Source organism: Dysidea avara, chromosome 4 (assembly GCF_963678975.1).
Source record: "Dysidea avara chromosome 4, odDysAvar1.4, whole genome shotgun sequence".
Classification (NCBI taxonomy): domain Eukaryota; kingdom Metazoa; phylum Porifera; class Demospongiae; order Dictyoceratida; family Dysideidae; genus Dysidea; species Dysidea avara.
The window spans coordinates 30,173,549-30,461,906 of record NC_089275.1 but is presented as its reverse complement, the minus strand read 5'-3'; the positions used below and the strand labels follow the sequence as shown (position 1 = coordinate 30,461,906).

The window sequence follows — 288,358 nt, the reverse complement described above, 5'->3', positions numbered from 1 at the left end:
GGGATTTATTTGTAGCTGAACTCTCTAAAAGTGATTTATTTGCAGCTGAACTCTTTATGTGGTGGTTTCTTTGTAGCTGAACTCTCTACGAGGTGACTTCTTCTAGCTGATCCCTCTACAGGGGGGTTTATTTGTAGCTGAACTCTCTACAAGTGATTTAATTGCAGCTGAACTCTTTATGTGGTGGTTTCTTTGTAGCTGAACTCTCTACAAGGTGACCTCTTCTAACTGATCTTTCTACAGGGTGATTTGTTTCTAGCTGAACTCTCTACAGGTGATTTTTTGCAGCTAAACACTCTACATGGTGGTTTCTTTGTAGCTGAACTCTGTACATGATGGTTTCTTTGTAGCTGAACCCTTTACAAGGTGACTTCTTCTAGCTGATCTTTCTACTGGGTGATTTGTTTGCTACTGGGTGATTTGTTTGCAGCTGAACTCTCCACATGGTGGTTTCTTTGTTGCTGAACTCTCTACAAGGTGAATTCTTCTACCTGATCTCCCTACAGGGTAATTTGTTTGTAACTGAACTCTGCGTTTTTGTGAGTGATCTCACTGTAGGTTGATTTGTTTGTAGCTGAACTCACTAAAGGGTGATTTGCTTGTAGCTGAACTCCTTGCATTGTGTCTAGTTTCTAGCTGATCTCTCTACAGGGTGATTTGTTTGTAGCTGATCTCTCTACAAGTTGATTTGTGTGTAGCTGATCTCTCTGCAGGTTGATTAATTTGTAGCCGATTTCTCTACAGTGTAATTTGTTTGTAGCTGAACTGTCTATAAGGTGATTTGTTTGTAGCTGATCTCTCTGCAGGTTGATTTGTTTTAGCTGATCTCTCTACAGGGTGATTTGTTTGTAGCTGATCTCTCTACAAGTTGATTTGTGTGTAGCTGATCTTTCTACAGGTTGATTTGTTTGTAGCCGATCTCTCTACAGGGTAATTTGATTGTAGCTGAACTCTGTACAAGGTGCTTTTTTGTAGGTGATCTCTCTGCAGGTTGATTTGTTTGTAGCTGAACTCACTAAAGGGTGATTTGATTGTAGCTGAACTGCTTACATTGTGTCTAGTTTCTAGCTGATCTCTCTACAGGTTGATTTGTTTGTAGCCGATCTCTCTACAGGGTAATTTGTTTGTAGCTGAACTCTCTATAAGGTGATTTGTTTGCAGCTGAACTCTCTACATGGTGGTTTCTTTGTTGCTGAACTCTCTACAGGGTGTTTTGCTTGTAACTGAACTCTCTGCAGGGTGATTTGTTTCTAGCTTATCTCTCTACAGGTTGATTTGTGTGTAACTGGTCTCTCTACAAGCTGATTTGTTTGTAGCTGATCTCTCTGCAGGTTGATTTGTTTGTAGCTGGCTGATCTCTCTACAAGTTGATTTGTTTGTTGCTGATCACGCTAAAAGTTGATTTGTTTGTAGCTGAACTCTCTGCAAAGTGTTTTGTTTGTAGCTGACCTCTCTACAGGGTGATTTTTTGTAGCTGACTTCTCTTCAGGGTGATTTGTTTCTAGCTGATTGCTCTACAGGTTGATTTGTTTGTAGATGAACTCTCTACAGGGTAATTTGCTTGTAGCTGAACTCCTTACATTGTGTCTAGTTTGTAGCTGATCTCTCTACAGGGTGATTTGTTTGTAGCTGATCTCTATACAAGTTGATTTGTGTGTAGCCGATCTCTCTGCAGGGTGATTTGTTTGTAGCCGATCTCTCTACAAGGTAATTTGTTTGCAGCTGAACTATATATAAGGTGATTTGTTTGTAGCTGAACTCTCTACAGGGTGATTTGTTTCTAGCTTATCTCTCTACAGGTTGACTTGTGTGTAACTAATCTCTCTACAAGCTGATTTGTTTGTAGCTGATCTCTCTGCAGGTTGATTTGTTTCTAGAAGATCTCTCTATAGGTTGCTTTGTTTGTTGCCGATCGCTCTAAAGGTTGATTTGTTTGTAGCTGAACTCTCTGCAAAGTGTTTTGTTTGTAGTTGATCTCTCTACAAGAAGATTTTTTGTAGCTGACCTCTCTTCAGGGTGATTTGTTTCTAGCTGATATCTCTACAGGGTGATTTTTTGTAGCTGACATCTCTTCAGGGTGATTTGTTTCTAGCTGATCGCTCTACAGGTTGGTTTGTTTGTAGCTGAACTCTCTACAGGGTGATTGCTTGTAGCTGAACTCCTTACATTGTGTCTAGTTTCTAGCTGATCTCTCTACAGGTTGATTTATTTGTAGCTGATCTCTCTACAAGTTGATTTGTGTGTAGCTGATCTCTCTGCAGGTTGATTTGTTTTAACTGAACTCTCTACAGGGTGATTCGCTTGTAGCTGAACTCCTTACATTGTGTCTAGTTTCTAGCTGATCTCTCTACAGGGTAATTTGTTTGTAGCTGAACTCTCTATAAGGTGATTTGTTTGTAGCTGATCTCTCTGCAGGTTGATTTGTTTTAGCTGAACTCTCTACAGGGTGATTGCTTGTAGCTGAACTCCTTACATTGTGTCTAGTTTCTAGCTGATCTCTCTACAGGATGATTTTTTATAGCTGATCTCTCTACAAGTTGATTTGTGTGTAGCTGATCTCTCTGCAGGTTGATTTGTTTGTAGCTGATCTCTCTAAAGGGTAATTTGTTTGTAGCTGAACTCTCTATAAGGTGATTTGTTTGTAGCTGATCTCTCTGCAGGTTGATTTGTTTTAGCTGAACTCTCTACAGGGTGATTGCTTGTAGCTGAACTCCTTACATTGTGTCTAGTTTCTAGTTGATGTCTCTACAGGGTGATTTTTTGTAGCTGAACTCTCTACAGGGTGATTTGTTTCTAGCTTATCTCTCTACAGGTAGATTTGTGTTGATTTGTTCATTGCTGATCGCTCTAAAGGTTGATTTGTTGTAGCTGAACACTCTGCAAAGTGTTTTATTTGTAGCTGATCTCTCTAAAGGGTAATTTGTTTGTAGCTGAACTCTCTCCACAGTGACTTGTGTGTAGCTGAATTCTGTGTAGCTGAATTCTCTAGAGAGTGACTTAATTGTAGCTGAATTCTCTACAGGGTGCATGACTTGTTTATAGCTGAACTTTCTTCAGTGTGACTTGTAATGTTCTGAATCTCTATAGTGATATATTTGCTTAACTCTCCACATGGTGACTTGCTTCTTGCTGAACTGTCTATAAGATTAACTGTTTGCAGCTGAACTCCTTACAGAATAACTTGTGATGTAATAAAATTCTATAATGGAGTAAATAAATTAGCCGAATGCTCTATTAGGGTGACTGTTCTATTAGAGTATCTCGATCTCACATTTGCTACACGGAGTTGGCTTTAGAATCATAACTCAGTGGTTTGTAATCCGATTCTTCTGTACTACTGCAAGAACTTTCTATGAAGATTATTCCAGCTATACACCGATTTTCAGCTCATTGCTCTAAGCGGTTTGCCTAATAGGCGTAAAAACTAATACTTTTTTTATTCATAAAAATCGATCGCGTACTTGTGACACAGGTTGGGTTTTGTGTCATATCTCCATGGTCTCTATCTCGATTCCTTTCAAACCACCAAAAGGCACTCCTACGATGGTTACTCCATCTACATAGCAATTTTCAACTCATTCCATGAAACGGTTTACCCTGTAGGCGTGACAACAAATCAATCTTGTTTACGCGAATAATCGGTCATAACTCCTGAACCATTCATCGGATTTGTACCAAATTTGATGCTAGCATTCGCCGTTGGACCCCCTTTCTGTATGCCAAATTTCATGGCGATCGGAGTACGCGTTTGCTTGTTATAGCAATTTTTTGCAAGTGTGCGAAAAGACGAAGAAGAAAAAAAACCAAGAAAAATAACCAACCTTTGGCAGCTCGTATCTCGGAAATGGCTGGAGCGATTTCCTTCAAATTTGGAATGTAGACTCCCCTGGCTGGCGGGCAACTGTGTAACAATTTTGGTTCCAATCGGATAAGTGATCACTGAGATACAGAGGTGTGAAAATGACGTTTTCGTTCTTCCTGTTTACGTTTTCGTTCTTCCTGTTTACGTTTTCGTTTTCGTTCTTCCTTCTAACCTGATTTTAAATGTAGTGCATGCTATAGAAGCAGAACTCAAGAATACGCATTATCAAGCTGAATACTTCTACTAAGGCAGAGAATTGAGGCTACGTGATTATGTAGCAATGATTGTGAAATTGGTCCTAACCTGTACTACATTCAGCAAGCACTCTGAGTTAAGTAACACCTTAGTCTGCTCTTAGAAAAAAGGCTTGAACCCAACAACAGTGATCAACATTAATCCAGGGGCGGATCCAGGGGGGGGCCTTGGGGGCTGAAGCCCCCCCTTCATATTTAGGCTTTACTTGATCAATATGCTGAGTATTATAATGAAATTTTGTCTTAGCATAATTATATGATCACTAATAATACAAATACTCATAAAACCACCTTATAAACATCTTTCCAAGGTGCATGTTAGTGGATTTGTTGTGGATTTGCATGTTAGTGGTTGCAAGTGGATTTATGCTAAAGTTTATGCAACAAGGACCCGGATCAGCATTGGAGGTGTACAAGATCGAGATATTCTAATAGAGCAGTCAGCTAATTACTCTAATAGAAAATTCACTGGAAACATGTAGTTGGTTCTGTTATGGCCAAATCTGCCTGCACCTATACATACAATGAAGTGCATTGGTCTCTTTAAGGGCTTCATTCATCTACTTGTGTAGTTAATATGTATGGCAATACTTAATTCAGGTACACAATTTCCATTGAAAATGCTCTCAGATTCAATCTTGTATTGTTCAAATTTCAAAATTTTCCACTTTCAACATTATTATTTTAACATGCACCTATTCAGTGTTGTGCAATTGTGAGAGGGGTGCATCATGTACTTAGTTGTCTGTACCTACCCAAGCTTTTCCATGAGCAAAATGCTTCAGAGAGCCATACCTATAATCTAAAGGCAGTATATAAAATATCTACAGGCAGAAAATATTATGAATTTTATGCGGAAACATCTCCAAATTGCAGTATTTTAGCAACTATTTTTCAAAATTTTCCTGGGAGGGCATGCCCCCAGACCCCCCTAGTTCCAGTATGCTTCGCATGCTGGGAAGTGTGCTTTGCACACCTCTACCCAAGAGATTAGACCTTGAGGTAGCCCCCCCTTTTATAAATCCTAGATCCGCCCCTGTAATCAACAGTCTTTATCTCTAGTAGAAGCGTTATGTTGATCAAATGGAATTTAAAGTGAGAATGTTTTCTTGGGCTATAGGCCATAATGAAAGTTGGATACTGTCCTCCATACAAATAATTATAAATTCTTGGTCCTGCAAATACTAAATAAATAAAGTCAAAGTAGTGGCAATGCTTTTTTTGTTATGGTACAGTATGCACTTTACATATATACAGTTTCTTTGTTTTATGAATCACTACCATAAATCTTTAAATACGTGCAGCAGCTTATTTTAGCAATTAGGTGAGTATGCTATTGTACAGTCACACAATACACTCCAGGCGAATTACTACAGGCACATTATTAATGTATAATGGCAATAATATTGTAAACTTAAGCACATAAATACTTTAAAGGAACTCACCCAGATTGTCAGGTAATAATGGTGTGCAGAATGATACACTTTGTTCACCAGAACTAGTTCTACTGTATATTTTAGGACAGAGATCCTGTAAAGTTATAAAATTTCACTACTGATTAGGATACACATTTCTCAACTTGTTACCTGTACGCATTGAGGTTGATCACAGTCCAAGCCTACATCAGGAAATCCATCACTGTCTGAGTCTAATCCACACACATTACCATCACCAACATAAGTGGGACTATTACACTATAAATATAACATGAATTAGGTGTAAACTGATGAAGTCAGGGCCGCCCACAGGGGGGGGGGGCAACTGGGGCATTTTTCCCCGGGCCCCAGCCTGAAAGGGGCCCCAGGAGGCCCCATGAATACCTGTTTAAAAGATCGATATACTCTAATAGAGTAGTCAGATCTAAATATTCTAATAGAGCAGTCACAGTATTCTTCAGAGGAGCAGTGTAGCAAGCTTATAGATAAGGAGATGTGGTTGGTGATAGTTATTGTCATTGTCAGCAGGTTGTGACCTTTTTTTTTTTTTTTTTTTTTTTGGTCTTCAACTTACAACTTGGGTGAAGGGCCCCACTTTAACTCTTTGCCCTGGGCCCCTTAATTTCTCTGGGCGGCCCTGGATGAAGTAGTAACTTACTGTACAACTTTGGGAGCCACACAAACATGGTGGAGTACTAGGTCCAGTACAAACTGTTCTTATAGTAGTCTCAGTATCAGTGTTACAGGAGCAAGATGCTGTAACCATACAGAGTACACAGTATACTATTACAACTGCACAGTATAAAGGAAAACAATACTTACTGCTTGGTTGGAATGCAGACACTTCAACATTCTCATAAATTACATTGACTTGTTTGCGTTTTCTGTTATGTTCACTATCCTCTAAAATATTTGTGATATTTTCTGCTATGTCTGCAGGGACTGGAGTTATTATTAGATCAAATGACAATACAATGTTGAACATGTTTAATCCATCAGAAGAGATATAATGTTGATAATTGTATACATGTTGTTCAGTATAATTAATAGATCTGTTGAGCAGTTGTATAACCTGAACAAAAACAAAGTAAAACATACAAAGACATAAAACTTTATCAGTATTGCACTATAACAAATTTAATATTAAAATTTGATTAGCTAAAAATTCTATAAGGTCCATAAAGCATTGGTAGGATCTGCACATATAATACACACAACTCTACACAAACAGATACATAACACAGACACATGCTACTGTACTGTATATACAGGTTTTTGCAAATTACTTCATCCTGTTTACAACTGAATTTATTGCTTTTGCAATTGAATTCATCACCTTAGCAATTGAGTTTGACACGCTTGCAGTAGAATTGCATTAGAATTCATCAAGTTTGCAGGAAATTTCATCACAACTGCATGTAATCAGTGAGCACCGGGCTAATCAAGAACACTATGTGAAGCAGCTGAAACAATTGTTGACTAACAAGAACTTGCAGTAATTAGTCAGTGCTTAATTTGTCTACAGCATGCTTGATAAGGATTCCTACCACTCTTGTTCACTATTGATGGACATGTGCACACCCAAATTCTTACCTTTGAAAACACTAGATATCCAGTTATTCCTTTATAAATGGCTTCATACAGGCATGGATGTATAAAATAATGTCCACTTGGGATACTTCAAGAAAATAAAGTCACTCTTTAAGGTTCCTATGGATACATATAAGGTTCCTATGGATACATATACTTGAAATTAACAAGGAGACTTCCCGACTACCTGACAGACTCCTGTAAGTGTTTGAGCGTTAATCAGATGGCTGCAGGTTTGAGGCTACCGAGGTCCAGTCATGGATCTTTTCTCCTTTCTCCACCTTTTCAAACATACTTTCTATAACAACTTTGAACAGGCTGTAGGGCCAGGAGTCCTACAGATCTTCAGCACTTGTGCTGTAAAGTCTAAATAAAATATTAATAAATAAATAAAAATAACTCACTAAAAGAAATTTATTTCTATCTTGGCACATGGAACAAACAATCAGTCATGTTGAAATTTCCTGCAAACGCGACTAATTTTAATGCAATAGCACCTGATTCTACAGCAAGTGCATTGAATTCAATTGCCAAGGCGACAAATTCAATTGCAAAAGTGACAAATTTTCTACTGCAAAAGTAACTAATTCAATTGAAAATGGGACAAATTAACAAGAACTTTAAAGTTGGATTAGGGATCAAAGAGTAAAACAAGGGAATAGCAAAACAGTAGTGAAAAAAGACAGGTTGCCTATACCTGCCATTATATCTGCAGGTATAGGCAACCTCTCTTGTTTCACTACTTTTTTAGCAATTCCCTAGTTTTGCTATATTTTTTTATCCCTAATCCAATTTAGGATTTTAATTTTTCCTTCCATTTGTTTGTTTATTTTTTAATATCATAGTTCTGACTAATGAACCCGCACATACCGCATCAAAAGAACTGATGGTATCAGGCATGCCATAAATTTAATTTCGCATCTGAATGCGTACTCCAACAATCAATTACTAAAAAGCAGTGACCATTATGCTTCGTCTTAGCTACTTTCCTCCTGTTATGCAGAAATACAAATGAAGAACAGTACAAGAAGTGTTTCTGCAATCACTATGGAAAATATGGACCATAAAATAATAGCTACCACCACAATCACAGAGAAGCTGTATCGCATTACCGCAAATTGACACCTTGTGTTGTCAGTGAAAAGAACTGGGACTCAAAAGAGGACAAAGTTACGTAAGTCCGTGATTAATGCATAATGTGGTCGGCGAAAGGCATGTCTCAGTACAAAGCAATGTTGAAAAGTGAAAAATCAAGCCCATGGTCTTATGCATTGTCAAGTTATACTTGGCTGAACATATCAGTCAGTTAATTAGTTAGTCAGTTACAGTAGTGGAAAATTCAGTTCAATAATTTTAAAAATTTTTATAGAAACTTGCTGGAAAGATTTGAGGTCAGTCTGAAGGGATTTTTGGGCTTGGTTATGCTTAACCAATACTGTTTAGTAGGATGTTATTGGATTAGTTTGAATGGCAAGAATGCTCAAAATTCCAATTCTACTGTACTGTATGATAGAATAATTATAACTGCTTTAGACGCTACTTCACATTACATTCAGATTACATACCTCATCCAGGGCTGTTTCTGCTGTAGGCTCAGCAAAAGCGGCTAGTTTTCTTGCAATAATACTAGCGCCATGACAACTATGCATCCTCACGTGACAAAACAGTATTGCTCGTTAAATCACTGCACGTGAACAATGCATAGTGATTGGATAAACCTAGATTTTGAGCATATGTTGTATTGTGCCTGAAGGCGTGGAGTATATTAGAAAACAAGGTGGAGTATATGAGATTTATTACCCACCCAAAACAACCTAAATAGAGTCTAAGTACATACATAAACTACATTAAATAAGTCATGTATATTATGTAACTGATCTTCTAGTAAAGTATTCTAAAATCAAATTTCTGCATACAGTATATTAAAATGAAATTTATGTTCACTTACCTGATTTGCAATTGTTGCAGCATTTGTGTTAGTGCTGCCAGTATTTACTGAAAAGGACACCATAACAACAGGGTTGGATCCTGTGAACATGGTACAGTTACTCAGATCAACTGATGACCACCTTCCATTATTTAGACATTTTCTCTCAATGTTGACGCCAGAACGAAAGTTTAGATGCAACTGTGAACAAGATTGAGTGGTTGTTGTACTGTGTCTAGTTTTGCTCCACAGCAACCCTCCAGCAAAATCTTCATCACATGCTAATAATGAAACAGGTAACTTATTATGGACATGTTTCTGTTATGCATAATCGTGTTGTAGTACTGTACAATGTTAGCATGCATACAGTATTTATACCACCTTCACTTGCCAAGACTCAACCAAAAAACACAGTCTTATAAAATTAATAACAATACATGACAACATTGGAAGGCTAAAATGAAAGCTGGCAAGAACTTTTACAACTTAGTATCTACTAGATGCCCCCTACACTGTTAAAAGATACAAAAAAAATAGGTATTAAATTTATCATTGAATTGATGTATATTTGTAGGTGCTATAATAACTATTGCAACTGCTAAAAGTTACAAAGGGTTTTAACATTAAAACTGTAATGCTTTAATGTGGTGAGCATTTCCAAATATAAAAAGAACAGTGATGATTCAATAAGCAAATGGAGTCAGGAATGCAGCCGGCCATATTAACCTACTATGAATACTCAATGAATGATCCAGCATGGGACATTTGAGGTAAATCCCCTTTCCTCTCCACTTTCAGTTAAACCCTTAAGGTACACGCATGATAACAGAAGTCAATTATTGAATTCTGGATGACAATATAATAGAACACCAAATCTATATTTTTATATAATGCTAGCTTCATTAAGACAGATTTAGAGGGAATCTCCCAACATATCTCTTCTTCTTAGCAAGGTAGTTTCATAAAAAAATTAAATAAGCAATCAAGATACTTTAGTAGAACAGTTAATATAACTTTAATAATACAACAATACGATCCATGCATGCGTTGTTACTCATATTGACATAATTATACATCCTGTCAAATACAATAACAATAGTGGATATGAATAAACCTAGACAGTCATTAGAGAACTTTTTTCCCAGACAGAGATACCACCTTCATCATGGCTACATCTTGGCCTGGTACGTCACCTAAATCTTCCCTCACACATGTACATGCATAACTGTAGTTGTGTACTTTATTTAAAGAGAGCTTTAACTCCTAAGTTCTGTATTCAGGAAGTACCTGAAGTGTGTACTTTATGATACATTTTGACTCACAGATAACAATGAAGTTATATAGTATTCATTTATATGCATATACAGGAGCTTATGAGCTGCTGAAGGCGGCAAAGGAGCATGAAACTGAGTTTCATGACAATCCAAATTACATCACTGTGTTTGCTTACGTCATGCACAAATGATGCTCCAGCCACATGAAGTAGAGATGAGTTCACCACCACCAAAAAAGAGAAAGATATCGAGGAAAACTTAGCCAACTTTACCATCGTCACGTGTCACTGGTTACGTGCAATTTCGTATATGGCTTCAAATAATGAGATTTCACTTTCTTTATATGGAAACTAATTTGAGATTGATTTTGATTGTGATGGAACCTGGCAAGCAGTGTAAGTTTCATGCTCCTTCGCTGCCTTCGGCAGCTCATAAGCTGATGATATATACACTGTACCTCCAATGACAGATACAGTAATATTCTGATCAACTGGTTTACCATCACGAACAGCAGCATGACAATTATAAATACCACTATCAGTTATGCTTGCATTTGCTATATTTAGGACATGACTGAGACCAGGTGGAGTGAACAATATGTTCTCTCTTTGTGTAATGTTTTTTCCATTGTATATCCACAACACAACAACTTCTATTATAGATGGAGTACATGATAAGGTAACTGTGTCTCCTTCCAGTAGAATGACTGATGAAAATGATGATGTGAGAGTCAAATCTGTGATAAAAATCAAAGTACTATACATAGGTATACAAAGTTCTTATATTATACAAACATATAAACACTTCATGAACTCTTTTCATAACAAGCAATTACAAGTTTTAATTGTTCCTAAAATCAATTTAGAAATACAAATGAGTAGGCTTGCAGGTTTGTTCAGTGAATGTGTATGACTTACAATTTTAGATTGATAAAATTTGAGCAACTACAACTTATGATGTTATGCATGAAACATCAAGATACTCTAATAGAACAGTTACTGCATAAGAAAAATCCCAGTAGTATAATCATGCATACCTAACTTGGAAGGAATTTATTATGTTTTAAAACCTAAATACAAGCACTATAATCTATAGCCATAGCCATGCACAAAAATAAATCAATATTAATCAGCCCAAGAAGCCGGCATGCAACACCCGTGATCAAGACACACGGTAGTGTGTCGTGCGGCACAAGAAGCTGGCACGCAACACCCGTGAGTATATTGACAGGAAGAATAAAACACAATTTTCACACCTCCATAGCTCTGTGCTGCCTTGATGAAAAACGATGACGTTTGCTGTGTACAACCCCTCCAACTTCAGTACTCTAAATACCAAATTTGAGCGAAATCACTTCAAGCATTCCTGAGATATGCGACTTCAAAAATTGGCATAGTTTCTTAGTTTTTTTTATTCTTATTTTTTCCTCTTTTCGCACACTTGCAAAAACTTGTATAAAACGTGAACACCACATCCGATTGCCTTGAAATTTGGCACACAGAAGGGGGTACAAAGGCACATCTCGGTACCAACTTTGGCTGGAATACGATAAACAGGCAAAGAGTTATTAGCAATTATTCACGAAAAATAACACCAATATGTTGTCACGCCTACAGTTTACGGAAAGAAGCTGAAAATCGGTGGGTTAACTATTGAACCTCAAACCTTTTGTGGTTTGAAAGAAATCAAATTAAAAACCAGGAAGATACAACGAAAAAACCAGCAGTGTGTAACAATTATGCAATTGAGATTAGCTAATAAAAAACGACTACTTGCCAGGCCTACCAGATAAACCACTTGGGGTAATGCTTTGAAAATCGCTGTACAGATGGAGTAATCAACTTAGAAAGACTCTTCAATGGTGTAGAAGAATCAGACTTAAAGCCACGGAGTTATAACACGAAATCCAACTTGATGTAGCAAGTGTGAGATTGAGATACTCTAATAGAGCAGTCACCCTTATAAAGCAGTCACGCTGAAGATAATTCAAGAGATCAGCTAGAAACTAGTAACCTTTATAGAGATCAGCTACAAACAAATCGCCCTGTAGAGAGTTCAGCTAGAAGAAGTTACCTTGTAGAGTATTCAGCTACAAACAATTCATCCTGTACAGATATCAGCTAGAAGAAATTACCTTGTGGAGAGTTCAGCTACGAAGAAACCACCACGTAGAGAGTTCAGCTGCAAACTAATCACCTGTTGAGAGTTCAGTTACAAAAATATCATCCTGTAGAGAGTTCAGCTAGAAGAAGTCACCTTGTAGAGAGTTCAGCTACAACGAAACTACCATGTAGAGAGTTCAGCTGCAAACAAATTACGTTGTAGAGAATTCACCTACAAACAAATCACCCTGTAGAGAGATCAGCTACAAGAAGTTACCTTGTAGAGAGTTCAGCTATAAACAAATCACCCTGTAGAGAGTTCAGCTAGAAGAAGTCACATTGTAGAGAGTTCAGTTACAAAGAAACCACCATGTATAGAGTTCAGCTTCAAACAAATCACCCAGTAGAGAGATCAGCTAGAAGAAGTCACATTGTAGAGAGTTCAGTTACAAAGAAACCACCATGTATAGAGTTCAGCTACAAACAAATCACCCAGTAGAGAGATCAGCTAGAAGAAGTCACATTGTAGAGAGTTCAGTTACAAAGAAACCACCATGTATAGAGTTCAGCTACAAACAAATCACCTTATAGAGAGTTCAGCCTGAAACAATTCACCCTGTAGAGAGATTAGCTAGAAACAAGTGATCCTGTAGAGAGATCAGCTACAAGAAGTTACCTTGTAGATAGTTCAGCTACAAACAAATCATCCTGTAGAGAGATCAGCTAGAAGATGTTACCTTGTAGATAGATAGTTCAGCTACAAACAGTTCACCATGTACAGAGATCAGCTAGAAGAAGTCACCTTGTAGAGTGTTCAGTTACAAAAAAACCATCATGTAGAGTTCTATATATGTATTATATATATATATATATATATATATCTAATCCAAAACAGCCAAGCTGTAAAAAAAGAGTGCGGCCCTGAGAAAGGCTATGGTGAAAAAAGATGTGAGATCCAAAGTGGCGGCCAAGAAATGGCTGTGATGGTAGGTTAATGGTAAAAATTTTAATAACGACAATTCAGCTGAATTTTGTGCCAAGACCAAGCGGCACCAAATTCATGTGAATTGTTGTTATTAAAATTTTTACCATTAACCTACCATCACAGCCATTTCTTGGCCGCCACTTTGGATCTCACATCTTTTTTCACCATAGCCTTTCTCAGGGCCGCATTCTTTTTTTACAGCTTGGCTGTTTTGGATTAGATTTCACTTCTTTTTGTATTTGTATACCCCAAAGTCGGCCATAAAGCCGGCCTATGGCCGGCTTTAGGGCTTTTTAACCTGTTATTTTTTCTTTACTAAAGAAAGAAGAAAAGATGAAGCAGGGTGATTTCTTTGTAGCTGACCTCTCTGCAAGGTGATCCTTCTAGCTGATCTCTCTACCAGATGACTTGTTTGTAGCTGAACTCTCTAAAGGGTGATTTGTTTGTAGCTGAATTCTCTACAGGGCAATTTGTTTGCAGCTGAACTCTGTACATGGTAGTTTCTTTGTAGCTGAACTCTCTACAATGTAACTTCTTCTAGCTGAACTCTCTACAGGGTGACTTGTTTCTAGCTGAACTCTCTACAGGGTGATTTGTTTGTAGCTGAATTCTCTACAGGGCAATTTGTTTGCAGCTGAACTCTCTACATGGTAGTTTCTTTGTAGCTGAACTCTCTACAATGGGACTTCTTCTAGCTGAATCCTCTAAAGGGTGACTTGTTTCTAGCTGATCTCTCTATAGTATAACTTGTTTCTAGCTGAACTCTCTACAGGGTGATTTGTTTATAGCTGAACTCTCTACAAGGTAACTTCTTCTAGCTGATCTTTCTACAGGGTGATTTGTTTGTAACTGAATTCTCTACAGGGCAATTTGTTTGCAGCTGAACTCTGTACATGGTAGTTTCTTTGTAGCTGAACTCTCTACAATGTAACTTCTTCTAGCTGAACTCTCTACAGGGTGACTTGTTTCAAGCTGAACTCTCTACAGGGTGATTTGTTTGATTGCTGAATTCTCTACAAGGTAACTTCTTCTAGCTGATCTTTCTACAGGGTGATTTGTTTGTAGCTGAATTCTCTACAGGGCAATTTGTTTGCAGCTGAACTCTGTACATGGTAGTTTCTTTGTAGTTGAACTCTCTACAATGTAACTTCTTCTAGCTGAACTCTCTATAGGGTGACTTGTTTGTAACTGAACTCTCTACAGGGTGATTTGTTTGATTGCTGAATTCTCTACAAGGTAACTTCTTCTAGCTGATCTTTCTACAGGGTGATTTGTTTGTAGCTGAATTCTCTACAGGGCAATTTGTTTGCAGCTGAACTCTCTACATGGTAGTTTCTTTGTAGCTGAACTCTCTCAATGTAACTTCTTCTAGCTGAATTCTCTACAGGGTGACTTGTTTCTAGCTGAACTCTCTACAGGGTGATTTGTTTGTAGCTGAATTCTCTACAGGGCAATTTGTTTGCAGCTGAACTCTGTACATGGTAGTTTCTTTGTAGCTGAACTCTCTACAATGTGACTTCTTCTAGCTGAATTCTCTACAGGGTGACTTGTTTCTAGCTGATCTCTCTATAGTATAACTTGTTTCTAGCTGAACTCTCTACAGGGTGATTTGTTTCTAGCTGAACTCTCTACAAGGTAACTTCTTCTAGCTGATCTTTCTACAGGGTGATTTGTTTGTCTTTGCAGGGCAATTTATTTGCAGCTGAACTCTGTACATGGTAGTTTCTTTGTAGCTGAACTCTCTACAATGTAACTTCTTCTAGCTGAACTCTCTACAGGGTGACTTGTTTCTAGCTGAACTCTCTACAGGGTGATTGTTTCTAGCTGAACTCTCTACAAGGTAACTTCTTCTAGCTGATCTTTCTACAGGGTGATTTGTTTGTAGCTGAATTCTCTACAGGGCAATTTGTTTGCAGCTGAACTCTGTACATGGTAGTTTCTTTGTAGTTGAACTCTCTACAATGTAACTTCTTCTAGCTGAACTCTCTATAGGGTGACTTGTTTGTAACTGAACTCTCTACAGGGTGATTTGTTTGATTGCTGAATTCTCTACAAGGTAACTTCTTCTAGCTGATCTTTCTACAGGGTGATTTGTTTGTAGCTGAATTCTCTACAGGGCAATTTGTTTGCAGCTGAACTCTCTACATGGTAGTTTCTTTGTAGCTGAACTCTCTCAATGTAACTTCTTCTAGCTGAATTCTCTACAGGGTGACTTGTTTCTAGCTGAACTCTCTACAGGGTGATTTGTTTGTAGCTGAATTCTCTACAGGGCAATTTGTTTGCAGCTGAACTCTGTACATGGTAGTTTCTTTGTAGCTGAACTCTCTACAATGTGACTTCTTCTAGCTGAATTCTCTACAGGGTGACTTGTTTCTAGCTGATCTCTCTATAGTATAACTTGTTTCTAGCTGAACTCTCTACAGGGTGATTTGTTTCTAGCTGAACTCTCTACAAGGTAACTTCTTCTAGCTGATCTTTCTACAGGGTGATTTGTTTGTCTTTGCAGGGCAATTTATTTGCAGCTGAACTCTGTACATGGTAGTTTCTTTGTAGCTGAACTCTCTACAATGTAACTTCTTCTAGCTGAACTCTCTACAGGGTGACTTGTTTCTAGCTGAACTCTCTACAGGGTGATTGTTTCTAGCTGAACTCTCTACAAGGTAACTTCTTCTAGCTGATCTTTCTACAGGGTGATTTGTTTGTAGCTGAATTCTCTACAGGGCAATTTGTTTGCAGCTGAACTCTGTACATGGTAGTTTCTTTGTAGTTGAACTCTCTACAATGTAACTTCTTCTAGCTGAACTCTCTATAGGGTGACTTGTTTGTAACTGAACTCTCTACAGGGTGATTTGTTTGATTGCTGAATTCTCTACAAGGTAACTTCTTCTAGCTGATCTTTCTACAGGGTGATTTGTTTGTAGCTGAATTCTCTACAGGGCAATTTGTTTGCAGCTGAACTCTCTACATGGTAGTTTCTTTGTAGCTGAACTCTCTCAATGTAACTTCTTCTAGCTGAATTCTCTACAGGGTGACTTGTTTCTAGCTGAACTCTCTACAGGGTGATTTGTTTGTAGCTGAATTCTCTACAGGGCAATTTGTTTGCAGCTGAACTCTGTACATGGTAGTTTCTTTGTAGCTGAACTCTCTACAATGTGACTTCTTCTAGCTGAATTCTCTACAGGGCGACTTGTTTCTAGCTGATCTCTCTATAGTATAACTTGTTTCTAGCTGAACTCTCTACAGGGTGATTTGTTTCTAGCTGAACTCTCTACAAGGTAACTTCTTCTAGCTGATCTTTCTACAGGGTGATTTGTTTGTCTTTGCAGGGCAATTTATTTGCAGCTGAACTCTGTACATGGTAGTTTCTTTGTAGCTGAACTCTCTACAATGTAACTTCTTCTAGCTGAACTCTCTACAGGGTGACTTGTTTCTAGCTGAACTCTCTACAGGGTGATTGTTTCTAGCTGAACTCTCTACAAGGTAACTTCTTCTAGCTGATCTTTCTACAGGGTGATTTGTTTGTAGCTGAATTCTCTACAGGGCAATTTGTTTGCAGCTGAACTCTGTACATGGTAGTTTCTTTGTAGTTGAACTCTCTACAATGTAACTTCTTCTAGCTGAACTCTCTATAGGGTGACTTGTTTGTAACTGAACTCTCTACAGGGTGATTTGTTTGATTGCTGAATTCTCTACAAGGTAACTTCTTCTAGCTGATCTTTCTACAGGGTGATTTGTTTGTAGCTGAATTCTCTACAGGGCAATTTGTTTGCAGCTGAACTCTCTACATGGTAGTTTCTTTGTAGCTGAACTCTCTCAATGTAACTTCTTCTAGCTGAATTCTCTACAGGGTGACTTGTTTCTAGCTGAACTCTCTACAGGGTGATTTGTTTGTAGCTGAATTCTCTACAGGGCAATTTGTTTGCAGCTGAACTCTGTACATGGTAGTTTCTTTGTAGCTGAACTCTCTACAATGTGACTTCTTCTAGCTGAATTCTCTACAGGGTGACTTGTTTCTAGCTGATCTCTCTATAGTATAACTTGTTTCTAGCTGAACTCTCTACAGGGTGATTTGTTTCTAGCTGAACTCTCTACAAGGTAACTTCTTCTAGCTGATCTTTCTACAGGGTGATTTGTTTGTCTTTGCAGGGCAATTTATTTGCAGCTGAACTCTGTACATGGTAGTTTCTTTGTAGCTGAACTCTCTACAATGTAACTTCTTCTAGCTGAACTCTCTACAGGGTGACTTGTTTCTAGCTGAACTCTCTACAGGGTGATTGTTTCTAGCTGAACTCTCTACAAGGTAACTTCTTCTAGCTGATCTTTCTACAGGGTGATTTGTTTGTAGCTGAATTCTCTACAGGGCAATTTGTTTGCAGCTGAACTCTGTACATGGTAGTTTCTTTGTAGTTGAACTCTCTACAATGTAACTTCTTCTAGCTGAACTCTCTATAGGGTGACTTGTTTGTAACTGAACCCTCTACAGGGTGATTTGTTTGATTGCTGAATTCTCTACAAGGTAACTTCTTCTAGCTGATCTTTCTACAGGGCAATTTATTTGCAGCTGAACTCTGTACATGGTAGTTTCTTTGTAACTGAACTCTCTACAATGTAACTTCTTCTAGCTGAACTCTCTACAGGGTGACTTGTTTCTAGCTGAACTCTCTACAGGGTGATTTGTTTCTAGCTGAACTCTCTACAAGGTAACTTCTTCAAGCTGATCTTTCTACAGGGTGATTTGTTTGTAGCTGAATTCTCTACAGGGAAATTTGTTTGTAGCTGAACTCTGTACATGGTAGTTTCTTTGTAACTGAACTCTCTACAATGTAACTTCTTCTAGCTGAACTCTCTACAGGGTGACTTGTTTCTAGCTGAACTCTCTACAGGGTGATTTGTTTGTAGCTGAACTCTCTACAAGGTAACTTCTTCTAGTTGATCTTTCTACAGGGTGATTTGTTGCTGAATTCTCTACAAGGTAACTTCTTCTAGCTGATCTTTCTACAGGGTGATTTGTTTGTAGCTGAACTCTGTACATGGCAGTTTCTTTGTAGCTGAACTCTCTACAGGGCAATTTGTTTGCAGCTGAACTCTGTACATGGTACTTTCTTTGCAGCTGAACTCTCTACAATGTAACTTCTTCTAGCTGAACTCTTTACAGGGTGACTTGTTTGTAGCTGAACCCTCTACAGGGTGATTTGTTTGTAGCTGAACTCTCTACAAGGTAACTTCTTCTAGCTGATCTTTCTACAGGGTGATTTGTTTGTAGCTGAATTCTCTACAGGGCAATTTGTTTGCAGCTGAACTCTGTACATGGTAGTTTCTTTGTAGCTGAACTCTCTACAATGTAACTTCCTCTAGCTGAACTCTCTACAGGGTGACTTGTTTGTAGCTGAACCCTCTACAGGGTGATTTGTTTGTAGCTCAACTCTCTATAAGGTAAATTCTTCTAGCTGATCTTTCTACAGGGTGATTTGTTTGCAGCTGAATTCTCTACAGGGCAATTTGTTTGCAGCTGAACTCTGTACATGGTAGTTTCTTTGTAGCTGAACTCTCTACAATGTAACTTCTTCTAGCTGAACTCTCTACAGGGTGACTTGTTTTTAGCTGAACTCTCTACAGGGTGATTTGTTTCTAGCTGAACTCTCTACAAGGTAACTTCTTCTAGCTGATCTTTCTACAGGGTGATTTGTTTGTAGCTGAATTCTCTACAAGGCAATTTGTTTGCAGCTGAACTCTGTACATGGTAGTTTCTTTGTAGCTGAACTCTCTACAATGTAACTTCTTCTAGCTGAACTCTCTACAGGGTGACTTGTTTGTAGCTGAACCCTCTACAGAGTGATTTGTTTCTAGCTGAACTCTCTACAAGGTAACTTCTTCTAGCTGATCTTTCTACAGGGTGATTTGTTTGTAGCTGAATTCTCTACAGGGAAATTTGTTTGCAGCTGAACTCTGTACATGGTAGTTTCTTTGTAGCTGAACTCTCTTCAATGTAACTTCTTCTAGCTGAACTCTCTACAGGATGACTTGTTTCTAGCTAATCTCTCTACAGGCTGACTTGTTTCTAGCTGAACTCTCTACAGGGTGATTTGTTTCTAGCTGAATTCTCTGCAAGGTAACTTCTTCTAGCTGATCTTTCTACAGGGTGATTTGTTTGTAGCTGAATTCTCTACAGGGCGATTTGTTTGCAGCTGATCATGAACTCTCTACATGGTAGTTTCTTTGTAACTTAACTCTCTACAATGTAACTTCTTCTAGCTGAACTCTCTATAGGATGACTTGTTTCTAGCTGATCTCTGTACACGGCGACTTGTTCCTAGCTGAACTCTCTACAGGTGATTTGTTTGCAGCTGAGCTCTCTTACATGGTGGTTTCTTTGTAACTGAACTCTCTACAAAGTGACTTCTTCTAGCTGATCTATCTACAGGATGACTTGTTTCTAACTGAACTCTCTATAGTGGATCTGTTCATAGCGGAACTTTCTACTGGGTGATTTGTTTGCAGCTAAACTCTTTGCGTGATTGTGTCTTTGTAACTGAACTCTCTACAAGGTAACTTCTTCTAGCTGATCTCTCTACAGGGTAATTTGTTTGTAGCTGAATTCTCTACAGGGTTATTTATTTGAGCTGAACTCTCTACATGATGGCTTCTTTGTAGCTGAACTCTCTATTAGGTACCTTCTTCTAGCTGATCTGACTACAGGGTGACTTGTTTGTAGCTGAATTCCCTACAGAATAACTTGCAATGTAATATAACTGAGTAAATTATACATGCAGCTGAATGCTTTATTAGGGTGACTGTTCTATTAGAGTATCTCGATCTCGCATTTGCTGCACGTAGTTGCCTTTCGAATCATAACTCAGTGATTTGTAATCCGATTCTTCTGTACTACTGCAAGAACTTTCTATGATGATTATTCCAGCTACATACTGATTTTCAGCTCGTTGCTCTAAGTGGTTTGCCTGGTAGACACGAAAACTAATAGTTTTTTATTCATAAAAATCGATCGCGTAATTTTGACACAGGTTGGGTTTTGTGTCATATCTCCATGGTCTTTATCCCGATTCCTTTCAAACCACAAAAAGGCACTCCTACGATAGTTGCTCCATCTACATATCAATTTTCAACTGATTCCTCCAAGGGGTTTACCCTGTAGGCGTGACAGACCTTCGACCTTATTTTACGCAAATAATTGGTCATAACTCCGTGAATGTTAATCGGATTCCTACCAAAGTTGGTACGGAGATCCGCCTTAATGAGCCCTTTAAGTGTGCCAAATTTCAGCCCAATCCGAGTACGTATTCGTGTTTTATGGCGAATTTTGCGAAGTGTGCGAAATGAAGAAGATGATGAAGAAGAAGAAAAAAAGGAAGAAATTAAAACGAAATTTTGTTCGCTCATATCTCGGAAATGGCTGGAGCGATTTTCTTCAAATTTGGTATGTAGACTCCCCTAACTGGGCGGCACGTCTCTAGCAAATTTGGTTCTAATCAGATAAGGAATCACAGAGCTACATAGGTGTGAAAATTGCGTTTTCTTACTTCCTGTTAATATACTCACGGTGTGGCGCGCCGGCTTCTTGGGCCGCACGACACACTATCGTGTGTCTTGATATATATAAGTTGTACAATTTTACAGATAAATCAGAAATATTTAAAGTATTTAACATCTGCTTCATCTTTTCTTCTTCCTGTGGTAAAGAAAATAAGATAGGTTAAAAAGCCCCAAAGCCAGCCTATGGCCGGCTTTGGGGTATACAAATACAAAAGAAGTGAAATCTAATTTAAAACAGCCAAGCTGTTAAAAAAGCGTGTGGCCCTCAAAAAGGCTATGGTGAAAAAAGATGTGAAATCTAAGGTGGAAGCCAAGAAATGGCTGTGATGGTAGGTAGGTTAATGGTAAAAAATTTAATAATGACAATTCAGGTGAATTTTGTGCCAAGACCAAGCGGCACCAAAATTCACCTGAATTGTCGTTATTAAAGTTTTTTACCATTAATCTACCATCACAGCCATTTCTTGGCCGCCACCTTGGATTTCACATCCTTTTTCACCATAGCCTTTTTGAGGGCCGCACTATTTTTTACCACTTGGCTGTTTTGGATTAGATTGTTTATTGATATCCTTTGGTATCAGATTGGTATGTGTTTTTCTGTACTAGGAGAGCACTGCTTTGTCTTATATGATCATCATCATTGTATATCTGTAGATAAGAAGAAGTTTGTATAAACACCAAACCCCAAAGTCAGTTTATGGTTGGCTTTTGATATTTATAACACAACAAGAAGTGAAATAAAATCAATGCAACACAGCCAAGGTGCATAAAATGGCGCAGCCTTTAAAGCCTGGGTGAAAAAGTTGCATGGCGGCCATGAATGGCTGCAAAGATGTTAAAGATTTTAACTTTGTACATTTAAATCAAGACACAATAGTGTGTCGTGCTTCCCAAGAAGCTGGCATGCCACACCGTGAGTGTATTAATACGAAGAAAGAAAATGTGATTTACACACCTATGTAGCTCTGTGATCCCTTATCTGGTTGGAACCAAACTTGCTACAGAACTGCCGGCCAGGTAGGGGAGTCTACATACCAAATTTAAAGAAAATCACTCCAGAAATTTCCGAGATACAGTACAAAATTTTGTTTTAATTTTTTGTTTTGTTTTCTTTATTTTGCACACATTGCAAAATCTGCTATAAAACACAAATGTGTGTTCCAATCAGGAAAGAAAATTTAGCACACATAAAGGGCGCATAACAGCAGATCTCAGTACCACGTTTGGAAGGAATCTGATGAACATTCACGGAGTTATGACCCATTAATCACGTAAAATAAGGTCGAAGGTCTGTCATGCCCACAGGGTAAAGCCCTTGAAGGAAAAGCTGAAAATTGCTATGTATATGGAGTAACTACCATAGGAGTAACTATTGTAGGAATGCCATTTTGTGGTTTGAAAGGAATCCAGATAAAGACCATCGAGATATGAGACACAAAATCCAACCAGTGTCACAATTATGCGATCGATTTTTATGAATAAAAAAGAACTATTAGTTTTCACGCCTACCAGGCAAATCACTAGAGCAATGAGCTGAAAATCGGTGTGTAGCTGGAATAATCATCATAGAAAGTCCTTGCAGTAGTAGAGAAGAATCAGATTACAGACCACTGAGTAACAGTTGTGAGTCAAAGGTGTAGCAAATGAGAGATTAAGATACTTTAATAGAACAGTCACCTTAATAGAAGATTCAGCTACCTTTATAACTTACTCCATTACAGAATATATTACATTGCAAGTTATTCGGTAGGGATTTCAGCTACAAACAGTTAATCTATAGACAATTCAGCTACAAGCAAGTCACACTGTAGAGAATTCAGCTACAAATATATCACTGCAGAGATTCAGAACATTATAAGTCACACTAAAGAGAGTTCAGCTATAAACAAGTCACCCCGTAGAGAGTTCAGCTATAGCAAGTCACTCTGTAGAGAATTCAGCTACAAACAAGTCACTATGTAGCGAGTTCAGCTACAAAGAACTACCCAGTAGAGAGTTCATCTAACCTTCGCAGTGCCTAGGCAGAACTGGTTAGGTTTAATTTATCCCAAAAGTGCCTTCGGATGAGACAACTTCATCTTTTCAGTATGTTTTATTATTATTTTTCTTTTCCAGTTTTTTTCTATTCTTGTTTTCAACTTCATTGCTTCTCAACTTCAAGTGATTGCAATGATACCTACTAGGTTGTAAATTTCTCTATTATTCCTTGTGTTTGTTAAATGTGAAAAATTTAACAAACACACTCTGGGAATGTGAAAGAGAGAAACACACTCTGGGAAAACTAGTCAGTGTGAAAAACACACTCTGGGAAAATTAGTCTTATTTCCCATTTAAAAGTATCAAAAAATGCTGGTTATAACTATTCAGAGTGTTGTAGCTTGCCAATGGTGGTAGCAATGCACACCAAACTTTCACACATTTTACAACAATTTATTACCTTCCAGGTCATCCACTGAAGAAGTAGTCAACCGCTAAGTTTCCCACCATTTTAGATAGTTTTTAAAACTGAGTTTGGCTGTATCAGGTGAGCTCCAAAAGGGGTTGGAGGCGAGGGGTCTGCATAGCAGGAAAGATGTTGTTCAAAAATTGAAGAGGGATGTTTTGGGATGAATTAGGTCAAGTCATTGGCCATTCAGGGCTACAAACTGGCTAAAATAAAAGGAAATTTACAGCACAGGTCATTGTCCAATACCACGGAGCTGTACAACCACACACAGCCATCTCCTGGTTGGCCAGGGCTCCACCAAGACTAAGGTTGGGTGATATTGAAAATTTCCTCCCACGGTTATTGTGGAGCTTATTATCACGATTATTGCAAATATCACGGTATTGAAATGAACTATATCAAGTAGCTACACTAAAAACTGTTTACACAGTATAATGCATGGGTGAACTTTGTTTACCAGCTAGCTAAGAGTTTGGAAAAACTTATAGAGCATGGAGTGCATATAAATTTTGAAGGAGAGATAGCTAGTTTCTATCTATGTATATAGCTAGCAGATAATTTACTAAGGCTTACTAATGTTAATCCAGAATTTTTATCCCACAATCACAGAAGTGCTGTATCCAGTACACGTGCCTCTCCTTGCATGTACTCTAATAATTAGTGTGCCGTTTTGTGTAGTAGTGCATGGGTTAGGCTTGTTTGCTAGTACAAGGAGGCTGTAATACTGATTGACAAGTACAATATGGCGTTGTTAACACGTGTAAGTGTGTAGTTGCAGCTGTATTCCCGCTATGATATTGCAATAATGGTTTAAACTGGTATGGCGGTTTTTCAAAAACAAGGCGGTATTGGTTATTGCCAGCTGTAATATACCATCATACCGGTATATCGCCCAACCCTAATCAAGACCCCAGACCACTCATACGGCTCACCACTGTGCTTGAAACAAGCAGCTAGCAAAAGCAGACCTGGTTGACTGTGACAGTGAAATTTGATAGTGCATTTATAAAGCTTTGTGTTTGTGTGAAGTAATCAAACTTCCTATCTTGGCGATAAGGCCAGTTTTCGCAGATCCAGTCATAAATAAACATAGCAGAAAAATCTGTCACAATAGCAAAAATTGACCTTTTAAACATACTTTTTTCACACCGATCTCTAGTAAAACCATCCACACAATTACATGTGAAAGAGTTAACTCCATCTATACAAGTTCCATTATTCATACAAGGATTAGGGTCACAATCATCTATGTTAGTTGAACATTTCTCTCCATTAAAACCATCCATACAATTACACGTGAAAGAGTTAACTCCATCTGTACAAGTTCCATTATTCATACAAGGATTAGGATTACAATCATCTATGTTAGTTGTACAATTCTCTCCAGTAAAACCATCCATACAATTGCACGTGAAAGAGTTAACTCCATCTATACAAGTTCCATTATTCATACAAGGATTAGGGTCACAATCATCTATGTTAGTTGTACAATTCTCTCCAGTAAAACCATCCACACAATAGCATGTGAAAGATTTAACTCCATCTATACAAGTTCCATTATTCATACAAGGATTAGGGTCACAATCATCTATGCTAGTTGTACAATTCTCTCCAGTAAAACCACCCACACAATTGCATGTGAAAGATTTAACTCCATCTGTACAAGTTCCATTATTCATACAAGGATTAGGATTACAATCATCTATGTTAGTTGTACAATTCTCTCCAGTAAAACCATCCATACAATTGCACGTGAAAGAGTTAACTCCATCTATACAAGTTCCATTATTCATACAAGGATTAGGATCACAATCATCTATGTTAGTTGAACAATTCTCTCCATTAAAGCCATCCATACAATTACATGTGGAAGAGTTAACTCCATCTATACAAGTTCCATTATTCATACAAGGATTAGGATCACAATCATCTATGTTAGTTGTACAATTCTCTCCAGTAAAACCATCCACACAATTACATGTGAAAGAGTTAACTCCATCTATACAAGTTCCATTATTCATACAAGGATTAGGATCACAATCATCTATGTTAGTTGAACAATTCTCTCCATTAAAGCCATTCATACAATTACATGTGGAAGAGTTAACTCCATCTATACAAGTTCCATTATTCATACAAGGATTAGGATCACAATCATCTATGTTAGTTGTACAATTCTCTCCAGTAAAACCATCCACACAATTGCATGTGAAAGATTTAACTCCATCTGTACAAGTTCCATTATTCATACAAGGATTAGGGTCACAATCATCTATGTTAGTTGTACAATTCTCTCCAGTAAAACCATCCACACAATTACATGTGAAAGAGTTAACTCCATCTATATAAGTTCCATTATTCATACAAGGATTAGGATCACAATCATCTATGTTAGTTGAACAATTCTCTCCATTAAAGCCATCCATACAATTACATGTGGAAGAGTTAACTCCATCTATACAAGTTCCATTATTCATACAAGGATTAGGATCACAATCATCTATGTTAGTTGTATAATTCTCTCCAGTAAAACCATCCACACAATTGCATGTGAAAGATTTAACTCCATCTGTACAAGTTCCATTATTCATACAAGGATTAGGGTCACAATCATCTATGTTAGTTGTACAATTCTCTCCAGTAAAACCATCCACACAATTACATGTGAAAGAGTTAACTCCATCTATACAAGTTCCATTATTCATACAAGGATTAGGATCACAATCATCTATGTTAGTTGAACAATTCTCTCCATTAAAGCCATTCATACAATTACATGTGGAAGAGTTAACTCCATCTATACAAGTTCCATTATTCATACAAGGATTAGGATCACAATCATCTATGTTAGTTGTACAATTCTCTCCAGTAAAACCATCCACACAATTGCATGTGAAAGATTTAACTCCATCTGTACAAGTTCCATTATTCATACAAGGATTAGGGTCACAATCATCTATGTTAGTTGAACAATCCTCCCCAGTAAATCCATCCACACAATTACATGTGAAAGAGTTAGCTCGATCTGTGCAAGTTCCATTATTCATACAAGGATTAGGATCACAATCATCTATGTTAGTTGTACAATTCTCTCCAGTAAAACCATCCACACAATTACAGGTGAAAGAGTTAACTCCATCTGTACAAGTTCCATTATTCATACAAGGATTAGGGTCACAATCATCTATTGATAGGAGAACAATAATGCCATAATTACAGTATTTACACATAAATATGTAGCTCTGTGTTGTCTATAGAAAATGTTTTTTTGCTATGAAAATGCCCTCTCTGACAGTAATCAGCATACTAAAAATTTGAGTGTAATTGCTCCAGGTATTCTTGAAATACGAGCCTTCTTAATTGCTTTTATATTTTTTCTTTCTTCCTTCTTAGTACACTTGCAAAGTTACTATAAAATGCAAATCCATTATCCAACAGCCTTGAAATTGGCATAAATAATGGGAGTTTAAAGTCAAATCTCGGTATCAAGTGTCATGTGAATACAATTTATACCAAAACAGCCTAGCTGTGAAAAAGTGTTCAACCCCCAAAAAAGTCAAGGTGCAAATGCTGTGAAATCCAATGTGTTGGCCAAGAATGGCTGTGATGGTACATAGGTTTTATGGACAAAAATTTAATACTGACAGTTCAAGTGAATTTGTGTTTACTAGGATTTGGTGCCAAATTAACTTGATTTGTTTTTATTAAAATTAATACCATCACAGCTATTTCTTGACTGCCACCTTGGATATCACATGTTTTTCACCCAGGGGCTGCACTCTTTTTCACAGCTTGGCTTTATTGATACAGATATCACTTCTTTTTGTATTGTCACAGTCCTCCTTTGGAGCTTCTTTTCCTACTCTTAGTACTGTACTATTACATGAATTCTCTCCTACAGATTGGCTGGCTTGTATTTGTTTTAGCTGAACTCTCTACAGAGTGAATTCCATTGTAGCTAGACTCAGTATAGGTGATTTGTTGTAGCTAAACTCTCTACAGGGTGAGTTACTTGTAGTTGAATGCTCTACTGGGTGACTTGCTTGTAGATGAATTGTTTACTGGGTGACTTGTTTGTAGCTGAAATCTTCACAGGGTTATTTATTTGTGGCTGAATTCTCTACCAGGTGACATTTTTGTATCTGAACATTCAACAGGGTGAATTGTTTACAGCTGAAATCTGTACAGGGTGATTTGCTTGTAACTGAACTCTCTACAGGGTAAATTGTTTGTAACTGAACTCTACTGGGTGACTTATTTGTAACTGAACTCTCTACTGATCTGCTAAAAATTACAAAGGGATTTAACATAAAAACTATCAATAAGCAGTTGAAGTCAGGAATGCAGCCAGCAACATATTAACCTATGTATGGTACTATGAATATTCAATGACTGATCCAGCATGGGACATTCGAGGCAAATCCCTTTTCCTTTCCACTTTCAATTTAGAATAAGGAACACGCATGATAACAAGAATTCAAATATTGAATTCTGAGTGACATTATAAAAACACCAAATCTATATTATTTAATGCTAGCTTCATTAAGACAGATTTAGAGGGGATCTCCCAACAGACCTCATCTTCTTAGCCGGGTAGCTGCATAAAAATTTAGTAAGCAATCAAGATACTTTAGTAGAACAGTCAATATAACTCTAATAGTCCAACCACTGCAATACCATCCATATATGCATTGTTACTCAACAAATTGTTATTGAAATGTACATCGATCCTGTTAGATGCAATAACTTAAACCTTTACACTAGCCAGAGAACTTTTGCCATGATAGAGTTACCCTGCATCTTGACGTGGTATGCTACCCTCCTTCTCATCTCCTAAATCTGCCCTTGCACATGTGAAACTGTAATGGTGTACTTTAGTTAAAGAAACTTTAATTCCTAAGTTCTGTATTTGGCAAGTGCCTGAAGTGTGTACTTTATGATACATTTCGACACACAAAGTTATATAGTATTCATTTATATGTATATACATTTTACCTTCAACAACAGATACAGTAATATTCTAATCAACCAGTTTACTATCACAAACGGCAACATGACAATTGTAAATACCACTATCAGTTATGCTTGCATTTGTTATGTTTAGGACTTGACTGAGACCAGGTGGAGTGAACAATATGTTCTCTCTTTGTGTAATGTATTTTTCATTGTATGTCCACAACACAACAACCTCCAATATAGATGGAGTACATGATAATGTAACTGTTGTTGAGAAATATGCACTCTGGACAAACAATTAACTTAAACTGTGATATCTTTGGTGTGTAATTTTATTCATAGGTTGTATTAATTTAGAGTTTTAGTTTTATAGCTATTTATTATAGTAGGCCTAGAACTTTCTCCCTGTAGTACTATATAAACAGATGTGTGCTAGTAAAATTTAGTGCAGTTACTTGAATTATTTTGTGTTGTTTAAACTTTTGAGCCATCCGCTAGCGCTACATGCTAACAGGTTATGGGCCCAGTCCTAGTTGAGTATTAGTTTGAAGTAGAGAGACATTTCCTGGTATTATTTGAACTGTTTTACCTACTTCGTTACTATGGCTGAGTCTAAGATTGCTACTGCTGTTGTTCCATTAAATGGCACCAACTATCCCACCTGGAAGATACAGTGTAAGATGGCTCTGATGAAAGAAGGCTTGTGGAAAATAGTAACTGAAGAAGAATTTGCACCTACTGGCAATGCTGCAGAACAATCAAAATTTGCTGAAAGAAGAGATAGAGCTCTGGTTAATATTGTTTTGTCTGTGGATACGTCGCTCCTGTATCTCATAAGTGATCCAACTGATCCTGTTGTTGTTTGGGGAAAGTTAGCAGGACAATTTGAGAAGAAAACTTGGGCAACAAGACTTGACCTATGCCACAAACTTCACTCCCTTCAATTGAAGGATGGAGAATCAGCACAGACACATATAAAAGTTATGACTGAACTGTTTGACTCACTTTCTGTTGCTGGAGAAACTGTTTCAGAGGAGGATCGTGTTCTGTACTTCCTTGCAAGCCTGCCAGAGTCTTACAATGTTTTGGTAACTGCACTTGAAGCAAATGAAGGTGTGCCAAAGTTTGAAGTTGTTACAGAACGTATTCTGCATCAAGAGAGAAAGTCAAAGGATAAACCTCCAACTACAGATGGTGCATTTGTGTCACAGAAACATTTTAGAAAAGGACCAATGAGGTGCAACCATTGTGGGCAACTGGGGAACATCAGAAAGTACTGCCGTGACCTAATTAAAGTAGAGAAGGAGTGTCAGAAGGAGAAAGATGAAAAGAAAAAGACTCACAAAAATAGCTCCAGTATCTGTACATGCCAAACGTTCAGACAGTGAAAGTTCTGGATTAATTGCAAGCCATGCATTGTCAGCATTAAGCCAAAATGAAAATTGTGCCTGGATTGTTGACTCAGGAGCTACATGTCACATGTGTCATGATGAAAAGAGTTTTACAGCCCTCTATCAAATAAAAGAACCAATAGATGTGGTTTTGGGAGATGGACATTCTCTCACAGCTACTGGAAGAGGGAAAGTTGTTTTAGAAGTGACATTACCAAATGGTGAGTCAAAGTCTTGAACATTACATGATGTTCTCTATGTGCCAAAACTTGCATATAATTTAATCAGTGTGACCAAAGCCTCTCAGACAGGCAAAGTGGTAAAGTATACAAAATCAGCTTGCTATATACTAGACAGAAACCACAAGATTGTTGCCAAGGCTACCAAAGTAGGAAGTCTTTACCAACTTGACCACAAACCTAACCAAGAAAGAGTCAATTTTGCTAAACAACCTGAAACAAAAGAAGATTTGTGGCATATGCGTTATGGTCACCTTGGTGTGAGTAGCCTTCAAAAGTTAACAAACAAAAATCTTGTTGATGGCTTTGATTTTAATTTGTCTCAAGACCTTATCTTTTGTGAAGCCTGTCCTCAAGGCAAACAGCACCGAAACAAGTTTACCCCCAGTAGCAGAAGGGCAGATCAGTTATTAGAGCTTGTTCACAGTGATGTGTGTGGGAAAATGAATGAGAAATCACTAGGTGGTGCGGAATATTTTCTGACATTTATTGATGATAAGACACGATATGTGTGGGTATATTGTCTACAGCGAAAAGACCAGGTCTTTGAGAAATTTTGTGAATGGCAAGTAATGGTATAGCGATCCACTGGTCAAAAGCTGAAAGCTATACGCACAGACAATGGAGGAGAATTTACTTCCACTGAGTTTGAAGCACACCTACGAGCAGAAGGAGTAAAACATGAGCTTACAATACCGAAAAACTCAGAACAAAATGGTTTGGCTGAACGTATGAACAGAACTCTTGTTGAGACTGTTAGGTCAATGCTGTCTTGTGCCAACTTACCACACAAATTCAGGGGTGAAGCTCTCTCAACTGAAGCTTATCTGCATAACCGAAGCCCTACCAAAGCAGTAAAAGGGATGACCCCATATGAGGCCTGGACTGGGGAAAAACCCAAAGTTGATCACCTGAGAATTTTTGTGTGCCAAGCTTTTGTACATGTTCCTAAAGATGAGAGAAAGAAACTAGATTCAAAATCTAAGAAGTGTGTTCTGATGGGCTATGGCACTACTACAAAAGGTTACAGGTTGTATGATCCACTTAAGAAAAAGGTAGTGTTTAGTCAAGATGTTATTTTCAATGAACAGAAATGTGGTCTTGAAGATTCAATTCAACATGAGCCGAAGAAATATATGTGTCTATAGTACTCATATGAGCTAACAGATACTACCAATTCATCTGAACCTCCACTACTGAGACGTTCTGAGCGTGAAAGAAAACAGACTGAATTTTAAGGACAAAGATGCAATGTGACAGATATCAAGGAGCCCAAATCAGTTAGTGAGGCACAAACAAACCAGAAGTGGCTTGATGCCATGGAAAATGAAATTGTCTCTCTTCATGACAACAATGTATGGGAACTTGTAGAACTACCAGAAGATCGAAAGGCAGTGGGAAGCAAATGGGTGTTTAAAGTGAAGACAAATGCTGATGGCTCTATTGAGAGATGCAAGGCTCGTCTAGTTGCTCAGGGTTATTCTCAACAAGAAGGGCTTGACTATGATGAAATTTTAGCCCAGTAGTAAGATCTGAATCTGTTCGTTCTGTAATTTCTCTTGCCAGCATGAATAATTTGAGATTGCACCAGATGGATATCACCACTGCATTCCTCCATGGTGACCTACAAGAGGAAGTATATATGAAGCAACCTGAGGGATTTGTGGCACAAGGTCAAGAGAATCTAGTTTGTCGACTGAAGAAAAGTATATATGGACTCAAACAATCTCCTTGGTGTTGGAACCAAGCACTTGATGCACAGCTGAAAGAATTTGGTTTTAAACAGAGTTCCAATGATCCCTGTATTTATGTTTCCACAACCGACAGTTTGCTTTTCTTAGCAGTTTATGTTGATGACATTGTTCTGGCTGGAAAATCGCAGCAAACAATTGCAAAAGTCAAAGCTGATCTTGGAAAAATTTTCGAGTGAAAGACATTGGAGAACTCCATTATTTTCTTGGAGTAAATGTGAAGCAAAATTTTGAAGCTGGCAAGATTTGGATTGGTCAACCATCCTATGCTCAGAATGTCTTGGAGAAATTTGGACTACAAAACTGTAAACCTGCTGCTACTCCAGTGGCCACAGGAACAAAGCTGTTGAAAGCTACAGAAGATTCAGAACTGTTTGACACTACTTTGTATCAATCTGCTGTGGGAATGTTGCTGTATCTTTCAGGATGGACCAGACCAGACATCACATTTGCTGTCAGTAATGTTGACAGATTCTGCTCCAAGCTAACCAAAGAACATTGGGTGGCAGTTAAGCATATTCTGAGGTATGTGAAGGGCACAATCAATTATGGACTAATGTATTCAAATAATGATGGAAATGACAATACAATAATTGGATACTCAGATGCTGATTGGGCTGGTGATGCAAATGATCAAAAATTTACCTCAGGCTACCTGTTTATGGTGAGTGGAACACCAGTAAGTTGGAAGAGCAAGAAGCAAACTTGTGTTGCTCTATCTACAGCTGAAGCTGAGTATGTTGCACTAGCTTATGCAACACAGGAAGTCAATTGGCTAAGAGAACTATTCAAAGATCTCCACAATGAACAAACTAAGCCAACTGTTATTCACGAAGACAATCAAGCAGCCATACGAATAGCAGAGTCACCACAATACCACAGCAAGACCAAGCACATTGATATCAAGTATCACTATGTTTGTGAAAAAGGGGTAGACAACACTATCAAACTGAGCTATTGTCGAACAAATGAGATGTTAGCTGATATGATGACTAAAGGACTGTCTAAGGACAAGTTAAAAAATTAATATTAAAGGAAAATGACTGGAGTTATTGAAATGTCTGCCTGTGAGTGAGAAGGAGTGTTGAGAAACATGCACTCTGGACAGACAATTAACTTAAACTATGATATCTTTGGTGTGTAATTTTATTCATAGGTTGTACTAATTTAGAGTTTTAGTTTTATAGCTATTTATTATAGTAGGCCTAGAACTTTCTCCCTGTAGTACTATATAAACAGATGTGTGCTTGTAAAATTTAGTGCAGTTACTTGAATTATTTTGTGTTGTTTAAACTTTTGAGCCATCCGCTAGTGCTACATGCTAACAACTGTGTCTCCTTCCAGTAGAATGACTGATGAAAATAATGTTGTGAGAGTCAAATCTGTTACAAAAATCAAAGTAACTATAGGTGTACACTGTTGTTACAATTATACAAACACATAAACACCTCATGAACTCCTTTCTCTTAAAATGCAATTATACTTTTTAATTGTCCTTAGAAAACCAAATGAGTAGGTTTGCAGGTTTGTTCACTGAATGTGTGTGACTTTTAAGCACATTAAAAGTTGAGCAACTACAACATATCACATTTGCATGAAACATCACAAGATACTCTAATAGAACAGTCACTGCATAAGAAAAATTCTAATAGTATAATTATGCATACCTAACTTGGAAGGAATTTACTTTGTTTTAAAACCTAATTACAAGTGCTATATTTTATAGCCATAGCTATGCACAAAATTATAAAGTAATTATCAGTATTTATTGGTTATCGCATATATTATTTGGTATCAGATTGGCATGGGTTTTTCTGCACTAGTAGAGCACTGCTTTGTCTTATATGATCATAATTACTGTATATCTGTAGATAAGAAGTTTGTAGAAACACCAATCCTCAAAGCCAGTTTATGGTTTGCTTTGGATATTTAAAACACAAGAAGAAGTGAAGTAAAATCAATGCAAAACAGCCAAGGTGAATAAAAAGGGTGCAGCCTTCAAAGCCTGGGTGAAACAGATGCATGGTGGCCATGAATGGTTACAAAGATGTTAAAGATTATAACTTTGTGCATTTAAATATTGTTATCTTTAATGTCATTGCAGCCATCACCTTTAATTTCACACCTTTTTTTCACCCCGGATTTTGAAGGCCTCATCCTTTTGTAAAGCTTGGCTATGTTTTGCATGTATTATTATGCAAATATGTATAAAATGCTTATATATTATGAAAAAGATAATCAATCAAAACTTTGCCAGTATAATAAGTCTTAATGTAATGAGACCTAGTCAAAATTAAAGTTGAGGCATGAATTCCGTGCAGCTAATATAAACAATTCCAATACGATGAACCAATGTCAAGGTATGTATGCTAACATTGTGTTCATCATAATGTAGCAATTATATCCATGGATAACAGTAATATTTATCACTTATTCTCAAGGGTGGATTTAGGGGGGTGCTTGGGGGGCTGAACTCCCTCCAAAATTTTACAATGAGCAAGCTAGAAAGCTTCTAGAAGTCCATAGTGTAGACTAGTACAGGTGCAGTTGCATTTTATACACATGTATGGGCAATGAAAGATGAAAAGAGAAAAGGGAATAGCTAATCTTATCTAAGAATTACTAAGACAGGTTCAATATTATACTTTTAGAGTAAGTCTTACCTTAGAAGCTGCTAAAATCGAAATACTCTAATAGAAGAGTTAGCTACTCTAATAAAATATCCATCGTTAAAACTATAATTCCAAGAAGTTACAAGAGTGCAAGCTGAAATTAAACTTATTCTTCTAAACCTGTGCACTGCTACCCTCACCATTGTATCAAACATCTTGCAATGTACCAATCACTTTAGAAAGATTTATACCTTAAAATTAATGTACAAATTGTATGAAACATCATTAATTGAAAATCTATTCTGAAACAACTTTTTTGTCAAATAGTTTAAGTTTTTTAGGCTCTGCTACAAACTTGATTCTTGGGTTGAAATGCTTCTTTCCAAGTAAAACAATAGTCTTATAATTATAATAGTGAATTTCTTAGCACTTATAAAGTTCACAGGGCTGCAACATCTAAGAGCTGTTTGTTTTTGTTTCTCTACTTGATCAAATCCCATGCTACATTTAACTAAATCTTGCAACTTCTGGTGGAGTTTGCACTACCAAATCCCTTGAAACTCAACTTTAAGCTTAAATGATACTGCAGTATTTATGTTGTCATGATCATTGTGTGCCAAAAAGGGGTTAGTTGTGGCCAAAAACTGGTTGTATTTGTAGACTATAGTAGTTGTAAAACAATTATGGTGATATGGATCCATCTTTTTAAAAGTTAGATTGAAATAGCAACCTGCACCACAGAACAGTGGTCAAATATATGAAGTAGATTAAATCCTGTGTTTTATATATTCTCCTTAACCTTACATTCAATTAACTATACACTCTTTATTCTCTTTGACTTAGACATTTTCTTAAAATCCAACAACAAGAAAAGTGTATAGTTCTGTTTTCTAATTAAAATTACTTCCAACTGAACTCATTCATCTTGTACCCACATTTGGTTAATAATAGCTTTTAGATTCAGTCTCGTGATACCTATTTTTCAAAAATTTCCAGGGAAGTATGCCACCACAGAGCCCCCTAGTAGGAGAATTCTCCTGCTAGGGGGCTCATTCTCCTGCTAGAGCATTCCCCCTAGCAGGAGAATGCTCTTATAACTAAAGAGCAGAGCCATATTTGTAACTTCGCAAATATGGCTGTGCTCTTTAGTTATACTGACAAACTGCAGGGGAATAATGGTATCACATTAAAAAGTGAATTCAATCTCAGTAGGCCATATGTGCAAAGTTTTTCCTGTGGGGGCATGCCCCCAGACCCCCCTGGATCGCACTGAATCGCACACTAGTTGTATCAACTTTCTTGCCACATATATAATGTCCATATATGTTAGTACCCCCTTCTAAAATCCTAGATCTGTCTCTGATTCTATTAGCAATAAACACAATGCATTGTTTCAACATTCTTTAAAACATCAGGTGCAAATGAACAAGGAGCACTCACCATCACCCGATATCATCACAGTAATGGGATAACTAAATGGACCTATTCCTACTAGGGGTGTACCAATAAGTATTTTGAGTTGTACGGATATCTGCTTAATCTGTATCTAAAAGAGCTAATACTGAATGATACCGATCCGATTATTGTATATAATCTGAATAGAATCTAATGCAAAACAGCCAAGCTATAAAAAAGTGCGGCCCCCAAACTGTTATGGTGAAAAAGATGTGAAATTCAAAGTAGCAGCCAAGAAATGGCTGTGATAGTAGCAAGAGTTTATAATGTGTTAGAGAGCGTATCAAACTTCGCTATACGCAATGAAAAATGAACCCATAAAGTAGCCGCATTCCTGATATTTGGCATTGTACTTCCAGTGTAATGCTCTTAGTGATATTACTGCATAACTATAATTGCTGACTCACTGCCTCTTATCCTTTACCCATATTAATGTACTTGTGGTATACTCACTAGGGCTGAGCAATACTGCCATTTTAGTATCACAATCAATACTGAAGCCACTATTCACAATACTGAATAGTTCACGATACTTATGAATAAGCCAATCATAGCTGCTGCTACATCAAGACACACGATAGTGTGTCATGTGGTCCAAGAAGCCGGCGCGCCACACCGTGAGTATATTGACAGGAAGAAAGAAAACGTCATTTTCACACTTTCGTATCTCGGTGATAGCCTATTCGATTGTAACCAAATTTGCTGTAGAGTTGCCCGCCAGCTAGGGGAGTCTACATTCCAAATTTGAAGGAAATCACTCAAGCCATTTCCGAGATATGAGCGGCCAAAGTTTCGTTTTTTTTCTTCGTTTTTTTTTCTTCTTCGTCTTTTCGCTCACTTGCAAAAATTGCTATAAAACGAAAACGCGTGCTCCAATCGCCTTGAAATTTGGCACACAGAAAGGGAGTCCAAAGGCGCATCCTAGCATCAAATTTAGTGCAAATCCAATGAATGGTTCAGGCGTTATGACCGATTGTTCGCGTAAAACAAGATCGATTTGTTGTCACGCCTACAGGGTAAACCGCTTCATGGAATGAGCTGAAAATTGCTATGTAGATGGAGTAACCATCGTAGGAGTGCCTTTTGGTGGTTTGAAAGGAATCGAGATTAAGACCACGGAGATATGACACAAAACCCAACTTGTGTCACAATTACGCGATCGATTTTTAGTAATAAAAAAGTATTAGTTTTCACGCCTACTAGGCAAACCGCTAAGAGCAATGAGCTGAAAATCGGTGTATAGCTGGAATAATCTTCATAGAAAGTCCTTGCAGTAGTATAGAAGAATTGGATTACAAACCACTGAGTTATGATTCGAAAGCCAACTCTGTGTAGCATATGCGAGATCGAGATACTCTAATAGAACAGTCACCCTAATAGAGCATTCAGCTAATTTATTTACTCCATTATAGAATTCTATTACATTACAAGTTATTCTGTAGGGAGTTCAGCTGCAAACAGTTAATCTTATAGACAGTTCAGCAAGAAGCAAGTCACCCTGTGGAGAATTAAGCTACAATTATATCACTGTAGAGATTCAGAACATTACAAGTCACACTGAAGAGAGTTCAGCTATAAACAAGTCATGCACCCTGTAGAGAGTTCACCTACAATTAAATTACTCTCTAGAGAATTCAGCTACACACAAATCACTATGCAGAGAGTTCAGCTACAAACAAATTATCCAGTAGAGAGATCAGCTGCAAACAAAACACTTTGCAGAGAGTTCAGCTACAAACAAATCAATCTTTAGAGTGATCAGCAACAAACAAATCAACTTGTAGAGAGATCAGCTAGAAACAAATCAACCTGCAGAGAGATCAGCTACAAAACAAATCAGCTTGTAGAGAGATCAGTTGCACACAAATCAACCTGTAGAGAGATAAGCTAGAAACAAATCACCCTGTAGAGAGTTCAGCTAAAACAAATCAACCTGCAGAGAGATCAGCTACAAACATATCACCTTATAGACAGTTCAGCTACAAACAAATTACCCTGTAGAGAGATCGACTACAAACAAATCAACTTGCAGAGAGATCAGCTAGACACAAATCAACTTGTAGAGAGATCAGCTAGAAACAAATCACCCTGTAGAGAGTTCAGCTACAAACAAATCAATGTGCAGAGAGATCAACTATAAACAAATCACCCTGTAGAGAGATCATCTAGGAACTAGACACAATGTAAGGAGTTCAGCTACAAGCAATGCACCCTGTTGAGATTTCAGCTACAAACAAATCAACCTGTAGAGAGATCATCTAGAAACAAATCAACCTGCAGAGTGATCAGCTACAAACAAATCAGCTTGTAGAGAGATCAGTTACACACAAATCAACCTGCAGAGAGATCAGCTACAAACAAATCACCCTGTAGAGAGTTCAGCTAAAACAAATCAACCTGCAGAGAGATCAGCTACAAACAAATCACCTTATAGAGAGTTCAGCTACAAACAGATTACCCTGTAGAGAGATCGACTACAAACAAATCAACCTGCAGAGAGATCAAATCACCTTATAGAGAGTTCAGCTACAAACAAATTTCCCTGTAGAGAGATCAGTTACAAACAAATCAACCTGCAGAGAGACCAGCTACACACAAATCAACTTGTAGAGAGATCAGCTACAAGTAAATCACACTGTGGAGATCAGCTAGAAACTAGACACAATGTAAGGAATTCAGCTACAAGCAAATCACCCTATAGAGAGATCAGCTAGAAACTAGACACCATGTAAAGAGTTCAGCTATAGAAGAGGTCACCTTATAGAGAGTTCAGCTACAAAGAAACCATCATGTAGAGGGTTCAGCTGCAAACAAATTACTCTGTATAGAGTTCAGCTAGAAAAAGTTACCTTGTAGAGAGTTCAGCTACAAAGAAACTGCCATGTAGAGAGTTCAGCCTCAAACAAATTATAGTGTAGAGAATTAAATAACAAACAAATCGCCCTGTAGAGGGATCAGCTAGAAGAAGTTACCTTGTAGAGAGTTCAGCTACAAAGAAACCATCATGTAGAGAGTTCAGCTACAAAGAAAGCACCATGTAGAGAGTTTAGCTGCAAACAAATCACCTGTAGAGAGTTCAGCTAGAAAGAAATCACCCTATAGAGAGATCAGCTAGAAGAGGTCACCTTGGAGAGAGTTCAGTTACAAAGAAATCACCACCTAAAGAGTTGAGCTACAAAGAAATCACCCTGTAGAGAGTTCAGCTAGAAGAAGTCACCTTGTAGAGAGTTCAGCTACAAAGAAACCATCATGTAGAGAGTTCAGCTGCAAACAAATCACTCTGTATAGAGTTCAGCCAGAAAAAGTCACCTTGTAGAGAGTTCAGCTACAAAGAAACCGCCATTTAGAGAGTTCAGCCTCAAACAAATTACCGTGTAGAGAATTCAACAACAAACAAATCGCCCTGTAGAGGGATCAGCTAGAAGAAGTTACCTTGTAGAGAGTTCAGCTACACAGAAACCATCATGTAGAGAGTTCAGTTACAAAGAAACCACCATGGATGTAGAGAGTTTAGCTGTAAACAAATAACCTGTAGAGAGTTCAGCTAGAAACAAATCACTCTGTAGAGAAATCAGCTAGAAGAGGTCACCTTGTAGTGAGTTCAGCTACAAAGAAGCCATCATGTAGAGAGTTCAGCTACAAAGAAAGCACCATGTAGAGAGTTCAGCTACAAAGAAATTACCCTGTAGAGAGTTCAGCTAGAAGAAGTCACCTTGTAGAGAGTTCAGCTACAAAGAAACCATCATGTAGAGAGTTCAGCTACAAAGAAACCATCATGTGGAGAGTTCAGCTACAAACAAATCACCCTGTAGAGAGTTCAGCTAGAAGAAGTCACCTTGTAGAGAGTTCAGCTACAAAGAAACCATCATGTAGAGAGTTCAGCTACAAAGAAACCACCAAGGATGTAGAAAGTTTAGCTGCAAACAAATCACCTGTAGAGAGTTCAGCTAGAAACAAATCACCCTGTAGAGAAATCAGCTAGAAGAATTTATCTTGTAGAGAGTTCAGCTACAAAGAAACCATCCTGTATATAGTTCAGCTATATTTTAAGTCACCCAGTAGAGAGATCAGCTGCTAAAAAATATCCTGTTGGGAATAATGGGCATGTAATAAATATATGTATATAATTTGTATAATTACTAATAAAATCAAAAATAATTGAAGTATTAAAAATCTTCTATAAGTTCTTTTCTTCTTCCTGTGGTAAATAAAAAACAGATGGGTTAAAAAAGCCCCAAAGCCAGCCATAGGCTGGCTTTGCAGTATACAAATACAAAAAGAAGTGATATCTAATCAAAAACAGCCAAACTGTAAAAAAAGGTACGGCCCCCAAAAAGGCCATAGTGAAAAAAGATGTGAAATCCAAGGTGGCGGCCAAGAAATGGCTGTGATGGTAGGTTAATGGTAAAAATTTTAATAACGACAATTCAGGTGAATTTTGTGCCACTTGGTCTTGGCTTCAAATTCACCTGAATTGTCGCTATTAAACTTTTTACCATTAACCTACCATCACAGCCATTTCTTGGCCACCACCTTGGATTTCACATCTTTTTTCACCATGGCCATTTTGGGGGCCGGCCGCACAACACACTATCGTGTGTCTTGATGTATTACATATATAAAATGTACATTTACTGATAAAATCAGTAATGTTTAAATTATTCAACATTTGTTCCATCTGTTTCTTCTTCCTGCAGTAAAGAAAAAAAGATAGGTTAAAAAAAACTTCAAAGCTGGCCCATAGGCCGGCTTTGGGGTGTACAAATACAAAAAGAAGTGAAATCTAATCCAAAACATCCAAGCTGTCAAAAAAGAGTGCGGCCCCAAAAAGGCTATGGTGAAAAAAGATGTGAAATCCAAGGTGGCGGCCAAGAAATGGCTGTGATGGTAGGTTAATGGTAAAAATTTTAATAACGACAATTCAGGTGAATTTTGTGCCAAGACCAAGCGGCACCAAATTCATGTGAATTGTCGTTATTAAAATTTTTATCATTAACCTACCATCACAGCTATTTCTTGACCACCACCTTGGATTTCACATCTTTTTTCACCACAGCCTTTTGGGGCCGCACTCTTTTTTTACAGCTTGGCTGTTTTGGGTTAGATAAATATATACCATACTAGAAGGGCTGCCCCCCAGGTAAACAATCTCAGACTTAGAAGTTCTGAGGTGATGTCTTTGCTGTGTACAGTTAAAATGTGATTGTTCTATTAGAGTGGTTGACAGCCTCGTTGTATTTTCAACCTTTTTTTACAAGCATTAGCCAATAAAAGCATTCCACCACCAATGTTAGCATTACAATAAAAGTTGTTGAAAAGTGGAGAAAATTACTAGACATGGAAATTTAATCCCTACTTTAGCAATGCTACGTAGTTTATTGTTATTAAATATTGGCCAAAGGCAAATAGGAAATGTATTCACTCTTCAGGTGACGATCTCTTTTGTTTGAGTACTTTGGTCTTTACTTGTATTTATTCCCTACAGTTTTTGTTAATTTTTATAGCATGCAGCTGCTGTTTGTACAACAGACAGACAGTTCATTATTCTGTCTATTGTCAGCAGAATTTTGATGAAATGCTTAAGAAACTGAACTAAAATTATTATGAAATCAAAGAGAAAATTTACAATGCAAAGTCTTAAATTCATCAAAAGTTTTGCCTGTTAAAAGTTTTGAACTGTTAAAGTATTAGACTAACAGTATTAAGTTTTGATCATGCACTACAGCAAGTTAAGGATTTCAGATACATAGCTGTGTATTCTAGATCCTTTGTTTATGATCTACGACTGAGCAAAGCAATGGAAATCAATCAGGCTATAGTTTGAGTACCAAAATACATTCCTATAAGAAGAAATGCTGAAGTTTTGTCTTGATATCATAAAGCACTGCTGAGATGCATCACAGTTTGCTTGAGCATGTACTGTAAAATGATTTTATGTGAAAAAAAAAACTTTCCATAAGTGTGATAAACAGGAGATCGAACACATCATTTGTAAGTCTAAGCAACCACATGAGGCACAAACCATCAATCACATTATGCAGTGAATGGGATATGGTTTAAAGATACTGTAGCCTCTGACTATCAGTATATAGGAACATGCACTTATAATTTTTGGAGGATTTATTTGTGAAATTTTCTGTTTTGTTAGTGCATAGCATGTGCACTTATAAATGACTGGAAGAAGTCTCTATTAAGAGAACATTAAATTTATGCCCACCATGTTTACCAAGCAATTTGGATAACAGCATTCAGTCACATAGTTTGCTTAAGTTGAGAAAACAGTTATCCTGATAATCAGGTGTAGTTAGGTGGTATACACTGGACACATGCGTGGTAAGGCATCAAGTGTACTGTAACACTCATAGTGGATTTATTCTATGTAGCACAAGCTTGCAGCAGCGATTTTAACTATATATGCACTTAACAAACAGGTGTGAGTATGTCATGTGTGCTTAACAGTAACTATGTGCTTAATATATAACCATTTGTGCCTAATAATTGGAGTCTAGATGGCACTTGCAATCCACACAAGCAGTAACTCGGAGAGGTCTGCAGCTAGGACCCACATATCCACATTGCTTTGAGACTGTTGTATTGGTGCTAATACAGATTTTCAGTTAGTAGACCAAATGGAAGGAGCTACAATACACTCACATGGTATGAACAAGGCTGAAGTAGGGTATGATAGTTCTTCTGCTCCCGCAATAACAAAGTAACTAGTCAAACAGAATGCTACCAGTCTCTTTTGAGTCACAAAACACCCTAGAGCATACTATTTCAAATAATAGTATCAGGTAGGCCTTCTTTTACTGATGTCTGGAAACCAGTCACATAAATTTTTGACATTCTCTCAAACTGCAAGCTTAAATAGCTTTTTCTCCTAGCACCCAACATTTTAACACTCACAATTTATACCATCAGTAACCTACAGCACTACTATTAGGCCCCAAGCATGCTGAAGCCACTCTCATCTGACAAAGAAGTAAATAATATCCTTGTACCAACTTTGTCTGGACTCTGGAAATGCTTGCCCCTATCTTCTCTATGCATGCTTCATTTGTCTAATTACATGACTTTTACTTCAATTTCTGCTATATCTAAACCTCGGCCAATTATTCTAGCATAATTTAAGTAACCAAAAGCATCAAGCATAATGTTAGCATAATAGGGATGATATTTGAAAATTTAATTAAAATGTGCAATGTGTGCACCTGAAAGAAAACAAATGATCACCACCAATATACATAATTATTGCATTTCATATTAAGAAACACATAAAATAACTTAATTAACTATTTCTTGGTTGGTTATTTACATTTTGTAAAAATAAGATAGAGATACTCTAATACAGCAGTCACTTACTCTAATACAGCAGTCAGGAAACACTGATGTACTTTAATAAAATAGCCATTCCTCGAGCTTAACCTTGGTTTGAAAGCATAATTTTGAGAATAATAGGTTCGATTTTTGAGCACTGCTCAAAAGCATAAGAGGTAAAATTATGAGCATAATATATCACAAAAGATTTGCACAATGGTTAACCTATCCATGTACTGACTTCCAGCTTCTTACCTTTAGCAATTTACCCTGTAGGTGTGACAACATTTAGGTTTATTTCCTGAATACTTGTTACTGTATATGTACAATCTTTTGAGGGATGTAATTTTTTCAGATTTTGCTCTGTGTGCAAAATTTTCATCCTCAAACACATTAAGGATTGGCTTATAAGGATTGCTATATAATAGGTAATCTAAGTAAAATGCCAAAATAAAACTGCTGAAAATTGTTAACCTGCAAAAATTATGTATGTACCTCAAAAATTTGTACACACACGGTAATAATTCAGCGACTGCTAATCACACTTAAATCAAACGTGGTAATATATACACCTTTTAACCCTTCATGTGTGTCGAATTTTAGAAAACGAGTTTGAAATTTATGGGTTAAGGCCGAGTTTAGCTTTATTTTCATTCTTTTCAGCTTCTTGGTTTCTTCCTCCTCTGCATCTTATCACATCACCACTGTATACACTGTATGTATATCAACAATATCATTGTGGTGGCGCTTAGTTGTGCAGAGTACACACTGATGTAAGTAAAATTTTGAGTATAAAGATGTGAACACCTAACAATGTATGTTCCTGTTTTACATACACCTGTCACAAACACTGTTTATGAAAGCTAACCATAAGTACATAATTACGTATCATTAACCTGGATATGAGAAGATTCCAACTGGGTGACCATAACCAACAGGAAAAGCAAATCCATATGCTATTGCACTCATCACAGTAGCACAAGCGTTAACATGAGCAATTTCAGCCACACCCTCTGATACATTCACTTGTACACTATAAGCTTCAGTAACACCATTCACCATAATTGGTACCCATTGCTGTGTATCTAGTGACCTGTTCACTCCTCCTGATATCAGGTAGATCATGTCAGGTTGATAATACTGTGCTAACACTATGATGTTAATATAGTGTGTGTAACCTGATTGACCTTGAAGTGTAGAAAACTGAAATTTGTTACTGTACTGATTTGTAGCTGGTACTAGTGTCATCATTGGATCACCAATATCCTGGTGAGCATATCCATGACTGAACTGAACAACTAACACTTCTTTACTGGAGTTAATGGCACAGTACTCTTGTAGTGATAGTGTTTTGTTGACAGACTCTCCTTCACTAATATTATAAGACTCCCTTGTATTGTTACAGTAAATATCAACAACAGTGGAGTTATATGCTGCCAGTACTTTAATAGTATATGACCTTCTGGTGGCTAATGGTGCAGTATAATATACTCTATCCCATAATGTGGTGGGTGGAACTTGTTCAACTAGGTGATCACAACTATTAGACATTACTGGTACATAACCACACTGATGACCACTCAACACAGATACTAGTTTGTTTGTAACAATTTTAGTTCCAGTCAAATCATCAACTGATTCAATCAACACAGTTTGGAGCCTGTTGATCACAAATGAGTACTGTATACCAGCAGTGAGATCAACTGTAGAGTTACTAACACTAATGGTGACTGGTTGTGTAACTGTCAACTTCATCATTGTGTTATCCTCTGTACCAACTACTAAAATAGAACTATTGTAAGAACCACGTATACTAAATGGTACAGATATCCCATAATACACATATTCATCAACACACAAGTTTGTAATGGGTAAACAAAGAAATGTGTCACTAGTACCACTTCTCAAATTCTGACCAATCACAGTCACCCTATCACTACTGATCATCAGGTGAATTCCTTTATCCTGATCATTATGTGATGATGTTATCAGAGTAGTAGGAAGATTAATGATGACCTCATTATCACTTGTGACATTACCACTAGTATAATATCCTACTTCTGAAACCTCAACTGAATAGTTCACTGGTTGTAATGCAGAGGTTATTATTATGATGGATGGCTGTCCACTGTCACGGTTTCTGAAGAATGAAAAGTAGTAGTCTCTCTTCAAGAAATTGTGATCTACAATTATAAAGTACAGAGTGACATATGTACAGTACATGGGTATCAGCAGCACGTATTCATCCTATACTACCTGAGTGTAATAATTAACTAGTATTCATTGAGTTGATGCAGTAACAAGCTGAAATATGTAACACATGCAGAGTGGGAAATTGTCGGTAATGCATGCACTAACAACTATTAGTTTTATGCTTAAAGAAACATAAAATTCATGCACTCATCATCTTTAGGCAGTATCGAGGACTAGAGAATTTTCATGATCAAGTTAAGAAGACACGTCTGTGTGTAAGTTGTGTTTTAAAGTGGTTTACATCCAAGTTGTGTTTTAAAGTGGTTTACATCCAAGTTATGCCCATCTCAGCGGCAACATATATTATTTGATGATACAAAATAATTAGTGAATTACGAAGCATGTTTAAGTACAACAACTATAAAGAATTTGCATGTAATAATACAATACAAACCAATAATTAATAGCATGGTGTTTTACAGTACACTATTTCTAAAATCTGATACTTTCTCTATTCATTAAAGGATAGTGTCAACTATCTGGTTGCCAGGTATTTTGGAAGTACCACAACAAATGAATGTTCCTCTGGCATATGTACAAAATAAGGAAGTCATGTAGAGTATTGCCTCTCTGGTATGCAAATGTATGTACATCACAAATAAAAGAAGCCATGTTTAGAGAATTGATATAATTATATGCAAACAGTTAACCCATTAACCATCGTAGGCTCCATATGGCACCAAGCAATATAACTTGTGCATAGTGGATTCACTATAAACGTTGTTGTGCATTTCTATAGGGAATGCGCCTATACTGAAATGGTCATGCCCATAGAAGTTCAGCTTCCTGGGGCTACTATTCCTATGCCAAGTCTGCAAGTGTTACATAATCGTAGAAAAGTTAACTCGTTAGAAAAGGATAGTAGTACTGTTACTATAGCTGCTAATAGTGTCCTGTATTAAAATATAGAAATAGATCAATAGTAGTTACTTGCAATGATTGTTCTCCCGTCATCTGGAGAACAAAAGAAGTGGTCACATCCTGATAACGCATGTACAGAATTCAGCTACAAACAAATCACCCTGTAGAGAGATCAGCTAGAAGAAATTACCTTGTAGATAGTTCAGCTACAAACAAATCACCCTGTAGAAAGATCAGTTAGAAGAAGTTACCTTGTAGAGAGTTCAGCTACAAAGAAACCATTCTGTAAAGAGCTCAGCTGCAAACAAATCACCTGTACAGAATTCAGCTACAAACAAATCACCCTGTAGAAAGATCAGTTAGAAGAAGTTACCTTTTAGAGAGTTCAGCTACAAAGAAACCATTCTGTAAAGAGCTCAGCTGCAAACAAATCACCTGTACAGAATTCAGCTACGAACAAATCACCCTGTAGAGAGATCAGCTAGAAGAAGTTACCTTGTAGATAGTTCAGCTACAAACAAATCTCCCTGTAGATAGAGACCCGCCGATTATGCTCATTATTTTACCTATTATGCTATGCTGCACTGCTCAAAATTTAGCCTATTATGCTTAAATTAATACTCAATATTTACCCATTATGCTCAAATTATGCTCAATATTTATCCCTCAGCTCTCATTTTTTCCAGTAAATTTGCACTTTATGGGAAAACAGTAAGTTGCAGAAGCACAGACTCTAACTCCTTGCTTGTCAAAATCTATGTCACGGAAAAGATCGATATACTCTAATAGAACAGTCAGCTGTCTATTATTTTCTGACTCTTCTATTAGAGTATATCGATCTTTTTCTGTGATATGTATTTTGATAAGGAAGAATTTATGGTAATGCACAAGTGTTCTGCCTATTATGCTAGCATTATGCTCAATGCTTTCAGGCACCTATTATGCTCATTATTATACCAGCATAATAGGCGGGTCCCTACCTGTAGAGAGATCAGCTAGAAGAAATTACCTTGTAGAGAATGCAGCTACAAAGAAATCACCACTGCCCAAATTTCAAGGCAATAGCTCTTTCCAATCTGAAGTTATCAATTGTCAAAGTTGGCAAATTGGATGTGTGTGGAAGGCCCCTTTTCGCAAATCCGGTCACATATGTATTATATATATAATTTGTACATTTACTGATAAAATATTTAAAGTACATCTACTTCATCTTTTCTTCTTCCTGTAGTAAAGAAAAAAAACATAGGTTAAAAAAGTCCCAAAGCTGGCCATAGGCCGGCTTTGGGGTATACAAATACAAAAAGAAATGAAATCTAATCCAAAACAGCCAAGCTGTAAAAAAAGTGTGCGGCCCTCTGAAAGGCTATGGTGAAAAAAGATGTGAAATCCAAGGTGGCGGCCAAGAAATGGCTGTGATGGTAGGTTAATGGTAAAAATTTTAATAACGACAATTCAGGCGAATTTTTGTGCCGCTTCACAAAATTTACCTGAATTGTCATTATTAAAATTTTTACCATTAACCTACCATCACAGCCATTTCTTGGCCGCCACCTTGGATTTCACATCTTTTTTCACCATAGCCTTTCAGAGGGCCGCACACTTTTTTTACAGCTTGGCTGTTTTGGATTAGATAGTATTTAGCTACATTAGACTTGAGAGATTTTCACTGAATATGCAGGGTTGCACTAATAGAGTGCTTAAATTGAGTTTCCTCAAGAGGTTTTGGACAACTCAAGACATTTTACTTTCAACTGATAGTGAGACTTTTGAGTTCTTAAGAGACTTTAGTTACTCAAACTGCTTGAGAGCTTAGAGATTTTTGACTACTGAAGAGACTCTACTTAAAAGATTTCACTTGAGTGACTTAATTGATTAGGTATTTGAGAGATGCTTGAGAACTTTTCACTTGAGAGGCTTTTGAATACTTGAGAAATTCTACTTTATAGAGATATTTCAGTACTTGAGAATTTTTACTTAAAAGTTATGTGACTACCCGAGAGACTATCACCTGAGAGCTTTAGACAACTTGAGATACTTTATATCTGAGAGATCTAACATTTTTGCTTTACAATTTTCCAGTCAGTTATGTACTTCCAAAGTCACTTTACTGTACAGGTATGAATCCATTGCAAGATATCTGCATGGACAAGAAAATAATCAAGACACACGGTAGTGTGTCATGAGGCCCAAGAAGCCGGCGCGTAACACCCGTGAGTATATTGACAGGAAGAAAGAAAACGCAATTTTCGTACCTCCGTAGCTCTGTGCTGCCTTGATGAAACAAGACGATTTTTGCTGTGGACACTCCCTCTACCTTCAGCACTTCACATTCCAAATTTGAGCGAAATCGCTTCAAGCGTTCCCGAGATATGCGACTTCAAAAATTGGCTCAGTTTCTTCGTTTTTTTTCTTCTTATTTTCTTCCTCTTTTCGCACACTTACAAAAACTGCTATAACACGCGAACGCCATATCCGATTGCCTTGAAATTTAAAGGCGCATCTCTGTACCAATTTTGGCTAGGATACGATAAACAGGAAAAGAGTTATGATCAATTATTCACGAACAATAACACCAATATGTTGTCACGCCTACAGGGTAAACCGCGTATGGGAAGAAGCTGAAAATCGGTGGGTGAATAGGATAACTATTGAACCTCAAACCTTTTGTGGTTTGAAAGAAATCGAGCAAAAAACCAGGAAGATACAACGAAAAAACCAACAGTGTGTAACAATTATGCAATCGAGATTAGCTAATAAAAAATGACTGCTTGCCACGCCTACCAGGTAAACCGCTTGGGGTAATGCTTTGAAAATCGCTGGACAGATGGAGTTATCATCTTAGAAAGGCTCTTCAATGGTGTAGAAGAATCAGACTTAAAGCCACGGAGTTATAACACGAAATCCAACTTGGTGTGGCAAGTGCGAGATCGAGATACTCTAATAGAGCAGTCATCCTAATAGAGCAGTCATCCTAATAGAGCAGTCATCCTAATAGAGCAGTCATCCTAATAGAGCAGTCATCCTAATAGAGCAGTCACCCGAAGAGAATTCAAGAGATCAGCTAGAAACAAGCAACCTGTATAGAGATCAGCTACAGACAAGTCACCCTGTAGAGAGATCAGCCACAAACAATTCACCATGTAGAGAGATCAGCTAGAAGAAGTTACCTTGTAGGGAATTCATGCAACTATAGAAAGAGATAATTCAGCTAGAAGAAATCACCTTGTAGAGTTAAGCTACAAAGAAACCACAATGTAGAGAGTTCAACTACAAACAAATCACCCTGTAGAGAGATCAGCTAGAAGAAGTTAACTTGTAGAGAGTTCAGCTACAAAGAAACCATCATGTAGAGAGTTCAGCTGCAAACAAATCACCTGTAGAGAGTTCAGCTACAAAGAAATCTCCCTGTAGAGAGATCAGCTAGGAGAAGTTTCCTTGTAGAGAGTTCAGTTACAAAGAAACCACCATGTAGAGAATTCGTTTACAAACTAGTGACCCTGTAGAGACATCAGCTAGAAGACGTTACCTTGTAAAGAGTTCAGCTACAAAGAAACCATTCTGTAAAGATCTCAGCTGCAAAAAAAATCACCTGTACAGAATTCCACTACAAACAAATCACCCTATAGAAAGATCAGCTAGAAGAAGTTACCTAGTAGAGAGTTCAGTTATAAAGAAACCACCATGTAGAGAATTCATTTACAAACTAGTGACCCTGTAGAGATATCAGCTAGAAGAAGTTACCTTGTAAAGAGTTCAGCTACATAGAAACCATTCTGTAAAGAGCTCAGCTGCAAACAAATCACCTGTACAGAATTCAGCTACAAACAAATCACCCTGTAGAGAGATCAGTTAGAAGAAGTTACCTTGTTGATAGTTCAGCTACAAGCAAATCATCCTGTAGAGAGATCAGCTAGAAGAAGTTACCTTGTAGAGAGTTCAGCTACAAAGAAACCATCATGTGGAGAATTCAGCTGCAAACAAATCTCCCCGTAGAGAGATCAGCTAGGACAAGTTTCCTTATAGAGAGTTCAGTTACAAAGAAACCACCACGTAGAGAATTCGTTCACAAACTAGTGACCCTGTAGAGACATCAGCTAGAAGAAGTTACCTTGTAAAGAGTTCAGCTACAAAGAAAACATTCTGTAAAAAGCTCAGCTGCAAAAAAAAATCACCTTTACAGAATTCCACTACAAACAAATCACCCTATAGAAAGATCAGCTAGAAGAAGTTACCTTGTAGAGAGTTCAGTTACAAAGAAACCACCATGTAGAGAATTCATTTACAAACTAGTGACCCTGTAGAGACATCAGCTAGAAGAAATTACCTTGTAAAGAGTTCAGCTACATAGAAACCATTCTGTAAAGAGCTCAGCTGCAAACAAGTCACCTGTACAGAATTCAGCTACAAACAAATCACCGTGTAGAGAGATCAGCTAGAAGAAGTTACCTTGTAGAGAGTTCAGCTACAAAGAAACCATTCTGTAAAGAGCTCAGCTGCAAACAAGTCACCTGTACAGAATTCAGCTACAAACAAATCACCCTGTAGAGAGATCAGCTAGAAGAAATTACCTTGTAGATAGTTCAGCTACAAACAAATCACCCTGTAGAAAGATCAGTTAGAAGAAGTTACCTTGTAGAGAGTTCAGCTACAAAGAAACCATTCTGTAAAGAGCTCAGCTGCAAACAAATCACCTGTACAGAATTCAGCTACAAACAAATCACCCTGTAGAGAGATCAGCTAGAAGAAGTTTCCTTGTAGAGAGTTCAGCCACAAACAAATCACCCTGTAGAAAGATCAGCTAGAAGAAGTTACCTTGTAGAGAGTTCAGTTACAAAGAATCCACCATGTAGAAAGTTCAGCTACAAACTAGTGACCTTGTGGAGACATCAGCTAGAAGAAACTACCTTGTAGAGAGCTCAGCTACAAAGAAACCATTCTGTAAAGAGCTCAGCTGCAAACAATTCACCTGTACAGAATTCAGCTACAAACAAATCACCCTGTAGAAAGATCAGCTAGAAGAAGTCACCTTGTAGAGAGTTCAGCTACAAAGAAACCACCATGTAGGGAGTTCAGCTAGAAGAAGTTACCTTGTAGAGAGTTCAGCTACAAAGAAACCATCATGAAGAGAGTTCAGCTGCAAACAAATCTCCCTGTAGAGAGTTTAGTTAGAAGAAGTTACCTTGTAGAGAGTTCAGCTACAAAGAAAGCATTCTGTAAAGAGCTCAGCTGCAAACAAATCACCTGTACAGAATTCAGCTACAAACAAATCACCCTGTAGAGAGATCAGCTAGAAGAAATTATGTTGTTGATAGTTCAGCTACAAACAAATCACCCTGTAGAGAGATCAGCTAGAAGAAGTTACCTTGTAGAGAGTTCAGCTACAAATTTAAAGAAACCATCATGTGGAGAGTTCAGCTGCAAACAAATCACCTGTAGAGAGTTCAGCTACAAAGAAACCACCATGTAGGGCGTTCAGCTAGAAGAAGTTACCTTGTAGAGAGTTCAGCTACAAAGAAACCATCATGAAGAGAGTTCAGCTGCAAACAAATCTCTCTGTAGATAGTAAAGTTAGAAGAAGTTACCTTGTAGAGAGTTCAGCTACAAACAAATCAAACTGTAGAGAGATCAGCTAGAAGAAGTCACCTTGTAGAGAGTTCAGCTACAAAGAAACCACCATATTGGGAGTTCAGCTGCAAACAAATCACCCTGTAGAAAAATCAGCTACAAACAAATCACCCTGTAGAAAGATCAGCTAGAAGAAGTCACCTTGTAGAGAGTTCAGCTACAAAGAAACCACCATGTAGGGAGTTCAGCTAGAAGAAGTTACCTTGTAGAGAGTTCAGCTACAAAGAAACCATCATGAAGAAAGTTCAGCTGCAAACAAATCTCCCTGTAGAGAGTTCAGTTAGAAGAAGTTACCTTGTAGAGAGTTCAGCTACAAAGAAACCATTCTATAATGAGCTCAGCTGCAAACAAATCACCTCTATAGAATTCAGCTACAAACAAATCACCCTGTAGAGAGATCAGCTAGAAGAAATTACCTTGTAGAGAGTTCAGCTACAGTAAAAAGAAACCACCATGTAGAGAGTTCAGCTGCAAAGAAATCACCCTGTAGAAAATTCTGCCACAAACAAATTGCCCTGTAGAAAGATCAGTTAGAAGAAGTTATCTTGTAGAGAGTTCAGCTACAAAGAAACCACCATGTAGAGAGTTCAGCTAGAAGAAATTACCTTGTAGAGAGTTCAGCTACAAAGAAACCATCATCTAGATAATTCAGCTGCAAACAAATCACCTGTAGAGAGTTCAGCTACAAACAAATCTCCCTGTAGAGAGATCAGTTAGAAGAAGTTACCTTGCAGAGAGTTCAGCTACAAAGAAACCATTCTGTAAAGAGCTCAGCAGCAAAAAAATCACCTGTACAGAATCCAGCTACAAATAAATCACCCTGTAGAGAGAACAGCTAGAAGAAGTTACCTTGAAGAGTGTTCAGTTACAAAGAAACCACCATGGACAGTTCTGTAATAAATATATTTATTATATAATTTGTACATTTACTGATAAAATCAGAAATATTTAAGGTACATCTGCTTCATCTTTTCTTCTTCCTGTGGTAAAGAAAAAAGATAGGTTAAAAAAGTCCCAAAGCAGACCATATGCCAGCTTTGGGGTGTACAAATACAAAAAGAAGTGAAATCTAATCCAAAACAGCCAAGCTGTAAAAAAAGTGTGCGGCCCTCAAAAAGGCTATGGTGAAAAAAGATGTGAAATCCAAGGTGGCGGCCAAGAAATGGCTGTGATGGTAGGTTAATGGTAAAAATTTTAATAACGACAATTCAGGTGAATTTTGTGCCAATTGACCAAGCGGCACCAAATTCACCTGAATTGTTGTTATTAAAAATTTTACCATTAACCTACCATCACAGCCATTTCTTGGCCGCCACCTTGGATTTCACATCTTTTTTCACCATAGCCTTTTTGAGGGCCGCACACTTTTTTTACAGCCTAGCTGTTTTGGATTAGATTTTAATTATGTGCAGAGCATGCAGGAGATGAAAGTTTAAGCCATCCATACTATTGTGATTGGGTATGCCAGCATAATGTGAATGTTGGATTTAGCTACGTTGTTCTTGTTTTCTCTTCACAGGTGAAATGTGACAAATGGACACGCATGCTATTTGGAACTTGCTGAAGCCAAATTCTATATACTGTTTATAGAATACCGGCCATCAAACTATTTGCAGAAAACATTAGACAGTATAGTAGCTAACTTAATTTTTATTATTGTATGTGTGTTAGTTCTCCACTTTCAATCCATTCTCATACATATTTTGTCTTCACTTTAGTAATAGTAGCAACAAGTATAGTAGCAAGTATAGTATAGTTGTACTAGCAAGCATTAGCTATAGTAGCACCAAGCATAGTATAGCAGCGAATAGTAGCTGGTAGTATAGTGGCAAGTAGTATAGCTACAGTAGCTGGTGCAGCTAGTAGAGCAGCAGGAAAAGGGGCAGCAGTGGCTAGAGCAGTAGTAGCTAGAAGCAGCAAACAAAAACATGCAGTATGCGTACATGCACTACGAAACTGAACGTCAGGGAAACACGCATCCCTAGAGATATGTGTGTTGGGAACGCTTTACCTGGGGAACATAATACCCTGGGAAACATATATCACTGTGACTTGTAGATTGCTAGCCAGTTAGTGGTATGTGTGCGGGGAAACACGGATCCCTAGTGATATGTGCGCTCCTGGGAACACAAAACTCGGGGAAACACATATCACTGTGACACCGGCCACTGTCTTACTGATAGCTACGTCCTATCCGTGTTAAACTAGCTAGCTAACAGATGGTGGCGCTGGAGTTCGGCAAGCTAACCGCTGTGTAGTATAGCTACTCTGACGCGGCGAAACGCCGAGGTACAGCTCTCAGACTTAGCTAAATGCGAAACTATCATGACAACCAATTATAGCTACTTACCAAACGCCACTGTGCCGACCACTTTAGCTAGCAGGTTCCAGGCTCACAGCTTCTATAGTCTCGTCATCACAGACTCATTCTCCTAGTTGACGCTTATCAAGAGACAGTATTGTATCCGTAACAAGGACGTAGCTATAGTATTGAACACTTCATAGGTTTCAAAAAAACAATATTTCGAAATAAAGCACATCACATTTACCATTTATTCTAGCTAGCTATTACAGTATTGTGTACTTTGCAGGAATCATGTGTGATTATATCACTACCAGAGAAGTATGCCATGAAACGTCTATGTTATTTTCATGAAATGTTAAATCGCTCCTATGAAATGTACGACGAAATTCAATTCATGGTATAGCATGGGTTGTTTCATGGTGCAGTACCCATGAAATTGTAAAATTCATGGGATAAACCATAGGTATTTTCATGGGTATTTCATGGTTATTTTCATCATAATGGCAATTTCATTAGTATTAGTATATAGCTTTTTGTGTTAGCTACAGGTAAAGAAGGCTCAAGGAGCCTGTAAAGCCTGATCTATACAAAAAGAATTTAACAAATTTGTAACTACATAGCAAAAACTTATATACAATAATAATTAATTAATTATTAATCATACAATAAAGTAGACCAGCCACTGTCAAGAAAATTTTTAAAATCATTAAGTGTGGGTGCATTAACTATGTGATTGGGTAAACTGTTCCAGTCATTGATGGCTCGTACAGTGAAGAAAGTAGATCTCACTCTTGATGTTGCTTGAGGTTTAAATAACTTGTAATTGTGACCCCTAGTTGTTGATGAAGTTGCAGTAATAAACAAATCTGATGTATATAGACTGAAATGACTATGTAATAGCTGGTAGAACATTATCATATCTCCGCGCAGTCTACGGTATTTAAGTGATGGCAAGTTTAGAGCAGTGAGGCGATCATTATATGCGCAGTTTTGAAGATCCTGGACCAATTTTGTGGCTCTTCTATGTATATTCTCTATTTGTTCTTGATGTAGAACGTATTGCGGTGCCCAGATGATGTTACCATACTCTAATACTGGCAGATATATGATTTATACAAGTTTATGAATGTAGTATGGTTGAAATTCTGAAAAGTCTTGTGAATAACTGCTAGTAGTCTATTAGCTTTCTTGGAAACTGTGGTGGTATGATCATGAAACTTTAACTGATTTTCAATCATTATTCCCAAGTCCCTTACAACATCACAAGATGTAATAGTAGTGCCATCAATTACATATTCACCAAATCTGTGAGGTTTGCCTAATTGTAACCAATTACACTTACTAATGTTGAACTTCAGTTGCCATTTCATAGACCATGCAAAAAGCAAATTTATATCTTGTTGAAGTTGGCAAAAATCGTCAACAGTCCTGATAGTTCTGAACATCTTCACGTCATCTGCAAATTGAAAAATGGGACTATTAACTATAAGGCAAATTGAAAAATGGGACTATTAACTATTAAGGGCATGTCGCTGACATATATATTAAACAAAATAGTGCCCAAAACAGAGCCTTGAGGCACTCCACTACTGACACTTGACCAGTCTGATGCATGACTGTTCAGTACAACTTTCTGTTTCCTTAATTCCCACAAGAAAATTCTTCACCCATGCTAGTAGCTTGCCAGATATGCCACACCCTTGCAACTTGGAAATTAAACGGTTGTGTGGGACGGAATCAAATGCTTCATGCACTGTATCTGGTAGTGAAAATTCACAGGGTAATCATAAAAGTGTCTCTAAATCATTACAAAACTCGGTGTAGCTACACCTATATGTGGGATCATTAACAATGTTCTGGGATAAATTGTTCCATAGTTTAATCACTCAGTGTTAGCTACCTGGTTTGATATGTTAGCTAGCTAAATGCTGGAGGAATTTGTGGGTCATATAAGCACATGCTCTGAAAAAGGTGTAGCTAGGGTAATGGAAACTACAGTGTAGTTAGATCACACAAAGTCAAATGGGTTAGCTAATACTTTATAAGAAAAGACTTAGCTAGTACCAATAGCTACAAGGAAATTCACAAGTATATAGCTAATAAATGATTGGAACAGTTCATCCCATGATGTTGTATTTGTAGCTACTTATTTTTAAAGCATTCACTGATTAAAATATTTTAATATAATTGTAAGAAATGTTTCTAACCTAGGAGCATAAAGCAAACATACGTATTGTGAACACTAAACAGCATACCCCTAGGTTATACATGAAAATTTTGGGAAATTCCTGAAAGCATTTTGGGAAAAATGTTGAGCAGGCCTAATGTACAGTTAAATCGACAAATGTTTTGATATGCTTTATTACATGCATGGCTTACTAAAGGAAGTTGCTTAACATCATAATGTAATTCAGTGTCTTCCTGGAATATAAACAACAAGGATGTTGTAAAATAGTCCATTAAATCTTCCCACACTCAGTGTATTTACACAGACCATTCCACAATGATACTGCTAAATCAGTAACATTTATTAATTTTATTAAACTTTCACATGAACAAGGCTAGCAACAATGTGCTAAACAACAAGTCAGCAAGCTAAAGCTTGTGTGGTTATACAGTAACTACTACGCTACACTGTATCTACTGTAACTAGCTATATCTTCCTCTGATTTTCATGTAGTCTGAGTTGCTTGTGTCAAGGGCGGATCCAGACTTTAAAAAGGGGGGTTCCACTTTGGAATTGTAACTTCAGCTTAATTGCAACTTCAACCTGGCTGTAAGTTGATGATCAAAAATAAAAAAATAAAAAGGTCATCATGCACTTACTGATAATAGCTGCCCCTCACCATAGATGCCCTCACTAACTACATTTCCTATTTATAACTGTATACATAGCTTGCTACACTGCTCCTCAAAAGACTACTGTGACTGTTCTATTAGAGTATATCGATTTGACTGCTCTATTAGAGTATCTCGAATAAGAGAGGCTCTTCCAAAAGGGGGGTTCCATGGAACCCTTTGAACCTCCCCCCTAGATCCGCCCCTGTGTGTGCATGTACTGGTAGCATTATCATACACTTAATAACTTTTTGAAAACACTTCATCACACTGTTGTTGTTATCTAGCTATTCACCTTAGTTTTATTTACAATTAAAGCTAGTAATTTATCCATAGGCCACTCATGCTATCAAGCTAGAAATGATTTGACTACAGTAACACTATAATAAATACAAAAGAATTAATGTTTCAGTGTTGAGCAGATCCAACTACATATCTATAAATAAACTTCTAGCTGTACAGTGTGTATCTATACCAACAGGAACTTATGAGCAGTTGAAAGTGGAGAATGAGCATCCAACTTATGCTGTCATGTGACCACATGAATGACAACAGCAAAGCCAAGAATTTCTTAGAGCTAACTTTTACTAGCAGCAAGTGAGAACTTGGTTATATAATATGATGCTGACAATGGGATAAACACTGGAGGGAGGCTCCCATGACATGTCGATCATTATTACTCTAAATTCGATTGTAGCTCCTTAGCATTGATGGATTCATCGCTATTATAATTTCTTAATATGCTATTTTTCATGGCTATAATAGCATTTAATTATGCAAGCATTTACCACCTTAGTAAGAAATTAAATTAATTAGGATAATATTTTTATGGTCACAGAGTGAATTGCATGCCTTTGAAACTTCATAAGCTCCTAGTGCCATGTACATAATTAATTGGTTAACCATGTAGTACTAACATAATAAAGGTGTAGTCCATAGTTGCGATGGCAAGATACGGTATATTATTTTCTTCTGTCCTTTCCCACATGGTAGTAGAAGGACACGAAGGAAGGTAACTAAGTGTGGTCGGTGTGGAGCCCCTACTTGGTATAGTAGGGTATTTCTGTGGTGACCAGTGTATACTGTCTTCTGTCCGTAGTAAGAAGGATCTACGAAGACAAAAACTTGGTGCAGAGCTCCCAATGGTAGCAGTTGTTCTGCGGTTGGTATATTGTCCATTCCTCAGAGTGTGACAGCATAGTCGAGGTTCAATTAAGCAGTTGTATTCCCTTTAAGTTGGTCTATTTTTGGTATGAATAAAACACACTGAAGATAACCTAAATAGCCTGTTTTGCACCCGATCATTTTGTTCCTTTCTTGGTGGATAGGCAGTTTATTCCTACTTGCCTGTTCAATATATATATATATATATATATATATATATATATAGGCTCCCTGCAGCTTGAACCTCCTGTATATCTACTGTATCAAACCCCTACCCAATCATTTCACTGGGTGCTTGCATCCTCCACAGTCTACCTTGTGTCCAGGCACAATGGTATTATGGTAGAGGAGGGCAAATTAAGGAGTATTATAATTTATAATTTTTACAGAGTAGTGGGAAATCAGTTGACAAAATAAAGCTCATTAATTTTACTGTAGCTAAATCACAGATTTTTAAATTTACATGAAACATTTTATTTGCATAATAATAAATTAGACCATTTTGTAATGGATTTTGGAAGTGTCTAAGTTACAGTACTTAGACCCTTTCCATGTTTATTATTTGCACCTGCACTGATAGCGCTGAACCGCTGACAACGCGTTGTCCCCTAAAAATTACTTTTAACTAACTGTTGTTATGGGTGGAATAATGGCTTTTTACTATACTAATGAATGCTACTTTTCTCATATTATTAGCTAGCTACGTAGATACATTTATGCACTTTTGAAACAGTTTTTAAACCAAATGTACGTAGAGTCCACTAAGGATGGACTCGCATTTTGTGCTAGTTAGTTGCATGGGGTGAAATGTGTGGGTGAGTGCCTACCCATCACTGAAGGGCTGGCTACGCTACTGGTGCTGACAACGCATCGCAACCTGAAAATTACTTTTGAACTAACTGTTGTTATGGGTGAAATAATGGCTTTTTATTACTAATGAGTGCTACATTTCTCTGTTACAATCAGCTGTCAGCAGTGTTAAGGTACAAAAAGTCTAAGTAAGTTAGACTTCAAACCACAGGGGTCTAAGTAATTTAGTAGCCCTCAGGCCCTGTAGTAGTGCCTTGCACCATGACAAAGTGCCATCGGGTTATTAAATTACTTAGACCCTGTTGTCTGAAGTCTAACTACTATGTAACTTACAGTATATTACATTCTACAGTAATTATTAGTCCATAGAACATGATATCAATGTCAAAAAGGTTTCAAACAGATTACCACAACTAATACCACTGCTTGAAGTGTCTTAGTTTACTACAGTGGTATATCGCCAGTATATGGAACAGTTAATTGTTTGTTATTTTAGTAGTTTTTCAGTAAACCCGCATTCACTGATGTTTTACTGAGAGTTTAAAACTTAGTAAAATAATTATGTTCCATATACTTAAGTTTACTGACACTTTACTATCAGTATAACTACAGTAAGGCATCTTAACAAATTAGTAAATTAAGAACCTTCAAGCAGTGTACATATTAACTATGTATATAAACAAAACTAACATTACTGCTGAGAAGCTAACTAGACTAAGTCTTATGCCATACATACATACATATACATGTAGTTCAGGTCTTTAGTTAGAAATCAGTGATTTTTACTGGGTCAAAATTATCTTCGTGTTGACAACACTTTATCCACATCTGTATCTTTTTTGAGGGATGATAAATATTATCCAAGCTGCAACCACCAGCATGAGTATACCTGTTAACTACATACATGAATTTCAAATCAAAATTGCAATATCCATGATAATTAATTTTATACTTCCAAACATTTGGTGGTACTGTTAGAATGGAAGAAGATGTTTGTGAATTAGTGTATTGCATTAGTGATGACAGAGCTAATAGCAGCCAAACTGTTTGATGGCTTTTTTGAATCAACTTCTCCTTTTTCTACATATAGTATAAACAGTACAGGTATGCATGACTGCAACAATGAGAATATTGCAAATTTCTGGAACTTTGCTACTTAGTTATAATATACTTATTTCTGAATAGTCAGTTTTTTACTTTGGCTTAGCCACTAATTTACAGTACTTAGCTATGATGCTTGTTGGAATCATATAAATATTACACACACAGACACACAGAGACACACACACACACACACACACAGACACACAGACACACACACACACATACACACAAATCAAAATTTTCAAAGGTCAGTGACAGCAGCACAGCAGAGGATACATATATCACTTGAGAATTAAACAAATATCAGAATTATCAAAGCTATTCTTACAAGTACATGCACAAAAAATTGGAGTTTTCAACTATAGTAGGGACCATAGCACATCAATAAAAGTACTGAAACAAGCGAGAATCCCTACTGTGCAGTTCCATTATGGTATCTTGAGAACAGTAGGGATATAACACTTCCTGTTTTATTGTGATTTAATATCATGCACTACTCCAGTTTGTTTCAGTACTTTTTATCGATGTGCTATGGTCCTTACTCTAGTTGAAAATTCCAAATTGTTTTGTGTACTTGTTGGTTAACTTTTTAATACAATTATTATGAATGGTGAACCCGCATCAAAAGTAAAGAAACAAGAGTCAAACATGCCAGCATGTCAAATACACTGAGATCTCTATTTGGACTCAAATAAGCATTTATATATATAAGCATTCTCAGTACTTATCTTCCCATGATTTATGGAGAAACTACTGTTTTTTCCTCAGTTTCTACCATATCCATTGAGTCCAATAAATAGAGATCTCCGTGTGTTTAACATGCTGGCTTGTTTGACTCTTGTTCCTTTACTTTTTCAGTGATCTCTTTACCCATGTTTCAATTTTTTAAATTATTTTTACACTAGTGCTTATTGTAATGGTGGAATAATTGAGTATATTCCTAATAAAACAGTCATAGTTTTGTAGTCAATGAGAGGCTACTTGGTGAGTAATGAGGATGATTCACATTAGCAAGTCCACTGTCTAGCTATAACCACTGTAGTAGATATGAGGACAACTGATAAAAATGATATGCAGTAGGTATACATACGTAAGCAACAAAAAGGCAAAAGCAGGATATTGTGTATGCATGAAAGTCTAGAAGTGCACAAGCTCTTGCTGGCTTCTTTTGGTGCTGCTACAATTATGCCAATTGTAAATTGCTGCAATGCTGTTACACCAACTAGAGGTAACTGTTGGTTCATTGAAAACCCTCAATAAAGCCACTTTGCTTTATGGCCACATTAATAAAGTTTTGATAATAGGGCCACCTCACTAGTGGGGCCACCTGTTATGGGTGCCATATGTGTTGTACATAGCATGCATTCCTGTGGCAAATGTGATGTGAAGGATATGACAGTTCACGTTTGCTTCATTAATTAGCAAAATTTATATGAACTATCATCACATACCTCACTGAAGTACATTTTATGTTTGTCACTTTTAACCCTATTAATGAGGTTGCACTGTAATATCATATAACGCCAACAAATTTTTCCAACACTTAACTGTCAACTTGTATGGTGTATTTGAACCTTTGCAACTGTGTAATAATATTGTATTCCTAACAGGAAACTTGTTACATAGCTGAATGTTCTAGCTGCAGGGTGACTTGTAACACGTATAACTATATACATGTATACTCTCTACAGTGTGACTTGAAATGTAGTTGTACACTCTAATACTCTAGTGGGTAACTTGTTTGTAGCTGAACTCTCTACAGGATGCACTTGTTATGTAGTTGAGTGCTCTACAGGGTGACTTGTGACAAAGCTGAGCTCTAAATGCTGAGTTGTTGCATGGATGATATGAATGCTGTACAGGTGACTCATTTGAAGCTGAACTGTCTACAGGGTGACTTATATTTAAGCTGAACTCTATAGTGTGATATGTTACATAGCTGAACTCTCTACAAAGTAATAATATTGGAAGATACAGTAGCTGAGCCATCAACAGTGTGAACTGTTTGTAGCTGAACTGAACTCTCTACAGGGTAGATTGTTATTATCACTACAATAAAATGTGTATTTGTGCATATGTGATCATAAGCTCTAAATGTGATAAGCATAAAAATAATGTACATCAGTGAGGCATGTGATGTGCTGTAGTTCATGTTTGCTAATAATAATGAAACAAATTTATGGTATCATCTTCTACACATTGTATACACCACAGGAATGCATGCTATGTACAACACATTTAGAACATATCACAAGCACATAATGCATGACTTTAATTGTTGACTAGGATGCATGGCTAAGATAACTTGTTACAGCAGCACTCGCTATAGTCTGGTCTGTTACAATTATGATCAGTCCTAAGCACAAAACTTGGTACAGTGACTCCTTATGGTGTAGCAAGAGATTTGAGAAGGGTTCCCACCTCGTTCGTAGCGGAACTATTTACAGGATGCACTTGTTGTGTAGGTGAGTGCTCTACAGGGTGACTTGTTGCAAAGTTGAGCTCTAAATGCTGACTTGTTGCATACTTGAACACTCTACAGGTGACTCCTTTGAAGCTGAACAGTCTACAGGGTGACTTACTGTTAAGTTGCATGTGATAATTATGTAGCTGAACTCTCTACAAAGTAGTTGGAAGCTATCACAGTGTAAACTCTTTGTAGTTGAACTCTTCACAGGGTAGTTTGTTATATCACTACAATAAAATGTGTATTTGAGCATAATAATGTGATGAGCTCTAAATGTGACAAGCATAAAATGTACTTCAGTGAGGTATGTGATGGTAGTTCACATTCATTTTGTTAATCAATGAAGCAAACTTGAACTATCGTCTCCTTCACATCACATTTACCACAGGAATGCATGCTATGTACAACACATTTAGAGCATATCACAACCACACAATCACATTTGCATGACTTGTTGAGTAGGATGCATGGTTAAGATGACTTATTACAGCTGCACTTGCTATAGTACAGTTTTGATTGTGACAGGGCAGTCCAAAGCAAAAAACTTGATACAGTGATTCCTCATGGTATAAAAAGTGATTTCAGAAGGGTTACCACCTTGAAGTCACCTGGTATCCTTTCCCCTACTTAGGGGCAGATCTATGATTTCCTTAATCATGACAACAGCCATCCATTCATTACTAAAAACATTATATAGGAGAATGCAATCACTGACTGTACAATTTCTAATGGACTGTAATGCATTTACAACATGTACGTTATCATATAAATAGTATTGATCTTGCCAGCCTACATGTAATAATCCTTAATGAAGGGTAATTAAAATTTTGTCATTCTAATGGTCGTACGCAGGTGTTAATAAATGGTGATAGGAGACAGAATCGTTTATTCAAAGTGGCAATGCCAAGTCCCGTTGTAGTGAACAATGGCTAGAATGCAATAGAGATACTCATTTGAGTGTGTAGTCTCTTGAAGGGCTGTGGCTGAGCTGTTTTGAACTCTGAACATTTCAAGAACGATTAGAATGATTTGCATGTCCTTTTGCTAGTGCAGCTGGCCCCAGGCAGTGATGAAGAATACGAGGCCTTTTCCAGTGATGATATGTGACCAGATTTGCAAAAAGGTACCTTTTCCACACATTTTACAGGTGAGCAAAGAAAACAATGTAACATTTGTCTCCATAATATTAAACTGATCAATGTGTTCTTAGTTCCAAAATGTAGCCAGATACATCAGCTGCACTCATGGAAAATTTTAGGCAATTTTATGCAATGGCTAAAAGTATTGAAGGTCCAAAGATAAAAAAATGGGTCAAATTTGGTGTGCGAAAAAGGTACCTTTTCGAAATACGGTAACATATAGAGAAAGATTTAAAGCATTAAGGAGCCCACATGAGACACAACTGGAGGATGACTAAGCTGTAATTAGTGCCCTTCCTGTATGTATGTTCAGTGCATGAAGTGTATGTGACACACTGTAACTATGTACTGTAATTACGTAGAGTATCTAGTAACTACCAATTATACCAATGCAGTTTACCATATCTACAGTATAATGAGTATATAGTAGTCAGACTCATTAGAGCATGTGATTTGCATGTGCAATCATATCTAAGTGCCACTTAAAATTAATAGAGTTTACTGTACAGCATATGGTCATACAGTGTATATATTGTGTACTACACCAATAAATGGCTCCTAGTGCCTAAGATTAATAGAAAAAACTGCTTTGTTGCTTTAATAAGAGTACTACAGCTAAAGTAACTAAAAACTAATATGGCCAAGAAATTGACTAACTAGTCTTATGCAACACATAGTTCAAGGTCTTAGTATCTTAGAAATTAGTGGTTTCTACTGGATCTTCTTGGTGAGGCTTGATATATTCCAGTGATGACGCTTCATCCACATCTGGATCTCGTTTGAGGGATGAAAACTTATTCAAGCTGCAATCATCAGCATTGACATAGCTGTTAACTAGACATGTACATTTCAAATTAAAATTGCAATTCTATGATAATTTACATGCACTTACCAACATTTGGTGACGATGGTGTTTGAATGGAAGAAGGAAAAGTTTGTGAATTGGTGCATTTATTAGTGATGACAGAGTTAACGGCAGCCAAACTGTATGATTGCTTTTTTGTATCACCTTTTTCTTCTACACAAGTACAAAATAATATGCATGCATGGCAGCAATGAACAGACCAATGTGGATTTCCAAAATTCTTTGAATGGAATTCCATGCCAGTTGATTAATTATGTCATGAAATTCAAGTAATGTCACAATTATTCAGTCTTTGGCTTGGTATATGCAACTTGGTCAATCTCATAGTTAGGCAAGGCTAAGTTGATTCACAGTTTATCATCACTGCCCACATGGGTTTTTAGGAACTGAGCAATAAAATAATAATTCATTATTATTATCATTATTGCTCATGTGATAATCATAGTATTTTTTTAAATTGTTAATTTAAAAATGAAGTAGGGATCTATGCAATAAAAAGTAGTGAAACAAGAGATGAATGATGGTATTACAGCATAGCTCGATGGGAAAGTCCCTACTTTGGCACATCCCTACATTAGTGCCAAAGTAGGGACTTTCCCATCGAGCTATGCTGTAATACCATCATTCATCTCTTGTTTCACTACTTTTTATTGTATAGATCTCTACTTCATTTTTAAATTAACAATACTAGTTTGTTTAATTTTTTGTTGTAGCACAGCTAGCTAGTTACAGCTTATTAAAGTACATCTTGTGCCAAAATTGGAAGCATATAGGCCCATAGTAGCGTGCATAGCTTATCTATGCTTTGATTGTAGTAGCACTGAGTGGCGTTCAGATCTATGACCTGAATTCTCAGTACAATGTTCCACGTTCTATTCAACCTGGCTGGAAGTTGTTCAAATGAACAGGCCCTATCAGTTGTCTGGAGTTTAGTCTCTACAAATGGGATGAAGTATAATACAAAGTACTCCTTGAAAGTACTATGCAATCACATGAATCACTTGCTGATCTCACCGTCCGGCACAGAGTGGCTGAGTCAGTGTATTCAGAGGAACAAGCTGTTGAGTATCAGCCCATCTCAAGTCTCTTCGTCGATTGCAGTCCAGGCTTTGGCAAAAGTCACACTTGAAATTATAAGCATCCCACTTTTTCAGCAGCATAAGTGCTCTCTGAAATAATTTTGTGGTGTCTACAGAAAAGTGTTGATATGGAAAATTAACTCCTCAGTATGGTTTCGATGCTTGAAGAAGAAGACGACCACCCTGATTGAAGATAAAAGGAAATACAAGACGCACAGGGTGTACACTCGTCAGAACCCCAAAAGGCACATCCCACCAGTGAGTTTGTTGTTGGGCGTAAAATGATGACCATGTGCTGCTTTGTTTGGGCTCTAGGCTTGCGGCTGTGGTCAGGCAGTGAGGCTAAAATTGGAATTTTGGTGATTTTTTAAAAATTTTATATCCGGCCACCTGTAAGTGTTTTGTTCTATTTAATCCTGTTTTACATATTATATGGACTATTACTATTCCGTAAAGGTGATTTTCGCCACGTAAAATGTCTGTAGGATGATTTTTAAAGGCAGAATTTTGGGCGGCGAGCAAAATGTTCACCACTATCCCTACTTAAACGGTACAACTGTACCGTTTGATTAATTACATTCTCGAACGTGACATGGCAAACTATCTATGTCAGAAGCATGAAGGGGGTTTATATCCCCATCAAAGAAATTATGGAGGGGCTGAGCCCCTCATAAATGTTATCTCTAGCTTTCATTGAACATACATCAAGATTGATATACTCTAATAGAATAGTCACTCTTATACAACAGTCAACATTATGTTAATGTTGTCTGTACTGCTGAATTCATACTCAGATTCTACTTTTGAGGGTCTAATTGTGTGTGTAGTTTGTTTGATTGGAACCTAAAAAGTGTGGTGTTGGTGCATAAGGTAGACAAAAGCTCAAGTCAGGCTGCAAAATGCCTTTTAAATGCTGTACATTGTATAAACCTGTTTTATGAAATATGAAAATGACCTCCCACCCCATGACTTTTAAAAATACCCCTGATGATAAACTGTGAATCAACTTGGTCTGGTCTTAGCTATCTAGCTTTATGGACTCAGCTCAATAACTGTTTTAACAAAACACCAATTACTATGATATCAACAAGCAAGGTAAGTGATCAAGTGCAACCACTGTGCAAAAAAACTTTATTAGTAATGACATCATTTTACATCATAGAATTAATGGGACTGTTCCACCATTGGAATTCTGTATTTTGATACATACAGTAAAAGCTATTTTAGTCTGATATATTTTTTTTTGCTGTAATGATTACAGTACAGTATTTCACTGCTTTTCCTGAGCATGTATGCATTTTGAAAGTATCAAATCATGATAATATGTAACTATTTTGTAACATAGTCCCACTTACTGTATTGTATAAATGTTACAGATAATTGAAATGGAAAGCAGAAAAAAACAGAATTGGAAAATTGAAATGGATGGTAAAACTTTTATATGTGTTAAAAGAACGAAATTAATCAGTTACCTTCTTAAATACCATTTATATAATATTATTTTCAGGATAACCCTTTACAAAGGCCACATTATATACATATAGTAGCTATTGTACAATAGCTACCTGTAACAAGTAGTTAGGTCACTGTGTGCTTCATAACCTTATTAATAATGCCATCTTGATATACATGCATAAATTATAGTGACTGTCATTTATGTAGTTTCAAGTTACGGTGCACCAAAGTTTATCTTGAGTCATATATATTCATACTGAGATTGTATTTTTAGTCACAAAAGTTCTGGTAATTCAATGTATGTGGTTTTACTGAAGTACACACATTGTTTTTGTGAGTGAAGCTCCAAATGCCAAATAAATTTAGTGCAGAATCTTTGTTCTTCCATACAACTAACTTCCACTGTGAAAAAAGAGGGATATAAGATGGTATTTCCAGTGGCTTATTGAATACAAAAAAGCTTGATATAACCTGTATTATACTAACGATCTCATGTAAGGCTTTAGTTAATGTGTTAAACAAACTGAAACCATATATGTGATAGTATAATGTGGGAATTATATTCAATATAAGCTGTTTCAGGTAATGTAGTAAATAAACTGAAACCATATATGTTAATAGTATAGTATGCATTATACTAAAGTATAACATGAGTATAATACAGGGTTTATATTAAGGCTTATTTGTATTCAATAAGCCACCGGAAATACCATCTTATATCCCACCTTTTTCACAGTGTTCAACCAACAGTTCATCATAATATTAGGCAGGAAATCCTTGCTTCTTTATGCTGCAATGAGGTGGTCTAGTATATGAATGAAATGTAGTGCATGTCTTATATATTTAGTTAATGTAGTTCATTTAATGGAGAACCACAAACAATCAGCCTTTTGTTCCAAGCTGATATTGTTCACTTGTCAACCGCCATCCAATGATGATGGTTGTTTTGGTAGTTGTGCAGGGTTCCATGGTTCTCCAACACAATTTTTCAATAGGACCATTGATATGATCAGCCACAAATTGTGGCTCCCAATTGCATGAGGCTTGGGGGCAAAATACCTGGGGGTTCCCAACTTTGAAGCCACAGGGATTTCTAAGACCATCCTAACAGTCCTAATGAAACCCTGCACTATCACACCCCAAGCTAGTCTTGGGATGGAAAAGCTACTTTTGGAATGTGGGAACACTGGACTTGAGTCTACCACATAAGACTCCCTTCAATAACTGAGTCTACCACACAAGACTCCCTTCAATAACTGAGTTTACCATACAAGACTCCCTCTAATGTTTGTGCATTTCTTCCCCTGATAGAATAATCCCATACCATAATGTTAATTCCCTCTTCTTAATCCTTAATGAAGTTGTTATTTAGCAACAGTAATGTAATTGGTTGTTTATGTACTAATTTCTGACATAGTTTCCTAGTCCTAAGGTTGAGCTATGGGAGGGGACTTTTTGTTCCACCTGCTTACTCATTTGAAGTGACGCGTACACGCGGTATTTTTCCTGCGCATGCGTTCATAGTATTTTCCAATTAATACCTACTGTTCCATACTACATCTAGCATTGTGATGCAGGTGTGCTATGTACCTATCTAATGCTGGCTAACTGCAATGAGTTGCTACACCACCGAAACAAATGCAAATTATCTCCCTCTGTTAACTTTATTTAACAAGTTTAACTTTATTTAATGTCGGTTGTTTAATGAAGAACCACAAACAATCAGCCTTTTGTTCCAAGCTGATATTGTTCACTTGTCAACCGCTGTCCAATGATGGTGGTGTTTTGCTAGTTGTGCAGGGTTCCATGGTTCTCCTACACAATTTTTCAATAGGATCATTGATATGATCAGTCTTAAATTGTGGCTCCCAATTGCATGAGGCTTGGGGGCGAAATACCTAGGGGTTCCCAACTTTGAAGCCACAGGGATTTCTAAGGCCATAGAATGGCTACAGTCTTTCCCTCCAAGCCGCACATACATAGGAACCCCACACTATACCACTAGCCAGAACACTGATTTCTCCATTGATAACAAGGCAGAGATGGGATGTAACCTATAAGAATGAATGATTGTGCAAGATGATGTAATAGAGGATCAAGAGAGTAGTAAATGTCCATTCCTCACTAGGCCACTGAACTAGCTAGGCCACAAACAGAAAACAATAGAAGATAGAAGTGTTGCAACTATTCATTTACTGTATATATGGGGGGAGGGTAAATAGGATTGATGAGGGGGTTAATGCAATGAAGACAGGAAGTCCATGCACTCGTGTGCAATATGTTGTAAGCACTGCGCAATAGTGGCCAATATATTATGTTTTATGCAAGAATATTTATAACTTACTGCATGTTTTTATTTTATTTTTTTTTTGACTACAATACTGATATGCACACTCTTAACCATACCACGTGAAGGCTATGATAACGAAAGTCCATCCAGCTAGCTGACGCCAAATTCAGCACTGCCAACTAACTGACAGTGTGCTACTACTAACCACCAAAAGTGTCATAACAGAATTCCAACCTATGGAGCGCTAACAATCCCAACGCTGGACAGTCTATACTGCACATACTAGGGCTGTGTGACATTATCTTTTTAACCATATATCACAATATTTTTAAAGTATCGATATCTAGATATTTTGTTATTAACTATCGTGATACCATGCCTGTACATTATTGTCCATTTGTTATGCAGTACTAGGCTAAGAATCTTTGTAAGTCATAACCTGCAGAGAGGTGTGAACACCATAACATAACCTCAAAGAATGTTTTACAATAACTGTTACTGTAAACAAGGATGACAGTGGCTAGTTTGATGCTACCTTTAAAGACTTCCTGCAGGAATGCTGAGAAATACACTATGTAGCACCAGCTATGATTGATTTATTTGTTAGTATCGTGAACTATTCAGTATCGTGAATAGTGGCTTTAGTATCGATTGTGATACTAAAATGGCAGTATTGCTCAGCCCTAGCACATACTGCATGTGCCTGTAACCCTGTCAATAATCTCCAAAAACAAAGACAGGTATAGTTCATTCCTTAAATATGTCGTGTGTCTTTGCATCACTGTGGTACACCCATTAGGACAATATAATACTAGCAATGTACTTATATACTGACTGCTAAGATAATATTGGAAGAGGTATAAACCCAGAATTTAGTAACGTTATTTAGAGGTATAGTGTATGTGATATTTTAAGCAGCCAGCTACAAAGAATATATATGCAGTGGTGACTGTCACTTGTGTCTGTCTACACAATACTCTGTGATGCTCAATAACAATAACTGTGTGCAGCAGTGTTATAACCTATTCCTGTTGGCATTGCGTAGTGTTAAATAGTAGTATATAATGTGTCAATTGTAGACCAAATATACTTTGCATATTCAATTGCCACCACAATTCTACATTGGGTGTACACACACCAGCTGGGGTGCTTGTCAGTGACACAGATTGGTAATGGTGACAATTATTGAGCATAAGGAGTGTATGTATGTGCATTGTTTGGAGAACATGTTGGACAGTTCCTTCCAGTGTCGGATTGCAGGTATCATATAGTGTTAAGTATTTATGTAGGTACATATGAAGTGACCTTTATGCATTGAATACGGTAGTCACACTTTGCATGTGTATGCATCCCATCTGGGTACACGATGTATGTGTCACAAGCGTATAAAGTGTAACCAGTGTTTGAAAGAGAATGCTCACTGACCCCAATGGTCAAGTGAGACTTTAGGTGATCGCCGTCATTTCTGAAACATGATAATGGTTGTAGCTGTGCCTCCAGAATTTTATAGTAATCCTACAAGGCAGCTCCATATTTTACCTAGGTGGTACTAACATTGATAACCACAAAGGTGAAAGCTTTCGTCAAATGTGTGCATGTACATGTGTATATGTGTTTGGGACACAGAGATGGGGAGGTGGGTAAGATAGCACTAATTCATAATCTGTGTCCCTGGTAGTATTAGCTAACCAAGTACGAATAGTATGCAATAAGATGATAGTGGATAATGCTATACAGCAGTTATACGTACCCATTGTTAAGCGATACTGGCAATACTGTAATATTGAGTAATAACTACAGATACTGTTTTATATATATATATATATATATATATATATATATATATATATATATATATATATTGTTTTTGGCTCACCTGGGCCCTCTAAGTACTACTAGTACTTTTACACTGTCATTATGTTCTTGCAATACCTGTGCTGTATCATGTAGTGCTGGGTGGTATTGCATTTATGCTCCCTGTATCCGGTATTGAGAAAAAAATACCCTGAGTCAACTAATGCACATTTTAAATCAAGATGGTAAGGTTTATTCACGTTTAAAACAGTCAGCAGTTAACCTGTAGTTGAAAAAGTTACCACAAGTGAAAGTTATTTGTATCTAACAGGTTATAAATGTATTTTGCTAACTGCTCAAATATGCTAGTGCTACACTGTAATCAGTTCAATTTTATAGGCAGGGCTTGTGGTCATCAACACATAATTAATTAAATGCCAAAGACCTGATGTCTGGCTTCACTCATAGCATACAGCTAATGGCATTCATATCGATATACCTGTATGTTTGAAAGTGAATATCTTTTTGAGCAATTCAGTGATAATATCGTGGTATCCTGATATATCATCCAGCACTAGTACAATGTACTGTTTTGTGCATAATTGTTGTTTAGTCTTATGGCCTCTACACTGAATATGGGTTATTCAAATACAGTTGACCTACATACTTGGGAACCGTCAAACTGAAAATGGACAAGCCAAGTAATATACAATCACTCGTTATATGTGAAATAGAGAAACTGTAAATAGCTAGTAAGGAGAAACTTTAGATGAAGATAGCAGACCCACAAACTGCTGTACACATAGTATCTTTTGAGTCTGCTCGTCATTTATACTAAATCTGGCTCAAGGAATACATCCATAGATAGCTGAATACATACTACTGTAGCATGCCACCCTTCCAGAATCATATACACTACTTTGTTTGCAATAATTTATGGGCACAATAACTTATGGGTACAATAATTTTATTGCAATGAAAACATGAAGGACCTTGCCATTGTTGGACCACTGACACTGCTCCACCAGTGGTACTAACATTTGCCATGCAATCTAAAGACCAAAGCATATGACCTAGCCAAAAAATCACTTTAATATATTCATAAATACCATTTCAATCAACTCCTCTAATAGAACATTCATTCACTGCAATAGAACATGCATATAGACGAACAGTTTGGGTGGAACTGTATTATTCCCACACATATGGTACAAATGCTATACCAACCTTGTTTCCTGTACCATTGTTTATGTTTGTTATGATACTGTCATATAGAAAATTGCGACTAAATGGTGGATCATATACAATGTAACCAGATGGAGAAGGGGGGTGGAGGGGGTTGTGGAAGGGGAGGAGTAGGGGTAGGCTGCTTCATGACAAAAGGAATTAAAATGAGGCCCCTGGAACACACACCACTTGCTAAATATTCTTTACTAACCCTTTTAAATTAAAAAATATATATTTATTCTGTGAACCGACTCACTGGCACCTGTACTACACAAAAATAAAAGGAGGGTCATGTCAGTGCCAGACTGGAACGGCATTGTACCACACACTATTTAATGCTATGAAGGCACTCACAGGGTGCCACAAAGGTACATGGTGGACCATCACAATGTAAACCCCAGGGGGCCCTCAAGACCGAGGAGTGTTAACTTGTCAATGGGCCCTTTGAGCACCTAAGGTCAAGTACTGTTGTATTATACACAATATCTTTAGAGTCTGCTGATTGATGTCATTTATATCAAATTCAGCTCAAGTCATACTCCATAGATAGCTAGCTAAATACATACCACTGTAGCAAGCCACAATTCATAATATACACTATATTGTTATACAATAAGTACTATAATTGTATTACAATGAAAACCTGAAGTACCTGTACCCTCCCATTATTAGACCACTAACAACACTCAGCCAGAGCCAGCACATACCGACCCCATTGTCTGCACCTTAATACTAGGACTGCGTCACCTGGATGACGAGATGACGTCACCGTCACCTTAGTCTTTCATTATTACTGGGACTGCGTCACATACAAACAAGTACATACACCAACATGACAGCCCTCTGGTGAGGCTATTAGGTGGTGAAGACATGATCCCCAAATCATCTCAATATGTCACAGTAGTGACAAATACAACACAATAGTGGCATCGTAACTAAAGGCCACCAGTAGCTAAGAGCCAGTACATCATTGGTGTGGTGATGACACAGTGATGTGTACACAGTATCAAGACACACGGTAGTGTGTCGTGCGGCCCAAGAAGCCGGCGCGCCACACCGTGAGTATATTTACAGGAAGAAAGTAAACACGATTTTCACACCTTTGTAGCTCCATGATTCCTTACCCGATTGAAACCAAAGTTGCTACAGGCGTGCCGCCTAGGTAGGGGAATCCACATTCCACATTTGAAGAAAATCGCTCCAGCCATTTCTGAGACACGAGCGGCCAAAGTTAGGATTTTTCTCTTCGTTTTTTTTTCTTCTTCTACTTCTTTTCGCACACTTTGCAAAATCCACCATAAAACACGAATGCGTGCTCCAATCGGGCTGAAATTTGACACACGTGAAGGGCTCATTAAGGCAAACCTCAGTACCAAGTTTGGAAGGAATCCGATGAACATTCACGGAATTATGACCGATTATTTGCTTAAAATTACGTCGAAGGTCTGTCACGCCCATAGGGTAAACCGCTTGAAGGAATGAGCTGAAAATTGCTATGTAGATGGAGTAACTATCGTAGGAGTGCCTTTTTGTGGTTTGAAAGGAATGCAGTTAAAGGCCATTGAGATATGACACAAAACCCAACCTGTGTCAAAATTACGCGATCGATTTTATGAATAAAAAACTATTAGTTTTCACGCCTACCAGGCAAACCACTTAGAACAGTAAGCTGAAAATCGGTGTGAAGTTGAAATAATTATCATAAAAAGTCCTTGCAGTAGTACAGAAGAATCGGATTACAAACCACTGAGTTATGATTTCAAAGCCAACTACGTGTGGCATATGCGAGATCGAGAGAGATAACCATCATTAACAATTGTGATGAAAAGATGTACAACAAAACAAATAGGCATGTGAAACCTCGGACAGCATGCGAATACAAAAAGTAGAGGACTACACTGTGGGCATGGCAAGGCAAAAACAACAACAACAAAAAAGACTAATTACTGTAATTACAAAAATAAAACTGTCTAATTTGTGCACCACTCTGTACAATTTTGTGCTAGAAAAATTCTCTGAGAGGCAGAGATACTGGCAGAGGCAGCAGCATCTAACCATTCCTTAATAATGTGCTTTGAAATTCTTATATCAGCTTGAAAAAAGTTTAACAAACTAGATAAATTCTTGATGGAAGACACTTGAAAATGACCAAGTACCGTGATTTCAATGGTGTCATAATAGTTAGCAATATTTAGGCAATCAAATTCAGCCAACAGCTGCAGATACTCAGTTTTGCTCTGCTTCCTATTGCGAGCAGACTGGATGTGATGGATGGAGTCCAGAGGGCATGTTAGTTCCAACAGAGTGATGGAAGAACTCTGGGAATTATATATCACAATGTCTGGACGGTAGGATGTAATAAGGAGACTCATCGGAATTGTAGACTGTGGAGAATTATCAGCATGGAAATTAGGTATATCAGCAAACACTTTAACAAATGGGATGTCAGCAAATGCTTCAGAAAGTTTAGTGGCCAAAACACGAAGAACCTGATCATGACGGTAGGTATACCGCTGTTGATTTAATGCTGCAGGGCAGCTACTTAAAACATGAGCAGTTGTTGGGCGCCGTGAATCGCAAAGCAAACACTTCACTTCACATAGGATGGACCATCTCTGTAAATTCACAGCGGTGGGTAGAGTGTCAGATGCTGCACGAAGGAGGAATGACAATTGACTGGGGTGGAATCCCTTCAGTAGCCTGTTCCAAGTTTTACAGGAGCTCTCTAGTTCAGTGGAACTCTCAAACTTTGACTGAACAGTTAGTGACTGTAAATGGTCTTTGCATTGAGCTTTGATGGAATCTGACAACTGGTGCTTAGCCTTAATATATAACGACTGAGCTGATGGGAAGGCAGATAATTGTTTTTGAGCAATCGACAGGATGGAATAGTCATTGTCTTGGATTTGTAGAGCAACATTCCCTAGACGCAAATGGAGGTTAAGTTCCTGGAGCCGCAAGTCAGAGGAGGCACTGACACAGGCTAGCAAACTTAGTTTTGCCTCCCTGGAGACATGAGAAATACTAGGACAACAAACACCTGGGTAGTATACTCTAATAGAACAGTCACCCTAATAGAGCATTCAGCTACGTTTATAATTTACTCCATTATAGAATTATACTACATTGCAAGTTATTCTGTAGGGAGTTCAGCTACAAACAAGTCACCCTGTAGTCAGATCAGCTAGAAGAAGGTACCTAATAGAGAGTTCAGCTACAAAGAAACCATCATGTAGAGAGTTCAGCTGCAAACAAATCACTCTGTAGAGAATTCAGCTACAAACAAATTGCCCTGTAGAGAGATCAGCTAGAAGAAGTTACCTTGTAGAGAGTTCAGTTACAAAGAAACCATCATGTAGAGAGTTCAGCTGCAAACAAATCCCCCAGTAGAAAGTTCCACTATGAACCTATCACCCTGTAGAGAGTTCAGTTAGAAACAAGTCATCCTGTAGAGAGATCAGCTAGAAGAAGTCACCTTGTAGAGAGTTCAGCTACAACAAAACCTCCATGAAAGAATTCAGCTGCAAACAAATCACCTGTAAAAAGTTCAGCTAGAAAGAAGTCACCCTGTAGAGAGATCAGCTAGAAACAAGTCACCCTGTAGAGAGTTCAGCTAGAAGAATTACATTGTAGAGAGTTCCACTACAAAGAAACTACCATGTAGAGAGTTCAGCTGCAAACAAATCGCCCTGTAGAGAATTCAGCTATAAACAAATCGCCATGTAGAAAGATCAGCTAGAAGAAGTTGCCTTGTAGAGAGTTCAGCTACAAACAAGTCATCCGGTAGAGAGATCAGCTAGAAGGATCACCTTGTAGAGAGTTCAGCTACAAAGAAATCACCCTGCTTCATCTTTTCTTCTTCCTGTGGTAAGCCCTAAAGCTGGCCATAGGCCGGCTTTGGGATATACAAATACAAAAAGAAGTGAAATCTAATCCAAAACAGCCAAGCTGTAAAAAAAGAGTGCGGCCCTCAGAAAGGCTATGGTGAAAAAAGATGTGAAATCCAAGGTGGTGGCCAAGAAATGGCTGTGACGGTAGGTTAATGGTAAAAATTTTAATAACAACAATTCAGGTGAATTTGGTGCCGCTTGGTGTTGACACAAAATTCACCTGAATTGTCGTTATTAAAATTTTTACCATTAACCTACCGTCACAGCCATTTCTTGGCCGCCACCTTGGATTTCACATCTTTTTTCACCATAGCCTTTCTGAGGGCCGCACTCTTTTTTTACAGCTTGGCTGTTTTGGATTAGATATGTATACAACACATACAGGAGAGAACTATACATTATTACAGTATTCTATGCATCAATACATTATAGGCAACATCACCAGATAAAAATTATTACTGAGTCAATATACAGCACAGTATCAATATCAACTAGAGCTAAATAAGGTTCATCAGTGGTATAGCAATGGCACACTGATGGGTGACACACTATAATTATGCATACACAACTTGCAGGAGATAGCTACACAATATTGTAGGAGTATGCAAGCCAGTATGCAAGCCAGATGAGCCAGATAAAGGAAGACAGCCAAGCCAGCCAGAGCTTAGGAGCTAAGCCAGGTGAAGGCAAAAATGATTCACGTATTGAATTGCCTGATACCAACACAAAAGAAGTTCGCCATGCCAGCTGCACAAGACAAGATTGTTTACTTGTATTTTGTATTTAACTGTATTGTAAAGAGCGTGGCATGTGTTTTAATGTTTTCTTGTATTGTTTAATTACATATTTTATGTGAATGAATCCACTGGCAGCTGGCATGGAGACTTAAGAGGTTACAAACATAATAGCTTACTTGTAATCTTTGTGTTTACGTGTGAAGTGGCCAATGGCTCTCCTGCAGTCACTCCATGGACATTCGCTAATCTTTTCCTTCGTGCAATCTGTAATTAAGCAAGGGTGTGGTACTGGGCGTTATATAAAATTACACGTATGGTCAAGTCGTTAGCACGAACGGGCGCGACGATTATACGTTTGTGCCTTCATAATTAATATTTATTATTTACTTATTTATGACGTAATTTTAACCACATTTCATATTATCTTTATTACTTGGTTGTATAATTTTTTTTTTTTTTTTGTGGAAGGGCAGAATAAGGGGATAGGTTGCTCCGAAAATTAAAATGAGGGTTCCTGCCAATGCCAGCCAACCACTGGAGCACACACCACTTCCTTACTATTCATTATTAACCAACATTTCGTCTTTCAGTGAACCAACTCATTGGCATCTGTACTACACAGAAATAAAAATGAGGGCCATGCCAGTGCTGGCCAACTACTGGAGCGCTTAATATTCTTTACATTTTCCCCTTCGGTGAACCAACTCACTGGCATCTGTACTACACAGAAATAAAAATGAGGGCCATGCCAGTGCTGGCCAACTACTGGAGCGCTTAATATTCATTGCTAACCAACATTTTGTCCCCTCAGTGAGCCAACTCACTGGCACCTGTACTACACACTATTTAATGCTATGAAGGCACACAGAGGGTGCTACAAAGGTGCATGTGTCCATCACAATGCAAACCCCAGGGCCCCCGAGACCAAGGAGTATTAACTCACCAATGGGCCCTTTAGGCACCTAAGGTAAAGTGGAAATTGCCTACAGTACAAATGATTCCTGGGTACACCCATTAACACACCTGATGGTCTGCTAGACTTATGCTGTCAAAATATGTAGCTAGATCATTTGTACTGCACACATTAAATTCCGGCAGTTTATTTTATGATGGTGTTCAGTATGACACAACCACAATACAGTGGACACTATGTTGATTGTTATTTTGGATTAGCAACAGTTTTATATTGATAAGGATACCCGTGTCCCCTAATTCCAGTTGCCAACCTGGATGGGAACCGATTACTTCCAATATCAATATGACTGCTCTATTAAAATCAGTGCTTGTCAGGCAATATTAACTTTGCTCACTCAGCCCCATGATGATTTGTGTATCAACCACAACAGGAACATCCAGCTTAGTACCCTGTACCTAAAATAAATGACAGCATGATTTTCGTGTCCAGCCACGCCACCACTTGAGCCGGTTCGGCGACACACACGTAGACATCATCGTTTATGGTAATTATTGTCAAAGATTACCTTATTTAATGCCTAGTACACGAGTCAAGATAAACAAATCTACCCTCTGCATGCCTATACTGAGTATCCTCAAACATGTAGAGCATTCCTTGCAGAGGTTTCATGGCTTTTACAGCTGAGATGAACAACACATTGGTTTACTTGCATACATACAAGTCGCGTGCAGCAATGAATGGAAAGATCTCACCGGGCAGGCATTAAAACAATTGGTTAATCCGCCGTCTGAATAATGTACTTCATCTCCCACTGGCCACGTGTATCGCCACTCCTTCCCACTATGTAGTGGCACAACTTCTGAACCGGACTCTCCAGTACACCCATGGCTTGCCCACATCACTGGTCCTTTGTCTTCTCTTTCAGCATCATCAATAAGACTGACTTTTTGTTCCACCTGCTTAACTCATCATGTCGCACATGGAGTCAAATACTATCTTATCAGACATGCAATTTGGATTTCGACAACACCGTTCTGTTGAGCTACAGTTACTACAAACAATTCATGATCTCTCATACAATTTAAATGAAAGGAGCCAAACAGATTTAATCTTGCTAGATTTTAGTAATGCTTTTGATAAAGTCCCCCATCCTCACTTATTGTTAAAGTTGAATCCTTATGGCATAAGAGGTGACGTACTAAACTGGATCTCATCTTTTCTGAATGGACGAACACAGAGTGTTATGTGTGGGGGTATACCTCCACCCCTTGTAATGTCTTAAGTGGCGTCCCACAAGGTTCTGTATTGGGGCCTTTATTATTTCTGATATATATAAATGATATTGTGTAAGATTTAACATCTACTTGTCGTTTATACGCTGATGACTGTGTACTATATAGGAGGATTGATACTTTGGAAGATGCCAGAGCCTTACAACATGACCTACAACTACTTGAACTATGGGAGGAAAAGTGGAAGATGTCTTTTAATGTTGATAAATGTATGGTTGTTTCAGTAACTCTTAAAAGAACCCCTGTTCATGCTAACTATACTTTACATGGAAAGAAACTTACTGTTGTTGAGTGTGCTAAATATCTGGGGGTGTCAATTGATTCTAAACTGTGCTTTAACCAAAACGTTGATAATGTATGCAAAAAAGCAAACTCAGTGTTAGGATTTGTAAGAAGGAACTTTAAAAACTGTTCACGTAAAATTAAAGAAAATTTGTATTTTACTTATGTTAAGCCTGTATTAGAATATGCTGCTGCAGCTTGGGCTCCTCACAGCAGGCACTCTATAAATAAAATGGAGTTTATACAAAGAAGTGCAGCTCGTTTTGTGATGAACAACTATTTCCAAACTAGTAGTGTATAATGCTGTTACATCTTAACTGGAATACAATAGAAGCTCACTTTAAATTCCTAAGATTACAGATATTACATAAAATTATTTACAATCATGTTGACATCACACTACCTAGTTATGTAACATATAGATAAAGATATACCCGGAGCAGAGATTTTAAATTCATTGGGATAGGCTCAACTGTGGATGCTTATAAGTACAGCTTCTTCCCCAGTATGATTCAATTGTGGAACACTCTACCTGAAGATATTATAATTTGTAAAAAAATGTAGACACTTTTAAGGATCTCTTACATCAAATCACATTGTAAATTTATGTAGCTTTATTTTGTAGTATGTAATTTTTTAAATTGCCTTTCTATTGTAACATACTCACTGACGTGAGTCCTACAATTAAAACAAATAATATAACAATACTCATTTAAAGTGACCCATACACACGGTATGTTTCCTGCACATGCGTTCATAGTGTTTTCCAATTAATACCTACTGTTCCATACTACATCTAGCATTGTGATGCAGGTGTGCTACATACCTATCTAATGCTGGCTAGCTACAATCAGCGTTGAAACTGGGTCACTACTGCTGACCCGGATGACCCACTGACCCGGATGTGACCTGGATTAATTAAAGCCGAGACGTGCGATAAGAGCTATGTTTCGGGTAGTCTCACTCGCGAACACGTTTTGAGAGATCGATTTGTGTTGAGTAAACGAGTAGTTACGTGATATTAAAATAATAATTTAAAAAGAAAGAAAAAAAAAACTAAGCCGGTAAGTTTATAATTTAAAATCAGTCAGTGGGTTTTTGGTTCCATGTAGGGATTGCATGTAAGGGTATCACCTTGTACAGGCACATGCCTTTTGTATATCCCTTTAAACAATTTGATAATAATATTATACAACTAGGCATGAGGCTATTATGCTCCAAAAATTGAGCATTATGCTTTTGAGCACTGCTCAAAAAATCACCTATTATGTATGCTTTTGAGAATTGCCCATTATTCTCAAAATTATGCCACCATAATTGGCTAATAATGCCAGTTTATTGCTATATCAGACCATTTTCATTGTTCAAATAGTCTTGGATTCTTTAGCTGGTTGCTGTATTAGAGTGTTTCGTTTCAATGTGACTGCTTTATTAGAGTAAGTAATATTCGATGACTGCTCTATTAGAGTATCTTGATTTTTTTAATAGAACTGTGCAATCTCCAGATTTTCCTACTGTTAAAGCTTAACAATCATCTCAAAATGCTAGCATAATTCCTGATTCTCACATGTACCTTATATTCCCGAAATTATGCCAGCATAATCGCCGCATCCCTATATACAACCAAGCACTAAGAATAACATGAAACACGGTTAAAATTATGTCATAAATAAAATAATAAATTAATAATTAATGTTTGAGAAAACTACGAGGCCTAGAGTCATAAACTAACCGGGGATCGATTTGCCTGTGAACGAAGCACAAACATATAATCGTTGTGCCCATTTGTGCTGATGACTTGACCATATGTGTAATTCTATATAATGTCCAGTGCCACACCCTTGCTTAATTACAGATTGTGCGAAGGAGAAGATTAGTGAATGTCCGTGAAGTGACTTCAGGAGAGCGAGAGGCCACTTTACATGTAAACAAGAAGATTACAAGTAAGTATTTATGTTTGTAACGTCTCAAGTCTCCATGCCAGCTGCCAGTCACATAAAATGTTAAATTAATTAACAATACAAGAGAACATTAAAACACATGCCATGCTCTTTACAATATGAAATACAAGTAAAAAATCTTGTCTTGTGCAGCTGGCATGGCGAACTTCCTTTGTGTTGGTGTCAGGCAATTCAATACATGCTTAATATTTTTTGCGTTCACCTGGCTTAGCTACTAGGTCCTGGCTAGCTTGGCTGTCTTCCTTTATCTGGTTTATCTGGCTTGCATGCTCCTACAGTATTGTGTAGCTATCTCCTGCAAGTTGTGTATGCATAATTGTAGTGTGTCACCCATCACTGTACCATTGCTACACCACTGATGAACCTTATTTAGCTCTAGTTGATGTTGATACTTTACTGTATATTGGCTAATAATTTTTATCTGTTGATGTTGCCTATAATGTATTGCTGCATAGAATACTGCAATAATGCATAGTTCTCTCCTGTACATTTTTTATACATAATTACATTTACTGTGTTCACATCACTGTGCCATTACCACACCAATGATGTACTGGCACTTAGCTACTGGTGGCCTTTAGTTACGATGCCATTATTGTGTTGTATCTGTCACTACTGTGACATATTGAGTTGATTTGGGGATCGTGCCTTCACCACCTAATAGCCTCACCAGGGGGCTGTCACGTTGGTGTATGTACTTGGTTGTATGTGATGCGGTCCTAGATAATATATAATAATAATACGTAGCTACTGCGAGTTTAGGCCACTCCAATTGGTAATTATGTTTCTGGTCCACCACCCACATCCTTTTTTGGAGAATGTGAAATTTCAGAAATACATGCTTAAAATTCCCGCATCAGCTTTTTGAAAAACCTGGTTTTCAGAAACAAATATTGGGCCGCAACAAGTATGCTAAATATAATTATCTAAATGCCATGGTTTGTATTTTATCAGTGAAAATCTGTGAGAAATGAGCGGAGTGCATTGCACGGATCGATATACTATAATAGAACAGTCAGTAAATCACAAAAAATGCTCTATTGTTTAAATTTTACTTTCCAAAAATGTGCAGCCTCAGTTTGAGGATTAACGCACATATGAAACATGCATACAAAATGTTTTACAATATGATTGATTATGGGATTACTGATTGGTAGGGGAAAGTAATAATAATTTCAGTTGGTACTTAAAACTTTGTAATGATTGTTGTTGGATTAGGTCAGGTGGGAGTGAATTCCACAGTCTAATTGATCTAGGGAAGAATGAATTACTGTACTGATTGGTCCTTGCATAGATATGATGAAATCTTCGGTCATGTCCTCTGGCGATAGAAGTGACAGGGATTAAATTCACAGGAGATATATATATCAATGAGATTATGAACAATTTTGTAGAGGAGGGTGATACTGGATACTTTTCTGCAGTGTTCTAAGCTGGGATGTTAAGGTCAATGAGCATGTTAGTTACGCTGCTGAAATGCGAGAAGTCAGCCATAATGAACCTGGAAGATTGTCTCTGTACTCGTTCAAGCTTATCAATGTCTCTTCTGATGTGAGGGGACCAGACAAGATTGGCGTATTCCAAGATTGGTCTTATCATGGCATTATAACATTTCAATTTGATTTGAGTTGGGCAGGACTTAAGATTTCTCTGTAGGAATGCTTTGACTGATAGAGCTTTGGATGTGATGTTAATAATGGACCAAGACAAGTCATTGGTGATTGTAACTCCTAAATATTTAGTAGATGAAACTTCTTTGATAGAGATGTCATTAATGGTGTAGTTGTACGTGATCGGATTGTGTTTACGAGTGATTCTCATGAATACACTTTTATCAGGATTAAAAAACATACCAGACCTAGTGCCCCATTGTGATAAGGAGTTGAGATCATTTTGAAGTGATAAACAGTCGGATGTAGAGTGAATAACAGTATAAAGTATGGTGTCGTCAGCATACAGGCCAATGTTGGCATTGATTGATAATGGTTGGTCATTAATATAACGTAAAAATAATAGAGGGGCTAAGATTGTTTCTTGGAGGACACCCGAGTTAATTGCATGTGACTCACTGGTTGAACCGTCAAGAATTACTTGTTGATGCCTACTGATGAGGAAGTTTTGTAGCCATGTTAGCAGTTCCCCTCTAATACCATAGTAGGATAATTTGTTACATAAACGGTGATGGGGGACTTTATCAAATGTCTTAGATAGATCTAGAAAAATGATATCAATTTGAAAGCCAGAGTCAAGAGATTTAGAAATGTTGTTTACGGTAGTAATAAATAGAGTAGTCACTTCCTTGTTGCTTTGTTGCTGAATTCCGCCCGCCTGCACCTAAAACTGATTTTCAAAGGACCAGAAACATAAATACCAATTGAGTGGCCTTACAGACAGCAATTGGGTGTAGCTTCATGCATACTCAGTATTACAATTTACCGATATATTGAAGTGGGTGTGGCTCACAAAAGTACTTATCCTGTCGCAAGACTTGACTATATACAACTCTTGCAATAATCTATTAGCAGGCATGGCTCCACATAAGTTTGCAGACAACCAATGGACACGGTTTTGTGCTACAGACTGCACTTAGAGTGGCTGTGGTAATTAAGAGTCACTTAAGTTAAAAGCACCGCTATCACCTAATACAGTGACCTCAATGTTTCATACTACTTGTAGGGAAAGGTGTAACCATATTCTAAAATCTCAAAAAATTTACTTACCATGTATTGGGCATTTGATCCTTTCACTAAAGCCATGTAAGTGTTGCTATTATGAGTCATATGGGGGGTATTATGAATCACTATGTTCACAAGGTCATCATTTCATATCAAATTATGGTAAATGTTATGGAAGCATCTGCAGGAACTCCAAAGACTGCCAAAACACCTTAGTTAACTTAGTACGTGCAGTTCATGTCTTTGTCCTGCTTACTACATGGTAAAGGGTACAGGCAGCTAATCTGGAATGGTATTTCTATAGTGACATAGTTTGAAGTCCTGTGTAACCTCTTAATTGGATTTGTGGTTAGCTTATGATCACTTTTTATGTTGATCTAAAGTGGTAGCATCCCTTTCACATTAAGTCTGCATGATTCAACCAATTAAATTTACTGTAAGCTATGTGACCCACAATACCCCCTGACCCATAATGCCAGCACGTACTCTACTAATAAATGGATGTGGCTGAGCGTGTTTGTAATGTGATAGGTAGGCGTGGCTCACAAAAGAGGTATGCAATAGCGTCATATGTTTCCACGTCGTCAAACGAATAATTTCATTTCTCACATGATCCAATCCAGGTCAGACCCGGATAATTTGTATACCGGGTTGGACCCGGATGACCCAGAGAAAATGTGACCCGACTGACCTGACCCGGTTTCAACGCTGGCTGCAAGGAGTTGTTACACCGCCGAAACAAATGCAAATTATCTCTCCGTTAACTTTGTTTAACAAGTTAAACTTCTTAGCTACAATGGCTGGTATAACTGGACCAGAAACCGTGTTAGAAATCCTGCAGATATTTACTATTATAATGCACTCTTTGCAAATAGCCAGCCTTTTAAAGCTACTTTTCCATCCAGTTGTTTGGATGCAGCTCCCACACCCAATGTCATCATGAAACAAATGATTCCTAAGTAGGTAGTGTTGGTTAATTGCAGGCAATTACCAATGCTGGTATTTTATATTGATGCACTGATGCCTTACAACGAAGGGTCTAGGAACCGGGGGGGCCACGGAGCCGGGCCCCCACACTATTTTCAATAGCATGTTTTAGCCCCCCCCCCCCCCCTCCACTTTTTGGGCCAAGTAGCCAAAGCTATACACACACACAGAAATACATACCTCCATACGAGAAGCCATACAACCATCATGCAAAATCACTCTCTGGGGTGTGGCATCACCAGTCCACCACAACTGTCAAGCCATTCATTGTACAGTATTAAACACAAAAAGCGCCTCTAACTTTATTTCTGTTATGCTTGCACGTGATATCTGTTGTTCAAATATTTCCTGGATCCCGTACAGTGAGAAGTTTAAATAGTAGAAAAAGTGCCACATCCGTGGCATTACATGATGTGGAAAGATTTAACTCAAATTGAGGTTGGTAACAGATCTAAGGGCAGTCTCACTGTAGTGCACGATTGTATAGGAGTTGCTAACTACCGACGATTTATAACCAGAAATTATGAAGACTTTGGTGAAGTTGATTTATTAAGTAGTCTAAAGAGAAACATACAAGATGCTGAAAATGAAAGTAGCCAACCGTGAACGCAGTGTGGTATTCATGTGATTTATGCTCAGTTTGGGAACTCCTGCTAGAGCAGACATCCCAGTTAGTAGTTTCTTAAAGGTAACGATGATGTTTCACTTTTCAGATAACAACTATTAATGTTGCAATCCTTGTAGTGTGAATCAGCATAAAGAGAAGACCTTCACGTGAACATGATTTCTAGCGAAATTGTGCTACACTACTTCAATCAAAATCAAGCTCAAAAAAGTCATAATAGCCAGAAACTTCTACTTTGGCACAGACAACCACCATATCCTGGTGCATCTTCAACACAAATATAAAAATATTTTGATTAGTGGTTTAGGAGTCACAGCTTGTCACAAAGTTACCCCGGACATATTCATTTACCTTAACAAAATTCAACTGTGTGTTTGTTACACATAGTTAGCATTGATATAGCTTTATGACTGTTATCTCAATTTCTTTCAAACCACAAAAGGTTTGCTGTATGATGGTTACTCCATGTGCAGACCAATTTTCAAGTTATTCCTTCAAGTAATTTACCCTGTGGCTATAACAAAATCACTTGTGCATTTTTCAAATATTGAACGTAAGTCCCATGTTCTTTATCTGATGTATATAAAATTTGGACTGTAGATGTTCTGCATTATTCTTTTTCTACCTTTCAAATTTTAAGTTAATCGAATAAAACACATGTGAATTAAACCCAATTTTCTTGTTAGACATCAAGGACTTGGTTTGTCAATTATTGAACATTCAGAGGGATGATGAATTAAGTTGGTGGGAGAAAACTTGGCACAGCAAAACTTGGTTAACTTACTTTCTTTCACTGCTTGAAGGTTCTTAGTTTACTAATTTGTTAAGATGCCTTACTGTAGTTATACTGATAGTAAAGTGTCAGTAAACTTAAGTATATGGAACATAATTATTTTACTAAGTTTTAAACTCTCAGTAAAACATCAGTGAATGTGGGTTTACTGAAAAACTACTAAAATAACAAACAATTAACTGTTCCATATACTGGGGATATACCACTGTAGTAAACTAAGATACTTCAAGCAGTGATTGTCTTTCAACTTTTCTTCTTTCCCACAGGCAGAGCTAAAATTTTATCCTGATGACCATTTTTACTCAGAAGTTTTGTTTCAGCAAAGTATAAGTGATTGAGTTCATTTGCTAGCTTTATTAGATTCCTCTGGTCTGACTTGCATTTGGCTTCAAGGTGCCCTTGCCGTTAACTTGGATTAACTATTCCACCTTCTGTTATTTCCCTCTGGCTGTGGATAAGAATTCTGGTGTTTTCTGATGCAGATTCACCTTTGTGTGTCTGTGGGTTTATTGATTGTTTTGGGGATTACTTGATTGGATGTGGTCATGGTCCACAGTGCATATGACAGCAAAACACACTTTATGACCTTAGCTATTGGAGGAGAAATCATGGAGAACGGATCATGTCTGGAGAGTCTGCTGCTAGACCAGGTAATGTATTTCATCTAGATCTTTGCAATGGTCAGCCAACATATTTTGACATCTCGGTTTGAGTGCACTCTATTCTGGAGCCCTAGAACATTCAGCAACCACTCCAGGTTTTGCAACTCTTAAGGGTACAATTGAAAAGGTGCTTGACACAAAAATTTAATGGAGGCTGGTGGTGGTGAGTTTTTGCCCTTAGTGGTGGACAATTTTAGTGTTTGGACACCTTCTGTGTAACATAGACATCCTTTACTCCATTGTTCGGACTTTCTCATTAAAAGACTGAATGTTCAATTATACCACTATAATGCCAAAATTATTATTACATTTTTGGGCTCTTCATCCTCACTTACAAGGCTGGTGATGTCAAACAACTTTTCAGCTACTTGAATTTTTAAAAAGATTGAGATGCTCTAAGGCTATTATGTTCCAAAAATTGAGCAGTATGCTTTTGAGCAGTTCGCAAAAAATTACCTGTTATGCTTTTGTGAATTGCCCATTATTCCCAAAATTATGCCACCATCATTGGCTAATAATGCCAGTTTATTGCTGTATCAGATCATTTTCATTGATGTTTAAGCTTTCAATAGTCTTGGATTCTTTAGGTGGTAGCTGTATTAGAGTATTTTGTTTTAATGTGACTGCTTTATTAGAGTAAATAATATTCAATGATGTTCTATTAGAGTTTCTGATTGCTCTATTAGAGTATCTTGATCTTTTATAACGTAATTGTGCAATCTGCAGAATTTCCTTCTGTTAAAGCTTTATAATCAACTCAAAATGCTAGCATAATTCCTGATTCCCACAAATACTTATTTTGCTCGAAATTATGCCGGCATAATCGCCACATCCCTAACTCTAATAGAGCAGTAATCAGAATATACTCTAATAGAACAGTCATTGAAATACGCTAAAAGAGAATTCAGCATAGAAAATAGCCAATGTTATAATTACACTGCTTGAATCTCTGTTAATTGACTTCAAATCACTCAAAGGTTCCAGTGAGTCATCTGCATGGCATTGCATTGGGCTAATTGATCATGCATGTAATGCATTAACAGTAACAATACCAATGGCGTCCATAGCTTAAAGAACTAAGCTTTCGCTGACTTTGTATAATTAAAGTAAAATTAGCCACTAACTAGATTAATTGGTACTGTAGTACAAAATTACCAGGATACATCCTTGACGTTAACAAAACGGAGAAAGAGGCTATGCATGTAATATGGTCTCTAGATGCCATTTCAGAGCATCTATTTTCAAAATCTTCCCTGGGAGAGAATATCCCAAGCCCCCCACCACCCCTAGCTTGGCATGTTTCACGTACTCAGTTGAGTATCACATGAAAGCAGATAATTAATCTCTGATTTAAAGATCATAATTAGATTAATAAAAGGTAGTGTGCATGACTATATGACCTCCACTGCAGTCCATGGATGGCCGGACCACTCAAAAACTCTGGGCTCCAGCCCTGCTCACTTAGAAGATGATTGGGTATGGGCTGCCCAGTTGGAAAGGATGATTGTCTAGTACGTAGATGTACGTGATGATGCCAAGTTCTACTGGTGCTCATGAACAGGATTTTCTAAAGATTTGTGCAGAGCAGGAATTTGAAGAATCTACTTATTTCAATGTATATGATTTGGCGACAAAGCTTATTGTGTGTGATTCTGCTATTATTGATGTTTATAGAAGTAGAACTGATAGCTTTTCTATACCTGTCACCAACAGGCTTTCCTCCCTTGTTGTAGTTCCATACGAGGTTTAGATCTCCAATTGCAAAACTCAGCGGAGTTGTCCTTAGTGGCTCTTACCCTCAGTTGGTATCAAAGTCCAAAGGAGGAAGAAAAAAGAACCTGATCCTACTGATAAGTACATTTATTTTGCTTCTGAGAAATACTAGTTCATTATTGGGTTTCTTCAGCATATACTGGGCTGTCCTATCAGCCACAGATAAGAAATTCACCTGACACTCAACATCATTTAGGGAATTCTGGTTATCAAGTTTACCATGTAATGTAAGATCACAAGTATAAAAGTCTTTTACTACCATCTAACCAGAACTTTTCAGCTTACCAAACAAATACCCCCAGATACTTATGACTCCACTGATCAACTATCTATGAATGAAATTCCAGCCCCGAGCTACACCACAGCTAAGGGCATGTCTTCACATTTTAATCAGTCTAAACCAACTCCGATTTCTGACATCAACCAACAGTAATTGGCATTTCCTGTAACTACATGTACCTTCCTAACTACCCTATTCTCACCCTTTCCAACTGCTAGACCCAGCCTCCCATTGCCCACTTTCAGAAGCTGAATGTAATGTAATTTGAGACACAAAGAAATTGTCAGTTATCTAAAATTGTTTTGATGATTTTCAGCCCATAGTTTATTATGAATGTGCAAGGATTTTTGCCTACCCAGTAAGCCCCAAAACTCGACTGCAGAGCTTTTTGCTACATCAATTAATGTTTACATGTACAATAACAATAAACTCAGTAAACTCAGGAACAGCTGCCAAAGTGAGGTCAGCTTTGTTACAAATATATTGTAATTATTGTAATTTGTATTGTAATTATATATCTAATCCAAAACAGCCAAGCTATGAAAAAAGAGTGTGGCCCCAAAAAGACTATGGTGAAAAAGATGTAAAATCCAAGGTGGCGGGAAAGAAATGGCTGTAATGGAAGGTTAATGGTAAAAGTTTTAATATCTACAATTCAGGTGAATTTTGCGCCAAGACTAAGCGGCACCAAATTCACCTGAATTGTGGTTATTAAAATTTTTACCATTAACCTACCATTACAGCCATTTGTTTCCCGTAACCTTGGATTTCACATCATTTTTCACCCTAGCCTTTTTGGGGGCTGCACTCTTTTTTACAGATTGGCTGTTTTGGATCAGATATCATAAATTATTATCTTTTTGTATAGCCCAAAGCCAGCCCATGGCCAGCTTTGGGGCTTTTAAAAAAAACCTACCTTTATTTCTTTACCACAGGAAGAAGAAAAAGATTTAATCATAATCATAATCAAGATTTAAAACAAATGTTTAATACTTTAACTATTGTTGATTTTATTAGTAATTGTACAAATTATATATATATATATATATATAAACCAAAACAGCCAAGCTGTAAAAAAAGAGTGCGGCCCCAAAAAGGCCAGGATGAAAAACGATGTGAAATCCAAGGTGGCGGCCAAGAAATGGCTGTAATGGTAGGTTAAAGGCAAAAATTTTAATTACGACAATTCAGGTGAATTTGCATTGCCTCCTCCACTAGGATTCGGCACCAAATTCACCTGAATTATCGTAATTAAAATTTTTGCCATTAACCTACCATCACAGCCATTTCTTGGCCACCACCTTGGATTTCACATCTTTTTTCATCCTTGGCCTTTTTGGGGGCTGCACTCTTTTTTTACAGCTTGGTTGTTTTGGTTTAGATATCACTTGTTTTTGTATTGCAAGCCGCAAAGCCAGCCATTAACTGGCTTTGGTGCTTCCTTCTGACTTGTTTTTTTTTCTTATTTGCAGAAATATTGGAACAAAGGAAGAAATGTTGTTAACAGTTTTTTTGTCTGATTAAAAATATTTGTATATTTAACAATGAAAGATGATTTTGTTTCCAACACATATTTCTACAGGGTGATTTGTTTGTAAATGATCCCTATAAGGTAACTTGTATCTAGCTGATATCTCTACAGGGTGACTTGTTTGTAGCTGATCTCTCTACAGGGTGATTTGTTTGTAGCTGAATTCTCTACATGATGGTTTCTTTGTAGTTGAATTCTCTACAAAGTAACTTCTTCTAGCTGATCTTTCTACAGGGTGACTTGTTTGTAGCTGAACTTTCAACTTGATGGTTTCTTTGTAGTTGAATTCTCTACAAAGTAACTTCTTCTAGCTGATCTTTCTACAGGGTGACTTGTTTGAAGCTGAACTCTCTACATGATGGTTTCTTTGTAGCTGAACTCTCTACAAGGTAACTTCCTCTAGCTGATCTTTCTACAAGGCGATTTATTTGTAGCTGAATTCTCTACAGGGTGGTTTGTTTGCAGCTGAACTCTCTACATGGTGGTTCTTTGTAGCTGAACTCTCTGCAAGGTGACTTCTTATACCTGAACTATCTACACAGTGATCTTTTCATAGCTGAACTCTCTACCCAGTGATTTGTTTGTAGCTGAACTCTCTACAAGATGATTTATTTCTAGCTGATCTCTCTATAGGGTAACTTTTTTGTAGCTGAACTCTCTACAGGATGGTCTCTTTGTAGATGATCTCTCTACAGGGTGACTTGTTTATAGCTGTGACTCTCTACAAGGTGATTTGTTTGCAGCTGAACTATCTACAGGTGGTTTTTATAGCTGAACTCTACAAGGTGACTTCTTCTAGCTGATCTCTCTACAAGGCGATTTGTTTGTAGCTGAATTCTCTACAGGATGATTTGTTTGCAGCTGAACTCTCTACATGATGGTTTCTTTGTAGCTAAACTCTATGCAGGGTGATGTGGTTGTAGCTGAACTCTCTAAAGGGTGATTTGTTTGTAGCTGAACTCTCTGCAAGGTGATTTCTTCTAGCTGATCTCTCTACAATGTAACTTCTTGTAGCTGATCTCTCTACAAGGTGATTTCTTCTAACTGATCTCTCTACAGGGTGATTTGTTCATAGCTGAACTATCTGCAGGGTGATTTGTTTGTAGTTAAACTCTGAACCTTCTAGCTGATCTCTCTACAGGATGACTGGAACTCTCTACAGGGTTATTTGTTTGTAGCTGAAATCTCTACATGGTAGTTTCTTTGTAATTGACTTATCTATAAGGTGGTGTCTTGTAGCTGATCTCTCTACTGGATGACTTGTTTCTAGCTGATCTCACTGTAGAGTTATAACTTTCTCTATAGAGTTACAACATGTTTGTATAGCTGAACTCTTTACAGAGTGGCTTTTTTGATTGATCGCTGAACTTTCCAGCTACATGCACTTGTTTGTACTACAGAGTGACTTATTTGTAGCTGACCTCTCTACAGAGTGACTTACTTGTAGCTGAACATTGTATAAAGTAAATTGTTTGTAACTGATCTAGATAAACTCTCTACTGGATAGCTTATTTTGCAGCTGAACCCTCTACGCAGTGACTTGTTTGTAGCTGAATTCTCTACAGAGTGACTTGTTGTAGCTGAACTCTCTACAGGGTGATTTGCCTGTAGTTGAATTGTCTATAAGATAAACTTTTTGTAGCTGAACTCCATACAGAATAACTTGCAATGTAATATAATCCTATAATATAAAAGTAGCTGAATGCTCAATTAGGGTGACTGTTCTATTAGAGTATCTCGATATCCCATATACTACACATAGTTGACTTTGGAATCATAACTCGGTGGTTTGTACCAGCGTTGAAACTGGGTCACTACTGCTGACCCGGATGACAGACTGACCCGGATAGTAATCCAGGTCAGACCCGGATGTGACCCAGATTAATTAAAGCCGAGGCGTGCAATAAGAGCTATGTTTTGGCTAGTCTCGAGTGAGCGAACAAGACTACATTGTGAGCGTTCGATTCGTGTTGAGTAATTATTGCAATTTCAGCCTAGCTGTAGGTTGAAGACCAAAAAAAAGAAAAAGGTCATCACCAACTGACAATAGCTACCCCTACATACCATTAGGGAGAGGAAGTTTCCATAATACGGAGTTAGGATATTACTGTGTATTACTATACTCTAAATGATGCACATTTTCAGTAGCATTACACAATTAGGTGGTTAACTCATTGGAGTGATCTGAGTGATTGGAGTGATCTGAGTGATTGCAGTGATCGGAGTGATCTGAGTGATTGGAGTGATCTGAGTGATTGGAGTGATCTGAGTGATTGGAGTGATCTGAGTGATTGGAGTGATCTGAGTGATTGGAAAGATCTGAGTGATCTGAGTGATTGGAGTGATCAGAGTGATTGGAGTGATCTGAGTGATCCAAGTGATTGGAGTGATCTGAGTGATCCAAGTGATTGGAGTGATCTGAGTGATCTGAGTGATTGGAGTGATCTGAGTGATCTGAGTGATTGGAGTGATCTGAGTGATTGGAGTGATCTGAGTGATTGGAGAGATCTGAGTGATTGGAGTGATCTGAGTGATTGGAGTGATCTGAGTGATCCAAGTGATTGGAGTGATCTGAGTGATCCAAGTGATTGGAGTGATTTGAGTGATCTGAGTGATTGGAGTGATCTGAGTGATTGGAGTGATCTGAGTGATCCGAGTGATTGGAGTGATCTGAGTGATTGCAGTGATCTGAGTGATTGGAGTGATCTGAGTGATTGGAGCGATCACTCAGATCGCTCCAATCACTCAGATCACTCCAATCACTCAGATCACTGCAATCACTCGGATCACTCAGATCACTCCAATCACTCAGATCACTCCAATCACTCAGATCACTGCAATCACTCGGATCACTCAGATCACTCCAATCACTCTAATCACTCAGATCACTCAGATCACTCCAATCACTCAGATCACTCCAATCACTCAGATCACTCCAATCACTCAGATCACTCCAATCACTCAGATCACTTCACTTAGATCACTCCAATCACTCAGATCGCTGCAATCACCCCAATCACTCAAATCACTCCAATCACTCGGATCACTACAATCACTCAGATCACTCCAATCACTCAGATCACTCCAATCACTCAGATCACTCCAATCACTCAGATCACTCCAATCACTCAGATTACTCCAATCACTCAGATCACTCCAATGAGTTAACCACCTAATTGTGTAATGCTACTGAAAATGTGCATCATTTAGAGTATAGTAATACACGGTAATATCCTAACTCCGTGTTATGGAAACTTCCTCTCCCTAATGGTATGTCTACCCCTCACCATAGATACCCTCAGTTTCGTACTACATGCTGCATTTACTAATAAATGGGCGTGGCTGAGCGTATGTTGGTAACGCGGTAAGTGGGCATGGCTCACGAAAGAGCTACGCGATAGCGTTTATAAGTTTCCACATTGTCAAACGAACAATTTCGTTTCTCATGTGATCCAATCCGGGTCAGACTCGGATAATTTGTAAACCAGGTCGGACCGGGATGACCCGGAGAAAATGTGACCCGGATGACCCGACCCGGTTTCAACACTGGTTTGTACTCCGATTCCTCTGTACTACTGCAAGGACTTTCTATGGTAATTATTCCAGCTACACACCAATTTTCAGCTCATTGCTCTAAGCGGTTTGCCTGGTAGAAGTGAAAACTAATAGTTTTTTATGCATAAAAATCGATCGCGTAATTGTGACACAGGTTGGGTTTTGTGTCATATCTCGATAGCCTTTAACTGGATTCCTTTCAAGCCACACAAAGGCACTCCTACGATAGTTACTCCATCTACATAGCAATTGTCAGCTCATTCCTTCAAGTGGTTTACCCTGTGGGCTTGACAGACCTTCGACCTTATTTTACACAAATAATCTGTCATAACTCCGTGAATGTTCATCGGATTCCTACCAATCTTGGTACTGCGATTCGCCTAAATGAGCCCTTTAAGTGGCCCAAAGTTCAGCCCAATTGGAGCATGCATTCTTGTTTTATGGCGGGTTTTGCAAAGTGTGCGAAAAGAAGTAGAAGAAAAAAAACAAGAAAACAAACCCAAAGTTTGGCCGCTCGTATCTCGGAAATGGCTGAAGTGAGTTTCTTCAAATTCGAAATGTGGAGTCCCCTACCTAGCCGGCACGTCTGTAGCAACTTTGGTTTCAATCGGATAAGGAATCACAGAGCTACAAAGGTGTGAAAATCGCGTTTACTTTCTTCCTACTCACGGTGTGGCGCACCGGCTTCTTGGGCCGCAGGACACACTACTGTGTGTCTTGAACTCAGGTGGGGTCTATTCTACGGAACGGAACGGAACGGAATGATGGACTAAACTGCGGAACGGAATGCTTTCTCAGATTGAAGCTTGCAGCTTACCATTGCTGTACAAGTAATCAGTGGCACTTCCAGCAGGTAATCAAACGTACCCCAAGAAAGATAAAACGAATTTAAGGATCGATTGTGGGTTCTTGTTGGTTGTCATTAGTAACGAAGTACTAATTGTGGGAATAGCTGACTCAGTGTGTTCATCTTCGGATATATCAAGTAGGGAACTCAATGCATGACTTGTTTTTACTAGTATGTGAGTTATTTTTACTTACTTGACTTTAGAATGTACAGTCTGAGGCCCAGCCTTTCTAATCGGCATAAATCAGTATGTGTATAGCTACACTACAAAGAAAACAAGTATGGTGACAAGCTGAATCAACTCAGTCTAAGCAGAATCTAAAGGAATTTTGTGCAGTGTGTGAGGAGCAAACATTCAGATACCTCAAGAAGGCTATATTGTGTGAACATCAATGATTCATTAACAGAGTAGTGGACTATTGTCAGATATCTCAGCCTGAATACTGAGTTGAATTCTGGATGGGGTCTATTTTACAGAATGGAATGCTTTCTGAATCAACTTGCAGCTTGGCTAGCTGCTATCATTGCTGAAATTGCATTTTATCAGTGGAACCTCCAGGAAAATGGAATAGGATAATTATAAAACATTAATTAAGTGATTGTTCTACTACCTGATAAATTAAGCATGTCTCTTTAATTCATTTATTGCATGACCAAGGAAAGTTATGTTACAACAATACAGTAGCCGATTGGATGTCAGTTGCTTCTGCTTATCTTGACAAGATAATTAGTTTAGAAGACCACTCAATTTCTTCAGTTTCAGAGGATTATATCCAGAGAAATTAACTAGAAAGTTACTGGTGACATGAAAAGGCTAGGTAATCCTTTATTCAGTCTAATAAACAGAATATATGGTTGATTGAGTGAGGTATCACTTTCAGAATGTTCAGACGACCAGTGATGAGATGCATTGATTCAACGAATTTTTGTTGCGGTTGGAGACATTAAAAATCCAAAAGCAAACTGACTGTATAATATTAATTCACTTTCTTTATATTTTCTCAATTTTGAGCCTGTATACAAATAATTGAATTTTCCTTGTCAATAGAAATCCTAGAATAAGGTGGGAGAGAAACTTATCTTTGTTTACCTATACTGTACAACCAAGAGTTCGTAATATTTGTATGGGGGAGAGTGTCTAACTCTCAGTATGGCCTGTACAAACACCCTGCGTAAAGTTCACCTTTCATCAAATCAACACCTTTACTGGGGATAGACAACTGTTGATTGGTGTTGCTGAAGAAGGTAATGCCTTTGTTCTGAAATAAGGCCGAGGTGTTACTTGTTACTTTAAGCAGGGTGTTTGGTGAATGCATTCAAGTTAGACACTCTCCACCTTATTATGAACTCTTGGTACAACTTCAAAGGAAAATGAAGAAAACATACAGATGAATCAATAAAATCACTACAGTAAGGTGAATTACAGACTAGTGAGATCTTGGTTAATTAATGACAGTGGTTGGAGATTAAGTGTGGTAGCTTCTTGTTCTTGAATATGTTGCAAAGTGGAAGTACAAATCAAAATGGGATATCAATTTCATAATGAAAAATTTGTATACATAAATAATCTAGCATTACTATTTCATTTGTCCTCCACTTAAACATGCTACAACAGTACTAGTGTCAGTACATTGGCAGTGAGTCTACCTTGAAATCTCAACTCTAGAGTAGATCCAACACAGGACAGCCCGCACTGTAACAAATACATGTGATCCCATTGTAATTTCATGGACCAGCTGGACTGGGAATCACTTGAAAATAGACGAACAAATTTAACTTGTTTTGTTTGAAGTGAAGCATGTGAAATGTTACACTTAAGAAATCCTAGGATTCTTAGGTGGTATGTAATTAATGTGAGTGTTCCATTTCAGGTCTGACTAGATACATTGAAATTACACACACATCCTGGTCCAAATCACGTTTGCCTGGTGGCTACGGGAATGGTTTCACATGCGGCTTATAATAGAGATTTGGCTGATCTTGGAGTTTTGGCATTTAGTCTGATTCAAGGCTAGCAGTCAGACACATCCTTGAATCGTGCAACAGATAAAATCACCTCACTATTGAATACGGCATTAGTCCACTGCACCAGCTGTTAATATATAAATAACTCCATGCATACACTTCAGTGATCTTTGCAGAATATACCCTCCTTGCGGTCTGCCAAAATATTTGCTCCTCACACACTGCACAAAATTCTTCAAGTTTTAATTCAGCTGGCTCTTTCCTGTTACCAGTATCTTCCTGCTTGCTTTATTTATACACTGACTTATGACTTGAAAGACCGGCCCAGACTGTTTTCTAAAGTCTAAATAAGAAAAACAGCTCACATAAAGTTCCCTTCCGTATGGATGAACATCACTGATACAGCTCATCCCACAATAATACTTCGTTACTAATGACAACCAACAAAAACCCACAATCGATCCGTTAATTCTTTTTATCTTATGTTTAATCACCCACTGTAGATGCCACTGCTAACTTATAAGGGAAGTTTCAGCAATGGTAAGTTGCAAGCTTCAATTTGAGAAAGCGTTCCGTTCCGTGGTTTAGTCCATCATTCCGTTCCGTTCCTTTCCGTAGAATAGACCCCACCTTGAACTCACGGTGTGGCGCTCTGGCTTCTTGGGTCGCATGACACACTACCATGTGTCTTGATATACATGATTATATTTATTACATGTAGATTATTTCCTACAGGATAACTTGTTTGCAGCTGATCACTTTGCTGGGTGATTTGAAATGTAGCTGAACTCTCTATATAGGGTTATCTGTTTGTAGTTGAACTCTCTGCAAGGTGATTTGTTTGTAACTAAACTCTTTACAAGATAATTATTTGTCGCTGATCTCTCTATAGGGTAACTTGTTTATAGCTGAACTCTCTACAGGATGGATTCTTTGTAGCTGATCTCTCTACAGGGCAACTTGTTTTAACTAAACTCTCTACAGGATGATCTGTTCATAGCTGAATTCTCTACTGGGTGATTTGTTTGCAGCTGAACTCTCCCACAGGGTGGTTTCTTTGTAGCTGAACTCTCTACAAGGTAATTTCTTCTAGCTGATCTCTCTATAGGGTGACTTGTTTCTAGCTGATCTCTCTACAGGGCAACTTGTTTCTAGCTGAAGTCTCTACAGGGTGATCTGTTCATAGCTGAACTCTCTACAGTGCGATTTGTTTGCAACTGAACTCTCTACATGGTAGTTTCTTTGTAACTGAACTCTCTGCAAGGTAACTTCTTCTATCTGATCTCTCTATAGTATAACTTGTTTTTAGCTGATCTCTCTACAGGGTGATTGGTTTGTAGCTGAACTCTCTACAGAGTGACTTGTTAGCAGCTGAACTCTCTACATGGTGGTTTCTTTGTAGCTGAACTCTCTACAATGTGACTTTTCTAGCTGAACTCCTTCTAGGGTGATTTATTCACATCTGAACTCTCTACAGGGTGATTTAGTTGTAGCTAAACTCTCTACAGCGTGAATTGTGTCTAGTTAAACACTCTACAAGGTGATTTGTTTGTAGCTGAACACTCTACAGGGTGATTTTTTGTCACCGAACTCTCTGAAGGGTGATTTATTTGCAGCTGAAATCTCTACAGGGTGATTTGTTTGTAGTTGAACTCTCTACAGCATGGTTTCTTTGTAGCTGAACTCTCTCCAGGATGATTTGTTTCTAGCTGAACTCTCTACAGGGTGATCAGTTCACAGCTGAACCCTCTACAAGGTGGCTTCTTCTAGCTGATCTCTCTACAGTGTGATTTGTTTGTAACTGAACTCTCTGCAGGGTGATTTGTTTGTAGCTGAAAGTATGACTTGTTGATAGCTTAACTCTCTTCTGCGTGACTTTTAATAACTATACAGCGATAAATTTGTAGTTGAACTCTCTACAGGGTGACTTGCTTGTAGCTGAACTGTCTACAATATTAACTGGTTGCTGCTGAACTCCCTACGGAAGAAATTGTAATGTAACAGAATTCAATAATGGAGGAAATAAATTATCTGAGTACTCTATTAGGGTGACTGTTCTATTAGAGTATCTCGATCTCGCATTTGCTACACGGAGTTGGCTTAGGAATCATAACTCAGTGGTTTGTAATCCCATAGTTCTGTACTACTGCAAGGACTTTCTACGATGACTATTCCAGCTACATACCGGCTTTCAGCTCACTGCTCTAAGCGGTTTGCCTGGTAGGCGTAAATTATTGGTATTTTATTCACAAATCTCAATCGCGAAATTGTTACACACCTTCGGTTTCATGTCATATCTCCATGAACTTTATTTATTTCGATTGCTTTTAAACCACCAAAAGACACTCCTACAGTGGTTGATCTATCCACAAAACGATTTTCAACTTATTCCATGAAGCGGTTTACTTATTTATTTTTATTTATTTATGATTACTGGGCAGTCAGCACAGCTGGTGTGCCCAGGAAAAAAAAAGGGAATCACAGTATTAGGTACAATTATATACTAACTAATGAGGTGTAGATTGTTTGTAAAGTGTGATATCAAGTTAGTTGTAAACTCATCATAGTTTGTCATCTCCATAATAAATACAGGCATTCTTTGATTGATCTTGAGTAAAATGATTATTGATAAGATGTTGTTGATGGTGTGGGCAGAATAAAATGCAAGGGATGATAGTGTCTTGTTTGTCTCTCTACAGATTGATAATATGGGGGAATTGATAGGGATATGTCTTGATGGAGGATTTTGTGGAGCAGTTGCAGTCTAGATATCTTTCGTCGTGTCCGTAGGGTAGGCCAGGATAGTTGATTTAATATTTGTGTCACGGTGCTAGTTCTGTTGTAATCACTGATGACCCACCTGGCTGCTCTATGCTGGATTTTTTCCAATTTGTCTACATCAACATTATAACAGGGGTCCCAAACAACTGAGGCAAACTCCATTTGGGGTCTTACCATGGTAAGATATGCTTGTGCTTTTACTTCTCTTGAACAATCACTCAGATTACGCTTGATAAAATTTAAAGTATTAGATGTTTTCTTAGCTATGTTTGATATGTGTGTAGGCGTGACTAATAATTGGTCATAAATCCTTAACTGTTCATCGGATTTCCACCAAATTTGATACTAGATTCACCTTTGTACTGCCTTTCTGTGTGCCAAATTTCAAGGCGATCGGAGTACGAGTTTGCATTTTATAGCAAACTATTTATTGCAAGTGTGCGAAAAGACGAAGAAAGAAAGAAAAAAGAAATACATTGTGAAGTAAATAAAGCGAATCTTTGGCTGCTCCACGTAACTTGGAAATGGCTTGAGCGATTTCCCTCAAATTTGGAATGTTGACTCCCCTTAGCTGGCGGGAAACTCTGCACCAAATTTAGTTCCTATTGGATAAGGTATCATCGAGATACAAAGGTGTGAAAATGATGTTTACTTTCTTCCTGTCAACATACCCACAGTGTGGCGCGCAGGCTTCTTGGGCCCCGCACAACACACTATTGTGTGTCTTGATGTATTTTAAATTGTAATTATATATTTTTCTAAGTGGTGCAAAAAGAAGAAGTACATCTGTACTGGGCCTACTTTATTCCACGGACTGGACTGGACTGGACTGGACTGGACTGGACTGGACTCGTGGAATGAGCTCGAAACAGCTTTTAAACAATAATCCAGGAATTATCCATCCCTTGCAACACTGGAGACACCACCATCGAGCTACAACTACTGCTGCTGGCTCTTCTTTACAAGTCATGACACTAGCGCATGCACTAATTAATTAGAATACACTTACGATACATGCTGTACTAGCAGTGATACAGCGTGATAAAGGCTATTCTTGTAGCGTAGATGCTTTCCTTTGTTACTTTAGCATTAGTGTTAACAGCTGTAGAGATGAGCTAGTAATTATTCTTAGCAGGTAGCTAGGTGACACCATCAGGCAAGGTGATGGGGCTATGCAAATAATCTGGCTTATCACTACAACTCCAACGCTAGTGTTAAGTACTGAAGCAACAAAGGAAAACATGTACGCTACAACAATAGCCTCTGTCACACTTTATTACTGCAAGTACGCGTGTATTGTAAGTGTATTCTAATTGATTAGTGCACGCGCTAGTGTCATCCGACTTGTAAGGAAGAGCAGTACCAGCAGTTATAGCTCGATAGTGGTGTCTCCAGTATTGCAAGAGATGGATAATGCCTGGATTATTGTTTAAAAGCTGTTTCCAGCTCAGTCCACTAGTCCAGTCCGCGAGTCCAGTCCAGTCCGTGGAATAAAGTAGGCCATCTGTACTGTAGAAAAAGGTGAACAACAGTATGAACAAAACTAAGATGAACTTTGAAGGCACATATTGCAGCAGCTCAAATTTGAAACAGGAAGTACCCCACCATGCAAGTGTTTCCACAACAAAAATGGTTAATTTCCATTCAGGTACTCTCAAAGTATGGATTCGTGAAAATGAAATTTTCTTGTTTCCTGTAAAATACGCAAAGTAGCAGAATTATTCTCAATTCTTTCATTCTTTATATTCAAAACTATTTGGGGATAATCCAGACCTCTACTTGTACACTCATACAGTTAAACACTGCACATGAAAACACCTAAAGTATGATTAGGACACAAAGACATACTTGAAGTGTGTGGCAATGATGAAGTTCTTCTCTATAACAAAATGCATACTATATAATATTATTACCATACACTGTATATATGACTGCATCTGGGAAAACCAGTCTTGTCGCCTACTTAAATGGATTGAGAAATGCTGGTTTTACATATTTGCGTATTGTAGATCAGAAATGGTTGAAACCAAATTTTCACACATTTTACACCAATTACTTCCATTCCAGTGCACCCAACGTACAAGTAGCAAACAGTTAAGTATTCCTGCTATTAACTTTTAACTCAAGATTAATTATAACAGGAAAGCTCCAATATGAGAGGAGGGTAGGAGTTCGTTCCAAAATTAAACAGCAATGCATTGGGATAAATTAGACTAAATTATGGACCATTCAGGTATATAAAACTGGCTAAATTGAAGTACAGGTCTTTACTCAATATCATGGAGCTTTACAGCCACGTATAGCTATCCCTAGGTTGGCCAGGGCTCCATTAAGGCTCCCGACTGCTCGTATAGCTCACCACTGGGATCAGGAAAAGCAGCCAGCAAAAGCAGACCTCTCAATCCTTGACACTAAGCATTCATGTAATTTTGGTGTTCATAAACCTTCTATCATAGGAAAAAAAACTGGTTTTCCCAGAACCAGTCACATAATATTATTATTATGGACAAACTTGTGTTGAGTACATTTTTACACTAGTAGAAATACTTACTTTTGTAGCTCAGACTACACACCTTCAATTACTACAGTATTATACATGAGCCTATTATGCTGAATTGAGCATTTGTTTTTGAGCAGTATTTAAAGGATCACCTTTAATGCATTAGAGAATTGCCCATTATTCCCAAAACTTATCCACCATCTTTGTCCAATTATGTTAGTATTATAGTCTTCTAAACTTTCTTCTAGCCACTACATTATCATATCATAATCATTTTATGTGACTGCTTTATTAAAGTAGTAAAAATAGTTTGAGTGTTCTATTGGAATTTCTGATTACTCTATTAGAGTATTCATATCCTGAGTGAAATTGTGCAAATTTCAGATTTTCATACTATTATAGATTCATGATTGCTTCAAAATTCCAGCCTTTTCCTACACACATCTATTGTTCAGAAATACTCATAATACAATGCATAGGCGGATCTAGGAGACACTGTCAGGGGGGGCCAAGGGGGGGCAAGAAGTTGTAGCACACAACATGCAGTGTTTGTTCCACTATGAGGATAAGAATAGAATTATAGTACACAAGTTATATTCATTTGCATAACTTTATTATACATATATGCATGATGTACACACAGTTTTTAAGATTGTAGTTGGAGAAAATTTTAAAAATTTGGCCTCTTAGGTTTGAATTTGAGAGCATTTTTGATAGCACTTAGCTAACAAAGTGTATGTTTTGCAATGCATACAAAGATTGGTTAGTCTATATATATATCTGCAATAAACCTGTTTGATGGTAAAGTGTATACCAAATCAAAATAAGGAGTAGCTAGCATTGTTATGATTTGTAAAAATTGTAAATTGATGACATTAGAATTGCGACTGTTCTATTAGAGTTGTGACTACTCTATTACAGTATCTTGATCTCTGCACAAATTTATTTTCCTTGCTTTCTTTACAGTATACAGTTTAGCTATAACTGTAAAGTACATTTACAACTGTTGTCTTCTATTTGACCATTGGCTTTCTATACTTCTGAATACAGTGTGAATGCATGATTCTAGTTTCTGACATTAATATAGTGCTATAGGTCCAAAGGAGGCAAGAGAAGGGCCAGGGGGCACAGCACCCCTTGGCCCCCCCTCAGATCCACCTATGATACTATGTGCAGGTCAATGAACCCACTAAGTATTATAAAAATGTAGTTATCTGGTACAACCCTAACTCTTTACAGTATTTGATATAAAACAACATAGCTGACATTAATAATCATAAAGCTAGTGGTTACAATATGCAGGTCAAATGAACCTACAAACTAAGAATTAGTTAATAATCATAAAGCTACTAGTTGTAAAATGTGCATAGATTCTGAGAAGACACATGCACAGGATATTATGAGTGAAAATGTTGTGACTAGTGAGGTACTTCAACTTGGGACTTCTAGGTAAAGTATTTCATTGCCAATGGCAGAGCTAATGACAGAAATGCATCTTAAGTTATTTTCCATACCAGAGTGCATTCATTGTAGTACAGATGATGAATCACAAAGACACATGTTAGTGCTCATGGATGATGAGCTTTTTATTAGACACATGAATTACTTCAAATGATTAGCAGCTCACATGTATAAAAACTTTACAACAGTAATGGGTGCAGATAGGGAATTCTGTACCATTGTATACATACATACATACACATAAATGTAATTTGAATACACGTATAATATTAACTATTATTATACTCACAGATAGAAAACCTCTTTGTTCACTCCAAGTTTTGATTTTTTCCAAAAACTGTGTATAAATATGTGGTGTTGTAATCATGTAAGTGTATTACATATGCATCCCAATTTGTGAAGGGGTACCTTTATGCACATCGTACAACACAGAGATGTAGTGGTTTGAAGTATTCAGTTGATCATAGCTTGCAAATGGCTAAAGCAAAATTTTACCACAAGCGAAACTGATCAAAGGCATCTGTTGTATTTGTAATAATACCATCCATAATTTGGGCACTTTTTAAAATCTGCAATCAATATTAGAGGTGGCATATCAAACGGTACAGTCGTACCGTTTAAGTAGGAATCCAGGTGAAATTTTCGTGCACCGCCAAAAATTCCGCCTTTAAAAATCATCCTAGAGATATCTTACAAGACGAAAATAACCTTTACGGAATAGTACTAGTCCATATGGTACATAAAATAGCATTGAATACAACAAAACGCTTACAGGTGGCCGGATATTAATTTAAAAAAAGGCTGTAGCTATTGTTCCGGCAGTCACGTGGATAAAAATAAAACTTAGACAAAAAGGTCCTCAAACGAAAAAAAAAGAAAAACACAAAATGCCTTCAGTGGGAATCGAACCCAGGACCTCCAGTGCTTGAGCCCAGAGTCCTACCCATTGTGCTACATGGCTCCTGGCTACCTAACTCCCTTAGTTTCTACCTTATATGTCTCCGAGTGGAGTAACTTCTATATAGTATATATTGAAGGTGAAGAAGAAACTAAAGCTGAACCCGACCCTAACCTAACACTAGAGCTACTTTTCACGTCCCCTAAAGTTGAATGCTCGGGGCAACCTACTAGGCGCATTCCCTAAAGTTGAATGCTCGGGGCAACCTAATAGACACGTTCCCTAAAGTCGAATGTTCAGGGCAACCTACTAGATGTGTGCCCTAATGTCGAATACTCGGGGCATAGCATACAACTAGTGTGCTTGATAGTGAGAAAATCTAGTGGACTGCCGGAACAATAGCACTGACAAAATATTTCCGGCTGCCGGAACAATAGCAACTTCATTTTAAAAAATTGCCAAAACTCGAACTTTCTCCTCACTGCCTCACTCACTGACTACAGTCGCAAGCCTAGAGCCCAAACGAAGCAGCGCACAGCCACCATTTTTTGCCACAATAACAAACTCACCAGTGGGATGTGCCTTTTGGGGTTCCGACGAGTGTGTGCCCTCTGCGCCTTGTCTTTTCAATCAGGCTGCTTGTCTTTTTCATCCAACGAAACCAAATCGAGGCATTAATTTTCCGTATCAACACTTTCTTTAAACAGCATAATAGACGCCCGTGACAAGATTATTTAAGATGCTTAGACTATGCTACTGTACGGAGGAATATATTATATTCCTTACTGATATAATCTATGATGGAGGGAGGTACTGGTGCTCAGGGGCGGATCCAGACTTATGGAAAGGGGGGGTCAAAAATGAACTGAGACACTACCATGTCTCTGGTTTGATAGGTGAGACCAAAAAAAAAAAAAAAAAAGGTCTCAGCCAGCTGAAAATAGCTACCCACCTCACCAACCACACATTTATAGCTGATAAAAATCCTTAAATAGCTCACTACACACTGTTCTAATACTGTTACAGCTTTATTAGAGTGACTGCTCTATTAGAGTATCTCGATCTTCGTATACTGAAAATTTTTGGAGGGGGGGTCAAGAGCCCCCTTTGACCCCCCTCCCCCCCTCCTGCATCCACCCCTGGTGGTACTAGATAGCTTCACAATAGTTCACAAGATCACGCCCATTCTTCATTCTACGCATTATCGATCTATCGATTGAAACCACAATGACACACCCCTTTTGCACTAGCTGTATTTTAGTGACCACACACCTTCAATTTGGAAGGCTGACTCGACATACTCTATAATCGATCGAAACCACGCCCCTTTTTGGCAAGCGGACATCTTGCAGGCTGCTTCGAGATACTCTAACACAGCATTCACCCTAATAGAACAGTCATATATTTACAGCTAGCTGTAGCTATGCCTTAACAAAAAACTAAACAAACTAGTATATTAAAAATTATAAATTTAAAAATAAAGTAGGAATCCAAACAATAAAAAGTAGTGAAACAAGAGAAGAACAATAGTAGCTATTACAGCATAGCTCAATGGGAAATTCCTACTTTGGCATTGAACACAAAATAATGGCTATATCATGCCAAAGTAGGGATTTCCCACTGAGCTATGCTGTAATAGCTACCATTGTTCTTCTCTTGTTTCACTACTTTTATCGCTTGGATTCCTACTTTATTTTTAAATTTATAATTTTTAATATAGTATAGAATAGAGATAGTGGGTGAGTAACTTAGCATAATTTGCTGAAAGGTCAAGTATTAGGAAAAATTAGCAGTACTTTTGATTCAGAATCATGGAAATAAAACTATGGAAAAAGAAAAGAGCAAAAAATGGAGGGAAAAGATGAGCAACTTTTCCAGGCTTTGTTTAAGGCTAGTGAAGGCAGTAGAACTGTTGCTGTTGGGTAAAGTCCATACAAGCTGTTCCAGTAAAAGCAGAGATTGTCACCTATGTATTATGCGTGCTCCAGAAACACATGCACAAAAGCAGACTGAGCAGAGCGACAGAAGAATAATAGTAGAAATCATTAGTGTAATAACCCTGCTAACTGATTGTGACATAAATGCACTTTGATACAACAAATATGACACCTTCTTGCAAAGTTGGGCACACATGAAAATAATACTGTAGGTATTAATTACCTCATGTGAGATCACATGACCTACTGTACTAATGAAACTGAAATTGTGATATTGTTGTATTGTACTCTGAAGGCTTGGAAAGTGTTATAAAGCTGTATTAAAGTATTTCACAAAAGTTCGGGTCTTACAGTATGTAATTTATCATACAGTACAGTTATACTGTATATTAGGGATCATGGAGATTTGGAATTTTCTGGATAAGTGCCTTTAGTATGGCCCTAAATGCTTCAAATAAATAGCTACAAAATTTAAAAAAAAATATTCAATGGAATTTTCTACTGACTGACTAACTGCCTGCCTACCTGCCTATGCCTTTAGACAAGTGCAAATTGATAATGGCTAAGGCCATGAGCTTGATTTTTTCACTGTTCAATGTTGTTTTGTCCATGGTTGTGCCTTTTGGCATACCACAGTACATAAAATGCACACATTATGGACTTACCTTTGTCCTCCTTTGTATCCTGTTTCTTTTTGCTGACAGTCCAAGGTGTCGATTCACAGTAGTGCAATGAATGGTTTGCCATTTCACTGCTTGAAGTATCTTAGTTTACTACAGTGGTATATCCCCAGTACATGGAACAGTTAATTGTTTGTTATTTTAGTAGTTTTTCAGTAAACCCGCATTCACTGATGTTTTACTGAGAGTTTAAAACTTAGTAAAATAATTATGTTCCATATACTTAAGTTTACTGACACTTTACTATCAGTATATCTACAGTAAGGCATCTCAACAAATTAGTAAACTAAGAACCTTCAAGCAGTGTTTGTAAACATGAATAATTCCGTGATGACTGGATTGATTACAGAGGCGTCTTCATTTGTAACACTGCGTAACAGGCTGAAAATAGGTGAACCCAAAGCACAATAGGCATATATTTCACTTTCAAGCCAGTAATTGATAGTTGGGGGGAGGAGACAAATTGTCAGTATTTTTCGTGGTGGATGGATTGATTGCATAGGCATTTCTTTTGTACTCCTTCTGTTCTTCATTTGTAGTGCTGTGTAACAGGCTGAACATAGCTGAAAGTGAATGTAATCATTATGCCACTTCATTTTTGAGTCAATAATTGATGGCTGGGGCACATGTTCAGATGAAAAATTAACTCTGGCGCCATCTTTTCTTTTGATGTGGTATGCGTGGGTTCTCCAGTAATAATAAAGTTACAAAAAAAGTTTAAAAAACAAGTTTAAAGAAAAATTTGGAGTTTTAAGTTGAATTAGGGATCATACAGAAAAAAATAGGGAAACAAGGAGGGTCTCCTACATACATGTACTAGTGAACATTTAATCCCTAGTGAATATTTAATCCCTAGTGAACATTTAATCCCTAATTCAGTCATGGATTAACCCCTAGTGAACATTAAATCCCTAATTCAGTCATTGGTGTAGACTGAAATAGGGATTAAATGTTCACTAGTATATCTGCAGGTGTAGGCGACCTTTACCCACATGCCCTATTTTTGCAGGCCCACTCACATAAAAATTATTAACAATCATTGAGATTCGTACTTTCTCACAAAAAAATTTTTCCTGCCTCACAATACCTTTATAGTGCCTTGGCAGTTGGGTATAACCAAGCCCAAATATAACCAAGCACAAAAGTGCATTAGTATGAGCTGAGACACTTTCAATAGGCTGCTACAAATTTTAAAATATTACAGAGTGAAAAATCAATCCCATAACCTTAGCTGTTAATGAGTTACATTTTGTCTGAATGCATCAGACAGACAGACAGGTAGACAGGCAGTTAGTTAGTACTGTTGGTTTTCACTTTAGTTCGACAGGTGCCTTGTGGCTTAGCTAGGTACATACAACGCATGCAGCATAAGACTTGTCTTTGTCCTCCTTTATGTCCCAATTCTCTTCACCAACACCTCAAGGTGTCAATCCATAGTAACTCGTGATGTCTTCCCTATGTTTGTAATAGCAACTGTCTACATTTTCCATAGTGACTGGACTGCAGATGTGTTTCTTATATTGCTCTTCATTTGTAATGCTGTGTAATGAACAAAGCTGAAAATGAAGTGTAATGGTCAGTTTACTATTTGGCAGTAAGTGATAGCTGGATGCATGTTTAGATGAAAACATTAAGTCTGATGCATGTTTAGATGAAATCATTAAGTCTGATGCTATTCTTTCTTTTGAAGTGGTATATGTGGGTAATTATGTTACTAAAAAGCAAGGTAAATAAACAAGTACAAGGAACTTCAAATTTGATCAGAGATCATTCAAATAAAAAGTAGTAAGGTTGCCTACGCTTGAAAAAGATATACACTGTACTAATCCCTAATTATATTCAAGTGCAGGCAAAATCCTTTGGTTCCATTTTATAATCACAAATTGAATTTATTAAAAGGCTGCTATAAAACTAACCTCTTGCATGTGGTTTAAGTAATGCTGAGGGGTAAAACCAATAGTGTGGTATTGAAGCTACCTACTGGTGGTGATTGTTTGATTTTGCCTGATGTACGATTTGGATTAGTTTTGTAAAACCTTGTCACATAATTATTTTGAAGTATTGAGGATTGTACTTCAATCAATTTTGACAATCAAAAAGTTCTTCAATAGTTTTTACTCAATGATAGTTACTAACTCTTTCAAATATTGACTTTAGCTAGTATGACAAATGATTTGTAACTTGCATGTGCTCACCGATATTTATGTAGAATACTGTATGCATTAATAATTACTTAATACTAGCATTTAAAATCAAGCTGGGATTTATGCAATAAAAAAGTTGTGAAAAAAGAGATGAATGATGGTAGTACAACATAGCTTGGTTGGAAGTCTCTACTTTGGCATTATTATTATTATTATTATTATTAGCACTTTACAGTGACCAGCACTGAGGGTCTGACAGCAACATGTGCTGCAGCCTTAGGAAACCTAACCTAATTTCAGGGACTTAGACCTAATGACTTGACTTACTGACTGACTGATAAGGTGTAACAGAAAAGGGGCCAAAGTAAGGAAAACAATCCCTCCAACCCCAGGATTCGAACTGCAGGTCACCCAATGTCTAGTCGGAGCCACACTCAGTCAACAAAACAATTGATATAGCTCATGTGCCAAAGTACGGACTTTCCCACCGACTATGCTGCAATCCCATCATTTAATTGTTTCACAGCTTTTTATTGCATAGATCCCTACTTCATTTGTAAACTAACAATTTTTAAAGTACTAGTTTCTTTAGTTTTTTGTTGTTGTAGCATAGTGTAACTTGTGACTGTTTTATTAGAATATCATACATGACTGTTGTATTAGAGTATCTTGAGTCAGCCAAGGGGTGTGCAGCTAGCTAGACCAATAAGGGATGAGACCATCTTGTTTACTATTAAGTAAATAGTTAGATTGTTAAGAGGTGTAGCCTTTGTACTCTATCGCTATTAGCAAATGTAGATCTTTATTTGATGGGTATGGTCACAAATAGGGACCCGTCGATTTCGCTGGCAAAATTTTGGGCATAATGGGTGGGTAAAAGCAATGAGCAAAATGCTGGCATAATAGGTGCAATTTTTGTGAAGTGGACATAAAAATTGCACAAAAGATCGAGATACTCTAATAGAACAGTCAGACGCACTATAATATCAACAATGCATAGCTAATTGTTACAGGAACAAGTGACAATCGAGATACACTAATAAAACAGTCACACATGTTAAGCAATATTAGCTAGCTTCTTGATTTACATGTTAAAAGTAATTGTTAATCAAGATACTCTAATAGAACAGTCACTTTAAGGCAAAACTGTAGCTTTGCAATTGGAAATATTCAATTAACAAGGATCAGTGCTGAGCAAAATTTATAATTCTTGAGCAAAATATGGAGCATAATAGGTGAAAAATAAAAGAATTGCTGGAAAGAAAAATAGGTGGGAAAAAAAGCAAAATAGAATGGTCCCTAGTCACAAACCTATCATGAACGGGATCCCAATCACAGATCTAGAGTTGTAGATATGTAGCTAGTATACCTCTTTTACAATGGTAGTCACTACCAATAGCCCTGTAGAACCATCTGCAATTGAGTTCAAGGTTTTTGATTACCAAAAATGTATCTTGATTGCTTGATTTCACTTTAAAAAGGGCCTTGAATGCTTAGCAATTTATCACATATATTCCTAAATTCTTGTTTTGAGCTAGCTTGATTATCACTTTCGAAGACTTCTTGATTTATTGCAAATCTAACCCTTGGTTGATTTTGATCCCAGTCACAGATGGCTCTACAGAACTATTGGTCGCCATTACCCCTTGCTATAGTAGCACCAGGACTAAAGTGCTTCTGAAATCCAGCTATGAAATAATTCTGTTGCATATAAATATGCTGCTGAAAGAAAGCGTTGATACAGAAAATTAATGTCTCAATATGGTTTCTTTGTATGAAGATGACAAGTAGCCTGATTGAAGATAAAAGAAAAGACAAGGCGCAGAGGGTCTACACTCATTAGCACCCTTAAAGGTATATCCCACTGGTGAGTCTGTTATTTTGGCATAAAACAGTAACCATGCACTGCTTTGTTTGGCCTCTAGCCTTGTGACCGTGGTCACAGGCAGGCAGGCAGGCAGGCAGGCAGGCTGGCAGGCAGGCAGGCAGGCAGGCAGGCAGGCAGGCAGGCAGGCAGGCAGGCAGGCAGGCAGGCAGGCAGGCAGGCAGGCAGGCAGGCAGGCAGGCAGGCAGGCAGGCAGGCAGGCAGGCAGGCAGGCAAAAATTCAAGTTTTGACAACCTTTTAGAATTTCTATATCCGGCCACCTGTAAGTGTTTTGTTATATTTAATACTATATAATGGACTAGCACTATTCCATAAAGTTGATTTTCATCGCGTAAGATGTCAATTTATTGGATGGTTTCCAAAGGCAGTATTTTTGGCAGCACATGAATTGTTGGGGCAATTCCTACTTAAACAATACTACCATACCGTTTTACAAAATATGCAGTTAAAAATCTTTTTTAACCAGTCATATGTATATATAATGCTGCATTGCCCCGTTTCCACAATTTGTTTATCAAATAATATAAGCATGTGCAAAATATTTTATGTAGAAAGGAACCAGTACAGCTGTGGGAAATCCAGTCTGCAAGTATTTTAGGAAGGAAAAAGCAAACCTTGCTGTTTAGTGTCATACTAAACTGTCAGTGTGAAGGAGGATAACGGATTGTCAAGGTACCTGTGTACCTGTGTAAACAAGTATGGCCTTTTGTCAACATTAGAGCCAAAGGTGAGACCTTGAGACTCTTAGCTACTCAGCCAGCTACGTATATTGAATGACTAAAGTGTTAATATTCTACATATAAATACAAGGAAAAATTAAGAATTTTGGGTGATCTGGCAAGTTTGAATTGTTATATCTAGCTTTTGTAAGGACCTGGCTTGGTGAGAATCTGTGGTGCTTAGGTGGATGGCCAGATATTCGGGCCAAATATTTTCAGTGTTGAATCTGCTGTATATCAGCCACTAAGTAGCCAGAACAGCCTTGTAATTTTGTATCTGGACGTGATGCTTGTCTATTGTGAAGTCTCTCTGTTTCTATCTTATTTGGTGGAAAATTTTATGCAAGAAGCTACGTAAAGTACTGGAAATGTTGTGAAAGTAATAAGTTGATACATCTCTGGTGTAAATTCATACGTGTGCTCACTACCCTCAGCAAGTTATAATAGCTTTAAACTGTTTATCTCTGATGGGTGATTCGGATTGGTTTTTAAAATCACATGTTAAACATTAGTCAGGAATACACATTTTATTGCTTACCTTTCCATCTCTTAGCACATAGAAAGACATAATGAAGAAACCCTGTACAGGAAACAATACAAACATTACAGATACTAGTACTATATTACAAGTATTGTACTGTACAAACAATCCAGTAAAAGGAATCGCAACAAAATTATACATGCATATTTCACATACTGAATAGTCCTATACACCTGTACATTTCATGTTATACAGTTGTACCTGCAGTGAATTAAGTATTGTAAATATCCAAGCAAAAGTAATAGTATTTTCATTGATAGCCAATAATCCAAACACCCAAGTACATCCAAGTAGAGGAATGATTATTATAGCTGCCTTTAGTGATGATCTATAACAATAAATTAAAGTACATAATTCTGTACAGCTGTTGTTGCACAGCTGTTCAATTAAAGTACAGCTGTTGAGCAATCTAGCATAGTAGACCCTCCCTCAGGTATGCTATCTCCATTGGTTTTAGGCAATAACAAAAGTGAAATACAGAGTTTAGTTCAAACGCAGTGGCCTAATAGAACATAACTATACACTTCCTGCAATAAAACTGAATACGAAATGTTCAAATTGAACACTCACTTTCATTAGATAATGAGGGTCTACTGTAATATTAAAAATATAAATATGTGTTCTCTGTCCAATGCTCAGCTTTTCTATATCAAAACATGATCACAAATCTTTTAAAAGCTTTCCGAAACATTATTATGCATAGGATGTTAAAGCTTACTTTGTTGCATTATGAGTCATACAAAAAGTACTTTATTGGCAAGAAAAGAGCATCACAGTGTTACCAAATGCTTTGATAGGTAGCTGGTGCAATCAAGTTACTACGAAAAGGGGATTAGGTGAAACATGGCATAGTATTTAAATGCATTCTTATACGATTGTGTCGTATGTGTACATACATAACAACAATTACTTGATCTGGCTTATTTGAGCACATGTACAGTATCTACGTATCTACATATTCCCTACAAGATATTCACAATGGTCTTAGACTAGTAATTTCAGACTATGTACAGTATGTAACATTTCAAGTGGAAACCAATAGTGTAACAGTCCCTTCAATACTTTGAAAGAAATATTGATTGCATACTTGCATAAGCACTTAATTGGACTTTCTAAGTTTTACAGAATAAAATGTTACTTACTTTGCAGCATAGAAGGAAGACTGTTGAATAGCTCGATTAATACCACTTTTACTACTGTATACTTTCATTATAGTTGCAGTCAGAAAGAACAAGTTGACCTACAATGGTGCAAGCATTATACATGTATTCAATATGTACACCCTGTACCAATATGATCATTAACATTGGTCCGATGAAAGCCCAAATGGTTCCATTTTCTGTAGACATCCAACACCTATATACATATGTAAATATATGCTGTACAAGTTGTTACAATATTACGTATACCAATATCAGTTGGATTGTATGCATCTTCACATAAAAATTATAATACAAGATTATCATGAAACTAAAACCAAAACTGACAGTTTAAAAGTGAATTTCAAATTTTACCTGACTATAACTATCATCATTGTTAAAATTATAATTAGCTACAGCTGATGTCTTACCATCTGTCACTGAATGTGATACACAAAAAAATGAGACAAATCCATACAAAACGACGTTCAAGTAAATGCAGCAAAGTAACTGATGATAACAGAGCTAATATAAAAGAGCTGATATCTTGTGCACCCAAAAAAACTATAAGATGATGATTATTGTGGTTGTTACATGAGTACAAAACAGCTTAGGTAAAGTGCAATAATGATGATATCATCTGAGTATATTTGGTACAACTTCTATTCCCACAGCACATATAATATTATATAGTGAGCATGACTTTACTGTACTATTTCTAGTCTAAATTCCTGCTCACTTTGCTATTAGGTTACACTAGCTATGGTGAATTGTGTAGAAATGAAACCCCGTAGCTACTAGAGATAGATGGTATAGCACGATTCACCTTTGTTTTAGGGCTGCTAAAGGATATGCAAGGGCTAAAAGGTGGTTTTAAATATAGTATGCATGTATGTTTTTGTGATGATGTTCCATTTTGGTTAAAACTACCGTAGGTAATGATTACATTGGTGGCTGTTGGTAAGTTAATCACAGATTGACACTCTACGCTGAATCATCCAATCAATACTTTTCACATTACTAATAATCATTACAATAGCTATATTCCTCAATATCTTCTATACTTTTAAACTTACTTATCATCAACACCATATTGTTCATGTGATATAGCAGCTGATATAATAACAATTGGAATAGGTAATCCTATAGTAAAATGTTATAATTCACATCAAATAACTGACAGTCTACAACTTACCCCAGCCAACAATCAGATAAAATTTTCGGCCTTTAAGGAATCCATGATACAACACAAATTGTAATGTAATAAAAAGTAGAATTCCTTCACACAGCATCCAGCTGAAAGCAGCCATGAAAAAGTAATGAAGCAGAATGGCAATAGTGAGACAGCTAGCCTAGAATGGAGACAAATGAACTCATACCAGTGGTCCTATTGTAAAATACACAGTAGAAACATGGAACCCTGTACAATCTGATGGTGGTTGACAGAAAATCAAATCACTTTGTGCCACATGGCAAATGGTGGTTATGTCATGGTTAATGGTGGTTGTGTAAATATACTGATCAACATTTAATACCAAACTTTTCTTTTAAATGTCTTCTTCTTACCCTATAATCACTAGCAGCTTCAATTCCACTAACAAATATTGTCATCCCAAGTAGAAGAGCAATACAGAGGTTTAGATGGACAAAATGTTGCTTATGATGAAAGACACTTTTTCTATAGTAAAGATATCCAAACTGTTCAATGCATTAAACATCAATGACACACATACCTGAACAAAATCAGCATTGTAATACTCAAAAGTAGACAAATGATTGATATTCCACATCCGATATAGCTAACAATGGACAATGCTTTAGTGTCCTATAGCCACAAATATGATATGCAATAGTAAATAAAACATTGTTTTAACTACTGTAAGTAACTATTAAAATTTAATAACCAGATTTAATTCAAAACACATACATTATTGGTAAGAATGTATGTACTGTACGTACATACTGTATGTAACTGCAAATGTATATTCAATACAGTGGCAGATACAGGTGGGGTTGCAATGTTTTCAGCTGAACCCCCCTCTAAAAATAGTACGCGTACCCAAATTTATTTACGATTCGTGTGGGAGATAAATCACCAGGAGTTATCTACTGGTCAAACTCCATGGCCATACTTTTGCCTTTGAAATCACTGAAAAAGCCATTACAGCATTTAAGCATGTTAAGCACCTCTAAAAATGATAATCATTTTAATGAGTAAGTGCTGTTTTGCTTCTGCAAATGCTTGGATTGGTAAGATTATGGAGTGATTTTTATTGATTTCTTGCTAGCTATAGATCTATGTAGCTCTAGGTCACTGAGCTACAGCTGTAAGTTAACATTCACTTGCAGCTGGACTACAGTATGTACTACTACACCTCTCAGTCCATTTCGAAACCTTCCTGAACTTGAAACCCCCTCTGAAAATTTCTAGCTCCCCCACTGCAATGAATTGATAATATCACCCATAGGTGATTCTAAGGGAGGGCCTTGGCGCCCCCCTGCTGAAAAATAACTTTTTTTTAAATCTTGGGGAAAAGTTGCAGTATAGATTGGCATCATTATTTTTAGCATTTTTCATATTTTTAGCATAAATTTTAGGCTGTTTTCAAGCCTTCAAATTACAAAAATCTTGCAACTTCTGGGGGTTGCACCCCCAGACCCCCTTGAAATTCTACTTTATACTACAGCCATCCAACAATAGTTATGCTGTTCCCTGCTTGGCCCTCCCTGTAAGTCAGGTCTAGAATTGCTAATGATATCACCAGAACCTCAAATTGGTATATACAGTAGTTACTATCAACACCCACTACTGTATTCATTTACATATAAGCAAATGTTAAAAAATCACCCACATCAATTTTTCACCATGAACGAATAACCACACAAGTACACATTTGCATTACAGTCATGCAACTCAGTTGCGTGGCTGCTTTTCACAGTTGGATATCTAGGGAAGCGTGTTAGCTACTGGGAATATTATGGCAACTTAGACATCACTGTCCAACTGAAATACAAGGATAGTGATGTGGAGATGCTTGAACAGCTGTCCAGATTTATTTTTGTGTCTATCATGCAGTATAGTAGCACTGTATAGTAGGGATCATGGAGGTTTGGGTTTTCTTGCCCAAAGATATCACCCAAAAACCAGTCTCACCTTTCCTTCATAACAGCTTGACAACATTGATTAGGCATAAACACAATGGTGGATCTAGTATTTGTATTTGGGGCAAATGCCCCTCACTCCCCAGTCCTGGAGGAGCCATACTTCTTTTGATAAAAATATTCAGTGCATACATATTATTATAAATTCACCTGAAACCAAAATCAAAAGAGCTGTCAAACTGTCACCCAGCATTGTGTGTAATTTAATATGCACCTCTAAAATTAATTATCACAATGCTGGTGTTTAAGAAATCATAGTCTTTAAACAGCTTTTAAGACTTTACAATAATCTTCAAAGGCCAAAATTAAGACACACAGTAGTGTGTCGTGTGGCCCAAGAATCCAGTGTGCCACACCGTGAGTATATTAACAGGAAGAAAGAAAATGCAATTTTCACACCTTTTTAGCTCTGTGATTCCTTATCTGATTGGAACTTAATTTGCTACAGAAGTGCCGGAGTCCACATTCAAATTTGAAGAAAATTGCTCTATCCATTTAAGAGATACAAGCAGCCAAAGTTTGGGTATTTTTCCTTTTCTTCAACTTCTTTTTGAACACTTTGCAAAATCCGCCATAAAACATGAATGCGTGCTCCAATTGGGCTGAAATTTGGTACACTTACAGGGCTCATTAAGGCGAATCTCAATACCAAGTTTGGTAGGAATCTGATGAAGTTATGACCGATTATTTGCATAAAATAGGATCGAAGGTCTGTCACACCCACAGGGTAAACCCCTTGATGAGAAATGAGCTGAAAAATGGTATGTAAATGGAGCAACTATTGTAAGAGTGCGTTTTTGTGGTTTCAAAGGAACCCAGTTATAGGCTATCGAGATATGACACAAAACCCAACCTGTGTCACAGTTTTTCTGAATAAAAAGCTATTAGTTTTCACTAATAGCAGGCAAGCCGCTTAAAGCAATGAGCAGAACATCAGTGTGTAGCTGGGTGTGTAGCTGGAATAATTATCATAGAAAGTCCTTGCGGTAGTACAGAAGAATTGGATTACAAACCACTGAGTTATGATTCCAAAGCCAACTATGTGTAGCAAATGCGAGATCGAGATACTCTAATAGAACAGTCACCCAGTAGAGCATTCAACTACGTTTATAACTTACTCCATTATAGAATTATATTAAATTGCAAGTTATACTGTAGGGAGTTCAGCTACAAACAGTTAATTGTATAGACAATTCAGCTACAAACAAGTCACGCTGTAGAGAGTTCAGCTACAAACATGTCGCTATAGAGATTCAGAACATTATAAGCCACACTGAAGAGAGTTAAGCTATAAACAAGTCACCCTGTAGAGAGTTCAGCTACAACAAGTCACTCTGTAGAGAATTTAACTACAAAAAAGTCACTGTGTAAAGAGTTTATCTATAGATAATCTACAAACAAGTTACTTTAGACAATGTTCAGCTTCACTCTTTGGAGAGTTCAGCTACAAACAAGTCACCGTGTAGCTGGAGAGTTCAGCAACCAATTAATAATCCACCCTGTAAAGATTTTAGCTATGCAAACAAGTTGTAACTCTATAGAGAAAGTTTATAACTCTATAGAGAGATCAGCTAGAAACAAGTCATCCAGTAGAGAGATCAGCTAGAAGACATCACCTTATAGAGAGTTAAGTTACAAAGAAACCACCATGTAGAGAGTTCAGCTGCAAACGAATCACCCTGTAGAGAGTTTAGCTACACACAGATCACCTGTAGAAAGATCAGCTATAGAAAAAGTCATCCTGTAGAGAGATCAGCTGGAAGGATCACCTTGTAGAGAGTTCAGCTACAAACAAATCACCCTGCAATTAGTTCAGCTACAAACCAGTCACCCTGTAGAGAGATCAGGTAGAAGAAGTTACCTTGTAGAGAGTTCAGCTACAAAGAAACTATCATTAAGAGTTCAGCTGCAAACAAATCACCTGTAGAGAGTTCAGCTATGAACAGATCACCATGTAGAGAGTTCAGCTGCCAATAAATCATCTGTAGAGAGTTCAGCCAGAAACAAGTTCATCCTGTAGAGAGATCAGCTAGAAACAAGTCACCCTGTAGAGAGATCAGCTACAAAGAAACCATTCTGTAGAGAGTTCAATTAGAAACAGATAACCCTATAGAGAGATCAGCTAGAAACAAGTCACCTTGTAGAAAGATGAAAGATCAGCTAGAAACAAGTCACCCTGTAGAGAGATCAGCTACAAAGAAACCACCCTGTAGAGAGTTGAGCTACAAACAAGTTACATTATAGGGAGATCAGCCAGAAACAAATCATCTTGTAGATAGTTTAGCTGCAAAAAAATCACCCTGTAGAGAGTTCAGCCACACTGTGGATAGTTCAGCTAGAACAAGTCATCTTGTAGAGAGTTCAGCTACAAAGAAACCACCATGTAGAGAGTTTAGCTAGAAACAAATCATTCTGTAGAGAGTTCAGTTAGAAACAAATCACCCTGAAAAGAGTTAAGCTACAAACAATGAGAGTTCAGCTACAGTTCAGTTATATAAGAAGTCACCTTATTAACTACAGTATGTGATAATCATTCAGTGTTAAATATAATCAGACAAAAGCTATACACACAATTACTTCCTTTGTTCCACAAATCCTGCAGTAAAGGAAAAAAAAAAACAAGTTAAAAGGAAGCACCAAAGCCAGTTTATGGCCAGCTTTGTGGCTTGCAATACAAAAAGAAGTGACATCTAAACCAAAACAGCCGTGCTGTAAAAAAAGAGTGCTGCCCCCAAAAAGGCCAAGGTGAAAAAAGATGTGAAATCCAAGGTGACAGCCAAGAAATGGCTGGGATGGTAGGTTAATGCTAATGGTAAAAATTTTAATTACGGCAATTCAGGTGAATTTGCATTGCCTCCTCCACTAGGATTTGACACCAAATTCACCTGAATTGTTGCAATTAAAATTTTTGTCATTAACCTACCATCACAGCCATTTCTTGGCCACCACCTTGGATTTCACATCTTTTTTTCACCCTAGCCTTTTTGGGGGCTGCACTCTTTTTTTACAGCATGGCTGTTTTGGTTTAGATATCACTTCTTTTTGTATTGCAAGCCACAAAGCTGGCCATAAACTGGCTTTGGTGGTTCCTTTTAACTTGTTTTTTTTTCTTTACCACAGGAATTGTGGAACAAAGGAAGTAATTTTGTGTATAGCTCTTGTCTGATTAAATATTTGTATAATTAACACTGAATGATTATCACATACTGTAGTTAATAAGATGACTTCTGTTAATGGTAAAAATTTTAATTACAACAATTCAGGTGAATTTGGTGTCGAATCCTAGTGGAGGAGGCAACGCAAATTCATCTGAATTGTCGTAATTAAAATTTTTACCATTAACCTACCACCACAGCCATTTCTTGGCTGCCACCTTGGATTTCACATCTTTTTTCACCTTGGCCTTTTTGGGGGCAGCATTCTTTTTTTACAGCTTGGCTGTTTTGGTTTAGATAGAAATCAACAGTGAGGAACTACTAAAAGGTGATTAATTGCTGCTTCAATAACACAGTAACTGACAAGAATTTTCTTAGAAGAAGTATTTAACTGCATTCTACTATCTGATTGCCTGACTAACTGATTCTTTCAACTGGACTATGGATATATAGTGCTACTAGCTGGATTTCCTCACTGTTCAGAGTTGATTTGCTTTGGTTTGAGATGTGCCTTTTCATTAATGCATCAAGGACTTATATACAGTACCTTTGTCCTCCTTTGCATTCAATTTCTTTCTCCACTACCATATACAGTACAGCTCACAGGTAATGTTGCATGTACATGCATGACAAGCGTGAGGTGTGCTCAAGTGACCCGCATGGATACAGCAACGCTACAGTAATGCTCCACGATAGCAAACTTTAGTCGAGAGCGTCATGCAAGACGAGATAATAGGACTTACCTATGGTGTTGGGAGGCAGTGTTGGCTCAGTTCTGCCAGCTGTGAGGTCTCCTGTTGTGATGCCTGTGTTGTACTGAATACTTGGTCACTTAGCTACTGACTTGACTTGTCATGGACTACAGTCAGTACTGTAGCTAGCAGTAGCTACCGTAGACCTAGATGGAGTGGTCACTAAGTAGCTAATGCTACAGAACCCCAGTTAGTGCATTTTTCAAAACGGTATTTTCTTTATCTAGATAGCAAAATGAATGGTCAACCAAAGTTTCAACTTTAGAAGCCAAGAAATTTCAAAATTGCAGTGCTACAAGGTAGCAACAGCAAAAGTTGATTTGTACAGTGACAATAAACTACAGGTGCTTAATAAAACGATCATAACATACGAACTCTACCAAGATTCAACTTGCACCATTGAATTTTCCATGAACAAGCAAATCCATTGCTAAGTAAGTTTTGTCTTCCAGACCTTTCCTACAACCAGGGGGGACTGGTGAAGGCGAACAAATGTGAGAAAAGGTAATAGTGAACTGCTCATCCAATGCAAGGCTGATGTATTCCATCTCCTTGAGAGTACTGACACAAAACAATGATTTTGGAACTCCTCTTGCTTTGGGTATCATGATGCTACCAATGTATTGGTGGTATCACTTACCTTCATTGTGAAACAAGCGCTTTAGAATTTATGGATTTTTTCGATTTTGTAAATATTCCACCCATTGCTTTCATGGCCCAGTGTGCATTTATTGCATTCTAAGCTAGCTACAGTAGGCTTGCACGAACATATGGGACCAGTCACAAAATAATGTTTATGTGATTTAAGTGTTGTATAATGAAGTTACTAAACTCAATAGTGAATGTTCTCATGTGTGACGTGGCTAGTGCATATCCATGCAATGTTTTACAGGTATTGTACAGTACATTACAAAAGAATGATCCCTCAAGAAAACACGAGCATTACTTGCATGTGTATACTCATGACGCTACCTGTGAGCTGTACTGTAGGTGTTGATTGGAAGCAACATGTTATGGCTTCAGTGTTCTAATTACTGTAGTAACTAGATTGATTGCAGAGGTTCTCTTTGTACTATTCTTTATTTCTAACATAGTGTAATGGGTGGAACATACATGTAGCTGAAACTAAAGCAGAATAGTCACTTCACATTTCAATGATAATTATAATTGGGGCATGCTTTTGGTCATAATTTCCCCAGTAACTGGATTGATCACAGAGGCACTATAGTAAAATGAAGTGGAAAACCCACTTCACATTTCAGTAATCAATAGTAGGGGTATGCAAATGTCATGCAATTAACGTGTCTGGTACCATTCTTTCCTTTAATAATGTGTGATGGCCCGCCAATAATGAATCATGTTATTACAAAAAGTAAACAAGGTGTGAGGATAAATCAGAAATTTTACATTTGAGTAGAGATCACAGAAATAAAATGCTATGAAACAAGAGAGGTCATCTACACCCAGAACTATAGTAGTGGACATTTAATCCCTATATACTTTGATCATGGCAATACATTGTATAAGATTGGAGTAGGAATTACATATCCAGTAGCATAGCTGCTGTATAGATGACCTCCCTTGTTTCAATGCTTTTTTTTTTTTTTTTGATCCCTAATCAAATAAGTTATAATTTTTGTTTTCATTTCTACATACAAGATTTAGCTATAGTTGCACTTCTTATATGAAAATGTGTAGGCAAAATTTTATATTTGCAGTGACATACGGTGTACTGATATACAGTAGTTAATATACTCACACTCTTTCCAGACACGTCTACCAGAACAGCAAAACTTGTCAAGTGGGTAGTAGAACATTGAACAAATGTGTTATTAGTTGTGTCACTCTGTATAATACCATCAGTTGAGAAACTTCCACTTTGATTAATAGCTCTATAATCATGTGACAATACAAGAATCAAGTTCACTATGAGCAGTCAAATCATTAAATTTAGACATACGTACTTTGCAAAGTTGAAGAATGCACAATGAGGTCTGAACCGTGAGTTGTTTCCTGGCTAAAGTTTAAAGGAAATTCAGCAAAGTAACAGTAATATAGTTAGTGAAATTATAATGTGGTGGTGAACATATATAGACAGTAAACAGAGCTCAATTAATACCTTACTATAATAGCAGTGGAACATCTCTTAGCAAATTCTCTGAAATAAGGACACAATAGAAAAACAAACCTCTATATTAAGGACAAAGAGTTTAGTCTCAACAACAATGCATTTTTATCTATTGAAAGAGGAAAACCTCTATATTGCAACAAAAAGCACCCAATAAATTCTTGGTACCAAACTGTTCATTATAGAGAAATTCCACTGTAATATACAGTAGCACAGCTATATGTTCTTAACATAATTAGTCATCGAAAAGTACATATGGCACCGAACATTAAATGACAGTAATCTTGATAGAAATGCAAATAATTGCATTAATACAAAGTGCAAAGAACAATGTATCTGGACATCAAGGGTTACAAGACATATATATATATATATATATATATATATATATATATATATATATATATATATAGCCAGATTGTGACCACTTTCTAGAAACCAAAAATTGGTATGTTCACATACTCATACCTGGATAGTGCCTGAATGGAAACCAGTGTAGCTGTGAGAATCCTAACTGAGTCTAAGATGCTCATAAAAAATAATTGCGTGGAGTATGACTACTCTCTACGCTACAATTATTACAACTGGCACTACCTGGAAAGCAATGGTTATTATCTCTTTTAGTTACATTTAGTATTTACTTATAGTCTTATGTTTGGATTTATTATCAAGGGTGTAGTTGAGACACCTACCTGGGTACCAGGTCTAAAAATCAATAATTGTACACTATATAAATCCAGATTAAGACACTCTAATAGAACTGTCACTCTAATACACCAATCAGGCACATGTTTAGTAATAAAAGCTTCTGTAATAAATTTTTACATCAGCCTCACATTCAATTTCAGAGGATAAATATTCCTAAGTGGTATGTATTTAGCAGAAAGTTTACTATAAAACTATTCAACATTGATATGTATACCCTAATAGAGAAGTCATGCTAATACAACAGTCAAAATCAAGACTGACGGTAGTGAGTCGTGCAGCCAAGGAAAGTAAGGCGCACGACTACCATGAGTTATTTACACAAACAACTAACTCTAATAGAATGCACACCTAAAACCTACCTTAAAAAAACTATTCTTTTGTAAAAAATAAACCTTGCGATACAACAAAACCTTTGGTACATTGTTATGTAAGCATATTACTAAGTAAGTAATCCTTGTTACATTTTAGTAACGCCACATGAAATTTTTCTGTAAATGTCATATTCTTCTTCTTCTCCTTTGCTTACTCATCAGCGTGAGTAATCCATTTTTTGACTTTATATCTTAGACTGCATTAGTTCCACAGCACTATCACAAGTTCTACAGCTAGTTAAGTTTCTTCAGTACAAATCTTGGATCTCCACATCTCTTGAGAGAGCCACCATAAGTGTATTTTCAAAGTTTGATTCATTCACTCTTGCACTTCATGGGACAATCTTTGATATGTAATTAAACATATGGAGTAGTTTCGCTCAATTATGACCTGCCATTTTTCTGGGAAGTGGTCAGTTTATTTCCATAAGTACGCTCATCGGATAATAATGTCACCTATACTAATTGCTGATTTATTTTGCAGTCTTTTAGAACCCTATCTTAAATTTACACCTCTAACTACAGTAGCATTTATTTACAGTTGGTGAACTTGGTGAATTTGGCCGTTTATTTGCAGATAATGCTGGATGAACTTAGTGTGGTGAACTTAGTGAACTTGCTCAATATCGCGTGCTGTTCTCGTAAGCGTTTGTTATTCAGTTTTTATTTAATAATGGGTCTGAAGTAGCTAACACAGCCCACAATACAGCTTTTTTTGTGCATTTCAAGGGGCAATCCAGTATGTTACAAAATAATAAGAAGTTTGGGGCACATTCTTACCTGCAGGGAATAGGCTTTACTCAACCTTTTTACTGATGGTTTTAATAGTGCCCAGAAGCCATAGCTACCTTATTGAGGTTGCAACACCGACAGGTACTTTCCTACTTGCACCCAAACTACATTCTTTGGTTTTGTTACTTCATGCATGTTTGTATGCATGTATGTGTGTATATGTGTGAATGCAGTATTACCTTTTCTCTTTGTATCTAGCTATAGCTATTTAACAAAACTAGAGAAATACACATGCAACTGTTACTAAATTGTCATTTGGCCACTTTTTAATATCACACACTACAAAAAATAAAGCAATCAAATGACAGTTTAATAACAGTTGCATGTGTATTTGCTCTAGTTTTATTAAATAGCTATAGCTAGATACAAAGAAAGGTAATATTGCATTCACTTGGCTGCAACTTGATATCAGTCCTTGTTCTTACCAGTTGCTTTACAGACTGATCATATTAAAGTTCCAATCTACTTGGACGCAACTTGATATCGGTCCTTGTTCTTACCAGTTATGTTGAGAAAGGTTGTTTGATTGATCCTACTTTGCTTGGCAGTGCCCTTTTTTACAGCCTCAAGGCTGCTTTTGTTTTAGGATATCACACATTTTTGTCACTGAGTAATATCAATCAAGACATAAAAATTAATGCATAAAGCTAATAGTTTCATACAAGCCACCTTCGGTTATCACAACATCTTCAACAGTTATTGTGTGTATTGCATCAAGTGGTATGCTACGTAGTATACGTAGTAACAACATACCTTTCCAATGTTGAATGACAACAACACTGTCTCATTTCCAAGATCTATTCTAGTGAATGACTTGGTTGATATTTGAAGTGACAAAATTGGACTTTCTATCCTCTCACTGTGTAAAAAAACATATATTTGTGGTTACATTTAAAAAACCAACCCAAATTTCATACTAGCACTTTTGAGAAAAACGATTTTCAGCCATTACACTGTAACTTGACTAGAGTAGAGAGCATGTATATACTGTGTATCTAATCAAAAACAGCTAAGCTGAAAAAAGGATGCGGTCTCCAAAAACTTTTAATAATGACAATTCAGGTAAATTTTGTGAAGCGGCACAAAAATTCACCTGAATTGTCGTTATTAAAATTTTTACCATTAACCTACCATCACAGCCATTTCTTGGCCTCCACCTTGGATTTCACATCTTTTTTCACCATAGCCTTTCTTAGGGCCGCACACTTTTTTTACAGCTTGGCTGTTTTGGATTAGATTTCATTTCTTTTGGATTTGTATACCCCAAAGCCGGCCTATGGCCAGCTTTGGGACTTTTTTAACCTATGTTTTTTTTCTTTACTACAGGAAGAAGAAAAGATGAAGTAGATGTACTTTAAATATTTTATTAATAAATGTACAAATTATATATATAATACATTTGTGACCGGATTTGCGAAAAGGGGCCTTCCACACACATCCAATTTGCCAACTTTGACAATTGATAACTTCAGATTGGAAAGAGCTACAGGGTGTATTGCCTTGAAATTTGGGCAGTGGTGATTTCTTTGCAGCTGAACTCTCCACAAGGTAATTTCTTCTAGCTGATCTCTCTACAGGAAGATTTGTTTGTAGCTGAACTATCTACAAGGTAACTTCTTCTACATGGTGGTTTCTTTGTAGCTGAACTCTCTACAAGGTAATTTCTTCTAGCTGATCTCTCTACAGGGAGATTTGTTTGTAGCTGAACTATCTACAAGGTAACTTCTTCTAGCTGATCTCTCTATAGGGTGCTTTGTTCGTAGCTGAATTCTGTACAGGTGATTTGTTTGCAGCTGAGCTCTTTACAAAATGGTTTCTTTGTAGCTGAACTCTCTACAAGGCAACTTCTTCTAACTGATCTTTCTACAGGCCAATTTGTTTGTGGCAGAATTTTATACAGGGTGATTTCTTTGCAACTGAACTCTCTACATGGTAGTTTCTTTGTAGCTGAACTCTCTACAAGGTAATTTCTTCTAGCTGATCTCTCTACAGGGAGATCTGTTTGTAGCTGAACTATTTACAAGGTAACTTCTTCTAACTGATCTTTCTACAGGGCAATTTGTTTGTGGCAGAATTTTATACAGGGTGATTTCTTTGCAACTGAACTCTCTACATGGTGGTTTCTTTGTAGCTGAACTCTCTACAAAGTAATTTCTTCTAGCTGATCTCTCTACAGGGTGATTTGTTTGTAGCTGAATTCTGTACAGGTGATTTGTTTGCAGCTGAGCTCTTTACAGAATGGTTTCTTTGTAGCTGAACTCTCTACAAGATAACTTCTTCTAACTGATCTTTCTACAGGGCAATTTGTTCATGGCTGCATTTTCTACAGGGTGATTTCTTTGCTGCTGAACTCTCTACATGGTGGTTTCTTTGTAGCTGAAATCTCTACAAGGTAACTTCTTCTAGCTCATCTCTCTACAGGGTGATTTGTTTGTAGCTGAACGATCTACAAGGTAACTTCTTCTAGCTGATCTCTCTACAGGGTGATTTGTTTGTAGCTGAATTCTGTACAGGTGATTTGTTTGCAGCTGAGCTCTTTAAATAATGGTTTCTTTGTAGCTGAACTCTCTCAAGGTAACTTCTTCTAGCTGATGTCTTTACAGGGTCACTAGTTTGTAGCTGAATTCTCTACATGGTGATTTCTTTGTAACTGAACTCTCTACAAGGTAACTTTTTCTAGCTCATCTTTCTACAGGGTGATTTATTTGTAGCTGAATTCTGTACAGGTGATTTGTTTGCAGCTGAGCTCTTTAAAGAATGGTTTCTTTGTAGCTGAACTCTCTACAAGGTAACTTCTTCTAGCTGATGTCTCTACAAGGTCACTAGTTTGTAGCTGAGCTCTCTACATGGTGGTTTCTTTGTAACTGAACTCTCTACAAGGTGACCTCTTCTAGCTGATCTTTCTACAGGGTGAATTGTTTGAAGCTGAACTCTCTACAAGGTAACTTCTTCTAGCTGATCTCTCTACAGGGAGATTTGTTTGTAGCTGAACTCTCTACATGATGGTTTCTTTGTAGCTGAACTCTCTACAAGGTAACGTCTTCTAGTTAATCTCTCTACAGGGAGATTTGTTTGTAGCTGAACTCTCTACATAATGGTTTCTTTGTAGCTGAACTCTCTGCAAGGTAACTTCTTCTATTGATCTCTTCACAGGGCGATTTGTTTGTAGCTGAACTCTCTACATGGTGGTTTCTTTGTAGCTGAACTCTACAAGGTGATTTTTTCTAGCTGAACTATCTCTTTCCATAGTTTCATGAACTCCCTACAAGGTAACTTCTTCTAGCTGATCTCTCTACAGGGTGACTTGTGTGTAGCTGATCTCTATACAGGTTTCTTATTTCTAGCTGATCTCTTGAATTCTCTTCAGGGTGACTGTTCTATTAGGATGACTGCTCTATTAGAGTATCTCGATCTCGCACTTGCTGCACCAAGTTGGATTTCGTGTTATAACTCCGTGGCTTTAAGTCTGATTCTTCTACACCATTGATGAGCCTTTCTAAGATGATTACTCCATCTGTACAACGATTTTCAAAGCATTACCCCAAGCGGTTTATCTGGTAGGCGTGGCAAGCAGTCGTTTGTTTTTATTAGCTAATCTCGATTGCGTAATTGTTACACACTGTTGGTTTTTTCGTTGTATCTTCCTGTTTTTTAGCTCGATTTCTTTCAAACCACAAAAGGTTTGAGGTTCAATAGTTAACCTATTCACCCACCGATTTTCAGCTTCTTCCCATACGTGGTTTACCCTGTAGGCGTGACAACATATTGTTGTTATTTTTCGTGAATAATCGCTCATAACTCTTTGCCTGTTTATCGTATTCCAGCCACAGTTGGTACCGAGATGCGCCTTTATATCCCCCTTCTGTGTGCCAAATGTCAAGGCAATCGGATATGGCGTTCGAGTTTTATAGCAGTTTTTGTAAGTATGCGACAAGAAAAAGAAAAATAAGAAGAAAAAAACGAAGAAACTGAGCCAATTTTTGAAGTCGCATATCTCGGGAACGCGCGAAGCGATTTCGCTCAATTTTGGAATGTGGAGTGCTGCAGTTGGAGGGCATGTCCACAGCAAAAATCGTCTTGTTTCATCAAGGAAGCACAGAGCTACGGAGGTGCGAAAATTGCGTTTTCTTTCTTCCTGTCAATATACTCACAGGTGTTACGCGCCGGCTTCTTGGGCCGCACGACACACTACTGTGTGTCTTGATAGGGTGATTTAATTGTTTCCAGCTGAGCTCTCTACAGGGTAACTTGTTTCTAGCTGATCTCTCTACAAGGTGATTTGTTTCTACAGGGTGACTTGTTTCTAGCTGAACATTGTACATGGTCATTTGTTTCTAGCTGATCTGTCTGTTTATGGCGACTTGCTTATATAGCTGCATGAACTCTCTATACATAGTGACTTGTTTCTAGCTGATCTTTCTAAAGGGCAGTTTGTTTCTACTGAACTCGCTATAGACTGACTTGAAATGTAGTGAACTATCTACAGGGTGACTTGTTTCTGGCTTACCTTTCTAAAAAGTGATTTGTTTCTAGCTGATATCTCTAAAGAGTGATTTGTTTCTGGATAATCTCTCTACAAGGTGATTTCCAGCTGATCTCTGTACTAAAAGTCTGTGTGATTTGTTTCTACAGAACTTTCTGCAGGGCGACTTGACAGTACCTGAATTTTCTGCAGGTTGACTTGTTTCTGGCTTATATTTCTAAAGGGTGATTTGTTCTAGCTGATCTCTGTTTGTTTCTAGCTTACTTTTCCACAGGACGACTTGTTTCTAGCTATACAAGGTGATTTGTTTTCAGCTGATCTCTCTACAGGATGATTGTGTAGATGATCGTTTTACAGGGTGACTCGTTTCTAGCTGATCTCTCTACAGGATAACTTGTTACCAGCTGATCTCTCTACAAGGTAACTTGTTACCAGCTGAACTCTCAACAGGGTGACTTGAAATATAGTTGAAGTGACTGGTTTCTAGCTGATCCTTCTACAGGATGACTTGTTTCAAGTTGATTTTTCTACAGGGTGACTTGTTTCTAGCTGAATATTGTACAAGGTGATTTGAAATGTGGTTTAACACTCTGCAGGGTGACCTGTCGACTTGTTTCTAGCTGATCTCTATACAGGGTGACCTTTTTGTAGTTAAGCTCCATACAGAGTGGCTTAAATTCTCTACAAGACATAGATGAAAGCTTTAATAGAGTAATTTACTTATTATAGTTGACTGCACTATCAAGCAAGATGCACGGTAGTCTGTCGTGCAGCCAAGAAGCCAGTACATCACACTGTGAGTACACTAACACGAAGAAAGAAAATGATATTTTCACACCTCTATAGTTCTGTGTTGACTTTACGAAACAAGACGAGTTTTGCTGTGGACATGCCCACCAACCGCAGTACTCCATATACCAAATTTGAGTGAAATCGCTTAAAGATTTCTCGAGATATGTGAATTCAAAAATTGACTTAGTTTCTTCAGTTTTTTCTTCCTCTTTTTGCACCCTCACATAAACTGCCATACAATGCGAATGCATTATCCAATTACCTTGAAATTTGACACACAGAAGGGGGTATCAAAGCACATTGCGGTACCAAGTTTGGCTGAAATACAATAAATATTGTAGCAATTATTCATGAAAAGTAACATGAAATACATGTATGTTGTTTGCCTACAGAGTAAACCGCTCATGGAAAGAAGCTGAAAATTGGTGGGTGAGTAGGTTAACTATTGAACATCAAACCTTTTGTGGTTTGAAAGGAATCGAGCTAAAAACCACGAAGCTACAACGAAAAAACCAGGAGTGTGCAACAATGATACAATCAAGATCAGCTAATAAAAAAAGACTACTTGCCACGCCTACCAGAAAAACCGCTAAGAGTAATGCTTTGAAAATCACTGTACAGATGGAGTAATCATCTTAGAAAGGCTCCTGAATAGTGTAGAAGAATCCGACTTAAAGTAGGGTTTCCAACGTAAAAATTCGACTTTTTCAAAATCATTTTCTACCTGGTGTTACATGTTGGTCTAACTCTCACTTGAATACAGCTACAGTGGCAATAAATTACATTACCTTCTTGGGGTAGAAATCGATCAAAATATCTGCAAAATCCGACATTACGAGCTGTAACTCTCAGAAGCCTTGATCCTTTATCGCAATACTGGAGATCGACCTTCCTCTGTGAGTAAACCTTCACCTAAAAGCATTGGTAGTTTGATTGGTGAGGTAAGATTCATGTCGCTGCATCATTTGAGCATGATTTTGGGCTCCAAAAACAGGTTTTCGTCTACAGACACCAAATGATTGATAGCCCAAACTTCCTCACACCACAGTAGTAATCATCCATCGACAAAGAAGTCACATACGAAGTTTGGTTCAGTTGTGACATCTCCAATCATCTGGGTGATCGTGATATAGGACAAATTAGCTGGAAATCACACCTTGACTACATAACTTGCCCACTCAACTGCTTAAAAATATAAATCTTGACGTAAAACAACTGTATAATCCCTAAAGTACGGCTAGAAGTTAGGTTATCGTCACTGCAATTCAGCTACACGCACTTAGCCTAGTCACTCAATCAGGCTCATGTGACTAGGCTTGGGTGTGGTCAGTAATGATCCACTGCAAACATTTATTTGTTTACTATTACTGGGTAAGCAATATTTGTATTGAGGGATAAAATCACAGTTGTCGTAGTAATGCATAAGACATCAAGCATTTAGATGGCAGAAATCACGCGAACATAATTGTAATTTTCTTAGTGTCATAAATTTTATTTTATGAATCCTGATGACAATAACCTCACTTCTAGCCGTACTTTAGGGATCATACAGTTGTTTTACATCAATATTTCTAATTTTAAGCAGTTGTGTGGGCAAGTTATGTAGTCAAGGTGTGATTCCGGCTAATTTGTCCTATATCACGTTCACCCAGATGGTTGGAGATGTCACAACTGAACCAAACTTCGTATGTGACTTCTTTGTCAATGGATGATTACTACTGTGGTGTGAGGAAGTTTGGGCTATCAATCGTTTGGTGTCCATAGACGAAAATCCGTTTTTGGAGCCCAAAATCGTGCTCAAATGATGTAGCAACATGAATCTTACCTCACCAATCAAACTACCAATGCTTTTAGGTGAAGATTTACTCAGAGAGAAAGGTTGAACTCCAGTATTACGATAAAGGATCAAGGTTCCTGAGAGCTACAGCTCGTAATGTCGGATTTTGCAGATATTTTGATCGATTTCTACCCCAAGAAGGTAATGTAATTTATTGCCACTGTAGCTGTATTCAAGCGAGCCAACATGTAACACCAGTTAGCAAATGATTTTGAAGAAGTCGAATTTTTACGTTGGAAACCCTACTTAAAGCCACAATTACAACACGAAACCCAACTTGGTGTAGCAAGTGCGAGATCGAGATTCTCTAATAGAGCAATCACCCTGAAGAGAGATCAGCTAGAAGCAAGTAAATCATATAGAGTTCAGCTACCAACAAACCACCCTGTAGAGAGTTCAACTAGAAACAAGTCACACTGTAGAGATATCAGCTACAAACAAATCATCCTGTAGAGAGTTCAGCCAGAAACAAGTCACCCTGTAGAGGGATCAGCTACAAACAAATCACCCTGTAAAGATATCAGCTATATACAAGTTACCATATAGAGATTAGCTACAAATAAATCACCCAGTAGGAATAGGTGCTGGAAACAAATCTGTAGATAGATCAGTTAGAAACATGTCACCAAGTAGATAGTTCAGCTAGAAACAAATTACCCTGAAAAGAGTTCAGCTACAAACAATGAGAGTTTCAGCTACAGATAAGATATGTATAAGAAGTCACCTTATTAACTACAGTATGTGATTCATTCAGCGCTAAATATACAAATATTTAATCAGACAAAAGGCTATACACACAATTACTTCTTTTGTTCCACAATTCCTGCAGTAAAGAAAGTTAAAAGGAAGCACCAAAGCCAGTTTATGGCCGACTTTGTGGCTTAGCTTGCAATGCAAAAAGAAGTGATCTCTAAAGCAAAACAGCTAAGCTGTAAAAAAAGAGTGCGACCCCCAAAAATGTCAGGGTGAAAAAAGATGTGAAACCAAGGTGGCGGCCAAGAAATGGCTGTGATGGTAGGTTAATGGCAAATATTTTAATCACGACAAATTCAGGTGAATTTGGTGTCGAATCCTAGTGAAACTTGGAGGAGGCAACACAAGTTCACCTGAATTGTCGTAATAATTTCTTCTTGCCATTAACCTACTATCACAGCCATTTCTTGGCCGCCACTTGGATTTCACATCTTTTTCTCACCCTGGCCTTCTTGGGGGCTGCACTCTTTTTTTACAGCTTGGCTGTTTTGGTTCAGATAAGGGCGACTGCTCTATTAGAGTATCTTTATCTTGCACTTGCTATACCGAGTTGGATTTTGTGTTATAACTCTGTGGCTTTAAGTCTGATTCTTCTACACAATTGAAGAGCCTGTCTAAGATGATTACTCCATCTGTACAACTATTTTCAAAGGATTACTCCAAGTGGTTTTTCTGGTAGTTGTGGCAAGTAATCTTTTTTTATTAGCTACTGTACGTAATTTCAATCACGTAATTGTTACACACTCATTGCATCTTCATGGTCTTTATCTCAATATCTTTCAACTACAAAAGGTTTGAGGTTTAATAGTTAATCTATCCACACCCGATTATCAGCTTCTTTCCATAAGCGGTTTACAATGTAGGCGTGACAACATATTGGTGTTACTTTTTGTGAACAATTGCTAATAACTCCTCGACATTCCAGCCAAACTTGTTATCAAGATGCGACTTTATACCCCATCTGTGTGCCAAACTTCAAGGGAATCGGATAAGGTAGTCATGTTTTATGGCAGTTTTTGTAAGTGTGTGAAAAGAGGAAGAAAAATATAAGAGAAAAGAAACGAAGAAAGCTAACCAATTTTTGAAGTCACATATTCCGGGAACGCTTGAAGCGATTTCTTTCAATTTTTCCTATTAATATTTATATATTTTTATTCCAGCGCTAAAGGCACTCCCATCTTCCCAGATCTCTAGCTAGAAATTAAACCTAATTTATAAAAAAACAAAATGCAGAAAAAAGCAGCTAAATCTACAGAACCTACACAGGCCTACAAAACACCGCATGGACTGCCAGCATACACACAGCCAACCCCTGGACAGGGGCCTTCAGAAGAAAGCTCTGTAGACTACTGACCAAACTGCAGGTATTGGGAGAATAAAACAGTGTTCAACTCCCACAAAGAACTGCCAGGCAACAGGCTAAAAAGGTGTAAAAATGTCCGGGCGTTGTGGCACAACAGACAAACAAAGAGTTGCTCCAGTAGATGCCAGTACTTGCAAGGCCACAAGAAATTCCACTCCTGGTGGTTGTCCTCAAAAGCAATATCCTGCAAGACAAGATGACTAGCAGCAGACCACAAATCCAAGGACTCAACTACCAGGGGGACAAAGGCACCTCTGAAATTTAGTAGGTAGAGTACTGAAGTTGGCCAGCGTGCCCACAGCAATACTTGTCTTGTTTCGTAAAGGCAGCACAGAGCTACGGAGGTGCAAAAATCGTGTTTTCTTTTTCCTGTCAATGTACTCATGGTGTTGCGTGCTGGCTTCTTGGCTACATGACACACTACCTTGAGTCTTGATTCCAATGCTGAGATATGACTGGTTGTGTAATGAGGTGTTGTTTGTGCCCACATGTCCTATTTTCATAGGTCCGGTAACATATTAGGAAACACACTCGCTTATCTTTTTTATACATGATCCTAACCAAATTAACAATTATTCCTGACAACTTGTCACCTATTCCATCAATAGCATGCTCTTACAATCGCAACAACTTATTTCAACCTCACGCAAGATCAGAAACATATTACTACTCCTTTCTACTAAGAGCAATTCATGATCGGAATAATTTAGCCTCTAGCTGGATCTCAACCAATTTAAATCTAGACTAACTAACTTTTGTAAGCTTTAATTAAGCCCCTGTACATTAGCGTGATTCCCTTCAGGGTTGATTTTGTTAATTAAACAATAAATAAATATTTACATCAGCTATTCATTGATTTATTACATTTCTGAGCATTACTAAGTAGCTGCTTGTACAGTTTCCCACTGAATAAGTTTAAAAGTTAGCAGGGTGGGTGATGTAGACACTACTGTACAAATAGTTTTCAAATAAATGGGGAAACTGAATAAAGTATATAGATGAAATTGTAGGCTTGTGCTGGCTTCATAGTGCTTGAAATGCAACAGAATCAATACAGAAAGTGTTCCGCTAGTTCAAGTAGGCTATCAATTAGTGTACACTTGTGCCTCTGATTCTTGTCAATCTAGATCATTCTCAAGGCCATAAATTACTATTCCAGTTTTCCACACCACTTATAGAAAAGATAGCCCCAAAACACTAGCTTGTATGTATAGTTTGAAGGGGACTTAAAGTCTATCATTAGTCTATAGTCCAATAGCATAGCACTAACTAGTTGAATTATTTAAATTTTACACATTGAGCAATTTGAGTCTGCTATGTAAAATCTGATCACAGTTTATTGTTCATAGTATTGTACCTTTCATTAATAGGGAGATGAGCCCTCCTAGCAATGCTGCTGATGATTGGTACCCTTTTTTCTACACAAAGGGAAGGAGCATTATAAAGATACATGCCATTGTTTTCAACTTTCACATGTGTACGTATCGACATTGCTTAACTGTTGTCAACATACACAACATGCTCAGTTACTGTATCTAAAATATTAGAGTATTATGGATTCCAGTGTGATAAGATTAAACCAGTGTTACAACAAGTGTAAGAAGCTACTACAACAACAGGTATGTAAGCAGACTTTAATTGTCACAGATTGTACATACCTTCTTCATCAATCCTTTTCAGAATCACATCACTTGGTATACTATATGATGGTGCCATGTCACCAAATGATGCAAAGGCGGTATTAGAGGATGAGATGAATTGTACATCCTCTAGATATTCACGTGTTGGGATCAGTACTGAAATGACTAAATAAAATATCACACCAATAATTATGCTCACGAGGTGAATATACACTGTATCAGCACCAGAAATGTATTTTCTAAGTTTAATACACTGAAATTACATAATGATTACTATACCAGATCTTTATACAAAGGACAGCAGTATTAGCCACATTATATCACATAAAGAACTGGATGACTCACATAAGTATGTTTACAAACTAACAACAGCCATGTGAGTTAAGGCCTACAATGTATATATAATTTAAATATGTAACATGCAGAAAGTACATCTAAAGGTTGAGATACTGCAGAAAATATTACAGAACATAAGAATTTTTAGATTATGATTGCTTTAATATTATAATAATTACATTCATAATACTGACCAACATTACCACTGTCCCCTATAAGAGAACCATTGACTGTTTCATCAGCATCAGCACTCAGAATAGTTCTACTTAGCAGTACACCAAGTTCTTTAGTGCTCTTAAGCAGTTTTTCTCCAACTGTTTTAGTGTTTTTCATTTCAATCTACATAAAATAATTTTATTCATTATTGTCAACAGCAAGGCTTGCGTCTAGTATTATGAATATTCCAGCACAATAAAAGGTATAATAGGCTGGAGTGCTATGTTAGCATAATGCTAGCATATTAGGCAGATAATTCAAACTATAGAGCTTAATCCACAGATTGATACTCCCTAATAGAGCAGTCAGTGGAAACTACAAACTGCAATACATTACTCAAATGCACTGTGCATACTGTAGCTCCTTTGATCAATACTCTCTAATAGAACAGACACTTTGCAGTGAAATTCTCTAATAGAGTATTCACTGATTAAAATATTCCAAGATCATTGTGAGAAAAGTTGTTAACCTAGCAGCATAATGTAAGCATAATGGGAGCACTGAAGAGCATATAATAGGTGAATATTTTGGGAAACTTCTTAGGGCATTTTGGGCAAAACTTTGAGCATATTTAACACAGGCCTATCAACAACTTCTTCACTAGTGAATAAACTAATTATCTACTGCACCTCTGTGTGCTAACGTATGTAGTTACATAGTTGGCAGGCACCATACATGCTAATAGTCTGCATTTGCTGTATGCACATGGTTGTAAATAATACTGCCAGTAAAGTCAGAAGAGACATCTAGAAACAGTATCCTCTATAGATTCACATAAGATGTTCAAGAATCTTCTGTTACAACTTTATGCCATTTCAGTCTTTGTCATGTACCTTTCATCCTCAATAGTGCTACAATGCTAAATTTAATCATTTTGATCGTTACTGAGTCTATTTCTTATGTGATCATGTAATGGCAAAGCATAACATCAAAAATGGCATCAAAGTTTCATTGATTCTGTGGATTATTCCATCATATCAATTGTAGAATAATAGTAAGGCAGTACTCAGCTTATATTATGCATCATTGTAATTATTTTAATGTTAACACCAAAAGCCTAACAATTGGCTGTATAAATTAAATAATTTATTTGGAATTTATATTCTATTCAAGTACTTCTGTAAGCTATATAATTTGCACCCACATTATCCTTTTTTGCATGCTCAATCACAATATTGCATCTCAGAGATTAAATCATATTCATAAATTGTTGCCAATGCTTGATACTAATTTATTGGAAATTTCATGGTGAGATAGTGACACCTTTCTAGTTTGTACTGTTACTAGGTTTTGATAGTCAATACAAAAGCATGTGCAAAGACTAAATATGATTTTTTGGTAGAAACTTTCATTGGTTAATTTGGAACCCAAAGTGTTTATAACATAGCTGTCACTGCTTGAAGTATCTTAGTTTACTACAGTGGTATATCCCCAGTATATGGAACAGTTAATTGTTTGTTATTTTAGTAGTTTTTCAGTGAACCCGCATTCACTGATGTTTTACTGAGAGTTTAAAACTTAGTAAAATAATTATGTTCCATATACTTAAGTTTACTGACACTTTACTATCAGTATAACTACAGTAAGGCATCTTAACAAATTAGTAAACTAAGAACCTTCAAGCAGTGTGTTTCACTGCCCATATTTTTCAGCAGTGAAATTAGTCCCATAGTGTAGTAATAGCTGTGAAAAGTCATATTTGAAATTTCAAGAATTTGTGTTACAGTGTAGAGTTGTGCTTAGCAACGGATACTAGCTATGGTCTGAACTACTTTATTTTAATATTCCTATTTGTGCCATAGAAACTATAGCTTACAAACCATTACTTGACAACCAAGAACAAGTATTATGGATTCCACTCGGCATCACCTTGTGAAATTTTATCTATTATCAATGCAACACTTGTAATATTTATCCCAAATTTCTCTGCTATTTTGCATAATAATTGCAGATCCAAAGCATACTATTACAGAGGAATATTTAAGAAAGCTAGGGTGCTCCTAAACCCTTCAAAACTTCGTATGAATGTACTGTCTGTAGTTTTGCTGTAAATGACACTGTATATCATACAAAGATGTCTATACTTGTGATATTTAGTAAAGCAGATGTCCTTGAGCATCACTAACCTTTATCATCTGATGACTGTGGATCAAATCTCAAACCCATGTACTAATTAGGGACCCGCCGATTATGCTGGCATAATAATGAGCATAATAGGTGCCTGAAAGCATTGAACATAATGCTAGCATAATAGGCAGAACACTTGTGCATTACCATAAATTCTTCCTTATCAAAATATATCACAGAAAAAGATCGATATACTCTAATAGAACAGTCAGAAAATAAGACAGCTGGCTGTTCTATTAGAGTATATCGATCTTTTCCGTGACTTGGATTTTGACAAGCAGGGATTTAGAGTCTATGCTTCAGTAACTTACTGTTTTCCCATAAAGTGTAAATTTACTAGAAAAACATGAGAACTGAGGTATAAATATTGAGCATAATTTGAGCATAATAGGTAAATATTGAGCATTAATTTAAGCATAATAGGCAAAATTTTGAGCAGTGCAGCATTGCATAATAGGTAAAATAATGAGCATAATCGGCGGGTCCCTAGTACTAATTAAAACTCACAATAAATTGCATTTGACCATTACATACAGTGTATATCAAGAAGCTAACTATAACTATATATATAGTGTATTAAGAAAATGCAGACAAATGTGTTTGCTATACTTTTGAAGCCACAGCTACTTACAGTAGATCCACTTTAAGAACTAAAATGGTATAATAAATAACCCACAGCACCCAGAGGCAGATCCAGGAGTTGGCAAGGGGAGGGACACAAACAGGCTAAGTTGTAGGTGGTTGGGGAAAGCCAGATTCTCTTATTAGCTGCTGTATTTTTGAGGCAGCAAATAATCACCTCTTAGTAGTGTCTCACTGTTGATTTTTGACATTTTGGCCTTTGCAGATGGTAGTAAAGTTCTAAAAGCCATGTAAAAGGCTATGAATCTCTTAAATAACAACAGCAAAATGACAATTACTTTTAGAGGCACGAAAGTGCTGGGGGACAATTTCACAGCTAGCCTTGACTTTGGTCATAGATTATGTATTCTCATATGATCTATGCTTTGGCTCACTTTGGTTTCAGGCTAATTTGTAATAAATGCTACTAGAATGTGCATATTTTCATGAATTATGAATTGGTTTTGTATACAGTTTAGTACTTTAATCAGAAGTGGGTAGGGGAGCATTCACCCCAAATGCCCCATCCTGGGTCCACCATTGGCACACTTGTCAGAATGACTGCTCCAACAAATTAATTAAATGTACCACATTATAATAGTTGTTCAAAATTTATGATCAGGTCATGCAAAACAGTGCTTATCATACAGTATGATAGTAACTGTATAGTAGGGACCACAGAGAACTAGGCGTGGCCCATGGAATAAGATCACCCAAAAAAAGCCTCAATTTTCCCTGACAATGATGAGGCAGTATTGGTTAGGTAAAACTAAGCCCCAAAAAGCTTTCAGATCTACCTGAAATGCTTTCAACAAGTTTCTACAGAATTTTAAAAATAATTTATTTAACGGAATTTTCTACTGACTGAGTAAGTAACTGACTGACTGATTCCTTCAGACAAGCGTAACTCAATAATAGCTAAGGCTACTGGCTTGATTTTTTCACTGTTTGACGTCGCTTCGACCCGACTGGTGCCTTTTGGCATACCGCAGTATGTACAATGCATTCTTCATGGACTTACCAGTATCCTCCTTTGTGTCCCATTCATCTTTGCTGACAGCAAAAAGTGTCAATTTGGTGGTAGCATGTGATGGCTTCCCTTCGTAACAGAAATTGTCCGTATTTTTTATAGTGGCTATTTTGATTGCAGAGGTGCTTTTCGAACAGTTCTTGATTCGTACTGCTGTGTAACGGGTTGAACATAGCAGACAACAAAGTGTAATCAATGGATACTTCACTTTTCAGAAAAAAATTAATACTGGGGCACACAGCACCATTTGTTTCGGTGTGCGTGAATTGCAGAGGTGCAATTCTTGATCCGAAATGCTGTGTAATGGGTTGAACATAACTGACAACGAAGCGTAATGGATACTTCACTTTTCAGACGATAATCAATATAGCTGGGGCGCGTGCCATTCACAGTTACAATATGCGTGGGTTCACCAATCATAATAATTATTTACAAAAAAAAGTTTACAAAAAATTACACAGAAAAAATTGGAAGAGTAGGGACCATAGCACATTGATAAAAAGTACTGAAACAAGCTGGAGTAGTGCACGATATTAAATCACAATAAAACAATAAGAAGTGTTATATCCCTACTGTGCATTTCCATTATGATATCCTGAGCACAGTAGGGATATAACACTTCTTATGGTTTTACTGTGGTTTAATATCGTGCACTACTCCAGCTTGTTTCAGTACTTTTTATCGATGTGCTATGGTCCCTACTCTAGTTGAAAATTCCAATTTTTTCTGTGTACTTGTAGTTATTATGTACGCCACTTATATTATGCATCTGGCAAAAAGTACTATTATAGTAAGTATAAAGCTGCAGCTGTGTGTATACATCATGCATGTATAGTCAAACATGGAAATTATATTTGGGGCTACTTTACACAAGCTGCAGCTGGCTGTATATGTTGTCATAGTGTACACACACACACATCAATTCTTATTTATCAAAGCATTTTTGGTATTCAGAGCTTTTTAACAGCTTCATGAGGGTTGCTTGCTTAGACCTCCATTAATTGCCTAGCTACTATCCTTGCTATGTTTATGTACACATACAGTAAATGTACATAGCTATTGTACAGGTGTTATGTGTAGCACCTCAAAATGAAATTATCATTTCTATAAATTGGTTAGGTACGCTAAAAATTTGCTGCAATTCAGTTTTCATGCTCAGTCTCATATGACAATGCATCGCATGTATACAAATGTTTTACTACTGACACTGTAGCAATCTGAAAGCTAGTAGCTAACCATTTTTTGAATCTCCATAAAAGACACATCATTGCTTTTATCCAACAAATTATCCAACACATTTATGATACCCTATGAAAAGAAATGCATATTTGGCAGCTAGAAAAAGCAATACATATAATTATACCAAATAGATATATTATACAGAAAAACAGTAGGTATGTACAATCCATTCAAAAACATATTGGCTGTAAAACGCAGATGCATCAAAAGTGACTGGCAACCGAAAGTACTGATAGCTATAGCAGCCAAGAATAAATGCTAATGCAACTACAATTATATAACTTTATCATTGATTCATGTCCAACATTCAATCCTGCTGTATTCTTAATCGATTCTTTTCAATTGTAATTGGCTAGTAATTCAGTAGCCCTATAAATAGGTAGTGTAAACATAAAAGCCACCAAATTTCTAGCCAACTAAAGTTGAAGGAATTAATTAGGAATGTAAAAATTGTAAGAAGACTAGAATATGAGTCAGTGATAAAGGATTAATGTTAAACTTTTGTTTATTACAGTAAATTATATTGATATTCAATCATGGCCACTGAAGATGTCAGCTCTTTTACGTTTGCTTTCATAGAGGTACCTTTTTCACAGCCAAGTTGGTTTTTTTCATGGAGGATTTCATCTATTTTTGTGAATCAAATGTGACGATATAAACTGAATCATGGGAAGGCAATCGAGGCAAGATACAACTGTTTATTTATTAAGGCTTTACAGCACAAGTGCTGAAGGTCTGTAGGACACCTGGTCCTACAGCCTGGTTAAAGTTGTTACAGAAAATATGTTTGAAAAGGTGGAGAAAGGAGAAAAAATCCATGACTGGACTTGGGCAGCCTCAAACCTGCAGCCATCCAATTAATGCTCGTATGCTTACAGGAGTCTGTCAGGTAGTCAGGATGTTTTCTAATTGTAAATTTCATGTATATGTATCCATAGGAACTCTAGAGAGTAGCTTATTATCTCAAAGTACCCCATGTGGAACCAAATGGATATTTATTAACAGTGGCGGATCTAGGAATTTATAAAGGGGGTTTCCAGTTTAGAAGGTGGAAATATATATTGACATGAGATACGCAAAAGTTTGCACTACATCGTCTGGTTTGGTAAGGTGAGACCAAAAAAAAAAAAAGAAAAAAAAAAAGGTCACAGCCTAGTAATAGTACATAAAATATATTAAATAACTTCCTACACACTACTTTAGTAGCTACTGTGACTGCTCTATTAGAGTATCTCGATCGAGATGCACACCGTGATAATTAAAACATTTAATTGTTATGCAATCATTTTTCAAAGGGGGTTTCCGTGGAAACCTTTGAAACCCCCCTAAATCCGCCACTGATTAAGGCTTTACAGCTCAAGTGCTGAAGCAAAAGTGCTGAAGGTCTGTCGTGCATTCAGTTACAAAACTGATTTTAAAACTGATTTTACAAGTGTAAGAAAAATTTGGGATTTTACAAACTAGTACAACAACAACTGCTTAAACAAGGGGATCATCATCTGAAGTGTAAATGTATTTCCTAATTAGCAATAAACCAGCGTGGCTAAAGTAAATTCACACTTCAGGCAATGGGATCTCCCTTTTAATAACACTTTATAACCTGCCAGCTTGCAAAATTCCTTACACTTGTTTGCTTTGTTCATCATCAGTGAACAGGAGTGGTGTTACAAAATTTACAGTATGAATGAATTTTTGTACTCTTACGAACATACACAAAATAAAGCCTTCTGCAAGCTGTAGTGAATTGACAAATTGTGCTGTCAGTGAAAAGAAATGTGATACAAAGGAAGATAAAAGGTGAGCTCATAATATGTGACTGTCTCAGAAAATACTGGACTTGTTTGGACAAGCACGTTAAAAAAATCGTATATTAATGAAGCATGCTACAAAGAAAATGTACACAAGTTTTTATCGGGTTATTACTTGGAGAAGGAAGACTCAAATCAATTACTACTATAAGCATCTTATTTGCCTGCTCATGGAGAGTTTAAAAATCTTGGTTTCATTTCTGAAGGCCCAATGGTATGTATGTTTGTTTATGATGCAGTAAGCATAGCAAGATCATCCTCATTTCTTCAACTTCACCACCTTCATACCCACATGCAAAAGTGAATACAGGGCTAACACTATGCTGTGACTGATTTGCTACTCCTTGGTGAACGCTTTAAGCCAGATTGTAATGTGGTATATAGACTAAGGGAAGTTATGGCTGTGAATGTAAGCGCCTGTAGTTTATTTTCAGTATAGTCACTGTATAGATCGATTAGCTTGCTCCTGTCTAGCACTATAATTCTGAAACTACTTACCACAGAAGGCTGAAACTTTAATGATCCATTCCTTTGACGCTGCAGATAATGATGATAAAATAAATTGTAAGTTGTGTGAACAAGTCGGGTCTTTGCTAAGACAGTCACATGTATGCATTGCACGTGCTGTGATACAGTATGTCATAAGACACCTGTTGGATTTAGTCCTGCGCCAATTATGCCAGCATAATTTGGGGCATAATAGGTTGCCAAAAGCATTGAGCATAATGCCAGCATAGGCACAATTTTTGTGCATTGGTCATCAGAGAAGCTGAAACTCTGTTTATTATGCATGATGCAGAATGGGATAGTGCACAAACTAGCTAAAAATCAGATTTACAGCTGCATTGAGAAGAAAAGATTAGTTAAAGATCGATATACTCTAATAGGACAGTCACCGAATATTGAAATATCCTAATAGAACATTCACTGATGCATTAGATACTCTAATAGAGTAGTCAAGACACAATTTTATATGAGCATATTTGGAGCATAATGGGACACAACTGGGTATAACTGAAGCATAATAGGGAAAATTTTGGAGCATTGCTCAAAAGCATAATAGGTAATTCAAAAAGCATAATAGACTCAGGCCTACAGGGTAGTTGGATTAAAGTGATGCCTAATAGTGAAAATATCAAGTCCATAGCCTTAAATGTTCTTTACTGTAGTTACACTTTGCTGAAAGCATCACTTATTCAGACAACCAGTAGAAAATCTAGTAAATTAAATAGCAACTTACTGGAAGCATTGTGGGTAACAGTGGAGGAATTTTTTGGCCATGAGTACCCCTAAACTATACTCCTGAGTTGAGGCATTGTGAAGGTACTGTGAGGCTGGTTTCTAGTCAATTCATTTTTGTGGGAAGGTGCAAACCTTCATATTCCCCAATATACAGTGCTATAATGTACTACATTATTACTAGTAAGCAAAGTGTATCTGTGTTGCTTATTTTTGACTCTTCCCATCATTATAGTCCTATGGAGAACAACATGTGAAGCTCACAAACAGTACAATTACTTAAACTGTAGTGAAAAAAATATGGATGGCTCCCATCAAGACACATGTGTCGTGCGGCCCAAGAAGCTGGCGCGCAACACCCGTGAGTATATTGACAGGAAGAAAGAAAACGCAATATTCGCACCTCCGTACCTCTGTGCTGCCTTGATGAAACAAGACGATTTTTGCTGTGGAGATGCCCTCCAACTTCAGCACCCCACATTCCAAATTTGAGCGAAATCGCTTCATGGCGTTCCCGAGATATGCGACTTCAAAAATCGGCTTAGTTTCTTCGTTTTTTTTCTTCTTATTTTCTTCCTCTTTTCGCACACTTACAAAAACTGCTATAAAACGCAAACGCCATATCCGATCGCCTTGAAATTTGGCATACAGAAGGGGGGTAAACGGCGCATCTCTCTACCAACTTTGGCTGGAATACGATAAACAGGCAAAGAGTTATGAGCGATTATTCACGAAAAATAACACCAATATGTTGTCACGCCTACAGGGTAAACCGCGTATGGGAAGAAGCTGAAAATCGGTGGGTGAATAGGTTAACTATTGAACCTCAAACCTTTTGTGGTTTGAAAGAAATCGAGATTAAAACCAGAAAGATACAACGAAAAAACCAACAGTATGTAACAATTACGCAATCGAGATTAGCTAATAAAAAAACGACTGCTTGCCACACCTACCAGATAAACCGCTTGGGGTAATGCTTTGAAAATCGTTGTACAGATGGAGTAATCATCTTAGAAAGGCTCATCAATGGTGTAGAAGAATCAGACTTAAAGCCACGGAATTATAACACGAAATCCAACTTGGTGCAGCAAGTGCAAAATCGAGATACTCTAATAGAGCAGTCATCCTAATAGAGCAGTCACCCTGAAGAGAATTCAAGAGATCAGCTAGAAACAAGTAACATCAGCTACAAACAAGTCACCCTGTAGAGAGATCAGCTATAAACAATTCACCCTGTAGAGAGATCAACTAGAAGAAGTTACCTTGTAGGGAGTTCATGCAACTATGGAAAGAGATAATTTCAGCTAGAAGAAATCACCTTGTAGAGTTCAACTACAAAGAAACCACCATGTAGAGAGTTAAGCTTCAAACAAATCTCCCCGTAGAGAGATCAATAGAAGAAGTTACCTTGCAGAGAGTTCAGCTACAAAGAAACCATCATGTAGAGAGTTCAGCTACAAACAAATCTCCCTGTAGAGAGATCAGCTAGAAGAAGTTACCTTGTAGAGAGTTCAGCTACAAAGAAACCACCATGTAGAGAGTTCAGCTGCAAAAAATCAATCACTCTGTAGAGAGTTCAGCTAGAAGAATTCACCTTGTAGAGAGTTCAGCTGCAAATAAATCACCCTGTAGAGAATTCAGCTACAAACAAATTACCCTGTAGAAAGATCAGCTAGAAGAAGTTACCTTGTAGAGAGTTCAGCTACAAAGAAACCACCATGTAGAGAGTTCAGCTGCAAACAAATCCCCTGTAGAGAGTTCAGCTAGAAAAAAGTCACCCTGTAGAGAGATCAGCTAAAAACAAGTCACCCTGTAGAGAGTTCAGCTAGAAGAAGTCACATTGTAGAGAGTTCAGCTACAAAGAAACTACCATGTAGAGAGTTCAGCTGCAAACAAATCACCCTGTATAGAACTCAGCTACAAACAAATCATCCTGTAGAAAGATCAGCTAGAAGAAGTTACCTTGTAGGGATTTCAGCTACAAACAAATCACCCTGTAGAGAGTTCAGCTACAAAGAAATCATCATGTAGGGAGTTCAGCTGCAAACAAATCATCCTGTAGAGAGTTCAGCTAGAAGAAGTTACCTTTTAGAGAGTTCAGCTACAAAGCAACCACCATGTAAAGAGTTCAGATGCAAAAAAAAAATCATTCACCCTGTAGAAAGATCAGCTAGAAGAAGTTACCTTGTAGAAAGTTCAGCTACAAAGAAACCACCATGTAGAGAGTTCAGCTGCAAACAAATCACCTGTAGAGAGTTCAGCTAGAAGAAGTCACATTTGTAGAGAGTTCAGCTACAATGAAACTCCCATGTAGAGAGTTCAGCTGCAAACAAATCATCCTGTAGAGAACTCAGCTACAAACAAATATTTCAGTGTAAAAAGATCAGCTAGAAGAAGATACCTTGTAGAGAGTTCAGCTACAACGAAACCACCATGTAGAGAGTTCAGCTACAAACAAATCACCTGTAGAGAGTTCAGCTAGAAACAAGTCACCTTGTAGAGAGATCAGCTAGAAACAAGTCACCTTGTAGAGAGTTCAGTTGGAAGAAGTCACATTGTAGAGAGTTCAGCTACAAAGAAACTCCCATGTAGAGAGTTCAGCTGCAAACAAATCACCCAGTAGAAAGTTCAGCTATGAACAGATCACCCTGTTGAGAGTTCAGTTAGAAACAAGGAATCCTGTAGAGAGATCACCTAGAAGTATCACCTTGTAGAGAGTTCAGCTACAAGCAAATCACCTGTAAAGAGTTCAACTACAAACAAATCACCCTGTAGAGAGATCAGCTAGAAGAAGTCACCTTGTAGAGAGTTCAGCTATAAAGAAACCACCATGTAGAGAATTCAGCTGCAAACAAACACCCTGTAGAGAACTCAGCTACAAACAAATCGCCCTGTAGAAAGATCAGCTAGAAGAAGTTACCTTGTAGGGATTTCAGCTACAAACAAATCACCCTGTAGAGAGTTCAGCTACAAAGAAACCATTCTGTAAAGAGCTCAGCTGCAAACAAATCACATGTACAGAATTCAGCTACAAACAAATCACGCTGTAGAGAGATCAGCTAGAAGAAATTACCTTGTAGATAGTTCAGTTACAAACAAATCACCCTGTAGAAAGATCAGTTAGAAGAAGTTACCTTGGAGAGAGTTCAGCTACAAAGAAAGCATTTGTAAAGAGCTCAGCTGCAAACAAATCACCTGTACAGAATTCAGCTACGAACAAATCACCCTGTAGAGAGATCAGCTATAAGAAGTTACCTTGTAGATAGTTCAGCTACAAACAAATCTCCCTGTAGAGAGATCAGCTAGAAGAAATTACCTTGTAGAGAGTTCAGCTGCAAAGAAATCACCCTGTAGAAAATTCTGCCAGAAACAAATTGCCCTGTAGAAAGATAAATTAGAAGAAGTTACCTTTTAGAGAGTTCAGCTACAAAGAAACCATTCTGTAAAGAGCTCAGCTGCAAACAAATCACCTGTACAGAATTCAGCTACGAACAAATCACCCTGTAGAGAGATCAGCTATAAGAAGTTACCTTGTAGATAGTTCAGCTACAAACAAATCTCCCTGTAGAGAGATCAGCTAGAAGAAATTACCTTGTAGAGAGTTCAGCTACAAAGAAACCACCATGTAGAGAGTTCAGCTGCAAAGAAATCACCCTGTAGAAAATTCTGCCAGAAACAAATTGCCCTGTAGAAAGATCAATTAGAAGAAGTTACCTTTTAGAGAGTTCAGCTACAAAGAAACCATTCTGTAAAGAGCTCAGCTGCAAACAAATCACCTGTACAGAATTCAGCTACAAACAAATCACCCTGTAGAGAGATCAGCTATAAGAAGTTACCTTGTAGATAGTTCAGCTACAAACAAATCTCCCTGTAGAGAGATCAGCTAGAAGAAATTACCTTGTAGAGAGTTCAGCTACAAAGAAACCACCATGCAGAGAGTTCAGCTGCAAAGAAATCACCCTGTAGAAAATTCTGCCAGAAACAAATTGCCCTGTAGAAAGATCAATTAGAAGAAGTTACCTTTTAGAGAGTTCAGCTACAAAGAAACCATTCTGTAAAGAGCTCAGTTGCAAAGAAATCACCTGTACAGAATTCAGCTACAAACACATCACCCTGTAGATAGATCAGCTAGAAGAAGTTACCTTGTAAATCGTTCAGCTACAAACAATTCACCCTGTAGAGAGAGCAATTAGAAGAAGTCACCTTGTAGAGTGTTCAGTTACAAAGAAACCACCATGGAGATTTCTGTAATCAATATAATGTATTACATATATAATTTGTACATTTACTGATAAAATATTTAAAGTACATCTACTTCATCTTTTCTTCTTCCTATAGTAAAGAAAAAAAACATAGGTTAAAAAAGTCCCAAAGCTGGCCATAGGCTGGTTTTGGGGTATACAAATACAAAAAGAAATGAAATCTAATCCAAAACAGCCAAGCTGTAAAAAAAGTGTGCGGCCCTCAGAAAGGCTATGGTGAAAAAAGATGTGAAATCCAAGGTGGTGGCCAAGAAATAGCTGTGATGGTAGGTTAATGGTAAAAATTTTAATAACGACAATTCAGGTGAATTTTTGTGCCGCTTCACAAAATTTACCTGAATTGTCATTATTAAAATTTTTACCTACCATCACAGCTATTTCTTGGCCGCCACCTTGGATTTCACATCTTTTTTCACCATAGCCTTTCTGAGGGCCGCACACTTTTTTTACAGCTTGGCTATTTTGGATTAGATTTTATTAACAACACAGTACACAAAGTCATTAATACACTACTATGAATTCACACCTTGCACTACATACGGATGTAAATGTGACAAAACTAAGGACAAAAAAGTAAGTCCACAATGTACGCATTGCAGCTATGGTAATAAATAAAAAGTGCATCACAAGTCCAAGTGACTTTGAATAGGGAAGAAATTAAACCCATAGCATTAGCTACAGTGCTATTGAGCTACAGTAAGTCAGTGACCGATTGACTGACTGCCTAACTGACTAACTGACTGACTGACTGAGTTGGTTAGTCAGTCAGTCACTCAGCAAAAAAAAATCATAGATATTTATTGAAAGTTTTTTGGGTCACTGTGAAGACATGTTTGGAATTGATTATACACATTAATACTGCAAAGTCATCATGAAGGATAGGTGAGGCCAGTTTTGGCACAATATAATGACATTATTATAAAATTATTTGTAACAACCATAACAGAGGTACGTATAGTATAATATTATATATGCTACATTTCCAGAGTCCCTACTTCCACTATTTGTACTACAGTATGGCACCATAACATGAGAATCCAAATTAAATGCAATAGAAACATCAATCTCAAGTATGCACACAGGATACTTAGGGAAGAATATTCTTTGCTCACATCGATATGGACGTACAGTACATTCATAAATATAATACTAATGGCTTTTACATGTCCTATGTACATTGAACTACTATATGTTCACAGGAAATATTAGCTAATTTATTAATTAACTGTTTCACGTAAGGATACTAATACATACCTTAGCCACTTTCATCACAAGAGCATTGTCAACTTCACTGATGATTATATTAGTTACACTGTATGTAAAATAATGAATATGGTGTATGTGATTAAATATGTATGTAATACATAATAATTACTGAGTAGGAATTTATAGCACAATCTGTCCAACTAAGATCAAGGTTCGGGGGAGTAAGTTTATATAGACAGAGGAATTATATAATGTTATGTGTGTTCTTTAGTTCTCAATTTACAAGTGTATGTGGGCAATGAGGCCTGGTAAGATCTTGGCATCATATCTCAGTTCATTCTTCTGAATTTCCAGGATGAGGCATACAGTTGTGATGGGACTAACTATCCCATTTTATTGTTAGAATTTTATTGTTAATGTCACAAACAATTAATGTGATATATTTTGTCGTGTAACATGTATATTAATTAAGTGACATGCATGATGAAAGCCACAATGGGAGTGACCACTTGCTGTTAGGGTGAGTAATGCTATGTAACAAGCTGGTTTGAGCACCACCAAAATCACACAAGTTATTTTAATACACCATGTGTGATGTGGCAACAAGAATTATGCTTGGAATACCTTCTCTAGTGATGCTACGTTCTTTATGCTTTCACACTTGTTTATAAGATATCTTCCAATTATCAACACACGCATGAGGCGTGGCACTAAATGGAGTTTAAAAGATTTCTGCTTAAAACACCTTCCCTAGGGAACTTACAGTTCTACACGCTTTTACAACTTGTTTATCAGACATTAGGGCTTGTGTCCACATTGTGTCTTTAAAAGTTATTGTAGGAATTAGAGGTTTGATCAAAGAAAATATGCGTATGAACAAACCAGGATTAGAAAATGTCAGTGCTGGATGGACTGTACAAACACGGGTAAGTTGACTGGTATAAGGTGACGCTAGGTGTAACACAAGGTTGAGAAATAAAGCCAAATATGTCTAAATAAGCGTTTTAATACTGGTCGCAAGAAAACTACTACTACTACGAAAAAAGATTTTTTTTATTATGCAATGCAATACAAACCTATTGAGAGATGTTGTGTAATCCAGGGCTAATATTGTGAAACCGTCCCTACACGTAAATAAGTCACAGTAGTGGCCGCACGTCTTTTAATTGGGTGTGTGCTTTGTAGTTTCTTGGCCGCGCGTTTCACTACCATGAGTCTTGATATAGTTTATAGGTGTGGTGTGCAAGATAGCAGTTTAGAAACAATAGATTGGAGTCTCTACCAATTTGGTGGTGAGGGGGCTATATTTAAAAATACAATGTAATAATGATATATAATAATCATGATGCTTGAACACAATAAAAATACACATATCTAATTAGATTTAATGTGTAGTTGCTTACGCAATGATAGCGTCCAGTGTTTTAGCAGCTGAGGCTACATCGTTTGGAAGAAGAGGTGTCGTGTTTGTGATCTCCTGTAACTGATCGGCAATATCCTCCAAAACTTCTGGCATAAATGTTTGTGTCAAGTCTCTATCATCATTAATGTATATGCTGTTAACAAGGGTAACCAACTCTTCTGCTCTCATTTCAAGTCTTATTTGTTCAATTGTTCTACATTGTGACACATTAGGAGAAGCCCACTCATTATTTTGAAGGCAATTTCTCATAGCGAATCCTGGAATAGGAGGAGATTACCATAGTGTGATTATACAAATAGGCATCCCAAATGATTTTACTTTCTATAGTAAAACCACTCAATTACACTGCCTACTAACAGACAGACAGACAGATTGATAGACTGTCTGTCTGATCAACTATATGTAACCCTGTTAAGTGCCCTCAACTAAACTCAGAATACAACTACACCTGATGTCATAATAATAACAAATGGGGTAACTATAGCGTAATGCATGGCACAGAAAGTATGGCTATGTGCAATCATTAAACTCCTTTTACAGTTACTGTATATTCCATCTAATCAAAACAGCCAAACTGTAAAAAAGGGTGCAGCCTCCAAAAAAGCCAGGATAAAAAAGATGTGAAATCAAAGGTGGCGGCCAAGATATGGCTGTGATGGTAGGTTAATGGCAAAAAATTTTAAATTCAGGTGAATTTGTGTTGCCTCTTCCAGTTTTCACTAGGATTTGGCACCAAATTCACCTGAATTGTTGTTATTAAAATTTTTTCCATTAACCTACCATCACAGCCATTTCTTGGCTGCCACCTTTGATTTCACATCTTTTTTTACCCTGGCTTTTTTGGAGGCCGCACCCTTTTTACAGCTTGGCTGTTTTTGATTAGATATCACTTCTTTTTGTATATTCATACCTAAAGCCAGCCTATGGCCAGCTTTAGGTATTTATTTTAACTTGTCTTAATCTCTACCATAGAAAGAAGATTATTATGAAGATGATTTGTTTAGCTACATGTACATTTAGGCAATGGTGTTGATTGATCATAAAGATAAGTTACACAGTTTGCAGCTGAATACTCTATAGGGAAATGTGTATGTAGCTGAAAGTTCTACAGGGAAGTAACTGTATAATTTGACTACATGGTGAATGGTTTGCAGTTGAATTCACCACAGGGTGGCTTATTTCTAGCTAAAACACTATATGAAATGTAGATGAATTCTCTCTTGTTTCTAACTGATCTCTCTATAGGGTGATTTGTTTCCAATCTAGCTGACATTTCTACAGGATGACTTGTTTCAAGCTGAGCTCTCTACAGGATGATTTGTTCCTAGCCGATCTCTACAGGGTGAATTATTGTGTCTAGCTGATTTTTCTACAAGGTGACTTGTTTCTAGCAGGAGCGTAGGAAGTATGGGTGCCATGGGTGCTTGGGAACCCATAAATATTTCCAGTGGGGTGTCAGCATGCACACTGTACTATAATATTACTGAAACGATCAAGATACTCTAATAGAGCGGTCAATGACTCTAATAAAGTATTCATTGAGAAATCATGTAGTTATAAATATTGATTTTGATTATCAACAATAGAATATACAGCCATTGCTATCAGCTTGAGAGCTTGTTTGTTTGTTTGTTTGTGTTCAGTTTTACCACTTGGCACCCATAAGTTAAATATCTTCCTACGTCTCTGCCCAGCTGATCTCTCTACAGGGTAACGTGTTTCTAGCCACACTCTCTACAGGGTGACTTGAAATGTAGTCGAACTCCATTCTGGGTGATTTGATCAAGCTGATCTCTATACAGGGCAATTTATTTCTAGCTGATCTCTCTACAGGGCTGCTTGTTTCTACTGAGCTCTCTACAAGGTAACTTGAAAAATAGTTTAATTCTTTGCAGGTAACAGGATAACTTGCCTTACTGATCTCTCTACAGGGGGATTTGTTTCTAACTGAATACTGTATAAGGTGATATATTTCTAGCTGATCTTTCTACTGAGAGAATTTTCCATAGCTGGACGCTCCATTGGGTTACTTGAAAAGTAGTTGGGCTCTTACAGGGTGACTTGATCACGCTGATCTCTCTACAGGGTGCTTGTTTCCAGCTGATCTCTCTCTATAGAGTGATTTTTTCTAGCTGATATTTCTACAGCATGATTTGATCTGACTTATTTCTAGCTGAACTCACAGAGAACAGCCGATGAAAATGCAACGGTAAACCATGAAATTTCATGTAGTTTTCATGGACACTGCCTATGAAAATTTGACAGTTCATGGACAATGCTGATGAAAATTTGACAAGTAATGGCCACTGCGAACATGGAATAATTTGTCAGTGCTATGAAATTTCCATGAAATCTCCACTTTCCTTTATGGGGAATTATTTTACTATTCATGGATAATCCATAGGTGTTTCATGGCACTGTTCTCTGGTAGTGCTACATGTTAACTTCATTCTATCTGACCTCTATACAGGATGACTTGCTTCTAGCTAATCTTTCAACAGAGTCATTTGTTTCAAGCTGATCTTTCTACAGGATGATTTGTTCCTCTCTACAAGTTGAATTGTTTCTAAATGATCCTTCTACAGGGTGATTTGTTTCAAGTTGATCTTTCTACAAGGTAATTGAAATGTAGCTAATCTTGCTACAGGGTGACTTGTTTCTAGCTGATCTTTCTACAGGTAAGTTGATTTCTGTACAGGGTGACTTGTTTCTACCAGATCTCTCTACAGGGTGATTTGTGTTGAGCTGATCTCTCTACAGGTTGATCTCTTTCTAGCTGATCTCTACAGGGTGAATTGTATCTAGCTGATTTCTCTACAGTGTCCAGCTGAATTCTCTACAGGGTGACTTGTTTCTGGCTGATCTCTCTACAGGGTGATTTGTTTCTAGCTGATCTCTACAGGGTGAATTGTTTCTAGCTGATTTCTCTACAAGGTTACTTGCTGAACTCCATAGAGTGATTTGTTTCTGCTAGATCTTTCTACAGGGTGATTTATGTCAAGCTGATCTCTCTACAAAGAGATTTGTGTGATTTTTTTCCAGTTGATCTCTCTTCATGGTGACTTACTTATATATAGCTGCATGAACTCTCAGTACATGGTGGACTTGTTTCTAGCTGATCTCTCTACAGGGCGGCTTGTTTCTACTAAACTTTCTATAGGCTGACTTGGAACATAACTGAACTCTCTGCAAGATGACTCGTTTCTAGTTGATATCTCTACAGAGTGATTTGTTTCCATGCAGCTGATTTCTCTAGTTAGAGATTTGCTTCTAGCTGATCTCTCTACTGACAGTCTGTGTGACTTGGTTCTAGCTGATCTTTGTACAGGGTAATTTGTTTTAGCTGATCTTTTCCACAGGGTGACTTGTTTTTAACTCTACAAGGTGATTTGTTTTCAGCTGATCTCTCTACAGGATGCCTTGTTTCTAGCTGATTTATCTACAAGGTGATTTGTTTCAGCTGGTCTCTCTACGGGATGATTATGTAGCTGATCTTTCTACAGGGTAATTTGTTTCTAGCTGATCTCTCTACAAGATAACTTGTAGCCAGCTGAACTCTCAACAGGGTGACTTGAAATATAGTTGAACTCTCTTTAGGTTGACTGGTTTCTAGCTGAATACTCTACTGGGTGATTTGAAATGTGGTTTAACATTTTTGCAAGGTGAATTGTTGACTTGTTTCTAGTTGATCCCTCTACAGAGTGACCTTTTCTTAGTTAATCTCCATACACAGTGGCTTATAACAGTGTTAAATTCTCTACAATACATAGATGAATGCTTTAAGAAGTAATTATTTGATTCTTAGTTGGCTGCTCTATTAGGGTGACTGCTCTATTAGAGTATCTCGATCGCGCACTTGTTACACCCGTTGACTTTCGTCAGTAGTCCCTTGTAAACTACTGAAAGATCATTCTAAAATAATTATTCTACCTCTCTACCTATATTCAGCTGATTCCATTAACTATTTACCTGAAAAGCGTGATAAGTAATAGGGTCCGCAATCCGAAAAATCAACTTTCACAAATCGATCCCCCTACCATTGTGGGATGTTCATTGTAGTATCCTATTGCTAGATCCACCATGAAACCAGAGGCACGATTGTTGTCTTCACAGAACTATCAATTTTAGCATTTCGTGAGATGCAAAAATTATTTTTAAAATTTCGGACTCCACACAAAGAACAGGATAGAATTTGCTGTTTAGCTAGATATTATTTAGAGTTAATGTAGTTAAAAAGTATGCACAGTAATAAGCAAATGATTTACTGGGTTCCCGGCACAGGGTTGCCTTCTCTCAAAAAGCAGAAAACGAAACACGAATTTTCGAATTCAAACTGCCCTACTAGCCAAGACAAGACAAAGCCAACTCATCCTTATAGTGATGTGATAAGGTTGGATGCATAGTCTGTCTATGCTGTTAGTTTGGAAAGGATCTGAGACTTCTCACCATCTGGATGAAGAAAGTCAAATTTTTTGTGCGTCATCTCAAGGGATTCTCTCAATGGTACCAAAGTGCTTTCCCAGTGGAAGATGATTGCGGATCCAGATGAGTTTCTGGGGTTTCAACAAAACCCCCCTTTTAAATTTAGCTTAGTGGCATTCTCATTACATAAACATTGTTGTATTGACAATTTGTCATAGCAAACAACTATATACCAGTAGCATGCATGCAGTTGCACTTAACTAACACCATTTATAGCTATTAAACCATCAGCAACACTTCATTTTTCATCTCCCACTGCATTAAAAACGATTGAGATACTCATAATAGAGCAGTCAAGTAACTACTCTAATAGAGCAATCAAAGCCACAGCTTGTAGTCACCATATTTTCCCTATAATTAGCTATAGTATTTAGTAATCATTTACAGTTTAAAGTATCGAATTTATTGTAATTGCTAACAAAAAAATAGCCTAAAATCCAATCTCAGAGCTTCTAAAATCTCAAAATTTTCCAGAGAATTGTTATCAGATGCCTTATTTAGCTATACCAATTTTCAGAAACCCCTTTTGAAAAATCCTAGATCTGCCACTGTTTCCGGTATTTCTGATGCCACACTGGTTACTTAATTTTGTTTAGAATGATGATAAATGATGGTTCAAAACGTTTGGTAGTAGTAGTTGGTGTTTCTGTGATTTCATATGATGCAGTATACCAGCAGCTCACCAGGAGCTCCACCCAGCTCGAATAAAAAATTAAGATTTTGTGCATTTTTCGGTTTGTTTTGGGATGTTTTGCAGCATAATGGTGATGTAGGGTGATCTAGTGAAGATTTGAAGCTGCTGTGGAGCGTGACAGGTGAAGTCAAATTTTGACAATTTTGCTGCCTCCTTTTGATGCATAGCTTAGAGCGAGCCGTTGAAGCTGTGGATGAAATAATAATTGACAACCGCTGTTACCAAACGTTCAGGGACATCTTTTGCCATAGTTTAAGTCTATAATATTGATGATTGTTGTGGCTGGAGAAGTGCTGGAAATGGGTAGAATTTGCAACACAATTCTTTGATGCTGCAAAAAATCTTTACGCTCGTCACCCAGATGGTGAAAAGTCTCAGATTTTTTCCAAACTAACAGCATAGACAGACTATGCACCCAACTGTATCGAAACACTATGAGGAAGAGTTGGCTTCTCTTGCCCTGGGTGGTAGGGCAGTTTGAATTCGAAACTTTGTATTTCTTTGTCTGTTTTTTTTTTTTTTTTTCCAAAGAAAGCAACCTTGTGCCGGGCACCCAGCAAACCATTTACGTATTTCTGTGCGTAGTTTTCAACTAGAGTAAGCCAACAATGTTCAACCATCATCGGTTCGGACACGATTTTTCTTTAAACCCGCAAAGAATATTTCTTCTCTTGCTATGCCTTTGGAGAGATCTTGGCTATAAACTCTTGCATGCAAAATTTCAGACCTACAGCTTCTTCGTCTGGCTGCAGGAGCTGCAAAAGTGACTTGTCCAAATGTTCTCAATTCTCGGATAAAAGTATGTATTATCGGTCGAGTGGCACTGCTCGTAATGCTTGAAGCTGATCAAGTCTTTCTGTGCTTGATATGAAAGAGCAACTCTTATACTTTCAGCAACTCTTATACTTTCCAGATATATGCAGATATTTGGATTAGTCCTTATTGGCTCTGTGAATTGCAAAGCTCCAAAGTCACCTCTGTCGTGCAATCTTAAATTCGGCCACACGTAAAGCTCGTGCAAATCAAATAGTTACCTATATCGAATTCAAAGCAATTTTTATGAACATTGAGAGCATCAGCTACCATTCAATAGTAAATAGACACATGCACAATGGCTGCAACTTTATTTTTGTACGAATAGCTACATTGCATTTAGGCCTCTCTGACTAGCTACTGCACGCAGCACACATATACACCATCCAAATCCACTTAAATAGGGTTTTTACTAACCCCTGCCTTAAAAATGTGAAAAGCGTCTCTCCAAAATACGCAGTACATTAGCCAGATCGAAACACTCTAATAGAATAGTCACCTATTATACAATTGTAATCAGAAAATCTGAGGGCCACGCTCAGGCATATTCACTTCAGTGAGACTATTAATATATGAATTTCGTTGATTACATGCTTAAATACTGATTACATGTGATAATACATTGGCTGATTGTTGTATTAGAGCAATTGACTGCTCTATTAGAGTATTTCAATCTGCATGGCTAATGTCCTGGACATTTTGAAGAGAAACTTTTGATGTTTTTAAGCCAGGGGATAGTAAAAACCCCGTTTAAGTGGATTAGGATTGTGTATATGTGTGCTGGGTGAAGTAGCTAGGCTGCTACTGTCAGAGAAGCCTAAATGCAATGTAGCTATTCGTACAAAAATCAAGGTGCGGTCATTGTGTATGTATCTATTTACTATTGAATGGTAGCTGATGCTCTCAATGTTCATAAAAGTTGCTTTAAATTTGATATAGGTAACTATTTAATTTGCACGAGCTTCACATGTGGCAGAATTTAAGATTACACGACAGAGGTAACTTTGGAGCTTTGTAATTCACGGTGGGGACTATTCTACGGAACGGAATGGAACGGAACGGAATGATGGACTAAACTACGGAACAGAACGCTTTCTCAAATTGAAGCTTGCAACTTACCATTGCTGAAACCGCTACGAGTTATCAGTGGCACCTCCAGTGGGTGATTAAACATAAGATAAAAAGAATTAAAGGATCGATTGTGGGTTCTTGTTGGTTGTCATTAGTAACGAAGTATTAATTGTGGGATGAGCTGTATCAGTGATGTTCATCCTTGGTTCATCTACGGATATACCAAGAAGGGCACTTTATGTGAGCTGGTTTGCTCATTTTGACTTTAGAAAACAGTCTGGGCCGGCTTTTCAAGTCATATGTCAGTGTACAAATAAAGCAAGCAGGAAGACACTGGTAACAGGAAAGAGCCAGCTGAATTAAAACTTGAAGAATTTTGTGCAGTGAGAGGAGCAAATATTTTGGCAGATCGCAAAGGGGCTATATTCTGCGAACATCACTGAATTGTATGCATGGAGTTATTAACAGCTGGTGCAGTGGACTAATGCTGTATTCAATAGTGAACTGATTTTTTTCTGTTGCACAAATTCAAGGATGCGTCTGACTGCTAGCCTTGAATCAGGCCAAATGCCAAAACTCCAAGATCAACCAAATCTCAATTATAAGCCTAGCTATGCATGGAAACCATGCCCATAGCCACCAGGCAAATGTGATTTGGACCAAGATGTGTGTTTAATTTCAATGTATCTAGTCAAACCGGAAATGGAACACTCACATTAATTACATACCACCTAAGAATCCTAGGATTTCTTAAGTGTAACATTTCACATGCTTCACTTCAAACAAAACAGGTTAAATTTGTTCATCTATTTTCAAGTGATTCCCAGTCCAGCTGCATGGTCCATGAAATTACAGTGGGATCTTACAGTGTGGGCAGCTCTGTATTGGATCTACTCTAGAGTTGAGATTTCAAGGTAGACTGCCAATGTACCGACACTGTTGTAACATATTTAAGTGGAGGACAAATGAATACAGTAATGCTAGATTATTTAAGTATACAAATTTTTCATAATGAAATTGATATCCCATTTTGATTTGTACCTCCACTTTGCAACATATTCAAGAACAAGAAGTTACCACCCTTTTAATCTCCAACCGCTGTCATTAAATAACCAAGATCTCACCAGTCCTTGTTGTTTTCCATCTACAATTTTGCTTTGGAACAATAATGATCTAAAGGCTCTAATTCATATTTAGTATTTAAATCTGTAATTTACCTTGATGTGGTTTTACTAATTTTATTCTTCATTTCCTTTGAAGTTGTGCAGTATAGGTAAACAAAGATAAATTTTCTCTCCCATCTTATTGTAGGACTGAGAAAAAAATTTAATTATTTGTATACAGGCTCAAAATTGAGAAAATATAAAGCAAGTGAATTAATATTATACAGTCAGTTTGCTTTTGGATATTTAATGTCTCCAACTGTAACAAAAATTCAATGAATCCATACATACATCTCATCGCTGGTTGTCTGAACATTCTGCAAGTGATACCTCACTCAATCAACCATATATTCTGTTTATTAGACTGAATAAAGTCATGATCACCTAAACTTTTCCTGTCACCAGTAACTTTCTAGTTAATTTCTCTGTGGATATTACGCTCTGAAACTGAAGAAATTGAGTAGTCTTCTAACCTATTTATCTTGTCAAGATCACCAGAAGCAACTGACATCCAATCAGCTACTGTATTGTAGTAACAAAATTTGCCTTGGTCATGCAATAAATGAATTGAAGAGACCTGCTTGATATATCAGGTAATAGAACATTGCACTGCATGAAACAGCTATTAATATTTTATTATTATCCTATTCCATTTCCTGGAAGTTCCACTGATGAATGCAACTTCAGCAATGATAGCGGCTAGACAAGCTGTAAGTTTTGATTCAGAAAGCATTCCAATCTGTAAAATAGACCCCATCCTGGATTCAACTCACTACTCAGGCTAAGATATCTGACATTATGTAGTCCACTATTCTGTTAATGAATCATTGATGTTCACACAATATAGCCTCCTTGAGGTATCTGAATGTTTGCTCTTCACACACTGCACAAAATTCCTTTAGATTCTGTTTAGCTTGACAGAGTTGATTCAGCTTGTCACAATACTTGTTTCCTTTGTAGTGTAGCTACATACTGCCGGATTTATGCCTATTAGAAAGGCTGAGCCCCAGATTGTACATTCTAAAGTTGAAGTAAGCAAAAACAACTCACATATTAGCAAAAACAAGTCATGCATGAATTAAGTTCCCTACTTGATACATCCGAAGATAAACAGCAAGAACCCACAATCGATCTTTATCTTCTTGGGGTAGCAGCTGGAAGTGCCACCGATAACTTGTACAGCAATGGTAAGCTGCAAGCTTCAATTTGAGAAAGCATTCTGTTCCGTTGTTTAGTCCATCATTCCGTTCCGTTCCGTTCCGTTCCGTAGAATTAGACCCCACCGTAATTCACAGCCAATAAGGAATAATCCAAATATCTGCATATATCTGGAAAGTATAAGAGTTGCTCTTTCATATCAAGCACAGAAATACTTGATCAGCTTCAAGCATTACGAGCAGTGCCACTCGACCGATAATACATATTTTTGTCCGAGAACTGAGAACATTCGGACAAGTCACTATTGCAGCTCCTACAGCTAGACGAAGAAAGCTACAAGTCTGAAATTTTGCATGCAAGAGTTTATGGCCAAGACGTTTCCAAAGGCATAGCAAGAGTAGAAATATTCTTTGTGGGTTTAAAGAAAAATCGTGTCCGAACCCATGGTGGTCGAACATTGATGGCTTACTCTATAACAACTCTGGATACTATTTGGCTAAGTAGCAAGTTTCATCTAGTCCTTTGTGTGGAGCACGAAATTTTAAAAATAAATCTTGCATCTTGTGAGATACTGATAATGATATTTCTGTGAAGACAACAATCGTGCCTCCGGTTTCATGGTGGATCAAGCAATGGGATACTACAATGAACATCCCACAATGGTAGGGGTATTGTTTTGTAGAATGAGTTGATTTTTTGGTAGACCATCATGATTATGATGAATGTGTACAACAAAAAAGAGACAAATATGTAGCTATTCATCGGACTAACATGCGACCACAGATCTGATCTACACAGCAGTCAGTTGTGGGCATGGCAAGGAAAGAAAAAGTGTAACTACATGCGTACGTACATACATACATACAACAAGAAAAAGCCCTATAAGGTATCTACAAAATCTAGTTCAATCAGTCTGGGTAGATAGTCCATTCTTTACAGTTCCTCCCAAAAAAGATCCTCTGAGATGTAGAAATTGATTCCCCGGCCATTTCATTCAAAACAGCTCTAACACTGGCTTTTTAAAACAATAAAATTAATCTTGATCCACGAAAAAAACTACATCTTTAATAAGTGCATTGACTGAATCAGGAAAGTACTACTAAAAACTCAATCATGCTATTTTTACACACGGTTGGAATTTTTGCTATAACTCCATGATTGTTAGTGCGATTTCTTTCAAACCACAAAAGGTTTGCACTACGATAGTTACTCCATTCACAGAACGATTGTCAAGTTATTCTATTACGCGGTTTACCCTTGAGGCGTGGCAACAAATCACCTTTGGATTTTTGAAAAATCGCACGTAACTCCCTTGTTCTTTGTCTAATATCTACCATAATTGGACTGCAAATGTACAGTATCACACTCTTACTGCCCTCCAAAGTTTAAGTAAATCGGCCAAAGCACCAGCGAGTTATTATTAGTTTTCTAAAGTGCGCGAGACAAAGAAGAAAAAGATTAAGAAGAAAAATACAAAGAAAATATGATGGACTTTGAATGCGCGTATCTTAGTGATGGATAGGCGGATTCACCTCAAATTTGGAATAGGAAGTACCCTACTTCGAGGGAGGTTCCACTGCAAAAATGGTTAATTTCCGTCTAGCCATTATTGAGCTATGGATGCGTGAAAACAGCATTTTCTTGGTTCCTGTAAAATACACACTTGTCTGTCGCGTGCCCATACTGGCTGTACTTGGCCGCACGATATCGTGTGTCTTGATATCTCTGAAAAACATGCATTGATTCCTACTGCAATTTTTATTGAATTAGATAGTTTTAATGTAAACATTAAAAAATAACATATTAAATAGCTTTAGCATATTGTACATACACAGTCAGTAAACCCATACAGAAATAACCTGGTTGTAAAACAGGTACCTAAATAAAGTAGTCAGAATAAAATTAACAGACTTTAAATGTAACAACAGTTACTGATATCAAAGGGTAGCTATCATTAAGGTATGCAAGATACATTGAAGTATGTTTCATACTTCCTTTTACATTTTTTATTCCTTCATGTACGCATGTGTGTATATAATGTTGTAGGGAAGTATCCTTGTTCAGGCCTAGTCTTTTGGTGCCGCCCCTCCAATGTGGATAAATTGCATAGCTAATGCATAAATATCAAATAAACTAATAAATTCCATGCACATAAAGGTCGTGTGTCCGTGAGAATTATCAACTACCAAATCATCACATTCAACATAGTTTCATATCACCTACTTCCTGCACTTTAAACATTACCTTCTGCTTCACTTCCACCTGGACATTTCTGTGTAGCTGCTTGACCAGTGATAGTTGCTGGCCATGTTATGTTCCATGTTTCATCTTGTTCAGATGGACACCCTGTCAGAAATGACCACTATTATGTAAACAAAATGAGGTTGAGGTACATACATTACATTGTGGACAGTCTAATATACTGTACTGTACATTTGGCATCATTTAGTCTATAGAAGATTATGAATTAAGCATTCAGTTTCATTCTGGGTCTCAAATAAGCACCTAGTGCAGCTGATTGTTAGTGCTTTGTAGTGCTATAATCAAGGAGATTAGCAATGATTACTTTATGGTTTTCCTTTTAAACTTGAATATCCTTAGAAATACAACCACTAGAGTACAACACTGAGGTATCAGTTGATTCCGAAGAATATGGGAATAGTAGTTTGTAAACATTCCGCCTTTGCATAGTCAATGGTCTCATTCTCTTACTAAGTTGAAGAGTCGTTTGAAAGAAGCGGTATGGTGTAGTTGCAGCACACTAGCATTAGTGCTTACAAAATGTATCTTTGCAAGATAGGAAAAAATTATGCAAGTATCTAGGGATCATAGAAACAAAAAAGTAATGAAGCTGAGCAAGGGAAGTTGCCCTATACGTGCAGCTATACTAGTGCACATTTAATTCCTATTTCAATCAGCCTATAGACAACTTCCCTTGTTTCATTACAGTTCATTTCCATCCCTACATACTCAAGTTCATAACCTTTTCATTTTTTGTACTTGTTTGTTTACTATTTTGCAACAAAATTGTGACCGGTTGGTGAAAAGGGGTCTTACACATACATCCAATTTAAGAGTATTGGAAATTCGTAATGTCAAATTGGAATAAGTTATTACTTTGAAATTTGGACAGTAGTAAGCACCCACATAGGTTAATGGATGGAGAACATTTCAGGCTTGTATCTTTCTTGCACACAAAGTTATTGTCTTCCAAGTTCATAGAATTGGATGTGTGTGTGGAAGATTCCTTTTTCACAAATCAGGTCACAACTTATGACTGGTGGATGCAATGAAGAAAAGAAGGGTGATAGATATTTTATAAAGTTGATCGAACATCAAAATACAGTACACTTCTGACTATCAATTACTGAAAAGCGATTTGGCCATTTCACTTTGTTTTCAGCTACATTTTCCCAGTTACATGCACAGCACTACACTGAAGCAAATAAAACCAACAGAGTCTCTGCATTTAATCCACTCACCACAGAAATTACACACAAATTCCAATTATATAAGTGATAGCCAGTATCAAGAAGTCATTGAAAAGCTTCTCACAAATCAACATTTATACTTTGCAGTGATGGAGAGAGATACGGGAGTAAGTCCATGATGCATTACATATTGTAGCTACTGTGGTAGGTAAATAGGCACATTTCGGCCCTACACAATGTCAAGAAATGAAGAAGTCAAGCATGTAACGCTAAATATAGTCAAGATGTGCCTCGCTGAAGCATCAGTCAGTCAGTCAGTCAGTCAGTCAGTCAGTCAGTCAGTCAGTCAGTCAGTCAGTCAGTCAGTCAGTCAGTCAGTCAGTCAGTCAGTCAGTCAGTCAGTCAGTCAGTCAGTCAGACAGTCAGTCAGTCAGTTAGCTACAGTAGTTAGTTACTCATGGTTAGTTATTTGGTATATAGAAGGTATGATAAAAATTTTCAAAAAATTCAATTGAAACTTATTGAAAGTGTTTCGGGTTGCCTTCAATACTATTAGAGCTTCAATACATATACATAACAAATACTGCCAAGTCATCATGAAGGAAAGATGAGGATTCTCTGGCAGGAAAGTACTATTGGGAAAAATGCTCACCTGATTCAAGAGTGGAATTGCAGAATGAACTACTTTGTTCACCAGTACTAGTGTTACTATATATACTGGGGCAGAAATCCTGTTTTAAAAAAAAAACTTTAACTATAACCATTATTTGTTTTGCACACCTCTTCACATTGAGGTTGATCACAGTCCAAGCCTACATCAGGAAATCCATCACTGTCCGAGTCTAATCCACACACATTACCATCACCAACATGGGAGGAATTATTGCACTGTAAATTTATATAATTATAACATCAATAGGTATAAACCAATGAAGTAATGACTCACTGTACAATTTTGGGAACTACACACACATGGTGGAGTACTAGGTCCAGTGCATACTGTATGTATAGTGGTCTCAGTATCAGTATTACAGGAGCAATATACTGCATGAATAGAGTGCACAATACTACGTATTATAACAGCACAATGATTATATAGAAAATAACTCTCACTGTTTGGTTGAAATGCAGACACTTCAACATCCTCATAAATTAAATTGACTTGTTTGCGGGTTCTGTTATGTTCCCTACCATCTAAAATATTTGTGAGATTCTCTGCTATGTCTGGAGGAACAGTTGATGTTAGCAGACCAAATGATAATGTAAAGTTGAAAATGCTCGACCCATCTGGAGCAATGTAAGTTTGAGATGTAGTCATTGGCTGACGGATCTCAATAGAAGTATTCAGCATTTGTATAACCTACAGTACAGTAAATGAAGGACAAAAATGAATTAAATAAATCTTTGTGTGGATTTGCATAAACAATATAAGGTATGTATGATGCATTTATATTGTGCATATTCATCAAGACACACAATTGTGTGTCGTGCGGCCAAGTACAGCCAGTGCGGGCGCACGACAGACAAGTGTGTATTTTACAGGTACTAAGAAAATATCGTTTTCACGCATCCGTAGTTTGATAATGGCTGGACAAAATTAACCAGTTTTGCTGTGGAACTCCCTCAGGGTGGGGCACCTCCTATTTCAAATTTGAGCTGAATCTGCCAGGCCATTACGGAGATATGCACCTTCAAAGTTATTATTATTATTATTATTATTATTAAATTAATGCTTTACAGCATATAGGTACTGAAAGCAAATGGCAAGTACTAAACTACACCAACATAAAATTAATTAACTACAAAACTTAAAGTACACTAGAGGATAAAATTAGATAATTAATTAGTTACAGAACTGATTTATAGGAAAAGTGGGGAGGTAAAGTTATGGTAGTTTGTCGTAAAGTGGAGGTTTTGTCGTTCTAACACACTGGCTACAGGGACAGAGGTAGTGGAAGGTATGTACATCATTGTCATTAAACTCTTGTATGAAGTGATTCCACATAATATTATAGATGTACAATTTGTGCTTGATGGATGTTATTTGAGCTGTTAAATCCACTGTAGGTAGAGAGTTCCACAGGCGGGGTACTTGGTGAAAGTAGAAATGATGAGTTAAGTTTGTGGAGCACCTGTGGTGAACCAACTTTGCAGATGAACCAAATCTAGTGTTCAGTGAGTTAGCTAAAGTGTATGGTATTTGTTGCACGCCAACAAATTAAAGTTAACATAGTAGTCAGTGTTGCATCATGCTCTGGTATGTTCATTGCAGGCTCATGCTTTGCACATGCTATGCACATGCTATAGGAACTAAGACTCATTAGAATACCACAGAGGTCATAGGTGGCTTGTGGGATGGGGAATGTGTCAGCAACAACATACAGTATGAATCTAATTACAACTCATGCATGACATAATGAATCTAAATATACCCCAGTTGCTCCAGACGATTCTAGAACTTTCTTCACAAATTGGTGTAGAGTATAAAAAGCCACAGTGATATCAGGAAGGCTACATTTGACTAAACAGCAATCTACCTTAAGCTGGCTTATCTATCTGTATACCCACCCATCCCCCCCTCTGATAATATTTTTTATATATGTGCAAATGTGTAGCAAGAATAGCCACATGTGTACGTACCTCTGTATAAGCGTCATACAACCCTAGGTACACTCATTAGCCCCTTTTCATTTCTCTTGAGTTCTATTGGTAACTGAGGATTGAGGGCTTTGCTGCTTTACATACTATGACAACTTTATGGCTTATGTATATTGCAGACTTGTATCCTATAACTACTCAATTTTTGCTGTCAATCTTCCAGTTATAAGTAATCTAATCCAAAACAGCCAAGCTGTAAAAAAAGTGTGCGGCCCTCAAAAAGGTTATGGTGAAAAAAGATGTGAAATCCAAGGTGGCAGCCAAGAAATGGCTGTGATGGTAGGTTAATGGCAAAAATTTTAATTACGACAATTCAGGTGAATTAGGTACCGAGTCCTAGTGGAGGAGGCAACACAAATTCACCTGAATTGTTGTAATTAAAATTTTTGTAATTAACCTGCCATTACAGCCATTTCTTGGCCGCCACCTTGGATTTCACATCTTTTTTCACCATAGCCTTTTTGAGGGCTGCACACTTTTTTTACAGCTTGGCTGTTTTGGATTAGATTTCACTTCTTTTTGTATTCTATACCCCAAGCCGGCCTATTGCCGGATTTGGGGCTTTTTTAACCTATCATTTTTTCTTTACCACAGGAAGAAGAAAAGATGAAGCAGATGTTAAATACTTTAAATAATTCTGAATTTATCAGTAAATGTACAAGTTATATATCAAGACACACGGTAGTGTGTCGTGCGGCCCAAGAAGCCGGCGCGTAACACCCGTGAGTATATTGACAGGAAGAAAGAAAACGCAATTTTCGCACCTCCGTAGCTCTGTGCTACCTTGATGAAACAAGACGATTTTTGCTGTGGACACTCCCTCCAACTTCAGCACTCCACATTCCAAATTTGAGCGAAATCGCTTCAAGCATTCCCGAGATATGCGACTTCAAAAATTGGCTTAGTTTCTTCTTCCTCTTTTCGCACACTTAAAAAAACTGCTATAAAACGCGAATGCCATATCCGATCGCCTTGAAATTTGGCATACAGAAGGGGGGTAAACGGCGCATCTCTCTACCAACTTTGGCTGGAATACGATAAACAGGCAAAGAGTTATGAGCGATTATTCACGAAAAATAACACCAATATGTTGTCACGCCTACAGGGTAAACCGCGTATGGGAAGAAGCTGAAAATCGGTGGGTGAATAGGTTAACTATTGAACCTCAAACCTTTTGTGGTTTGAAAGAAATCGAGCTAAAAACCAGGAAGATACAGCGAGAAAACCAACAGTATGTAACAATTACGCAATCGAGATTAGCTAATAAAAAAAACGACTGCTTGCCACGCCTACCAGATAAACCGCTTGGGGTAATGCTTTGAAAATCGCTGTACAGATGGAGTTATCATCTTAGAAAGGCTATTCAATGGTGTAGAAGAATCAGACTTAAAGCCACGGAGTTATAACACGAAATCCAACTAGGTGTAGCAAGTGCGAGATCGAGATACTCTAATAGAGCAGTCATCCTAATAGAGCAGTCATCCTAATAGAGCAGTCATCCTAATAGAGCAGTCATCCTAATAGAGCAGTCACCTGAAGAGAAATCAAGAGATCAGCTAGAAACAAGTAACCTGTATAGAGATCAGCTACAAACAAGTCACCCTGTAGAGAGATCAGCCACGAACAATTCACTCTGTAGAGAGATCAGCTAGAAGAAGTTACCTTGTAGGGAATTCATGCAACTATAGAAAGAGATAATTCAGCTAGAAGAAATCACCTTGCAGAGTTCAGCTGCAAAGAAACCACAGTGTAGAGAGTTCAGCTACAAACAAATCGCCCTGTAGAGAGATCAGCTAGAAGAAGTTGTTACCTTGTGGAGAGTTCAGCTACAAAGAAACCATCATGTATAGAGTTCAGCTGCAACAAATCACCTGTAGAGAGTTCAGCTACAAACAAATCACCCTATAGAAAGATCAGCTAGAAGAAGCTACCTTGTAGAGAGTTCATTTACAAAGAAACCACCATGTAGAGAATCATTTACAAACTAGTAACCCTGTAGAGACATCAGCTAGAAGAAGTTACCTTGTAAAGAGTTCAGCTACATAGAAACCATTCTGTAAAGAGCTCAGCTGCAAACAAATCACCTGTACAGAATTCAGCTACAAACAAATCACCCTGTAGAGACATCAGCTAGAAGAAGTTACCTTGTTGATAGTTCAGCTACAAACAAATCACCCTGTAGAGAGATCAGCTAGAAGAAGTTACCTTGTAGAGAGTTCAGCTACAAAGAAACCATCATGTGGAGAGTTCAGCTGCAAACAAATCACCTGTAGAGAGTTCAGCTACAAACCAATCTCCCTGTAGAGAGATCAGCTAGAAGAAGTTTCCTTGTAGAGAGTTCAGCCACAAACAAATCACCCTGTAGAAAGATCAGCTGGAAGAAGTTACCTTGTAGAGAGTTCAGTTACAAAGAAACCATCATGTAGAAAGTTCAGCTACAAACTAGTGACCTTGTGGAGACATCAGCTAGAAGAAGCTACCTTGTAGAGAGTTCAACTACAAAGAAACCATTCTGTAAAGAGCTCAGCTGCAACCAAATCACCTGTACAGAATTCAGCTACAAACAAATCACCCTGTAGAAAGATCAGCAAGAAGAAGTCACCTTGTAGAGAGTTCAGCTACAAAGAAACCACCATGTAGGGAGTTCAGCTGGAAGAAGTTACCTTGTAGAGAGTTCAGCTACAAAGAAACCATCATGAAGAGAGTTCAGCTGCAAACAAATCTCCCTGTACAGAGTTCAGTTAGAAGAAGTTACCTTGTAAAGAGTTCAGCTACAAAGAAACCATTCTGTAAAGAGCTCAGCTGCAAACAAATCACCTGTACAGAATTCAGCTGCAAACAAATCACCCTGTAGAGAGATCAGCTAGAAGAAGTTATCTTGTAGATAGTTCAGCTACAAACAAATCACCCTGTAGAGAGATCAGCTAGAAGAAGTTACCTTGTAGAGAGTTCAGCTACAAATTTAAAGAAACCATCATGTGGAGAGTTCAGCTGCAAACAAATCACCATGTAGGGAGTTCAGCTAGAAGAAGTTACCTTGTAGAGAGTTCAGCTACAAAGAAACCACCATGTAGGGAGTTCAGCTAGAAGAAGTTACCTTGTAGAGAGTTCAGCTACAAAGAAACCATCATGAAGAGAGTTCAGCTGCAAACAAATCTCCTTGTAGAGAGTTCATTTAGAAGAAGTTACCTTGTAGAGAGTTCAGCTACAAAGAAACCATTCTGTAAAGTGCTCAGTTGCAAACAAATCACCTGTATAGAATTCAGCTACAAACAAATCACACTGTAGAGAGATCAGCTGGAAGAAATTACCTTGTAGAGAGTTCAGCTACAGTACAAAGAAACCACCATGTAGACAGTTCAGCTGCAAAGAAATCACCCTGTAGAAAATTCTGTCACAAACAAATTGCCCTGTAGAAAGATCAGTTAGAAGAAGTTATCTTGTAGAGAGTTCGGCTACAAAGAAACCACCATGTAGGGAGTTCAGCTAGAAGAAGTTACTTTGTAGAGAGTTCAGCTACAAAGAAACCATCATCTAGATAGTTCAGCTGCAAACAAATCACCTGTAGAGAGTTCAGCTACAAACCAATCTCCCTGTAGAGAGATCAGCTAGAAGAAGTTTCCTTGTAGAGAGTTCAGCCACAAACAAATCACCCTGTAGAAAGATCAGCTGGAAGAAGTTACCTTGTAGAGAGTTCAGTTACAAAGAAACCATCATGTAGAAAGTTCAGCTACAAACTAGTGACCTTGTGGAGACATCAGCTAGAAGAAGCTACCTTGTAGAGAGTTCAACTACAAAGAAACCATTCTGTAAAGAGCTCAGCTGCAACCAAATCACCTGTACAGAATTCAGCTACAAACAAATCACCCTGTAGAAAGATCAGCAAGAAGAAGTCACCTTGTAGAGAGTTCAGCTACAAAGAAACCACCATGTAGGGAGTTCAGCTGGAAGAAGTTACCTTGTAGAGAGTTCAGCTACAAAGAAACCATCATGAAGAGAGTTCAGCTGCAAACAAATCTCCCTGTACAGAGTTCAGTTAGAAGAAGTTACCTTGTAAAGAGTTCAGCTACAAAGAAACCATTCTGTAAAGAGCTCAGCTGCAAACAAATCACCTGTACAGAATTCAGCTGCAAACAAATCACCCTGTAGAGAGATCAGCTAGAAGAAGTTATCTTGTAGATAGTTCAGCTACAAACAAATCACCCTGTAGAGAGATCAGCTAGAAGAAGTTACCTTGTAGAGAGTTCAGCTACAAATTTAAAGAAACCATCATGTGGAGAGTTCAGCTGCAAACAAATCACCATGTAGGGAGTTCAGCTAGAAGAAGTTACCTTGTAGAGAGTTCAGCTACAAAGAAACCACCATGTAGGGAGTTCAGCTAGAAGAAGTTACCTTGTAGAGAGTTCAGCTACAAAGAAACCATCATGAAGAGAGTTCAGCTGCAAACAAATCTCCTTGTAGAGAGTTCATTTAGAAGAAGTTACCTTGTAGAGAGTTCAGCTACAAAGAAACCATTCTGTAAAGTGCTCAGTTGCAAACAAATCACCTGTATAGAATTCAGCTACAAACAAATCACACTGTAGAGAGATCAGCTGGAAGAAATTACCTTGTAGAGAGTTCAGCTACAGTACAAAGAAACCACCATGTAGACAGTTCAGCTGCAAAGAAATCACCCTGTAGAAAATTCTGTCACAAACAAATTGCCCTGTAGAAAGATCAGTTAGAAGAAGTTATCTTGTAGAGAGTTCGGCTACAAAGAAACCACCATGTAGAGAGTTCAGCTAGAAGAAATTACTTTGTAGAGAGTTCAGCTACAAAGAAACCATCATCTAGATAGTTCAGCTGCAAACAAATCACCTGTAGAGAGTTCAGCTACAAACAAATCTCCCTGTAGAGAGATCAGTTAGAAGAAGTTACCTTGTAGAGAGTTCAGCTACAAAGAAACCATTCTGTGAAGAGCTCAGCAGCAAAAAATCACCTGTACAGAATTCAGCTACAAATAAATCACCCTGTAGAGAGAACAGCTAGAAGAAGTTACCTTGTTGATAGTTCAGCTAAAAACAAATCACCCTGTAGAGAGATCAGCTAGAAGAAGTTACCTTGAAGAGCGTTCAGTTACAAAGAAACCACCACTGTAATAAATATATGTATTATATATATAATTTGTACATTTACTAATAAAATCAGAAATATTTAAGGTACATCTGCTTCATCTTTTCTTCTTCCTGGGGTAAAGAAAAAAGATAGGCTTTAAAAGTCCCAAAGCAGGCCATAGGCCGGCTTTGGGGTATACAAATACAAAAAGAAGTGAAATCTAATCCAAAACAGCCAAGCTGTAAAAAAAGTATGCGGCCCTAAGAAAGGCTATGGTGAAAAAAGATGTGAAATCCAAGGTGGCGGCCAAGAAATGGCTGTGATGGTAGGTTAATAGTAAAAATTTTAATAACGACAATTCAGGTGAATTTTGAGCCAATTGACCAAGCGGCACCAAAATTCACCTGAATTGTCATTATTAAAATTTTTACCATTAACCTACCATCACAGCCATTTCTTGGCCGCCACCTTGGATTTCACATCTTTTTTCACCATAGCCTTTTTGAAGGCAGCACACTTTTTTTACAGCTTGGCTGTTTTGGATTAGATATATATAATACATATATTTATTACAGAACTCTCTGCATGGTGGTTTCTTTGTAACTTAACACTCTACAAGGTGACTTCTTCTAACTGATCTCTCTACAGGGTGATTTGTTTGTAGCTGAACTATCTACAAGGTGACTTTTTCTAGCTGATCTCTCTACAGGGTGAATTGTTTGCAGCTGAGCTCTTTACAGAATGGTTTCTTTGTAGCTGAACTCTCTACAAGGTAACTTCTTCTAGCTGATCTTTCTACTGGGTGATTTGTTTGTAGCTGAATTTTCTACAGGGTGACTTGTTTGCAACTGAACTCTCTACATGGTGGTTTCTTTGTAGCTGAAATCTCTACAAAGTGAATTAATCTAGCTGATCTTTGTACACGGTATTTTGTTTGTAGCTGAACTATCTATAAGGTGATTTATTTGTAGCTGATCTCTCTGCAGGTTGATTTGTTTCTAGCTGATCTATCTACAAGTTGATTTGTTTGTTGCTGATCGCTCTAAAGGTTGATTTGTTTGTAGCTGAACTCTCTGCAAAGTGTTTTGTTTGTAGCTGATCTCTCTACAGGGTAATTTGTTTGTAGCTGAACTCTCTCCACAGTGACTTGTGTGTAGCTGAATTCTCGAGAGTGACTTTATTGTAGCTGAATTCTCTACAGGGTGCATGACTTGTTTATACCTGAACTCTCTTCAGTGTGACTTGTAATGTTCTGAATCTCTAGAGTGATATATTTATAGCTTAGCTCTCCACAGGGTGGCTTGCTTCTTGCTGAACTGTCTAAGATTAACTGTTTGCAGCTGAACTCCCTACAGAATAAGTTTTAGTTGTAATGTAATAAAATTCTATAATGGAGTAAATAAATTAGCCGAATGCTCTATTAGGGTGACTGTTCTATTAGAGTATCTCGATCTCGCATTTGCTACACGGAGTTGGCTTTCGAATCATAACTCAGTGGTTTGTAATCTGATTCTTCTGTACTACTGCAAGGACTTTCTATGAAGATTATTCCAGCTATACACCGATTTTCAGCTCATTGCTCTAAGCGGTTTGCCTAGTAGGCGTGAAAAATAATACTTTTTATTCATAAAATCGATCGCGTAATTGTGATACAGGTTGGGTTTTGTGTCATATCTCTATGGTCTTTATCTCGATTCGTTTCACACTACCGAAAGGCACTCCTACGATGGTTACTCCATCTACATAGCAATTTTTAACTCATTTCATGAAGCGGTTTACCCTGTAGGCGTGACAACAAATCGATCTTGTTTTATGCGAATAATCGGTCATAACTCCTGAACTATTCATCGGATTTGCACCAAATTTGATGCTAGGATTCGCATTTGGACTCCCGTTCTGTGCGCCAAATTTCAAGGCGATCGGAATACGCGTTTGTGTTTTATAGCAATTTTTGCAAGTGTGCGAAAACACGAAGAAAAAAATCTAAACTTTGGCAGCTCGTATTTCGGAAATGGCAGGAGCGATTTACTTCAAATTTGGAATGTATACTCCCCCGGCTGGCGGGCAACTCTGTAGCAAATTTGGTTCCAATCAGATAAGGGATCACCGAGATACAAAGGTGTGAAAATGACGTTTTCTTTCTTCCTGTCAATATACTCACGGTGTGGCGGGTCATACATACATTGGCGTATAATGACAAATATTGTCTTTATGCTTAAAGACAACATTTTACGCCAATCATTTCTTTAATCCTAAAGAAAAGATTTTACGCCAAGCTTGCCATTAAGTACTTAATGACAAGCTTTTACGCCACTGTCATTGGTATAAAATCCATTGTGAAAGTAATTTTACTGGGAAGTACACTATAAAAGGAAGATTTTACGCCAAGCAATTAAAAACAAAGAATTCATGTGACTATCCTTACTAATCACGTGATGCCTACCTAATATTACATAACTGTACCTGTAAGTATCCGTATTCTACCGTTTCATCATGCTTTCACTGCTCACCACAAATGTGCTGCCGAGGGGCGGGCGCCGCCATACATCAATGAATAATGATTCGTATTAGTAGCGTTTCTTTAACTGCTTCATCCAGATAGCACTTTCGTTCTATTGTAATAAAAAGAGTTTAGCAGCTGAGGCGATCTTTAAATAGAACAAATAAATGTGCGCATGCATCATTTTTGGTGCAATGCTTCATGCTGTGTGCGAAGAAGCTGGAGTCGAAAAAAAAACGATATACAAGGTGCTTTTTAGTGATTACACAGTTGTCTAAAGCTAATTTGTATTAAACTTTGTAGACCTGGATAAAGAAGCATTAGCTGTAGCAGAGAAAGTGAATTGGTTACTCCAGTGACTGCTGTGAGACCAGATGCAACCAGTGTAATGTTCTGTGGCATAAACACCCAAAGCGAGTTTCACACAGTTTCAATTTCCAGTTAAGTATTTAGCTCCTTGCTGGTGTGGTGCATCCTTTGATAATGAACTCCAATAGAAGGCTAGTCTTTGCAACGATGAAACATTAGACACCTTTGCAGATTCTGGTGTTTTAATGGTAAGCTACTAATATTACTGTAGCAACTGTTCTTTGCTAGGCCTACGGTTGTAATGATACCACATTTTATGGCCAATTTGATGTGTGATATTTATTGCCAATACTACTGAGCTGTAACTGAAATTTTAACAGCCTGTAAACAATTACACAGCCACCTTTAGCAGCTGTTGTTTACAAAATATTGTTGGCCTAGACTTCGAGATATTGGTACCGATAGAGGTGTAGTATGGGTATAGCTCAATGTTTTGGCAAAATATATTGTTAGTAAAAAGCTATCACTGTTTACCTACTTGTAACAGGATTGATTTGAGTTATTAGACAAAGGCATGCGTAGAATGCTTTGATAATTGCAAAGTATGCATGGCTTTTATTTAGTTTCTTACTGAATGAACACCTATAGCCACAAACATGACAAACAAATTGCATTCTTTCAGCTATAAACACAGGCCATTGTCTAGATTACTAAAACATGCATTGTTAGGATTCTTCAGTGGATAGACACCCCTCAGGGATGATGTAATAATCACCTCAGCTCCGCCTTGGTGATTATTACATTATTCCTTTAGGGTTTTTTATCCACTGAAGAATCCTACAACACATGGCAGGTACAAGTACAAATTCATTTCATTGTCAGTTAGTTATAATCTCATGTAGAAAACTATAGGTTGTTTGTAGATTGTGGTATGTTAAGTATCTACATGGATCAGTCCCATTGTGGTAATGATATAATGCTAATATGGACTGTAGTTGTTTACTGTTACCATCCATAGTGTGGACCATAGAGCAGCATTCAAAGAAACAATATGATGCTTAGTGATGCACTGATAAGAGATTTTGTCAATTAGCTGATATTGAAATTCACATATATAGTGGCCGATACTGATGACCGATCCAATATTTATGTTTACCAAAATTCCATTTATATTAGGTTAAATTGTGATTTTAAAACACATATTGTTAGGAAAACAGTATTATCCGGGTCTGTAAAATTAATTGGCTAAGTAATCAGCTAAAAGTATAGTGCAGAAATGTGGCCGATACACGGATGTCTGAGTATTCACTGATTAATCAGTGCATCACTAATGATGCTTTATTCTTTTGCCTGATGTAAAACTCTGTACATGTACCAGCATGTGATAGGACAGGTATGAGACTACATACAGTTTGCACCAGTGTGGTAAATTGTCATAGGGATATGCACATTACATGGTTTAGCTATATAGCTACATAGAGTTCTACCAAGAGTTAATAATAGTCGAGAGGAGAGTGTCTAACACAATACAGAGCCTCTACAAATGATTCAGCGTGATTCAAAGGGATTCTCTCAGATGTTTTAACAAGTGCACACTGCCAGAAAAAGGAAATGTGGTGATCGCACATGGGAAGAATAAAGAAATGTGATGATTAAAGTAATCTTCACATATAGAATATACTACAAATCACAGAATTTTACAGAGAAATCCCTTTGAATCACGTTGAATCATTTGTAGAGGCTCTGTATTGTGTTGGACACTCTCCTCTCAATTATTAACTCTTTGTTCTACTGTTCAGTTTATTTAGGTACAGTGAAATCTTGTTAATAGGGCCAGCTTTGGGACCCACAATAAGTGGCCCTATTAGTGAGGTGGGCATATTAATGAAAACCTCATTAATCCAGCCATAAACAAGTGGCCTTATTATCAAGGTCTTCAACAAATCAACACCTGGCTATAGTTGCTGTAACAGCTATATACATATACTACAGCATATAGGATTATTCATTACTCGAGGCATAATGGCGGCTAAGAGCATGAAGCACATTTCTAAACTATTGTCATAGATTTGGCAGATACTCAGGAGCAGCAACTTTTATGAGCAGCAACTTTTGCAGTGATATGTTGATTGTCTGTTCAACTGGCCCCTTTATTAAGGGAATATTGTGTTAGCTTTATCAGTTTGATCCTGCAGTATGTGGCCACTGGCTTTATTGATGAGGTGGCCCTATTAACAAAAATTAAATCAATGGATTTTCTGGACTTGGCCACTATAACAAGTTGACCTTATAGAGGACAATCCATACTTGACTTCTCGCCAGTTACAATGTGGTCAAGGATTAGGTTATCGTCCTGGTTCAGTTGATATTTCTGCCAGTAGTTATGATCGCATTGATCACCACAGGAAGAAAATTTTATGAGACACATGTGTCTTATCAACTGTTGTTGGTGAAATGGGAAAGATTGCTGACAAAGTGGATCGTAAAAGTGCTGCTAGTGAATGGTCAAGTGCATTGTCAGAGGCATATAAGAAGCTTGGAAGGCCTTACATGAGGGGTTGTGCAATTTCTTCATCAATCACCTACCAGTTTATAATGAGCCCATTGATGTGCAAACTATTGGCAGAAGCTGACTTCCTTGAAACTGACACAGCGTATAATGAAAACACAGAGCTCACTTACCTTTTCAATGCCACTGTGTTTGACTATACAACAATAAAATGGGCAGTTGTGGCTTGCATGAGAGGTAACAAGGAATTTTATTGTTTAGCTTTCAAGTTAATGTTTGATACATGTCAACAGGAGCATTCCCATTTTAAGGTTGGTGGAACTCTTAAAGGAATCATAGTTGACTGGAGTGATACCAAATCCAAAGGATTGCAGGAAGTGATTGGTGAAGAAACTGCTGAACTGGTACTGAAAGGCTGTAGTATTCATTGGACAAGATATTACCAGAGAGTAGCAGAAAGGGTGTACTGCAGTGTTTCAAAGGGAAACAGAAGAGCAGTGGTTGAGGCCTTCTACTTAATTGCAAAGAATATAATGATTGTAGCAGAAAAGCAGCATGTACTACAATTGTTTGATGTATTGCATGACACAGGAATCATCAATTAAACAGCTTCGCATACCACTCTCTGAAGAGCAAATCACAATGTTTCAGGCTGTGATTGGTCAGGTGCCAAGCATTGGGTGGAATGGTGGACAAGAGAAAACCATTTACGAATGTTGAGCAAACTATTTACGAAGATGGCTCCAGGTGTATGGAATAAAGCACCAATGGTGTAGAAAGAGCCAATTCCTTAGCTAAGAATGGTGACAGCAGAAAAAACCTTTGTTTTGTGCAATGCAGTCTTTGTATGAAGAAGATAAGATTTTTGCTCAGCAGTATATTGCAGCTGACGGTGGATAGAAAATAACCTATCGATTAGAAGCATCTGAGGAACAGCGAATGAAGGCTGCAGTCAAAAGAAAAGCACGACAATGTGGCAGTAAGGATAGTGCAGCAAGTTTGGGACCACCAGATAAGAAACAGCAATTTGACAACAGCCAGCAACAGAAAAGAACTAAGAAGGGTCAAAGTAAACCAGGTAGAAAATTTGGTAATTGATAATGGAGGGAGGCATGAAGTGGAAGTTTGATACCATGATGGTGTATGGTACAGAGGATGGCTGTCAACTGTTAACCTTATCACAGGAAAATGGGTAGTCCGATTTTACGATGATGATGATGAAACAACAGAAGATAATTTCCCTGACAAAGATGTGTGACTTGTCAATCAGAAGTAACTTGTGATTATTGAACAGGACGGTTTACTTCTATCACTTTGTTAATGATTGATTAGTAGTTTATCACCAAAGCAGTATGCTAACATTTGTATGCATTGTTAACCAAAAGTTGCCTCTTTTACTCAAGATACTCTAATAGAGCAGTCAAATCGAGATACTCTAGTAGAGCAGTCACAGTAGTCTTTTGAGGAGTGGTATAGCAAGCTATGTATCTAGTTATAAATAAGGAAATATAGTTGGTGAGGGCATGTATTGTCAGTAGGTGATAACTTTTTTTTGGTCTTCAACTTACAGCTAGGCTGAAGTTGCAATTCCAAAATGGAACTCCCCTTTGTAAAAGTCTGGATCCGCCCCTGGTGCATAAACAATTGTTAGGAAATAGCATTCACTGACTCTTTATATATTGTATATGTTTCAGCAGATATACATAAATCCATTGTTCAGCTTGATGTGTCATATTTACTATTTATACATCTTTGGCATCATTTTGAAATTACGTAAAAGCAGTTATTATGTTTACTTGTTGTTGTTTTTTTGTTTTGTTTGTGTACTATTTCCCTGTTAAGCAATTAGCTATGTTTCTGACTTCCTTTTATTTACAGGCCTGCATAGTAGCCTTATCACATGTCCCTAGTAGGATAGCACCTACTATGTAATTTACTGTGCTTATATGGCTTTTCAAAATGACAGGATGGAACCAAAAGGCATAGCCTGTACAAGGATGCTTTCCTACATGCGAGTAAAAAACAAGGTAGTGTAAGCAATAATTGCTGTCCCGGATGAATGGAAGAAAGCTAATGTAGTGCCAATTCACAAGAAAGGATCTAGAGGTGATCCGGGTAACTATTGACCTGTTTCATTAACCAGCATTTGCTGTAAAACCCTTGAACATATTATTTACTCCTTTATCTTTACGCATCTCAATAAATACAACATTCTATGTGACAATCAGCATGGTTTCCGCTCCAAGCGATCATGTGAAACTCAACTACTGGGTGCAGTGAACGATTTTGCTAAAGCATTGAACTCTAGAGAACAAATTGATGCTTTGTTTCTTGACTTCTCCAAAGCATTTGATAAGGTACCTCACGAAAGACTTTGTCACAAATTATCACACTATGGAATAAATGGCCACTTGCTAGATTGGATCAAAAGTTTTCTGACAGACAGAACACAATCAGTTGTTACTCATGGAGAAAGTAGCTGTCCTTCTACAGTACTTTCCGGTGTGCCACAAGGCACAGTTTTGGCACCCTTATTATTTTTAATATTTATAAATGATATTACACAAGATCTCCAGTGTACTGTTAGACTTTATGCAGATGATATCTTAATTTACAACATCATTCATTCTCCCAATGACTCTGAGCATCTTCAACAAGATTTATGTACTTTACAAGCATGGGCCAGGAGATGGCAAATGGAATTTACCCCAGCTAAATGTGTACATCTTACAATTTCAAATAAACATCATATTATTGAACATAACTATTACTTATTAGATCACCTAATTCAAAAGGTCTCCAAGGCAAAATATCTAGGAATAACATTTGATGAACATCTTACTTGGAAAAATCATATTCATAACATCTGTCAAAACGCCAATTCAGCCTTAGTTTTTCTGAGGAAGAACATCAATCATTGTCCAATTTCTGTAAGATCTCATTGCTATAAGTCCTTTGTCAGACCCATACTAGAATATGCTTCACCTATATGGGCTCCTCACCTTCAATCTTGATATTTGTGCCATAGAAAAGATTCAACGTAGTGCTGCAAGGTATACAATGAACAATTACTCCTGGAGAAGTAGTGTTACTAACATGCTCACATCACCTAATTGGCCCTCTCTAGAATCACGACGTACATTTTGCAAACTAGTCATGTTTTATAAGATAATCAATTGTCAAATGGAAGTTCCATCTATCTCATTAACATCAATGTCATCAGTTACCAGAAGTCATTCACAACGTTTCAAAATCCCACAAGCAAAAATCAACTCGTACTTATTTTCCTTTTTAACATCCACTATTAAAATAATTATGGAACACTTTCCAGAAGATATGGTCAATCAGCCATCTATAAACTGTTTTAAGGACATTTTGTTAAACCATCTGAATTTACTTTGATTTTGTTTTGTATCTGTGTGTTATACTCCTTGATGGAGTCCTACACAGTAATAAATAAATAAATTTTCGACACTCTTATTTCTGCAAACACTACCTTTGCTTTAAACATTCCTCAGACACAAATTTTGGCAAACATATTCCACTTGATATTGTACAGGTTTTGCTGTACCCTAAGTTTGATGTCAATGGCTCCCTCCCTTGACCAGTAATAGCTGAAAAGGTGAGGAGGCAAAATAATCAGTTACCATCACCATGACTCAATTGTGAACGGGCCTGCGAAACAGGGCATGTGGGTACAAACTACATCCGATCACTATACCGGTTGTATCTCACTACTGGAAAGGAATATTCGTATTCTGTAACTTGCATCATAAAACTTATTAAATGCTTACTAAGCGCTAAAAATTGCATTGTCATAGCACAATGGTACAAAGTTATGAGTGATCAAAGTTTGAAAAAGTAGGCAAAAATCATGTGCTCACATGCCCTATTTTTGCAGGCCCAGTAACAATTATCGGAGCTCACATATATTTGTGTTTCACATATCAGAAGATTATCTGACCACTGGCTAAAATTCTGAAGCCATCAAAAATTTGATAAAATTCCCATGTAACTATGAGTTCCTAACAGGCATCCATGCAAATTTTCAGCATGTAAACTTGTGTAACACAAGAGTTATGAATTATTTTTGTAAAAATGCACTCAAATTATTTGATAGTTCAATACACAATCGTCATTTAATAGTTTTACAGTGAAACCAGTTCCCTGCCAATGCTAAATCCTCTTTGCTTTATTCTTGATATCCTGGATGCTTTTATAGATAGTGCTACATAGTGTGATGAAAGGCTTGTTCGAAGTCCAATGTAGCACACTATGCATCTTATCAATTTACTAGGTGGTAGTACATTATTCTGGTATATATTCTCACTAACCTCTAATTTCAGTACAACTGCTATATCCACTTAAATCACAAGTTAGTCTCAACAGTTCAACCATCAAGTTCGACAGTAGCTGTGCTGTGTTTTACTTTGGTATTTTCAGTGAATGCTGGTGTTAATGTTTGCCTTGGCTTGTTTCCTTTATTGTTTGGTGATCAACATTGAAGCAGAAACAGATATTAGACTGCCACAGACTTTAAAGTGACAGACACCAAGTACCATTGAAGGTGCAAGGTTCCAAATCCATTATAACGAAAATACATTAACTGTCAATTTTCTTTATCATGAAACGTAATTAGTAGAAGTAGTATAATAGCCTTTAACACACTCTAATTTCTAATTGGGTCAGTCATAGCAAAGATATTCATTTAGAAATGCAAACATGGATCAAAACTCTGTGTGGTAACCATCATTTTTGGAGGGGGGGAGGTTGATACAAATTGCTAAATGTGACGGATTTGCGAAAAGGAGTCTTCCATACACATCCAATTTACGAACTTTGGCAAATCATAACTACCTGGTCACAAATATTGTCAATCATGCCACTATTTTATACCATGGAATTTTGCCGTTTCCCATTCAATAATTGAAATGTGCATTCCAGTAATTGAGTCAATCCAATAATTGACTACTTATGCTACAAGGATGAAAGATACAGAAAAGAATCCCAGACCCAGTGGTGACTTGCTAAGCAACATGCAATTCTAGGCATGCGCCAAGGGAGCCACAACAGCTGGGATCTGAGATCTTGCCTGCATTCAACCACTACTTAACTTCTCACCAATTGAGTAGGAATTTCAGTGTTGGAAACTCTAATAAAAGCACACATTTGTATTCCTAGAGCTATGGTCTTGATCACAATAATTGTAGAACTGTGTTTTCAACCATTCAGTACACACTCTTTCCATGCACTAAGATTATCTCCAATCTATGGCATGACAGTTACTGTCACGACGCTGGAACATTGAACTATGTAGCTAATTAACTCATTTAGTAATAATACTGTACGTATGATCACGTGCCATTAGAGATTCTATTGTGGGTTGTACATGTGCGCGTGCTCGACTTGAATCCCTCTACCGCTCGCTGATCCTGAGGAGAACCTGACGCTTCTACGTTTAGTCACACATCATTTTTGGTGCTGTGACCCACAGGTACGCTGAACGCTATAACACAACCGCCGCTACATTTTTGGTGCTGTGACCCACAGGTACGCTGAACGCTATAACACAACCGCCGCTACATTTTTGGTGCTGTGGACTTAGTAACGGATCATGGCAGAAGTCAAGCGAGCCATAAGTTCTCGAAGAGGGTATCGCACACACTTGAAGAAACTTTTGCAGAGTGTAGAAGAGTGTCTTTCTACTACTACTACGTCGCCCCTCACCACAGATCAAATAGCGACTCTGAGGGACCTGCACGAGCAACTTACCCGTAAGGACAGTCTCATAGCTGCACTAGATACGAAGATTCTTGAAGCTCTGGAAAATGATGAAGAAATAGAGGCTGAAATAGTACAAACAGAAGAGATTACGTCACTGATATCCACTGCTAAGGCCAAGATTACACACCGCCTTACTCCCACTAGTGCAGAAGCAGCAGCAGCTCGACATGAAGAGACACTTCCAGCAACCCACTCCCCTCCTGCTCCTCCAGAACGCCCCATTAGAGAACCTGTCTCACTCACCCGTCTCCCTAAATTGGATTTGCCCCACTTTTCAGGCAACCCACTTTTCTGGCAAGCGTTTTGGGACAGCTTTGAGGCAGCCGTACACAGCAATACAGCTCTGACTGGAGTCCAGAAACTGAGCTACCTTCGGGCTCAACTCAAGGGGGACGCATCCAAAGTTATTGCCGGTTTTCAACTTACCAATGCTAACTACACTCATTCAGTAGCTCTATTACAAGAACGCTTTGGCCAATCATACAAGCAGATTGATGCACATATGCAAGCTCTCATTAATCTTCCCACTCCTAGTCAGTCATACACAAGTTTACGTGAGTTTCATGATGCTATAGAAAGTCATATTCGTAGTCTGGCATCACTCGGGAAGACTGAAGACTCCTATGGCAGTTTGCTTGTCTCAATCATCTTTGGAAAGCTCCCTGGAAAGGTGAAGCAAAACCTAGCAAGAGCACATGGCAAGAGAGAATGGACTGTTACCGAGTTACAAGCTGCAGTTCTTAATGAGCTATACATTCTTGAAATGGGTTCCCAAGTAGAAGAGAAACTGCCACCAACAGCAGCATTTGTTGCAGGAACTAGCAAACCAATCGTCAAATCAAAGGCTCAGTGCCCCTTCTGTAAGGGACCTCATGCTCCTTCTCTATGTACCACTATCACAGACCCTAAGCAGCGCACTGACATCATACGCCAGGACAGATTGTGTTTCAACTGTTTAGGACACCATAAGATCTCCAGTTGTAACTCGAAACACCGTTGTCACCACTGTCGCCGTAAACATCATACGAGCCTTTGCTCTCTTGGAGACCAGAGTAACTACACAGTTAATCCACCTAGCACTCCAATCAATACTGTACGGCAGCAGAACAACAGTACAACTCAACCTGTTCAACTTCAACCTGCTGGTGTACATTCTGTGACTTCTACTCCATCTCAGTCCACTGGTGTACGTCCTACAAGTTCTGCTCAACATCAACCGGTTTCTCAGCTGCAACCTGCTACTCAATTTACTCAGCTTCAGCCAACTGCTCAACCTACTGGAACATACTCTGTGACCCTCCCTCCCCAGCATAGCAATGCTTGCCTACTCAAGACGGCTGTAGCGAGAGTCACAAGTCGAAACAGATGTGTAGAAGCTAACATTTTGCTGGACGAAGGGTCTCAAAGGTCATTCGTCACTGAAGAACTAGCTAGCATTCTAGATCTCCAACCTTACTCTAAGGAGCTCCTCACTATTTCATCATTTGGGACCAAGCACCCAGTGAGTCACCATCTTAATGTTAGCAGGGTCACATTGCTCACTAGAAGTGGAGAAGAATTAGAATTGTCTGTCCTTGTAGTGCCATTCATTGCAACGCCACTTCAGAACTGCACCAGCCTTGATTTTTCAGAACTTCCTCACCTTCAAGGCCTACAGCTAGCTCATCCCCTCATTTCAGACAGTGAGTTTGCAATTTCACTTTTAATAGGAGCAGACTTCTATTGGGACATAGTTGGAGATAAGATTATTCGTGGCAGCGGACCGACTGCAGTTGAGTCGAAGCTAGGATATCTTCTTTCAGGCCCAACACATCAGGGACACCCCTATTCCATGGCTACCAATGTTTCAATGATCGCTACCCCAACTCAGGGTGACTTTGACTTGGAACGATTCTGGACTCTGGAATCAATCGGAGTTTCACAAGGTGATGACACTGTTGAAGTTAACGTGATGGAGAATTATCTTTCCTCCTGTGTCACACGAGCTACTGACGGGGCATACGTAGCCAGGTTCCCATGGAGAACACATCACCCTCCTCTTCCCAGTAATTACACTGTGGCAGAGCGCAGAACACGACAACTAGCAAAGAGACTTGCTACTCAGCCTAAGCTACTGCAACTGTACCACCAGATTATTGCTGATCAAGAAGCCAGAGATTTCATTGAACGAGTTGACACATCAAGTGAGTATGCTGACACACATTACATCCCACACCATGCAGTAGAGAAAGATTCACCAACTACACCCATTAGAATTGTTTTTGATTGTAGTTGCCGACAGTCAGCTAGTCACCCCTCACTGAATGACTGCCTAGAGATTGGTGTGCCATGCAGTAATGATTTATGTTCCATCCTCATTCGCTTCAGGGTTCATCAATTTGGGTTCTCGGGTGATATTGAGAAAGCCTTTTTGAACATACGCCTGCACCCAGACGATAGAGATTACACCAGGTTTTTCTGGTTATCCAACCCTGCAGACCCGTCTAGCCAGTTTCATATTTATCGTTTCAAGGTAGTACCCTTTGGAGCAACTAGTTCCCCGTTCATACTTAACGCAGTTCTTCAACATCACCTCAAACAACACAATACAGCTGTATCTCGTGACATGCAAATAAGTTTGTATGTTGATAACATCATAGCTGGCTGTGATACAGAAGATGCAGCTGCTGACTATTACAAACAGGCACGAGCTATTATGTGTAGTGGAATGTTCAACCTCCGCAGCTGGTCCTCCAATAGTAACAAACTTATGACCAATGCTGTTCAAGACAAGACTGCTGATGATCACAACACTGTTAATGTTTTAGGGCTCCGGTGGGACCCAACCAATGATTTACTGTCGCTGGTAGCAAAGCCGTTTCTACTCACGAACAACCACTTGATCACAAAGAGACAAGTACTTCAAGCTGCATCGAAGATTTTTGACCCGTTTGGTTTCATCTCCCCAGTCGTAGTTCGAGCCAAGATTCTCATACAGAAACTGTGGCAACTTAAGGTGACATGGGACGAGCCACTGAATAATGATTTACAAGCGGAATGGAAGAATGTTGCTACTGATCTTAATGATGTACACCTGTTTTCAGTGAGTAGGCGTTATTTTGCCATACACATAGATCACCCTTCTATCCACTGCTTTGCGGATGCCAGTCAGCAAGCATATGGAGCTATAGTGTTCCTTGTACAGGGTAAACAAGTATCCTTTGTCCTAGCCAAGACCCGTGTGGCACCTTTAAAGACTCTTACTATACCTCGTCTAGAGCTGATGGCAGCACTGGTTGCTACACGACTCACTAATTTTGTGTTGGAAGCCATTCCTACCTGTGACCCCTCAATCTTCGTATGGTCTGACAGTCAGATTGTGCTGCATTGGGTCAGTAGTCAGAAACCTCTCCCTACCTTTGTGAACCGTCGCATAACTGAGATGAAGTCACTGTTACCTAATGCCACCTGGAAGTACTGTCCTACGGCAGAAAACCCGGCAGATTTACTTTCTAGAGGTACAACTATTGATGCTTTGATGTCTTCATCACTTTGGAACCATGGTCCCAAGTGGCTTCCTGATCCATCTGAATGGCCATCACCTCAACTGCTACCCATACCACCCCTTGTTCTTGCTGCTGCTGTGGAAACAGAGTTTTTACCATCTAAACCCACACTGCCAGACACTGGTCTACACTGTGTTATTTCAATCAAACGCTACAGCACTCTGCGTAAGTTACTAGCTGTTACAGCGTATGTTCTTCGCTTTACAGATAATTTGAGTGCACCAGTAGACCAGAGACGTATTGGACCCATCAGTGCAGAGGAGTATGCGACAGCAAGGTTAAGATGGCTCAAGGACACTCAACAGTCTGTGTATGACAAGGAGATTGACAATCTGCAACAGTTGACCAGACGGTCCAAAACACCAAGATTGCTACTTGTTCGACAACTACGACTCCTTATTGATGCTAAGGGATTTCTACGTTGTGGTGGTCGCATTCATAATGCTCCGTTGAATGATCTGACGAAATTTCCTTACCTTCTACCAGCAAAGCACCCCTTTTCTAGACTCATTATCTGGGATATTCATAGAGACCTCTACCATTCTGGTACCAACGCCACACTGACGGCTCTGCGGCAAACCTATTGGATCCCTGCCGCCAGACAATATATCAAGTCTGCTCTCCGGACCTGTGTTATATGCCGCCGAGTTTCTGGGAAGCCGTATCCTACACCAGATCCAGCACCACTGCCTTCCATACGAACACAGAATGTTCACCCATTCACCTATAGCGGAGTAGACTTCTCTGGAGCACTGTATGTGCGACATAGAGGGGAGGAACTTAAGGTCTATTTGTGTTTGTTTACATGCGCCACTTCACGTGCTCTACATTTAGAGATTGTACAGGACCTAAGTACAGAGACATTTCTCCTAGCATTTCGTAAGTTCGCAGCAAGACGATCGCTCCCCACTATGATGATTTCAGACAATGCTTCGACATACCTCTCTGCTGCAGATGAATTAAAGGCACTAATGCAGTCACCAGAAGTAAAGAGAGAGCTGGGTAAGCAAGGAGTTAGCTGGAAATCTATCCCTAAGAGAGCCCCATGGTGGGGCGGTTTCTGGGAACGGATGGTGGGACTTACAAAATCAGCGTTGAAGAAAGTTCTTGGTAGACGGCACATATCACTGACCACTTTAGAGACAGTCATTGTGGAGATTGAGGCAGCACTTAACGACCGACCGCTGACATTTGTTTCTTCAGAGCAAGGGGATATAGAACCACTAACACCCGCACACTTACTGCATGGAAGACGTATAACGTGTCTCCCCCATGAAGTGGTAGAGGAGGATGAGTTCACAGATCCTACCTATGGAGAAGTTTGTGGTAATGCTAAGCTACTTGCAACTATACTGCAGAATTTCCAGAAACGTTGGCGTCATGAGTATTTGACATCCCTAAGGGAAGTTCATAGAGCTACTGGTAGCAACTCCCAAACTGTCAGAACAGGAGATGTAGTACTCATCCATGATGATACACCTCGCGCCACTTGGAAGATGGGAATTGTGGAAGATTTGATGACTGGAGGAGATGGCATAGTACGAGCAGTAACACTGCGCACTGCTTCCGGATTGACCAATCGACCTGTCACAAAGCTTTACCCCCTGGAACTGACCGTGACAACACAGCCCGAGTTTGAACAGTCAAAGATCCACCAGACAGAGAAGGTTGATGCTACAACTGCAAAGTCATCAGATCATGCTACACTTGATTGTACTACACCTATGGGGTTATCAACCAGTACCAGACCACAGCGATTAGCTGCACGTAAAGCCACTGTGAAGATGAAGAAGTGGACTAGAACACTAGCTTGCTGCCCCCCGGAGGATGTCACGACGCTGGAACATTGAACTATGTAGCTAATTAACTCATTTAGTAATAATACTGTACGTATGATCACGTGCCATTAGAGATTCTATTGTGGGTTGTACATGTGCGCGTGCTCGACTTGAATCCCTCTACCGCTCGCTGATCCTGAGGAGAACCTGACGCTTCTACGTTTAGTCACACATCATTTTTGGTGCTGTGACCCACAGGTACGCTGAACGCTATAACACAACCGCCGCTACAGTTACAATGATCACGTGATCTGCTGCAAAAAAAAAACTCTAATAAAAGCACATGCATTCCTAATCTACACACTGTTATCATCCACTGATTTATCTCCTGTGGCATAAGAAAGCAAGGAAAGGAACATAAAGCATATAATGAAACAGCAGTGAAATCATGATGAAACGGTAGAATATGGATACCTACAGGTACAGTTATGTAATATTAGGTAGGCATCATGTGATTAGTAAGGATAGTCATGTGAATTCTTTGTTTTAAACTGTTGGGTGTAAAATCTTCCCTTTATAGTATACTTCCCTGTAAAGGTACTTTCACAATGCATTTTATGCCAGTGACAGTGACATAAAAGCTTGTCATTAAGTACTTAATGACAAGCTTGGCGTAAAATCTTGTCTTTAGGGTTAAAGAAATGATTGGCATAAAATCTTGTCTTTAGGCTTAAAGACAATTTTTGTCATTATACGCCAACGTCTGCACAACCATCTTCGTGTTTTCGCACAATCACAAAAATTGCTATAAAACACAAACGCGTACTCCGATCGCCCTGAAATTTGGCACACAGAAAGGCAATCCAAAGGCGAATTACTATCAAATTTTGTGCAAATCTGATGAACGGTTAAGGATTTGTGACCAATTATTCGCGTAAAACAAGATCGATGTGTTGTTACGCCTACACGGTAAACCGCTTCATGGAATCGGTTGAAAATCGGTTTGTGGATAGATCAACCATTGTAGGAGTGCTTCTTGGTGGTTTGAAAGCAATTGAAATAAAGATTATGGAGATATGACACGAAACCGAAGTTGTGTAACAATTGCGCGATCGAGATTCGTGAATAAAATTACCAATAATTTTCACGTCTACCAGGCAAACCACTTAGAGCAGTGAGCTAAAAATGGGTATATAGCTGGAATTGTTACCGTAGAAAGTCCTTGAAGTAGCATAGAACAATTGGATTACAAACCACTAAGTTATGATTCGAAAGCCAACTAAGTGTAGCAAATGCGAGATAGAGATACTCTAATAGAACAGTCACCCTAATAGAGCATTCTGCTAGTTTATGACTTACTCCATTATAGATTTCTATTACATTGCAAGCTATGCTGAAGGGAGTCAAGCAGTAACCAGTTAATATTGTAGACAGTTCAGCTACAAGCAAGTCACCCTGTAGTGTAGAGAGATCAGCTAGGTGAAGTTACCTTGTAGAGAGTTCAGCTGCAAACAAATCACCTGTAAAGAGTTCAGCTAGAAACAAATCACCCTGTAGAGAGATTAGCTAGAAGAGGTCACTTTCAAAGAGTTCAGCTACAAAGAAACCACCATGTATAGAGTTCAGCTGCAAACAAATCACCCATAGAGAGTTCAGCTACAAGCAATTCACCATGTAGAGAGATCAGCTAGAAGAAGTTACCTTGTAGAGAGTTCAGCTACAAAGAAACCATCATGTAGAGAGTTCAGCTGTAAACAAATCATCCTGTACAGAGTTCAGCTACGAAAAGGTTACCCTGTAGAGAGTTCAGCTAGAAGAAGTTATCTTGTAGAGAGTTCAGCTGCAAAGAAACAATCATGTAGAGAGTTCAGGTGCAAACAAATCACCTGTAGATAGCTCAGCTACAAACAAGTCACCCTGTAGAGAGATCAGCTAGAAGAAGTTACTTTGTAGAGAAACCAGCTACAAAGAAACCATCATGTAGACCATCATGTAGAGAGTTCAGCTGCAAACAAATTATCCTGTAGAGAGATCAGCTACGAAAAGATCTCCCTGTAGAGAGTTCAGTTAGAAGAAGTCACCTTGTAGAGAGTTCAGCTACAAAGAAACCGCCATGTAGCGAATTCAGCTGCAAACAAATCACCCTGTAGAGAATTCAGCTACAAACAAATCGCCCTTTAGAAAGATCAGCTAGAAGAAGTTACCTTGCACAGAGTTCGGCAACAAAGTAAATGTCATGTAGAGAGTTCAGCTGTAAACAAATCACCTGCAGAGAGTTCAGCTACAAATAAGTCACCCTGTAGAGAGATCAGCTAGAAGAAGTTGCTTTGTAGAGAGTTCAGTTACAAAGAAACCATCATGTAGAGAGTTCAGCTGCAAACAAATCACCTGCATGCAGAGAGTTCAGCTACAAACAAGTCACCCTGTAGAGAGATCAGCTAGATACCAGTGACCTGTAGAGAGTTCAGCTACAAAAAAAATCATGCACCCTTTAGAGAGATAAGCCAGACAAAGTAACGTTGTAGAGAGATCAGATAGAAACAAATCACACTGTGGAGAGTTCAGCTACAAAGAAACCATGCTGTAGAGAGTTCATCTACAAGCAAATCACCCTGTAGAGACTTCAGTTACATTTCAAGTCACCCAGTAGAGAGAACAGCTGCAAACAAGTTATCTGAATTGATATGTAATATAAATATGTGTATTAAATATATATAATTTGTATATTTACTGATAAAATTAAAGTATTCAAAGTCTTCTTCATCTTTTTCTTCTTCCTGTGGTAAAGAAAAAGGATAGGTTAAATATGGCCGGCTTTGGGGTATACAAATACAAAAAGAAATGAAATCTAATCCAAAACAGCCAAGCTGTAAAAATAGAGTGCGGCCCTCAAAAAGACTATATTATGAAAAAAGATGTGAAATCCAAGGTGGCTGCCAAGAAATGGCTGTGATGGTAGGTTAATGGTAAAAATTTTAAAAACAAAAATTCTTGGTCTTGGTGCAAAATTCACCTGAGTTGTTGTTATTAAATTTTTTACCATTAACCTACCATCACAGCCATTTCTTGGCAGCCAACTTGGATTTCACATCTTTTTCACCATAGACTTTTTGAGGGCTGCACTCTTTTTTTACAGCTTGGCTGTTTTTGATTAGATATTATGTTATTGAACACTAAACCACAGACTTCTTGGGTACAAATGTACATACTTTTATAAAGAGAGATCATGAATGGCTATCAACAGCCCGGGTACCCTTTTGAGGAGGTCTGTTGTACTTATGCAACCATGTACGTAACTCGAATTATGTAGTGTGGGGCTACATGTGTAAGTGCAATATGGCAGAATTAGACTTAATAAATAAGGTATTTCTGAAGAGATGGTACCACTTTTACATGTTTATGGATACGTGGTGATCTTATTTAAAGTCCACCTTCCAATAAGGACCGTTTTTGGATTTGCACAACAGTTAAAAGAAATGACTTATTTCCCAATGACAACAGCTTATACATTAATTACTGTACACCAATGGTACCATATCACACAGTGTAGTTAGCAGACATGGTGCCAAGTACATGAGTACTTATACTTAAGTACAAGTTTGAAAGTACTTGTACTTTACTTAATTACTTTCTTAATTACCCTCAATGTACTTGTACTTATACTCAAATATTTTGCCAAGTACTTGTATGTACTTGAGTACTTAAAGTACTTGTAAGTACTTTCAAGTACAGCAAACATTGCAGTTTGTATACAGTGAATGTTAATGAAAATAAATTTTAAGAAGTTGTAGTTTTCAACCTCTTGCTACTTTTTCCAACCTTACTATGTATCATGTAGCCACAAGCAGCTGTGTAATTAGAATTCTGGTATATATAATAAAAGCAATGCTGTTGTTTAAACCAGGAGTTGAAGAGAATGGTTGACAAAAACCTGAAACTATCTGCTGTCATGAAATATTTTGAAATTCCTGAAGTTTTATCTGAAGGAGACTGTAAGGTTAAATGCAACTTCTGTAATAAGGAGTTTGTTGAGTTGGTGTTAAGAAATTATCATTTATAGTGCATAGTATCCTTCTACATCAGACACAATCCTTCCCTTTCCATTGTGGCAAAATAATACTTGTATCATTTACCTCAATTAAGCGGTTATTTAGTACTTCAGGAAAAGAATTTAAACCTGAGCATAGTAGACTTAAAAATGATTATTATGCAGTGGAATAGTTCCGTGAATATAAAAACTGTACCTTGCATGTTTGTATCTCAAGCTAAAGTTATTATGCATGGCTGCATAAATTTTGCTTTAGGAAAATGTACTGTACTTGTACTTTACTTAAGTACTTCCAGTATGTACTTGTACTTTACTTAAGTACTCTTGTGATTTCAATTGGAGTACTTGTATGTCGCAAACTCAAAAGTACTTGTACTTTACTTAAGTACTTTCAAATGTACTTGGCCCCATGTCAGACTAGCTAGCCAAACATGTTCATGTACCAAAAAATTCTGGTAATTAGTAAAGCATATAGTGTAACCTCTACTTTAATTGACAATGGAGTAGAGGTATCTGATAAGAAAGGCAAAGATACTGAACAGAAAATTTAGGACTGTAATCCACTATTACCCAATGAAGGCCCAAGCCCACATCCCAATAATTATGTCATTTTACTATTCCTGAAGAACAACCTATTATTTACGTTGAACACCCATAAGGCTTGCAGACCAACCCATCTATTTTGAGACAACCAAGTTCAATTATCACCTCATTTATCACTACATTAGTCCAGATGTCATTAGACTAAGGCAAGATTGCCATTGATAGGAAAATAGCACATCATCACCCATTAGGTAATCCAAAGATGCCTGGGAACTACCATCCAGTATCACTCATCGCTATAACCTGTAAATTCCCTTGAACATATTATATCCTCCATAATAGTAATAGAAAAAATGACATCCCATACAAGTTACACACATGGCTTCCATCAATGCAACTCATGTGGAATCAATTGTTACATGCATGACCTAGCATATAACCTTGACCAAAGAAAGCAAACAGATTTCATCTCACTTAATTTTACAAAGGTTGACCCATAACAAAGATCTTTTCTCCAACTTAGGAGAAACATTCATACTTGGATTATACCTTTTCTTACCAATAGAACTCAGAGTGCAGTCATAACAGTTTAACGTCCATTAAATGTACTTTAAATTCTGATATTCCTCAAAGGGTTTGACCTTTTTCTAATACATATTAGTGACTGGATTTGGGAAAACTGGTCTTATCTCTGATGACAACATGTTTGATGTTTTACCACAAAAACATAAAGCTACATTAATACACTGTCAAATGTCACTGTCAAAGTCAGCCATGCAGGCTTGAGTGGTCTGCTAAATTACTGGCTACTTTTCTGAAGACCAGAGGCTAGCCATACAAGCAGTCTGGGGTCTTAATGGAGCTCTGGCCAACCTTGAGATCTGTGTGGACACAGGCTGGAATCTTAGTGCAAAATCTGGAACCTTGAACAAAAATTCTGTGGGATTTTGAATCTGATGGTATTCAAGAAATTATGTTGGTGTCGGACTTGTCATCTCCTTTAATTTGTCTTCATCCAATTTACAGTGTACAACAGTAAGATTGTAAATTCCCTTTACTATGTTCTTCATTACCCTGCAAATTTGAATTACACCAAGTAGAGCCCACATTCAATTTTCTTAGGTGTGTGAAAAGAAAAAGAAACTGGAGATTAAAAAGTACACAACAAGTAACATAGGAAAACTTTGAATGTGCACATCTCAGTGATGGCTGGGAAGATTCCAATCAAATTTAGATTTATTGGAAGTTCCCTCCACATCAAAAATGGTTATCTGTTCAGGCTAAAGATGCATTAAAATGGAATATTCCTGGATTCTTTTCAGGAATTATCAAGCTACGAATGTATTAAAAAGGAGTTTTGCTTTCCGTCTAAGCTACAGATGCATTAAAATAGAGTCTTCTTGGCTCCGGAAAAATACACACTTGTCTCTTGCAGGCTTACACTAGCTGTACTTGGCTGCATGACACACTAATTTTTGTGTCTGCATATATGGAATGCACAAAATTTTCACCTTACACATTGCACATACACACACACGCATGCATACACACACAAAGACTACACACAGATCTCCAAACACAGTATGAAGACTGAGGTGTATACTTATTGGTGTTGCATAAATGCATGTCACTTACTACATTTGCAATTTCATCATAAGTCAAATTAGTGTTGCCAGTATTTATTGTAAAAGACAGTGTAACAACTGGGGTAGAGCCTGTGAACATAGTACAGTTACTCAGATCAACTGATGACCAACTTCCATTATTTAGGCACTGTCTCTCAATGTTAACACCAGAACGAAAGTTTGGATGCAATTGTGAACAAGGTTGAGTGGATATTGCATTGAGTCTAGTTCTACTCCATAGCAATCCTCCAGCAAAATCTTCATCGCATGCTAATAAGGAAACAAGAAACCTACTATATATGCAATATAAAAAATTATTGTGTCAATTTAGTTTAAATACTTTTACACCAAGTTAATGTTGAGGATGACAGCAGCAGCATCAAGTCGACCATAAAGGGAGGCAGTAATAGGAGCAGTTGGGCATTAATAAGAATATGTGTGCATGTACAGTAACATGTGCGGTATAATTTGCAGCTGTGTCTTGAACAGTATGTTATGGTTATTGAGCATGTTTGGAAGACCCTTTTATGCAAATCTGTTCACAAATTAGTCTTAACACATCAAATCAAATTTCAAAGTGATCAAGCTACACATTCGCTATTTTAAAGATATTAGGTATTTTTAAAGTGTATGAAATATAAGCCCCCCCCCCCCCCCCCCCCCCAAAATGAAGAAAAATGGACTAAGCCAAACTTTGAGGGCTTGTACTTCACAAAAGCACTACTCAAATATGGTAAGCATAATGCTGAACCATTTTAACACATTTTTTGGTTGCCTTGTGTGGCATATAACTGCTACTTATGAGGCATTTAGTTTGCCATAAAGCTTTAATGTACTGTGTGTAATTCATAAGTACCTTTAATGACAGATAGAGTAATATTTTGCTTAACCAGTCTACCATCACTTAAGGTAGCATGACAGGTATAATTACCACTATCAGTTGTGCCAGCTTTAGTGATTGTTATGTTGTGATTGAGGTCTGATGGGGAGAACATTATGTTACTTTGATGTATCACCTCTTCTCCATTGTGAGTCCAGAACAAAACAACTTTCATTTTAGATGGAATACATGATAATGTAACTATGTCTCCTTCCAGTAGAGTGACTGATAAAGATGATCTTGTCAGATTCAGATCTTTAACTAATAATTATATCAAGGAAAATATCATGCATACTATATGACTTTTTAATAAGATTGTAAGTTACAATTCAACATGTGATATATGCAAAACTAGTACACATCCTCGTCAAGAGGAAAAAAAGGAAATTATCCAAGATTTATGGTATAGTAGTAAGGGAGTAACTATTGTAGTATAAGCATACTGTATGTAATGTAATACTGTTGTACCAGTAATTAGGATATAGACGGTACGCGTGTATTCTTATATATTAATTGTATTGAGCACGTTGTGTGTCTACGGGTTGTGTCTGCCGAATCCTGAATAGTACATGGTGACAGGAGTGATTCCTCCGAACAGAGCAGCTTTTCTTTACGTTATTTTTGATGGCGTCGTATCAGATTGCTCCACCGAAGAGATTCACTTTCTCAAACCCAGAGTCATGGCCACAGTGGGCCAGGCAATTTGAACGATTTCGTCTAGCGTCTGAACTGTCTAAACAGAAAGAAGAATACCAGATCAACACGCTAGTGTATACCATGGGTGACGCGGCGGAAGATATTCTTCGTTCTTTTAGTCTCAGTGACGAGCAGCTGAAGAGTTACGAAACAGTGTTGGCAAAGTTTCATGGATATTTTGTAAAGAAGCGAAATGTTATTTTCGAGAGGGCTAAATTTAATCAGCGAAGACAGCAAGAGGGAGAGTCAGTAGACGATTTTATTACCTCGTTACACAGTTTATCAGAGTACTGCAATTATGGACAATTAAGAGACGAAATGATTCGGGATCGAATTGTCGTCGGTCTCCGCGACTCTGCTCTCTCGGAGAAACTTCAACTAGAGTCAGAACTCACCCTGGAGAAAGCTATTACTTTAGCCCGTAACAGAGAGTATATAAGAAAGCAGCAACCCGTAGTGAGAGCTGACACTTCATCAAACATTGATGCTGTTGGCTTCAGTAGCAAGCACAAAAGTGCAAAGACACACAAGTCACAGAAGTCAAATTTTGTTGACAAATCTAAGTGCTCAAGGTGTGGCAAACCAAATCACCTTGGCAAAGAACAGTGTCCAGCCAAGACTGCTACTTGTCGAAAGTGCCACAAATGCGGACATTTTCAAACAGTGTGCCGAAGTACAAAGTCAGTCAAAACAATTACCAATGATGAAGACACTGATGATTCAGCTGATGATGAACTAACTTATGATCGGTTTATTGGAACTATTGAAGAATCCGATACCCTTGAGGTACCAACAGTTACAGCTGGGTCAGATCCCTGGAAAATTACAGTGTCCCTTAATGCATTACCAATTGAGTTTCATATCGACACTGGGGCAGATGTAACAGTCATCACAGAGAAACTGTACAAGAAGCTAAAGACCTCGCAGCTACAGAAATGTTCCAAATCTCTAGTTGGTCCAAGTAAAGAAGCTTTGAATGTCCAAGGTCAGTTCAAGGGAACTCTTACACATGGAAACAACTCAGTGGAACAAGACATTTATGTCGTCAAGGGTCTACGCAAGCCTCTGATTGGCCGTCCAGCCATAACAGCCCTGCAACTAGTGAATAGAGTTAATACAATTGACTCGATAAAGCAACAGGTAGTGGATCAACATCCTGAATTGTTTCAAGGTCTTGGTACAATTGAGGGAGAGTACAATATTGTGTTGAAGGCCGATGCCAAACCATATGTCCTTGCCACTCCCAGACGGATACCCATTCCACTCAAGTCCAGTGTGGAGTAAGAGCTGAAACGTATGCAAGAGTTGGGGGTAATCCGTAAAGTAGAAGAACCTACGGAGTGGTGTGCTGGGATGGTGGTGGTACCAAAAAGCAAAGGAAAGGTACGTATATGTGTAGATTTAACTATGTATGTCGGGAAAGGCATATCCTCCCCTCAGTCGAACAGACACTAGCCCAACTCCAAGGTGCCCGGGTGTTCTCTAAACTAGATGCCAACTCGGGGTTTTGGCAAATTAAGCTGTCTAAACAATCAACATTGTTAACAACATTTATAACCCCAGTAGGGAGATTCTGCTTCAACAGACTACCCTTTGGCATTACATCAGCCCCTGAGTTCTATCAAAAGAAGATGTCGCACATGCTTTCTGGCTTACAAGGGGTGGCATGCATGATGGATGACATGCTGGTATTTGGTCAAACTCAGGCTGAACATGACCAACGGTTGAAGGCTGTCCTTGAGAGGATTAAGAGAGCCGGTGCTACGCTGAATGCAGACAAATGTGAATTTTCTGTTGACAAGGTCAAATTTTTGGGGCATGTAATTGACACTGCTGGTATTCATCCAGACCCAGACAAAGTTAGTGCTATACAGCAGTTAAAGGCACCTACTAATGTAACTGAACTTCGTAGATTTCTGGGTATGGTGACTTACCTGGGAAAGTTTACTTCAAATTTGTCACAAAAAGTGAAGCCGCTTAGAGATTTACTAAGCAAGAAAAACCAGTGGGTTTGGGATGATACGCAACAGACAGCTTTTCTACAGATTAAACAAGAGCTCAGTGATGGCCCTGTTTTAGCTTTGTATGATCCCAGTAGAGATACCATGGTCTCTACTGACGCATCCTCGTTTGGTTTAGGGGCAGTATTAACTCAGCAACAGGAAGACCAGCAATGGAAACCTGTAGCCTATGCTTCCAGAGCATTGACACCTACTGAAGAGAGGTACGCCCAAATTGAGAAGGAAGCGTTGGGGATCACATGGGCCTGTGAACGATTTAGGGAGTATCTAGTTGGGATGCAGTTTCGAGTGGAAACTGACCATAAGCCCTTGGTTTCCTTGTTGGGAGAGAAAACCTAGAGGAGTTATCTCCCAGACTGCAACGCTTCTGCATGCATTTGATGCGGTACAAGTTCACTATTTCCCACCTCCCGGGAAAAGAACTCACAGTTGCTGACACTCTGTCCAGGGCGCCTGCCTCATCGGCATCTTCAGCTGACATTGAGTTCCACCATGACACCGAAATGTACGTGAACCTGATCATGGAGAGTCTTCCTGTCACTGAGCAGCATTTGGCAGAGTTGAAGCAACAACAAGATGATGATGAGACCTGTCAGCAATTGAAGCATTTTTGCCAATTACGTTGGCCCTCAAAACACCAAGTTAAAGGTACACTCAAGGCTTACCATCCTTTTGCAGCTGAGCTTACCATACAGAAAGGCTTGTTAATGCGGAATAGCCGCATTGTGATCCCTAGTCCTGCACAACGTGACATACTAGACAAGATTCACTGTGGATACCAGGGAATCACCAAATGCCGTCTGAGGGCTCAACAATCTGTGTGGTGGCCTGGCTTAAGTAAGCAGCTTGAAGAACTTGTCACAAGTTGCCCTACTTGCTGTAAAGAGCGTATCCAGCATGCTGAACCACTGATGCCAACACAATTTCCTAAGCTGCCATGGCAGAAGGTGGCAAGTGATTTGTTTACTATCAAAGGTGTTAACTATCTGCTAGTGATTGACTATTTTTCACGATATATTGAAGTTGCCAAACTGACACAAGAAACATCCAATGCCATCATAACACACTTGAAGTCTATCTTTGCAAGACACGGAATCCCTCAAGAAGTAGTTACGGACAATGGACCACAATATTCCTCTAAAGAGTTTTATCAGTTTTCCAAACAGTACTTGTTTAAACACACAACCAGCAGCCCCCACTTTCCACAGTCAAATGGTGAGGCAGAGCGAGGAGTGCAAACTGTGAAGCAGCTGCTGAAGAAATCAGACGATCCATACCTTGCCCTTTTATCATATAGAACAACCCCTATGCCTACCATCGGTTGCAGTCCAGCTGAACTTCTAATGAATCGTAAATTAAGAAGCAACTTGCCAACTATGGAACATGAACTGAAACCAAAAATACCTGACTACTCTAAGATTGAGATGAAGGAAGCAACCAGGCGTGAGAAACAGAAAGAGAACTTTGACAGTCGACATAAGGCCCGCAACTTGCCTCCACTAGAGCAAGGAGACATGGTGTGGATACCTGGTAACAAATGTGCTGGTAAAGTTTTATCTGAGGTTGCTCCTAGATCGTATACAGTACAAACATCACAAGGAACACTCAGACGAAACCGCCGCCAACTTATTGTGTCGCCAACAACTTCTGGAGATGAATTAGACATGATCCCAGACATACCTATTAACAGTGAATCTGCTAGTGAGCAACCAACTGTAAGTGAACAGTCTTCACAACCATCTTTGCCTTCTGTACCACCAAGTGATGAAATGGTACGCACTAGGAGTGGACGTACTTCTAGGCCTCCACAGCGCTATAGACCGGACAATAGCTAACTTTTAGGTTATAATGTTTTATGGTTGTATCATGTAACTTGTAAGTAAGATAACCTGTATTTAGTAGACATTGTGTATGTAGTGTGTGTAATGAACCCTTAAGTAAGGGGGATGTAGTATAAGCATACTGTATGTAATGTAATACTGTTGTACCAGTAATTAGGATATAGACGGTACGCGTGTATTCTTATATATTAATTGTATTGAGCACGTTGTGTGTCTACGGGTTGTGTGTCTACGGGTTGTGTCCGCCGAATCCTGAATAGTACAACTATTATACACAAATGCATGTGGCCACTCCTGTCTATTTGCAGGACTGTACACATACAATACCACAATTTGTACTACCTTCACACTTTCGTAGATACACTAGGAACTTCTGTATCAAGACACACGATAGTGTGTCGTGCGGCCCAAGAAGCAGGCGCGCCACACCGTGAGTATATTGACAGGAAGAAAGAAAACGTCATTTTCACACTTTCTATATCTCGGTGATCAAGACACACGGTAGTGTGTCGTGCGGTCCAAGAAGCCGGCGCGCCACACCGTGAGTATATTGACAGGAAGAACAAAAACGTCATTTTCACACCTTTGTATCTCGGTGATCACTTATCTGATTGGAACCAAGTTTGCTACACAGTTGCCCGCCAGTCCAAGGAATCTACATTCCAAATTTGAAGGAAATCGCTCAAGCCATTTCCGAGATACGAGCTGCCAAAGTTTCGTTTTTTTTTCTTCGTTTTTTTTTTCTTCTTCTTCGTCTTTTCGCACACTTGCAAAAATTGCTGTAACAAGCAAACGCGTACTCCGATCGCCTTGAAATTTGGCACACAGAAAGGGAGTCCAAAGGCGAATCCTAGCATCAAAATTGGTACAAATCCGATGAATGGTTCAGGAGTTATGACCGATTATTCGCGTAAAACAAGATCGATTTGTTGTCACGCCTACAGGGTAAACCGCTTCATGGAATGAGTTGAAAATTGCTATGTAGATGGAGTAACCATCGTAGGAGTGCCTTTTGGTGGTTTGAAAGGAATCGAGATAAAGACCATGGAGAAAGACCAAAACCCAAAGACCAAAACTCAAACCCAACCTGTGTCACAATTAAAGACCAAAACCCAACCTGTGTCACAATTACGCGATCGATTTTTATGAATAAAAAAGTATTAGTTTTCACGCCTACTAGGCAAACCGCTTAGAGCAATGAACTGAAAATCGGTGTATAGCTGGAATAATCTTCATAGAAAGTCCTTGCAGTAGTACAGAAGAATCGGATTACAAACCACTGAGTTATGATTCGAAAGCCAACTCCGTGTAGCAAATGCGAGATCGAGATACTCTAATAGAACAGTCACCCTAATAGAGCATTCGGATAATTTATTTATTCCATTATAGAATTTTATTACATCACAAGTTATTCTGTAGGGAGTTCAGCTGCAAACAGTTAATCTTATAGACAGTTCAGCAAGAAGACAGTCACCATGTGGAGAGTTAAGCAAATATATCACTATAGAGATTCAGAACATTACAAGTCATCCTGAAGAAAGTTCAGCTATAAACAAGTCATCCACTGTGTAGAGAATTCAGCTACAATTAAGTCACTCTCTAGAGAATTCAGTTACACAGAATTCAGCTACACACAAGTCACTGTGGAGAGAGTTCAGCTACAAACAAATTACCCTTTAGAGTGATCAGCTACAAACAAAACACTTTGAAGGGTGTTCAGCTGTAACAAATCAACCTTTAGAGCGACCAGCAATGAACAAATCAACACAAATCTACCTGTAGAGAGATAAGCTAGAAACAAATCACCCTGTAGAGAGTTCAGCTACAAAAAATCACCCTGTAGAGACGTCAGCTAGAAACTAGACACAATGTAAGGAGTTCAGCTACAAGCAATCACCCTGTAGAGAGTTCAGCTAAAACAAATCAACCTGCAGAGAAATCAGCTACAGACAAATCACCTTATAGATAGTTCCGCTACAAACAGATTACATGTAGAGAGATCGGCTACAAACAAATCAACCTGCAGAGAGATCAGCTACACACAAATCAACTTGTAGAGAGATCAGCTACAAACAAATCACCCTGTAGGGAGATCAGCTAGAAACTACACACAATGTAAGGAGTTCAGCTAAAAACAAATCACCCTGAAGAGAGGTCAGCTACAAAAAAATCACCCTGTAGAGATATCAGCTAGAAACAAATCACCCTGAAGAGAGGTCAGCTATAAAATAAAACCTTGTAGAGAAATCAACTACAAAAAAAACATTTTGCAGAGAGTTCAGCTACAAACAAATCAACCTGCAGAGAGATCAGCTACAAACAAATCACCTTATAGAGAGTTCAGCTACAAACAGATTACCTGTAGAGAGATCGGCTACAAACAAATCAACCTGCAGAGAGATCATCTATATACACACAAATCAACTTGTAGACAGATCAGCTACAAACAAATCACCCTGTAGAGAAATCAGCTAGAAACTACACACAATGTAAGGAGTTCAGCTACAAACAAATCACCCTGTAGAGAAATCAGCTACAAACTAGACACAAAGTAAGGAGTTCAGCTACAAGCAAATTACCCTGTAGAGAGTTCATCTACAAACAAATCAACCTGTAGAGCAATCAGCTAGAAACAAATCACCCTGAAGAGAGGTCAGCTACAAAAAATCACCCTGTAGAGAGATCAGCTAGAAACAAATCACCCTGAAGAGAGGTCAGCTACAAAAAAATCACCCTGTAGAGAGATCAGCTACAAACAAATTGCCCTGTAGAGAGATCGGCTACAAACAAATCAACCTGCAGAGAGATCAGCTACACACAAATCAACTTGTAGAGAGTTCAGCTACAAACAAATTACCCTGTAGAGAGATCGGCTACAAACAAATCAGCCTGTAGAGAGTTCAGCTAAAACAAATCAACCTGCAGAGAGATCAACTACAAACAAATCACCTTATAGAGAGTTCAGCTACAAACAAATCTCCCTGTAGAGAAATCAGCTAGAAGAAGTTACCTTGTAGAGAGTTCAGCTTCAAACAAATCACCCTGTAGAAAGATCAGCTAGAAGAGGTCACCTTGTAGAGAGTTCAGTTACAAAAAAACCACCATGTAGAGAGCTCAGCTACAAACTAGTGACCTTGTGGAGACATCAGCTAGAAGAAGTTACCTTGTAGAGAGTTCAGCTACAAAGAAACCATTATTTAAAGAGCTCAGCTGCAAACAAATCACCTATACAGAATTCAGCTACAAACAAATCACCATGTAGAGAGATCAGCTAGAAGAAGTTAACTTGTAGAGAGTTCAGCTACACAGAAACCATCATTTAGAGAGTTCAGCTTCAAACAAATCACCTGTAGAGAGTTCAGCTACAAACAAATCTCCCTGTAGAGAGATCAGCTAGAAGAAGTTACCTTGTAGATCGTTCAGCTACGAACAAGTCACTCTGTAGAGAGATCAGCTAGAAGAAGTTACCTTGTAGAGAATTCAGCTACAAAGAAAACACCATGTAGAGAGTTCAGCTGCAAAGAAATCACCCTGTAGAAAATTCTGCCAGAAACAAATTGCCCCGTAGAAAGATCAGTTAGAAGAAGTTACCTTGTAGAGAGTTCAACTACAAAGAAACCATTCTGTAAAGAGCTCAGCTACAAACAAATCACCCTGTAGAAAGATCAGTTAGAAAAAGTTACTTTGTAGAGAGTTCAGCTACAAAGAAACCATTCTGTAAAGAGCTCAGCTGCAAACAAATCACCTGTAAAGAATTCAGCTACAAACAAATTACCCTGTAGAGAGATCAGCTAGAAGAAGTTACCTTGTAGATAGTTCAGCTAAAAAAAATCTCCCAGTAGAGAGATCAGCTAGAAGAAATTTCCTTGTAGAGAGTTCAGCTACAAAGAAACTATCATGTAGAGAGTTCAGCTGCAAAGAAATCACCACTGTCCAAATTTCAAGGCAATAGCTCTTTCCAATCTGAAGTTATCAATTGTCAAAGTTGGCAAATTGGATGTGTGTGGAAGACCCCTTTTCGCAAATCCGATCACATATGTATTATATATATAATTTGTACATTTACTGATAAAATATTTAAAGTACATCTACTTCATCTTTTCGTCTTCCTGTAGTAAAGAAAAAAAACATAGGTTAAAAAAGTCCCAAAGCTGGCCATAGGCCGGCTTTGGGGTATACAAATACAAAAAGAAATGAAATCTAATCCAAAACAGCCAAGCTGTAAAAAATGTGTGCGGCCCTCAGAAATGCTATGGTGAAAAAAGATGTGAAATCCAAGGTGGCGGCCAAGAAATGGCTGTGATGGTAGGTTAATGGTAAAAATTTTAATAACGACAATTCAGGTGAATTTTTGTGCCGCTTCACAAAATTTACCTGAATTGTCATTATTAAAATTTTTTACCATTAACCTACCATCACAGCCATTTCTTGGCCGCCACCTTGGATTTCACATCTTTTTTCACCATAGCCTTCCTGAGGGCCGCACACATTTTTTACAGCTTGGCTGTTTTGGATTAGATTATACATACAGCAGAGCTTTCACACAATTGAATTTTACAGAAATTACTTACCATCTTCGTAAGTGGTGACAAAAACCATTCCACTCCCATTTCCCTCAACAACAGTAGTGGCAAACACTTGAACTTGGTAAGTAGTAAACTTCTCTAACATGTTGATGATAACTGATGTGTCCATAGTAGTAGTGTTTCCAACAACACTGCCAGTAGCGAATTCCACACGGTATGACCTCACTATGCCATTTGGAATAGAAGGTGGCAGCCAGTTTACAGCTATAGATGTTGAGTTTAAACCATTAGCTGTGATGTTTTCAGGAGCACTTGGAGCTGGAGTTTACAGAATCAAAAAATAAAACAGTATGTTACATGCACAATACAACTTGTTTGGTGCAACATAAAATTAAAAAAAAAGTTCATACATTAAAGCACCTTGGAACAGTTTTCATCAGTGCTGCACATTAGTAATGGGTTAACTATAACCATTACTGTGTCCAGTTCCTATCTTGTGTAGCATAATGTGCATCATCACAAGGTTTAAAGAGATTACTATGTGCTATTATTACAAGCCTCAAACAATGGTAAGTATATGCAATTAGCCAAATTTTGAAACTAAATTCTTGATAAGAAAATATCTTAATCTTAGTGGACAATCAGATAAATATACAGTAAATATGTTTAATGGCAACTGAACCAAGCACAAAGTGACAATTTATTATGAAGGACAAAACTGAAATTAATAGTTTATTATGCATGCTTTTGAGCATAATGATGCTTTAAAAATCAAGATCATACCTGAGAGTTGACTGTTTTATTAGAGCGTATCAGTATTTCCTGAGTTTGAGTAAGTGACTGCTTTATTACAGTATATTACTCTTATTTATAAAAAGTGTGATGATCAGCTAAGAAACAGTAAAACTATACATATTTGAATGAAATAACAATGTGTCTTGTATTCATGCTTCACTGATTTTTGGCATGCACATTGTGAATTTTCCTTAAAATACTTGACAGGATTTTGGAAAATTAGTCTTAATGTCACACATGAAATACAATTAGAAATCTACACTTTGCAGTGTCACCATTAAAGCATTTGTGTGCCTGTTAAAATATTTCACAAAATGTGTTGCACTGACTAATGATTCTAATCATTGTAAAGCTGATTGGTAGCTTGGAATGCCTCATTTTAATCATAAATAGTTTTAAAATATGATATTAAGGTTGATCTTCCAAAATCTGGTCACATATTTGAAATTATCCTACAGCTACTATAATGCCATAATTCTTGATACTTTTGTGCTTGAAATTATTCCAGCATAATTGACACAAACCTAAACTACACCTCAAACTCATACTATATAATTTATAGAGTTAGAGTTCCTGTTGTTTTATAAGGGATAGAGAAAAACGTGTGACAGAAGTATTTTATAGCAATGGTTTGCTCGTTTATTTTAAAGCCATATGAAATTGTACCAAGCCACCTCAACATCATACAGTATGATAGTACTGTATAGTAGAGACCACAAAGGAGTAGGTGTGGCCCACAAAATAATATCACCCAAAAAACAGCCTCAATTTCCCCTGACGACGATGAGGACAGGTAAAACTAAGTACAAAGAAGCTTTCAGATCAACCCAAAACACTTTCAACGAGTTGCTATAGAATTTTAAGAATAATTTATTTAACGGAATTTTCTACTGACTGACTAAGTAACTGACTGACTGATGCCTTCAGACAAGCATAACTCGATAACAGCTAAGGCTACGGGCTTGATTTTTTCACTGTTTGACGTCGCTTCAGCCCAAAGGTGCCTTTTGGCTTACCGCAGTACGTACAATGCATTCTTCATGAACTTACCAGTGTCCTTAATTATCTCCCATTCATCTTTGCTGACAGCGAAAAGTGTTGATTTGGCGTGATGGCTTCCCTTTGTAATGGAAATCGTCCGTATTTTTCATAGTAGCTATTTTGATAGCATAGATGCTTTTTAAACACTTCTTAATTTGTACTGTTGAGTAATGGGTTGAACATAGCCGACAACGAAGCATAATGGATATTTACTTTTCAGACAAAATAGCTAACAAACAAGTACACAGAAAAATTAGTAATTTTCAACTAGAATAGGGACCATAACACATCGATAAAAAAGTACTGGAACAAGCTGGATTAGTGCATAATATTAAATCACAGTAAAACAATAAGAAGTGTTATATCCCTTACTCAAGATACCATAATGGAAATTCACAGTAGGGATATAACACTTCTTATTGTTTTACTGTGATTTAATATCGTGCATTAATCCAGCTTGTTTCAGTACTTTTTATCAATGTGTTATGGTCCCTACTCTAGTTGAAAATTCCAAATTTTTCTGTGTACTTGTTGTTATTAACATCACTCACCTGCTTCATCAGTTAACACAGTAACATTATCACTAGGTTCACTTGGTGTTACAGTAACTGCTAACACATAAAATGTGTAATTAGTGAAGGGATCCAGTCCTGACACTAATAGTGAGATAGAGCCAACATTTATACCACTACCAATATCCTGTCCCATTCCTGATGAGATTACATCACTAGAGTTCGTTTCCATCATCTCCATGTCATCACTACTGCCATACACTACAGTGTAATAACGTAGGATCCCATTAGTGATACTGGGTGGATCCCAGGTGACCTCTACTGTAGTAGAATTGATGACCAAAGCTCTGACATTCTCAGATAGGCTGGGTGCTAGCAACAACCAAAACATAAAATTATGGTCACATTATAGTACATCTGTATTATCAAGAGTAAATAATTCCCTTGGTAGTAAATTAATTACAAACCACCACCACAACAATATAACATGTGACTGGGTCTGGGTGTGAAACACTCTTATAACCCATGACAGCAGATTTGATTTTTCAACAAGAACACAAAGCAACATGAATAAACTATCAAATTTCATAATCAAAATCAGCTAGACTTGAGTGGTCTGTTTTTGCTGGCTGCTTTTCCCAAGTAATCCGTGTAAGGGGTCTGGGGGCCTACTGGAGCTCTGTTCAGCTTGGGGATGGCAGTATGTGGCTGTAAAACCCTGTGGTGTTGAATAAAGACCTATGCTGTACAGTAGTTTCCTTTCATTTTAGCCAGTTTTGATATCTGGATGACCCATACTTGGCCTAATTCATTCATACACTGTACACCTTCTACTTAATTTTTTTATTAAACAGCCCCTTGCCTTCCTCCAACCCTCACCACCTACCCCTTTTGAAGTTTGCCTGATACAGTCAACCTTGGTTTTAAAAACTATCTAAAATGGTGGGAAACTTAGCTGTTTACTACTTGTACAGTGGATGTTCTAGAAGGAAAGGAATATTGGTGCCAAAAGTGCAAAAATTTGGTATAATTAATATGTAGCTATAATCATTGGCAAGCTACAACATACTGAATACTTCAAACCAGAATTTTTTGGTACCTTTAAATAGGTAAAAAGACCGATTTTTCCCAGACTGGGTCACATATTCTCACAATCTAAACCTTACCCATAAATGCAATTCCACCTGCCCACTTATTAATAAGTCAAATCATATGTTATTACTGAGTGTGCACATGAAAGTCAAACATAGAGAAAGAACAACAATGCCAGATTTGAAGAAATCAATAAAAAATTCAGAGTTAACAGTAGCTATGTTGTGTGCAAAGAACACCTTTATGCTCATGCTAGTGGCATACGGGAGCATTACCATATCAAAAATGATATATTGAACTTGGATTCATTGTTATTTAAAATTAATAGCTTAAGAAAGCAACACTCAGACTTCCCTCAATGATAATGGCACAAAGATTGAGATACGGTAATTGAGTAGTAACCTATTAATAAAGTAATGTACAAGTATTACATATGTTTAATATAAGTACCATTCTTTCTAGAGGGCATGCTGCCTAGTTCTGATGCACTTTAACAAAATAGTTTTGGGTATTTGAGCCATCCCCACCTCAACTTTTTTGGCACTGTATGCATCATACATAGCACCTGACTGTTTGATCAGAATATGTGACTGCTACTTGATGCAATGAACAATTGAAAAGCTGAAAATATTTGGAAGCTGCATTCCTCTACAATCACAGGGAGGTATATACATGTAGCATGACATCATCACTAAGAATATTACAACGACTTTGCCTTGTCTCAAACATTGTTGGGCGCTGGGTACAAAATTATACTATTTAATTCCACATTGTACATTGTACAAACTCTGTCCAACAACAATTCAGAAAGGTACTCAGTGCATTTACAGGCTATAGCCTAGATCAGTAGGGTAGAAATTTTAATGATGGCAATGGCATGTAAATGTGCACCACTGTACAGAATATGATACAATGTAATACGTACATGCTATGCCACAGTTTATTTTTGTAGTAGTTACAATAGTTACAGTACACATGTTTATAAACTAAGTTACTATGTTTTCTTTTTATTTCCTAACAGAAACTTAAAAAGTCATGAGTTTAACTACAAAAATTGTGTGCGTACCTGCCTCATCAGTTAACACAGTAACATTACCACTAGCTTCACTTGGTGTTACAGTAACTGCTAACACATAAAATGTGTAATTAGTGAAGGGATCCAGTCCTGACACTAATAGTGAGATAGAGCCAACATTTATACCACTACCAATATCCTGCCCCAATCCAGATGAGGTCACATCACTAGAGTTCACTTCCATCATCTCCATGTCATCACTACTATAATATACTACAGTGTAATAGCGTAGGATCCCATTAGTGATACTGGGAGGATCCCAGATGACCTCTACTGTAGTAGAATTGATGATTGAAGCTGAAATATTCTGGGATGGGCTAGGTGCTAAAATCAGAAAAAAAAACAGTGTTCTTCAAGTATTCTAATGTTATTAAGTACAAACCTTCCTCTTCTGTAGTTCCAATCACAACATCAGTTTGGTTACCACAACCATTATCAGTACATGCTGTAACACTAATAGTGTAATCAGTAAATGGATCCAGTCCCATAATAGTGTATATTGTATCATTTCCATTAGTACTAATTGTGATGTCATTATAGGTCACCATGTATGTTGTTATTATACCCCCTGGATTACTGGGTGATTCCCAGTCTACAACAAGTACTCGCAACATTCCACCAGTAGTAACAATCACATTCAATGGTAGTGATGGTACTAATCAAAACAGTAAATTACATAACACATCAACACAATATCACACTTACATGATGGAGTAGTGAATGACAATGATGCAACATCTCCTGGTTCAACAGTTACAGCATTGATGTTAATTGTATAATTGGTGTTGTGAGTTAGTCCATAGATTTCAAGGATCAAATTGATCAGATTAGTATGATTGAGAATCACTACAGGATTGCTCGAAATAACGATAGTATAATATAGAATTATTCCATTAGGTGTGGCTGGTTCATCCCACAGCACACTGACTGCAGTAGCATTGATTGGTAACACAACAATGTTAAGAGGTGTACTTGGAGCTGTAATAACCAATGAATAATAACAAGTAAATTTGGGTTATATATAACCTTGTAAACTTTGTAACAAGTGTATAAGAAAATTAGGAATTTTAAGCTTGATAAAATCATAGAAATGAAAAGTAGTGAAACAAGTGAGGTTGCCTACACCTGAAGATGTACTAGTGGACATTTAATCCTTAATTCAGTCTATAAATGTCCACCAGTATATCTTCAGGTGTAGGCTAATTCTTTGGTTTACCTTTATTGTAATATTATTATGACTGGTGAACCCATGCATACTGTACTAGAAGAAAGAATGGCACCAGGTCATTGCTTTCATCTGACCAACTATCAATTACTGGAATAGTAAAGTGGCCATTATACCTTGCTTTTATCTTTGTTCAGACTGTTACAGTGGCAGAGAAAACTGTTGATGTGAGAAGGGGCTGAACAGAGTCTATAGAATCTCTGGCAGCAAGGGGTCTGGGGGAGCACAGACACTGTAACTGTTATAGCTTTCACAATGTTTCAAAGTTCACCAGAATTAATTTATCAGTACAAATTGAAGCATCTATTTTTTATTTTAGTCAAAAGTATTTTAACCAGATTATTTGTGATCAATGAAAAGCTCTTTTGGCAACGTTCTTAGGATTAAAAAAGCTGTTTACTACAGGGTTAACTAACATACAGCATTTCTAAGAAGTACAAAACACCTGGAAACATTTAGTACAGTGGAGTGATACCAAATCTCAAAGAAAGAGGTAGGTGATTCGATTCCAACTGTAGGTTTTTTTTCTTCATTTTAAACTTTATGAAGCACTTTTACTACTCTATTAGGATATTTGAGCATTCTGTTAGAGTATATCATCAATCTTTTTCATATTTTTCAACCTCACTCCAAGAAAGATAATTTCTGAATCAGCAAGATATCATTCTGAGGAAGGGATATATCCCCTTAGTGGACCAAGGAGGCTTCAGCCCTTCACCCTACCACCTATGGCCCATTAGTGTTACAAACTATGAACACTACTAGAAGGACTTTAAGTCCTGAGGCCTGTAATCTTGTATCAATTGTAACTAATGTATGTAATTTAAGTAGTTAAGTAAATAATTATGTGAAGTGTAGGTATATACTTTCTGGCTGTTGGCAGTGGTACCAACAGATCATTGCTATTTTCACCATGAAGTTATTATTAAATTATAATAAATCGAACAAGTCATCCTGCAGAGAGATCAGCTAGAAACAAGTCGCCCTGTAGAGAGTCCAGCTACAAACAAATCACCCTGTAGAGATAACAAACCACCTTGTAGAGAGTTCAAGCAAATCACCCTGTTGAGAGTTCAGCTATACAACCAAACATGAGAACTCAGCTATAAGAAATCTCTCTGCAATCAATCCAGCAAATTGATACCTTGGACTGTCAGTAAAGATGAATGGGACAAAAGGAGGCCACAGGTGAGTCCATAAAGCAATAATTGTACTAGTGCTGAATCAAATAGCAAATTTTACTATTCAAATTTGTAGTTGTGCACAAAAACAAGTGATTATTCGATTATTCTTTAAGCATGAATAAGCACTGAAATGCAATAAGGTAAAGACTTGTGATCAATTTCAAACTACTGTCCATATTGGATTTAAGTTAATATCAAACTCACCTCCTTCATCAGTTAACACAGTGATATTATCACTAGATTCACTTGGTATTACAGTAACTGCTAACACATAAAATGTGTAATTAGTGAAGTGATCCAGTCCTGACACCAACACAGTCACATCACTAGAGTTCACTTCCATCATCTCCATGTCATCACTACTACCATACACTACAGTGTAGTAACGTAGGATCCCATTAGTGATACTGGGTGGATCCCAGGTGACCTCTACTGTAGTAGAATTGATGACTGAAGTGGCTACATTTTGAGGTGGAGTAGGTGCTAAAGTATAAAAAAAATGTAAAGTGCTTCAATGATGTTCTTAAATTTCTACAGCTGTACATACCTTCCTCTTCTGTAACTCCAATCACAACATCAGTTTGGTTACCACAACCATTATCAGTACATGCTGTCACACTAATAGTGTAGTTAGTGAATACATCCAATTCCATAATAAAATATGTTGTGTTACTATCACCAGTATCCATTGTAGTGTTGTCATAAGTCACCATGTATGTTGTTATTATACCCCCTGGATTACTGGGTGGTTCCCAGTCTACAACAAGAGCTCGTAACATTCCACCAGTAGTAACAATCACATTCAATGGTAGTGATGGTACTAATCAAAACAGTACATTACATAACACATCAACACAATAACACACTTACATGATGGAGTAGTGAATGACATTGAAGCAGCATCTCCTGGTTCAACAGTAACAGGACTAATATTAACTGTATAATTTGTATTTTGAGTTAGTCCATAGATATCAAGGGTCAAATTGACCAGATTAGTATGATTGAGTATCACTAGAGGACTGCTCAAAATTATGATAGTATAATATTGAATTATTCCATTAGGTATGGCTGGTTTATCCCACATCACACTGACTGCAGTAGCATTTATTGGTAACACAACAATGTTAAGAGGTGTACTTGGAGCTGTAATTAACAATAAGTAATAACAACATAATATTATGTAAAAAGTAGGCTTGGGCCAAATATGCTTTGAAAATAGCCTATTATGCTTTTAAGCAGTGCTAAAAAATCCATCTTATTATGCTCTTTCAAAATTAAGATTATGCTCTAGAGTTGGTTGTTTTATTAGAGTACTGTATATCAGTCTTTCTTGACTGCTGCATTAGAGTAAGTGACTGCTCTAATACAGTATATCGATCTTATTTCTGTGAAATATAAATAATCAGCCAAGAAACAATAAATATAATAACATTACACACTTTCTTGATATGAAATGCAGTAATAGGGGAAGCGTGTTCATGTTTTGTTGCAATTTTGGTGTGTGCATTGCACATTTTAATTAAAATCCTTGAAAATCATCCTACTACACTGTATGCTGACATATTGCTTGGTGCTTTTGCTAGCCTATTACGTTTGAAATTATGCCAGCTTAATTGACACAAGCCTAATACAAAGTTATAGAAAACCCTTTATTAAACTGTATTGATAAATTCATGCAATAAATACCCAAGCTATTGTAAATGAAAGTTTGGCGAGATTTAAGTTTGGTGAATCAGCTTGCAAAAGAGACAAAAGTTCGATGAATTTACCATACAGGTAATACTGAGCTATGTATTATACTGAATAGCTGATTGGTGAATTCTCTCAATTCACCAAACTTTAGTCGCTCCAAACTTTCGTCGTTTATGGTACATCTTGAATTTAAATTACAAAATATCAAACTCACCTCCTTCATCAGTTAACATAGTAACACCATCACTAGGTTCACTTTGTGTTACAGTAACTGCTAACACATAAAATGTGTAATTAGTGAAGGGATCCAGTCCTGACACCAACACAGTCACATCACTAGAGTTCACTTTCATCATCTCCATGTCATCACTACTACCATACACTACAGTGTAATAGCGTAGGATCCCATTAGTGATACTGGGTGGATCCCAGGTGACCTCTACTGTAGTAGAATTGACCACTGTAGCTCCAACATTCTCAGGTGGGTTGGGTGCTATTATACATAGGATTTCATATAAAGATTGAGTTAATACAGTAACAAGGTACATACAATGTGCTTGTTATAACAAAAGCCTTTGAATGATCTACAGATAATGTGCACCTTGGTTAGATGGAGTTTAAAATCTATTATACAAAATTAGTGTTGAATTGCATGTACACATGTGGCAACATTACTGTTAACCAATATGAGAGTGTGGATAAAATTTCAGCGGTGCACATGTATCACAACACTAGGTAGATACTAGAAAGAGTATCAGTGAATATAACTAGAATGAATGTGTATGAATATATTATGTACACTGTACTAGAATAGCACTCTAATGGGATTATGTGAACTACAAGGCTGAAGAAAAAATAGCCTGTCCACCTCTTATGTCTACACTTAAGATGGTGGTGTTATTATTTTAAATGATTATGGAAAAACAAAGTTACTCACCTGCTTCATCAGTTAACACAGTAACATTATCACTAGGTTCACTTGGTGTTATAGTAACTGCTAACACATAAAATGTGTAATTAGTGAAGGGATCCAGTCCTGACACCAATACAGTCACATCATTAACATTCACTTGTATCGAATCCATGCCACCACTACTAATATCCTGTCCTCTTCTTGGAGCATCACTACTACCATACACTACAGTGTAATAACGTAGGATCCCCTTAGTGATACTGGGTAGATCCCAGGTGACCTCTACTGTAGTAGAATTGATGACTGAAGTGGCTACATTTTGAGGTGGACTAGGTGCTAAAGTATAAAAAATGTAAAGTGCTTCAATGATGTTCTTAAATTTCTACAGCTGTACATACCTTCCTCTGCAGTAGTTCCAATCACAACATCAGTTTGGTTACCACAACCATTATCAGTACATGCTGTCACACTAATAGTGTAGTTAGTGAATACATCCAATCCCATAATAACATATGTTGTGCTACTATCACTAGTATCCACTGTAGTGTTGTCATAAGTCACCATGTATGTTGTTATTATACCTCCTGGATTACTGGGTGGTTCCCAGTCTACAACAAGAGTTCGTAACATTCCACCAGTAGTAACAATCGCATTCAATGGTAGTGATGGTACTAATCAAAACAGTACATTACATAACACATAAACAGAAATAATACACTTACATGATGGAGTAGTGAATGACATTGAAGCAGCATCTCCTGGTTCAACAGTAACAGCACTAATATCAACTGTATAATTTGTATTTTGAGTTAGTCCATAGATATCAAGCGTCAAATTGACCAGATTAGTGTGATTGTGTATCACTAGGGGACTGCTCAAAATTATGATAGTATAATATTGAATTATTCCATTAGGTATGGCTGGTTTATCCCACATCACACTGACTGCAGTAGCATTTATTGGTAACACAACAATGTTAAGAGGTGCACTCGGAGCTGTAATTAACAACGAGTAATAACAAGTAATAACAACATATGTAAAAAGTAGGCTTGGGACAAATATGCTTTGAAAATAGCCTATTATGCTTTTGAGCAGTGCTCAAAAATCCATCTTATTATGCTCTTTAAAAATTAAGATTATGCTCTAGAGTTGGTTGTTTTATTAGAATACTGTATATCAGTCTTTCTTGACTGCTGCATTAGAGTAAGTGACTGCTCTAATACAGTATATCGATCTTTTTTCTGTGAAATAGAAATAATCAGCCAAGAAACAATAAATATAATAACATTACACACTTTCTTGATATGAAATGCAGTAATAGGGGAAGCGTGTTCATGTTTTGTTGCAATTTTGGTGTGTGCATTGCACATTTTAATTAAAATCCTTGAAAATCATCCTACTACACTGTATGTTGACATATTGCTTGGTGCTTTTGCTAGCCTATTACGTTTGAAATTATGCCAGCTTAATTGATACAAGCCTAATACAAAGTTATAGAAAACCTTTTATTAAACTGTATTGATAAATTCATGCAATAAATACCCAAGCTATCGTAAATGAAAGTTTGGCGAGATTTAAGTTTGGTGAATCAGCTTGCAAAAGAGACAAAAGTTCGATGAATTTACCATACAGGTAATACTGAGCTATGTATTATACTGAATAGCTGATTGGTGAAATCTCAAATTCACCAAACTTTAGTCGCTCCAAACTTTCGTCGTTTATGGTATATCTTGGATTTAAATTACAAAATATCAAACTCACCTCCTTCATCAGTTAACACAGTAACACCATCACTAGGTTCACTTGGTGTTACAGTAACTGCTAACACATAAAATGTGTAATTAGTGAAGGGATCCAGTCCTGACACCAACACAGTCACATCACTAGAGTTCACTTTCATCATCTCCATGTCATCACTACTACCATACACTACAGTGTAATAGCGTAGGATCCCATTAGTGATACTGGGTGGATCCCAGGTGACCTCTACTGTAGTAGAATTGACCACTGTAGCTCCAACATTCTCAGGTGGGTTGGGTGCTATTATACATAGGATTTCATATAAAGATTGAGTTAATACAGTAACAAGGTACATACAATGTGCTTGTTATAACAAAAGCCTTTGAATGATCTACAGATAATGTGCACCTTGGTTAGATGGAGTTTAAAATCTATTATACAAAATTAGTGTTGAATTGCATGTACACATGTGGCAACATTACTGTTAACCAATATGAGAGTGTGGATAAAATTTCAGCGGTGCACATGTATCACAACACTAGGTAGATACTAGAAAGAGTATCAGTGAATATAACTAGAATGAATGTGTATGAATATATTATGTACACTGTACTAGAATAGCACTCTGATGGGATTATGTGAACTACAAGGCTGAAGAAAAAATAACCTGTCCACCTCTTATGTCTACACTTAAGATGGTGGTGTTATTATTTTAAATGATTATGGAAAAAAAAAGTTACTCACCTGCTTCATCAGTTAACACAGTAACATTATCACTAGGTTCACTTGGTGTTACAGTAACTGCTAACACATAAAATGTGTAGTTAGTAAAGGGATTCAGTCCTGATATTAACACCGTTATATTTGTAGAATTCACTTCCATCACCATCTTTTGAACACTACCAATATCCTGTTCCATTCCTGATGTGGTCACATCATTAGTGTTCACTTCCATCATCTCCAGGTCATCACTACTACCATACACTACAGTGTAATAACGTAGGATCCCATTAGTGATACTGGGTGGATCCCAGGTGACCTCTACTGTGGTAGAATTGATCACTGAAGCTGAAATATTTTCAGGAGGGCTAGGTGCTGTTGTGCAAGACAAAATCATGACATAAGTACTAAGCCATTTACATTAGCTGTTTTGCATATGAACATGTATGGCGGAACAAAACTATTTAAACACAATTCTTTAAACAGAACTCTCTTCAACACACAACTCTTTGATCTGGTTAAATGTACAGTAGCGTAAATTCCAAACCACTGTAGTAAAGGTCATTTTACGTATGACATGAATGGCACCTCACTGACAGACACTGAACAACACTTGTATCTTGGAGTCAAATTGCATCATAGACTTTCATGGAAACCACGTATACCTACATTTGCAATAAAACCATCATTTTTCTACAATGAAATCTTCAACATTGCCTGCATGGGCTAGCTACCAAATAAGCAATTATTGTAATTCACATAATGGACTACTGTTCACCAATACACAATCCTTACAACCAAACCCATATAAATCAAGTTAGGATGGTCCACCACAGAGCTGCTTGTTTTGTGACAGGTAAACCGTGGTGAAGAAATCAAAGAGACAGCATCACAAACATCCTTAAAACTTAAATTGTTTAACATTACAAAACTATTGCTAAAAGGGAAAGACTAGTCTTACTCTATAAAGTACTTGAGTTATTTCATTGTTACCTTCCCATGAGGTCATCTGTGTTGAAGATTCGATATTTACATAACCTTCAACTAGTACCCTACCAACCAAGAATGTAACTACTCCTTCGTACCAGATTTGATGATTTGATAACTGAGTCAGATATTGTAGAAGTATTTAAATGAAAATTAGCAATCACTAATTAATTCACTGTAAGTTGTAAATTGATTTGTAATTGTACATAATTAAGAAATAGCTGCAGCAATATTAATTTTAATAATAAACACTGTTAAATTTAATACCATTACCATCACTGCAGCCATTTCTTGGCCACACCATTAAAATTAATTTAATATCATTAATTTCATAGCAACTATTTGTTGACCACCATCTTTGATTTCACAACTTATTTCACCCAAGCTTTTGAAGGCTGCACAATTTTTCATAGCTTGGCTGTTTTGTGTGGATCCTACTTCTTTTTGTACTAATATAGTCTCAAAACCACCTATGGCTGATTCAGGGGCTTGTTTTTATACCCATGTTTCTTTTGATCTATACAGACACAGTAATGATTACTGAAGACAGACTTGTAAATGTATTGTACTGCATGTTTTATTTCAATATTTGTACAATGTTTATTACAAATTCTTGCAATTGAATTTGTCACCTTTGCAATTGACTTCATCCTGCTTGCAGTAGAGTTAGTTGCTTTTGCAGTAGAATTTTGTCCCACTTCGTCAGCTTTGCAATTTAATTCATCACTTTTGCAGTTGAATTTGTCTTGTTTGCACAAGAATTTGTCCGTAACAAGATTGGCAACTGCAGTAAACACAAAAATATGATGTAGCAGCTGCTTCATGATGTTGAAGTACAACTGAAACAACTCTTTATAAGGTAATAACTCTTCTGCTTCAGTAACATTCAGTGCTTCACCATTGGTGATGTGTGTGGTCATCACAAACAAGTTAATTTACTCAAATGGCTTCATGTATAACCAGTTACCCTCTAGTGTCTCAAGTGGTACTGCCTATAGCAAAAATCATCTACCTCGTGATAAGCGGCTGGTTTATTGCAGTCAATGTAATTATGACAAATTGTTGTGCAAACATGATGAATTTTAATGCGAAAAATGATGAATTCCATTGCAAAACCAATGAATTCAATTGCAAACGGGACAAACTCTACTGCAAATGCAACTAACTCAACTGCAACCGGGACAAAGTCGATTGGAAAGGTGACAAATTCAATTGCAAAAACCTGTAATATTATATTAATACTTCGAATAGAACACACATAGAATGTTCTAGAACAACCTAGAAGTTCCACTGATAGATCATTGGTTCAGTGGTTAAAGATATGGATGTTACAGTAGATATAGAAGTCTATGGTTTGAACGCTGGTAAGCTTATCCTCACATTTTTGTGCACCTTTTCACCATGCGGTTACTGCTCTATCACTGTTGATTTCAGTTCTGTTTAAACACTTCCATCCATCCATCATAGCACGTACTCTAGACCTTCCTGGTGCAGTTTTAAAATGGATTATCTCAACTGAAAGGAGTACTTTTCATACAACTTTGCAGGTTTTCAAGAATCTCAATTAGACCCCTCCTCCTTATTTACATGGAATTCTTTCATACTGTAATTTGCTTTATTTTTGTGCAAAAAATTTTAGTAATAAAATTTTTGGTGTAAAATATTTTTGTATGATTTATGTAAATGACTGCTCTTTTAGAGTGGTTCAATCTCGTACAAAAATTTTCATGTAAGAAATTGTTGTACAAGTTTTTGCATACAAATATTACTTGATATCAAAAAAGCTAATTATGGTATGCTGTAGATGTTACTGTTCTTGCCGCTCTGGGAGAAATTTATGCAGATTATTTGTTCCCAGTGTTAGAACTAATCATGGAAAATGGTCTTTGGCGTACAGGATTACAGGGCTTACCTAAAGCACTGTACAGTGCTAAAACTGATTTTAAAAAAAATCTATTTTATGTTGTACAGTAATAATAATAATAATTTTATTTTGCTGTGTAAGTGGGTTTTTATACTATATTGTTTATTGTGTTCTCAGGACCTAGCTGAAAAACAGCTTTTTTGGCTGATACTATTTTCCCTGATTAACATTAAAAAAAATAAGAATAGTACTGACGTTAGCAACGTGTTCTGTTCAGAGCAGGGGTTAAACGGTTGATGGAGGGGAATCATTTATTTCTCATGGTACTGCTGCCACACTTCAGCTGAAAATTTTGGCACTTGAAGCTGGACTAAAATCAAAGATGATGGAAGGAATGATGTTACAGTAGTATTAGATGAATTGTTGATTTTATACATAGTTTCTATTTAATAAGGTTGACGTCTTGTGGGTGTTTCTTTTTTACCCCAGGCTTTATGGACTACCTGTACGGACATGTAGTACTTTCTCACCCCACACAAAAAGTAGTGGTCTGAGACTATATGTCTCTATGTACCGCATTGCATGCAATGTATTCTGTGTGCTGTGCAGCATGTTTATAAGGTAGCTGTTCCTTAATCATACCAAGCCCGAAGATCTGGTGTTGTCTCTGTGCTCATGATCTAATCAAAAACAACCAAGCTGTAAAAAATGTTGCGGCCTCCAAAAAGGCTATGGTGAAAAAAGATGTGAAATCCAAGGTAGCGGCCAAGAAATGACTGTAATGGTAGGCTAAAGGTAAAAATTTTAATAATGACAACAATGGCGGATCCAGGATGGGGCATTTGGGGCAAACCCCCCCCCCCCTTCAAGAAATTGCATACAAGATCGAGATACTCTAATAGAGCAGTCAATTACTCTAATAAAGCAGTCACAATGTTTATGAGGCAGTGCAGCTTACTTATGAAGCTATAAATAGGATTTTATTTTACATAACATACGTGATATAATATATTTGGTAAAGGATAACTAGCTATTATTGTTGTGACCTTTTTTTTTTTTTTTTTTGCTCTTCAACTTTTTTCAGCAAGGTACCCCCCTCTTTCCAAACTCTAGATCCACCCCTGGACAATTCAGGTGAATTTGTGTTGCCTCCTCCAAGTTTCACTAGGATTCAGCACCAAATTCACCTGAATTGTCATTATTAAATTTTTTACCATTAACTTACCATCACAGCCATTTCTTGGCCGCCACCTTGGATTTCACATCTTTTTTTCACCATGGCCTTTTTAGGGGCCGCACCTTTTTTACAGCTTGGCTGTTTTTGATTAGATATCACTTATTTTTGTATTTATATATGGCTGGCTTTGGGTTTTTTTAACCATCCTTTTTCTTTGCCACAGGAAGAATAAAAACACAAAGCAGATTTTTAATACTTCAACTATTTTTGATTTTATTAGTAATTACACAAATTATATACGTAATGATATTTATTACATGTCTATTATTCCCTACTGGATAACTTATTTGCAGCTGATCTCTCTACTAAGGGACTTGAAATGTAGCTGAACTATCTACAGGGTGATTTGCTTGTAGCTGAACTCTACACAGGATTCTCTCTGGAGGGTGAATTGTTTCTAGCTGATCTCTCTACAGGGTGATTTGCTTGCAGCTGAACTCTCTGCAGATGATTTATCTGTAGCTGAACTCTCTATAGGATGGTTTCTTTGTAGCTGATCTCTCTACAAGGTGACTTATTTTTAGCTGATCTCTCTACAAGGTGACTTCTTCTGCTACAGGGTGACTTGCATCAGCTGAACTATCTACTGGATGATATGTTTGTAGCTGAATTCTCTACAGGGTGACTTGTTTCTAGCTGATCTCTCTATAAGGTAACTTGTTTCTAGCTGAACTCTCTACAGAGTAGGTTCTTTGTAGGCGAACTCTCTAGAAAGTGACTTCTTCTAGCTGATCTCTCTATAAGGTGACCTTTAATTATCTAGCCGAACTCTCTACAGGGTGATTTGTTGTAGCTGAACTATCTACAGGGTGATTTGTTTGTTTCTGAACTATCTACAGGGTGGTTTGGTTGCAGCTGAACTCTTTTTAGGGTGATTTGTTTGTAGCTGAACTCTCTACAGGATCGTTTCTTTGTAGCTGAACTTTCTACAAGGTGACTTGCTTCTAGCTGATTTCTCTAGATGGTGACTTCTTCTAGCTGATCTCTCTACAGGGTGACTTGTGTATAGCTGAACTCTCTACAGGGTGATCTGTCCATAGCTGAACTCTCTACAGGGTGATTTATTTGCAGCTGAAATCTCTTATAACTGATCTCTCCATAGGGTAACTTGTTTGTAGCTGAACTCTTTACAGAATAGTTTTTTTGTAGCTGAACTCTCTACAGGGTGATTTTTTTTGTAGCTTAACTCTACTGGGTGATTTGTTTGTACCCGAACTTTCAACAGAGTGATTTATTTGTATCTGAACACTCTACAGGGTAATTTGATTGTGGCTGAGCTCTCTACAGGGTAATTTGTTTGTAGCTGAATGCTCAAAAGGATGGTTTCTTTGTAGCTTAACTCTCTGTAAGGTGATTTTTTCTACCTGATCACTCTACAGGGTGACTATGTTCTAGCTGATCTCTCTACTGGGTGACCTGCTTCAAGCTGCACTCCTTCTAGGGTGATTTATTCATAGCTGAACTCTCTACAGATTGATTTCGTTGCAGCTGAACATTCTACAGGGTGACTTGTTACTAGTTGAACTTCCTACATTGGTAGCTGAACTCTCTAAGGGGTGACTTGTGTCTAGCTGAACTCTCCGTGATTGTTTGCAGCTGAACTCTCTACAGGGATTGTTTGTAGCTGAATTCTCTACAAAGTGACTTGTTTCTAGCTGATCTCTCTACAGGGTGATTTTTTTTGCAACTGAACTCTGCAGGGTGATTTGTTTGTAGCTGAACTCGCTACAGGGTTACTTGTTTCTAGCTGGTCTATCTGTTTGTGGCTGACATCTCTACAGGGTGGATTTTTGTAGCTTAACTCTCTTTAAAGCAACTACTGCTACTTTACAGCATGCTACTCGAAATCTCTACAGGGTGATCTTTTGCTTTATACAAGGTGATGTATTTGTAGCTGAACTCTCTACAGGTTGACTTGTTTCTAGCCAATCTCTCTATAGAGTGACTTGTTTGTAGCTGAATTCTTACAGGATGGTTTCTTTGTAGCTGAACTCTCTACAAGATGGTTTATAACTTAACCTCTACAAAGTGACTTATAGCTGAGTTTCATATTTGGTTGTATAGCTGAACTCTCAACAGGGTGATTTGCTTGTAATTGAACTCTCTACAAGGTGATTTGTTATCTCTACATGGTGATTTGTTTGTAGCTGAACTCTCTACAGGGCGACTTGTTTTTAGCTGATCTCTCTGCAGGATGACTTGTTCAATTTAATAATAACTTTATGGTAAAAACAGCAATGTTCTGTTGGTACCACTGCCAACAGCCAGAAAGTATATAACTACACTTCACATCAAGACACACGATAGTGTGTCGTGCGGCCCAAGAAGCCGGCGCGCCACACCGTGAGTATATTGACAGGAAGAAAGAAAACGTCATTTTCACACTTTTGTATCTCGGTGATACCTCATCCGATTGGAACTAAATTTGCTGCAGAGTTGCCCGCCATCTAGGGGAGTCTACATTCCAAATTTGAAGGAAATCACTCAAGCCATTTCCGAGATACCAGTGGCCAATGTTTCGTGTTTTTTTTTCTTCGTTTTTTTTTTTTTTTTCTTCTTCGTCTTTTCGCACACTTGCAAAAATTGCTAGGAAACGCAAACGCGTACTCCGATCATCTTGAAATTTGGTACACAGAAGGGGAGTCCAAAGGCGAATCCTAGCATCAAATTTGGTGCAAATCCGATGAATCATTCAGGAGTCATTACCGATTATTCGCGTAAAACAAGATCGATTTGTTGTCACGCCTACAGGGTAAACCGCTTCATGGAATGAGTTGAAAATTGCTATGTAGATGGAGTAACCATCGTAGGAGTGCCTTTTGGTGGTTTGAAAGGAATCGAGATAAAGACCACGGAGATATGACACAAAACCCAACCTGTGTCACAATTACGCGATCGATTTTTAGGAATAAAAAGTATTAGTTTTTATGCCTACAAGGCAGACCGCTTAGAGCAATGAGCTGAAAATCGGTGTATAGCTGGAATAATCTTTATTGAAAGTCCTTGCAGTAGTATAGAAGAATTGGAGTACAAACCACTGAGTTATGATTCGAAAGCCAATTCTGTGTAGCAAATGCGAGATCGAGATACTCTAATAGAACAGTCACCCTAATAGAGCATTCAGCTAATTTATTTACTCCATTATTGAATTCTATTGCATTACAGGTTATTCTGTAGGGAGTTCAGCTGCAAACAGTTAATCTTATAGACAGTTCAGCAAGAAGCAAGTTACCCTATAGAGAGTTCAGCTACAAACAAGTCACTGTGGAGAGAGTTCAGCTACAAAGAAACTACACTGTAAAGAGTTCATCTATACAAACAAGTTATCCTAAAGAGATCACCTGCAAACAAGTAAATCTGAAGAGAGTTCAGCTACAGACAAGTTACTTTATAGTTTATACAGTGTTCAGCTACAAGTAAGTCACTCTGTAGAGAATTCAGCTACAAGTAAGTCACTCTGTAGAGAATTCAGCTACCACCAAGTCACTCTGTAAAGAATTTTGCTACAAACAAGTCACCGTGTAGAGAGTTCAGCAACCAAAATACTACTCTGTAAAGAGTTCAGCTATACAAACAAGTTACTCTGTAGAGAGATCAGCTAGAAACAAGAGAGAGTTCAGTTAGAAGAAGTCACCCTGTAGAGAACTCAGCTGCAAAGAAACCCTGTAGAGAGATCAACTACAAACAAATCACCCTGCAGAGCATTCAGCTATAAACAAATCACCCTGTAGAAAGTTCAGCTACAAAGAAATCATCATGTAGTCTCTGAGAGTTAAGCTGCAAACAAATAACCTGTAGAGAGTTCAGCTAGAAACAAATCACCCTGTAGAGAGATCAGCTAGAAGAGGTCACCTTGTAGAGAGTTCAGCTACAAAGAAACTGCCATGTAGAGAGTTCAGCCTCAAACAAATCAACGTGTAGAGAATTCAACTACAAACAAATTGCCCTGTAGAGGGATCAGCTAGAAGAAGTTACCTTGTAGGGAGTTCAGCTACAAAGAAACCGCCATGTAGAGAATTCAGCCTCAAACAAATCGCCGTGTAGAGAATTCAACTACAAACAAATCGCCCTGTAGAAGGATCAGCTAGAAGAGGTCACCTTGTAGAGAGTTCAGCTACAAAGAAACCATCATGTAGAGAGTTCAGCTACAAAGAAATCACCTTGTAGAGAGTGCAGCTAGAAGAAGTCACCTTGTAAAGAGTTCAGCTACAAAGAAACCACTATGTAGAGAGTTTAACTGCAACAAATCACCAGTAGAGAGTTCAGCTAGAAACACATCACCCTGGAGAGAGATCAGCTAGAAGAGGTCATCTTGTAGTGAGTGCAGCTACAAAGAAACCACCACATAAAGAGGTCAGCTACAAATAAATCACTTGTTGAGAGTTCAGCTACAAACAAATCCCCCTGTAGAGGGATCACCTAGAAGAAGTCACCTTGTAGAGAGTCCAGCTACAAAGAAACCATCATATAGAGAGTTCAGCTACAAAGAAATCACCCTGTACAGAGTTCAGCTGCAAACAAATCACCTGTAGAGACTTCAGCTAGAAACAAATCACCCTGTAGAGAGATCAGCTAGAAGAAGTCGCCTTGTAGAGAGTTCAGCTACAAAGAAACCATCGTGTAGAGAGTTCAGCTACAATGAAACCACCATGTAGAGAGTTTAGCTGCAAACAAATAACCTGTAGAGAGCTCAGCTAGAAACAAATCACCCTGTAGAGAGATCAGCTAGAAGAGGTCACCTTGTAGAGAGTTCAGCTACAAAGAAACCATCATGTAGAGAGTTCAGCTGCAAACAAATCACCCTGTAGAGAGTTCAGCTAGAAGAAGTCACCTTGTAGAGAGTTCAGCTACAAAGAAACCATCATGTAGACTCTGAGAGTTAAGCTGCAATCAAATCACTCTGTAGAGAGTTCAGCTAGAAGAAGTCACCAAATAGAGAGTTCAGCTACAAAGAAACCATCGTGTATAGAGTTCAGCTACAAAGAAACGACCATGTAGAGAGTTTAGCTGCAAACAAATCACCTGTAGAGAGTTAACGTTCATCTAGAAACAAATCAACCTGTAGAGAGATCAGCTAGAAGAGGTCACCTTATAGATAGTTCAGCTACATTTCAAGTCACCCAGTAGAGAGATCAGCTGCAAAATAATATCCTGTGGGGAATAATGGGCATGTAATAAATTATGTAAAATCAAAAATAATTGAAGTATTAAAAATCTTCTTTAAGTTCTTTTCTTCTTCCTGTGGTAAAGAAAAAACACATGGGTTAAAACAACCCAAAGCCAGCCATTGGCCGCCTTTGCAGTATACAAATACAAAAAGAAGTGATATCTAATAAAAACAGCCAAGCTGTAAAAAAAGGTGCGGCCCCCAAAAAGGCCATGGTGAAAAAAGATGTGAAATCCAAGGTGGCTGCCAAGAAATGGCTGTGATGGTAGGTTAATGGTAAAAATTTTAATAACGACAATTCAGGTGAATTTTTGTGCCGCTTGGTCTTGGCACAAAATTCACCTGAATTGTTGTTATTAAAATTTTACCATTAACCTACCATCACAGCCATTTCTTGGCCGCCACCTTGGATTTCACATCTTTTTTCACCATGGCCTTTTTGGGGGGCCGCACCTTTTTTTACAGTTTGGCTGTTTTTGATTAGATAATTATTTATTTACAGTAACTACTTAAATTACATACATTAGTTACAATTGATACAAGATTACAGGTCTCAGGACTTAAAGGCTATATTTACATACATACGTACATACATACGTACATACATACGTACATACATACATACGTCAATTACAAGAGATGCAAGTTAGAGGTGGGAGGCTTGTACTGATGACACTTCGAGCAGGGAGAAAGGTAATGTAGTGAAAAGTTTATGTTATCATCAAAATTTGTTTCAAAGTAGTTCCATATTATATTGTTTAACTTTGTTTTATCACAGGAAATGACAAGTTCAGGTCAAGTACAGGCATAGAGATCCAAAGTGATGGTGATCTGTGAAAGCAGGAGTGGTGAGACATAAGTGGCGAGTATGAAATAGTTTGTTACTGGTACCAGACCTAGTATTGGCAGAGTTAAATTTGATATGATTAGTAATATTAAACTGGTTGTTTGGAGTCTTGAATTTAACTGCAAACGTATATCCTGGAATTTGAACAAGTACAGTATATTATACGTAGATCAATGGGAAAAGCTTCAGTTTAACCAGTCGAGATATAGAATAATCATTGAGTATGCACTTAGTGGCACAACAATGAATTTGTTCACGGTTCAGTATACCTTTCATCAATGTGTACTGGGTGCCATAACTGAGTGCAATAAAGAAAATGTGACCTTACCAATGAAAAATACAAATCTATGGCACATTAGCCCTAAGACCTTGTAAGCACAGGCAATGATGAATTTATAGATCTTCTCCAACTTAAATTTTCTGACAATACAAGTCCATGATTTATATGAGAATCTAGGTGAAGTATAGGTGTATAAGACATGTAGGTTGTGTTTATGACACACGTGAATGATATATGTACAAATTTCCTTAGATTGAAGTCCAAGTCTGAGTCAATAGATCATGTAAACAAAGCAGTGACATCCTCAAGGAGAGAATTGTGGTCAGGGAGAGAAGCAATAATTATGAAGAAAGCATTTTGTGTCATCAGCAAATTTAAATAGTTAACTTATGTGAATACATGATGATATACCATTGACATAAACCAGGGGGCCAAGAATACTGCCCTGTGACACACCTGAAACAACAGGCAGCAAATCAGAGACACAGGCTGATTGAAACACTTTGGTAGTGGTTTGACAAGTAGTAGGCAGGAATCTACTATATTTTTTAATCTTCCAATTATTCTTTCTGGCAATTCTTTTTAAATTTACCTATTATTCCCAGAATTTGTGCAAAAACTACCATATTAGTTAGAGTTTTAGATAAGTGACTGCTATATTAGAATTATGGTCTCAAAGTTGACTGCTTTATTAGACTATGGGTGACTGCTCTATTAGAGTATCTCGATCTTTTTAACCGCTTTTATGCTTGCACTGTTTCAGTGTACATGTTGTATCCAAACAATTTTTGCATCACACTACAAGAAAAACTTATAATTTTGCACTAATTATTCCTAGAACTGATCCGATTATTCCGGAATATTCCTCAATTCTTTCCACTACCTATTATTCCCAAATTTATTCCGGCATAATAGACGCGTCCCTAACAAGTAGTTATTTAAACCAAGTGTATAGCACACCAGTTATGCCAATTAACCACAGCTTAGTCAACAAAATACTATTGCATTGGAGACATTATCTAAAGTTTTGTTGATGTCAAGGACTCAAGGTAGGTTACATTGGTTTGAAGAGGGCCATTAATGATATGATCAGTGATGACATGATCGTTAAAAGTAACATCTGTTGTAATGCAGAACAATTTTGGGTAAAGCCAAACTGAGATGGGCTAATGGATTTCTAGCTGAACTCTCTACAGGGTGATTTGTTTGCAGCTGAACTCTCTACAGGGTGACTTCTAGCTGATCTCCTTACAGGGTGATTTGTTTCTAGCTGAACTCTCTACAGGCCATCAATTCATAGCTGAACTCTCTAAATGGTGGTTTCTTTATAGCTGAACCCTCTACAAGGTGGCTTTTTCTAGCTGATCTCTCTACAGTGTGATTTGTTTGTAGCTGAACTCTCTGCAGGGTGATTTTTTTTTGTAGCTGAACTCTGTACAAGATGACGTCTTCTAGCTGAGTTCTCTCTTGTTTCTAGCTGATCTCTCTACACAGTAACTTGTTAGTAAAGCTGAACTCTTTATAGGATAGTTTTTAATTGTTAAACTCTCTACACGACGACTTGTTTGTAGCAGAATTCTCTACAGAGTTAATTGTTTGTAGCTGAACTCTCTACAGAGTTGCTTACTTGTAGCTGAGCACAGTGTTGGGCGTAACGCGCTACTTTTGTAATGCATTACATAATATTATCACTTAATGCAGTAATGAAGTAATACAACATGCTACATTTCCAAAACTAGTGATATCTAACAGATAGTTACTTTACATCAGTAATGCGTTAATATTATTACCTAACGAAGCACTAATGCATTACTTAACTAGCACGCTACTGTTATAATATTACCTAATGAAGTACTAATGCATTATGTAACTAGCGCGTTGCTGTAATACGGATATACATTGTGTAATATGTAATACAACATAAATTATTACTAGTTACTTTTAAACTGATGTAATATAAAACTGTAACGGATTTCATCACACTGGCAATAACGAGTAATAAGTAATATATAACCTTTTAAAAGTATTGGCCCAATACTGGCTGAACATTGTATAAAGTGACTTGTTTGTAGCTGAACTCTCTACAGGGTGCATAACTTGATAGCTGAACTCTGTTTGGTGTGACTTGTAATATTCTGAATCTCTACAGCGATGCATTTGTTGCTGAACTCTCTACAGGATGACTTGCTTGTAGCTGAACTGTCTATAAGATTAACTGTTTGCAGTTGAACTCCCTACAGAATAACTTGCAATGTTATAGAATTCTATAATAGTGTAAGTCATAAACTAGCTGAATGCTCTATTAGGGTGACAGCTCTATTAGGGTATCTCGATCTCGCATTTGTTATACGGAGTTGGCTTTCGAATCATAACTCAGTGGTTTGTATTCCGATTGCTATGTACTACTGTAAGGACTTTCTACGATGAGTATTCCAGCTACATACCAATTTTCAGCTCACTGCTCCTAGCAGTTTGACTGGTAGGCGTGAAAATTATTGGTATTTTTATTCCGCACGAATCTTGATTGCACAATTGCTACACACCTTCAGTTTCGTATTACATCTCCATCATCTTTATTTTGATTGCTTTCAAACCACCAAATGGCACTCCTAAAATGGTTGATCTATCCACAAAACGATTTTCAACTCATTCCATGAAGCGGTTTACCCTGTAGGCGTGACAACAAATCGATTAAGACACACGATAGTGTGTCATGCGGTCCAAGAAGCCAGCGCTCCACACCATGAGTATATTGACAGGAAGAAAGAAAACGTCATTTTCACACCTTTGTATCTCGGTGACCCCTTATCTGATTGTAACCAAATTTGCTGCAGAGTTGCCCGCCAACTAGGGGAGACTACATTCCATTTTGTTGGTTTTTTTTCTTAGTCTTTTCGCACACTTGCAAAAATTGCTATAAAACACAAACGCGTACTCCGATCGCCTTGAAATTTGGCACACAGAAACGCAGTCCAAAGGCAAATCATAGTATCAACATTGGTACAAATCGGATGAACGGTTAAGGAATTATGACCGATTATTTGCATAAAACAAGATCGATTTGTTGTCATGCCTACAGGGTAAACCGCTTCATGGAATCAGCTCAAAATACGGAATCAGCTCAAAATAGGTTTGAGGATAGAGCAACTATTGTAGGAGTGCCTTTTGGTGGCTTGAAAGTAATCGAAATAAAGATCACAGACATATGACACGAAACCAAAGGTGTGTAACAATTGCTAAAATCGAGATTCGTGAATAAAAATACCAATAATTTGCATGTCTACCAAGCAAACCGCTTAGAGCAGTGAGCTGAAAATCGGTATGTAGCTGGAATACTCATCCTAGAAAGTCCTTGCAGTAGTACAGAAGAATCCGATTGCAAACCACTGAGTTATGATTCGAAAGCCAACTCCGTTTAGCAAATGCGAGATCGAGATACTTTAATAGAACAGTAACCCTAATAGAGCATTCAGCTAGTTCATGACTTACTCCATTACAGACTTCTATTACATTGCAAGTTATGCTGTAGGGAGTTCAGCTGCAAACAGTTACTATTATAGACAGTTAGACTAGAAGTAATATAATATCTAATCAAAAACAGCCAAGCTGTAAAAAAAGGTGCGGGCCCCAAAAAGGCCATGGTGAAAAAAGATGTGAAATCCAAGGTGGCGGCCAAGAAATGGCTGTGATGGTAGGTTAATGGTAAAAATTTTAATAACGACAATTCAGGTGAATTTGGTGCCAAGACCAAGCGGCACAAAATTCACCTGAATTGTCGTTATTAAAATTTTCACCATTAACCTACCATCACAGCCATTTCTTGGCCGCCACCTTGGATTTCACATCTTTTTTCACAATGGCCTTTTTGGGGGCCGCACCTTTTTTTATAGCTTGGCTGTTTTTGATTAGATATCACTTCTTTTTGTATTTGTATACTGCAAAGCCGGCCAATGGCTGGCTTTGCGGTTTTTTTAACCCATGTGTTTTTTCTTTACCACAGGAAGAAGAAAATAACTTAAAGAAGATTTTTAATACTGCAATTATTTTTTGATTTTATTAGTAATTATACAAATTATATACATATCAAGACACACAGTAGTGTGTCGTGCAGCCCAAGAAGCCGGCGCGCCACACCGTGAGTATGTTTACAGGAAGAAAACGTCATTTTCACACTTTTGTATCTCGGTGATACCTTATCTGATTGAAACCAAAGTTTCTGCAGAGTTGCCCGCCAGCTAGGGGAGTCTACATTCCAAATTTGAAGGAAATCACTCAAGCCATTTCCGAGATACGAGTGGCCAAAGTTTGGTTTCTTTTTCTTCATTTTTTCTTCTTCATTTTGAGCACAATGCAACTACTGAATATAGATAATTATTATAGAGTTAATTATGAAGCAGTCTTTGCAGTGATAAACATGCTTACTTATGCTCATACTTACAAGCTTAGTATGTGCTTATTGTGCTACACTTGAAAGTTGTTAATACAACTTTATGGTAAAACAGTCTATTCCAGTCAGAAGCAAGGGGGAGCTGTAGCCACTGTAAAAAAATATGGGGGGTTTCCCCCTAAAATTATCTGTAACTGTGATGTAGAGCTTAGCTCAATAGCATCAATAATTATTTGAGATACTACAATAGAGCAGTCAAGATTGAGATATTCTAATAGAGTAGTCATAGTATTCTTAGAGCCAATAGAGGAGCAGTGTAGCAAGCTATGTATGTAGTTATAAATAAGGAGATATAGTCTAGTTGGTGAAGAGAAACAATTGCCAGCAGGTAGTGACCTTTTTTTGGTCTTCAACTTACAGCTAGACCATGGCATCATCAATCTATACCCCCCCCCAAACCCCCCCCCCCCCCTAAATAAAGATGTCTCGTCCACCCTTACTATTCCTGCATTAAAATCATACTGCCAATCATTCCAATAACTATCATTAGATTCACAGCTGTCATGGACAATTCAATTTTGGTGCTTTCCAAAGTAATGTGAGTGAGATGATGAGTGTGCAACAAGGAAGTGCAACAGGGAAGTGCAACACTATGAGTGTGCTGATCCTAGCATGGAATCGAAGGGGTCTGGAATTCCATCCTAGAAGACTTTTGTGATTTAACACCTTGATTGAGAGTGCTAATGACAAAATGGAAATTTCAATGCTATACATTAACACTGTGTAACTTTTAAAAGCATATACCACATTGTTTCAAATGAAACTATAGCTAGATGCACTCCTACAATAATTACAACTAAGTGTGTATATAACTAACTACACATGTCAACAATAATAGTGAAAACTAGCAGCAATTCTATCATCATGTACATTGCAGGATGTCTGGGATGCCATCTCTGGAAGACTACTTTACTTGTACAAAAATCTCCCAACCACACTGCATGAGGGTGTCAAAGTGCAATATGCACCTCAAACATTGCAGATTATACAAATAGTTGTGTTCTTCAGTGTGATTTAAAGCTATAGCCTTTGCCCTAAACATTCATTGAAGAAGTTGCTAGCTAGGTTATGCAGGATTATTGACATACTTATGCATACATACATTATAGTCACACAACACACACATACATCCCAGCTATAGACTAAAATGTTGTATGCTGTGTGCTTATGTATGATGTTTTCTTGTGTGTATCTGTGCTTATTCTCCCTAATGTCATGGTTGTTCTAATAGAGTGAATGTTCTATTAGTGTAGTAGCTTGCAATGGCTTTCTTGCCTTTTAACTTTAAAAGTCAAGGATTTGACCACTTCTTAGAAACCTCAGATGTTCTTCTGGATCTTCCCCTGATTTAAGCTCCTAGGAAGACAGTTTGTAACAGTAGGAAGGAGGCAACCCACCAAAATTATTGAAGATCATTGCACTGAAAATTTCATCTCTGCCAGCCAGATGGTTAGAAAGGTCACAGCTCTTTCAAACTTGGTGTATAGAATACTTATACATCCAACTTCATTACCATCTTATGTGATAGGATTGGCTTCTCTTCTCTTGGCTGGTAGAGCACCTCGAACAAAAATTTTTCTCGACCCATCCACAGAAAATCAGCCTCCGTGGAAAACACAGGCAAAGTTTTACTTACTTCTATACATGATTTGGTAGGCCAACAACACCTGATATCACACTCAGAATCTGGGAGCTCTGTACGTCTCCTTTGGAGCGCACGGAATAAAGATCAATCACGTGAGATATTAAAATCCGCGTGTTGCTCCAACAAGGGAACTCGGTTCCAAACCAAGGGTAGTATTAGTGATGGGGCACTAAGGGTAACATACTACGATAGTTAGGGATTTGTTTCTTGCAATTTCATTTTCACGTTGCGGACCTTAGCGTAGTTGTTGCACACTCTTGGTTTTTTCGTTGTATCTTCCTGGTTTTTAGCTCGATTTCTTTCAAACCACAAAAGGTTTGAGGTTCAATAGTTAACCTATTCACCCACCGATTTTCAGCTTCTTCCCATACGCGGTTTACCCTGTAGGCATGACAACAATATGGTGTTATTTGTCGTGAATAATCACTCATAACTCTTTGCCTGTTTATCGTATTCCAGCCAAAGTTGGTACCGAGATGCGCCTTTGTACCCCGCTTCTGTGTGCCAAATTTGAAGGCAATCGGATATGGAGTTCATGTTTTATAGCAGTTTTTGTAAGGGTGCAAAAAGAGGAAGAAAAAAACCAAGAAGCTAAGCCACTTTTTGAAGTCGCATATCTCGGGAACGCTAGACGCAATTTCGCTCAAATTTGGAATGTGGTGTGCTGAAGTTGGAGGGAGTGTCCACAGCACAAATCGTCATGTTTCATCAAGGCAGCACAGAGCTACGGAAGTGCGAAAATTTCGTTTTCTTTTTTCCCATCAATATACTCACGGGTGTTGCGCGCCAGCTTCTTGGGCCGCACGACACACTACCGTGTGTCTTGATATTTTCTTTTTATTTCCTAACAGAAACTTAAAAAGTCATGTATATACATGTAACCACAAAATTGTGTGCGTACCTGCCTCATCAGTTAACACAGTAACATTATCACTAGGTTCACTTGGTGTTATAGTAACTGCTAACACATAAAATGTGTAATTAGTGAAGGGATCAAGTCCTGGCACTAATAGTGAGATAGAGCCAACATTTATACCACTATCAATATCCTGCCCCATTCCTGATGAGGTCACATCACTAGAGTTCACTTCCATCATCTCCATGTCATCACTACTATAATATACTACAGTGTAATAGCGTAGGATCCCATTAGTGATACTGGGAGGATACCAGGTGACCTCTATTGTAGTAGAATTGATGACTGAAGCTGAAATATTCTGGGATGGGTTAGGTGCTAAAATCAGAAAAAAAAACGGTGTTCAAGTATTCTAATGCTATTAAGTACAAACCTTCCTCTTCTGTAGTTCCAATCACAACATCAGTTTGGTTACCACAACCATTATCAGTACATGCTGTCACACTAATAGTGTAATCAGTAAATGGATCCAGTCCCATAATAGTGTACATTGTATCATTTCCATTAGTACTAATTGTGATGTCATTATAGGTCACCATGTATGTTGTTATTATACCCCCTGGATTACCGGGTGATTCCCAGTCTACTACAAGTGTTCGCAACATTCCACCAGTAGTAACAATCACATTCAATGGTAGTGATGGTACTAATCAAAACAGTACATTACATAACACATCAACACAATAACACACTTACATGATGGAGTAGTGAATGACATTGATGCAGCATCTCCTGGTTCAACAGTAACAGCACTAATATTAACTGTATAATTTGTGTTGTGAGTTAGTCCACAGATATCAAGGGTCAAATTGATCAGATTAGTATGATTGAGAATCACTACAGGATTGCTCGAAATAGCGATAGTATAATATTGAATTATTCCATTAGGTATGGCTGGTTCATCCCACAGCACACTGACTGCAGTAGCATTGATTGGTAACACAACAATGTTAAGAGGTGTACTTGGAGCTGTAATAAACAATGAGTAATAACAAGTGAATTAGGGTAATAACCTTGTAAACTTTTGTATCAAGTGTATAAGAAAATTAGGAATTTTAAGCTTGATAAAATCTTAGAAATAAAAAGTAGTGAAACAAGGGAGGTTGCCTACACCTGAGATATACGTACTAGTGGACATTTAATACCTAATTAAGTCTATAAATTAATGTCCACCAGTATATCTTCGGGTGTGGCCAATTGTTTGGTTTACCTTTATTGTAATGTTATTATGACTGGTGAACCCATGCATACCGTACTAGAAGAAAGAATGGCACCAGGTCATTGCTTTCATCTGAACATGAGCCCCAACTATCAATTACTGGAATAGTAAAGTGGCCATTATACCTTGTTTTTATCTTTGTTCAGACAGTTACAGTGGCAGAGAAAACTGTTGATGTGAGAAGGGGCTGACCAGAGTCTATAGAATCTCTGGCAGCAGGGGGTCTGGGGGAGCACAGACACTGTAACTGTTATAGCTTTCACAATGTTTCAAAGTTCACCAGAATTAATTTATCAGTACAAATTGAAGCATCTATTTTTTTAGTCAAAAGTATTTTAACCAGATTATTTGCAATCAATGAAAAATTCTTTTGGCAAAGTTTTTAGAATAAAAAGCTGTTTACTACAGGGTTAAATAACATACAGCATTTGTAAGAAGTACAAAATACCTGAAAACACTTGGTACAGTGGAATAGCACCAACTCTCAAAGAAAGAGGACGGTAGATCGATTCCAACTGTAGGTTTTTTTTTCATTTTACACTTTATGAAGCGCTTTTACTACTGTATTAGGATATTTGAGCATTCTGTTAGAGTATATCATCAATCTTTTTCATAGTTTTCGACCTCACTCCAAGAAAGATAATTTCAGCAAGATATCATTCTGAGGAGGGGATAATATCTCCTTATTGGACCAAGGAGAGCTTTAGCCCTTCACCCTACCACCTATGGCCCATTAGTGTTACAAACTATGAACACTACTAGAATGACCTCTGCAATCAATCCAGCAAATTGATACCTTGCGCTGTCAGTAATCGCTTCAGCTCTACATTGTATGTACTGCAGTATGCTAAAAAGCATTTGTTGAGCTTAAACAACATCGAACAATGAAGAAATCAAGCCTGTAGCTTTGCGTTATGCTTGTCTGAAGACATTAGTCAGTCAGTGAGGCAGTCAGTATAGAATTCCACTAATTATTTTATTCTTAGCTTCATAGCAACCTATTGCAAACATTTCAGGTTGTATTGAAGGCACTTGGTTTTACCTAACCAATACTACCAGGGCACCATGAAAGTATTGTGAGGCTGAGTTTAGAATGTATTTTTGTCCAGAAAACGAAAAACCATGATATCTAATATGATAGTACTTATGATCAATCCCAAGCTACTGTACATATTGGATTGAAGTTAACATCAAACTCACTTCCTTCATCAGTTAACACAGTGACATTATCACTAGATTTACTTGGTGCTACAGTAACTGCTAACACATAAAATGTGTAATTAGTGAAGGGATCCAGTCCTGACATCAACACAGTCACATCACTAGAGTTCACTTCCATCATCTCCATGTCATCACTACTACCATACACTACAGTGTAATAGCGTAGGATTCCATTAGTGATACTGGGTGGATCCCAGGTGACCTCTACTGTAGTAGAATTGATGACTGAAGCTGCTACATTTTGAGGTGAACTAGGTGCTAAAGTATAAAAAAATGAAAATTGTATCAATGATGTTCTTAAACTTCTACAGCTGTGCATACTTTCCTCTGCTGTAGTTCCAATCACAACATCAGTTTGGTTACCACAACCATTATCAGTACATGCTGTCATACTAATAGTGTAGTCAGTGAATATATCCAATCCCATAATAAAATATGTTGTGTTACTATCACCAGTATTCACTGTAGTGTTGTCATAAGTCACCATGTATGTTGTTATTATACCCCCTGGATTATTGGGTGGTTCCCAGTCTACAACAAGCGCTCGTAACATTCCACCAGTAGTAACAATCACATTCAATGGTAGTGATGGTACTAATCAAAATAGTACATTACATAACACATAAACACCATAACAGACTTACATGATGGAGTAGTGAATGACATTGATGCAGCACCTCCTGGCTCAACAGTAACAGCACTAATATTAACTGTATAATTTGCGTTTTGAGTTAGTCCATAGATATCAAGGGTCAAATTGACCAGATTAGTATGATTGAGTATAACTAGAGGACTGCTCAAAATTATGATGTAATATTGAATTATTCCATTAGGTATGGCTGGTTTATCCCACATCACACTGACTGCAGTAGCATTTATTGGTAACACAACAATGTTAAGAGGTGCACTCGGAGCTGTAACTAACAACGAGTAATAACAAGTAATAACAACATATGCAAAAAGTAGGCTTGGGCCAAATATGCTTTGAAAATAGCCTATTATGCTTTTGAGCAGTGCTCAAAAAATCCATCTTATTATGCTCTTTTGAAATTAAGATTATGCTCTCTAGAGTTGGTTGTTTTATAAGAATACTGTATATCAGTCTTTCTTGACTGCTGCATCAGAGTAAGTGACTGCTCTAATACAGTATCTCTATCTTAATTTTCGCGAAGTAGAAATAATCAGCCAAGAAACAATAAATATAATAACATTACACATTTTCTTGATATGAAATGCAGTAATAGGGGAAGCGTGTTCATGTTTTGTTGCATTTTGGTGTGCACATTGCACATTTTAATTAAAATCCTTGAAAATCATCCTACTACACTGTATGATTTTTTTCTTTCTTCCTGTCAATATACCCACGGTGTGGCGTGCTGGTTTCTTGGACCTCATGACATACTATCGTGTGTCTTGATTAATGACCTTAAGTGTAGTTTAAGATAGGTGGAATACTACCAGTAGTAGTAACACAGATAAGCTGGTCCTACACTGATGACACTCCTGGACCAGCTGTCACTTCCACCACACAATGCAACAAAGGCTGTGGGAATTTTTGGGGCAGAGTGATAGTGATCAATGCCACATTATTAACCAGAATTCCAAGTACTGGTATAGGAGAATCTTATGAAATTAAGCTATTTTAGCCATCCACATGATCATTGTTTGAGAGTGTGAACAACAATTCAGCAACACTAAAGGCATCAATATTGAGCAGCTACTGAATCTAACCATAACTATGCTGGACTTACAGTGGAGGACAGTTTAGTACACAATTTAAAATAAGTCATATGAAAATTGCACTATAATTGTTAACAGTTGCCAATAAATTGTTGTGTTTTATTACAATTTTGTTAATGAGGGTAATTGTAATCATTCCAGTCTCTCCATAAGTTGTGTCTAATGCTGTGCCATGTCACGCCAAGTGTATTTATTGCCATATAAAGGAAAATAAAGCACACTTTTTAGTGGAAAAAAGTACAAGTTTGGCACATTATGACAATTAAAGCACAGTTTCCCCCTTTGGACTTCGATGGTACGTAACTTGCTCTTCAGGCTCATGGTTTATCAATAACAAGAATTTAAGTTGGTGAGGCTAAGGATCAAAGCCAGTGTGGTGGACTTCACCAGTTTCTGAAAACCAGTCAGCTTTATTTAAATTGAAAAAATAATTTAAAAAATAAGCAAAATTTAAGTATGAAATGAGGTGTATTACTAAAAGGTAGTATCTTTTAGTGATACAACTATAAAAACTGCTTATCTCCAGCAGAAAATTGCTTCTCCCGAGCTTTAAATATGCTAAGGGCCTCTAAAAAGTTTATCAATTATGTTATTATGACATCTACAACTCTGTAATGCATCAAATCTTTCTGCATAGACTTAGAGTAGTAATATTTAGCTGTGAAATAACTTAATAGGGCGTTACTATTCATATATAGCCAAAACAGCTGTAATTAAAATGTCTCAGAATGGACCCTGGGATTTTCTTCCTTTGAGTTGGAAGTCAGTCAGCAAATTTTCTAGAACCACCCCTGGATCAAAGAAAAAAGTAGTGAAACAACAGACTAGCTAAAAGTAGTGAAACAGAAGAAGTTGTCTGCAGATATAGTAAAGGATGTCTTCTGCGCAATATAATTCTAACTACTAACCCTGCGCATACCGCATCAAAAGAAAGAATGGTGACAGGTGTGCCTTAAATTACCTGGTACCCCAACAATTAATTACTGAAACGTGAAGTGGCTATTATGTTTTCTTTTCAACTATGTTCTGCCTGTAGACAGCATTACAAACAAGAAAAGTACGAGAAGTGTCTTTGCAATCAATCCAGTGGCTACAGAAAATATGGACAACAAGGGTGATAGCTATCTCTTGTAATTAGCCACAAGGGAGCCATGTTTTGCTATCATGAATCAACACCTTGTGTTGTTAACAAAAAGAACTGGGTCCCAAAGAAGGACAACGGGAAGTCCATGATGCATGTACTGTACATACTGTAGTTGGCGACTGAAAGTCACATCTCAGAATGAAGTCACTGTGAAAAAGGTGGGATATAAGGTGGTATTTCCAGTGGCTTATTGAATACAAATAAGCCTTAATATAAACCCTGTATTATGCTAATGTTATACTTTAGTATAATGCATACTATACTATTACATATATGGTTTCAGTTTATTTACCACATTACCTGAAATAGCTTATATCTAGTATAATGTCCAACCTATACCATCACATATATGGTCTCAGTATGTTTAACACATGAACTAAAGCCTTACATGAGATTGTTAGTATAATACAGGTTATATCAAGCTTTTTGTATTCAATAAGCCACTGGAAATACCATCTTATATCCCTCTTTTTTTCACAGTGAGTGACGTCAAATAGTGAAGAAATCAAGCCCATGGCCTTAATTATGCTTGGCTGGAGGAATCAGCTATTCAGTCAGCATAAATAGAATTTTATTTTAAAAATCATAGAAATTTGTTGGAAGTATTTAGGATCGGTCTGAAGATATTTATGGGCTTAACTATGCCTAACTAATATTGTCAAGCTGTCATAAAGGAAAGGTGAGACTGTTTTTTGGGTAATAGTGTCGGGCAAGAAAGTTCAAGCCACTTAATATACAGTATGGTAATATGATAAGTTTGTTTGGACGTTGGACTCGGATGCATATAAGTGCAACACTCCTCATAGCCATGACATATGTATAATGTACGCGTATGGCATAAAACATACTTAATGGTACGTACCTGTGTAACTCCTCAACCACCCAGGATGACCATATCCTGTACGACTGACAAAACCATACACTACAACTGTCATCAGTGCTCTCTTATTAGAATGAAACAGCTGAATAACTCCTTGAGTTACATTAACTTGTGCAGCATAAGCTTCAGTGATATTGTTTCTTACAATAGGCACCCAACTGTAACTTTCAAGTGACCTGTTAGCACCTCCAGTTGTTAAATAGATTGCTTCAGGCTGATGATATTCTGCAGTCACTATGATGTTAAGATAGTTTCTGGCAATTCTACGCTGGATAGTAGATGTTTTAATAAAATTTGTATAGTGACTCTTAGGTGGAACTAGTGTCATCATTGGACCACCTTGATTATCTTCCTCGTAACTATGGCTAAACTGGACTACAATAATTTTCTTAATTGAATAAATCACACAATAGTCTTGATTAGTCAATATTACAGTGCTGTAGCCACCAGCATTCAAAGAATAGCTTCCTTGTGTTGTACTACAATACAATTGACAAATTGTGTTACTTTCAGCTGCTGTGATTTTTAGGGTGTATCTGTTTCGACTACTTAGAGGAGCAATATAGTAAACTTTACCCCATAATTCAGTTGGTAACATTTGTTCCATTATTGTATCACAAGGATGAACATTACTTGGTATCCATGCACATTCATGTCCGCTAAACACAGAAATTGGCTTACTAGCAACAATTTTTGTCCCAGACAAATCTCTATTCAAAGCAGCAATGTATAATATATCCAGTCTATTAATTTGATAGGAGTAAACTACTCCAGAAGTAAGCTGACTCCAAGTTGCAGTGTTGTTGATCTTAATATAAGCATTTTGTGATAGAGTAAGAGTAAGTGTAGTAACATTTTCTGTACCGACCATTACCAATGAAGAGTCAGCAAGAACATTAGATGGAACCGATATAGCATAGTATATATACTCTTGAACATTCAAATCTTCAGTGGGTAAAGAATAAAATGTCTCAATAGTGTCTTGAACACTTTCACCAATTACAGTCACTTTCTTGCTATTAATCTTTATGTAGATTCCCTCTTTGTAGTCATTTTTGCGTGCATTGGGAAGATAGTATGATATTCCAGTGAGACTACTAGGTAGAGTCAAATGCACGTTACTTGAGAGGGTACCACTATGTTGGTATCCTGTTACACGTGCTTCAATTGAATAACACACCTCTTCAGTTTCCCTGGTTAGTAATATAACAGATGGCTGTGCTCCAAAATTGGGAACATACCCCAAATAGAAATCACTGGATTCTGTGTATAAAGTTGATAAAGTACAGTACATGATGACTACTGACTCCATATGCTATTTCGTATCTATATTATATATGTAATAGTTATCTAATCCAAAACAGCCAAACTGTAAAAAAAGAGTGTGGCCCTCAGAAAGGCTATGGTGAAAAAGATGTGAAATCCAAGTTGGCGGCCAATAAATGGCTGTGATGGTATAGGTTAATGGTAAAAATTACAATTCAGGTGAATTTGGTGCCACTTGGTCTTGGCACAAAATTCACTTGAATTGAAATCATCAAAAATTTTACAATTAACCTACCATCACAGCCATTTCTTGGTCACCACATCTTTTTTCACCATAGCCTTTTTAAGGGATACACTCTTTTTTTACAGCTTGGCTGTTTTGGATTAGATTTCACTTCTTTTTGCATTTGTATATCCCAAAGCTGGCCTATGGTCTGCTTTGGAACTTTTTTAACCTATCATTTTTCTTTACCACAGAAAGAAGAAAAAGATGAAGCAGATTTTAAATACTTTAACTATATCAGATTTAATCAGTAAATGTACAAATTATATATATATATTTTTTATAGTTATAACACGGTTACGAGGGATATGACAAAAATATATGCACTGGGGCGCAAGTGCATATATTTTTGTCATATCCCGAGTATCCGGGTTATAACTGTTATGTGCTACTTTCATTGGCATGTCTACTGCTCCCGGTAGTAATACAGTCGTAAGTAAAACATTGATTGTTAAAGACAACGTTGGATTGTTATCTGAAGATGTACTAGCAAGCCATTATTGTTTACAAGTGCCTGGCTGGTGTCCCTGTGTTAACTGCCGCGACTTTTCACCACCAAGTGTTTCTCTGCTGGTTAAAGACAATTCTAAAGACGATTTGTGCGACATGAATCGTGAGTCATACCACCTGATGTTGAAGCGAAAGGCAAGTGCTACAACTAGTGCTGTGATCACTGTTGGAGAAGGTACAAAGGCTGCTAAGCAGCAAGCCCAGGAAGTCCAAGCGCGTGATACACCCCGAGACGCACTCGCTGCCTTGGATCACCCCAAGGATCAACCAGACAAGAGGTTCCAATTTGACTGCCACAGCGATGATTTACAGAAGTTTAAAGAAGGGGAGTGTCCAGCTAACACCGCTAAAAGCAATGAGTAGGCACTTAGAAACTTTGAAACCCAGCAAAACGCTAGAAATGACAAGTTCCCAGATGACCCATGCCCAGAAGATGTTTTTGCAAACAAAAAAAATGCTTGTGACTGGCTGTGAAAATTTGTGTGCGAAACAAGGAAAGGTGACGGGGAAGAATACACTCCAAGAAGTCTTTACTTACTGCTAAACGGACTGCAACAATACATTCGAAAGACGGATGAGTTTAATATTTGGAAAGATCCGGTGTTTACACCACTCAAAAACATCTGCAATTCATTATTCAAGCGCTTACATAACAGTTGTGTGGGTGCTGATATTAAATCTACGCCTGTGCTGACTCATGATGATGAAGACAAGCTTTGGGCAGCTGGAATTTTGAGTTTGGAGAATCCGACAGGGTTATTAAGAGCGATTTTGTTCTATAACAGAAAAAACTTTTGCCTAAGAGGAGGCCAGGAACAAAGAGCACTGAAATTGTCACAGATACACAGGGAAACTACTATTGTTAATGGTAAAGAACTAAGCTCATATGTGTATACTGAGTTTGGCTCAAAAAATCGACAGGGTGGGCTGGGCTCATTAAATCGTCAGAACAAAGTTGTCTGTCAGCACGAAAATACCACAGGAAAGGGTGTGTGCCATGTTGCTATACTTGACAAATATCTACAGAAGATACCGGCTGAGGCAATAAACAAAGATGTCTTTTATTTAACTCCACTTCAAAAGGTGCCTATAGATCAAGCAAAGCCATGGTTTAAGGTTGTTCCTGTTGGTAAGAACCGTTTAAACGCTATGTTGAAAGAAATGAGTACAGAAGCTGGGCTTACATTAAACTGTACTAATTACAGCTTGAGAGCTTATGGCACAACGACAATGTTTCAGGCAAATGTACCTGATAAGTTGATCAAAGAGCGAACTGGCCATAGATCACTGAAAGCTTTACATCAGTATGAGCAAAATTGTGATACACAACTGTTGGATATTTCAAATATTTTATCTAACAATGAAGGATCCTCAACTTCTTGTGATCAGCTGTTTTCACGAAGAGAGAAAACACCAAATGCTCCTGCTGGAGTGATGAAGCCTCAAGTGCCCACAAATGACCAGTCATTTAGTGAAAATGGTAGTGGCACAGAATTGGTGGCATATGGTTCTTCTACCACAGCTGTAAGTCATAGAAGTTCATTGATTAGCCAAGATCAGTTTGTTACAAAGCAACACTTGCCACCCCCTGCTCCAACATTATCTTTAACAGTTGCAACTTTTCAAGATGTCCAATATCTTTTTCTGGTTCATATCAAGACAGTACAGATGATATTGATGAGCTTCTAAAAGACAAATCAGTTGATCAGCTGTTTGACCCATAAAGGACATTAAAGAGACAGTGAGAGACTCTCTATATGATTATATCTATGTGATTATATACAAAGTTTAAATGTACAATTATTGCTAATAATCAATCAAAATATTCAAAGTCTAATACAACTATAATTGCCATAGAAACAGGCCTCTTATAAGTATTACCTCCTGGGTTGAACAAGTTGCATAATGTTGTTTACTGGACTTTATGGAATGTAAATGTTGATAGTTTGTTGACTGTTGAGACCTGCACATGGAATGATGTGGGACACCACAAAGTGTGGTATATCAGTTATATACCACAGTTTGTTGTGGTATATCAGTTATATACCACAGCCTGAGCCTTTGATCTGAGGTGTGAAAGTGTTACATATATATATATATATATCTAATCAAAAACAGCCAAGCTGTAAAAAAGGGAGTGCGGCCCTTGAAAAGGCTATGGTGAAAAAAGATGTGAAATCCAAGGTGGCAGCCAAGAAATGGCTGTGATGGTAGGTTAATGGTAAAAATTTTAATAATGACAATTCAGGTGAATTTGGTGCCGCTTGGTCAATTGGCACAAAATTCACCTGAATTGTCAATATTAAAATTTTTACCATTAACCTACCATCACAGCCATTTCTTGGCCGCCACCTTGGATTTCACATCTTTTTTCACCATAGCCTTTTTGAGGGCCACACTTCTTTTTTTACAGCTTGGCTGTTTTTGATTAGATTTCACTTCTTTTTTAGGCCAGCTTTGGGGCTTTTTAACCTATATATTTTTCTTTACCACAGGAAAAAGATGAAGCAGATTTTATAAATACTTTAACTCATTCTGATTTTATCAGTAATTATACAAATTATATATATAATGCATATATCAAGAGTTCATAATCTAAAAAGAAAGGAGAGTGTCCTACTGCAGTATAGCCTGTACAAACGCGAATCTCAAAGTTATGATGTAATTATACCTATAATCACCTTCAATGTGCTAGTTGGTCAGGCATGTACTCAGCATTAAGTTTCAATGACTGTTGTAGTTATGGCTTCAATAAGCAGCCTACTGATGACAGTGTCAACACTCCTTAACATTATTTTTATGTGTTGAATTGATATCCTAAAGTAATCAAAGTTTTACTGTATTACTTTCAGGTACGCGTTTATACAGGCTATACTGAAGTAGGACACTCTCCTCTTTTTTTATATTATTAACTCTTGCATATTATATTTATTACATGTCAATTAATCCCCACAGGATAATTTGCAGCTGATCTCTCTACTGGGTGACTTGAAATGTAGCTGGACTCTATACAGGGTGATCTGCTTGTACGTAGATGAACTCTTTACAGGATTCTCTCTACAGGGTCACTTGACTCTAGCTGAACTCTCTGCAGGGTAATCTGTTTGTAGTTGAATTCTCAACAGGGTGATTTGTTTGCAGCTGAACTCTAACTTCTTCTAGCTGATCTGTCTACAGGGTGACTTGTTTCTAGCTGGTCTCTCTATAGGGCAATTTGTTTGTAGCTGAATTCTCTACAGGGTGATTTTTTTGCAGCTGAACTCTCACATGGTGGTTGCTTTGTAGCTGAACTCTCTAAAAGGTGACTTCTTCTAGCTGAACTCTCTACAGGGTGATCTTTTCATAGCTGAACTCTCTACAGGATGATTTGTTTGCAGCTGAACTTTCTACATGATGATTTCTTTCTAGCTAAACTCTCTACAGGGTGATTTGTTTGAAGCTGAAATCCCTACAAGGTAACTTCTTCTAGCTGATCTTTCTACAGGGCGATTTGTTTGTAGCTGAGTTCTCTACAGGGTGTTTGTTTGCAGCTGAACTCTCTACATGGTAGTTTCTTTGTAGTTGAACTCTCTACAATGTGAATTCTTCTAGCTGAACTCTCTACAGGGTGACTTGTTTCTAGCTGATCTCTCTACAGGGTGGTTTGTTTGTAGCTGAACTCTCTACATGGTGGTTTGTTTGTAGTTGAACTATCTACAATGTAATTTCTTCTAGCTGAACTCTCTACATGGTGACTTGTTTCTAGCTGATCTCTCTACAGGGTGACTTTTTTTCTAGCTGAACTCTCTACAGGGTGATTTGTTTGTAGCTGAATTCTCTACAGGGTGATTTGTTTCTAGCTGATCTCTGTACAGGGTGACTTGTTCCTAGCTGAACTCTCTATTGGTGATTTGTTTGTAGCTGAACTCTTTGCATGATTGTTTCTTTGTAACTGAACTCTCTACAAGGTAACTTCTTCTAGCTGATCTCTCTAAAGGGCAATTTGTTTGAGCTGAACTCTCTACATGATGGTTTCTTTGTAGCTGAACTCTCTATTAGGTACCTTCTTCTGGCTGATCTGACTACAGGGTGACTTGTTTGTAGCTGAATTCCCCACAGAATAACTTGTAATGTAATATAATTAAGTAAAATTTTAAATGCAGCTGAATGCTTAATTAGGGTGACTGTTCTATTAGAGTATCTCGATCTCACATTTGTTACACGTAGCTGTCCTTCGAATCATAACTCAGTGGTTTGTAATCCGATTCTTCTGTACTACTGCAAGGACTTTCTATGGTGATTATTCCAGCTACATACTGATTTTCAGCTCGTTGCTCTAAGCGGTTTGCCTGGTAAACACGAAACTAATAGTTTTTTTATTCATAAAAATCGATCGCGTAATTTTGACACAGGTTGGGTTTTGTGCCATATCTCCATGGTCTTTATCCCGATTCCTTTCAAACCACAAAAAGGCACTCCTACAATTGTTGCTCCATCTACATATCAATTTTCAACTGATTCCTCAAAGGAGTTTACCCTGTAGGCGTGACAGACCTTCGACCTTATTTTTCGCAAATAATCGGTCATAACTCCGTGAATGTTCATCGGAATCCTACCAAATTTGGTACAGAGATCCGCCTTAATGAGCCCTTTAAGTGTGCAAATTTCAGCCCTATCCGAGCACGTATTCGTGTTTTATGGCGAATTTTGCGAAGTGTGCGAAATGAAGAAGAAAAAAAACGAAGAAATTAAAACGAAATTTTGTTCGCTCGTATCTCGGACATGGCTGGAGCGATTTTCTTCAAATTTGTGAGTAGACTTCCCTAGCAGGCCTGCACCTCTCTAGCAAATTTGGTTCCAATCAGATAAGGGATCACAGAGTTACATAGGTGTGAAAATTGCGTTTTCTTTCTTCCTGTTAATATACTCACGGGTGGCACGCCGGCTTCTTGGGCCGCACAACACACTACCGTGTGTCTTGATATTAAGGGTTTGAGGTTTCAGTTTTAGGTGAAAAGTAGTTGCAAGATTTGACTAGTTATTACGGTGTATTTTGGTACAAAGCGTGACTAAACAGTTAATTGGGAAATGTGTGGATGCATATTTCTGTGCATCACATGTTAGTCACACAGGCAGAGAAATCTTTGAAAAGTTGGGGGTTCAATGGCACAAACATATATTGTTGAAGTACTCAGTAGCTACGGAGCATGCTCCATCCCCCAGAAAATCTTTGAAAATAGTGCTGTTAAATAGAATCTAATCAAATACAGCCATGCTGTAAAAAAAGGAGTGCGGCCCTTGAAAAGGCTATGGTGAAAAAAGATGTGAAATCCAAGGTGGCGGCCAAGAAATGGCTGTGATGGTAGGTTAATGGTAAAAATTTTAATAACGACAATTCAGGTGAATTTGGTGCTGCTTGGTCAATTGGCACAAAATTCACCGGATTTGTCATTATTAAAATTTTTACCATTAACCTACCATCACAGCCATTTCTTGGCCGCTACCTTGGATTTCACATCTTTTTTCATCGTAGCCTTTTCAAGGGCCGCACTCCTTTTTTTACAGCTTGGCTGTTTTTGATTGGATTTCACTTCTTTTTGTATTTGTATACCCCAAAGCCGGCCTATGGCCAGCTTTGGGACTTTTTAACCTATCAAGACACACGGTAGTGTGTCGTGCGGCCCAAGAAGCCGGCGTGCCACCCGTGAGTATATTAACAGGAAGAAAGAAAACGCAATTTTCACACCTATGTAGCTCTGTGATCCCTTACCCGATTGGAAACAAATTTGCTAGAAAGGTGCCGGCCAGTAAGGGGAGTCTACATTCCAAATTTGAAGAAAATCGCTTCAGCCATTTCCGAGATACGAGCGAACACAATTTCGTTTTAATTTCTTCGTTTTTTTCTTCTACATCTTCATTTTGCACACTTCGCAAAATCCGCCATAAAACACGAATTCGTGCTCGGAATCGGATCGGGCTGAAATTTGGCACACTTAAAGGACTCATTAAGGCGGATCTCTGTACCAACTTTGGTAGGAATCCGATGAACATTCACGGAGTTATGACCGATTATTTGCGAAAAATAAGGTCGAAGGTCTGTCACGCCTACAGGGTAAACTCCTTTGAGGAATCAGTTGAAAATTGCTATGTAGATGGAGCAACCATCGTAGGAGTGCCTTTTTGTGGTTTGAAAGGAATCGGGATAAAGACCACGGAGATATGACACAAAACCCAACCTATGTCAAAATTACGCGATCGACTTTTATGAATAAAAAACTATTAGTTTTCGTGTCTATCAGGCAAACCGCTTAGAGCAATGAGCTGAAAATCAGTATGTAGCTGGAATAATCATCATAGAAAGTCCTTGCAGTAGTACAGAAGAATTGGATTACAAACCACTGAGTTATGATTCGAAAGGCAACTACGTGTAGCAAATGCGAGATCGAGATACTCTAATAGAACAGTCACCCTAATAAAGCATTCAGATGCATTTATAATTTACTCAATTATATTACATTGCAAATTATTCTGTAGGGAATTCAGTTACAAACAAGTCACCCTGTAGTCAGATCAGCCAGAAGAAGGTACCTAATAGAGAGTTCAGCTGCAAAGAAACCATCATGTAGAGAGTTCAGCTCAAACAAATTGCCCTGTAGAGAGATCAGCTAGAAGAAGTTACCTTGTAGAGAGTTCAGTTACAAAGAAACAATCATGTAAAGTGTTCAGCTACAAACAAATCAACCAGTAGAAAGTTCCGCTACGAACAGATCACACTGTAGAGAGTTCAGTTAGAAACAAGTCATGTTGTAGAGAGATCAAGTAACCTTGTAGAGAGTTCAGCTACAAAGAAACCACCATGTAAGAGAGTTCAGCTGCAAACAAATCACCTGTAGAGAGTTCAGCTAGGAACAAGTCACCCTGTACAGAGATCAGCTAGAAACAAGTCACCCTGTAGAGAATTCACCTACAAACAAATCACCCTGTAGAAAGATCAGGTAGAAGAAGTTACCTTGTAGAGAGTTCAGCTACAAAGAAACCACCATGTAGAGAATTCAGCTGCAAACAAACACCCTGTAGAGAGTTCAGCTAGAAACAAGTCACCCTGTAGAGAGATCAGCTAGAAACAAGTCACCCTGAAGAGAGTTCAGCTAGAAGAAGTCACATTGTAGAGAGTTCAGCTACAAAGACACTACCATGTAGAGAGTTCAGCTGCAAACAAATCACCCTGTAGAGAACTCAGCTACAAACAAATCGCCCTGTAGAAAGATCAGCTAGAAGAAGTTACCTTGTAGGGAGTTCAGCTACGAACAGATCACCCTGTAGAGAGTTCAGCTACAAGCAAATCACACTGTAGAGAGTTCAGTTACAAAGAAACCACAATGTAGAGAGTTCAGCTGCAAATAAATCACCCTGTACAGAATTCAGCTACAAACAAGTCACCCTGTAGAGAGATCAGCTAGAAACAAGTCACCCTGTATAGAGTTCAGCTAGAAGAAGTCACATTGTAGAGAGTTCAGCTACAAAGAAACTACCATGTAGAGAGTTCAGCTGCAAACAAATCACCCTGTAGAGAACTCAGCTACAAACAAATCTCCCTGTAGAAAGATCAGCTAGAAGAAGTTACCTTGTAGGGAGTTCAGCTACAAACAGATCACCCTGTAGAGAGTTCAGCTACAAAGAAACCACAATGTAGAGAGTTCAGCTGCAAAAAAATCAATCATTCTGTAGAGAGTTCAGCTAGAAAAAGTCACCTTGTAGAGAGTTCAGCTGCAAATAAATCACCCTGTAGAGAATTCAGCTACAAACAAATCACCCTGTAGAAAGATCAGCTAGAAGAAGTTACCTTGTAGAGAGTTCAGCTACAAAGAAACCACCATGTAGAGAGTTCAGCTGCAAACAAATCACCTGTAGAGAGTTCAGCTAGAAACAAGTTACCCTGTAGAGAGTTCAGCTAGAAGAAGTCACATTGTAGAGAGTTCAGTTACAATGAAACTCCCATGTAGAGAGTTCAGCTGCAAACAAATCACCCTGTAGAGAACTCAGCTACAAAAAAATATGCTCTGTAAAAAGATCAGCTAGAAGAAGTTACCTTGTAGAGAGTTCAGCTACAAAGAAACCAGAGTTCAGCTGCAAACAAATCACCTGTAGAGAGTTCAGCTAGAAACAAGTCACCCTGTAGAGAGTTCAGCTAGAAGAAGTCACATTGTAGAGAGTTCAGTTACAATGAAACTCCCATGTAGAGAGTTCAGCTGCAAACAAATCACCCTGTAGAGAACTCAGCAATAAACAAATATGACCTGTAAAAAGATCAGTTAGAATAAGTTACCTTGCAGAGAGTTCAGCTACAAAGAAACCATTCTGTAAAGAGCTCAGCTGCAAACAAATCACCTATACAGAATTCTGCTACAAACAAATTACCCTATAGAGAGATCAGCTAGAAGAGGTCACGTTGTAGAGAGCTCAGCTACAAAGAAACCATCATGTAAACAGCTCAGCTGCAAACAAATCACTCTGTAGAGAGTTCAGCTAGAAAAAGTCACCTTGTAGAGAGTTCAGCTACAAAGAAACTGCCATGTAGAGAGTTCAGCCTCAAACAAATCACCATGTAGAGAATTTAATTACAAACAAATCGTCCTGTCGAGGGATCAGCTAGAAGAAGTTACCTCAGCTACAAAGAAAGCATCATGTAGAGAGTTCAGCTACAAAGAAACCACCATTTAGAGAGTTTAGCTGCAAACAAATCACCTGTAGAGAGTTCAGCTAGAAACAAATCACCCTGTAGAGAGATCAGCTAGAAGAGGTCACCTTGTAGAGAGTTCAGCTACAAAGAAACCATCATGTAGAGAGTTCAGTTAGAAAAAGTCACCTTATAAAGAGTACAGCCACAAAGAAACCGCCATGTAGAGAGTTCAGCCTCAAACAAATCAACGTGTAGAGAATTCAACTACAAACAAATCGCCCTGTAGAGGGATCAGCTAGAAGAAGTCACCTTGTAGAGAGTTCAGCTACAAAGAAACCATCATGTAGAGAGTTCTTCTACAAAGAAACCACCATGTAGGGAGTTTAGTTGCAATCAAATCACCTGTAGAGAGTTCAGCTAGAAACAAATCATCCTAGAGGGATCAGCTAGAATAAGTTACCTAGTAGAGAGTTCAGCTACAAAGAAACCATCATGTAGAGAGTTCAGCTACAATGAAAGCACCATTTAGAGAGTTTAGCTGCAAGCAAATCACCTGTAGAGAGTTCAGCTAGAAGAGGTCACCTTGTAGAGAGTTAAGCTACAAAGAAACCACCACATAAAGAGTTTAGCTGCAAACAAATCACCTTGTAGAAGGATCAGCTAGAAGAAGTCACCTTGTAGAGAGTTCAGCTACAAAGAAACCATCATCTAGAGAGTTCAGCTACAAAGAAATCACCCTGTAGAGAGTTCAGCTAGAAGAAGTCACCTTGTAGAGAGTTCAGCTACAAAGAAACCATCATGTAGAGAGTTCAGCTACAAAGAAACCATCATGTCGAGAGTTCAGCAAAAAAACCACCATGTAGAGAGTTTAGCTGCAACAAATCACCTGTAGAGAGTTCAGCTAGAAACAAATTGCCCTGTAGCTGATCTCTTTACAGGGTGACTTGTTTCTAACTGATCTCTCTATAGAGTGATTTGTTTGTAGTTGAACTCTCTACAATTAGATTTATTTGCAGCTGAACTCTCTACAGGGTGATTTGTTTGCAGCTGAACTCTCTACATGATTGTTTCTTTGTAGCTGAACACTGTACAAGGTAACTTCTTCTAGCTGATCTCTCTAGAGTTTGACTTGTTTGTAGCTGAACTATCTGCAGGGTGATTTTTTTGTAGCTGAACTCTCTAAAGGGTGATTTATTTGCAACTGAACTCTCTACAGGGTGATTTGTTTGCAGCTGAACTATATCAAGACACACGCTAGTGTGTCGTGCGGCCCAAGAAGCCGGCGCGCCACACCGTGAGTATATTGACAGGAAGAAACAAAACGTCATTTTCACACTTTTGTATCTCGGTGATAGCTTATCCGATTGAAACCAAATTTGCTGCAGAGTTGCCCGCCAGCTAGGGGAGTCTACATTCCAAATTTGAAGGAAATCACTTAAGCCATTTCCGAGATATGAGCGGCCAACCTTTCGTTTTTTTTTCTTCGTTTTTTTTCTTCTTCTTCTTCGTCTTTTCGCACACTTGCAAAAATTGCTATAAAACGCAAACGCGCGCTCCGATCGCCTTGAAATTTGGCACACAGAAAGGGAGTCCAAAGGCGCATCCTAGCATCAACTTTGGTGCAAATCCGATGGATGGTTCAGGCGTTATGACCGATTATTCGCGTAAAACAAGATCGATTTGTTGTCACGCCTACAGGGTAAACCGCTTCATGGAATGAGCTGAAAATTGCTATGTAGATGGAGTAACCATCGTAGGAGTGCCTTTTGGTGGTTTGAAAGGAATCGAGATTAAGACCACGGAGATATGACACAAAACCCAACCTGTGTCACAATTACGCGATCGATTTTTAGGAATAAAAAAGTATTAGTTTTCACGCCTACTAAGCAAACCGCTAAGAGCAATGAGCTGAAAATCGGTGTATAGCTGGAATAATCTTCATAGAAAGTCCTTGCAGTAGTATAGAAGAATTGGATTACAAACCACTGAGTTATGATTCGAAAGCCAACTCTGTGTAGCAAATGCGAGATCGAGATACTCTAATAGAACAGTCACCCTAATCGAGCATTCAGCTAATTTATTTACTCCATTATAGAATTCTATTACATTACAAGTTATTCTGTAGGGACTTCAGCTGCAAACAGTTAATCTTATAGACAGTTCAGCAAGAAGCAAGTCACCCTGTGGAGAATTAAGCTACAATTATATCACTGTAGAGATTCAGAACATTACAAGTCACACTGAAGAGAGTTCAGCTATAAACAAGTCATGCACCCTGTAGAGAGTTCACCTACAATTAAATCACTCTCTAGAGAATTCAGCTACACACAAATCACTGTGCAGAGAGTTCAGCTACAAACAAATTATCCTGTAGAGAGATCAGCTACAAACAAAACACTTTGCAGAGAGTTCAGCTACAAACAAATCAATCTTTAGAGTGATCAGCAACAAACAAATCAACTTGTAGAGAGATCAGCTAGAAACAAATCAACCTACAGAGAGATCAGCTACAAACAAATCAGCTTATAGAGAGATCAGTTACACACAAATCAACCTGTAGAGAGATAAGCTAGAAACAAATCACCCTGTAGAGAGTTCAGCTAAAACAAATCAACCGGCAGAGAGATCAGCTACAAACATATCACCTTATAGACAGTTCAGCTACAAACAAATTACCCTGTAGAGAGATCGACTACAAACAAATCAACTTGCAGAGAGATCAGCTACACACAGATCAACTTGTCGAGAGATCAGCTAGAAACAAATCACCCTTCAGAGAGTTCAGCTAAAACAAATCAACCTGCAGAGAGATCAGCTACAAACATATCACCTTATAGACAGTTCAGCTAAAAACAAATTACCCTGTAGAGAGATCGACTACAAACAAATCAACTTGCAGAGAGATCAGCTACATATAAATCAACTTGTAGAGAGATCACTAGAAACAAATCACCCTGTAGAGAGTTCAGCTACAAACAAATCAATGTGCAGAGAGATCAACTACAAACAAATCACCCTGTAGAGAGATCATCTAGGAACTAGACACAGAGTTCAGCTATAAGCAATACACCCTGTTGAGATTTCAGCTACAAACAAATCAACCTGTAGAGCGATCAGCTAGAAACAAATCACCCTGAAGAGAGGTCAGCTACAAAAAATCACCCTGTAGAGAAATCAGCTAGAAACAAATCACCCTGTAGAGACTTCAGCTACAAACAAATCAACCTGCAGAGAGATCAGCTACAAACAAATCACCTTATAGAGAGTTCAGCTACAAACAGATTACCTTGTAGAGAGAACGACTACAAACAAATCAACTTGCAGAGAGATCAGCTACAAAAAATCACCCTGTAGAGAGATCAGCTAGAAACAAATCACCCTGTAGAGACTTCAGCTACAAATAAATCAACCTGCAGAGAGATCAGCTACAAACAAATCACCCTGTAGAGAGATCAGCTAGAGACTAGACACAATGTAAGGAGTTCAGCTACAAGCAAATCACCCTTTAGAGAGTTCAGCTACAAACAAATCAACCTGCAGAGAGATCAAATCACCTTATGGAGAGTTCAGCTACAAACAAATTGCCCTGTAGAGAGATCAGTTACAAACAAATCAACCTGCAGAGAGATCAGCTACACACAAATCAACTTGTAGAGAGATCAGCTACAAGCAAATCACACTGTGGAGATCAGCTAGAAACTAGACACAATGTAAGGAGTTCAGCTACAAGAAAATCACCCTGTAGAGATTTCAGCTGCAAACAAATCACCCTATAGAGAGATCAGCTAGAAACTAGACACCATGTAAATAGTTCAGCTATAGAAGAGGTCACCTTATAGAGAGTTCAGCTACAAAGAAACCATCATGTAGAGAGTTCAGCTGCAAACAAATTACTCTGTATAGAGTTCAGCTAGAAAAAGTCACCTTGTAGAGAGTTCAGCTACAAAGAAACCGCCATGTAGAGTTCAGCCTCAAACAAATTACCGTGTAGAGAATTCAACAACAAACAAATCGCCCTGTAGAGGGATCAGCTAGAAGAAGTTACCTTGTAGAGAGTTCAGCTACAAAGAAACCACCATGTAGAGAGTTCAGCTACAAAGAAATCACCCTGTAGAGAGTTCAGCTAGAAGAAGTCACCTTGTAGAGAGTTCAGCTACAAAGAAACTATCATGTAGAGAGTTCAGTTACAAAGAAACCACCATGGATGTAGAGAGTTTAGCTGCAAACAAATAACCTGTAGAGAGTTCAGCTAGAAACAAATCACCCTGTAGAGAAATCAGCTAGAAGAGGTCACCTTGTAGAGAGTTCAGCTACAAAGAAACCGTTATGTAGAGAGTTCAGCTACAAAGAAAGCACCATGTAGAGAGTTTAGCTACAATCAAAACACCTGTAGAGAGTTCAGCTAGAAACAAATCACCCTGTAGAGAGATCAGCTAGAAGAGGTCACCTTGTAGAGAGTTCAGCTACAAAGAAACCATCAGGTGGAGAGTTCAGCTACAAAGAAATCACCTTGTAGAGAGTTCAGCTAGAAGAAGTCACCTTGTAGAGAGTTCAGCTACAAAGAAACCATCATGTAGAGAATTCAGCTACAAAGAAACCACCATGGATGTAGAGAGTTTAGCTGCAAACAAATCACCTGTAGAGAGTTCAGCTAGAAGAAGTCACTTTGTAGAGAGTTCAGCTACAAAGAAACCATCATGTAGAGAGTTCAGCTACAAAGAAAGCACCATGTAGAGAGTTTAGCTGCAAACAAATCACCTGTAGAGAGTTCAGCTAGAAACAAATCACCCTGTAGAGAGATCAGCTAGAAGAGGTCACCTTGTAGAGAGTTCAGCTACAAAGAAACCATCATGTGGAGAGTTCAGCTACAAACAAATCACCCTGTAGAGAGTTCAGCTAGAAGAAGTCACCTTGTAGAGAGTTCAGCTACAAAGAAACCATCATGTAGAGAGTTCAGCTACAAAGAAACCACCATGGATGTAGAGAGTTTAGCTGCAAACAAATCACCTGTAGATAGTTCAGCTAGAAGAAGTCACTTTGTAGAGAGATCAGCTAGAAGAGGTCACCTTGTAGAGAGTTCAGCTACAAAGAAGCCATCATGTGGAGAGTTCAGCTACAAACAAATCACCCTGTAGAGAGTTCAGCTAGAAGAAGTCACCTTGTAGAGAGTTAAGCTACAAAGAAACCATCATGTAGAGAGTTCAGCTACAAAGAAACCACCATGGATGTAGAGAGTTTAGCTGCAAACAAATCACCTGTAGAGAGTTCAGCTAGAAGAAGTCACTTTGTAGAGAGTTCAGCTACAAAGAAACCATCATGTAGAGAGTTCAGCTACAAAGAAAGCACCATGTAGAGAGTTTAGCTGCAAACAAATCACCTGTAGATAGTTCAGCTAGAAACAAATCACCCTGTAGAGAGATCAGCTAGAAGAGGTCACCTTGTAGAGAGTTCAGCTACAAAGAAACCATCATGTGGAGAGTTCAGCTACAAACAAATCACCTTGTAGAGAGTTCAGCTAGAAGAAGTCACCTTGTAGAGAGTTCAGCTACAAAGAAACCATCATGTAGAGAGTTCAGCTACAAAGAAAGCACCATGTAGAAAGTTTAGCTGCAAACAAATCACCTGTAGAGAGTTCAGCTAGAAACAAATCACCCTGTAGAGAGATCTGCTAGAAGAGGTCACCTTGTAGAGAGTTCAGCTACAAAGAAACCATCATGTGGAGAGTTCAGCTACAAACAAATCACCCTGTAGAGAGTTCAGCTAGAAGAAGTCACCTTGTAGAGAGTTCAGCTACAAAGAAACCATCATGTAGAGAGTTCAGCTACAAAGAAACCACCATGGATGTAGAAAGTTTAGCTGCAAACAAATAACCTGTAGAGAGTTCAGCTAGAAACAAATCACCCTGTAGAGAAATCAGCTAGAAGAATTTATCTTGTAGAGAGTTCAGCTACAAAGAAACCATCCTGTATATAGTTCAGCTATATTTTAAGTCACCCAGTAGAGAGATCAGCTGCTAAAAAATATCCTGTGGGGAATAATGGGCATGTAATAAATATATGTATATAATTTGTATAATTACTAATAAAATCAAAAATAATTGAAGTATTAAAAATCTTCTGTAAGTTCTTTTCTTCTTCATGTGGTAAATAAAAAAACACATGGGTTAAAAAAGCCCCAAAGCCAGCCATAGGCTGGCTTTGCAGTATACAAATACAAAAAGAAGTGATATCTAATCAAAAACAGCCAAGCTGTAAAAAAAGGTGCGGCCCCCAAAAAGGCCATGGTGAAAAAAGATGTGAAATCCAAGGCGGCGGCCAAGAAATGGCTGTGATGGTAGGTTAATGGTAAAAATTTTAATAACGACAATTCAGGTGAATTTTGTGCCACTTGGTCTTGGCATCAAATTCACCTGAATTGTCGCTATTAACATTTTTACCATTAGCCTACCATCACAGCCATTTCTTGGCTGCCACCTTGGATTTCACATCTTTTTTCACCATGGCCTTTTTGGGGGCCGCACCTTTTTTTACAGCTTGGCTGTTTTTGATTAGATAGCTATTACATGGAATTTAGTTTCTAGCTACTACTGTAATATGCATTTTCTGTAAATCATCACGGGAAACAAAAATATATGAAACTCGTAAAACTAGTTTCCTAGCTAAGTTGGCTGCAGTGATCCATCATAAACAACTTAGCTATGTATCATTGGCTGCATGCATTGATGGTCTACCCGCGAACCGACCAAAATTGGCCCAAGTGGTCAGGGGTACGTGTGGCCAACCACTGGACTAAATGTTGGTCAGGCCGGACCAATTTTGGATTACAAAAATGGTCCAGCCAGACTAAACCCTGACTTGGACAACCAAAATCAGTCCGACCAGACCAGTTTTGGTATCCAAAATCGTTCTGACCAGATCGATTTCACCCGAACCATTTTTTCTGTGACAGACCTTGGAAATGACCAGGAGAAGTCGGTGAGCACATCATACATAGAATATACTATCTATGAGCACATCAAGTACCAAGCAGGAGACGATGAGATGGAAGATTAAGTGAATACCCTACAAAGAAGTGGAGCAAAAGATAATCGCAGAGACAGAGTGTAGCTATTTGAGTGTATCATAGCCTGTTACAGTGTGCGTAGGGGTAGGTGGGATGCGGGGTAGGGCTTGGAGTATTGTTCAGGCAAAACCAGCTCTAGAGGTAGTAACTTGGTTGTTTCCTAACACTATCTGTTACATTGTTGTATGCCTGGATGGCTATCACACCTGAGTTGAGTCTAGCTGCATGTGATTTTGTGAGCAATAAATTAGCTAGGGATAAAATATACTATAAATTAGCCACATCTTGTAAGCTGGCTTCCAGATTTCCCTCAGGTACTATCTTGGAAATATGGGTGGAGTACAAAAAGCATATCACAACCAATGCAGTTTACATGGTTCTGTAAAGACTGCCAAATGCTTTCAACAGTCTGTGTATAGTCCAAAACTATCACTAGGAATGAATAACTGTGCTGTAAATAATAGCCATCATCCTTCACATCAATAGACTCAGCCACCTATTCGATTAGAATAAGGATCTGGTCTGTATGCTTGCCAGATTATGATAATCTGATGCAATTAATCACACTATACTTGCACTGTAAAAAATTAAGTGTGTCAGATGCACCTGAAGTGTGTCTTGAAATGTGTGTGACACACAAAATATGTCACGATATAGCTACACACCATTTGCACATGATGTGCATATTGCAACATATTGGTGTGTCAGACACACTTCATTTTTTACAGTGTGGTTAATGCATAACTTGCATGAACTTTACTGAGATGGTGACTAAGTGTATATGGAAATAAATGATTTAGCTATGCATTTTATAGTTATGTTGATGAATTTGCAGTTGAGTCTCACAGTTTGATGGAACTAATGAAGAAAATGCTGCCAGAATAATTATTATGTTGCATGTTTTTTTTTTCCATAATAGTATGTGTTTTAATATTTGCTAATTAGCTAACTGTAGCTCTCACACCAGTAACTGAAATTTAGTAATACATGTGAAATCCTGAAACTTGATGAAAAATTACTTGAAATCGCAGTAATAGTGCAGTTGTTGAATGTTAAAAAATGACCATACCCGGAAAAAATGGTATAAAGATAAATTTGTTATCATTAGATGCAGAATTTTCTGGACAACAACATATCCAAAATCCTCTAAAATACCCTTTGGGAAAAAAAAGTTATGGACGTTTGAAGTTTTATGCTAATATAGTGCAACAAGGCATAAACATCCAAAATTTTAAATTTCATGTTTCTGATTATAACTTGAGATGTACACCACATATCTTAATTCTGTTTTTTGTACATGGTTATGCTCATGTATATGTACTTATTTGTACATGGGTTACCATGACAACAACCACAATTATCTCACGATTTGTATGTTAATTTATAGTTTTTAGTTTTTTCATGTCTAGTTTTACGTATAATAGCTAGTTTTGAGTTTGGTAATAATTTTGTGGTACGTAGATGAAAACTCTCACTAAGCCCAACAGGTCATAGTCAGTAGTCCATTTTAAAAAAATGTTTTAAAATTAAGTTTCAGCTATTTTTGTGATTTGCATAAGGTTTCATAAAAATATTTCTAGTTTTACATACTCAAAAAAGATTTACATAATATGTTTCTGGAAGAATATAAACATGTATTGGTCTGGCTGTTGAAGGGTGATAACCAGCAAAATGATATCATGATAAATTTGGTGTCATTAAATGAAATATCCAAAATCCTCTGAAATCTCTTTTCAGAATTTTTTGTAGTCATTTGATTTTTAATGAACAATTACTATATAGGAACATGAATTAGTTATTGAGTTTATAAAAGGTAGCTTTTAAAACACTCTAACCTTAACCTTATGTACATAAAATTCTATGTAAATTAAACAAATTCACTTTTAGGTATTTCAGAACTGTGCAGCTGCATACTTGTTTTGTTACAATTTGTATACATATATAGCTAATTATCGTTTTCAATGTAAATAGCTACGTTTCCAATGTAAATAGCTATGTATAGGTAGTGCCATGCTTTCTCAATGACAATTTCTTTATAAATAATTTTACAATATTCTCCCCTCAAGCTGTAAATCCATGATTGACACTGTTATGACATAATTCAACTTAATTGAAACTGCCGCATGTACACCATAAGTATGACAGTTTGCATTTAGATTAAACTGTGTGCATGTCTATTATTACAAATGCATTAAAGCATGGCACAGCTTAGTAAGCATTTATGAGCTCATTCCAGAATGTAACCTTCAAGTGAACCTGCAATTTAAATACCTCAACCTCAACATCAATACTTTCATGCTTTCCACCACAATATTTAGTGAGACTCCAGCAGCCAGCCTATATATGGCTACCTTAGGGCTTATACACTTTACTTGCTTCTCTGTGAGGCTGATCACAAGTTAACATACTCAAGGTGAAGTTTCATTTATTGTAGTTGATTTTCAACAAAGATCAATAGAAACATGCTTTATCACATTAATTTTATTATTGAGAGAAAAATAATTTAAAATATTGGAGTAGCATTATTAGGTCATGCATTATTAGGTGAGTTTCTGTTTTTCATCAGAAAATGGACAGGTGGGTCAATATTGCAATAATATAGCTATAGGCTTATTATCATACCCTAACTCTCTGTATCACTGTTAGTTAGCTATATACATACAGTTACTGATCTGAAAACAGCACAACACCACAGTACTATGGTCTACTTCAGATGTAACTACGTATAGTTGTCCTTTGTGATCACAAAATTTTACTAACAAAATTAATTTTAGAAGGTTCACTGCACAATCCTTAAGGATTTCAATACTACAGTGAGCAAGGTAACTGGTATATAAGTGCAGTAGTCTTAAAAACTTAACTTCACATGCTCAATCTTTTTGATATTCAGGCAAATAATGGTTAGCTACATCATTCTTTAGTAATGGGAAAATATTTGTGGCAAAGAAAATACAAGTGTGATGCTAATGAGAAACAGAACTTCACTAAGACCTTACAGAATAGTTTGACTATTTGACTGCAAAATATCCACCAAAAATGCTACAGTAAACTAGAGCACAGTTCTGGACTAGTGGTAAAGGATATGGAAATAACAGAAATTTGGTTTCCTAGACCTGGCTTTTATACCTGGTGGATTTATAAATACTGCTCTTTATTCACACTAGGCATTGTATTTGTATAGTGTTGATCATTGTATCTAAGAGTGAATCATTCTTTGTCCATTGTACCCTAATGGCAAAATATTTGCCTCTGTGTCTACACATTATTATTAACACTTTACAGTGACCAGCACTGAAGGTCTTACAGCAACATGTGCTGCAGCCTTAGGATTACCTAACCTAATTTTAAGGACTTAGACTTATAACTGATAAGGTGTAACAGAAAAGGGGCCAAAGTAAGGAAAAAAAATCCCTCCAACCCCAGGATTTGAACTGCAAGTCATCCAATGTCTAGTCAGGGCCTACTCAGTCTTCCTCCAGGAGGGATGGGTTTTCTTCCTTAAACCTAAAGTATTCATATGCACTACTTTGTTCATTATGCTTTAATGTGGTGTACTGCCCAATAGTACTGTATAATTTGCAGCTTTACTGTGGATATACATTTACCGTGTCAGAGCACACTTTTATACATAAATTGTGGTTTGAACCTGTAATGTGAGTTCACAATGTCATTAAACAAAATAATAAAAAGAAATTTACAAAAACCACTTCTACAGATTTTATCAATGTCTATTTTCTTCCAGAAAACATATGCAAAATATTTTTAAAGTAGAAATATTTTTATGAAACCTTATGCAAATCACAAAAATGACCGTAGCTTACTTTTAAAACATTCTTTTAAAATGGGCTACTGACTATGACCTGTTGGACTTAATGAGAGTTTTCATCTATGTACTACAAAATTATTACCAAACTCAAAACTAGCTATTATACGTAAAACTAAAAACTATAAATTAACATACAAATCGTGAGATAATTGTGGTTGTTGTCATGGTAACCAATGTACAAATAAGTACATATACATGAGCATAACCATGTGCAAAAAACAGAATTAAGATATGTGGTGTACATCTCAAGTTATAATCAGAAACATGAAATTTAAAATTTTGGATGTTTATGCCTTGTTGCACTATATTAGCATGAAACTTCAAACGTCCATAACTTTTTTTCCCCAAAGGGGATTTTAGAGGATTTTGATATGTTGTTCTCCAGAAAATTCTGCCTCTAATGATACCAAATTTATCTTTATACCATTTTTTTCTAAGCATCACCCTTCAACAGCCATACTATAAGATGAAATATTTCGATACTATAATTCAGTATAATAACAGGATAGCTAGTTGAGTATAGCACACTATTTGTCTGTACAGTTCCTGATCATTATAGTGACATGTTTCTGAAACCTGTATTTAATAATCTACTACAATAGCTATCTTCAGACAATACTACCAGTGATCATGAGATCGTGATCATGAGATCTTGAAATACCATTGAGATCTTGAGATACCACTGAGATCCTGAAATCTCAGTGAGATCATGAAAATCTCATTGAGATCTTGAAATCGCAATGATATCTTGAAATCCCAAGATCTTGAAATCTTGGAGGACAAATTGCTTAGTTGCTGATCCCTCATTAATGAGCTTTCAAGAAAGCCAAGCAAATAGTAATCTATGGAAGTGTTAATCATGCTTAGCATGTTTATTTGTCCATTGAATACTTGGAATTTGATTGAAGATCACTCCTCAATCAAAGCACAATTATCATGATATTATTGCACCATTAATAATACATCGATATCTGTGATAGTGACTTTTTCTATTATCGCTCAGTACTATTTGTTATGTTATATGAGTATGTATGTATGGCCTCCAGACTGTGACTCACTATAGGTAGATCTGCAACCACAGTCAAAGTCACAGCATAGTCACAGATCAAGGCTGCTAAATTTGTGCCAAGTTGGTGGACATAATGAAATGTATAGTTGAAAAGTATGTAAAGTAAATGGTTTAAGTAAAAATTAAACATTGCACAAAACAACTTATAAGTGCACAACTAACTATGCTAGCTGTCAATTCTAACTAAAAGAATACAGTAGATTATGTCAAAGTTGGTTACTTTTAAGCCAAGATTTCTTGGCCTAAATAGGTAGGTGGCTGCTGTAAACAGGTAGGTTAGTACATAATCTGTTCACTTAAGAAAATGTTAGGCCTTTTAGTGTGGTAGCCTTTCTATGCAGGTAGTTGTTAAGGCAGGACCACTGTACTGTAGCAGCATTTTTAGTTCATGGTTGTTTTGCACTTGTACTATCTTTTTAATCCTAATCATAAAATATTCAATGTTCTATTTTCATTTTAACTGTATTTGTCTCTATGTCGCAGGTTTCATACCGGAAAGTCTCAAAGTCACAGGTCAAAATGAAATTTTGGCTGATCAGGATCTCAACCATGGCCACAGATCTACCTACTATGTATGTTTCTATTGTGACTCCTTAATAGAAACACTTGAATGTCTATATGTGACCAGATTTTATAAAACCGATCCAAATTGCACATCATGCAAAATCAAACTAACACCACCAGTGGATAGCTACACTATAGCACTAGTAGTTTTGACACTCAGTACCACTCAAACTACTCGAGGCTGGTTTTAGCAGACGTCTTTTCTGGGGGGGGGGGGGGTGTAGAGCTCGAATGGCGGTTTTAGGCCTTGTGAAGGACCTGGCTTGGCAGGAATTAGTGGTTTACTGGTGGACAGCCTGATAATGTAGGCCAGATGTTTTTTCTGTGCATTTTGCTAAATATCAACCACTAGGGTGCTAGCACGGCTCTGTAATCTCATCTCTGAACTCCAATCGTAGTCTGCCTCCATTTTGAAGTCTAACCCTTGCCCTCCCCGCCATCCCCCACCCTCCACCCCTTTGTGAGCACTCGTGATACTACTTCGCTCATCCAAAAGTTCAGATTTTCTGTCTTATTTGGTGGGGAACTCTACAAGCAGCTACAAGTACTGGAAGTGGTCTGAAATGTAACAGACTGATGCATCTTTAGTGTAAGTTTCATACGTGTGCTTGTTATCCTTGGAGAGTTATGCTGGCTTGAATTCTTTAAAACCGTTTATCTCGAAACTTCTAATGTGCGATTTGGATCGTTTTTCCAAAATCCAGTCACATATTACATTCATGTTACATAACATATTTTATGTAACTGAGCTCAATGTCCATTATCAATTGAAGTGGAGTACTGCATGCTATAATTTCATGCAACTAAAATTCAATTTATCTGTTTCCTATGCTGCATGGTCATTAGGCTTGTGTCGATTATGCCGGTATAATTTTTGGCATAATAGGGAATGAAAAGCATAAAGCATAATGCTGGCATAATGGAGCATGATTGGAGCATAATGGGCAAATTTCCACCACAATAGGTATAACTTCTGCTATAACAAAGTTAAGGGCTAACCTGTGAAATGATTCCTGACAACCAGCTAGTAGAAAAATGCACTTGGTTTACTATCGTACTACTCGATGGAATGGAAGCTTTTCATTGTGGGTTTGAGTTTTATAGGATACACGAAGTCATGTGCAAACTAGTAGCAAGGCATGGCAAAGCAGTTTAGCTGAGCTTCAATCATTGAATTTGTTACTATATAATGCATCTCATCGTCTGATTTTGAATAAAATGTGATATGATGATTATGATTATTGGAAACTCGATTGGAAGACATTACAATAGAAGCTCTGATGATAGTGTTTAGTCAGTATAACTAGTGAATGTCTGGACATTGAAACTAGTGAAGTCTCTGTGGGTCTACTGGGGTTATTATCAAACCAGAAAGATATGTCAAAAAGATAGAGATTCTCTAATAGAACAGTCAAACACTCTAATAGAACAGTCATCGCATGCAGCAGGGAGAATGAGAACGATTAAGTTTTTATCCCCATGCAGGAGGCTACTATGTTCTTTGCAAATGCAAGTCACATATTATACTGAGCAGTTGATGTCCTTTGAATACCAATTGCTAGAACTCAGAAGGTCAATCAGAAACCATGCATATTGTTTTATAAATATTTTGCATACAAAACTACAAAGATAATAGACAATAAAATGTTATGTCTAATAGCTTCTGACAGACTACCCCCTGCTCTAATATGCTTACTAACTATGGAGCACATCCATTTTCAAACTAGTGTTATTTTGTATGTTGCAGTTGAAGTGAAACTACTCCATTTACATTGAAAATCTTCTCTGTACAAAGAAAAAACACACAAAATAAAAGCATAAAGCATTTCTGAAAAGCATAAAAACAAGCATAATAGACAGAAAATGGGGAAATGCCAAAAAGCATAATAGGCAAATTTTGGAGCATAACAGACTCAAGCCTAATGATCATTAGTATTTGACGTTTCTTTACCATAATATTGTACATCGCAATATAGGTACAACTGACATAATTTGTGACCTGATTTGCGAAAAGGTACCTTTTTCACACATTTGACATACCAGCAAACAAAATGTCATAACTGCTGACTCCTTGCACTAATTGACTTTCTTTTTGTATCAAAATCTAGCCACATAATGTAGGCATACTCATGGAAAATTACAGACACATGCTTGCAATGATACAAAAGTTACAAAGTTTGAAAGTTGAAAAAATGAGTCAATTTTTATGTGTGAAAAAGTACCTTTTCGCAAATTCGGTCACATTTATTCTCAAATCAGATTGGTAACCAGCAAATTGTTCAGTAGCAAACAACACATAAGTGTTTATATTGCCTACCATTTACAGGATGAAAGTAGCATACCATATTCTCTCAAATAATGATCCAGGGATTAATTTCTTTCAAGCAACTTTCACCCTTTTCTAGTGGCCTTGGTGAAAAGCTAGTTTGGTGAAATAAATATGCAGGCAACTTTTTACCCAGGCCACTATTCGAGACCGGCCCTAATTTTAGGTGATATGGTATAGGCCAACATTTCCTGTCCTTGTTAAAGGGGCTATGCACACTGAGCAAGGTCAGTGGCCTTCCAAGCATGGCCAGCACCATTCCAAGCAAGACTGGTGGCATTACAGTATTAGCCAGGTGAACTAGCTTACAGTGTTTCCTGGACTACCTAACATCATGACAAAGGTAATAGAGGGTGTTTGAGATTAGTGCTTTGTTTTATTGCAATAACAGTGCTGTTTCAACCTACCTAGTTGTGATAGCTGAACACAAGTTGTTGTGTAACATTAATAATTCCTCAGCTGCTTGTTCATGCCTACTATAGAGCAGTAGAAGGTTATCCATGGTAGGTTTATATATAACATTGTTCTTCCTCACGTACAGCTAACCAAATGTTGAGTAAAATTCTTAAATGCATCTTGAACATATAGCTCCTTTAAGCAGTTGGCTGGATTAGGCAGTTTGCTTTGTACACAAATGACACAATTGGCAGGGTTTGCAAAATAAGAAGAGTGGTAAAACTGGTGATTTTGCTATCAACAGCAAAGCAATTGATTAATTACTTTAATTCTTCATGATCATACAGCTAACAAACTGCTTAATTATAAACAAGAGATTCCTGTCATTAAATAATTATTGCAAAGGATCTATCCACCCAGTGCCTTGGCAACAAGAGCTCCAGGATATAACTACAGTATAGATGCACATAGAAGTTGCAACAAAGTTAACTTATAATCAGCACATGAGTTATATGTAGTCACATGTTGGGAGAAAAGCGTTACTTTAGTAACGCATTACATCAAGACACATGGTAGTGTGTCGTGCGGCCCAAGAAGTCGGCGTGCCACACCCGTGAGTATATTGACAGGATGAACGAAAACGTCATTTTCACACCTTTGTATCTCGGTGATCACTTATCTGATTGGAACCAAATTTGCTACACAGTTGCCCGCCAGCCAAGGTAGTCTACATTTCAAATTTGAAGGAAATCGCTCCAGCCATGTCCGAGATACGAGCTGCCAAAGTTTCTTTTTTTTTCTTCGTTTTTTTTTTTCTTCTTCTTCGTCTTTTCGCACACTTGCAAAAATTGCTATAACAAGCAAACGCGTACTCCGATCGCCTTGAAATTTGGCACACAGAAAGGGAGTCCAAAGGCGAATCCTAGCATCAAATTTCGTACAATTCCGATGATTGGTTCAGGAGTTATGACCGATTATTCGCGTAAAACAAGATCGATTTGTTGTCACGCCTACAGGGTAAACCGCTTCATGGAATGAGTTGAAAATTGCTATGTAGATGGAGTAACCATCGTAGGAGTGCCTTTTGATGGTTTGAAAGGAATCGAGATAAAGACCACGGAGATATGACACAAAACCCAACCTGTGTCACAATTACGCGATCGATTTTTATGAATAAAAAAGTATTAGTTTTCACGCCTACTAGGCAAACCGCTTAGAGCAATGAGCTGAAAATCGGTGCATAGCTGGAATAATCTTCATAGAAAGTCCTTGCAGTAGTACAGAAGAATCGGATTACAAACCACTGGGTTATGATTCGAAAGCCAACTCCGTGTAGAAAATGCGAGAACGAGATACTCTAATAGAACAGTCACCCTAATAGAGCATTCGGCTAGTTTATTTATTCCATTATAGAATTTTATTACATCACAAGTTATTCTGTAGGGAGTTCAGCTGCAAAAAGTTAATCTTATAGACAGTTCAGCAAGAAGACAATCACCATGTGGAGAGTTAAGCAAATATATCACTATAGAGATTCAGAACATTACAAGTCACACTGAAGAAAGTTCAGCTATAAACAAGTCATGCACTGTGTAGAGAATTCAGCTACAATTAAGTCACTCTCTAGAGAATTCAGCTACACAGAATTCAGCTACACATAAGTCACTGTGGAGAGAGTTCAGCTACAAACAAATTACCCTTTAGAGTGATCAGCTACAAACAAAACACTTTGCAGGGTGTTCAGCTGCAACAAATCAACCTTTAGAGCGATCAGCAATGAACAAATCAACACAAATCTACCTGTAGAGAGATAAGCTAGAAACAAATTACCCTGTAGAGAGTTCAGCTACAAAAAATCACCCTGTAGAGACATCAGCTAGAAACTAGACACAATGTAAGGAGTTCAGCTACAAGCAAATCACCCTGTAGAGAGTTCAGCTACAAACAAACCAACCTGTAGAGCGATCAGCTAGAAACAAATTACCCTGAAGAGAGGTCAGCACCAAAAATCACCCTGTAGAGATATCAGCTAGAAACAAATCACCCTGAAGAGAGGTCAGCTACAAAAAATCACCTTGTAGAGAAATCAACTATAAACAAAACACTTTGCAGAGAGTTCAGCTACAAACAAATCAACCTTTAGAGCGATCAGCAACAAACAAATCAACCTGTAGAAACAAATCACCCTGTAGAGAGTTCAGCTAAAACAAATCAATCTGCAGAGAGATCAGCTATGTACAAATCACCTTATAGATAGTTCAGCTACAAACAAATTACCTTGTAGAGAGATCGGCTACAAACAAATCACCCTGCAGAGAGAACAGCTACACACATATCAACTTGTATAGAGATCAACTACAAACAAATCACCCTGTAGAGAGATCAGCTACAAACTAGACACAAAGTAAGGAGTTCAGCTACAAGCAAGTTACACTGTAGAGAGTTCATCTACAAGCAAATCAACCTGCAGAGCAATCAGCTAGAAACAAATCACCCTGAAGAGAGGTCAGCTACAAAAAATCATCCTGTAGAGAGATCAGCTAGAAACAAATCACCCTGAAGAGAGGTCAGCTACAAAAAAATCACCCTGTAGAGAGATCAGCTAGAAACAAATCACCCTGAAGAGAGGTCAGCTACAAACAAAACCCTTTGCAGAGAATTCAGCTACAAACAAATCAGCTTGTAGAGAGATAAGCTAGAAACAAATCACCCTGTAGAGAGTTCAGCTACAAGCAAAACACCCTGCAGAGAGTTCAGCAACAAAGAAACCACCATGTAGAGAGTTCAGCTGCAAACAAATCACCTTATAGAGAGTTCAGCTACAAACAAATCACCCTGTAGAGAGATCAGCTAGAAACTAGACACAATGTAAGGAGTTCAGCTACAAGCAAATCACTCTTTAGTGAGTTCAGCTACAAACAAATCAACCTGCAGTGAGATCACCTACAAAAAAGCACCTTGTACAGAGTTCAGCTACAAACAAATTACCCTGTAGAGAGATCGGCTACAAACAAATCAACCTGTAGAAAGATCAGCTACACACAAATCAACTTGTAGAGAGATCAGCTACAAACAAATCACCCTGTAGAGAGATCAGCTAGAAACTACACACAATGTAAGGAGTTCAGCTACAAGTAAATCACCCTGTAGAGAGTTCAGCTAAAACAAATCAACCTGCAGAGAGATCAGCTACAAATAAATCACTTTATAGACAGTTCAGCTACAAACAAATTACCTTGTAGAGAGATCGGCTGCAAATTAATCAACCTGCAGAGAGATCAGCTACACACAAATCAACTTGTAGAGAGATCAGCTACAAACAAATCACCCTGTAGAGAGATCAGCTAGAAACTAGATACAATGCAAGGAGTTCAGCTACAAGCAAAATCACCCTTTAGTGAGTTCAGCTACAAACAAATCAACCTGCAGTAAGATCACCCACAAAAACGCACTTGTACAGAGTTCAGTTACAAACAAATTACCCTGTAGAGAGATCAGGTAGAAGAATTCACCTTGTAGAGAGTTCAGCAACAAAGAAACCACCATGTAGAGAGTTCAGCTGGAAACAAATCACCCTGTAGAAAGATCAGCTAGAAGAAATTAAATTGTAGAGAGGTCAGTTACAAAGAAACCATCATATAGAGAGTTCAGCTACAAAGAAATTACCCCGTAGAAAGTTCAGCTAGAAGAAGTCACCTTGTAAAGAGTTCAGCTACAAAGAAACCATCATGTACAGAGTTCAGCTACCAAGAAACCACCTGTACACAATTCAACTACAAACAAATCACCCTGTATAGAGATCAGCTAGAAGAAGTTACCTTGTAGATAGTTCAGCTACAACAATTCACCCTGTAGAAAGATCAGCTAGAAGAAGTCACCTTGTAGAGTGTTCAGTTACAAAGAAACCATCATGTAGAGAGTTCAGCTGCAAACAAATCACTCTGTAGAGAGTTCAGCTACAAAGAAACCGCCATGTAGAGAGTTCAGCCTCATACAAACCACCTTGTAGAGAATTCAATTACAACAAATCACCCTGTAGAGAAGAAGTTACCTTGTAGAGAGTTCAGGTACAAAGAAACCATCATGTAGGGAGTTCAGCTACAAAGAAACCACCACGTAGAGAGTTTAGCTGCAAACAAATCACCTGTGGAGAGTTCAGCTAGAAACAAATCACCCCGTAGAGAGATCAGCTGGACGAAGTCACCTTGTAGAGAGTTCAGCTACAAAGAAACCATCATGTAGACAGTTCAGCTGCAAAAAAATCACCCTGCAGAGAGTTCAGCTACAAAAAAATCACCCTGTAGAGAGTTCAGCTAGACGAAGTCACCTTATAGAGAGTTCAGCTACAAAGAAACCATCATGTAGAGAGTTCGGCTACAAAGACACCACCATGTGGAGAGTTTAGCTGCAAACAAATCACCTGTAGAGAGTTCAGCTAGAAACAAAATACCCTGTAGAGAGACCAGCTAGAAGAGGTTACCTTGTAGAGAGCTCAGCTACAAAGAAACCATCCTGTATATAGTTCAGCTACATTTCAAGTCACCCAGTAGAGAGATCAGCTGCAAGAAAATATCCTGTGGGGCATAATGGGCATGTAATAAATATATGTATATAATTTGTATAATTACTAATAAAATCAAAAATAATTGAAGCACTAAAATTCTTCTTTAAGTTCTTTTCTTCTTCCTGTAGTAAAGAAAGTAAGACATGGGTTAAAAAAGCCCCAAAGCCAGCCATAGGCTGGCTTTGCAGTATACAAATACAAAAAGAAGTGATATCTAATCAAAAACAGCCAAGCTGTAAAAAAAGGTGCGGCCCCAAAAAGGCCATGGTGAAAAAAGATGTGAAATCCAAGGTGGCGGCCAAGAAATGGCTGTGATGGTAGGTTAATGGTTACATTTTAATAACGACAATTCAGGTGAATTTTGTGCCGCTTGGTCTTGGCACCAAATTCACCTGAATTGTCGTTATTAAAATGTAACCATTAACCTACCATCACAGCCATTTCTTGGCCGCCACCTTGGATTTCACATCTTTTTTCACCATGGCCTTTTTGGGGCCGCACCTTTTTTTACAGCTTGGCTGTTTTTGATTAGATAATATTATTGCTCAATTCAGTGACAAAGTAATACATTTCTTATGCTAGTAATTTCTAACGGATAGTTACTTTGCATAAGTAATGCATTACTAAAGAAGCACATTACTTCTCATTGTTGCAATATTGTTACCTAATGAAGTACTAACGCATTACTTAAATAGCATGTTTGTAATACTATTACCTAATGAAGTACCTTTATACATTGTATAACATGTGATATAACACATCAGTAGTTACTTTTAAATTAAAGTAATATATAGCTGTAATGCATTTCATCGCAGTAGCAGTAACAAGCAATAAGTATTATAAAAGTAGCAACCCAACACTGAACGTTACTGTATTAGATTTGGCAATTAGTACTAGTAATAGCATGGGTAGCAGTGAAATTTGGGATAAATACCACAAGTGTTGTATTGGAAATGGGGATAAATTTCACAAGGCGAAGCCGAGTGAAATTTACCATTTTCAATACAACAAGAGTGGTATTTATCCCAAAATTTCACTGCTGTACCCATGCTATTCCCAGTTAATACCATACTCGCTGCTGCATATATACATGCTGTGCAATTTGTCACTATGTACTAAACACGCATAAACACTAATTGGCGCTACATTGTTAACATAAATTCTAGCCAATGAAATTGCAATTACAACTTTTTCACCGCTACCAGTGAAATACGGGATAAATTTCACTGCTATTATTGAGACTTTTGTATGGGCAGTGAAACAGGTATGGTATTATTACATTAATTACATAGCACCATTTAAACTTTTAAAATAAATGTCAGTTATGGATGTACTACTGTTGACCTACCTTCCTCTGCTGTAGTTCCAACCACAACATCAGTTTGGTTACCACAACCATTATCAGTACATGCTGTTACACTAATAGTGTAGTCAGTAAATGGATCCAGTCCCATAATAATGTACATTGTATCATTTCCATTAGTACTAATTGTGATGTCATTATAGGTCACCATGTATGTTGTTATAATACCCCCTGGATTACTGGGTGATTCCCAGTCTACAACAAGTGCTCGTAACATTCCATCAGTAGTAACAATCACATTCAATGGTAGTGATGGTACTAATCAAAACAGTACATTACATAACACATCAACACAATAACACACTTACATGCAGTGTTGGGCAAGTTACTTTGTAAAAGTAACTAGTTACATATTACATATTACTTGCAACTGAACTATTTAGTTACAGTTACATATTACCCATAAAATAAAGTAACTATAATAATATTACATATTATATTACTTTGTGTCCACAGCCTTAAGCTGTCACGTGTGAAACTACCACTTTATCACGTGACATGATTGTGTTGTTTGGCAATGTACAAATCTTGGTTATAAGTAAGAAGCTGGTGAATAAGCTTCATTCAGTGGGCTTCGTTACTTCGTTGTGGCTAGGTGTTACTCAGAGGATAACTAACGAGATTAGTAACTTCGTTACTTGTAGTAATAATATTACATAATATTAGACTCATTACAGTAACTATATTACTTAGGTAACGCGTTACATTTGTAAGTAAAATAACTTGAGTTATATTACCCGTTTTTAGTGTATTTCGTTATATTACTTAGTTACCACAAAAGTAATAATATTATGTAACACGTTACTTATGTAACACGTTACTCCCAACACTGCTTACATGATGGAGTAGTGAATGACAATGATGCAACATCTCCTGGTTGAACAGTAACAGCTCTGATATCAACTGTATAATTTGTGTTATGAGTCAGTCCATAGATTGTAGTATGTAATACTGAAATGCTAGTATGGATAACAGTCACCACAGGATCATTCAAAACAGTTAAAATTGTGATTGTGTAACTTCGGATGATTCCATTAGGGATAGAAGGCATTTCCCATGTCACATTCACAGCAGTAGCATTAATGGATGAAACAGCAATGTTGTGAGGAGTATTGAGAGCTAAAATTGCAATCAGTTAACTACAGTAATCTCAATACATGCCAGATATAGGTTGTACATAGTTATACAGCAGTTTACAGAATCACAGAGATATGACACAAAACCCAACCTGTGTCACAATAACGAGATCCATTTTTATGAATAAAAAAACTATTAGTTTTCCAGCCTACCAGGCAAACCACTTAGAGTAATCAGCTGAAAATCAGTATGTAGCTGGAATAATCATCATAGAAAGTCCTTGCTGTAGTACAGAAGAATCAGTTTACAAACCACTGAATTATGATTCGAAAGCCAACTATGTGTAGCAAAATGTGATATCAAAATACTCTAATAGAACAGTCACCCTAATAGAGCATTCAGCTATGTTTATAACTTACTCCATTATGTTAGAGTTAAAGCACCACCACGCGTGTGTACGGAAAATACAGTACGAGGGTGTGTGTCGAGAGGCTAATACAGCACGAGGCAAAGCTGAGTGCTGTATTTGCCTCGAGACACCCCCCGAGAACTGTATTTTTCGTATACACAAGCAAGGCGGTGTTTTAAGTGTTATATTGTACTTCCTGGTCGTGTCTGGCTCGAAGCGATTTTCTCTAGTACTTAAAAAGCTGCGATTTTCGGTGAAAAGGATATCAGTGAGTGTTCATATAATGTATTTCTAGTCGTAGAATGAACTAATAGGATTAGTTTGGCTGTTTTAGCGATTTACAATGTCATGCACGTGATCAATCGTGCCGTCTTAGTGGAGTCATGTTTAAAAGCTTCGTGATCAGACGATCAGTAAGTGTTTATACAATCTATTCCTAGCCGTAGAATGAACTCGTAGGATTAGTTTGGCTGGTTTTAGCAATTTACAGTGTTGTTTACATAACATTTCTAAAATAAATTCTCCACATAACTGTACTGTTTTGCCCAAGTGTGCTGTATTTTGTAAAATTAGCTGCATAACTGTATTGTATGACTCATACAGTACAGTTATGCAGCTGATTAGTACTGTATGGAGAATACGATATGCGGCATCGCTTTGATCCTCCCACGCAAAGTACAATATAGAATTATATTACACTGCAAGCTATTCTGTAGGGAGTTCAGCTACAACCAGTTAATCTTACAGACAATTCAGCTAAAATCAAGTCACCCTGAAGAGAGTTCAGCTACAAACAAGTCACTCTGTAGTACAAAGAAGTTACCACGTAGAGATTTCAGCAACCAATCAAAAAACCACTCTCTATAGACCCAGTAGAAACCATCTTGCAAGAACCTGCAAGATCCTGCAAGTTCTTGCAAGAAATTATGATTGCAAGAATTTCTTGTCAAATTCTTGCAAGAGTAGTTAAAATCTTGCAAGAAAATATGACTGCAGGAATATCTAGTGCAAGAATCACTCTATTCTTGCAAGAACATAAAAATCTTGCAAGGATTATACAGATTCTTGCAAAACTTCTTACTTGAATTTAATTATATATACACTTAATTGAAAGAATTATAATATACTTTCGGGAAAATGATTTACGTACTATATGATGACTATCTGCCGCATTGAGGAAAGTTCTGGATTAGTAGCTACCCCTGGAGCCAAGTCACTAGTAGTTCATGGAGAATACAAAGATATCCAAGTAACAGCATGTTACAGCAATACATTTTACAGGTAGCTTCAGTACAGGACCAGAGGTAGTTGTCATTCATGTTTTGTTTTTTTTTCTTTCAGTGTTTATAGCTATACAAGACTGATAACACCATGCCAAGAGCCTGACAGAAGTCACAGAGTCACCAGAAGGATAAGCTGTCGCAGAAAAATACCGAAATACATTTTAAATTATTAAATACAATATTCTATAATAAGCTCGTTATTCAGAGTAAAGAATATTACCATAGAAACGGCTTCTTTAGCAACGGTGTCGAGTGGAGTAGTGAAGAAAGAATTATTTTACTATTGAAATTCTTGATCTAAAAGGTGACATTTAAGTTTTTACTCGTATTTTGAATGATTGCTGGCCGGTTTCTTCCGGTGGGAGTTATTTCCGAGCTGTGACATCGTGACTTACATCATAAAGCGGCTCTAGTGGAAGTCGCCATTACTTGTAGTATGGTACCCTATTGTGACATGGCAAAGGAAGTTTAAAGACTGAGAGGAAAAGTGCAGTATTAGTGCGAGCTAGTTGTGATGGCTACGGCGAGTAGTGGCCGGTCTTTCAGCCCGCTATGGTGCAAGCTACATGATGGTACCCTACAACACTGCAACCATAGTTTTCTAGCGTGAAGGCGAAGAAACTGGGAATTTATCGACATGTGAGAACATGCGTCTCCGAAGTTCCGTCACTATGCAGAGCCATCTAGGCAGTAAAATGATGTATTGCTATAAATTATCTGGTAAGCTAGTTTGTATCATTGGCATATTCTGGTGTGACTAAGTATCTAAATTATACTGTAGGTTACCAAGTCACTATAGAACAATAATATTTTTTCATACAGAAGGATAGCTACAATACAATACACATCATAGTAGGCGGTTACATCTTGCCACTTCCAAGTTGGCTCTTGCTCTGCTTTATCCTGTAAGGAAATAATGTTTAGTTGACATAAGTGAGCATTTAAATGTTTATTAGTATGGATGCCTCAACGTCACTGAGAATATCCATAAAGTTGAGAGCATTAACACTGTACATAAGGTTGTAGACAAGATAATGCAAGCAATCATCCAATCAGTTGACCTCAACAATGAAATGATGAACTCCAGGTAGTGACTAATACTGTTTTATATATGATTGCAACTGCATATTACAGGTTACCTAATACAGCATGCAGTGGGGAATTCAAAACCGAAATAGCATTGACGATAACTGTATGTGACATATTTTCAATGGATAAACATAGGTAACAAACTATGTAGTGGTGGAACATTCCTTAAATGTGTTGTTTTCTACAATAGCTGGGAATCAAGTTCTGTGCAACAATCAAGTTAGAGTTAAATACAACAGCTTGGAGCAAGAGTCATGTCCATTTACAAGATTATGTTCAGCTACTAATAAATGTTTTCATATTCATTGATTATTGAATTATAAGTGGCCAGCTATAGGATGCATGTGTAAAGCTAATGATGGTCTTGCAAGACATGCAAGAAACCGAAGTGCATTAAACTTTCTTGCAAGAATAGTTTTGTAAAATCTTGCAAGAAAAGGTATGCCAGAAAATTTATGCCAGAAAATTTCACAAGATCTTGCAAGAATTTTGCAGGATTATGCAGGATTCTTGTAAGAAAAGGTCCTTTTTTATTGCAATAATCAGAATCCTGCAGGATTTACAGAAATCTTGCAAGATTTTTGCAAGAATCTTGCAAGACTTACATGCACAGATCCTGCAGGATCTTGCAAGATGGTTTCTACTGGGGAGTTCAGCTATGCAAACAAGAGAGAGCTCAGCTACAAACTTAACAGATCACACTGTAGAGAGTTCAACTAGAAACAAGCAACCCTGTAGAGAGATCATCTAGAAACAATTCATCCAGTAGAGATCAGCCAGAAGACATCACCTTGTAGATAGTTCAGGTACAAACAAATCACGCTGCAAATAGTTCAGCTACAAACAAATCATCCTGAAGAGAGATCAGCTAGAAGAAGTTACCTTGTAGAGAGTTCAGCTACAAACATATCACCCTGTAGAGAGATCAACTAGAAGAAGTCACCTTTTAGAGAGTTCAGTTACAAAGAAACCACCATGTAAAGAATTCAGCTGCAAACAAATCACCCCGTAGAGAGTTCTACTATGAACACATCACCCTGTAGAGAGTTCAGCTAGAAACAATTCATTCTGCAGACATATCAGCTAGAAACAAGTCATCTTGTAGAGAGATAAGCTAGAAGAAGTTACCTTGTAGAGAGTTCAGTTACAAAGAAACCACCATGTAGAGAGTTCAGCTGCAAATAAATCATCCCATGGAAAATTTCTGCTATGAGCAGATCACCCTGTAGAGAGTTCAGCTAGAAACAATTCACCTTGTAGAGAGATCGGCTAGAAACAAGTCATTCTGTAGAGAAATTAGCTAGAAGAAGTTATCTTGTAGAGAGTTCAGCTACAAAGAGACCACTCGGTGTATCTGCAAACAAATCAACCCGTAGAGAGTTCAGCTACGAACAGATCACCCTGTAGAGTTCCGCTACAAAAAAGCCACCCACAGAGATATCAGCTAGAAACAAGTCATCCTATAGAGAGACCAGCTAGAAGAAGTCACTTTGCATGTAAAGAGTTCAGCTACAAAAAACCACTCTGGAGAGAGTTCAGCTGCAAAAAAATCACCCTGTAGAGAGATCAGCTAGAAGAAGCCACCTTGTAAAAAGTTCAGCTACAAAGAAACCACCATGTAGAGAGTTCAGCTGGCCTTTAGAGAGTTCAGCTAGAAACAAGTAACCCTGTAGAGAAATCAGCTAGAAACAACTCACTCTGTAGAGCGATCAGCTACAAAGAAATCATCTTGTAGAGAGTCAAGCTACACACAAGTTACCCTATCAAGAGATCATGCAGTTAGAAACAAAACTACAAACAAATCACCCTTGAGAGAGTTCAATTAAAATATATTGAGTTCAGCTAGAAACAAGTAACCCTGTAGAGAGATCAGCTAGAAACAAGTTATCCAGAGACCAGCTAGAAACAAGTCACCCTGTGGATAGATAAGCTAGAAAAAGCTACCTTGTAGAGAGTTCATGTAGAGAGTTCAGCTGCAAACAAATCACCCTGTAGAAAGTTCAGTTATGAATAGATCACCCTGTAGAGAGTCAGCTACAAACAATTCACCTGAAGAGAGATCAGCTAGAGGAAGTTATCTTGTAGAGAGTTCAGCTACAAAGAAACCATCATGTAGAGAGTTCAGCTGCAACAAAATCACGCTGTAGAAAGTTCAGCTACGAATATATCACGCTGTAGAGAGTTCAGCTAGAAACAAGTCAACCTGTAGAGAGATCAGCTAGAAGGATCACCTTGTAGACAATTACGCTACAAACAAATCACTCTGCAGATAGTTCAGTTACAAACAAGTCACCCTGTAGATAAACCAGCTAGAAGAATTTATCTTGTAGGAGTTCAGCTTCAAAGAAACCATCATGTAGGAAGTTCAGCTGCAAAGAAATCACCCTTGCAGAGTTCACCTAAGAACAGATCACTCTGTAGAGAGTTCAGCTAAAAAGTAATCCTGTAAAGAGATCAGCTAGAAGAAGTCACTTTGTAGAGAGTTCAGGTACAAAAAACCACCATGTAGAGAGTTCAGCTACAAAGAAACCCTCATGTAGAGAGGTCAGCTGCAAACGAATCACCCTGTGGAAAGTTCAGATACAAATAGATAACCTTGTAGAGAGTATAGCTAGAAACAAGTCATCCTGTAGAGAGTTCAGCTACAAACAAATCACCCTGTAGAGAGATCAGCTGAAAGAAGTTACCTTGTAGAGAGTTCAGCATAAAGAAACCATCATGTAGAGAGTCCAGCTGCAAACAAATCAACCTGTAGAGAGTTCAGCTACATACAGATCACCCTGTAGATAGAAACAAGTCACCCTGCAGAGAGATCAGCTAGAAACAACTAATCCTGTAGAGAGATCAGCTAGAAGAAGTCACTTTGTATGTAGAGAGTTCAGCTACAAAAATACCACCCTGTAGAGAATTCAGCTGCAGACAAATCACCCTGTAGAGAGATCAGCTAGAAGAAGTCACCTTGTAAAGAGTTCAGCTACAAAGCAACCACCATGTAGAGAGTTCAGCTGCAAAAAAAATCACCTTATAGAGAGTTTAGCTACAAAGAAACCATCATGTAGAGAGGTCAGCTGCAAACGAATCACTCTGTAGAAAGTTCAGCTACAAACAGATCACCTTGTAGAGAGTTTAGCTAGAAACAAGTCATCCTGTAGAGAGTTCAGCTGCAAACAAATCAACCTGTAGAGAGTTCAGCTAGAAACAAAATCACCCTGTAGAGAAATCAGCTAGAAATTAGTCACCGTGTAGAGAGATTAAAATAAGTTCGAAGGTCCTTCACGCCCACAGAGTAAACCCCTTGAAGGAATGAGCTGAAATTTGCTATGTAGGTGGAGTAACTATCGTAGGAGTGCCTTTGTATGGTTTGAAAGGAATCGAGATAAAGGCCATCGAGATATGACACAAACCCAACCTGTGTCACAATTACGCGATCGATTTTTATGCATAAAAAAACTATTAGTTTTCACGCCTGCCAGGCAAACCACTTAGAGCAATGAGCTGACAATTGGTGTGTAGCTGGAATACTTATCTTAGAAAGTCCTTGCAGTAGTACAGAAGAATCGGATTGCAAACCACTGAGTTACGATTCGAAACCCAATTACGTGTAGGAAATGCAAGATCGAGATACTCTAATAGAACAGTCATTCTAGTTGAGCATTCAGCTACATTTATAACTTACTGCAGTATAGAATCTAGTTAAAAACAGCCAAGCTGTAAAGAAAGAGTGCGGCCCTTAAACAGGCTATGGTGAAAAAAGACGTGAATCCAAGCTGGCGGCTAAGAAATTGGCTGTGATGGTAGATTAATGGTAAAAACTTTAATAACGGCAATTCAGGTGAATTTTTTTCTGCTTGGTCTTGGCACAAAATTCACCTGAATTGTCGTTATTAAAATTTTTACCATTAACCTACCATCACAGCCATTTTTGGCCGCCACCTTGGATTTTACGTCTTTTTCACCATAGACTTTTTGGGAGCAGCACACTTTTTTTACAGCTTGGCTGTTTTTGATTATAGATAGTTATCACTTCTTTTTGCACATATTTTTATACTCCAGAGCTGGCCTATGGCCGGCTTTGGGCCTTTAAAAACCTATCTTTTTTTCTTTATCATAGGACGAGAAAAGAATTAATCACAATCAAGATTTAAAGCAAATTTTTAATACTTAAATTATTTTTGATTTTATCAGTACTTACACAAATTATATATACATATATAATTATATATATACCGTATAGTGGAAAATTTTGGCAGGAGAAAATTTTGGCGAATTTGGCGAGTATGTATGGATTCGCCAAAATTTTATTCGCCATTTTTATAAACACTGAAAGTGCAGTAGACGCTGTTCATCGGTGAGTGAATTAATTTATTCTGTGAATACTGTTACAGCGGTGAGTGGTTAATTTTCCGCAAGTATCCACAGCCAGTATTAGACTAATAGTTTAGGCAGACGGGCAATTCACTCGAGCAATTCAGCTCAGTGCCCATCATGTGCAAATGCCTTGCCTCGCTTGCCACATGCCAGCGTTCCAGTCTCGATTACTGACTTTGCACGTTGTTTTTATTTCAGCTAGCTATTTACATAAGAGTGCGTCGATTCGAATCAGAGGTATTGAACTGTAGAACTTTGTACGAAAGTTCGTCGCCAACGCTGTCAGATTAAAATTGCGTGGGCAAAGTAATGCCATGTATTCGCCAAATTATTATTCGCCAATTTCTGTCTATGATCAATTCGCCAAAATTTTCTCCTGCCAAAATTTTCCGCTATACGGTATATATATATGTGTATATATGTGACTGGATTTGCAAAAAGGGGTCTTCCACCCACATCCAATTCTATGAACTTGGAAGACCATAACTCAGTGTTCAAGTAGCATTATAAGCCTGAAAGTTTCTCCATCCATTAAGCTATGTTGGTACTCACTGCTGACCAAATTTGAAGTCATTAGCCTTTTCTAATCTGAAGTTATGGATTGTCAAAGGTGATGAATTGGATGTGTGTGGAAGACCCCTTTTCGCAAATCCAGCCACATAATTATATTAAATGCCAATTATTTCCTACAGGATAACTTGTTTGCAGCTAATCTCTCTGCTGGGTGACTTGAAATGTAGCTTAACTCTCTACAGGATGATTTGTTTCTAGCTGAACTCTCTATAAGATGATTTGTTTCTAGCTGGTCTCTCTATAGAATAACTTGTTCATAGCTGAACTCTCTATAGGGTGATTTGTTTCTAGCTGAACTCTCTACAGGTGATTTTTTGCAGTTGAACTCTCTACATGGTGGTTTCTTTGTAGCTGCATTTTATACAAGGTGATTTGTTTGCAGCTGAACTCTCTACATGGTGGCATTTTTTGGAGCTGAACCCTCTACTAGATGACCTGTTTCTAGCTGAACACTCTACAGGGTGATCTGTTCATAGCTGAACTCTCTACAGGTAATTTGTTTGCAGCTGAACTCTTTACATGATGGTTTCTTTGTAGCTGAACTCTCTACAAGGTGACTTCTTCAAGCTGATCTCTCTACAATGAGATTTGTTTGCAGCTGAACTCTCTACAGGGTGGTTTTTTTTGTAGCTGAACTCTCTATAGGGTGTCTTGTTTCTAGTTGATTTCTCTACTGGGTGATTTGTTTCTAGCTGAACTCTCTACAAGTGATTACTTTGTAGCTGAACTCTCTGCATACAAAGTGACTTCTTTTAGCTGATCTCTCTAATGGATGACTTATTTCTAACTAATCAAGACTCAAGGTAGTGAGTCGCGTGGCCAATTTTGAGCAAAATTGTGCATGCAAGCGAGTGCGATGTTGTGCATCGGCAGTGCCATGTATATGGTAGCCATATCCGATACTGCCTAGCAGTGACACATCATGAGTATTTAAGTTATAATGCGTTACTTTATCATCCATCTAAATACAATCCCTGAATGTGTCATTTTGTGTACAGAGCAATCTGCCATAAGAAGTGACCTGAGTAAAGTTTCAGCGTATTATTGTTAACCATTAATATTGTTCACCATTGTTAACCGTATGTATAGTAAAACCTCACTTAGTGGCCACTTCTTTAATAAGACCACCTCATTATATTGGCCACCTTTAGAAGGTTCCAAATATAGATAACAAAACTTTATGACCTCATTAATAAGGCCACCTTGTTATTCAGGCCAAATTTTTTTTGGTCCCAGAGCTGGCCCTATAAATGAGGTTTCACTGTAATTATGTACATTTTAGTTTTTATAACTTTTCTTCTTCAGGTTTACTGATGGGCACTATGAAGCATTGTTGACTGGTCCGTGCATAATGTGGTGACTTGAAATGCTAAAACAGTACGTAGCATGTCTTGTATGCATGTGTTGTAATGTGTTGTAATGTGTCCAGACATCTTAGAAATAATTATAACTGTATTCTGTATAAATACTTAGTTCCATTGTGCCACTGGGTCATAAGTGGGTTGAGTGTGGATCATCCAGGACAATTTGGGTCACATTTTGTCCTGGCCAAGTGGATCTCATCCACTGACAGAATATACAAGATCAGATCACTTGCATAAATCACGGTGGAACTTGTTTATTGCCACCTTCACTCAATAAGCAGGTAGCAGTGTATAAATTCTCAATTTGGAAAATTTGGAATTGGCTTTTCAAGAGAGGTTATCTTTCTATACTGGTGGCCATTAAGACAGGTTGTACTGATGGAGTGTACATGCTAGAGATGCAACAATATCCTCCACTTAGTGTCGTTTGATAGTGATACAATGGAGACTATGTATTGTTGTATTTAAATACTATACTATTATATTGCAACTCTAGCACATATTTATAACAGGGATATTTGTTAACTGTTTAGACATACTGAAGCCACACGCATTCATCTGGATTCTACAAATGGAGTCATACCAACTTGTGACTGAACTTACTAGTTACTCCCATTGTATTTGGATGAATATACATGCCGACGTGTGAGACTAGTTACCATGGCGGGCCACTGGAGAAGATTTTCATAGCAGTTATATGACAGCCATTGTTGTACAATTCTTACATTATTGTTGTGAAAACTATTTGGTATTCATGTGTCCTATGTATGTTGTAATTACATGTGTAATGTTGTTTTGGGGTGCTATAAAATGCATGGTGACAATTGTAAATTTTTAAGGTGGTTTTGCACACTTCATTTTAGGCTAGCTACATGTGCTAATTACTCACAACTTGTGTCAACAACTGGTAACCGCAGTTGTGCTCTGTGTCATTCTTTAAGCTGCGCCTTTAGAGAGCAAATTATGTGGGGGCGATGAAATTCAAATTTCGAATCGGATGATGGTATGCAGCACCATAGATTATAGACTATAATCTATCGCAGCACACTTCTTTGTGGCTACATGCACTGATTAACTACACACAGCACCAGTTCATCAATAACCAGTGGCTGCAATTGTGCTTTGCATCATTCTTTAAATTCCGAGTTAAATTCTTCCAGGGAGCAAATTACGTGGGGGCGACTAAAGTCAAATTTCAAACTAGCTATTCTCGAAAACATATGTTTCAATCTCAACGAAATTTTTAGAACAGTTTAAAGACACATTTCCCTACATGCCAAGCGAGTATTGCGGAAAACAACAATATGGGGTTTGTATTTGGCCTCTAGGTCGACTGAGGACGACTGAAACTTTGTTTGGTACTGTAATTACGACTGTAAGATAATGATGTATGGTGAAATCAATGATGTGAATCTTGAGGCGATCGAGATAGTTCAGAAGCGATAGCAGGTCAATCAATGTTCGGAATGCACAAAGGAACGCAAAGCGTGTACCTGCGGTTGCGTCTAACCACATTCGAAAAAAAAAAAAAAAAAAAAAACATCCCTTTTCATGTCGGCAATCTCGATCACGAAACAATCGGCATGGATTTGCTTCACTGCTTGTGTGGTAGTTACTAGTGACACGATGACTCACTACTGTGAGTCTTGATCTACAGAAAAAATGTCTGACCAACATTGTCAGGCTGCCCATCAATAAACCACTGATTCTTGCCAAGCCAGGTCCTTCACAAGGCCTAAAACTGCCATTCGAGCACTATACACCCCCAGAAAAGACGTCTGTTGAAATTTAGTGGAATTTTCTACTGACTAATTGCCTGGCTGATGACTTCTTACAAGCATAACTCGATAACAGCTAAGGCTACAGCCTTGATTTTTTCACTGTTTGATGTTGCTTCAGCTGGACAGGTGCCTTTTGGCATGCCACAGTATGTACAATGTAAGCTTCATGGAGTTTCCTGTGTCCTACAGTGCTTTGTATCTCATTTATCTTTGCTGACAGTACAAGGTGTCAATTCATGGTAGCACCACGTGATGACTTCCCTACATTTGACAGGAATCATGCGAGCTTTCTGTTGTGACTGGATTGATTACAGAGGTCCTTCTCTTAGTGTTCTTCATTTGTAATTGGCTAAACATAGCTAAAAGTGGAGCATAATGGCCACTTCACTATTTCAATAATTGATAGTTGGGGCATACATTCAGCTGAAAACAATAAACCTTGTGCTACTCTTCCATTCTGATGCAGTATGCATGGCTATACCAATCATGATAATGCTCCAAAAAAGTAAGCAAACAAGTACAAGGAATAATAAGTTCAATTAGGGATCGTAGAAATAGAATGCAATGAAACAAGGGAAGTAAGCTGCACCTGAAGATATACTGCTGGACATTTAATCCTTAACCAGTCATGGGTATAGACATGAAGTAGGGATTAAATATCCACTAGTATATCTTCAGGTTTAGGCTACCTCCCTTGTTTCTCTACTTCAATTAGAGACTATAGAAACAAAAAGCAGTGCATGGAGGTTACCACCATTACTTAAACTTGATGATACTAGAATATTAAAATTATTAATTCAAAAATGAAGTAGGGATCCAAGAAATTAAAAGTAGTGAAACAAGAGATAAATGATGGTATTACAGCATAGCCTCATGGGAAAATCCTTACATTTGCATGTTATAACAATCATTTTGTTTAATGCCAAATTAGGGATCTTTCCACTGAGCTATGCTGTAATACCATCATTCATCTCTTGTTTCACTACTTTTTATTGCTTGGATCCCTACTTTATTGTCATGCACCTTGAGCTGTCAGCAAAGAGAAATATGGGACACAAAGGGGGCAAAGGTAAGTCCATGATGCATGCATTGTACACACTACAGTAAAGGCTCCTGTCAGGCTGAAACAATATTGAACAGTGAAATAATCATGCTCGTAGCCTCAGCTGACATCAAGTTACACTTGTCTGAAGGAATCGGTAGGTAGGTGGGTGGGTGGGTGGTTGGGTCGGTCGGTCGATCGGTCGGTCGGTCGGTCGGTCGGTCGGTCGGTCGGTCGGTCGGTCGGTCGGTCACTGGGTGGGTCGGTGGGTGGGTGGGTGGGTAGGTAGGTAGGTAGGTAGGTAGGTTAGTAATTACCATGTTATATAATATTACTGATATTTCTAGTTAGTTATCCTTGAAAATGCATTGGTTACCTGTGTATACTTAGTATTACACAATACACACAGTATTATTTGTGAATCACTTGCTTTATCCATGTAATATTCTGAGTAATCAGTCCAAGGGCGGATTTAGGGGGGTGCTTGGGGCGCTGAAGCACCCCCCCTCCAAAATTTTGCAATGACAAAACTAGGAAGCTTTTAGAAGCTGTACTACAGGTGCAGCTGCATTTTATACACATGTATGGGCAATGAAAAGATGGAAAGAGCAAGGGGAATAGCTAATCTTATCCAATAATTACTAAAGGGGTTCAAAATTATACTTTTGGAGTAAGTCATACCTTAGAAGTTGCTAAATTCGAAATACTCTAATAGAACAGTCAACTACTCTAATAGAACATCCAACATTAAAACTATAATTTTCAAGGAGTTACCAGAGCGTAAGCTGAAATTAAACCTATTCTTCTAGACCTGTGCACTGCTACCCTCACCATTGTGCCAAACATCCTGCCATGTACCAATCACTTTAGGTAAAAGATTTATACCTTTAATGTACTATAAATAGTATAAAACATCATTAATTGAAAATCTATTCTGAAAATAACCTTTTCTGTCAAATAGTTTAAGTTTTTTAGACTCTGCTACAAACTTGATTCTTGGGTTGAAATGCTTCTCTTGCGAGTAAACAGTAGTTTTATATAATAGTGAATTTCTTAGCTTTATAAAGTTCACAAGGCTGCAACATCTGAGAACTGTTCGTTTTTGTTTCTCTTGCTTGATGAAATCCCATGATACATTTGTATAAATCTAGCAGCTATGGAGTTTGCACTATCAAATCCCTTGAAGCTCAACTTTAAGCTTAAATGATACTGCAACAATTATGTTGTCATGATCATTGTGTGCTAAAAAGGGGTTTGTTGTGGCCAAAAACTAGTTGCATTTGTAGACTATAGTTGTAAAACAATTATAATGATGGATGGATCCATCATTTTAAAAGTTAGATTGAAATAGCAACCCGCACTTTAGAACAGTGGCTACATATGAAGTAGATCCAATCCTGTGCTTTAAATATTCTCCTCGATCTTACATTCAATTAACTATACTGTCTATACACTCTTTATTCTCTTTGACAAGCCACTATTATACCTTTTCAAATCCAATAGCAAGAAACAGTGTATAATTCTGTTTTTTAATTAGAATTACTTCCAACTGAACTCATTCAAATTAAAATTACTTCCACCTGAACTCATTTATCTTGTACCCACATTTGGTTAAAAATAGCTTCTAGATTCAATCTTGTGATAGCCATTTTCCAGGGTATCTGGGAGTATTTATGCCACCAGATCTAGAGCCCCTCTAGCTGGAGAATTATAATTATACAGCTTAGTGCACATGCACTCCATACACTGGTGAGTCAGTCTACTTGCCCTTTCCACTCCCACTCACCCTCTCTACTGTTTGGACAGCTAGTGTAATTTGAGCCATGAGACAGTAAATTATGCTATACTTCAAAACACTAAATTTGATCATGTGCAGCTGCCGAAACCCATATGTTTCCACTACTAGTTCTTTAAGATGTTAGTCTAAGATTGAATTTTATCTACATGGCTGCACCCTTTAATTATATTGACAAGCTATAGGGAAATAATGGTATCACATAAACAAAGTGACATAATTTTTCACTCAAAATTACTACCAAATTCAATCTCAATAGGCCAAATTTGCAAAATTTTCCTGTGGGGGAATGCCCCCAGACCCCCCTAGATAGAGCATGCTCCACATGCTCAGTGTGCTTCTCACGCTAGTTGTATCAAGTATCTTGCTACATATATAAATGTCCATGTTAGCATCCCCTCTTCTAAAATCCTAGATCCGCCCCTGCAGTCTACAAAGAAGTGGTCACTCTTGAGAGGTTTTACCTAGCTCATACACTGTTCTCCATAAAATAGTTATGTAGTGAAAATTTCATGCCATTATTAATTCCCTATCTAGATTTATGACACTTTGAATATTGTGTTTGGTGCCATGCAATATATGTAAAAAGCATTGAAAATACTGTACACAAAAAGGATCACACTGTCAACTTCTTTTGCTTATATCTTTTGATAGGAGCCACCAATTGAGGTGGGGTTTGCACTAAAATGACCCTGAAAATTAGCACAATATTTGTCATACCAATCAATGCATGGAATGCTAATTGTTTAATTTAGTTGGAAATCTCTACTCTAATAGTGCAGTCAACTTAATAGAACAATCAGCTGCGCAATAAGTCACTCTATTAGAATGCTCAGCTACAATCAAGTCACCATGTAGAGAGTTCAACTAACAACATAGGGAGTCCAACTACAATCAAATCACCCTTCAACTAGTATACAAAACAAATAACCCTGTAGAGAGTTCAACTACAAACAAGTCACCCTGAAAACAGTTCAGCAGCAAACAAATCACTCTGTAGAGAGTTCAGCTACGTATGTTTCAAGTCACCCTGTAAAGAGCTCAGTAGAGATCAACTAGAAACAATTCACTCTGTAGAGATCAGCTAAAAACATATCACCCTGTAGAGAGATCAGTTAGAAACAAGTCACCCTGTAGAGCGATCAGCTGGAAATAAGCCAGCCATAGAGAGATCAGCTAGAAACAAGTCACCATATACAGAATTCAGCTACATTTCATAGAGTGTTTCAGCTAGAAATAAGCAACCCTGTAGAGAGTTCAGCTACATTTCAATCACCTTGTAGAGAGATCAGCTAGAAACAACCACCTTGTAGAGAGCTCAGCTAGAATCAAATCACCCTGTAGAGAGATCAACTACAAAAAAATCACCCTGTAGAAAGTTCGGTACAAAATAAAATCACCCTGTAGAGACTTCAGCTACAAACAAATCACCCTGTAGATAGTTCAGCTAGATAAACGTCACCCTACAGAGAGATCAGGTCACTCTATAGAGAGATCAGCTAGACGAAATCACCTTGTAGAGAGTTCAGCTACAAACAAATCACCCCCTGTAGAGAGATCAGCTACAAACAATTCATCCTGTAGAGAGTTCAGTTACAAACAAATCACCCTATAGA

At 37.7% G+C, this 288,358-nt stretch overlaps 3 protein-coding genes and 1 long non-coding RNA gene across 4 annotated transcripts; 1 reads left to right on the top strand and 3 right to left on the bottom strand.

Moving 5' to 3' along the window:
• Window positions 1-44,036: 44,036 nt before the first annotated feature.
• Window positions 44,037-45,368, bottom strand: LOC136253744 (IgGFc-binding protein-like). Its single transcript, XM_066046402.1, has one exon. It carries the CDS (start codon window positions 45,366-45,368, stop codon window positions 44,037-44,039), a length of 1,332 nt encoding a protein of 443 aa, XP_065902474.1.
• An 18,825-nt stretch (window positions 45,369-64,193) lies between these two features.
• On the bottom strand, window positions 64,194-209,612 carry LOC136254621 (uncharacterized). Its single transcript, XM_066047365.1, has 32 exons — window positions 209,388-209,612; window positions 208,997-209,329; window positions 206,878-207,210; window positions 204,536-204,808; window positions 195,383-195,667; window positions 194,537-194,796; window positions 165,247-165,493; window positions 165,080-165,177; window positions 164,914-165,021; window positions 164,786-164,864; window positions 162,947-163,048; window positions 151,302-151,578; window positions 149,947-150,004; window positions 141,381-141,452; window positions 136,345-136,489; window positions 135,833-135,979; window positions 135,532-135,592; window positions 125,700-125,805; window positions 122,912-122,964; window positions 122,707-122,839; window positions 115,612-115,703; window positions 115,445-115,556; window positions 115,074-115,230; window positions 114,955-115,021; window positions 114,029-114,095; window positions 113,882-113,979; window positions 112,941-113,067; window positions 112,737-112,778; window positions 104,224-104,271; window positions 101,822-101,852; window positions 64,604-64,729; window positions 64,194-64,545 (listed from the first exon to the last, which is right to left on the bottom strand). The coding sequence occupies exons 1-32, from the start codon at window positions 209,551-209,553 to the stop codon at window positions 64,406-64,408; spliced, it is 4,443 nt and encodes a 1,480-aa protein (XP_065903437.1). The 5' UTR covers window positions 209,554-209,612; the 3' UTR covers window positions 64,194-64,405.
• A 48-nt stretch (window positions 209,613-209,660) lies between these two features.
• Window positions 209,661-241,385, bottom strand: LOC136253743 (phosphatidylinositol phosphatase PTPRQ-like). The gene is made up of 18 exons (XM_066046401.1): window positions 240,056-241,385; window positions 236,954-237,229; window positions 236,631-236,903; window positions 236,289-236,567; window positions 234,566-234,838; window positions 234,243-234,515; window positions 233,855-234,187; window positions 216,504-216,854; window positions 215,781-216,059; window positions 214,742-215,014; window positions 214,601-214,690; window positions 214,418-214,558; window positions 214,044-214,355; window positions 213,321-213,599; window positions 212,285-212,557; window positions 211,962-212,234; window positions 211,619-211,897; window positions 209,661-209,983 (listed from the first exon to the last, which is right to left on the bottom strand). The coding sequence occupies exons 1-18, from the start codon at window positions 241,383-241,385 to the stop codon at window positions 209,661-209,663; spliced, it is 5,910 nt and encodes a 1,969-aa protein (XP_065902473.1).
• A 33,223-nt stretch (window positions 241,386-274,608) lies between these two features.
• LOC136254660 (uncharacterized) lies at window positions 274,609-275,954 on the top strand. The gene is made up of 5 exons (XR_010700645.1): window positions 274,609-274,728; window positions 274,789-275,450; window positions 275,512-275,635; window positions 275,687-275,817; window positions 275,865-275,954. It is a non-coding gene; the product is annotated as an uncharacterized lncRNA (long non-coding RNA).
• Window positions 275,955-288,358: the final 12,404 nt, after the last annotated feature.

Excerpts from the sequence above, each read along its gene's own strand:
- LOC136253744 (XM_066046402.1), bottom strand. The coding sequence starts at position 45,368 with ATGTACTGTACATATGTCACTCTGTACTTTATAATTGTAGATCACAAT.
- LOC136254621 (XM_066047365.1), bottom strand. The coding sequence starts at position 209,553 with ATGGTGACCTATAATGACATCACAATTAGTACTAATGGAAATGATACA. Across the intron at positions 165,178-165,246 it reads GTCTGCATTTCAACCAAACA|TATATTGCTCCTGTAATACT; the intron begins GTGAGAGTTATT and ends CTATTCATGCAG. Across the intron at positions 151,579-162,946 it reads AGGTGGAAGTGAAGCAGAAG|GATTCGCTATGAGAAATTGC; the intron begins GTAATGTTTAAA and ends CTCCTATTCCAG.
- LOC136253743 (XM_066046401.1), bottom strand. The coding sequence starts at position 241,385 with ATGGAGTCAGTAGTCATCATGTACTGTACTTTATCAACTTTATACACA. Across the intron at positions 234,188-234,242 it reads TGGAACTACAGAAGAGGAAG|CACCTAACCCATCCCAGAAT; the intron begins GTTTGTACTTAA and ends TTCTGATTTTAG. Across the intron at positions 214,356-214,417 it reads TGGAACTACTGCAGAGGAAG|CACCTAGTCCACCTCAAAAT; the intron begins GTATGTACAGCT and ends TTTATACTTTAG.